Source organism: Bos grunniens, chromosome 5, assembly GCF_055505025.1.
Source record: "Bos grunniens cultivar Pamir isolate PY7600 chromosome 5, Bosgru_T2T1.0, whole genome shotgun sequence".
NCBI classification, from domain to species: domain Eukaryota; kingdom Metazoa; phylum Chordata; class Mammalia; order Artiodactyla; family Bovidae; genus Bos; species Bos grunniens.
In genome coordinates this window covers 78265578-78504431 of record NC_141169.1, presented here as the reverse complement: position 1 = coordinate 78504431, position 238854 = coordinate 78265578, and the positions used below count along the sequence as shown (strand labels likewise).

The following is a 238854-nucleotide window of genomic DNA, read 5'->3' as shown; positions in this document are numbered from 1 at the left end:
TTCACGCACCTTTTCACCTTTCTCTGTTTCTATGCTCCCGGCAAGATTTTTTGGTTGAGTGAGATAAGGCCAGACTTTGGGGCAGAGCCTCAGGTAAGTATTCTAGCTCTGCAGTACTAAGTGACCCAGTATAAGTTCCGCATCTTGGTTTCCTTATCTGAAATACTTACCTCACTGGGTAGCTCTACAACATAAGTAAGATCATTATCAAGGGCTCAGTAGCGTCTTGAGACACACGTGTGACCCTTGTCTTACGCGTCTGCGAGGATGGCAGGCGCTGTACCGAGTTCAGAGTAGCTGTTATGATCTCCTCTTTCCTCCGGAGCCCAGTGCGTGTGCCCCACCGGTGAGCACGGCTGACCTTCGGAACACTCCAGGTTTGCGTCGGCAGGTGAGCGCCCCCTTGGCTCCAGTCGGCCAGTGGCGGGGGAGGGGAGAAAGAAGCTGGAGGGGGCGGGGGAGAGGGGCGGAGCTGCCCGGGACGCTCCCGGCGGCACAGCGCGTCCTGGGCTACTGCCCGGGAGAGACGAGGAGGCGGCAGCGGCAGTGGCGCCCACAGGCCGAGCTGTCGGCGCTCTTGGGGGTCTGCCGGTGATTGATCCAGAGAGGAGTGGGTGGCGGTAGCCAGAACCCGCCGCTCTAGCGGCGGCGTCAGGTGAGAACGCTAGCCGCAGAGACTCGGGCGTGGCGGCTGCCGCACAGGGAGTCGGAGCCAAACTCGCGGCGCGGCCTTGCACGTCCTGGGAGGAAGGGACGCGGAGACACTTGCAGACGACTCGAAGCAGAAGTTACCCCTGTCCAGTCGCACGGAGCCTGTCATGCAAGCGACGCCCCCCTGGGTCAGGTCGCCCCTCAGGTGCCCGCCGAGCTCGCGCTCGCGGCTGGATGAGGGCGGGAGCGGGCGCCGAGCCGCAAATGAAAGCGGCCAGATGAGCGGCGAGGGCGACTACAACTTCAGGCGGGTGGCGATTCGGCGGAAGTCCAACCCCTCCTACCTGCCGCTCGGGACCCCGCGGCCCTGGAGTCGGCCGTCGTCGCACCTGGCTTGGGCCGAGTCGGCCACGTCCAGGGGCCAGGCCTTGGCAGACGCCCCAGGTAAGCGTGTCGGGAGGTAATGGTGGGCGGGGGCGTTGTCGCAGGTGAGGGACCGCCTTTGCCTGGCAGGTGCGTCGGGTCCGCAGCAGCCTTGGGCGCTGGCGCCGAGACCTTCCCGGGGGCCCGCGCCGGTCAGCCCAGCCACTTAGCTAATTGTCACCCTTCCCCCAAAAGTCCTACGCGGGAGCGCGCCTGGCGCCGATCTACCTGTCCTGGAGGTCACTTACTAGGGAATTCCGGAAGTAAAGGATAACTTAAAAATAAAAAGTTTGGTTAGGAATTAATAAGACCTGTTTTCTACATACTGAGGTTTAAGTTTTTTCTCTAAATTGCTTCGGGCAGACCTTGTGAAGGATTACTACAATGAATGCGGCAGGCTAGATCCACCCTGGTCTGGCGGACTCGTGTTTGAGTGACTTCGGACGAGCAATCCCGAATGCTCCAGTTTTCCCTTTTGAAAAAGACGCTGGAGTGTGGAAAACTGCTGATCTCTCAGAAGGAAACATATTCTTACTATCAAGAAATAGAATTTTATTGTGTTTTTGTGTTGTTAAATTAAGATGATCAGTAATGCGGTATTTTGAATTCTGAATTCTCATTGATTGTTAGTCTTGGAAGAAATCCTCAGACTGACCTATTCCAGCCCACAGTTTTTCTCCTTTTTTCTTTAAAGGCATTCTGTTCTCCCTAGGCAGGCTTGAAAGCTATGTAGGGCACACCAGGGATTTTTCTCTTGAATTGCGAAACTTTTTTTTAAAGTCCCTGCCCCCCGTTTTGCGCTCTTATTGTGCAAAAACCAGAGATGGCTTGTATATACACCAGTTATGAGGCAGAAACCTTATTTGAATGGCGGAAATAACAATTCTTTTATTCACTTACACTCATTTTATTCTTATTAAGCAAAGCTGTTATGATGGTTTAAATGTGAAGTACCGGAAATTAAAATTTTTTCTCTGTCCTTGTGCTGAAGCTGTAGTATTCACAGGGCAAAAAAACATGATGGATGATGACTTACAAATTTATAGCTACATTAGATAAGGGAAGAAATAATGATGTGAGAAAATATATAAGTGAAAGTTGCTCAGTCGTATCCGACTCTTTGCGACCCCATGGATTATACATATGCAGTCCATGGAATTCTCCAGGCTGCAATACTGCAGTGGGTAGCCTTTCCTTTCTCCAGGGGATCGGTAATTGAATCACAGTGCTTTAGCTCTTAATTTCCTTATCTTCAAAGTGAAGACTGGTGAAATAACCTCTAAAATCTCTTCCAGATTTAGATGTGAGTCACTCTAAAATGAATAGAAGAGGATTTTCTTCCATTTTAAGTGAAAGTTCATTACTTTGTTTTGGAGTTACTTATTTATCAATTTTTAAATTGTTTGAGCTACTTGATTTCTTAATCATCAGCAGTTTTCAATTTGAGGGTAAAGGGATCCAGTTTCTTTACATCATTATTACTTAAAATTACTGTTACTTAAAATCACATGCTTAGTTTCAAACTCTGAGTCCCTGAACAGAAGATGAATTTCTCTCCTAGAAATAGGAATGAGCCGTCTGTAAACCATTTCTACAAGGCAGCTGTGCCTTTAGAAGAGTCCTTTCTTCTTTTCTATTCTCTTTTTTCCTTAGGAGAAAATCCAGAACATTTTTTTTTTAATTGAGGGGGAGAACCTGCAATAACTTTTCTAGATCTGTTAGGCTGTCTCAGTATTGTTTAAAAGAACTCAAAAGTTTTTGTTGCCATTATTTTCAAGGTTGAAAATTAATCACTGTATGGAATAATTGTTTGTCTTTACCATAGTGTAATCTGTAGTATCTGTTGGAGAGTGATCTAATATTTTGCAAAGTAGTCTGAAACTATTCAGTTTGGTGAGATGAAAACATTTTAGAAATTGCTTCCTTTTTTGAGTCTTATCTGCCTCCCTATTAAGTTTTATCTGTTATCATTATATAAGTAAGATCCTCCCCTCATCAAAAAGTAAACCATGTTTAAATTTCCAAGAAATGCTAATTTACTCTGTAGTACCTAGAAAAATATTTATAAATGAAAACTACAACACTTAGACCCATTGCATATGTAGTAGATGTTACTCGTAATTGAAATGTTACTTTCTCTGTTGAAGAAGGAACAAAAACTGAAAGGTCAAGAATGTAGAGAATTCAGTTTAATGATGTTATGTTATATTCTATGAATGTGAAAGCCATTATTTTTAGAGTTCTCTGTTTTTTCTAAAAAAGAAAAAGAAGACAAGGTAATTAAATTAAGACATAGGCTTTGGGGTCATATAGCACCCAATTTCAAGTCCTTATACTGCCAGTTGTATGAATTGAATCAAGTTTTTTAATTTCTCAGTTTCTTCATCTGGACAGTGGAGATAACAGAACTTTATAAGATTGTGGGAAGGATAAAGTAAGCTTATATTGATGAATGTCTGACACAAAACAAGCAATACAGCACATAACAAGGAGTCATTATCCCATCTGTTTTCCAAAAAGTCTGGCGCTGGGACTGGCATGTAAGAGACACTGTAATTATTTCTTGAATGAATGAAAATCCTTCTCCTGTGATGTTCATACTATTTATTGAGTGCATTTTCTGTACTAAGAACTGTGGTTTGTGATACCACAGTTAAGTATGTGTAAGTATGTATGTGTGCGAATATATTTCACAACAATTTTAGTAGATAGGGAGTATTATGCTCATTTTCCAGCTGAAGAAATTAAAGCCCAGAAAGTTTTACTTAGCTTGCTTGGAACTTAAACTAGTACTTGTTTAGCTAGTTTCAAATTCAGGTATGCCTGGCATTAAAGGCAGTGCTCTTACCACACTTCACATAAAGCATGTAATTCCATTATGGTAAAAATATATATTTAACGGTATATTTTATATACACAGCAGAATGAAAATTTTCTTATTTTGTGTGTGTGCATGTGTTTTGGTTTTGGTCCAGCTTTTTTTCAGTTTTCCCTTTTTTCTTTTCCATAGTCTGAATATCCAAAGCCCTTGGGGTTGAGAGAGAGTTTATCTATTGAATATCATTGAAGGTAGCTTATCTCCTCAGTTATTCCTTAGTTTTATGAGAATCTTGAAGAATCTTTATTGAAGATGATTTTCTGTAGAAAATATATTTGCTTCTACTTCCAACCATGGCCACTTTGATTAGCCAAGCATTTCTCCGAAATTTAGCTCAAGTTTGCTGAGGGAAGATCAACATTGTTGTCATGAATTTTTCCACTTAGGTTTGGTGTAGGTTTACAGACTTCCCTTGGATGGAAGGCAGATATTTCCTGAAAGTGAAAGTGGCTCAGTCTTGTCTGACTCTTTGCGACCCCATGGACTATCGTGGCCAGAATAATGGAGTACGTAGCCTGTTCCCTTCTCCAGGGGATCTTCCCAACCCAGGGATTGAAGCCAGGCCTCCTGCATTGTGGGCAGATTCTTTATCAGCTGAGCCACCAGGGAAGCCCAAGAATACTGGAGTGGGTAGCCCATCCCTCCTCCAGGGGATCTTCCCGACTCCAGAATTGAACCAGGGTCTCCTGCATTGCAGGCGGATTCTTTACCAGCTGAGCTATCAGGGAAGTCCTAGGCCATTCTTTTTTCCAAGGTGTAACTCCTTCAATGTGGGTTCCAGGTTCAGTCTCTTTTGAGTTTCACAAGCTCAAGACCCATGTCCTGTCCTGCCAGAGCAGAAGTTCCTGGGCTCTAGGTTCTACCACCTAGGTTTAGGCTTATTGTTTTTTTTTTTTTTCTTTTTTACTCTTGTCCTTAGGAATTTCCTTTGTTTTCTTATGATTTCAGCAATGCATTTAAAAGTATATCTGTTGTAATTTATTCAGCATCTGGGTCCTTTGTGGTCAAGGGCTTTCCACACTATTTGATGTGCAGACTTCCTATAAGTAGATTTCCTTTTTCCAGTTCTCACCCTTGTTAGGATGGAAGGCAGATTTTTCCTGAAAGTGAAAGTGGTTCAGTTGTGTCTGACTCTTTGCAACCCCATGGACTATAGAGTCCATGGATTTCTCCAGGCCAGAATACTGGAGTGGGTAGCCTGTTTCCTTCTCCAGGGCATCTTCCCAACCCAGGGGTCTTTTTTCAACACATAATCCAATATCCTGTGCACTTTTTGAGGACTAATTTTACGTTTGTTGGAGAAGGGGGGATGAAGATTCAGGTTATAGCAGTAGGAGTAACTGTAGGTTTCTCAGGTGGCTCAGCAGTAAAGAATCTGCCTTCAGTGCAGGAGACACAGGTTCCATCCCTGGGTCAGACAGGTCCCCTGGCGAAGGAAATTGCAACCCACTCCAGTATTCTTGCCTTGGAAAATCCCATGGACAGAAGAGCCTGGCAGGAGTCCATGGCATCACAAAAGAGTTGGACATGACTTAGGGACTAAACAAAACAGTAAGAGTAATTGTTTTTATTGAATGCTGGTTGTGAACCAGGACTGTTTGTGTTTTACTTATTCTTATGACAGCACTGCAAGATAGATGGTATTATCATTTTAGAGGAAAGGAAAAACCAAGTTTCAGTGCTCTACAACCAGTCTAATCTTCTAAAGAGAATTTGAACCAGGTCTCTCTGATTCCAGGACTCACATGTTTATAATACTAGTTCTTAAGGTTTCTCAGGGCTTTGCAGGCAAAGTGCTGTGCAAGTACTGTGTTTCACATATGTTAGGGTTAGTGTTGTTTGTAGCAATAATGAATGCATATTATATTTGAAACAATGATCTAGGCAAACTATCTAAAGATTTATAATAAAGTGGTGATGGTGATCTTATCAGTTATTCTTAGAAGCTGCTTACGATTGACTTTGAAATAAGAAAAGTCCTTCAGAGGAACAGGAACCAGGAAGAGTTTTCTTATTTCTTGGAAGGTCAAGAGCAGTTTAAAGAGTAGTCAGTAGTCTTTCAGTGAGTAGCCACGTAAACTTGTGAACCTAGGAATGTTGAGAGAGTTTTAATTCATAGTTACATTTTTGCTTGCATTCCTTTCCTCTACTGAGAAAAACTTAGGGTCATGGATCCAACTGGTAACAGAGAAGACAACTTGAACCTATTGGGGTAGGAATTAGAGATTGGCTCAAGGCCATTACTTCTGTGCTTCTTGGGCATGTGGATTCGGTCTTAGTATAGTTAGGGTTTTATAGGCATGCTTTGCTTTATTGTATTTCAAAAATACTGTGTATTTTTTCTTTTTTTTTTTCCCACAAACTGAAGGTTTGTGGCAACCCCTGTGTCAAGCAAGTCTTTTGGCACTTTTTCCCCTACAGCATTGCTCACTTTGTGTCTCTGTGTCACATTTTGATAATTTTTGTGATATTTCAAACATTTTCATTATTATTATATTTGTTATGGTGATTTGTGAACAGTGATATATTTGATATTACTGTTGTAATTGTTGTGGGGCACCATGAACCTCATCCATAAAGACTATAAATGCATGTGTTCTAACTGCTTCACCAACTGGGCTTTCCCCTGTCTCTGTCCCTCTCCATGGGCCTCCCTATTTCCTGACACACAATACTGAAATTTGGCCATTTAATAACCCTAGTAGCCTCTAAGCATTCAAGTGAAAGGAAGAGTCACATGCCTCTCACTTTAAATCAAAAGCTAGATATAATTAGTGAGGAAAGCATGTTGAAAGCCAAGACAGGCTGAAAGACAGGCCCTTGTGCCAGTTTTGAACGCAAAAGGAAACTTCTTGAAATCAAGTGAGTCTTATTTCCGTGAATACCCATGGTAAGAAAGCAAAGCAATCTTACTGCTGATATGGAGAAAGTTGTAATGGTCTGAATAGAAGTTCAAGCCAGTCCCAACAATGCCTTAAGCCAAAGCCTAATCCAGAGCAAGGCCCTAACTCTCCTTAATTCTGTTAAGGCCAAGAGAGGTGAGGAAACTGTACAAGAAAAGTTGAAAGCAAGCAGAGGTTGGTTCATGATGTTTAAGAAAAGAAGTCATCTTCATAACATAAAAGTACAAGGTGAAATAGCAAGGATGACATAGAAACTGCAGCAACTTTTCCAGAAGATCTATCTCAGATAATTAATGAGGGTGGCTACACTAAACAACAGAGTGTCAATGTGGATGAAACAGCCTTCACTGGAGGAGGATGCTGTCTAAGACTCTCATAGCTAGAGAGAAGTCAGTGCCTGGCTTTGAATTTTCGAAGCACAGGCTGACCCTCTTGCTAGGGGCTAATCCAACTAGTTACTTGAAGTTGAAGCCATTGCTCATTTACCATTCTGAAAATCCTATGACTCTTTAGAATTATACTATATCCACTCAGTCTGGGCTTTAGGAATAGAACAACAAAGCCTGGATGACAGAACATCCATTTACAACAATGATTTACCGAATATTTTAAGCCCTACTTCTCAGAAAAAAAAATTCCTTTCAAAATATTACTGCTCATTGACAGTGCACCTGGTCACTCAAGAGCTCTGCTGGAGATGTTTATGTTGTTTTCATGCCTGCTAACACAGCATCCATTCTGCAGTCCATGGATCAAGGAGTCATTATTTCTTCTTCTTGTTCCTAAAATTAGTTAATTAATTTGGCTACACCTTGCAGCTTGTGGGATCTTAGTTTCCTGACCAGGGATTGAATCCATGCCCTCAGCAGTGAAAGTACCTAGTCCTCACCAGTGGACTACCAGGGAATTCCTATTTGCTTCTTTTTAAATCTCTTTTCTTGCTCTTGATTTTCGTACTTCACTGGATCTACAAGTTTATTCCTTTGACTAGCTCATTTTTGTCCTTTCTCTCTTCCAGCATTCCCATTTTCTCTTTCCCATTATTTCCTGCCTCCTCTATTCTTTGGTGGTGTCATCCACCCCCTGGGCTTCTTTTTCTTAATCTGTGTTGTTGCTGTTTAATCACTAAGTCTTGTCTGACTCTTTTGCGACCCCGTGGACTGTAGCCCACCAGGCTCCTCTGTCCATGGGATTCTCCAGGCAAGAATACTAGAGTGGGTTGCCATTTCCTTCTCCAGGGCATCTTCCTGACCCAGGGATGGAACCCACATCTCCTGCTTGGCAGGCTGATTCTTTACCACTGAACCACCCCGGCTGGATAAATGTAAATGTCCTGAGGCCACCAAACTTCAACTCCTTTTTCTGCTGCAGTCTAGCCCCCTCCTCCTGACTTTCTTAGAGGTATTATTAACCTGGCTTTACCAGGCTTCAAAGTTTATTTTAAATCTACTCTTTCCTCTTATCTACTTGCCACCCAGTCAGCCACCAGTTGTTATTGAGTCTCCATGTCATGATGATGGCCTTTGTCTTATTTCAGGCTGCTTCTCTCACCAACTATCCATTTTACATTAGTGCCCCCAGCCCCCAATTAATTTTTTTTAATCTGGGTGTTGGTTATATTCTTCACATAGTCAAAAACTTTCTATGGCTCCTAACTGTCTGTTATTGATGTTTATAATGGAATACTCTATATTCAAAACTGATCACTTTAGTGACTGGTTGGTTAAACCTTTACCAGTAACCTTTTAGTATAGAGATGGACCTTTTGAAATTCATGCAAGTGTTTAATCTTATTTGAACTATTAAACCTGGAATAGTCATGCATTAGGCACACACTTTAGGAGTTGTGAATCTGAGTGTTTTCAGGAATAAATTTGTCATTGTAGAGTACTATCTAGAATTAACCTGTCCTTGGAATGCAAGTTAATAGTGAGTGGAATTAGCACCAGCAAGTACTCTGAGAGCCCATGATCAATTTTATATCATTGCCTCACTTATGCAGGAATAGAGTGCATAGAAACCCAGTCGCTGTGCCAGTCTCACACACATACCCGTTCACTGAAATTAAGCTGTCAACTTCACCATCTGCAGCATCTGCAGACACCAGGGAGCTGCTTCCATTCTGGGGACTGCACTGAGTCCCAGTGAAGCCTCGTTGCAGAGAAGTATCCAGCCTGCTCTGCAAGGCTGGGTTGTTCTCTGGGGCCTCTGGCAGGATTTTGTGTTAGGCCAAGTGTTAATAGTAGCCTTTAAAAGTTCTATGACTGTACCATATATTATTTTATTTTTAAAACGTAATGTTAATGAGCACATTTAGGAGGCCAAAAAGTCAGGATGTAGAACCACATAAATTATATGATACCTCAACTGAAGAATACTGTGGGGTTATTACCTATAATTTCAAGTGCAGTGTTCTATGTGTGGGAGGTTCTCAAGTTATGGACAAATTTAATTAAAATTAATTACTAACAGCCATTTGTAGAAAATTACAGCTTTCAAACAGAGTCATCTTTACTTCCTCTGTAGAAAATTGACTAATGAAATATTTTTTTCCCCTAAAACATGCTATCTTAATGCTGTCATATTGATGATGTACCAGTATTGATAAGTGGTGTTGGGAATCCAGAGATTTGGGAATAAGACAAATGCCTTGACCTACACAAATTCCTAGACAAGTTTCCTAGACAAATTTCCATCCTAGAAGGGGGGAAATGATATATAATAAACAGCAGGGCATAAGGTCATGTGAGGGTAAGAGCAGAGATCAGAGTGGTCACATTACTGAGGAAGGCGCATGTCTGACTGTGTTGCGTCCACACTGTATGGAAGCCTACACATCTGACACGTGCCTTTGAAGTCACCTGTGAGCCCGTGTGCTGGCTCATGCTGATTGGAGCACCTTCCTGCTGACACAAGCTGGAAATCCATAGCAAGTTGGAAAAACAAATCCACCCACAGGTTTCCATTCAGACCCATAAGCCAATTAACGTATTAGTATTTCTGTGTTCTCTTTTCAGATCCATATATCCTTCATTAGAAATTTTGCCTCTTAAGATCCCACTAAAGCTGGATCTTTTGGCTCTTCAAGAAGTATTTCAATGTTTACTCTGGACAGCCAGTTGTGTTGGGGCCTAGAAATCAAGGTGAGAAGAAGACACTATAGTGGTTTAAAAGACTGTGGGCTCTGGAGTTAAATTGACTGGGTTTGGATTCTTCTCTAGTAATTAACTGGGTGATTTGGAATTCTTTTTGACTCAGTTTCCTAATCTATAAAATGGTAGTAACGTATATTACCTACATCATGGAGTCGTTAGAAGAATAAAATGGTTTTTAAAGGGCTTAGAACAGTGCTCGGGAAATGTTCAAATAATAACTTCTTTGGTATTTTTGTTGGGATTAACACAAATCTACCCTCAGTCTGGGTTTCTTTTTGCATTTTACGTGTATCTGATCTAGCACTGTCTCCCTGGATGTGATGGGTTGTTTACACTTGTACCTATAGAGTACAAGTTACTGCCCAAAATGTAAGTAAGCTCTTCTAGGCACATATCTTCCCACCCTCTTTATCCACTTCCTGCTTAGCCCTCTGCTCCGCTTTGTTCTTATTCAGTTGCTAAGTCCGGTCCACCTCTTTGCGACCCCATGAAGTGAAACACGCCAGGCTTCCCTTTCCTTCACCCTCTCCCGGAGTTTGCTCAAACTTGTGTCCATTAAGTCTATGATGCTATCCAACCATCTCATCCTCTGCCACCTCTTCTCTACTTACCCTCAATCTTTCCAACATTAAGGTCTTTTCCAGTGAGTCAGCTCTTTGCATCAGGTGGCCAAAGTATTGGAGCTTCAGCTTCAGCATCAGTCTTTCCAGTGAATGTTCAAGGTTGAATTCCTTTAAGATTGACTGGTTTGATCTCCTTGCTGTCCAAGTGATTCTCAGGAGTCTTCTCCAGCACCACAGTTTGAAAGCATCAATTCTTTGGCACTCAGCCTTCTTTATTGTCCATCTCTCACATCTGTACATGACTACTGGAAAAACCATAGCTTTGACTGTATGGACCTTTGTCGGTGAAGTGATGTCTCTGTTTTTTAATATGGTGTCTAGGTTTGTCATAGCTTTTCTTCCAGGGAGCAAGCATCTTAATTTCATAGCTGCAGTCACCATCTGCAGTGATTTTGGAGCCCCAAAAAATAAAGTCTCTGTTTCCATTTTTTCCCTTCTATTTGTCATGAAGTGACATGATGCTGGATGCCATGATCTTCGTTTTTTAAATGTTGGGTTTTAAATCAGCCTTCTCACTCTCCTTTTTCACTTTCATCAAGAGGTTCTTTAATTCCTCTTCGCTTTCTGCCATAAGGATGGTGTCATCTGCCTATCTGAGATTATTGATATTTCTCCTGGCAATCTTGATTCCAGCTTGTGCTTCATTCAGCCCGGCATTTTGCATAATGTACTCTGCATATAAGTTAAACAAGCAGGGTGACAGTATACAGCCTTGATGTACTCCTTTCGCTATTTGGAACCAGTCCATTGTTCCATGTCCAGTTCTAACTGTTGCTTATTGACTTGCATACAGATTTCTCAGTAGGCAGGTAAGGTGGTCTGGTATTCCCATCTCTTGAAGAATTTTCCACAGCTTGTTGTGATCCACACAGTCAAAGGCTTTAGCGTAGTCTATGAAGCAGAAGTAAATGTTTTTCTGTAGCTCTCTTGCTTTTTCTGTTATCCAATGGATATCGGCAATTTGATATCTGCCTTTTTAAAATCCTTTTTAAAAGCTTTTCTAAATCCAGTTTGAACATCTGGAGTTTCTCGGTTCACATACTGTTGAAGCCTATCTTGGAGAATTTTGAGCATTATTTTGCTAGCGTGTGAAGTGAGTGCAGTTGTATGGTAGTTTGAACATTCTTTGGCATTGCCTTTCTTTGGGATTGGAATGAAAACTGACTTTTTCCGGTCCTGTGGCCACTGCTGAGTTTTCCAAGTGGCAGAATAGAAGGACATGCTCTCGTCTTCTCCTGTGAGAACTCCAAAATTGCAACTAACCATTGAATAACCATTGACAGGGGAATGTTGGATCCCACCAAAAAAAGATACCCCACATCCAAGGGCAAAGGAGAAGTCCCAACAAGACAGTAGGAGAGCCGAAATCACGTTTAGAATCAAACCTCATGCCCGCCAGAGATGCTCTGAGGGCTCAAACAAAACCTTGTGCACACCAGGACCCAGGGGCCCCACAAGAGACTGAGCCAGACCTGCCTTTGAGTGTTTGAGTGTCTCCTGCTGAGGTGCAGGTCAGCACTGGCCTGTGACAGGGATGGTGCTCTCACTGCAACAGACCTGGGAGGCACGGCATGTGAATCCCACCATAGAGCCACTGAGCAGACAACCCACAGACTGGCAGTTATACCAGAGAAGTTCCTGCACTGTTGTGAAAGTTTTAGGGCCCACAAGAGATTTCCCAACCTGGTGATCTGGCAAAGGGACTGAGAACCTCCAGAGAATTTGACTTTGAAGCCAGTGGGATTTGATTACAGGACTAGGGAAACAGACTCTTGGAGATCAGAAACAAAACCTTGTGTGCATCAGGACCCAGAAGAAAGGAGCAGTAACCCCACAAGAGACTAAGACAGACTTGCCTGTGAGTGTCCAGGAGTCTCCAGTGTAGGCATGGGTCGACATTGGCCTGCCGTGGGTTCAAGGGCACTGAATACAACAGCCCTGACATAAGTCCTTTTGAAGGAGGTTGCCATTACCTCTGCCATACTGAGGCCAAACTACAGGGAGAGAACACAGTCCCACCATCAACAGAAGATTGGATTAAAGATTTATTGAGCATGGCCCCAGGGCTTCCCTAGTGGCTCAGACAGTAAAGAGTCTGCCTGCAATGAGGGAGACCTGGGTTGGATCCCTGGGTTGGGAAGATCTCCTGGAGAAGGAAGTGGAACCCACTCCAGTATTCTTGCCTGGAAAATCCCATGGATGGAGGAACCTGGCAGGGTACACACCATGGGGTCGCAAAGAGCCCATCGGAGTAAAACCCAGATTTCCCCTTTTCCTGAGTATTTTTCTTCTACTCTCCTAGAAAAAAAATCCTTCTGAATTCATTCCTGCCAGCCACCTCAACTTCTTGACTAAATTTCTCCTTGTATTCCCTGTGCCTGCCCCACCAGTCCCTAAATTGAGCCATTCATTGCCATTGCTCCTCAAAGTCCACTCAAGGGCTCAGTAAATATTGGGTCAACAGAAGAACCCAAAGCAGCACATCATATCTTGGTTCAGCATACGAATTTTCTGACAATGCTGACAGAATACGGAATTGATTTCATCTGATGGATGTGGATTCCCTATGAAAATATTCAAAGAGAGGCAAGACGCCTTGGTGCCTGTAGCGTAGACAGAATGTCAGATGTAACCTTTTCTGACCAGTAATCCCAGCTTGCATACTAAAATGTTCTGTCAGTGATCTTAGCTGTCCTTCTGCATCTACACCATTCATGTACTCTTTTATCAAGAATATGTACTGATTTTGTGCAGGAGTGTATCATTAGGAAAGGCATGGGAATAGTATACTTTGTTCTCTTTGAGGTTTCATGGACTAGATGTCCCTTTTAGTGTAACAGTTCTGATTATTCCTGGCATCCTTTCTGATACTGTGATACGTCTTGGCACAAGAGTTTGTGCTGGAGTTTGTAGGCCCTGGGTTGCTCCTCCACTAAAAGGCCTCAGGATGCTTTGTTACATTGTCAATAGTTTCATTACCTTACATTTGTCATTTCCAGTTCCTGGTGTCCTCTCCTTAAGCAGCCTTTTTTGTCTTTGCTTGTTATTTCTCACTATTAGGGAGCTAAGATTAAACTTCAGCTCTTAACCACTGTACTTTCCTACCTCAATAAATTTCTTATTGCCAGTTTTTTAATATCTCTAAATATAAGAATACTAATTATTGATCTTTAGTAATGGGAAAGACACTGTTTCTGATATTTTTATCCAGTTTATCCAGAGTCTTAAAAAGGGCAACTCTGGTCAACTATAGCAAATGAGGAAGGGGAAAAAAAGACATATCAAGGAAAAGGAGAAACAGTCTTAGAAACAATTCTGAAGATGGAAACAAAGCATGGCTTTCTGGTCTTTGCTGTGCAACCAGACCTCTTGGGAATACTTGCCTAATTCAGGCTACATCTCATTAGCAAGGTGATGGTTATATACTGAACTTTGAAATTATGTAAATAGTGTTAATTTTCAGGAATCCTGTTAAATTTGAGGTGTTCTGCAAAAAAGAGGCAAAACTGCATTTCTCCTCTTTTACCCCATTTAAAAAGGCTATAATGAGTGGCTGTATAATAGAAAGTATAGAATAATATAGAGTGTATATCTTAACATAATACATATCAATACAGTATACATATACAGGTGTATGTATGTAGTATTAATATATCAATACCATGATCCTGTTGGTATGTGTTGGCAAACCACTTTCGTTTTTTTAATTAAGAAAATTATGCATAGCTCTTTCACTCTTTAAACATCTTGGTATAATAAAAACTTGAATGTGAGTAGTTATACTGAGAGAGGCTGTCTCCCATAGAAGAACTAGGGAACTGACTAGGGTGCTAATTAGAGGCCCTTATTGTCCTTTTACAGAAAGCAGTAAACTCAGGCCACTGGTTATGAAAACTGTGAAAAGAAGGGAAGAGAAGGATTCAGGAGGAAGCAGGGAGGAAACTGCCAATGATGGCAGTCATTGTTCTAAAGTCAGCGTGGTGCCCAGTATAAGCTCATTTTCATGGAGAATTAATGCCCATTTCTGAGTTTTGGCACTGAATGACTGACTTGTATATTTTTGTTAACCTGGGAGATTTGCCTTAACCACATTGTGGGCATTGGGGAGGTAGAAAAAAGAAATAGAAAATTAAAAGATATTCACATAACCCCCACCTTCAGTGGCAGCAGTCATCAAACCATGTCTGAAGGCCTCTGATGAGCCAACTGGCAGGGATGGGGCCAGTGCTTCTCTTCCTCATGGTCTTGATGGTGGTTCATTTCTGTAAACGTCCATCTATAACTGATGCACTAAATGACATATTTCAGAACAGTCATTCCTGTATGACTTTTGTTAATTGTTCATTTCTGGCGTAAATTCCTGGGTCACTGCAATTTATATTTTTTCATCTGGAAAAGGGATTTTTACTCTCACTCCTTAGTTTGGATCTCAAAGCTAGTTCCTTACAGTTAGTTCCTTCAAATGCTATAGTGTTTCATTCAGAAAATAAACTTTTTATGGACATTGAGAAAAGTTTAGTAGTTTATGTCTGCTTATTTTCCTTTATTCAGAAACTGCCACTCTCAGAATAGGTTAAACAAGAATAATTTTCCTTTATTAATTTTTTCTTTTAATATTTTCATTTTGTTCTTGTGTTAAATACACAACTTTTTATTGTAGACTTAAAAGTCTCGACTAACAGGAAATTTTAGTCAGTTGAAATCTTACTTTCAGTGTTTAAAATGTATTGAATTCATCTACTTCACATTTTTACTTAAATATACCTTCGCATTGGGGCTATTCCCTGGTCACCATATTTAAAATTGGAAGGCCCACTCCTCTACTCCTTTCAGTTCAGTTGCTCAATTGTGTCTGACTCTTTGCGACCCCATAAATCTCAGCATGCCAGGCTTCCCTGTCTATCAGCAACTGCTGGAGCTTGTTCAAACTCATGCCCATTGAGTCGGTGATGCCATCCAACCATGTCATCCTCTGTCATCCCCTTCTCCTCCTGCCTTCAATCTTTCCCAGCATCAGGGTCTTTTCCAATGAGTCAATTCTTCTCATCAGGTGTCCAAAGTATTGGAATTTCAACTTCAGCACCAGTCCTTCTGATGAATATTCAGGACTGATTTCCTTTAGGATTGACTGGTTTGATCTCCTTGCAGTCCAAGGGACTCTTAAGAGTCTTCTCCAGTACCACAGTTCGAAAGCATCAGTTCTTCGGTGCTCAGCTTTTTTTATAGTCCACCCCTCACATCCAAACATGACTACTGGAAAAACCAAGCTTTGACTAGATGGATGTTTGTTGGCAAAGTAATGTCTCTGCTTTTGAATATGCTGTCTAGGTTGGTCATAGCCTTTCTTCCAAGGAGCAAGCATCTTTTAGTTTATGGCTGCAGTCAGGATCTGCAGTGATTTTGGAGCCCAAGAAAATAAAGTCTGTCACTGTTTGCATTGTTTCCCCATCTATTTGCCATGAAGTAATGGGACCAGAAGCCATGATCTTCATTTTTTGAATGTTGAGTTTTAAGCCAGCTTTTTCACTCTCCTCTATCGGAGCTGTTTAGTTCCTCTTCACGTTCTGCCATAAAGGTGGTGTCATCTGCATATCTGAGGTTATTGATATTTCTCCCGGCAATCTTGATTCCAACTTCTGTTCATCCAGTCTGGCATTTCGCATGATGTACTCTGAATATAAGTTAAATATTTAGTGTGACAATATACAGCCTTGATGTACTCTTTCCCAATTTGGAACCAGTCCATTGTTCCATGTCTGATTCTATTACTTCTTCACCTACATACAGATTTTCAGAAGGCAGATAAAGTAGTCTGGTATTCCAATTTCTTTAAGAATTTTTCAGTTTGTTGTGATCCACACAGTCAAAGGCTTTGGTGTAGGCAGTGAAGCAGAAGTAGATGTTCTTCTGGAATTCTCTTGTTTTTTCTATGATCCACTGGATATTGGCAATTTGATCTCTGGTTTCTCTGCCTTTTCTAAACCAGCTTGAACATCTGGAGGTTCTCAGTTCACATACTGTTGAAGCCTAGCTTGGAGAATTTTGAGCATTACTTTGCTAGTGTGTGAGATGAATGTAATTGTGTGGTAGTTTGAACATTCTTTAGCATTGCCTTTCTTTCTTCCCTGGTGGCTCAGACGGTAAAGCATCTGCCTGCAATGCAGGAGACCTGGGTTCGATTTCTGGGTCGGGAAGATCCCCTGGAGAAGGAAATGGCAATCCACTCCAGCACATTTGCCTGGAAAATCCCATGGACGGAGGAGCCTGATAGGCTACAGTCCATGGGGCCACAAAGAGTCAGACACGACTGAGCGAGTTCACTTCTTTGGAATTGGAATGAAAACTGGCCTTTTCCAGTCCTGTGGCCATTGCTGAGTTTTCCAAATTTGCTGGCATATTGAGTGCAGTGCTTTCACAGCATCATCTTTTAGGATTTGATATAGCTCAACTGGAATTCCATCACCTCCACTAACTTTGTTTGTAGTGATGCTTCCCAAGGCACACTTGACTTTGCATTTCAGGATGTCTGGCTCTAGGTGCATGATCACACCATCGTGATTATCTAGGTCATTTATCTTTTTTGTATAGTTGTTCTGTGTATTCTTGCCACCTCTTCTTAATATCTTCTGCTTCCTAGATCCATACCATTTCTGTCCTTTATTGTGCCCATTTTGCATGAAATGTTCCCTTGGTATCTCTGATTTTCTTGAAGAGATCTCTAGTCTTTTCCATTCTATTGTTTTTGTTTATTTCTTTGCATTGAGCTCTGAGGAAGGCTTTCTTATCTCTTCTTGCTATTCTTTGGAACTCTACCTTCAGATGGGTTAATCTTTCCTTTTCTCCTTGCCTTTCACTTTTCTTCTTTTCTTGGCTATTTGTAAGGCCTCCTCAGACAACCATTTTGCCTTTTTGCATTTCTTTTTCTTGAGGATGGTTTTGATCACTGCCTCCTGTACAATCTACGAACATCCATCCATAGTTCTTCAGGCACTCTGTCTATCATCAGATCTAATCCCTTGAATCTATTTCTCACTTCCACTGTATGATCGTAAGGGATTTGATTTAGGTCACACTTGAATGGTCTCCTGGTTTTCCCTACTTTCTTCAATTTAAGTCTGAATTTTTCAATAAGGAATTCATGATCTGAACCACAATCAGCTCCCGGTCTTATTTTTGCTCACTGAATAGAGCTTCTCCGTCTTTGGCTGCAAAAATATAATCAGTCTGATTTCCATATTGACCATCTGGTGATGTCCATGTGTTGAGTCATCTCTTGTGTTGTTGGAAGAGGATGTTTGCTATGACCAGTGTGTTTTCTTAGAAAAATTCTATTAGCCTTTGCTCTGCTTCATTTTGTACTCCAAGGTCAAACTTGCTTCTTACTCCAGGTATGTCTTGACTTCCTACTTTTACATTCCAGTCCCCTCTGATGAAAAGGACATCTTTTTTGGTGTTAGTTCTAGAAAGTCTTGTAGGTCATCATAGAACTGTTCAACTTTAGGTTCTTCGGCATTAGTGGTTGGGGCATACATAGACTTCGATTGCTGTGATGTTGAATGGTTTGCCTTGGAAACGAATAGAGATCATTCTGTTGTTTTTGCTACTGCAGTCAAGTACTGCATTTCATACTCTTTGGTTGACTATAAGAACTACTCCATTTCTTCTAAGGGATTCTTGTCCAAGTAGTAGATCATCTGAATTATATTTGCCCATTCTGGTCCATTTTAGTTCACTGATTGCTAAAATGTCGATATTCACTCTTGTCATCTCCTATTTGACCAGTTCCAATTTACCTTGATTCATGGCCCTAGCATTCCAGGTTCCTATGCAGTATTGTTCTTTACAGCATTGGACTTTACTTCCTTCACCAGTCACATCTACAACTGGGCATTGTTTTCACACTGATCACTTTCACTTGTGGAAGCCATGTGGCCTAGAATCAACAGGTTTCACATTCACAGATGCCTTTGTTGTTGTTGTTGTCGTCGTCGTTAAGTTGCTATGTTTTTTCTGACTCTTTTGTGTCCACATGGTCTGTAGTCTTCCAGGCTCCTCTGTCCATGGATTTCCCAGGTAAGTATGCTGGAGTGAGTTGTCATTTCCTTCTCCAGGGAATAAGCTGTTGATGGGATTAAGAAATACCAGGGATTGAACCCATATCTCCTGCATTGGCACGTGGGTTCTTTACCACTGAGCCACCAGGGAAGCCCAGCAGATGCCTTTATTTGCTTCTAACATCTTTCAAAGAGAAATTACATTAACATGTCATATGAATTCCCCATTACCCTTTTGGATATTTTCTATCTGACCAGTGCCTTTTCATTTTCAGCTAAAGTGAAATATCTTTTCTAGGTGCACTATCCTGCTATCACGCATTATTTCACTCTGTCATCCTAGATATCACATATATGTATATAGCAGGTATATACCTTTTGTTACTGTGAAAATTATTTTTCACAATTTTATTGCTCTCTGATATGGCAGGTAGGAATGTGTTCTTGAATTGTTTCTTCACATCTTAGAAAACATTAATTCTTACTTGCTTCATAGAAATGGTTTGGAAATAGAGTATCTTTTAAAACTGTGGTTTCATGGGTCATTCCTGACATAACAGTATTAACCTCTAGGACATCAGCCCAACTTGAAAAAGGAAAGAGTATCTGCTCTTAAAATAATGTGGAAAGCTCTGTACTTTATTTATGGTAGCCTTCACTCAGCAAATTCTTTAATGAACTTGATTTTAATTTTTTCACTGTTTATGCATGGCAAATAAAATGCCACAAAAGAGAAAAGGGATGACAGTTGATATGATGGGAAGTGGCTACAGGAGTGTGGTTTTAGACATGACAGTGGAAATTGTCTGACAGTCTGGTATCAAGAGTAGAAATAGCTTTCAATACCACCCATTATTTCAGTAATGGTAGTCATAAATATATCCTTTTCCTCAAAAATGTTGAACAATATTCAGCATTGTAGAAAATGAGTTAGTATTTAATTTCCTAGAAATTTCAACTGAAATATTTTTCAACTATAGTTTCATATACCAGTATAGTATACATATATACATATAGTGTAATTCATATACATATATAATGTAAAATAATTAGAAATAGTGTTCTGACCATTATATTAATATCACAGCCAGGCATCTCTTTTCTTTTTTGGTTTCCAATGCCCCAGTTCTTAGCTCTTTGTGAGATCTAAAGAAACTGTTTAATTAAAGGGTCTTAAAAATTTGTTTAACAAATGAATGTGGTTAACAGAATTTTCTTTATTCATAATGATTATGATGTTTAAGATGACCATCAATAAGGTATTTGGTTAGTGCTGGATTTCTCAAGTCAGCACTATTAACGTTCTGGGCTCGATAATTCTTCATTGTGGGGGGGCTGTCCTGTGTGTTATGGGATGTTTAGCAGCATCCTACCCTCTATTAACTAGATACCAGTAGCTCTAGACATAGCCAAATATCCCTTGAGAGCCAAAATTGCCCCAGTTTGAGAACCACTGGTTTAGTGTAAATGCATTTAAGTTAGATGGGAACTTTTAAGTATGAACCAAATGCATTGTTAGTTATTTTAGCAATGCAGAACAGTTTTCAAACTAGGTTTCAACAGTACGTGAACCATGAACTTCCATAAGTTCAAGCTGGATTTAGAAAATGCAGAGGAACCAGAGATCAAATTGCCAACATCCCTTGAATCATCGAAAAAGCAAGAGTTCCAGGAAAACGTCTATTTCTGCTTTATTGACTATACCAAAGCCTTTGACTGTGTGGATCACAACAAGCTGTGGAAAATTCTTAAAGAGATGGGAATACCAGACCACCTGACCTGCCTCTTGAGAAATCTGTATGCAGGTCAGGAAGCAGCAGTTAGAACTGGACATGGAACAACAGACTGGTTCCAAATAGGGAAGGGAGGATGTCAGGCTGTATATTGTTACCCTGCTTATTTAACTTATATGCAGAGTACATCATGAGAAACACTGGGCTAGATGAAGCACAAGCTGGAATCAAGATTGCCAGGAGAAATAGCAATAATCTCAGATATACATATGATACCACCCTTATGGCAGAAAGCAAAGACCTAAAGAGCCTCTTGATGAAAGTGAAAGAGGAGAGTGAAAAAGTTGGCTTAAAACTCAACAGTCAGAAAATTACAATCATGGCATCTGGTGCCATCACTTCATGGCAAATATATGGGGAAACAGTGGAAACAGTGGCTGACTTTATTTTGGAAAGGGGCTCCAAAATCACTGCAGATGGTGTCTGCAGCCATGAAATTAAAAGATGCTTACTCCTTGGAAGGAAAGTTATGACCAACCTAGATAGCATGTTAAAAAGCAGAGACGTTGCTTTGCCAACAAAGGTCCATCTAGTCAAGGCTATGGTTTTTCCTGTAGTCATGTAAGGATGTGAGAGTTGGACTATAAAGAATGCTGAGCACCAAAGAATTGATGCTTTTGAGCGGTGGTGTGGAGAAGACTCTTGAGTGTTCCTTGGACTGCAAGGAGATCCATCCAGTCAATTCATTGGAAGTCCTTCCAATGAATCAGTTCTTCCAAAGAATATTCAGGACAGATGCTGAAGCTGAACACCATTACTTTGGCCACCTGATGGGAAGAACTGATTCATTGGAAAAGACCCTGATGCTGGGAAAGATTGAAGGTGGAAGGAGAAGGGGACGACAGAAGATGAGATGGTTGAATCGCACCACCGACTCAATGGAAATGAGTTTTAGTAAACTCTGGGAGTTGGTGATGGACAGGGTGGCCTGGCATGCTGCAGTCCATGGGGTCAAAGAAGGTCAGACAGGACTGAGTGACTGAACTGAACTGAACTGATGCAGAGCATCCAGTTACCATCATTTCTGGTTGGTTATTGTGGATACCTTCTGGTCTCACTTTTTTGTTGTTGTTGAGTAGAGAAGAGAACTGCCTGTGTTTTCTGCTTTTTCACATTGTCCATATTGCCACTTTAAAGTGCTGAAAAAGATTTCTGTGACTTAAAAGGAAGTATACATGTTTTATTAATAGCTCCACATTATAGAAGCTTCTAGAGTTTTTTGCAGGCCATATGATTCTAGTAGAATGCCAAGTGCTGGTTGAAGGGAAGGGCATTTGCAACTTGCCTGATTTGTACCTGGTGCCTTAAATTAGCTGGTTCTCTTGAATTCAGTCTTGGGGGGCTGCTGAACACCGTGGGAGGGAACACCAGTTAATCTACGAGGGAGATGAATGTTGCCAGCCTTTATCACCCTGGCCAGAGCGGGTGCTGTTGGCCTTGCTTTTTCATTTGCTTCTCTTCTCATTCCAGCAAGAGTTTTAGCATTTCCTTATTGGTTTTGCAGTAGCACGAACCAGGGATAGGCAGAAGCACTAAGGAGGCTGAGGCTATGGGGATGCTGTGAGGGAGTTTTTTTTTTTTTTTTTTTTTGCCATTTGTGAGGGAGTTTTAAATAGACCCAGGAATAGTGGCAGAATGTGAGGAGTGCTTGGGCAGTCAGAGGGAATTTGAAGAGATATTTCTATAGAGTAGACATTTTATTCATATTCATATTTGAGTCTTCTACATGTCAGGTGCTAAGCAAAGAAACTGATATACACAGCTTCAGTTAATCTTATCACCAACTTGCTGAGGCATGTGCTGTTACACTTATTTCACAGATGAGGAGGCCCAGGCCTTAAAACAGTGACTGACTTGCCCAAAGGCTACTAAATGGTAGAACCAGGACACATCCAGGCTGGTCCAGTTTGAAGCCTGCAGTGGTAACCACAGCATTATTCAGTTAATATGCTGCTGCTGCTAAGTCGCTTCAGTCGTGTCCGACTCTGTGTGACCTCATAGACGGCAGCCCACCAGGCTCCCCTGTCCCTGGGATTCTCCAGGCAAGAACACTGGAGTGGGTTGCCATTCCCTTCTCCAAGGCATGAAAGTGAAAAGTGAAAGTGAAGTCGCTCAGTCGTGTCCGACTCTTCGCAACCCCATGGACTGCAGCCTACCAGGCTCCTCCGTCCATGGGATTTTCCAGGCAAGAGTGCTGGAGTGGGGTGCTATTGCCTTCTCTGTGATATGATGCTAGAAATTACATTTCTAGTTTAGAAGTTTTAGAGACACAGATAGTAGAAACTTCTCTTTTATTCTAATTAAATAAGAGAAACTAAAGTTCTTTGGACATGTCGACTTAAAAAGTATTCACAACCTAGAAATTAAGAGTTATGGTAAAAAAAAAAAAAAAGAGTTATGGTGTATTCAGTGGGAATTTTTAGGACGACAAGCCTAGGAGGCAGCATCTCAAGTAACCTTGAGCAACTGCTCTGAGCAGGCGAAGAAGGGAGGAGCTGTGATATATAGGAGTTTTGCAACAAAGGGAAGGTAGTAGGAAGAAGAGATTACTGTTAAAGAAAACTAGAAGGTGATGGCACCCCACTCCAGTACTCTTGCCTGGAACATCCCATGGACAGAGGAGCCTGGTAGGCTGCAGTCCGTGGGGTCACGAAGAGTCTGACACGACTGAGTGACTTCACTTTCACTTTTCACTTTCATGCACTGGAGAAGGAAACGGCAACCCACTCCAGTGTTCTTGCCTGGAGAATCCAACGGACAGGGGAGCCTGGTGGCCACTGTCTATGGGGTCGCACAGAGTCAGACACGACTGAAGTGACTTAGCAGCAGCAGCAGAAATTGAAAGTTTCCGGAATTTGGCACTTTTCTGTGAGTGGGAAGATGCCACAGTCTGGACTCAGTGAAATCATTCCTTTGATATGCATGTCAGTTATCTGGGGCTGGTATCCTGTGTTTTCCTTGTGGGGAGTGGCTGCAGTCTGATGTCTGCTAAATGGCAGATATTCTTCCCTTCCCTCAGGGCTCACCAGCTCACCATTGGCAGTAGCTGTTGTCTTTGATATCCTTTGCTTACTGATAGGTCAGACCACTGAGAAGAGGAGAAATATAGCACTGTCTGGCCCTGTGAGAGCCTGTGTCTTCTAGCAGAATAACACTCATTCCTTTTCTCCTCATGAGTGTGCATGTGCCTTCCTCGTTGGGTTGGTAGGTTGTTAATCTAGGTGGATATTTAGGTAGATTTCTTTTTTTTTCATTTTTTGGATAGATATTTTTTAATGCTGTAAAGCAGATTACATGCACAGTAAGTGTTAATTTATGGTAAGATAAATCTATAAATCATCTGGATATATCTCAGACAATGTTCTTGCCCACTACCGTCTGCTTAAGTTAAAACCTCTACATTGTTCTTAGAGAATTACTTCAGGTGATCCCAGTTTATGAAGCAGTAGGCTAGTAGCCCTCTGGTTTTATGGTATGTTTTATGATAATTAATTCCTCTGTGCCTCCTAGTTACTAAAAGTTCACTGAACTGTCAGCTCTGGCATTTGATCACAGTGACTCAGGCTCATTCCAATCTCAGGTGGCCTTGGTTTGTAGTGGCTTGAAGCAGGGTTTCAGTTTCCAGCCAGAGACTGCAGTCAGGCCATGGTAGTGAGAGTGCTGAATCCTAGCCACTAGACCAGTGGCCAGTGACAAGGCCCTGGCCCTTTGATTTTGCAGAAATGAATTTCCACAAAGGCACAGTAAGTAGTGAAACCAGCAAAGTGTTCATTTAGGAAAAAAAAAAAAGAGTACATGTGGATAGACACATGGGTGGGCTCAGAGAGTCATGCTCCCATGGTAGTTTGATTTACTTATATGGGGCATTTCTTCTGGGTTTCCTTTGGCCAGTCATCTTGCTTTGCCTGGTTCTGAGTCTGTATTTGGTATATGGCAGTACTCTCCCATGTGTGTGTGTGCTTCTCTTGGCCAATATGGATTCTAGCAAAGAAGCCTATGGGTAGGTTGACATTGCTTACTATGAGGTGACACCCCCTCCCTTTTGACTTCTGAGGAGCCTTTTTGCACATGTATAGTTGGAAATTCTCCTTAAGCTCAAGAATGAGAAATACGTGGTCTCTGTCATTTATCTGAGCAGGGCTCAGCTCTTCTTTTGCTCCTGCTGTTTTGGAGTATCTGTCCACAGGGGACAACTCCAGCTGCCCAGCCTGGGGCCCTTCTATCTCTTACCTCAATTCCTGTCCCCACTGGTCCTAAAAAAAGTTTTATCCTTAAAGTTCTTGTTGTATACTGTCATATTCCTTAAAAGTTTTTGTTTTTCTTTCTAAGAAAAGAGTTTGTGAGAAACACATATCAAGAAAATCTTTGATTCTAGAAGAGCATGGTACTGATACTGATCAAAAGGCCAGGTGAAAATGAATGATACAGCTTTCAATTTCATTTTTTTTTTGCATTTGATTGTGATGACAATTTTGAAGAAGGAATCGTATTTGAAAGGGCCTAAAACCAAACTAAAGTAATACATTGTGATTAAAAAAAAAGTTGACAGCTTTTAAAGAAAGTTTTTTGGAGGTAGAGTTCAGATGCCGTACAGTTTACCCATATTTAAAAGGGATAGACTGACTTCTGAGATGGAGAAACTTTGCCTTGCTTCAATACTGTCCCATAGAACTCTGAATTAGGCAGTGATTTTTGACGGGAATTTCTTCTCTTTTGCGATGTTTAATTGTGACAAGGTAAGAACTGAGGCAAAGATCAAACAAAGAATGGGTGGTATTTCTTCAGAAGTCAGAAAGGTTTGGCAACCTTTATGAAGATAGTCTGCTTCAGTTTGTAACCAAATTGTTTAACGTTGAAATGGTGATTGATAATATAAATAGATACAGTTGACTTACTCATGGTATCTTACACAGAAGCTTTTAGCAGAGTGGCATAGAAGAGCAAGGGTCATTGATGAATAAGTTCCCATGCAAATATGTACCTTCCTCTAACATTTACCAGTTGAAGACTTTCGGGTGTGTTCATAATTGACCATGAAAGATTGTGAGGTGAATGAAGTATAAAGATTCAAATTTCCTTTAAGAGATAGGAAAGCCTGTACTTGCTATAATAAGATTTGTTAGAAAAAGAAGGTGTTGCTAATGAAGTTTTTAGTGAAACAGTCTTGTCTAGTTGTTACAAGAAAAAAAATCCTTTAAAAAGATATACAATATTCATATGACTCTTTAAAGATAACTTTTTATATGCTTAGTATTTGTAAAAGCCTATGTTGGCATTTTCTTTTTATCTTGCTGTTTCTGTGATATAAAATAATTATTTAGGGCATTTGACTTTGACTTATGTAATTCTTACCCTTTGACCATTGCTTAGGAATGATTAGATTGCAGATTGGGGGTTGCCTATAGTACAATGGCTTTTTATATGGGTAAGAACTGAAGGAAACATCTCATACTGGGATACTGAATAAAATCTGTTGTTTCTGTTAGTGCTGAAAATGGCAGTCAGAAAGCATATTTATTGCATTCTGTCAGTAGGTCTTTATGCATTGGTTATTTTGGAACCAAACTTACACATTTTATATAAATAATCATTTTGAGAAGGAGGCATAATTTGAGACTGGGAGTTAGGTAAACTCTAAGTTGTGAATAAGATACATATTATTTCTAAGAGTCCAAAATTTATCTGTTAAACACAGATTCAAAACAGCCCATGTAAGGACTTCCTGCTTGTCGAACTTCCAGTTTTTGTAGAGAAGCCTAAAGGCTATGTAAAATTTCTCAGTGGTTGCAGCTAATTTTAAAAATGTTGCTTGGTCTTGTTCATGTGCACTCCCTGGCCTAGGCAGAGTGGGATGTGATTCTGCCCTCAGTGGAGAGAGCATCAATAGTACACAATCAGTACCTATGTGATCATTCCTAGAGCACATAGAGGTACCAAGAATCTACAGCAGGGGCCATAAGGAACAGTCCAGAGAGGAGGAGGGGGCACCAGTCCAGGCCCTGATTTAGTCTTGGGTCAATCAGGGATGTTTGCCTTGCCTAGATTGGGAAAGGGTGCATGCATGTGTGCTAAGTCCCTTCAGTTGTGTCTGACTTTGTGACCCTATGGACTGTAACCCTCCAGGCTCCTCTGTCCATGGGAATTCTCCAGGCAAGAATACTGGAGTGGGTTGCCATGCGCTTCTCCAGGGGATCTTCCCTACCCAGGGATTAAACCTGTGTCTCCTGCACTGACAGGTGGTTTCTTTACTACTGGCACCACCTGGGAATAGGAAAGCACAGGCTAGTTATTGTGAATGCAGTTAATTTAGCCACCAGCCGCAGGCTGAGATATTCCAAGTAAAGCCCTTCTCAAAATCTGTGTAAGCCACTTCCCACAAAAAAGTAAACAAAACCCACAACAAACTCCTCCAAACAAACAAAAAAATGAAAACAACAAACAGAAAACCTCCTCAAGTGAATCATGTACTTTTCTGTTGGGGAGCTGCTGGTTGGTCTTACTGTTCTTTAAGTAATAACCCATTTTTCATCTGACAAGTGACTGGACTGAAAATAAAACCTTCACACATCTGTAAGTAAAGAAGATTTTGGCTCAATACTGGGAGAATTTAAGTCTTTGGTCTCTTAAATTTTGCTTTTCCTTCACTATACTTTCATGTTTTAGATTTACCTTTATATTTCTCAAGGAGTAGTTTCTGGGGTTGGAGAAGGCAATGGCACCCCACTCTAGTACTCTTGCCTGGAAAATCCCATGGACGGAGGAGCCTGGTAGGCTGCAGTCTATGGGGTCGCTAAGAGTCAGACATGACTGAGTAACTTTACTTTCACTTTTCACTTTCATGCATTGGAGAAGGAAATGGCAACCCACTCCAGTGTTCCTGCCTGGAGAATCCCAAGGACCAGGGAGCCTGGTGGGCTGCCGTCTATGGGGTTGCACAGAGTCAGACACGACTGAAGTAACTTAGCAGTACTTAGCAGTTTCTGGGTTGTGATTGGATGACTCAAATAAAGGCTATTAAAGTTATTATTTCACCTTTCCAGACTTAAGTTTATTGTCCTTCCCTTTAAGCATTAGATTGCTGATTTAAAGTGACACCATTATATGAACACAGTTGTGCTGTATTAAATGAGACTGCCATTTGAAGTATGAGATGATTGGACACAGCTAAGAGTTAAGTGTACAGTGAAAGGTTAACATTCTAGTCTTGGGTCATCCATTAACTTACTCAGTTACAGGGTAAAACACTTACCTTGAGTGACTTGTGTTGTTTGTTTCACCTGTTAAATAAAGTGTAGTCTGGCTGAATACTTAATAGGGCAGGGTTTGTAATACACAAACAGAAATTCTGTCCCCTCCTGACACTCTAATATGTTCCCCATGGAATCTTCACACATAACTGGCATGGGGGAAGGGACAGCATTTATTATTATTATTATTATTTTTATTCTTCTCTAACACCACAGAGGGGGGGGATTTCCCTTCTACATTGGTTAAAATCAGCGTAGAAGAGGACCTCTCCACCCCCCTCCCCCCATGGTGTTAGAAGAGGGGAAGAACACAGGTATGAGACAAAATCTGTTTGGCAGAAATGAGAAGCAAATACCTGCCTGCCTGATCTGTCCTCAAATCTTCAGGTTCCTCAAGTTGATACCTTCTACTTTTCCCTCACTTGCTCATTCTCTTTGGTCGATTCATTCAGTCAGAATTCACTTATTGGGCTCCTACCAGGTTTAAGGAGATCAGTCCTGGGTGTTCTTTGGAAGGAATGATGCTAAAGCTGAAACTCCAGTACTTTGGCCACTTCATGCAAAGAGTTGACTCATTGGAAAAGACTCTGATGCTGGGAGGGATTGGGGGCAGGAGGAAAAGGGGATGACAGAGGATGAGATGGCTGGATGGCATCATGGACTCGATGGATGTGAGTCTGAGTGAACTCTGGGAGTTGGTGATGGACAGGGAGGCCTGGCGTGCTGCGATTCATGGGGTTGCAAAGAGTTGGACACGACTGTGTGACTGAACTGAACTGAACCAGGTTTAAGCATGATGAATTTGGGCTCATGCCATGATATTACTAGAGCAGTGAATAGAAGCAGATCACAGTGCTATATGGTATTAGAAGTATTGTGATGAATATATGTAGAAGGTTTAGTGGGAATACAAGTAAGAGAGGCATCATTTCTGTCTGAGCATATGGAGCAGAGTCACATGGGCTCATAGGGGAAAAGGGGTGTTTTGAGCTTGGTCTTGAAATATTAGTGTGTATTCAGAAAGAGGAAGGGAAAAATATTGAAAGGAAGAAAACAGTAGGTCATGGGGAACAGGAGCAGACTGATCACTTCCTGTAGGCTGAATTATAGGAGAGGATGTGCAAGAAGGATGCAGGGAAAAACTGGGGAAAACCTGAAACCATAAGACATCTCCTAAAACAGAATATTTTTAAAGCAGGATTATAAATTAATATATTTTAATGTTATATTTTTTCCTAAAAGTATACTAAATATTATATATTTATATAATTTAGTATTCATAATACTGTTGGCTATATCATTTGCAAATATCCTTTCCCATTCCGTAGACAGCTTTTTCATTTTGTTGATAGTTTTCTTCTCTGTGCAAAAACTTTTTAGTTTGATACAGTCACACTTTGCTTTTGTTTCCCTGAGGAGACATATCCAAAAAAATGCTGTTAAGACTGATGTTAAAGAGTGAACTGCCTCTGTTTTCTTCTAGAAATTTTATGGTTTCAGGTCTTATATGGAAGTATTTAATTCATTTTGAATTTATTTTTGTGCACTGTGTGAGAGAGTAGTCTGGTTTTATTGTTTTGCATGTCTGTGTCCGGTTTGAACACCATTTACTGAAGATACTAAAATTTCCCCATTGTACATTCTGGCCTCCTTTATCATAGATTAATCGACCGTGTAACTGTGGGTTTATTTCTGGGCTTTCTATTCTGTTCCATTGACCTCTGTGTCTGTTCTTGTGCCACTGCCATACTGTTTTGATGACTGTAGCTTTGTAGTATAGTTTGAAATCAGAGAGCATGATACCTCTAGCTTTGTTTCTCTTTCTTAAGATTGTTTTGGTTATTTGATGTCTTTTGTGTTTCCATACAAATTTTATAAGTATTTTTTCTTGTTGTTGTTTAGTCACTAAGTTGTGTCTGACTTTTTGCAACCCCATGGACTACAGCACACCAGACTTCCCTGTCCACTCTGTTCTTCTCATCTCCTGGAGTTTGCTCAGACTCATGTCCATTGATGATGCCAGTGTCCATGTTGACATTGATGGTGACATGTTCATGTCAGTGATGCCATCCAACCATCTCATCCTCCATCATCCCTTCTTCTGCCTTCAGTCTTTCCCAGCATCAGGGAAAGAGTTGGGCTCTTTTCCAATGAGTTGGCTCTTCACACCAGGTGGCCACAGAATTGGAGCTTCAGCTTCAGCATCATTCTTTACGATGAATATTGAAGGTTGATTTCCTTTAGGATTGACTGGCTTGATCTTGCTGTCCAAGGGTCTTGCAAGAAGTCTTCTCCAGTACCACAGTTTGAAAGCATGAATACTTGAGCATTCAGCCTTCTTTATGGTTCAATTCTCATATCCGTGCATGACTAGTGGAAAAACCATAGCTTGGACTATATGGACCTTTGTCAGCAAAGTGATGTCTCTGCTTTTTAATACACTATCTAGGTTTGTCATAGCTTTTCTTCCAAGGGGCAAGCATCTTTTAATTTTGTGGCTGCAGTCACCATCCACAGTGATTTTGGAGCCCAAGAAAGTAAAGTCAGTCACTGTTTCCATTTTTCCCCATCTGTTTGCCATGAAGTGATGGGACAAGATGCCATAATCTTTTTTTTTTTTTTTAATATTTATTTATTTATTGGGTGCTCTGGGTCTTCGTCACTGTGCAGGCTTTCTCTAGTTGAGCTGAGCAGAGGCTGCGGTGCATGGGCTTCCCGTTACAGAGTGCGTGCTCTAGGGCGTGTGGGCTCAGTAGTTGTGGTACATGGGCTCAGCTGCTCTGGGGCATATGGAATCTTCCCAGACCAGGGATTGAACTGGTGTCCCTTGCATTGGAAGGTGGACTCCCAACCACTGGACCACCAGGGAAGCCCCCAGATGCAGTAATCTTAAGCCAGCTTTTTCACTCTCCTCTTTCATCTTCATCAAGAGGCTCTTTAGTTCCTCTTTGCTTTCTGCCATTGTGGGTTCTGTGAATAATGCTATTGGTATTTTGACAGAGATTGCATAGATCTGTAGATTGCTTTGGGCACTATGGTCATTTCAACAATAATTTTCCCAATCTAAGAAAACAGTATATCTTTCCATCTCTTTGTGTTGTCTTCAGTTCCTTTCATCAGCGTACAGGTCTTTTACTTCCTTAGATTCATTTCTAGGTATTTTATTCTTTTTCATGTGATTGTAAGTGGATTGTTTTCTTAATTTCTCTTTCTGATAGTTTGTTGTTAGTGTATAGAAATTTGATGGATTTCTGTATATTAATTTTGTATCCTGTAACTTAACCAATTTTATTAATGTATCCTTAAGTTGCTTCAGTCGTGTCCGACTCTGTGCGACTCCATAGACGGCAGCCCACCAGGCTCCCCCGTCCCTGGGATTCTCCAGGCAAGAATACTGGAGTGGGTTGCCATTTCCTTCTCCAATGCATGAAAGTGAAAAGTGAAAGTGAAGTCGCTCAGTCGTGTCAGACTCTTAGTGACCCCATGGACTGCAGCCTACCAGGCTCCTCCATCCATGGGATTTTCCAGGCAAGAGTACTGGAGTGGGGTGCCATTGCCTTCTCCAGTATTTTTTTGATGATGTCTTTAGGATTTTCTAGGTATAACATCATGTAATCAACAAACAGTGACAGTTTCACTTTTTCCTTTCCAATTTGGATTCCTTTTATTTATTTTTTTTTCTTGTCAGTGTGGCTAGTACTTCTAATACTATGTTGAATGAACCCATGTTCATTGGGCATGAACCCATGACAGTGGGCATCCTTGTCTTGTTCCTGATCTTAGAGGCAATGCTTTCAGCTTTTCATGGTTGCGTGTGATGTTAGCTAAGTGCCTGTCATATATAGCCTTTATTATGTTGCAGTATATTCCCTTGATGTCCACTTTGTTGAGGGTTTTTACAATAAGTGGAAGTAAGCAGTTAGAGTTAAAAGATTTATTACATGTAGAGTAATAGACATAAGGATCTTGGTGGCAGATTTCTTCTCTGCAGTAATGTAAGCAAGAAAACAAAGGAGCAGCACCTTTAAAGTACTCAAAGAAAGAGTTTTTAAACTTATAATTCTGTACCCATTGAAAATATCTTTCAAAAATAAAAATGAAATAAGGACATTTTGAACATTTTCTGGGATTTCCCTGGTGGTCCAGTGGCTAAGACTCCATGCTTCCAATGCAGGGGGCCCTTAGGCATGGAGAGTTTGCATGCTACAACCAAAAGACCCCATGTGGCTGCAATTAAAAAATCCTGTGTGTCACAGCAAAGACTGAAGGTTTTATGTGCAGAGCTAAGTCCTGGTGCAGTCCAGTAATAAATGAATATTTTTTAAAAATTAAGAAAATAAACATATTCAGATATATAAAAGCCAGAAGAATTCATCATCAAATAGATGGACTTTCAGGTACCCTGCTTGATTGGGCAAAGATAATTTGACCATAAATAGGCAGATGTTAGCTTGGTCAGTCAGAATGTCTTTCTAGTATCAACTACAAGTACTTGGTGCTTGCCAAGGGCATTTGCTGTCTGCCTCTGTGGAGACTGAACCCTGGGCTGCTGCAGCTGTTGACCTTCAGCACGCCTGAAGGGAGTTCAGAGTGGAGAGTGAGGCACTCTGCTCCAGGGAAACTGGTAGAACAGGTCTTTAGATAGGTATTTTTCAGGAACTGATTTCATGATCCCAATCCTTGCATCACCTCATATCTAGAAAAGCACTAAATCCCTTCATGGTGACATCAGCTCCTTGTGACTAGCAAAAATCCTTTTGTAAAATGAGCACTTGATTGCATTGAACTCCCCCTTCATCAAAATCTTATATATTGCCCTTCCCTCACTACCTCTTTAGAGCAGTTTCTCAGCTGTCTGAGGTGCTGTCTCTTGGGCTGCAGTCCTTATTTTGCCCCAAATAAAACTTAACTCACAACTTTGATGTTGTGCATCTTTTTTAGTCAACACTAGGAATAGGGAACTTGGACTGAGAAAATCATATTAATATGTGAAACTTGGACCTCTGTGTGGTAAACCATGGGGACTGAATAACAAGGTTGTGAGCGGAGAAAGACTAGTCCATGAAATGAGATACAGAGGTGAGGCTAGAAACCTCCCCTGGCTTCTGGATGTCTTCCAGTTCTCTGTTTTAGTCTTTCTGAGACTGAGTTGCAGCCCTGCATTTGGTTTCTGTGAGAAGCTATTTCATCTTTAGAGTAAACTTAGCTCTTTTTTGGAGAAGGAAATGGCAATCCACTCCAGTACTCTTACCTAGAAAATCCCATGGATGGAGGAGTCTGGTGTCCATGGGGTCGCAAAGAGTTGGACACGACTGAGCGACTTTACTTTTTAAGCTAGCTCTACATTTTCTTGAAACTTGTCTCACACACACACACACAGGTTCCAAACTTTCTTTCTTGTGTATTTTAAACATGCTGATGTTGTCACATGTAGACACAAGAACAGAAATAATAGTCAATTGTGAGGATTTAGCCTTACCAGGTCCATCATTGTTGAGATATTCAACATGTTTTCTCAGAAAACCTTAAGGCCTTGTGTTTCTGTTAAGTCTTGGAGGAAAAAGATGTTTTTAAAGTTGGCTCCTCTTCTCACTATCTAGAGTGCCCAGGAAGCCAGAAATTGTTGAAGAAACGAGGGAAACAATGGCGGGTGCCTCAATGTTGGTGTGAGAGTACAGGAAAAATTAGAGTTTTATATATGCACAATTTGCTTTCCTACTTTTCTCTACAAAATACCCTTTTTGTTATTAAATAGTTAGTATCTTTGATTTTGTCCTTTCATTAATCATTAGTCTTTTGTAAGCCCTTTTAATCCTTTTTAAATCACTGATGTTTTAAAAGTAGTGCAGTGTGATAGAGTCCAGCCTCTGAATTCATACCAAATGATTGTTTTAAACAAGTTTTAATTGCTGTTTGTCTGTATCTCTAACCTAGCAGTTTTTTAAAAAAAATTATTTAATTCTACAAGATTATAAGCATGCTTTTGGCCAGATACTTTGCTGATAAATATCTTAAATTGACTAGACTCCAATTTAAAATCTCAAAAAATTATTTTAATGGTTGCCTTAAAAAAAATCCCTCCATGTTCTTGTTTTTAACAACGTATCTTTTGATTCTTTGTAATTTTCTTCCTTTCTTGGGGAAGTAATAGAGTATTAAAGTCTTTCATGAAGGTTCTGGTGATCTAAATACTCTTTGGGGGTGCTTTGACCTACTTAGAATGGTTCTTTGTGCTGGAGAGCGTATTTATCCTAGGGTTAATTCTGCTACAGAATTGCCCTGGATGAATGCCTTGAAACTTCCCACTTACAAAGTCTTTTATTACACAAACACAATGAAGCTGCATGCAGCCAAAAAGAAGTGAGGAAGTTTACATTGTGCTTGACTTCCTTGAATTAAATTTTATTTATAGTTCTACAGACTCTACTACAATAATATTTTGAACAAGAATTTCATTGCAACAGTTGCTTACATGTGTTCATCTCAATATGATTGCTGTGTTGAGAAACACCTTTATGCATTTGTCTAATTAGGGCATTATATATATAGAGAAAAATTTGCTGAGAACTCTTTTAGGCATATGGCTTTATGCCTAAAATTGCCATTTTTAAGAAAATAGCATTGTAGTCCCTTACATACTTAAAGATGAACTATGAAGATAATTGTATTTAACGTATAGCATATGATTAAAAATGCATATAGTATACATTTTTAATGTTTGTACTTATTATTATAGATTTAAAGAATATTTATTTGGTGATATTGGGTCTTAGTTGTGGTAGGTGAATCTTTTAGTTGCCACATCTATAATCTTTAGTTGCGGCATGTGGTATCTAATTCTTGGACTAGGGATAGAACCCAGGCCTCCTGCACTGGGAGTGCAGAGTCTTAGCCACTGAACTACTAGGGCAGTCCTAGTATGTGATTTTTTGATTGACAGAATATGTCATTTGCCTTCTTTAGGGTTGGATCACTTGCAGTAGATTTTTTCCCTAACTATTTCAGGTTTTTAAATGCAAGGTGATACAGAGATTAGAAAAAGAATCACTTTAAAAATAAAATAGGTAGATTATGTTCCATTTGGTCATTATCAAGATTTGAGTTTTAAAATATGTGATGTTTGTTACTGTATGATGAATGTAGAAGTGTTTTTATGTACCTTGACCTCTAGGAGGCATCATGATCTAGTGTAAAGTTTCTGGATTCTGAATAAGGAAACGGTCTATGTCATTTTTAAGAATTTTCCTGCATGAAATTTTTTGCTCTCTGAATCGTAAAGTTACACTGGGAATGAATAAGATAGCGGCTGATAGAGTCCTGGAGAAAGAGATTTGGTGATTTTGTCATTCTCTTTGTGATTACCTGAAAATGAGTTACTGTGACTGCCATAGCAGTAGCCTAGTGATTGAGAAAATAAAGGAATTAATAATTTTAATGGATAGGTGCTTTTCCATTTGCAGATCACAGTTCTCTTGTGTAAATTATCTATGAGTAATACTGTCATTAAAGTACTATGTTAAGTGTTGATTTTAATACAGTTTGAATAATTATATTTAAAATAGCAAATGTCATAGCTCTCCTACATTAGCAAATGTAGTACTCTTACAGCTGTTATTAAGAGCTGTCTAACATTGGTTGAAATTCAGGAGATACATTTTATCAGTTTCTTCACTGTAGTTAGATACTTTTGCATGTGATCAAAATGTACTCATGATGTGACTTGCCAGCTTCAGGAGAATAGAGACTGTGAATGTGTTGTATGGGGACAGTGTAAGAACAGTAATCCTTCCGTCTGTTTTCCTTGCTTTTCCTGTTTTCATGGCACCTGAATAAAGGCTATTTAGTGACTTGGCTGAGAGTATTGTAGTAAAAGGATAATATCCCTTCATTCTCCTGGAATTACCACTTACAGGAGAATTTGTTCTACTCAAAACTCAAAGGTATTCAGAAGGCAAAGGAACTCATGGGAGGATTTATTTATAACCGTATTTATGACATTGATATTGTTATTATCATTAACTTAAACTTGGATCTGTTTCAACCAAAACCTGTAAAGTTCAGCATGCTCTTTTATGTTTGAATGTGCTTAATCCAGAAAGAATTAACCAAAGTAATAAAAAGTTATACTGAAAGAATTGATAAATGTTAAGAAAAATCAAGTGCTATATGTTCTAAAGAAGTTCACTACTTTTTCCAAAGAGGGATGGGGTCGTTTAAAACGGAGGTTTCTGTGAACAAGTAATCTGACATTTTCTTGTTTGAATGATCTGAGATTTTTGCTTCCCTTTTGTGTTTAAGACACAAAGCTCTTTAGTCACCTAATGAGCTGGGCTGCTTTTGCCTTAAAATAAATAAATGTTACTTGTTTCTGTGTTGCCTGGGTAATATTTGGGAAAAAAATGGAAATGGGAGAACATTAACCAGTAGGTTATACTGATTCAGGTTATGAATTCTGTAATGAGCAGGCATGTACTTAATGAAGGAATTAAATTATTTGGAAACCTTTAGATTTAAAAAAGCAAAACAGGGCTTCTCTTCTCTACTTTCCATGTACTCTATGTTGTCTTTAGAAAGTTACTTTCAGGTAAACCATAATTTTTATCAAGAAAAACAGTGTCATTTTATGCTTTTTGAATTATTTTTATTTTGACTGCTGTGCTGTGCTTAGTCACTCAGTCATGTCTGACTCTTTGTGACCCCATGGATTGTAGCCCGCCAGACTCCTCTGTCCATGGGGATTATCCAGGCCTGGCCTTAATTGCAGCACTCAGGATCTTCCATCTAGTTCCCTGACCAGGGATCAAACTTGGGCCCCCTGCATTGGGAATGTGGAGACTTAGCCACTGGGCCACCAGGGAAATTCCAATAGTGTCATTTTAGTGTCAATAAGTATTCTATTCCAATATTGTTGATTTTTTTTTTTTTTAGATTTTTAAAAAAATCAAAGTGTAGTTGATTAATAATGTGTTAATTTCAAGGGTACAATACAGTGATTTAATTATTTTTTTCAGATTATGTTCCATTATAGGTTATTGCAAGATAGTGGAAATAACTCCTGTGCTATACAGTAAATCCTTGTTGCATATATAAAAAACATGAGACGACTCTACACGTGGACATTATCAGATGATCAATAGTGAAATCAGATTGATTGTATTCTTTTCAGCGAAGATGGAGAAACTATATAATCAGCAAAAACAAGACCAGGAGCTCACTGTGGCTCAAATCATGAACTCCTTATTGCCAAATTCACAACAAAAGACAGAAACTGTATGGATCTAACAGAAGCAGAAGATATTAAAAAGAGATGGCAAGAATACACAGAACAACTATACAAAAAATATCTTAATGACCCAGATAATCACTATGGTGTGATCACACACCTAGAGCCAGATCTCCTGGAGTATGAAGTCAAGTGGGCCTTAGGAAGCATCCCTATGAATAAAGCTAGTGGAGGTGATGGCACTCCAGCTGAGCTATTTCAAATCCTAAAAGATGATGCTGTGAAAGCAGTGCACTCAATAGGCCAGCATATTTGGAAAAGTCAGCAGTGGCGACATGACTGGGAAAGGTCAGTTTTCATTCCAATCCCGAAGAAAGTCGATGCCAAAGAATGTTCAAAGTACCACACAATTGCACTCATCTCACACACTAGCAAAGTTATGCTCAGAATTCTCCAAGCCAGGCTTCAACAATACGTGAACCAAGAACTTCTAGATGTTCAAGCAGGATTTAGAAAAGGCAGGTGTTGCAAGCTGGTGGAGCAGAGACCAGAACCTGCTCGACGACTCAAGGGTGCTGCAAACTGTGTCCTCGCGATTGTCCTAGTAAGCCTGTCGGACGGACGTTCTTGGGGCAGAATGTGCTCTTTGCTCCACCTCACTGCTTGCCCCTGTGTCCCCATGGAAACAAAACAAGATGTTCCTGATCAACAGCAGAGCCTTAACTTTACTCCCTGTTCATGGCGCGGTGATCAAACTCCTCAGAATAGCTATTCCGTGAAGATCTCATGTAACTTCTGCCTGAAAAAGTGCATACAGAAAGGAACCATTTTGTCTTCCTGCCATGGAGAACAGAAGGGCCCTCTGTCTCCCTGCCTGCCAAATTATATGTGCCTCTCTTTTCATTACTCACTTGCCCCCATTTCAGGTCTTTCTCACCCGCCGTGCTGGAAGCATCAGGCAGAGGAACCAGAGATCAAACTGCCAAATCCCTTGGATTATAGAAAAAGCAAGAGAATTCCAGAAGAACATCTGCTTCATTGACTACACTAAAGCATTTGACTGTGTGGATCACTGTAAGCTGTGGAAAATTCTTAAAGAGATGGGAATACCAGACTACCTTACTTACCTCCTGAGAAATCTGCATGCAGGTCAAGAAGCAACAGTTAGAACCAGACATGGAACAACAGACTGTTTCCAAATTGGGAAAGAAGTATGTCAAGGCTGTATATTGACGCCCTCCTTATTTAACCTATATGCAGAGTACTTTATGCAAAATGCCAGGCTTGATGAAGCACAAGCTGGAATCAAGATTGCCAGGAGAAATATCAATAACCGCATAAAGGCATATGATACCACCCTTATGGCAGAAAGCAAGGAGGAACCAAAGAGCCTCTTGAGGGAAAGTGAAAGAGGAGAGTGAAAAAACTGGCTTAAAACTCAGCATTCAAAAAACGAAGATCATGGCATCTGGTCTCATCACTTCAGGGCAAATAGATGGGGATACAATGAAAACAGTGACAGACTTTATTTTCTTGGGCTCCAAATTCACTGCAGATGGTGACTGCAACCATGAAATGAAAAGACGCTTGCCCCTTATAAGAAAGGCTATTACCAACTTAGCATGTTAAAAAGCAGAGACATTACTTTGCCAACAAAGGTCCATATAGTCAAGGCTGTGGTTTTTCCAGTAATCATGTATGGATGTGAGAGTTGGACCATAATAAAGAAGGCTGAACACCAAAGAATTGATACTTTTAAACTATGGTGTTGGAGAAGACTCTTGAGAGTCCCTTGGACTGCAAGGTGATCAAACCAGTCAATCCCTAAAGGAAATCAGTCCTGAATATTCATAGGAAGGACAGTACTTTGGACTTCCAATACAGTACAATAAAGGATTCTACAATACTTTGGCCGCCTGATGCAAAGTCTGACTCATTGGAAAAGATGCTGGGAAACCCTGATTCCGGGAAACCCTGATGCTGGGAAAGATTGAAGGCAGGAGGATAAAGGGACCATAGAGGATGAGATGGTTGGATGGCATCACTGACTCAGTGGACATGAGTTTGAGCAAGCTCCAAGAGTTGGTGACAGATAGGGAAGCCTGGCATGCTGCAGTCCATGGGGTCATAAAGAGTTGGACTGAGTGACTGAACTGAACTGAATTTGTATCTGTCAATATCATGCTTTTAATTTGTCCCTTTATCCTATCACTGCCCTTTGGTAACTGTAAGTTTTGTTTTAACTAGAAATCAGAGTTACATGAAGAATTATTATGAAATATTTATATTTTAGCTGAAGTGAATCTTGGGTTATTTTTGTCCATTAACTTAATTCACAACTATACAGCCAAAATAATAACACCTAAAGGTGTCATGATCCTTTTAAGATAGGGAACTGCAATAACTAGGTTACTTTTCTTACCACTTAAAACTGTCCTCATTTTGGAACTTGTCTATTCAGTGCCACAAGCATACATCACAATACACCATAAGTGTGTACAGATTGTTAAAGGAAATTTCTAACTTCTGATTGCTAGATTCTTTTGCAAAAAAAGATGGTTTTGTTTCATCTGTCAAATTAATATGGAATAATATGTACTGTTACAGTATTCAGTGAGCTTCAAGATGTCTTCTGTGGACCTAAAACTGAAGGGTTGTTTTGTGGGTATCTGTTTATGTATAAGTATGATGGGCTATTTCATTAAAAGTAGTCAACTTATTAGGCTCTATTAAAAATATTATATATATTTTTTGTGCCCAGAGCAGCTTGCAGCATTTACAGATAGAATACACATTTCAGTGGAAACAAGAATCCTAGGACTGAAAGGAATCTTGGAGAGTGTCTTATGCTTCCATACTCTAGCTCTGTTTCTAGGAGCTGGAGTGAGGAGTTCTGCTATTGAAATTAAATTACTAAGTGATTAACATTAAGTTTTATAATGACAAGATTGCTTTCCTTTCTATTAGGTAATTAATGGAATTTCTTCATTTAAATTTTTTTACTTAATTTTTTTTTTTTTAAATTATCATTTCCTGCTGTTTGCTTGGTAGCACTAACTAAATTCAAAGTGAAATTTGTACTAGTACAAATGAATGCAAATTAATAGAAAAATTCAAGCAGCTTGTTTTTCGTGGTGAATCAATATTTTATCCCACAGGAACAAGTTCTGCAAAGATCATCATGAATTTCAAGTATTCCCATCACCCTGTAGTTAATACAACTAGTGGTGTGGTCCAGTGTTCTTACTTATCAGTGAGGCCCAGGGAAATTTAATGACTCAATTAAGGTGACCCAAAAAATCAATAGTAGCGTTAGGGCTCTATTCAGTTCAGTTCAGTCGCTCAGTCCTGTCCGATTCTTTGCGGCACCATGGATTGCAGCACTCCAGGCTTCCCTGTCCCCAACTCCCGGAGCTTCCTCAAACTCATGTCCATTGAGTTGGTGATGCCATTCAATCATGTCATCCTCTGTGGTCCCTTTCTCCTTCTGCCTTCAATCTTTCCCAACATCAGAGTCTTTTCCATTGAGTCAGTTCTTCGAGTTAGGAGGCCAAAGTATTGGAGCTTCAGCTTCAGCATCAGTCTTTCCAATGAATAGTCAAACTGATTGCCTTTAGGATAGACTGGTTTGGTGTCCTTCCTGTCCAAGAGACTCTCAAGAGTCTTCTCCATCACCACTGTTCAAAAGCATCAATTCTTTAGTGCTCAGCTTTCTTAATTGTCCAACTCTCACATCATACATGACTACTGGAAAAACTATAGCTTTGACTAGACGGATCTTTGTTGGCAAAGCAATGGCTCTGCTTTTTAATATGCTCTCTAGGTTGGTCATAGCTTTTCTTCTAAGAAGCAAGCGTCTTTTAATTTCATAGCTGCAGTCACCATCTGCGGTGATTTTGGAGCCCCAAAAATAAAAGCCTGCCACTTTTTCCATTGTTTCCCCATCTATTTGCCATGAATGATGGAACTGGAAACCATGATCTTAGTTTTCTGAAAGCTGAGTTTTAAGCCAACTTTTTCACTCTCGTCTTCACTTTCATCAAGAGGCTTTTTAGTTCTTCTTTGCTTTCTGCCATAAGGGTGCTGTTATCCACATATCTGAGGTTATTAATATTTCTCGTGGCAATCTTGATTCCAGCTTGTGCTTCAGCTAGCCTGGCATTTTGCATGATATACTCTGCATATAAGTTAAATAAGCAGGGTGACAATATACAGCATTGATGTACTCCTTTCCCGATTTGGAACTAGTCTGTCCAGTTCTAACTGTTGCTTCTTGACCTGCATACAGATTTCTCAGTAGGCAGGTAAGGCATCCCATCACTTTAAGAATTTTTCAGGTTTGTTGTGATCCACACCATCAAAGGCTTGGCGAAGTTAATAAAGCAGAAGTAGATGTTTTTCTGGAACTCTCTTGCTTTTTTGATGATCCAGTGTATGCCTTGAATTTGATCTCTGTTTCCTCTGCCTTTTCTAAATCCAGCTTGAACATCTGTAAATTCATGGTTCATGTACTGTTGAAACCTGATTTGGAGAATTTTTGACCATTACTTTGCTAGTGTGGGAGATGAGTGCAATTGTGCATTAGTTTGAACATTCTTTGGCATTGTCTTTGGGATTGGAATGAAAACTGACCTTTTCCAGTCCTGTGGCCACTGCTGAATTTTCTAAATTTGCTGGCATATTAAGTGCAGCACTTTCACAGCATCATCTTTTAGGATTTGAACTAGCTCAACTGGAATTCCTTCACCTCCACTAGCTTTGTTTGTAGTGATGCTTCCCAAGGCCCACTTGACTTCACATTCCAGGATGACTGGCTCTAGATGTGTGATCACTCCATCCTGGTTATCTGGGTCATGAAGATCTTTTTTGTATGGTTGTTTTGTGTATTTTTGCCATCTCTTCTTAATATCTTCTGCTTCTGTTAGGTCCATACCATTTCTGTCCTTTATTGTGCCCATCTTTGCATGAAATGTTCCCTTGGTATCTCTAATTTTTTGAGATCTCTAGTTTTTCCCATTCTACTGTTTTCCTCTGTTTCTTCGCATTGATCACTGAGGAAGGCTTTCTTATCTCTCCTTGCTATTCTTTGGAACTCTGCATTCAGATGGATATATATTTCCTTTTCTCCTTTGCCTTTCACTTCTCTTCTTTTCTCAGCTATTTGTAAGGCCTTCTCAGACAGCCATTTTGCCTTGTTGCATTTCTTTGTCCTGGGAATGGTCTTGATCACTGCCTCCTGTACAATGTCAGGAACCTCCATGCATGGTTCTTCAGGCACTCTATCAGATCTAATCCCTTGAATCTATTTGTCACTTCCACTGTATAACTGGAAGGGATTTGATTTAGGTGTTACCTGAATAGTCTAGTGGTTTTCCCCACTTTCTTCAATTTAAGTCTGAATTTGGCAATAAGGAGTTCATGATCTGAGCCACAGTCAACTCCTGGTCTTGTTTTTGCTGACTGTATAGAGCTTCTCCATCTTTGGCTGTAAAGAATATAATCAATCTGATTTTGGTATTGACCATCTGATGATGTCCATGTGTAGAGTCTTTTCTTGTGTTGTTGGAAGAGGGTGTTTGCTATGACCAGTGCGTTCTCTTGGCAAAACTCTTTAGCCTTTGCCCTCCTTTATTCTGTACTCCAAGGCCAAATTTGCTTGTTACTCCAAGCAAATTTGAGTAACTTTGTATCTTGGTATCTGTTGACTTCCAAGAGTGCATTTCAGTCCCCTCTGATGAAAAGGACATCCCTTTTGGGTGTTAGTTTTAGAAGGTCTTGTAGGTCTTCATTGAACTCTTCAACTTCAGGTTCTTTGGCATTACTGGTCTAGGCCTAGACTTGGATTACTGTGATGTTGAGTGGTTTGCCTTGGAAATGAACAGATATCGTTTTGTTGTTTTTGAGGTTGCATCCGAGTACTGCATTTCAGATTACTCACATTCTTGGTTCTAGCCAGTTCTGTTTGTTGTTGTTGTTGTTGTTGTTGTTTGTAGCTTCCTTTTTAAAAAGAAATCTCTGGCTCCTTTGCCTTAAAGATTTAGGTTATCCTTCTGGCTTACTTCACTCTGTATAATAGGCTCCAGTTTCATCCACCTCATTAGAACTGATTCAAATGTATTCTTTTTAATGGCTGAGTAATACTCCATTGTGTATATGTACCACAGCTTTCTTATCCATTCATCTGCTGATGGACATCTAGGTTGCTTCCATGTCCTGGCTATTATAAACAGTGCTGCGATGAACATTGGGGTAACGCATATATATGGAATTTAGAAAAAAAAAAAAGATTTAGGTTAACTCCTGCTAAAGGTGGGGGTTGGCGGATTTTGAGCAAAGATCTGGTGCAGCTCTGGCAACATTAAGGGAAATGTTCCTGACCCCAGACTTTCACAATACGTACTTTGTATATCTCCATCAGAGTACTTTTCAGTTTATGCTGTAATTTTATTTACTTGATTGTCATGCTGGGAGACTGGTGCCTTCAAGGGCAGTGACTGGTCTTCTCATCCCCAGTGTTTCATATATGGTAGGTAGCCAATGATTGCTTGCTGAGTGAAGGGAGGTATGTAAGACCGTGTGTGGGAAACATCTGACCTTTTGGTGGGGCTCCAGAATAAACCATAGTATGAGCATTGGTAAGAGATGAAACTGGATGTACGTGAGTTTGGAGCTCGACTTTTTATGCTACAGGCTTTTTATGCTATGCTAAAGAGTTTGGATTTACTTTGTAAGGAGTCGTAGTGCCATTGAGGGATCCTGAGAGGGAGTGGGTAGCAGTATGATTTACAATTTAGAAAGGAGCAGTTGTGAGCAGTGTAGAAGATAGACTGAAGGAGGGGAGAGGCTGACACTGGTCATGAGGCTGATTTAAGATTTAAAGGTCAAGTGGGGTGTAAGCTGTGTATACCCCGGGGGTTTGCAAGGCAATCCAGGTATTGGGAGAAAATATTAGAACTTCTGCTTATTGTTTAAAAAATAAGCTTTACTAACTTCTATTATATATGTTGAAAAATCATTTTATGTGTTGATGGTGACTTCCTGATCTGGATGTCACACTGTCACATGCCATATCCCATGTGGTAGAGAAGGCTTCCTAAAAGGAGAATGAAATTCTATGACTCAGAGAGATGGTAGGCCATTTTGCCCTTTCCTTTTAGCTTTTTTCTAAACAGTGTAATCTTTAAGTATTTGGTTTAGTGAACTTATAGGATATGTTGTTTAGCTTTAACTAAACTCTCGAGCTTCTCTGGTGGCTCAGACGGTAAAGCATCTGCTAACAATGCGGGAGACTCAGGTTCAATCCCTGGGTCAGGAAGATCTCCTGGAGAAGGAAATGGCACCCCACTCCAGTATTCTTGCCTGGAAAATCCCATGGATGGAGGAGCCTGGTAGGCTGCAGTCCATGGGGTTGCAGAGTCGGACATGACTGAGCAATTTCACTTTCACTAAACTCTCATAAAATGGTACGTGATATCAAATTCAAATACTGTTTTAAAGAAACCACAATTTGAAGATAAGCCAAAGAATACAAGACACATGAATAATAAGTAAACTGTACAGTTTATACTTCTAGTAACTCTGAGTCATATTATGATGTTAAAAACAATCAGACTGTCTAACCATTTAGGACAAGAAGGTGAACAAAAAGCAAGCAAACAAGCAAAATTACCATGAACATTCTTTGAAGTCTGAATTTACATCTACTCTTGCTTTTTAAAAATTTAAAAATGTATTATTTATTTTTGGCTGAACTGGATCTTCATTGCTGTTCATGGGCTTTCTTTTGCTGCAGAGCAGGGGCTTAGTAGTTGAAGTGCTTGGGTTTAGTTGCCCTGCAGCATGTGGAATCTTCCTGAACCAGGGATTGAACCCATGTCCCCTGCATTGGCCGGTGGATCTTTACCTCTGCACCAATAGGGAAGTCCTACTCTTATTAAGTATGTTAAGTTTTATCATGCCTTGAGATAGTATTAACTAATACTATGAGGCCAGTATTTAAAACTGCTTTTCGTGTCATCTTTAGCATCTTATTAAAATTTCTATTTTTGTATATTTTGTAATATAGTATTATACAATAGTACATAGTATAGAATTTATAAATATACATTCCTCAGGTACAGAGTCAAAGTTTTAATCAGTTGTATGATGAAAAAAATTTCAGGTGGACTGGTTGAGAGAAAGATGCTAAAAAAACTTAAGGGAAAGAGGTCATGGAAGGATCTATTCAGATTCTACTACATATTATAGATTATGTGGTTTCTTTTGCATATATTATGTAATATAATGATAATGGTAATCCTCTGAAGTAGATACTGCCATTTTATAGATGGCAAACTGAGGCTCAAAGAAGTTCAATACCTTGCCTAAGGACACAATTACAGTATTCGGTATTTCAACCTAGGTCTCTTTAAGACCCACATTCTTTCTACCTATTGTTTCTTTTGAATAACTGGGCATTTGAAAATTCAGTTAGCTGAGATTAAAGAATATAAGTAACTCATTTTATCCAGTGGATTACTAGTGAATTTTTAATGAAGTTGTATGTATAGTAACCCTACTTATCCTATTACCCTAGCTATTAGGTGAGATCTAATCCATATATAATGGGTATTATTTATTTCTGTCTCTGGGGATCCATATCATATTTACCATGTTCAAAGTTAATATTGATTCTTCTAAGTTTATGTTTGATAATAGAATATTCATTTAGGAAAAAATATTTTACCCTTGAGAAATTATCATATTTTGAATCAGGATCATGTGGGAAAAACTGTTCAGGCAATTAAATACAATTAAATGGTATAAATACACATTTACTGATTTGGGTTTTTTTTTTTTGGGGGGGCTTTTCAGATAAAGATTTTCATGGTCACTTATGATTCATGTATTTTCAGGATTGTAGCAAAAGCTTTCAAAAAATTTCTTCAATCAAAATGAAGAAAAATGCCACAGTGTTTAAGAGGCTTTTTACTTAATGAGTTTAATCATAATTCCGGAGATTTCCCTGATGGCCCAGTGGTTAAGACTTGGACTTTCATTGCCGTGGACCTGAGTTTGATTCCTGGTGGGGAAACTAAGATCCCGCAATCCATGGTTCAGCCAAAAAAACCGAACCAACCAACCAACCAACCGACTAAACACAACAAACAAAAAAACAAAAACAAAACTAGAAAACCCTAGGAGATACAAAACAGTTCCATATACACAAAGACTTCCCTCACAATAGTAATATTTCCATCTATTTATCTGTTTCTCTGATTCTTTTGATTTTTAAAAAATATTTATTTATATTTGGCTGCACTGGGTCTTCATTGCTGTACACAGCCTTTCTCTAGTTGTGGTGATCAGGGTCTTCTCTGTAGTTGTGATTTCTAGAGCTTCTCATCACAGTGATTTCCCTTTCTTGCAGAGCACAGGCTCTATAGCATGGGGGCTTAGCTGCTCTGTGGTATGTGGGATCTTCTTGGATCAGGGATCAAACCTGTGTTCCCTGCTTTGGCAGGTATATTCTCAACCACTATACTACCAAGGAAGACCTCTTTTGATTTTTTTATCTTTAAATTTTTTTTTAATTGAAGGATAATTGGATTAAAGAATTTTGTTGTTTTCTGACATGAATCCGTCATAGGTATACATATATCCCCACCCTTTTGAACCTCGCTCCCATTTCCCTCCCCATCCCACCCCTCTAGGTTGATACAGAGCTCCTGTTTGAGTTTCCTGAGCAAATTCCTGTTGGCTGTCTATCTTACATGTGGTAATGTAGGTTTCGATGTTACTCTTTCCATACATCTCACCCTGTCCTCCCCTCCCCCCATGTCCATGAGTCTATTCTCTATGTCTGTTTCTCCATTTGCCCTGTAAATAAATTCTTCAGTACCATTTTTCTAGATTCCACATATGTGCGTTAGAATACGATGTTTATCTTTCTCTTTCTGACTCACTTCACTCTGTATAATAGATTCTAGATTCATCCACCTCATCAGAACTGACTCAAATGCATTCCTTTTTATGGCTGAGTAATATTCCATTGTGTATATGTACTACAACTGCTTTATCTATTCATCTGTTGATGGATATCTAGGTTGCTTCCATGTTCTAGCTGTTGTAAATAGTGCTGCAGTGAACAGTGGGATACACGTGTCTTTTTCAACCATGGTTTCCTCAGGGTATATGCCTAGGAGTGGGATGTCTGGGTCATATGGTGGTTTTATTCCTAGTTTTTTAAGGAATCTCCATACCGTCTTCCATAGTGACTGTATCAATTTACATTCCCACCAACAGTGCAAGAGTATTCCCTTTTCTCCACACCCTCTCTCACATTTATTGTTTGTAGACTTTTTGATGAGGGCCATTCTGACCAGTGTAAGGTGATATCTCACTGTAGATTTGATTTGCATTTCTCTAATAATGAGCAGTGTTGACCATTTTTTCATGTGTTTGTTAGCCATCTGTATGTCTTTTTTGGAGAAATGTCTGTTTAGGTCTTTTCCCCACTTTTTTGATTGGGTTGTTTGTTTTCCTGGTATTGAGTTGTATGAGGTGCTTGTATATTTTGGAAATTAATCCTTTGTCAGTTGTTTCATTTGCTATTATTTTCTCCCGTTCCAAGGGTTGTCTTTTCACCTTGCTTATAGTTTCCTTTGCTATGCAAAAGCTTTTAAGTTTAATCAGGTTCCACTTGCTTACTTTTGTTTTTATTTCCATTACTCTAGGAGGTGGGTCTTAGAGGTTCTTGATTTGATTTATGTCATCAAGTGTTCTGCCTATGTTTCCTCTAAGATTTTTATAATTTCTGATCTTACATTTAGGTCTTTAATCCATTTTGAGTTTATCTTTGTGTATGGTGTTAGGAAGTGTTCTAATTTCATTCTTTCACATGTAGCTCTCCAGTTTTCCCAGCACCATTTATCGAAGAGGTTGTCTTTGCCCCATTGTATATTCCTGCCTCCTTTGTCAATAATAAGGTACCTTTAGATGCATGGGTTTATTTCTGAGCTTTCTGTCTTGTTACATTGGTCTATATTTCTGTTTTTGTGCCAGTAACATACTGTCTTGATGGCTGTAGCTTTGTAGTATAATCTGAAATCAGGACAGTTGATTCCTCCAGCTCCATTCTTCTTTCTCAAAACTGCCCTGGCTATCCGGGGTCTTTTGTGTTTCCATATGAATCATGAAATGTTTTATTCTAGTTCTGTGAAAAATGCCATTGGTAATTTGATAGGGATTGCATTGAATCTGTAGATTGCATTTGGTAGTATGGTCATTTTCACAATATTGATTCTTCCTACCTAGAACATGGAATATCTCTTCATCTGTTTATGTCATCTTTGATTTCTTTCATTAGTGTCTTATAATTTTCTGTGTACAGTTCTTTTGTTTCCTTAGGAAAGTTATTCCTAGATATTTAATTCTTTTTGTTGCAATGGTGAATGGGATTGATTTCTCTTTCTGGTTTTTCATTGTTAGTATATAGAAATGCAAGTGATTTCTGTGTATTGATTTTGTATCCTGCAACTTTGTGAAATTTACTGATTAGCTCTAGTAATTTTCTTATACTATATTTAGGGTTTTCTATGTACAGTATCATGTCATCTGCAAACAGTGAGAGCTTTACTTCCTCTTTCCAATCTAGATTCCTTTTATTTCTTTTTCTTCCCTGATTGCTGTAGCTAGGAGTTCCAAAACTATGTTGAATGATAGTGGTGAAAGTGACACTCTTGTCTTCTTCCTGATCTTAGGGGGAATGCTTTCAGTGTTTTTACCAATGAGAATAATGTTTGCTGTAGGCTTATCATACATGGCCTTTACTATGTTGAGGTAGGTCCTTCTGAGATACCCCACATCTAAGGTAAGGGAAACCCAAGTAAGATGGTAGGCACTGAGAGAGGGCATCAGAGGGCAGACAGACTGAAACCACAATCACAGAAAACTTGCCAATCTGATCACATGGACCACAGCCTTGTCTAACTCAATGAAACTAAGCCATGCCATGTGGGGCCACCCAAGATGGGTGGGTCATGGTGGAGAGGTCTGACAGAATGTGGTCCACTGGAGAAGGGAATGGCAAACCACTTCAGTATTCTTGCCTTGAGAACCCCATGAACAGTGTGAAAAGGCAAAAAGATAGGACACTGAAAGATGAACTCCCCAGGTCGGTAGGTGCCCAGTATGCTACTGGAGATCAATGAAGAAATAACTCCAGAAAGAATGAAGGGATGGAGCCAAAGCAAAAACAACACCCAGTTGTGGATGGGACTGGTGATAGAAGCAAGATTTGATGCTGTAAAGAGCGGTATTGCATAGGAACCTGGATTGTTAGGTCCGTGAATCAAGGCAAATTAGAAGTGGTCAAACAGGAGATTACAAGAGTGAACATCGACATTCTAGGAATCAGTGAACTAAGATGGACTGGCATGAGTGAATTTAACTCAGATGATCATTATATCTATTACAGTGGGCAGGAATCCCTTAGAAGAAATGGAGTAGCCATCATAGTCAACAAAAGAGCCCGAAATGCAGTACTTGGATGCAAGGCAAACCATTCAGTATCATCGTAATCCAAGTCTATGCCCTGACCAGTAACGCTGAAGCAGCTGAAGTTGAACAGTTCTATGAAGACCTACAAGGCCTTCTAGAACTAACACCCAAAAAAGATGTCCTCTTCATTATAGGGGACTGGAATGCAAAAATAGGAAGTCAAGAAACACCTGGAGTAACAGGCAAATTTGGCCTTGGAGTACAGAATGAAGCAGGGCAAAGGCTAATAGAGTTCTGCCAAGAGAACACACTGATCAGAGCAAACACCCTTTTCCAACAACACAAGAGAAGACTCTACACTTGAATATCACCAGATGGTCGACACTGAAATCAGATTAATTGTATTCTTTGCAGCCAAAGATGGAGAAGCTCTATACAGTCAGTTTTTTGTGTGTGGGAGCTCTCAATGACCTTTTATATATTCCATAGACGCAGAGTCTGCCTAGTTGATTGTGTGGATTTAATCTGCAGCTTGTACAGCTAGTGTGATAGTTTTGGGTCTTCTTCCTTAGCCACACTTCCCCTGGGTTTCAATTGTGGTTTTATTTCCACTTCTGCATGTGTGTTGTCCACTGGGCTTTTCTCCTGAGGCTGCCTTGGAGGACTTGGGTTTGCCCCTGTGAAGGCCAGGTGTGGAGGTGGGGCAGGTGCTTGGGTTGCAGGGGTTCTGGCAGCTTCATACGACGTACTCAGGGGAGTTGGCAGCTAAGGCAGCAGGAACTGTAATGCTTTAGAAGGGTATAGCAACTTGTATTGGCTAATACGCTCCAGTATTTTTGCCTGGAGAATCCCGTCCCTGACAGAGAAGCCTGGCAGGCCACAGTCTACAGGGTTGCAAAGAGTCGGATATGCGCATAGACGTAAAACTTCTTTGCCTGTGGCAGCTCTGCCCCAGTGAGAATTGAGCATGAAGGTGGCACAGCTGCTTGACTTGCAGGGACCCTGGCAGTGCCAAGTATGCAGGGACATGGACTGTCTCCGCTGCAGGAGTTATGGCCCTATCAGAGTCTTTTTTTGAGCCTCTTGTAGCTTGCGATCAGAAGGCCTCTTTGGCCAGTCTTTCTCTGTAGTTCAGCCCTTCAGGCACTTAGAGGGCTCCTTTGCCTGGGGTCCTTCTCTGTTGTTTGACGTGTCAGGCACATAGAGGGGCTCCCCTGGGTGTGGTCCTGCTCTTTAGTTTGGCACATCAGTCACTTAAAGGAGCACCCTGGGCAGGGTTCTACTCTGGTTCAGTGTGTCAGATGTTTGATGGGCCAGCCTCTCTATTGTTCAGCTGCTGATGCTGGCATGTGGGGAGAGAGAGACTATGGTGATAGTTCCACCCACTATGCAAGGCTGCCGGACTTTCCACCACAGTCTCCTCCCTCACATTCCCTCCATCTGTCTCTGCAGTCAATAGCAGCCCTCACCCTGGGATTGCTCCACAATCCCTAAACTCCAGCTCCCAGCTACTGCACCTTCCAGGGAACCTACGTCCCTGTCTGGGGTATGTATGGCTGCAGCAAGGACTGTCTAATTATCATTCCATTTAGGCTGTCACAAATCAGCTGTTTCACTCTCCGCCTAAAATGTTTCTCCTCTGACACAGACAATTGCCCCACTGTGGGGATCAGACCCCGCTTCAGTTTCCCCACTGGCTGAGGGCAGGGCCAGCCCTACTAACACTCCTGTTTTTCCCCCTAGTTCCTTTGTCCTACCGAGTTTTGCCGTGGTTCTATATCTTCTTTTCCTTTGGTCAGGTACTCCTGGCTGCTCTCAACTGATGTTCTGCATGCCCTTCTGTGTCTGAAGGTGTGTTCCTGATGTATCTGTGGAGAGAGATGTACTCCTTGTCCATCTGCTCCTCTGCCATCTTGTTCTCTTTCGAATTTTTTTTTTTTTTGGTGAGGTGATTTATCTGCTGTAAATTTATACAACTAGCAGAGTGGAATTTGAATCCACCTATTTGCACAGGTCACTGAAAGATGCTCTAAAGGGAACAGAAAACTTCCTAGGGTAATTTCAGGAATGTTGGGTATTTTTTGAAATGGAAGTAACTGCTTCTTTTGTTTCTGGTTTTTGCCCTTTGCCCTGTGACTATTATCCTTCCCTTTGGGCTGTGACTTTGGTATTTTTGGACTTTTTTAGTTATAGATTTGACTTGGTTTCTGCATTATATCAGTGGTAGGTGGTTAATAAAAATAAACACTACATATGTCATAGGAAAATTGGTATAGAATTTGTTTCTCTGTTTCCAATGTGGCAGCCTTAAAAGCCTTCACACTTTGGTCCTTGGTTGGCCTTTTCTGGTGAGTGTCAAATACAGTGTGCATGCAAAACTTTTAAGTACTCAGTAATTAATTGCTGTTATTATATTGTTTTCTCCTGATTTAAGGTCATTAATTTTCACTATTTGCTTATATATTCTCTCCAGGGTTTGCTCACTTTTTAAAATGAATGCCATTGAACTTCTGAAAAAAGTTGAAGTTAGTTGCTCAGTCGTGTCTGACTCTTTGCAGTCTCATGGACTGTAGCCGGCCAGATTCCTCTGTCCATGGAATTTTCCAGGCAAGAATACTGGAGTGGGTTGCCATTTCCTTCTCCAGGGGATCTTTCCAACCCAGGGATTGAACCCAGGTCTCCTGTATGGCAGGCAAATTCTTTACCATTTGAGTCCCAGGGAAATACTATTGAACTCCTCCCATGCACTAAAATTTGCCTTCTTTTTGATGTTTGAGGAAGCCGCTCTTAAATGAAGCTTAATTCCAAATATTTCTAAAAATAAACAAAAAGCTGGAGGCAGTTTATAAGTGCTAAGATGCATGGGACTGTACAACCCCACCCTCTTCCCCATTGCTTTAAGAAAGCAGAAGCAGGGAATAGTAAGGGAGAGAATGCAGTCAGCACTTCACTGGCACAGTGCTTTGATGTTTAGTAAAAATAGAATGTAGTAATCCCCATTTTACACTGGTGGAAATAGGCTCCAGAGAATATAAATAACAAGCATTTCAAGGTCGTAAACCTCTAGTAACTGACACAGGGAACTGATCTCTGATTTTGGAACTGTTGCACTGCTTTTTCTTGAAAAGTATAACCTATATATAAAATAGTCTTAACTTGGTGTTTGTCACATATTCAATTCTTCTTTTCTAAATGTAGTTGGCTTATTTAGTTGAAATATAGTTGAGTAGATTCTTAATAAGAATAGATTCCCTTCTCTCTCTTTCTAAACCTTTGTAGCTATCAGTGAAGCAATTAATTAAAAAGAGGCAAAGGGGATAGTTGCTGTGCTTCCTTTCTTTGGGAGAAGGAGCAACTTGAGGAAATGAAATGTCCTACATGAAAAAGCTAACCATGAGGGGACTGCTCACAGATAGCTTTTCTATTTTGAATGTAAGTGGGAGCCAACTGAGACCTGTAGAAAGCTAGAGCTGATTCAAATGGTTCTGTTAAAAGTTTGAAGACTTTTTTTCCTCTTTTTTAAATAAGTAAGCATTTCTAGAGCTTAGCTTTGAATAAGGCAAGGAGGCCCTGGATACAAATAAAGCAGTAAGGGGAAGTTCTGACAAGTTTTGCACAGTAAATGCAGAGATGTATTTATTAAGTAGTAGCAAGTCTCATCAGGGCCCGTGAGCCTATGTAAATGGTTGTTGGGGTGCTATTCTTATATGCTAAGTTGTGAATGCCCCATCACACTCCAGAGCTGTGGCCTTGAGTGTAATAGATGGATAAATTCTAAGAGTTCATTTTCTATTTGTATGGGTCTTTTAGTCCCTTTAGGATCCCATCTATATATTTTACCATTAAAAAAAATGCTTGCAAATACTCGATGGTTTCTCAGGTTGAAGTTTTTCTTCATAAAACTTCACCTCATGAAGTTTCTCTTAATGAAGACAAGTTTTGGAAGATGGAGGCATCTGAAGGCCAGATTCCAGTGAGGAGAGCAGAGAGAGCTCCCAGGTTTGCGTCTCCTGCCTGGTGACTGAGGAAAAAATTTGTTGGCTCAGGAAATGGCCCTTACCTGTTTTTCTCTGGGCTTCCCTTGTGGCTCAGCTGGGAAAGAATCTGCCTGCAGTGCGAGAGACCTGGGTTCAATCCCTGGATTGGGAAGCTCCCCTGGAGAAGGGAAAGGCTACCCACTCCAGTATTTTGGCCTGGAGATTTCCATGGGCTGTATAGTCCACGGGGTTGCAAAGAGTCAGACACAACTGATCAACTTTCAGTTTCTTTCTCTTGAACACCAGGAGTCAGCATTTGCTATGGTCATGTGAATCCTGCTGCCACTAGGTGGCAAGACAGAAGCAAAAATTCTAGGCAGATGTGTAAGGTTAGGAGGCCTGCTCAGACATACTTCACTGGTGGGAGATATGGCGTGGTCGGTTGGGGTGCCACAGTTGGAAAGAACTTGAGACATGGAGTGTATTTCTCTACTACTGATTTTAATTCTGCCCCTGGTAATGAAGTTTCTGGTGATAGAAGTTGGTATTTAGAATGTATGGTCTTAAAAGCATGAACCATGAAATCTTAGCTTTTAGAAACTTTGCAGAGCTCTACCATCAAGTTGGTAAGGCATTGTTATCACTATTTTATAGATAGCAAATAGATGTCCATAGAAGTTGGTTTTTCCAGGATTTCACAGCAAGTCACTGGTTGGTCTTGCTCTTTGAATTACAGTTTTGTACCAATTAAGTTATTATTTTAAGTGAAGCCTATTTATGAGGAAAAATAGAGACTAGAAGATGTTTTGGATTCTGCTTTCTGGCTTTCCATAGTCCTGAGTATAGACCCCTTTGCAGCCCAAAGCAGTCTGGTCAACAGGTGGTAATGACTAACTTACCAGTCCTGTGACAGTAAGGAAACAACCTTCATTAGACGGTCACTTAAAATGCAGAGCTATAAAGTCATAGCAGTTACCACATTGTGATACTTAGAGAATTGTGAAAATTAAAAGAGGAAGCCTATATGTGTGCCTGGCATATAACCTGCAATTAATAAAATGTTTTTCCCTCTGAAGCTGCCCCTCATATTTGTTTCTTTGTTTTTAAAATATGTTAGTTATCTGGGCATATTAATTATTAGTTGGAACCAACATGCTGAAATGGGAAGGAAAACTTTCTTCTCAAGAAGAAATTGTCTTCCTTTTCTTTGTCACAGCAGTGAACTTTGATTTTTCAAAGTAGTGTTACTGTGGAAATTGAATACATAATACTTTCCCACTTATTTTCAGAAGGAGAACAGTCCATGACTATGCTTCTGAATAGCAGCTTTCAAACTTTTTAACCATAACCTAGTACTCTGTGTGTGCTTGTACATCTGTGTTTGTGTCTGAAATAAAAGTTAATCCTTTCTGTGTGTTTATATACTCTACTGTTTTCTGTCATATCCACTAATAAGATGTGACCACAGTTTGAAAAATCTTATGCTGTAGAGAAAGATAAGAAAACATTAATTTTAGGCTTCTTTTTTTTCTTCCATCTTAACTAAAGACCTTCCAGCCTGGCAAATCCAGGGTCAAATTCAAAATAAGATGAGAAGGTTATACCTCTTAGAACATGTAAGTGCTTCCAGTAGTACTTGAGGAGCACTGACATTTCTATCAGCTCACCTCACAGTTAACTGTGCCCTACCTATGACTAAAGGCAGTGAGAACAGAAAGAAAATGCAGTGTAGGTTCTGTGAGACACAGTTAACGTTTTTGCTAAAACTTTTACTCACCCTATATTTCTTTTGTGGGTCAATTTTAACCTCATTTCTTGCAGCTCTTGGATCAGTGGGCTTATGTTAACCCACATCATCTAACAGACCCACTTGAGGTAGCTTTGGAAATTCAGGTGTGAACTGTTTTTTTTTTTTTTTTTTTAATATAGTTGACTTACAGTATTGTGTTAATTTCTGCTGTATAGCAAAGTGACCCAGTTATACACATCTATACATTTTTAAAATATTCTTTGCCATTATGGTTTATCCCAGGATATTGAACATAGTTCATTATGCTATAAGGTGTGAATTGTTGAATGAAACAGATTGCTGCCTCAGCTGCTGATAGAATAGGCCAGTAGTGTTGACTGGTGTTTTTTTGTTCATAACTTGTGGTGTGTGATCTCATTTGTTCCCCCAACCCTGTGAGACAAGAGATGAAATTATCGTATTTATTCAAAACCATCATCACCACTGAAAAACAAGCAAACAAATAAAATCAAAGGATTCAAGAGCTTAGCTAGCTTGTTCAAATCACATAGGTATGGGAGAGAGTAGAGCTTCTCCTACTCTCAGGTAATAACCCAGGTCTGTCTTATTACCAAAAATCTTGATCCCAAAACCTTCATAATTTAAAATGTTGATACCAAGAGTACTTTTCTTATGGATTAAATACTACTTAAAATACTAAATCTTTGGGAGACAAGTTAATTCAAAGAATATAGCACAAGAGGGGCTTCCTTGGTGGTCCAGTGGTTAAGACCTTGACATCCAATGCAGTGGGTGTGGGTTCAGTCTTTGGTTGGAGAGCTAAGAAGGTCTTACATGCCTTGCAGCCCCAAAACCAAAACATAAAGCAGAAGCAATATTGTAACAAATACTAAGAAAACTTAAAAAATGATCCTTGTTGGTGGGGGGAGGAGAGTCTTAAAAAGAGTATAAAGCATAAGAAAGTATCATTCAGTTATCCTTGTTTAAAGGTAAATAACCATTCTTCTCAACTTTGTACTTCAGATATTTAAGATGCCTTTAATTTTGAGGAATGTTGATGTAGTCCCCACAAATATAATTTTTTCCCTCTTTGTGAACAAAGATGGAAGCCTGTGGTAAATACCTATGTTTTTTGGTTTGTCATCTTTCCTGTTTTATTTCTGAAAACTTCTGAAGTAGCGGGGCATGTGGTGGTGATATTGTTGGCAACACTAAAATTTGAAAAGCTTGTGTGAGAATTTAAATAAGAGCTTGGATCTTCTGACCACCGGCTGACTTCTTTGCAGATGCATTAATCTATTTGGACAGAGTAATTGTGTGTTTTGAGTAAAGGCCCAAGGTTAAAAATGGTAGAGGAAGAAGACCTCATAATTCACAATGTATTTTTTGCTTGGGTTTAGAGTGTAGCCTTGTCAAGACTGTTTTGTCATTTTCAACAGAATAATCACGTGAGGCAACGGAGTAATCCCATGAGGGAGGGAAAGGTTAAGTAAAGTTCTGCACTTACCAGCTATTTCACATAGCCAGTGACAGGTAGAAGTATTCTTTAATATGATTTTCTTTTCTGCCCCAAGTTTCTTTTAGAGCACTTAAATTTTGCATGTGACCCAGTGAAACATGATATGTCAATAAACAATGAATTAACCTTGGTTTTTATATGTTTGGTCTCATCCAGCTGAAATTCATGATTCTACAAAAGATTAAAGAGAAAGGACACTGTGATGGGGAGGGAGATAGGAGGTTCAACAGGGAGGGGATATATGTATACCTATGGCTGATTCATATTGAGGTTTGACAGAAAACAACAAAATTCTGTAAAGCAATTATCCTTCAATTCAAAAATAATAATAATAATAAAAACTTACAGAAAAAAAGAAGGACAAGGTGAGGAGGGCATTAATATTTTATATCCATTGGAAAGCTCATAAATAGTAATAAGGTGGATAAAGTGTATTGAGAGTATCCAGTGTGCTACACAGTGTTCAAAGTGTTTCATTAACCATTTTATCTCATGAAATTTTAAAACCCATGTGAAGGTAATACCATTGTTTCAGATTTTATACGTAAAGAAACCAAACCACTAATAGTTTAGCTTAATATTAATTGGTAAGTGGTTGAGCAGGTGGCTGAGATGGTAAAGAATCCGCCTGCAATGCAGGAGACCTAGGTTCATTCCCTTGGTTGGGAAGACCTCCTGGAGGAGCACATGGCAACCCACTCCAGTATTCTTGCCTGCAGAATCCTGATGGACAGAGGAGCCTGGTGGGCTACAATCCATGGGGTTGCGAAGTGTTGGACACGACTGAGCAACTAAGCACACAGCACACAGAGCAAGTATAATCTGACTTAAGAGCCTGTGCCTTTTATAACTCTCACTGTTATTGTTCAGTTGCTTAGTCCTGTCCGACTCTTTGCATCACTAAAGGACTGTAGCACGTCAGTCTTCCTAGTTCTTCATCATCTCCCAGAGCTTCTTCAAACTCACCTCCATTGACTTGGTGATTCAATCCAATCATCTCATCCTCTGTACTAACTTCTCCTGCTGCTTTCAATCTTTCCCAGCATCAGGGTCTTTTCTAATGAGTCAGCTCTTTCAAGCAGGTGGCCAAAGTATTGGAGTGTCAGCTTCAGCATCATTCCTGCCAATGAATATTGAGGACTGATTTCCTTTAGGATGGATTGGTTGGAACTACTTGCAGTCCAAGGGACTCTCAAGAGTCTTCTCCAGCACCACAGTTCAAAAGCATCAATTCTTCAGCGCTCAGCCTTCTTTATGGTCCAGTTCTCACATCCATACATGACTACTAGAAAAACCATAGCTTTGACTAGATGGACCTTTGTAGGCAAAGTAATATTTCTGCTTTTTAATATGCTATCTAGGTTGGTCATCACTTTTCTTCCAAGGAGCAAGTCTTTTTTAATTTCATGACTGCAGTCACTATCTGCAGAGATATTGGAGCCCAAGAAAATAAAGTCCGTCACTGTTTTCATTGTTTCCTCATCTATTTGCCATGAAGTTATGGGGCAGGATGCCCTGATCGTAATTTTTTGAATGTAGAGTTTTAAGCCAGCTTTTTCACTCTCTTTTCATCTTCATCAAGAGGCTCTTCAGTTCCTCTTTGCTTTCTGCCATAAGGGTGGTGTCATTTGCATATATGAGGTTATTGATATTTCTCCCTGCAGTCTTAATTCCAGCTTGTGCTTCATCCAGCCTGGCATTTTGCATGATGTATTCTGCATAAAAGTTAAATAAGCACGGTGACAGTGTACAGACTTGATGTACTCCTTTCCCAATTTTGAACCAGCCCATTGTTCCATGTCCAGTTCTAACTGTTGCTTCTTGATCTGCATACAGATTTCCTAGGAGGCAGGTAGGTGGTCTGGTATTCCCATTTCTTTAAGAAATTTCCACAGTAGTAGTGATCCACACAGTCAAATGCTTTAGCATAGTCAGTGAAGTAGAAGTATATGTTCTAGAATTCTCTTGCTTTTTCTGTAATCGAACAGATGTTGGCAATTTGATCTGTGGTTCCTCTGCCTTTTCTAAATCCTGCTTAAACATTTAGAAGTTCTGCTTCATGTACTGTTGAATCCTAGCTTGGAGATCTTGAGCATTACCTTGCTAATGTGTTAAATGAGTACAATTGTGCGGTAGTTTGAACATTCTTTGGCATTGGCTTCTTGGGGATTGGAATGAAAATTGACCTTTTCCAGTCCTGTGGCCAGTGCTGAGTTTTCCAAATTTACTGGCATATTGAGTGCAGTGCTTTCACAGCATCATCTTTTAGGATTTGAAATAGGTAAGTCAGAGTTCCATCACTCACCTCCACTAGCTCTGTTTGTAGTGATGCTTTCTAAGGCTGAATGGACTTCACAGTCCAGGGTATCTGACTCTAGGTGAATGATCACACCATCATGGTTATCTGGGTCATTAAGATCTTTTTTTGTGTGTAGTTCTTCTGTGTATTCTTGCCATCTCTTCTTAATATCTTCTGCTTCTTTTAGATCCATACCTTTTCTGTCCTTGATTGTGCCCATCATTGCATGAAATGTTCCCTTGGTATCTCTAATTTTCTTGAAGTGATCTCTAGTCTTTCACTTTCTAGTGTTTTCCTCTATTTCTTTGCACTGATCACTGAGGAAGCCTTTCTTATCTCTCCTAGCTATTCTTTGGAACTCTGCTTTCAAATGGGTATATCTTTCCTTTTCTCCTTTACCTTTCACATCTCTTCTTTTCTCAGCTACTCGTAAGGCCTCCTCAGACAACCATTTTGCCTTTTTGCATTTCTTTTTCTTGGGGATGGTCTTGATCACCACCTCCTATACAGTGTTACCAACCTACATCTTCAGGCACTCTCTCGGATCTAATCCCTTGAATCTATTTGTCACTTCCACTGTATAATTGTAAGGGATTTGATTTAGGTCATACCTGCATAGTCTAGTGGTTTTCCCTACTTTCTTCAATTTAAGTCGAATTTTGCCATAAAAAATTCATAATCTGAGCCACAGTCAGCTCCTGGTCTTGTTTATGCTGATGTATAGAGCTTTTCTATTGACCACAGACTTGTCTAACTCAATGAAACTATGAGCCATGCCATGTAGGGCCACCCAAGATGGACGGTTCTAACAAAATGGGGTCCACTGGAGAAGGGAATTGCAAACCACTTCAGTAGTCTTGCCCTGAGAACCCCATGAATAGTATGAAAAGACAACAAGAACACTGAAAGATGAACTTCTCAAGTTGATAGGTGCCCAATATGCTACTGGAGATCAGTGAAGAAATAACTCCAGAAAGAATAAAGAGAGGGACTGAAAGCAAAAACAACACCCAGTTGAGAATGTGACTGGTGAGGGAAATAAAGTCTGATGCTATAAAGAGCAATATTGCATAGAAACCTGGAATGTTAGCTCCATGAATCAAGGCAGATTGGAAGTGGTCAAACGAGATGGCAAGGGTGAACATTGACATCTTAGGAATCAGTGAACTTGTATGGACTGGAATGGGTGAATTTACCTCAGTATTATATCTACTACTGTGGACAAGAATCCCTTAGAAAATGGAGTAGTCATCACAGTCAACAAAAGAGTCCAAAATGCAGTACTTGGATGCAATCTCAAAAATGACAGAATGATCTCTGTTCATTTCCAAGGCAAACCATTCAATATCACAGTAATCCAAGTCTATGCCCCAACCAGTAATGCTGAAGAAGCTGAAGTTGAATGGTTCTATGAAGACCTACAAGACCTTCTAGAACTAACACCCAAAAAAGATGTCCTTTTCATTATAGGGGACTGGAATGCAAAAGTAGGAAGTCAAGAGATAACTGGAATAACAGGCAAATTTGGCCTTGGAATATGGAAGGAAGCAGAGTAAAGGCTAAAAGTTTTGCCAAGAGAATGCACCAATCATAGCAAACACCCTCTTCAACAACACAAGAGAAGACTCTACACATGGACATCAGCAGATGGTCGACACCAAAATCAGATTGATTATATTCTTTGCAGCCAAAGATGGAGAAGCTCTATATAGTCAGCAAACACAAGACTGGGAGCTGACTGTGGCTCAGATCATGAACTCCTTATTGCCAAATTCAGACTTAAATTGAAGAAAGCAGGGAAAACCACTAGACCATGCACATATGACCTTAATCAAATCCATTATGATTATACAGTGGAAGTGACAAATAGATTCAAGGGATTAGATCTGAGAGAGTGCCTGAAGATGTAGGTTGGTAACACTGTACAGGAGGTGGTGATCAAGACCATCCCCAAGAAAAAGAAATGCAAAAAGGCAAAATGGTTGTCTGAGGAGGCTTTACAAGTAGCTGAGAAAAGAAGAGACACGAAAGGTAAAGGAGAAAAGGAAAGATATACCCATTTGAATGCAGAGTTCCAAAGAATAACAAGAAGAGATAAGAAAGCCTTCCTCAGTGATCAGTGCAAAGAAATAGAGGAAAACACTAGAAAGTGAAAGACTAGAGTTCACTTCAAGAGAATTAGAGATACCACAGGAACATCTCATGCAAAGATGGGCTCAATGAAGGACAGAAAAGGTATGGACCTAACAGAAGCAGAAGATATTAAGAAGACAAGGCAAGAATACACAGAATAGCTATTCAAAAAAGATCTCCATGACCCAGATAACTGCAATGGTGTGATCACTCATGTAGAGCCAGACATCCTGGAATACAAAGTCAAGTGGGCCTTAGGGACCACTAGGAACAAAGCAAGTGGAGGTGATGGAATTCCAGTTGAGCTATTTCAGATCTAAAATATGATGCTGTTAAAGTGCTGCACTCAATATGCCAGCAAATTTGGAAGATTCAGCAGTGGCCACAGGGCTGGAAAAGGTCAGTTTTCATTCCAATTCCAAAGAAAGGCAATGCCAAAGAATGATCAAACTACCACACAATTGCACTGATCTCACACGCTAGCCAAGTAATGCTCAAAATTCTCCAAGCCTTTGAAGAAAAGCCATGGCCACCTAGACAGCATATTAAAAAGCATAGAGATTGCTTTGCTGACAAAGGACCATTTAGTGAAAGCTACAATTTTTCCAATAGTCATGTATGGATGTGAGAGTTGGACTATAAAGAAAGCTGAGCACCAAAGAATTGATGGTTTTGAATAGTGGTGTTGGAGAATTCTCTTGAGAGACCTTGGATAAGAGGGAGATCCAACCAATCATTCCTAAAGGAAATCAGTCCTAATTATTCATTGGAAGGACTGATGCTGAACCTGAAACTCCAATACTGTGGCCACCTGATGGGAAGAACTGACTCATTGGAAAAGACCCTGATACTGGGAAAGATTGAAGTCAGGAGGAGAAGGGTGTGATAGAGGATCAGATGGTTGGATGGCATCACTGATTCTATGGATATGAGTTTGAGTAAGCTTCAGCAGTTGGTGATGGCCAGGGAATCCTGGTGTGTACTGATGTTCATGGGGTCACAAAGAATTGGACAATGATGAGTGACTGAACTGAACTGAACCGAGAACTTCTTTCCATCTCTGACTACAAAGAATATAATCAGTCTGATTTAGGTATTGACCATCTGATAATGTCCATGTGTAAAGTCGTCTCTTGTGTTGTTGGAAGAGGGTGTGTGCTATGACCAGGGCATTCTCTTGGCAAACCTCTGTTAGCCTGTGCCCTGCTTCATTTTGTACTTCAAGGCCAAATTTGCCTGTTAGTCCAGATATCTCTTGACTTCCAGGAGGTGATGATTTATCTAATGAATATAGATATGCCATAATATTGGGACTGTTGCTATATAATAGTGTAGAGGGCCTGGAAAATACCAAGCTCAGTAAATTCTTAATCCGATTTTCTGCTGTTGGTTGGATATGTATGCCCTCCCTGTAGTTTGGCCTCAGTAATGGTGGTAATGGTGACATCCTTCAAAAGGACTTATGGCAGTATGCGTGCATCCCGGGACTGTTGTCTTCAGTGCCCCTTGCCCCATAGTAGGCCATTGCTGACCTGTGCTTCCGCAGAAGATACTCAAATACTCAAAGGCAGGTTTGGCTCAGTGTCTTGTGGGGCTCAGTGCTCCTTTTTGTAGGACCTGTTGTGCAGAAAGTTTCATTTGCACATCTCTAGTGAATATGAGGTTTGATTCTAAATTCGATTTTCCTCTCCTACCATCTTGTTGGGGCTTCTCTTTTGCTGTTGGACGTGGGGTATCTTTTTTTGGTGGGATCCACTGTTTTCCTGTTGATAGTTAATCAGCGGCTAGTTGGAATTTTGGTGTTTTTGCAAGAGAAGATGAGCGCATGTCCTTCTCTACCATCTTAGGAGCTATATGATAACTGTTATATTGCCATTCTATTTAATAGACATTCAAGTAACAGGTCATAGAAAATGGGCCCTGATTACCATTAATTTAGAATTTAAACTTGCACAAGTTATTTCATCTCTTTTTGCCCCTTTCCTCATCTCTAAATTGTGTGATAATATCTATTCTATCTACAACTCTATTTTGTGTATGCAATTAAAGCTGGAGAGATGTATTGGCCATGGTGAAGGATACATTGTATAGCGGAGGCAAAGACAAGGGGGTAAAGACAATAAAAAGTGGGAGAGAGTATATTTTGTAAAAGTTTATATGCAAAAATATTTCAAACCATTGGTTTGAAGGAAAAGTGAGTACAAATATTAAAATTGTCAGTGTAGGCTGTAGGCACTACCTTCATGGGAAGGTGAGGGAGGGGCCAGAGTGTTGCTCAAGAAGTACAAGTAGCTCTGTCATAGATGAGAGGATTGAGGTAAAGGGCTCCTCTGTGGTGCTGCTGCATGTGAGGTGGGGGGGATGTCCAGACTAGGCAGCCTCTGGAGGATGGGGAGTTTAGGATGAAGCATAACCACAAGGTGGTGCATTTGTCTAGTTAAGCAGATGACCCACGCTAAATGTTGATGAAGATTTTAAAAGAACTGGGTAGAGAATTTCCGTAACTAGAGAAGTATTTGAGATATTATGAGGCAGACATGAATAATTCAGTTATCTATAATAGAGAATAATGTGTGTGATGCCCTGAGTCAAAGGTCATTGTGCTTCCGATACTGTCACCTTTACTTTTTCTCTTTTACTCTCCTTTCCACAGTCACCTCAGCAGGCATTGCTGAGACTTACCTAGCTAATTTTGTGATTTTTATATTATATTTGTGATTTTAAACTTTGAGCAGAGTGTGAACCATTTTCGGGACTCATTTCTCTTCCTAGGTATCTAAAAAGTAAGAAATAATAAGGTGTGTATCTATTCCAGGCGTATTCATGCATCCTCAAACAGTACTGTTTGCTGGAGAGCACCATGGGAGGGAGAAAGGTCAGGCATCCCCTAGTTAGGAGAAGCCACTTGTCCCTCACTGAGTGATTCTTCCAGTGTAGTTATTAAACTGTGGGACCTCCTGCATTAGTTAGGCATCTCCAGAGAAACAGAACCAGTAGATTGCATGTATACACATATATGTTATAAGGAATTGGCTCACGTATTTATGGAGGCTGGCAAGTCCAAGTCCACAGCATGGGTTGGCAGACTTGAGACCCAGAAGAGCTGGTGGTGCAGCTCCAGTCCAAAGGCCAGCAGGCAGAGACCCAGGCAAGCCAGTGGTTCAGGTGAAATCTAGACAGGTTGCTGAAGAATTCTTTTTTGCTCAGGGAGGCCAGTCTTTTCACTCTATGCAGTCTGTCAACTGATTGGATGAGGCCCACCCACATTAAGCAGAAGGCAGTCTGCTTACATGGAGTTCACTGATTAAAATGTTTATCTTTTCCCAAACACCCTCCATGTTGATGCATATAATTAACTCCCTCACCCCTGCCATGGGATGTGCTAAAAGCAAGGCCTCCTTAGAGGATATTGGGAGCCCTGTTCCATCCTTAGAACTCCTTTCAAATTCAGTTGTAACTAAACACATTGGGTAGATATCTTATAACCTGTTTGAATCAAATTAATGGATAAGAGAGCACTTAAAAATTGTGAAGCAGTTTACAAATGTAAGGAATTTAGGGAAGTGGTGAGTGAAGAGTGTGTGGGTAGAGTTTAGCATAATTGGGTGGATTGCCACCTGTTGTGAGGGTTATAGGTTGGCAAGAGAACAATAAACCTTTGTTTTTGTGATTGGACTGCGCATAATCATCCCCAGTGCAGTGAGGCCTTCTTAGAACCTTCTCTTAGGTCTACAGGAAAATCCCATCTTCATTCTGTGGGAAAGCGTCTTGGGTGGGACCTGGGAATTCTGGCTCTGTTAACTAGCCATTGCATTCCAACCTACTCTCAACTGCTACTGACCCTCCAGAGGACTCCTTGTGATGCTGTTCGAGTATGGGATTGGATAGATTAAAAATATAATTTCTTTACATAGCAGCTATCTTTTGAGCCATTTAATCTCATAAACCTTGGAAGAAAATAAAAACCTTGCATTCCAAGGGACTCTCAAGAGTATTCTCCAATACCACAGTTCCGAAGCATCAGTTCTTCGGCGCTTAGCTCTCTTTATGGTCCAACTCTCACATCTGTACATGACTACTGGAAAAACCATAGCTTTGACTAGATGGACCTTTGTTGGCAAAGTAATGTTTCTGCTTTTTAATATGCTGTCTACTCCTTCAGGAATTTTTAAATGATCCAATTTATCTCAATATCACAGTGGAAATAAAGTGCTTAACATTAAATGCTATGTACCTTAATACTTTTAAACATGGAGTACTTTTTTAGGACTTAAATATTTCATTTTAGTTTGCAGAATAAGCTTTTCTTTAGTTTCACTTGCAGCAATGATAGTGTTTTTATCTTCCCATGAACTTTTACAACAAAATATTCATTAATTAAAAATAGCTGCCCGATACAGGAAACAGCTCATATAGCAAGCAGCTCCTGACACTGTTCTAAAAACAGATCTGAGCTGCTTGTGTGCAAAGAAAAATAAGCACTGAAAACTCGTGAACTAATTCAGGTAAAAACATGCTTTGTTTTAAGAAGAATCTGTGTGTCTTTATTTTAATGTTTTTCTGATTGTAAGAGTCATTTGTGCTTGCTGTTAAAATAAATTTAAAATACCCCAGATGTTATAGCAGTGTGTTAAGTAGAAAGTGAAATCCCTACCCAGATTGTGCTGTTTAGTCTGGTGGCTTTAAGAAATTCTTTTCTATGCATATATAATAACAATATATACTTATTTTTAAATGGAATTATATGTTTTTTTCAATTTGGTTTTTCACTTATATTAGAAATTTTCCACATCAAATCTTTTAAAATCCTCTTCATTTTTTATCATCTCATTTAAGGCAGCATAGTATTTATAGCTTTATAGCTGTACTAGTTTGTTTAAACCAGTTCCCTATTAATAGGCTTCTGAGTTGATATTTAAAAAAATTTTTTTTCCTTGAAAGTTATTGTTTTTAGGGCAGATGCACTTGTAATTGAACAAATTTACCAAATGTAATTTGTTGACAGTGTTGGATGTTGAGAGTTTACTATGTGATTAGAACTCTTCTAAGCCCTGTTCTATGAAACTTAAAATAATACTACTACCATCTTTTGAAGAATTTACCTTTATTGTTTCTATTCTCAAGATGCAGAAAGTCTCCAGCCTCCCTGTATGCCATGATAGTCATCCACAGGATGGACTGAAATCAGGGTGATGGCTTAGATGTTTGAGGGCCCTTTAAATCCAAAGTAGCTAAGCAGAGGGCAGCAGTGGCATCAGCACAGGAGAAGGCAGAGCTTATAGTTTCTCTTTGGAGATACTGATGGTAAAAATCTTGCTGTTTGCTATTACAATAGGCTTTGGAAGACCTGCCATCTTCACTCTTGCGACTGTGCCTTGAGAATTCCTTGGCTATTAGCACAGATTGGTGTCTGTGTATTTTCCTCTGCTGATTTCTGAATTCCTATTGGAATTTACCTGATAAGCAGGGCCTTTCCTCAGTTCTGTCTGTACCCCTGGTATGCCTTGCTAAGATCTCCTTCCCTGTCTAGTCCTCCCTAATGTATAGGTGCTTACTGTTTTCTACTGAAAATGGAAACTCTAAGGTTTTTGTCCTTATTAGCGACAGACTCTAAGATCTGTCTGTAAGATAGACTCTCAAAAAAAAATATTCCATAGACTTAGAAGGTATGTTTTATTTGTTTAAATAACTGTTAAATTGATCCTAGGTATAATATATACATTTTTTTAATTGAATTATAGTTTATTTAAAATGTTGTGTTACACATTATATGTATATTGGGTTGGCCAGAAGTTCTTTGAGGGTTTTCGTAACATCTTATTGGAAAAACCCAAATGAACTTTTTGGCCAACACAATAATATTCTTTTTCAGATTTGTTTCCCTCATAGGTTATTGCAAAATATTGAGTATAGTTTCCTGTGCTATATGGTAGGTCCTTGTTGGTTATCTATTTTATATATAGTAGTGGTATATGTTAATCCCAAGTTCCTAATTTATCCTCCCCATCTTTCCCCTTTGGTAACCATAAGTTTGTTTTCCATGTCTGTGCGTCTGTTTCTGTTTTGTATATAAGTTCATTTGTATCTTTTTGTTGTTGTTTTTGTTAGATTCTACATATGAGATATCATATGATATTTGTCTTTGTCTGTCTGGCTCGTTTCACTTAGTATGATGACCTCTATGTCTGTCCATGTTGCACATTAAATTTTTAGAACAAAAAGTTTTCATTGCATTTCTTCATAATTATCTAGCCTTTTATGATTAGAGAGAAGTGACATTTAATATACCACTGAAAGGCATCCGTGTTTTGGTTATTATTGAAGTGTAATAAACCACTCCAAAACTCAGTAGCTTAAAGCCGCAGTTTGTTACCTTGTGATTCAGTGGGTTGACCAGGCAATTTTGTTTTCATGTCCTGTCAGCTGGATGCTGGAATGGCTAAGGTCCTCTGAGGTTTGGGTAGGCGCTCAGCTGGGACCCATGGCTGCTTAGGTCACCCGTGGTGTCTGGGTTCCAAAATGGAAGAAGTAGATGTTGCCCAACCAAATAAGATCTGGGCCCACAGTTGGCACTGAATGATTTCTGCCCTATTCTAGTGGTCTAAAGCAGTAATAAGCTCAGTCCAGAGTCAATGTGGGGAGAGTCTCTACAAGGACATGAGTACCTAGAAGTGTGTACATGGAATATTAGAATCACTGGTTTAAAGGAAAAAGTCTATGAGGAAACGAAAATCTTTTTGAGGGGTCAACAAAGGATCATACAGCCACATCCTCAAGGCCACATTGTACTGGCAGTGCAGGATTTGATCTTTGCCCTGAACCATTTCTTACTTTGAGCTTACTTTTTGCTAAGATGCTGAAATGAGCAATGGTTTTGTTTTTGAACCCACCAAATGTGACACCTTTACATTTCCTCTAAATTCTGTTTGAAAAGGAACCAGTCAGTTCCTTTTTTTAGTTCTTCTCACTACAGAAGCAGTTAAAATGAGCCAGTTGATACTTTCAGCATTCTTCCTTGAATTTTACTTAGTCAGATCATGAGCTCCTTAGGTACCATTTCCACCTTCCACATCACTGCTTGCATTGATTTGCTGATTGTCTTCACAGTACATAACTTGGGTCCCTTTTCTTTAGGTACCGATAACATTTCTTCACTTTTTCAAATCTTTATTAGCAGTCTCCTCAAAACTCTTCCAGCTTCTGCCCATCACCTGGATCCAAAGCTGGTACACATTTTAGGTTTTTGTTGCAGTAGAACCCCACTTCTGGTACCAAATTTTCTTTCAGTTATCTATCTATTGTTATGTAACAGATCAACCTCCAAATTTAGTGGCTTAAGACAATAATGGAGAAGGCAATGGCACCCCACTCCGGTACTCTTGCCTGGAAAATCCCATGGACAGAGGAGCCTGGAAGGCTGCAGTCCATGGGGTCACTGAGGGTCAGACATGACTGAGCGACTTCACTTTCACTTTTCACTTTCATGCATTGGAGAAGGAAATGGCAACCCACTCCAGTGTTCTTGCCTAGAGAGTCCCAGGGACGGGGGAGCCTGGTGGGCTGCCATCTATGGGGTCACACAGAGTCGGACACGACTGAAGTGACTTAGCAATAGCAATAGCAAAGACAATAATGGCTTTTCTACGCACATGTTTGGGATTTGGCAGGGTTTTATAAGGACAGCTTACCTTATCTCAAGGTCGTATGCTGTCAGCGGAGGCAGCTTGATTAGAGCTTTTAGGAGTTACTTTCAGGATAGCTCACTTTCATGAGTGGCAAGTAGGTCCTGTTATCTGGGCCTGTCTTCTTCTCTGTGTGGGCCTTTCTCATTCCTGTTGCTGTTTGGACCTGCTTATAGCATGGCAGCTGGACTCTAAAAGTAAGGGAGGAGAAGTTTCCAGGCCTCTCAAAGATTTAGCCCAGAATTACTACAATGTCATTTCTGCCTTTTTCCTTTGGACAGTCATAGGCCCAACCCAGAAGCAAGGAGGTGGCAAAATAGACCCCACCTATTGGTGGGGTGTTGGTGGCAGTAGTGACAGAATTTTGGCTATCATGACTCTACTGTTAGGGTTTTTTTTGTTTTGTTTTGTTTTGATAGTAATGAAAAGGTACTCTTAGCTCAGGTTATGAGATGGTAAAAAGTAATTGTTTATTGTTTGAAGTAAGATTGTAAGCTCTGGAAGAAGGTTAAAAGAAAACTTGTATATATAAAAAGCATTTCAATATCTGTCAATTTTAAATGTTACAATTTGGTGGACAGAAGTCATCTTGGGGGTAAAATTAATTTTTAAATTTCTCATCAACAGAATAATATTCTCAAGCACTTCTGGTATGCAGATTTGTATGTGACAAGGATGTCTGAATGCACTTATGTATCTTATTTGGTTTTAACACTGATCTGTTTATTTTTAGTAAAGGTTGCCCTGTATGTTACCAGATGGAGAGAAATAGTCTCATTCTAAAGATTCCTCTTCTTAAAATAGGGAGTAGGTGCTGTTTAAGATTGTGTACAATGAAAGGTGGACTCTGGATGCTTTGTTAGATTGTGGTAAAGCAGAGGGTAAATCATGGAATGAAAGGATCCCAAGGTTCTTTGGTTTGGAACTTTTGTGTGCAGCTCTTTCCATATTGGCGAGAGAAGACAAAACAGATGATGGTAGCAGAAGCTGCCTTAGCTTTTGTTTATTCACCCAAATCATCCTTTAGGTTAGCTTATACAGACTAGTAAAATCACTTACTGAATTTGTTAAAGACTTACATTAGTAAATTTTCCCGTAGGTGGCACAGTGGTAAAGAATCTGCTTGCCAATACAGGAGATGCAAGAGATGCAGGTTCACTCCTTAGGTCAGAAAGAGTAGGAAATGGCAACCCTGGAATAGGAAATGGCAACCCACTCCAGTATTCTTGCCTGGAAAATTCCATGGACAGAGGAGCCTGGCAGGGTACAGTACATGGGGTCACAAAGAGTCAGACATAACTGAGTGACTGAGCACATGCATACAATCCAATTTTGGGCTCTAAAAAAATTTTAAATTAATGTTCTATTATAATAGTGATTTAAAAAAATTTGATTATATCTTATAGCTTTAAAATTCATACACTCTCGTTGTTGTTCAGTTGCTCAGTTGTTTTCGACCTTTGTAGCCCCATGGACTGAAGCATGCCAGGCTTCCCTGTCCTTCATTATCTCCTGGAGTTTGCTCAAATACATGTCGATAATACCATCCAACCATCTCATACTCTGTTGCCCCCTTCTCCTGCCCTCAATCTTTCCCCTCATCAGGGTCTTTTCCAGTGAGTCAGTTCTTCACATCAGGTGACTGAAGTATTGGAGCTTCAGCTTCAGCATCAGTCCTTCCAATGAATATTCAGACTGATTTCCTTTAGTATTAACTGGTTTGATCTCCTTGCAGTCCAAGGGACTCTCAAGAGTCTTCTCCAACACCACAGTTCAAAAGCATCAATTCTTCGGCGCTCAGCCTTCTTTATGGTCCATCTCTCACATCCACACATGACTAGTGGATATGTATAGCTTTGACTAGATGGATCTTGGTAGGCAAAGTAATGTTTCTCTTTTTTAATATGCTATCTAGGTTGGTCATACCTTTTCTTCCAAGGAGCAAGTGTCTTTTAATTTCATGGCTGCAGTCACCATCTGCAGTGATTTTGGAGCCCAAGAAAATAAAGTCTGTCACTGTCTTCATTGTTTCCTCATCTATTTGCCATGAAATGATGGGACTGGATGCAATGATCTTAGTTTTCTGAATGTTGAGTTTTAAGCCAGCTTTTTCCCTCACAGACTCCAACTGGTAAATTAAATCTTTGAGCTTTAATTCCTATTCTTAGCTTTGATTTCATACTTTTGAGTTTGGTTATATGTTATCTTAATAACACTGAGAAGTTTTTAAATATTGAAATCATTTGAGCATGTTTTCTTTAATTGTACATAAAAATGTTTGAGGCAGCACTGGTTTCCCTAACTTGCTTTTAGTTTTACTCTTCCCCAGTAGTCATCAAGTGTGACTAGCAATTTGCTTCCTTTTTTTCTCTCTCTCCTTGGTTCATCTATTGATATTTTTCTTCTTTAGTCTCCTCATACCCTGCAAAGTCTGGTAGAATGACATATTCAGGAGTGAATGTGTATTGTGGATGAGATGATTATTATACATGTATTTATGATGCTTTATAAAGAATCCTTCTAGCTTCTTCTTGATACTCTTCATGCAGTGTCAAACTTCTTTGGGATGATATCATTACCAACAGTTCAAAAAACCACGCCTACGCTCTTTGATTTTAGGAAGTATATCATCTTCTGTTTCTCTACAAATTAACTTTACATTTGTTTTGTGGTATCCTAGGTACTTATCAATCCACCAAGCAGTTAGTGTGTGTGTGAACCAATAAAACATTCTAGGGGACATATAGGTGAATAGGAAGTGCTCATGGTCATTTGCTCCTTAGTTTCAAGTCTTCAAATTCTTCCTTCTCAGTCAGCTTTGAAAGCTGGATATGGATTTCCGAAGGCTTGGATTAGACACTTGAAGAATGTTGATGGGAGGTAGGTGGGGAGGTCGCTGTATTATTCTGGTACTCTTCCACCTTCACAACTACACTTTATTCATCATTAAATAAGACCTTATTTATTTCAGGGTTTATACACCTATGGTTCAGTTCACTTCAGTTCAGTTCAGTCACTCAGTCGTGTCCGACTCTTTGCGACCCCATGAATTGCACCTATGGTAGTCACTATTTTTTAACTCATTTGTTAAGAATGTATTTTTGTATGTATTTAAAAATTGTTCTTTATTTCCTTTGGATAGGTACATAAGTTCCTGATTACCTTCCAGGTATTTTCACAGAATACTCATTTCTGGGCTAGATAATTTTAATAGCCTTCAGATTTCTTGTATCTCTTTCCCCCATAGCTTTAGTAAATTTTCCAAATGGTTACATATAGTTATATTCAATAGAATTATTTTTTCCACTTGACCTGCCCACCAAAGATACCTATGTAGCAAAATTCATAAAGCCTTTTCAACCACGGACTCTTCAAAAAATAAAATAATTTAATGTAGGACTTGGAAGAGACTTTTGGAATTATATAATTTAGAGCCTTGATTTTATACAGTTGTTGCATACATAATACACACGTATGATGATTCATAGAATAAATATAATAATCCAAAAAAGGGAATACAGTGCTACATGTAATTGGAGGATATTTTATATCTGTTTTATACCTCTAGTCTACCCTGTTTATTGTTTTAATTGCAAAATACCATGTTGTGCCCTTTCATTTCTTTGTAAATTATATAAAGCCAGTCTTTCAGCCAAATATACTTATTCCCCAGTGGATATATTTGTTGTGTTTGTGATATTGGTTTTTAACTCTGTTAGCCAAGATTGTTTTGACTCCTAAAACTATTTGGACTACCACTTTTTATTTTGGTAGCATTTACAAGCTGTTTCTAGTTCATCATTTGACTTGCTTTTAAAAGATATACCCAGGAAATCTATAAATTGCTGATGATGAAATCAAAGGTCTATATAAATGGAGAGACATATACTATGTTCATGGTCTGAAAGACTCTCAGTATTGTAAAGATGATGATCTCCCAAATTAATATACAGGTTTAACAATTCTTCCCAAGATTCTCTGAAAATCTGTGTAGGTATGAATAAGGTTATTCTGAAATTTATATGGGAAGACAAAGTGACTAGAATACCCAAAACAATTTAGATAAAGAAGAGTAAAGTTGAGAAAATTACTTGATCTAGTTTTAAAACATTATGTGGCTATAGTAATCAACTCTGTGGTTGCCAGAGGGACAAATAGATTAATGCAACAGAATAGAGAACTTAGAAATAGCCCCATACAGGTACAGCCAGCTGATTTTTGACAAAGGTTCAAAAGTAATACAGTTTGTCTTTTCAGCAAATGATGCTTGAGCAGTTGGATAGGTATAGACAAAAACAAACAAAAAAAACTAAACCTTACAATATGACTATAAATTAATTCAAAATAGATTATCAATTTCAATGTAAAACATAAAAAACTGTAAACATTTAAAAAGATAACATAGAAGGAAATCTTCAGGATCTGGGATTGGTAAAAAGTTATTAGCAATATATACCCAGAGAAAACCGTAATTCAAAAAGATAAATGCACCCCAATGTTTATTGCAGCACTGTTTACAATAGCCCGGACATGGACACAGCCTAAATGTTCATCAACAAAGAAATGTATAAAGAAGATTTGGTACATATATGCAATGGAATGTTACACAGCCATAAAAAAAACAAGATAATGCCATTTGCAGCAACGTGAATGGTACTAGAGATTGTCATACTGAGTGAAGTAAGACACAGAAAGACAAATATATATGATCTTGCTTATATGTGGAATCTTAAAAAAGGTATAAATGAGCTTATTTACAAAACAGAATTAGAGTCCCAGATGTAGAAAACAAGCTTACAGTTATCAAAGGATGGGCGGGGAGGGATAAATTGGGAAATTGGGATTGACATATATACACTACTGTGTATAAGATTGATAATTTGTAAGAACCTATTGTATAGCACAGGGAACTCTACTCAATACTCTGTAATGCCCTGTATGGGAAAACAGTCTAGAAAAGGGTGGAGACATAATATATATATATATCTGATTACTTTGCTGTACACCTGAAACTAACACATTATAAATCAACTGTACGTCAATAAATAATGTTATAAAAGTTATTAGTCATGTGACCAGAAGCGTGAATAGTAAAAGATTGATAAAATTTCATCAAAATTTAAAATTTTGTCTGTTAAAAGGGTGATAAGAGAAGCTATAGACTGGAAAAATATTTTGAAGCTCTATATTTGACAAAGGATCCTCTCTAAAATATGTAAAGAACTCTCAAAACTTAACAGTAAAACAACCCAAACAATCTAATTAGAAAATGGGGAGACAACATGAAAAAAAATCCACAGATGACAAGTGAAAATAAGCACATGTGGACACTCATCATATAATCTAGCATCTGCACTTTGGAACATTTGTTGCAGAGAAATGAGAACTTAGATCTACACTAAAACCTGTGCAAAATGTTCATAGTTTTATTTGTTGTAATAGTCCAGGCTGTGAACATCCTCATGTTCATTAACATGAATGGCTAAGTTAACTATGGAATATCCACAGTATGGAATTCAACAAAGAAGTAAAAAAGAACACTCTCTTGATGCATACAAGAAGTTGAATGGAGCTCAAGGGTATTATGCGAAGTGAAAAAACGGCAGTCTCAAAAAGTCACATACTGTGTGATTCCACTTAACAGTGCATTCTGTAAATGACAGCATGTTATATAGAATAGATTAGTGGCTACCAGGGGTTAGAGAAGGTGGGGAGAAGGGTGTTCTCCTTATGTTCACCCTATAAAGGGGTGGCATGAGGGAGCTCTTCATGATGATGGAAATTGTTCAGTATCTTCATTGTGGTAAGAGGTTACACAAGTCTATGCAAGTGATAAAATGGCATAGAACTAAACAAACACATTGTACAAATGTCAGTTTCCTGGTTTTGATATTGTACTATAGTTAAATAATATGACATAATGATTAGGGGAAACTGGGGCTTCCCGCATAGCTCAGTTGGTAAAAAATCTGCCTGCAGTGTGGGAGACCTGGGTTCAATTCCTGGGTCAGGAAGTTGCCCTGGAGAAGGAAATGGCAACCCACTCCAGTATTCTTGCCTGGAGAATCCTATGGACAGAGGAGCCTGGCAGGCTACAGTTCATGGGATCGCAAGAGTCGGACACGACTTAGTGCTATCTTTCTTTCTTAAGGGAAATTAGGCCTCTCTGTACTATTTTTGTAACTTCCTGTGAGTCAATAATTACTTCAAAATAAAAGTTATTAACTTTATATATTTTATTAAAAAAAATACACACACATACACCTAGGCTTTAGAGCTGTGTCCACTAGCCACAGGTTGCTCTTACAACTAAAATTAACTAAAATAAGATTTTAGTTCCTTGATCACACATTGCTTGATCATACAAGTCATGTTTCAAATGCTCATATAGCTACTTTATACTATAGCACAAATATAGAACATTTCCATCAATAACAGAAAGTTCAGTTGGTACCACTGCTTTAGACAAAACATTGATGCCTGTTGCCATACATGTGAACATTTACACATTTCTTAGTGAACTATCTTAAGTTTATAAGGCAAAAGATAATACTATGTACCAGTAAAATTTAAATAGAAAAAAGTAGATTTAATATGACACTTCTAAAAGCTATCATAATTTTTGAGGTTATATCCCATATTTTAATAAGAAAAGGAAATGAAACATTTGCTTCATGTTTGAAATAGGAATAGACTTTTTTCTTTATCTGCCGAGGCAATTGTGGTTTCTTTTCATACTACAATGTAGAATATATTGGCAATGGCCAAAATAGAAGGAGTGGACAGGTAGGGGAAATAAGTATCAACAGAAAAAGTATTTTAAGTATCCCGTAGTTTTTGTTATTTTCTGTCACTTGGTGACAAGTTTACCAATAGTGGCTCACTGTTGCAGAGGAAGCATGATTTAGTGACCAGACCTTAAACCAAAATTCTATTTCTGGCTCAGAGTGACCTTGAGGAAGTGACTCTTCTCTTTCTCATAACTAATGAGTAAAATTAAAACTGACTGTTGCTCTAGTGGACTATAGAATAAGTTATTCTAAATGATTCTAATGTTTTAGGCTAGGTATAAAATGGTTCACTTTATAAGTAGATTAGATAACAAAGTTTTGAGGAGTTTAGTAATGGGAAGAGTTACATGAAGTAAAAGGAGGAAATTTGCTTTACCAGACATGAACATTTTTAAGCTTTGAATTTGAGGGTTAAAACTAAGAAAACTCAGACATAGAGGTAGAAGTTTTTCTTATTCTTTCTGAAGTTAGAAATTTGGGGAAAACTTTGGGAGAATAGCAGGAAGTGTGCATTTTAGAGATCACTTTTGTTTTTTTTTCAACTTTTTATTTTGTATTCAGTTCAGTTCAGTCACTCAGTCGTGTCTGACTCTTTGCGACCCCATGAATCGCAGCACACCTGGCCTCCCTGTCCATCACCAACTCTCAGAGTTCACTCAAACTCATGTCCATCGAGTCGGTGATGCCATCTAGCCATCTCATCCTCTGTCGTCCCCTTCTCTTCCTGCCCCCAATCCCTCCCAGCATCAGGGTTTTTTCCAATGAGTCAACTCTTCACATGAGGTGGCCAAAGTATTAGAGTTTCAGCTTCAGCATCAGTCCTTCCAATGAACACCCAGGACTCATCTCCTTTAGGATGGACTGGTTGGATCTCCTTGCAGTCCAAGGGACTCTCAAGAGTCTTCTCCAACACCACAGTTCAAAAGCATCAATTCTTCTGTGCTCAGCTTTCTTCACAGTCCAATTCTCACATCCATACGTGACCATAGCCTTGACTAGATGGACCTTTGTTGGCAAAGTGCTCTCTCTCCTTTTTAACATACTATCTAGGTTGGTCATAACTTTCCTTCGAAGGAGTAAGTGTCTTTTAATTTCATGGCTGCAATCACCATCTGCAGTGATTTTGGAGCCGCCAAAAATAAAGTCTGACACTGTTTCCACTGTTTCCCCATCTATTTGCCATGAAGTGATGGGACCAGATGCCATGATCTTAGTTTTCTGAATGTTGAGCTTGCTGCTGCTGCTGCTGCTGCTAAGTCGCTTCACTCGTGTCCAACTCTGTGCGACCCCTATAGACGGCAGCCCACCAGGCTCTGCCGTCCCTGGGATTCTCCAGGCAAGAACACTGGAGTGGGTTGCCATTTCCTTCTCCAATGCATGAAAGTGAAAGAAAGTGAAGTCGCTCAGTCGTGTCCAACTCTTAGCAACCCCATGGACTGCGGCCCACCAGGCTCCTGCATCCATGGGATTTTCCAGGCAAGAGTACTGGAGTGGGGTGCCATTGCCTTCTCCGAATGTTGAGCTTAGAGTATAGCTAATTAACAATGTCGTGATAGTTTCAGGTGGACAGCAAAGGGACATAGCCTTACATATACATGTGCCATTCTCCCCTAAACTTCCCTCCCATCTGGGCTGCCACATAACATTAAGCAGGGTTCCCTACACTATACAGAAAGTCCTTGTTGGTTATTTATTTAAAATATAGCATATTTATTAAAATATATGCTATACAGATGATCCTTATTGGTTATTTGTTTAAAATACAGCATCGTCTCATGCTGATCCAAAACTCTAGTAACCCTTCTTCCCATCCTTCTCCGTAGGAACCACAAGTTCATTCTCTTAAGTTTGTGAGTCTGTTTCTGTTTTGTAGATAAGTTCATTTCTATCATCTCTTTTTAGATTGCACATATAAGGGATATCATATGATATTTTTGCTTCTCTGTCAGTTTATTTCACTCATGACAGTCTCTAGATCCACCAATGTTGCTGCAAGTGATATTATTTCATTCTTTTAAATGGATGCGTAATATTCCATTGTATATGTGTGCCACATCTTCGTTATCCATTCCTCTATTGATGGACATTTAGGTTGCTTCCATGTCTTAGCTATTGCAAAGAGTGCTGCAATGAACATGGGGGTGCATGCCATGCTGGGTGAATCATGAACTGACATCAAGATTACTGCGAGAAATATCAACAACCTCAGATATGCAGATGATACCACTCTAATGGCAGAAAGTGAAGAGGAACTAAAGAGCCTCTTGAATGCTAAGTCGCTTCAGTTGTGTCCAGCTCTGTGTGACCCCATGGACTGTAGCCTGCCAGGCTCCTCTGTCCATGGGATTCTCCAGGCAAGAATAAATAGAGTGGGTTGCCATTCCCTTCTCCAGGGGATCTTTCTGACCCAGGGATCAAGTTCAGGTTTTGAAGTTAAAAAGTCTAAGATTTGAATTGCAGCTCTGCCGTATAGTTTCATCACCTATACAGTAGGGCTAATTAATGCCTTTTTGTTAGGGTTGTTACGAGAAGGGTGCAAAGTAACACACAGGTGTAATTATTAATATAACATTAATTTTATCAAGACATGGAATGGAATGATTGTGCTGTTGCTGCTGCAGCTAAGTCACTTCAGTCGTGTCTGACTCTGTGCGACCCCATAGACGGCAGCCCATCAGGCTCCCCCGTCCCTGGGATTCTCCAGGCAAGAACACTGGAGTGGGTTGCCATTTCCTTCTCCAATGATTGTGGTGTTAAGAGCAGATAAATAGCTTTGCCCTTTTTTTTTTTAATTAAGATTTATTTTTAGCCACATAATAATGTTTTTTTCTTTTTTGAGAGGATTACTAATTTTAGCTTTATAACAGATTGGTTGATACTATGATTCTTAAAGCTGTTCTCAATTTATTGTATGAATGAATTAATTTAAATTACTTGATTTAAAGTTAAGAGGTATAAATCTGTTTTTATAAAAACTAGCAGACCAAAGTGTAAACAGAAAACTAAGGGGAAAGAAAGCACATATGTATGAAATTTTATTTCAGTACAATCCCTGAAACAGATTTCTAGAGCTATATTCACATAATATCTGAATAAACAGTGAAAAAGTTTAGCTAATTATAAAGATATTAAAAATCTACAATGTACAATGTCAAATAATCAGAAAATATTCCATATGAATTTTCTTTTTCTTTGCCTGCCAAACTGCTAAAACATTGAAAAAGAAGATGTCCAGAACCAGAGCCAACATGCGTATTTGGGTACTTCCAGCCCTGGTACACTGTAGCAGGGCAGAACAGGTCCAGTTTCAGCCAGTGGTTCACTGGCATGTGGTCAGTGTGAAGTTTCCTGCTGTACTCTTCTGAGCTAGAGAGAAGGAACCAAAAATGCTGACATCCTCATTTGGCTTCATCAATTATGCCCGAGCACATAGAGCAACACTTCCCGTGCAAAACCTACGCTGACTCTGCAGAGGACACTCTCAGCCTTCAGCTGATCTGGGCGGGGATGCTGGCATAGGTTGGTGAAATTTGGAAAGTGTTAGCCATTGGATACTTCTTCACATCACATGAACGTGGCATGTCTCATTATTATACCTTTCATTTCATAGAAATAAGCTTTCAAAGCTTGCAATGAAAGCTTGCAATAACAACATTGATTGACAGGAAGAGCTTGTTGTAGGCCAGTTATTAGCTCTCAAAACTACCACCCTGCGAAAGCATGTTTAAGAAAGTCCTAATTTAGAAATAAAATGCCATGGAAATTGAACTGAAGAAAGCCTATCAGAATGTCTGAAATGTATATATCTTGTCTCTTTAATATCAATATGTCTATATCTAGCCTTCCTTAACACTCTTGATCTCAGTTTTCTTATCCATACAAAGGGAGGATTTCTAAATTTCTAAGGGTTTGTAATTTTAGTGTGTGTTTCTCTGAGTAGTTTTCTCCATGTTTTGTTTTATTCTACCTATCAAAATTTCCTCAAGTACTTTAAGTTAGTACATGACTTTCAATTCTTTCAGAAACACAATAATTTGAAGAAGTGATGTTATAAAGTTATTCTGAGTCTAGATTATTATAGTTTGATTCTGACTATACCATCTAAACATCACATGAAAGGGAAATTAGTGTCACTACGTAAATGTTAAATCCGTGTGATGATAAACCTTAGATGTTTTGACAAGTCTGTGTTATATATTATCTAAAACATTAACCTTGATTAGTAATTTATCTTATTAGCATGACAAGGATGGGAAATTCGCTCATTGGTGCCTCTTTAAAATTCTAATTTTTGTTTTCAATGAAGTCATTTGGGATTGCTAGTAACCTGGGAAGAGATAAAAGACTTGTTTTGGGGGAGATGGACATGGTTTTGTTTTTCAGCATTTCTTATGATTTTTTTTTTTCTTATGACCATGAAAAAAATTTGAAATTCTTTAAGACCTAGTTTTCAAGGATAGTTTGTAAATTTAATGACTATAACTACAATTAAATCACATGTAGTTGGCCCCATCCTTCCCATTTTGCCACAGTGCTCTAGAGTTCTCTCACTACATTTTGAAATACCTTTGTAGAATTTTGAAATACCTTTGTAGAATTTTGAAATTCATTACTTGCGTAGTTCTTTGAGGCTGCATCAGTGGTGGAAGGAGTTATGAAACGTAGCTCTGCACTTCCCCTTAGTTAGTTCTTTACCCTGTCGAGCAGAAGATGTGTGCGTGACTGGTGTCTAAATGAAGAATACCTATAGATTTTACCCACAAACTGTAGATCCAGATAGTCCCTCCACAAGCAGGAATTAAGAATGATTAATCAGAAGAAAAAAAGGTGCTGCTGGATGTTGTTTGAAAGGAATTCTTTATGGGGGGCTGTGAGTATTGTTTTTGCAGTTTCTATTTTTAAAATATTTTAGTTTAAAAACATTTGAACTTTTTGAGTATGCAAAGTATATGAGTAGGTAAAGTAACTGGTATTTATCTCTTTGTTTACTACCAAATTATAAGTAATTTGTATCATGATTGAAAAATTATCCTGCCTCTTGTTTAGAATGGTTTCATGCTGTGATTTTAACACAGAGGTACAGTTTTTCTTATTTTTATGGCCCAAGTACAATTACTTGAGGTAATGACATTTCTTCCTGTGGATTCGTAGCATAGCAGTGTTCCCTGAGAGCAGTGAAAGTGAACTGTGCTGTGTGCAATCAGCGTTCACCTATCTTAGCTGAGTCTTTATTATAGCCTCATTCCTCCTATTTCTATTTTCTATTTCTGCTACTTCCATTTCTAATATGTAAAAACTACATTTCAACAAGTTTCTTAGAATGTATTTATACATTTAATATTCTCTCAGTCATCAATTATTTGAGGATAAAATTCTCTCTATTTCTAAAACATCAGCAAGGTGCATTGGCAATGCAACAAAGTTAAGGATTTCTTAAAATTACCAATGATTTATTGGTCTCCAAAGTCTAGTTGACTTGCCTAGATCCTCCTAGCATTGTGGCTTTAATGTTTTCAGGGTCTTTTCTGTTTAACTGAAAAACCACATTAAGTGAATGTTTTATTCAGAAAAAAACATTTTAAAACATATTTTTTATCTGTAATAAGGAGAAGGAAAATGAACATTTGGGTGTAACTACTGATAACATTTTGATGTGTTCTTACCCTTTGTATTTGTTGTTTGGTAAAGCTGAGGTCATAATTTACATGGATTTTTAAAAATCATTCTTTCCCCTTTCCAAATAACATTAAATATTTCACATTACAAAACTTCTTAGTAAAAATTCAATAGCTATATGATATTCTGTTAAAAAGTAATACTTTAGTTGGCATGCACTCTATTGTTGGATATTTAACATCTTTAAAGATTTTGAACTATAAATCAGAGAACATTACCATTTTTTAAAGATTATCTTTGCAAGATGACTTGGGGGGAAAATCCCATTGTATTTGTTTTTTCTTAACTTTATTTATTTATTCATCTCTGTGTTGGGTCTTCGTTGTGGTGTGCCGGCTTCTCTAGTAGTGGTTGGTGGGTTTAGTTTTTCCTGGGCATGTGGGATCTTAGTTTCCCCATAGGGATCAAAGCTGTGTGCCTTGCATTGGAAGGTGGATTCTTTATCATTGGACCACTGAGGAAGTCCCCTCCCATTGCATTTGTATTCCTGATTTAAGACATTCATAATAGCTATACCTTAGAATTGTTTTGTAATTAATTTGTTTGTTTTTTTAATGTATTACTTTTGACTGTGCTAGATCTTTGTGCTGTGAATGGGCTTTCTCTAGTTGTGGCGAGTGGAGTCTACTCCTTAGTTGCATTGACAGGCTTCTTGTTACGGTGTTTTCAATTGTTGCAGAGCACAGGCTCTAGGTACATGGGCTTCAGTAGTTACGGTGCTTGGGCCTAGTTGCCCTGCTGCATGTGGGATCTTCCTGGATGAGGGATCAAACCTGAGTGCTCTGCATTGGCAGGCAGATTCTTAACCACGGGACCACCAGTGGTCCTTAGACCACTTAGAACTTAAGGACAAGCGTTGAATTAGGATTTTAAACAAATGTGTTGGATTCCATGTTTGTTTAAACTTATGAATCACACATTTAAAAAACTTTTACTTCTGTGTGGCAGGCAGCCTGTGTGCTAGCTATTTTTCAAATGTGGATGACATTGCTTTCTTCATGGACTGGGATTTATAGAATATTTGCAAATAGGTGATCATTGAACACTGAAAGAGAACTTCCTTAACTAAAGCAGGTTCTTTTATGCCACAAGCTTCATGTGAATGGAAAACTAAATCTATGCATAGAAAGCTTGGGCTATGAAAATACTAGTGCCAGGAAAAACACAGATTCACAAGACTTCGGCCAAAGCCTTTGGTTTTTCCTTGTTTCACTAGCTTAGAAATGGCCTGGCCTGAGATTCTCCCAATAATTCAGCCACAAGAGAAAGAAAAAGCTTGTTGTTTTTCATTCCCATTGTGTAGAGGCCCCTATGTCACAGACTTGCACCAGCATGGAGTACTGACCTACCTTGTGGAATGAATGGAACTGAATTTAGAGTAACTTAAAGTAACAAAGTAACATAAATTCTTTAATGTGTCTTCTATTTAAAACTTTATAGGCATGATGATAAATTTTAATAGAATACAAATAGCAAGAAAAATATGAATATACAATCAAAATATGAAAGTTTGGAGTGTTTTTTTCCAAGTAATTGTTTTGGATTGGAATATTTAATTTCAAGATTATAGGGGATTCCTTTTTTCTTTATACTGCTTCTGCATCTACCTTGGTAGTTTAGATGGGAATGTAAGTTAATACAGGGCTTCCCAGGTGACACTAGTGATAAAGAACCTGCCTGGCAATTCAGGAGAGTAAGAGATGTGGGTTTGATCCCTGGATCAGGAAGATCCCCTGGAGGAGGGCATAGCAATCCACTCCAGTATTCTTACCTGGAGAATCCCATGGACAGAGGAGCCTGGTGGGCTACAGTCCATGGGGTCTCACAGAGTCGGGCATGACTGAAGTCAACATGTACAAAATATCTGACTTTCCTTCATAAATGAGTAAAATTTTAGAGAACATGTATTACACTTAGAAATAGTCATTTCTCCTAATTTTTATTATAATTTTAAAATTTAGGATTTTTTTGCTATTAAATACCAGATTATATATATAGATACATATATATATGCAGATGTTTTACCTTCTGAGCCACCAGGGAAGTATAGATACATATATTTTATATTAAAAAGAAGTCAAAATAGGATTTATTATTGGACTTGTAGTTTTTATTCTCTAATGTAAGTATGGATAGATTTATTTATAAGACCAAAGGAAACTCAGAACTAGGGTGAAAGCCGCAGTAGTTCAAGGGTTTTTTTTTTTTTTTGCCCGCATTCTTTTTTTAAGCCATCCCAACCTACATATGCTTCTCCAGAGTGTGCATACAGTGCTCACAGCATCCTCAGAATCAGCTTTGAAATGGAACCAACTGGACTCCTGTCCAGCTGTTTATACACTTCTTGGCGCTTCTCCTACCCATTTGTTTTCATCTTCCCAACTCATTTGATCCTGTGGCATTAGGGCCAACAGCTGCAATTGGTCCATAAAATAGCTGAATAATAAAATGCTATAATCTGATCCTTGTAGTTTTCGTGATGACTGAGTTGGTAACAGCAGTGCTATAGATTTGTTTGGCAGGTCAGGGGAAACATCATCTTTATTTTACCGGAAGAAAGTTTATGTATAAGAAGGATTGGTAATTGATCCTGAGTGGTATAATTGTATCTCCTGAATCCTAGTCTTGTTGTTTACTGAGTACCTATTAGACACAGTACTTTGTATTGTATGCACATTATTTCTAATCCTCAGAATAGGCTTGTAAGAACTGTGATATGACCTTAATTTTCCGGTGGTGAGAAAACAGACTCAATAAGGTTATAACCCTTATCAACATATTCAGTGTTACAGCAGCATTGTAGTGTTACCTGGAATTCAAATCCAAGATCATGCTTCCAAAGTTTGTGACCTATCTATAGCATATTGTAGCAGTAGGTTTTTTTTATTGTGAATAGTATTTTATTTCCATTTTGCTGTTAATGACATCAACTACTATGATGAAAGTTTTTATGCACATTATTGTACATCAGTTAGTGGAATTGTTGCAAGTGCGTATGTTCAGCTTTAGGAGATGTTGCCTGAAGGTTTTCCATAGTGGTTTTAGTGTGTGAATACTCTAATTCCCCTTCCTAGCCAGTACTTGATCTAAAACAATTTTAGCCATGTGGCAGGTATCTAGTGGTATCATTTTGTGATTTTAATTTACATGTCTCTGATTAATAATTTTTATATGCTTATTGGAGACCTTTTGTGAAGTTCCCAATTGAGACTTTTGTCCATTGAAAAATAGGTTAAGAGCCAAAAATAAAAAGAGTGAAAAAGAAACATTTAATATAATGTTGCACAGTGATAAGTGCTATTAAATACCAAAGACCAAAGTGCTAGGATTAATAGAAAGTGACCAAAATGGGATTGTGAAGAAAGAAAGGCCCACCTGAGAAAGTGGCATCAAAGTGCAGATTTGCATGAAATGTGTTATGGAAGCGAGAGGAAAATCTGGATAAAACATATGAAGCAGAGGGAACTGCAAGTGCAAGGGACTTGAAGAACTTGGTAAGGAAGTATTAAATTCCTATACAACTTTCAGCTTATGAGGGAAGGTAACAAGGCCTTTACTTTTACTCACCTTCAACTGTACACTCAGTAAGGTATTATTTGGCTTGTTTTCTTTTTATAAAGATCAAAAGCCTTCTGTTCAGTCACTGGGGTTCCATGTTTGAACTAGCAACTTCATGTTTTGCCTACTAATTGCTGTATAATATCTAAACATATTTACTGGTGATATGTTTTATGAATGTTTATTCAGTAAAATTGGACAGCCCTGATTGATTGGATGTGATGGAGGAGGGAGAACAGTTGCTGATTGAAGCAAAGAAGAAAGGAGTTTACTGGAAAGAGTCCTAAAGAAGCAGGAGTGTTAGCTGTGAAGGCGCCCGGGAGGAAAGAATGTAAAAAATGAAAATGCGGTTCACTGTCAGATGCTCCCAGAGAAGTACGGGGTAGGAGGGGTGGGCTGCTGATTGCAGTGGGCCACTGGCCTTGTGGAAGCAGGATCAGGTCTGTGTCAGTCAGACAGGTGGGCTAAAGGGGAGGTGAGGAAATGGAGGCAGTGACCTGGGGTTCCCAAGTTTTGAGAAGTGTAAACAAGAAAAAGGATGAGATTAGACAGCTTGAGAAGAATATAGATAGAACCAAGAGCTTTTTGTTTTATTTTGGGTTTTGAGGGTTTTTGTTTTTTGGAAGAGACTTCAGTGTTTGGGTTTTTTTTTTTTTTTTTTTCTCATAACAGGAAGTCATCCTTTGCTATTCTTGGCTCAGAGCAGACAGTTGTGTCTCCCTCCCTCCCTGCCCTTTTAAACTTGTTTAAAACTTCTTACAGCTATATAATTTTCTATGTATCCCAAGAGGGTTTACCTTTGTGATCTCATTGATCTTCTTGAGAGGGAAGTACCAAATATTATGCCTGTTTCTTAGATGAAAGCCTCAAAGCTCAGAGGTTGTAGCTGAGAAGTCTTTCCACTGATAACTTGTGGGGCAAGAATATTTGTAAGTATATCCTGCCTTGCTCAGAGTTTGGGAATCTGTGTTTACAGCATTAACTAACCTTGATTTGCCCCTTATTCAAGTGGTTATCCTCTGGTTACCCCAGAAAAAAAATCTAAGTTTTTAGATATAATTTATAGGTCAGATTAAGAAGCTTTCCCAAATACCCCTTTACTTCCCCCTTGCCCACACACCCCTCTCACCCATCTGTGCACGCTCCTGTATCATACACACACCACTCATCCCACATACATACCTCTGCCACCCACACAGCCCACAAATGTTCACTTTAGTCCTTGCCCACAAAACTAGGCTACTTTTCTCTTTCTGCAGTTTGGATTTGGGGTAAAAAAAGTAGCTAGGTTAGAAAGAATTGATTTTATGAGCTCAGATTAGAGACTGTAAATACAATCATACCTTGTTTTCTTGTGCTTTACTTTATTGCACTTTGCAGATACTTCCTTTTTATTTTTTTTTATAAACTGAAGGTTTGTGGTAACCCTGCATTGTCAGATGATGGTCAGCAGTTTTTAACAATAAAATATTTTAAAATTCAAGTATGTACATTGTTATTGCACACTTAATAGACTATACTATAGTGGAACCATAACTTTTATATGCCTCGGGATACCAAAAAATTTGTATGACTTGTTTTATTGCTATGGTCTGGAACCAAAACTGTAATATCTCAGAGGGAAGTCTGTAAATCCCTAGGCTTCAACAATAAGGGTTCAGTTGATCATTCAGTTTTTACTGAATTTGCTTTCATTCCTCAAAGGAAACCCTGTAGAATACTAAACAGTTTTTGCATAAATTTGATCTAGAGCAATAGTTGTATGATTTGGTCCTTCAGGATATTTTTTAAGTTTTGAGGATTAACTGTTCAGCCTTGGATTTTTATATGCACAGAACTGGGATTGATACAGTTTTCATTGTAGCTTGATCTCAGTCCCTAAAGTATGAAAAAGAACATTCATAACATTGATATTTTGATCGTTTTTACAGAATGATGTTTGTGTGATGTATTTTTTTCACTTAACCTAGTCCTAGTGTTAAAGTGCTACACTCAATATGCCAGCAAATTTGGAAAACTCAGCCATGGCCACAGGACTGAGAAGGTCAGTTTTCATTCCAATCCCAAAGAAGGGCAATGCCAAAGAATGCTCAAACTACTGCACAACTGTACTCATTTCATATGCTAGCAAAGTAATGCTCAAGGTTCTTCAAGCTAGGCTTTAACAGTACATGAACCGAGAACTCCCACATGGTCAAGCTGGATTTAGAAAAGGCAGAGGAACCACAGATCAAATTGTCAACATCTGTTGGATCATAGAAAAAGCAAGAGAATTCCAGAAAAACATCTGCTTTTGCTTCATTGACTATGCTAAAGCTTTGACCGTGTGGATCACAACAAGCTATAGAAAATTCTTAAAGAGATGGGACTACCAGACCACCTTACCTGCCTCCTGAAAAATCTGTATGCAGGTCAAGAAGCAATAGTTAGAACCAGACATGGAACAATGGACTGGTTCAAAATTTGGAAAGGAGTATGTCAAGGCTGTATATTGTCACCTTGCTTTTTAACTTGTATGCAGAGTACATCATGCATAATGCAAGGCTGGATGAAGCACAAGCTAGAATCAGGATTGCTGGGAGAAATATCAATAACCTCAGATATGCAGGTGATACCACCCTTATGGCAGAAAGCAGAGGGGAACTGAAGAGCCTGTTGATGAAGGTGAAAGAGGAGAGTGAAAAAGCTTACTTAAAACTCAACATTCAAAAAACAAAGATCATGACATCCAGTTCCATCACTTCATGGCAAACAGATGGGGAAACAATGGAACAGTGACAGTCAATGGAGGGACTGAACAACAAGTGCTAGACATCTATCCCAGTTGTAAGTGCCTTTCTATCCCTCATCTCCCGAAGGGGTGAAAGTCTTTGTTTTTTGAACATATTAAAAACTCATCAAGAGAAGGAAATCAGTGTCTCCTTTTTTTGTGTGTTCAGAGTTTAGGTTAGAACTTTTGGAAATTGTAGATGCTCAATAAGTCTTGTTTATAGAACATTCTTTGTTCTTAATCCTTTTCCCACTTGTCACAAATATTTGAAAAAATATAGTCATTAATATAACTAATATTAATATTTAGCATATATATTATGTTCCCAGAGAAGGAAATGGTAACCCATTCCGATATTCACGTCTGGAAAATCCCATGGACAGAGGAGCTTGGTGGGTTACAATCCATGGGGTTGCAAAAGGCTTGGACATGACTCAGTGACTAAACATATGTTATATATATGTACTCAGCATAGAAAGTCTTCCCTTGCATATATTTCAGAAAGTTTCTTAGACAAAGAAAGATAAAAGAACTAAAACATCTAGATTCCAATTTAGGTGCATCACTTACTGAAAGAATATGGGTAAGGAGGAATGTGGAAGGCAGCAGACTAGGACCCAGATATTTGTATACTTTCCTCCCACCTCTGTTTTAGAATCAATATTAAATGTATGAAAAGACAGGGAATTTTATCCTAATGAAGATAGCAATAATCTAATGATGTGAAAAATTGGATCCCATTATTCTCATTTGGCTGAGATATAATATCCTTTTAATTTTAATAAAAAATATCCCTGGGGCATTGGTAGAATTGGATTAGAGTCCTGATGGTTGGAGTTTGATGAAAAAAGGGCTAGCACTCTGGAACTTACCTCAACACTTTTTTCTTTGCAGTATGGTAGCTGGACAGGTCCTAGAAAGGAAAGTACTGCTGCTATGCTAACCATATCAGAGGAATGATGGGCAATTAAAAGAAAATGCTTTCATCAAATCACGCTAGATTATTTCTCCATCATTGTTTTTTTCTTTGTTGTTGTTTTTAAAGACAGACTCTTTTTAAAAAATTTGGTATTTGTTTGTTTTTGACTGTGCTGGGTCTTCATTGCTGCATGAAGACTTTCTCTTGTGGTGAGTGGGGACTGCTCTCTAGGTGCAGTGCATGGGCTTCTCTTTGCAGTGGCTTCTCTTATTGCAGAGCATAGGCTCTAGGGTGCACGGGCTCAGTTCCCTCGAGACACGTGGAATCTTCCTGGAGCGGGGATTGAACCCATGTCCCCAGCATTGGTCGGTGGATTCTTAGCTACTGGACCACCAGGGGAGTCCTGTTTTGTTTTGGTTTTGGCCATGCAGTACAGCTTATCGACATTAGTTCCCCATCAGGGAATGAACCTGGACTATAGCAGTGAAAGTGTTGAGTCCTAACCATTGAACCACCAGAGAATTCCTTACTCCATCATTGTTAAGACCTTACAAACTGGACAGAGAAGTTCCTTTTATTTCAGTGTTTTTTTTTTCTTTTCTTTTGCTTGTGAGGTACTTTGTACCTTACAAATGTGTATTTTTACTGTAAATCTTCTTTAAAGAACTTGTTGCAAAAGAAAAAACAGTCAAAAAAAAGTTATATAGAATGTTAAGCAAAAATACAAAATTCTGTATTTTTAGACAAAATAATTTGAGTTTGTAACACAAGGAAACTAAATTGTGAACACACTGAGAATAATTTAAGTCTGTTTCATATTCACAGACAAAACCCTAACAATATCCAGTCACCTCATAATATAAGCTACTTGTCAAAAAGTGGTTTCAGCAAGGAAAAGAGAATGTGGGAAGAGCAGAACTGGTGGCAGTGTTACTCAGTGTGCCTACCTGGGGCATCTTTGTGCAGGTACAGTTGCCATCTCACCTGGTACTTTAGTGATGCCTGCTGCTCAGAACTTTGAGTCTTACCACAGCCAAGGGTTGTACCCAGAAACTTTTACTATGCCATTTCATTCTGGAAAATAAACATTTATTCTTGCTCTTGTAATGCTTTTTTCTCCCTTTCCGCTGAAATTAGTAAGAATGAAGAGGAACCCTCCTTCCAACATTCATTCTCATTATTTTAGAATGGTAGAGATCTTTGAAGATGATCTAACTCAGCTCTCTCATTTCTGCAATTGAAATGCACAGGACCAGAGCTGGCAATGGCTTGCCATGTCATACCAGTGGCTAAGCAAGGACTAGAGTCCAGGTTTCTTAAATTCTAAACAGTGGTTCTGTCACTGAGCTTTGCAAAAGCTAAGGACTTGAAAACTTCCTTACAAAAATATGTGTCTGTGGGGAGATTCAGTAGTGAAGGGAGATAGAATAGTACTCCCAGGGTTATTTGATCACTGCTTAGCTGACACAGTAACTACTATAACAGCTTGTAGGCAACATTGCCAACTGCCCAGTATTTGAAGAAGATATCAGGCTTCTCTGTTCCCAACAACTTTATATCTTGAGAACCTTTATGGGGATTATTGACTCTTTGTCACGTGCCCTACCGCTTAAGTATGGGGACCCTATTATTACACTCTGAGCAGTGTGGCTTAAGGTGCTATTGTGGAGACAATGTCAGAACAGCCAGAGGTGAACATGGAGCTAAAAAGGACACTACTGCCTACTTCCTTTTCTTAGATCTGTCTTTTTTTTTTTTTTTTTCTTTCTGAGTGATTCCCACAGAATCAGTTTCCTAGAAGTGGTGACCCAGATTCATTTTTGCTTTTTTCTATTGTCTTGATAGTAGATCCACCCAAGAATATAGTGGGGTAAACTTTGAAAAATATGTGTAGGAAGAATAAATATTACTTTTAGAAAATTATCATTTGTGACATTAAGATTTTTGGAAAACAGAAAGGAAAATATCAGTAAAATCTCTTCTTCACAACTGCTCTTATAATTTTGAGATAGATAGGCTTAGGCTTTGGTTTCTAAGAATCTCATTTTTTATTGCAGTTGTTCATAGCAAATACTCAGTTATGTATTTTTTTCCCCTGTACTTCCAGGAGGTAGTGTGGCATAATGATCAGACCCAAGCTTTGGTCTCACTTGCGATTCTAGTCTCAGCAGTGAGATGTAGGGCAAAGAACTTAGTTTCTGAGTCTCAGTTTCCATAACTAAAAAATGATTATAGCAATTCCTACTTCATAATCCCTGTGAGATTTAAATAAAATATTTATAAATGCTTATTATAGTTCCTAGCACAGACTAGGGACCCAACAAATAGAATATCATTATTGGTATACCAGTTGACATTTCCCTTATGCCCCATAGTTCTTGTGACCATATTTTTAATAATTGCATGATATTCTATCAAGTTGAGTATATTCCAGTTTGTGTAACCATTAATCTATTATTAGATTCTTGTTTCCTCTAAATTTGCCGTAGAATAAAAGATTTTTCAGCAAGCTGTTATTTATTCAGCAGATTCAGGAAATACTGTGTATAAGGACCTTTGCTTGGCAGCAGCAGCACAGAGCTCAGAGTGGAAAAGTCCCTAGCTTTGAGGGGCTCTCGGTGTGTAAGTGGAGATACGTGAAGAGAACTCTGGCCTGTGGTAAACGTTGGCACTGTCCAAGTTACTGAAAAAGTGCTGAGGAGAGGACAGAATGTGAGATTCTGCTTAGAGAGACTCACGGAAAGCCAGAGAGGGTTGTGGGAGAGGAATCAAGTGATGGAGGTGAGGTGCAGGTTATTAAGGGCTTTTAAATCTTTATACAGAATGCAGCATTTATCCTCAGTGCAAGGGAAAGTCAGTTTTGAGAAGAGAATTTGCATTATCTGCTTAGGTTTTATAGCCTATACAAGGCGAAGTGGAAGTAGAGAGTTTATTTAGGAAATTATTAAGGAATCTAGGTGAGAGATGGTATGTCTTCGACCAGGTGGAAATGGTGGAGGTGGTAAGAAGTGGCCATATTGGAAGAAATAACTCACATCATGAGCTGTCAGGTTGGATGCGAAGATGTCAAAGAAATAGAAAAGTCAAAGATGGGCTCTCAGGCATTCAGCTTGAGTGACTGGAAGAGTGGAGTTGCTGTTTCCAAAAACAAGGAAGGATGCAGGAGGAGCTGATTTGGGGGAGAAATCAGGAGTTAAGTTTTGGGATGTTACGTTCGAGATTTTTATTAAACATTCATGCAATAGATGTTCAATAGATAGTTTTGGGATGTTACGTTCGAGATTTTTATTAAACATTCAGGCAGAGATGTTCAATAGATAGTTAGACGTAGAAGTGTGCAATTCTTGGAAAGAGAGGTTTATCCTGGAATTATAAATTTGGGAGATAGCTATATATTTATAGTATTTTAAAAACTTGGTACAGTTATTTTACCTATTACTACTCCTCTCATAGAATTTTCATTGGTATTTTCATTTTTTAAAAATCCAAATAAACTTTAGGATCACTTTGTTAAATTCATTTTGTAAAGTATGCTGGACATTTTACTAGAAAAATGTACATATGTATTACATATATATTTATATATAAATTTACTAAAAGACTGGTAATTTGAAAAGAGTTGGCATCTTTAAAATGGATCTTTGTATCCAGCAATGCATTATTTTTCTCCATTTAGTTTTCTTTTATTAATATTTCTTCTGATAGTTCATTCTTTGTCCCCCAAATAGTTCATACACAGTTCTTGATAGTATTATTCCAAAGTATTGTAAGATGTCACAGAAAAAACAGAATAAACTTTTTGGCCAACCCAATACACTATTTGTTGCTGTAGTTAGTAAATTTCATTTTATTGATGTTCTGATGTTTTTGCCTTATAAAGGAATTATTTTGATATATTTAGCCACATCATTAAATTTCAGGTGATATAAATAATCTCTTTGATTTTAATTTTTCCCCCTAGCAATACAATCATATCATCTGCAAATAATGATTTTGTCTTTTTTCCTTTCAACATTTGTGTCTTACTTCTGTTCATTCCAAGAAAAGAAGTCCTGAATTTAAGATAGTGGCTAACTATAAAGCAAGGAGGTAATTAAGACATAAAAGTCTAGTTACGGCTTACAGTTGTTGTTCTGTTTTTGCTTTAGGCCTATCCTAATTATTTCTTTTCCTTGCCTTTGAAAAATATATTTCTGTTGGATTTGAGTGCCCAAAGTTCGTCTGTTTTACATTTATACATTATCTCCAGTAGTTGGTCTTGATGGGGTATATATTTGGTTTTCAGTCATTTTGCTCTTTCAAGGACATATTCTTTGATTCCTTGAATACCATGAATTCAGGGGAAGCTCTTTTCCTGCTGAATCAGCATTGAACTTTCATGGATGCAGAACCAAATTAAAGCCCATAGAGAGTACGTAACCAAGAGATTTCAGTCATATAATTGGATAAGGTCCTAATGAAAATGTGAAGTTTAGAAGCCTCTCCCTCTCCCCCCGAAAACAAAAATAAAAATGAATTCATATAAGTTTAAAAAATTAATACGTGTATATTTATAGGACAGTTGCTTTTGAAAACTTATTTTCAAGCTAAGTTTTACAAATTTGAAAATTTTATTTTAAAAAGTCTAAATACAAAACCAGTTTCTCTTCTGATGTGGATTGTAAATCAACAGAAAGGACTTGCTGATACAGCTTAGATTTCTGGAATGCGTTATCTTGAATTTTCAAGTTTACTTTCAAGTTTTATTTTTCTGTTTGTCAAGTTAAGCCTCATGTGACCTTTTTCTGTGAATGAGCAGTGGACACTATCTGGCATGTTAGCGCTTTGTACCTCCAAGGGTAGATTTGCAGGACAGCTTTTAATTGGCCTGCATTGCCTTGTTTAAATAGCCAAACACCTGCTAGGCAAGCCCCTGCACATGTGAGTGGCTATATGTTCCTTCCGTTAGGATTTGCGAGGCTGGAGCACAAAGACAGCAATTGTTACCCAATAAGCAGTAGTCACACAATTCTACCAATCGCCTTAGGAGGGCTGGTTACCATGGAATCCACCATCTGTTCACTCCCCGTCGGAATGTGATTATCCTTGCTGGGGTGGGAACTGGGAGCGTGTGCAGTGTGGAATTATCTGCAATGGACTGGGTTAATGGGAGCTAGATTTGGCTCACTAGAAGAACAGATGAAGGGAGTTTTACTTCTTAACCATTTGTGACTACTAACCAAGAGGAATAATTTCAGCTTTTATAAGGTAAGTAATTCAAGTACTATGTATCCCGTTTGTACTACGTTTGGTGTGGGGCATTATCTCCATGTGGTTCCAGGAAAGGGAGCTGTAAGCTCTTCTGGAAGGAGCCTCCAACATTACACACTTCTGTTGTATTGATTTTAAGCAGCTCAGTTATACCTGTACAGTTACATGTTGATGTTGAAAAATCAAATAATTATTTTTTAATCTTTAAAAATTTAGTCAAAATTATAATATGACTTCTGAAAGTGGCAAAAAGACTGTAATTTTAATGGTTTCTCAGAGTGAATTGTACCAATACTCGAAATATACTCATGGCCACAACGTGTTCAATGTCTTCTTCAAATAAGAAAATGTCTCAGGTCAGGGACATTTGTAGGTTATGATTTTATTCATCATTATTCTGGCCCACGTGACTGGCTTCACATTACTAGCTCATGTTTTGTAATGTGAGGTTTATGCAGTTAATTTTGCAATGCTTTTGCACAAGTTTCGAGGGCTTGAGCATGTGGAGACAATGTGACAGTGCTTTAACAGCAGGCGTATAGGCATAGTGATAAAGGAAAGGGCAAAGCTCGGAGGATCTGCTTCTGTTTCAAGGGCTTCCTTTGTTTTTCTGTTTGAACAGCCCCTTAAAATGTGTGCTGCATATTGTAAGCAGCAGAAGGAGATTTTGGTGCTAACAAATGGATGACTGACATTTTTCTGTGTGGCTAAGAGGTTGGTAGCTCAAACAAGGGACTTCTATATCCTTTGTGAGGCAGCATTGTATATACCCTTCCCCAAAACTGTGCCCTAAAACATAAAAGTGAAAAACAAAAAGAGTGCTGTCTATACTCTGGATACTTCTTTTGTGTAAGTTTTCCTGTCATTTAAATCATAGTGCCAGGGATATGTGCATCTAGCTGGGTCTGCCATTTTTATTTGATATGGGAAGGAGTTGCAAAGAGAGGATTTGCTAATGCAGCGTTAGTTCCTCTAATTGTGCTGTTCTGCTGTCATCTTGGACGTTCATGTCAGTGGGTCAGTGGCTGCCGGGAGAGCTGGAACAGGTCGTTGTTAACAGGCCTTACTTTGATTTTCTTTTTCTGATTGTAGAATAAAATTAGATAACCTTGTACTGGTCAAGGACTCATGTTCTTACTTCAGGTTTTCAAGCCTGACTGCTAATTATGGGTTCTTGGTATTTATTGTTGTTGACTTATTGTAGTTAAAATTCTTACCTTCTTTTGTGTTTACTGGGCTATTCTCAAGTTTTTTTAATATGCAAAATCAGATCAGGTACATACTACCTCTAAAAAGCATCTTTTCCACTAACAATAGACATGTATCTGCCTGAAAATTTCCTTAGCAGCATCTGTAAAAAAATTTTAAGTGAATGTTGTATTATTTGGATGAAATTTTCACTCATGAAAACAATTGTTCATAAGCAATATAAGTTTTGAGAGGAAATGAGATAATTTAAAAGCATGTACATTTAGGCTGTTTGTGTTACCTTAATTACCTTGTATCTTAGAAACCTGAAAAGGCCTGTGAGTGAGTGGGTATGAAGTACTAGAGTATTCTGTGTGCCTGGGGTGTGATTGCTCAAGCAGTTGAAGTGAACTGGGCAAATCAGGACACCTCTCAAGTTCCCTAAGTATTCGTGGATTTCCTTACTGTTATGACTGTTACTGAGTTAACGTTGTAAGATTGTTTTTTTTTTTTTAAGTGGGTATTTATGCAGAATGTATCCCAGCATTTATAGGTATTGGCAGGCATTTATTTGTTTTCACTTGTAAACATGTTTATTAATATGTTTCTTGGCTGAATTTTTCTGAGTAGTAAACAGTAAAGCCACAGGGTATTCAAAAAGTGTTGAAAAACTTTGGTCCATCAGCCACTGACAAGAAGCCTAGGGTTTTACTTTCTAAAATTGGTGAAGAGGAGTGGGCAGCGGCATAGTCCCTGGAACACTTGTGATTCCTAGTAGGGTGCCTGGGGGACAGGAGTGCACAGTCCCACGATGTGTAGTTCCTTTGAGGGAATGTGGTCTTTGGACCTGGTGTTGCTTATGGGGAGATGTTCACTTCCATTCACAAACATTGTCAGTGGTGACACCTACCACCATAAGTTGAAAATGTCAGGTCAGCTGGGAAGCATTGCTTCCTGGTTCCCACTCTCCCTGTCTCTGAAGGTGGCGGGAGGTGCTAGATTCAGTGCTTTCTGACCCTTCTTCCAACTTCTCAATGGCATGAGGCTTTTCAGTCTCCTTCAATACAACTTAAGATTTTACTAAATGGAAAATTTAGCTTTATGTTTGTAAATATGTAAAGCAACCCTTATTCCGAGTTATTTCTTATAAAGGTATTATTCTATAGATAAAAAATTGGAAACTGAATAAAGTACCTGGAATGATTCAAATCCATAGCAATCTGAGTAGACGGCATCTCAATCCACCACTGATGCAGTATGAACAGTCAAGTCTTTCTGCTTCTTTGACACTTTATGCTGGAAGGCTGCCTGACAACTATTTCAAGTAGACCACAGAGCTCATAAACATCAGTTAAATTCTTACATTTTTCTTATTACCACATTCAGTCTCACTTATAAATTGACTCTGTCTTTGGCTTTTGAGATACTGATTTATAATCCGTTTTTGCTGTTAACTGTTTTTGGCCATGATGGTCCATTTGGCCCTTGGACAGACGATGGAGCGCTAGGGATTTGAAGGGAAGAAGAACCGGCTTATGCTGTCATCACTGATGCTGCTTTGTTCTCATGTTCCTGGTAATATTGAAGCCATTTGCATAAAAATGTGACTTTTTAAAATAGATGTACTGAAAATTGCCTTCTTTTGCCCTCTCCCACAATTCCATGTCGTCATGGTTTCAAGAAGTGCTTAGAATGAGTTGTTAACATTGTGCCTCAGTACACTTTAGCATTGCTGTGTTAGATATAGAGCTGCAAGGTGTGATGTCTATAAAATGTGCACATGAAAGATGTAAACTCACCCAAAAGCTGTGCTCAAAGGTGCTTCCATTTGGCAGGACTTTTCTTCCTGTGAATGTGCCATATAGTTGATTATCATCAGTTTCTTCTGAGCTATTTCTTCTGTTTTTATAACTGCTTCTATGCTTCTGTAAAGTAAAAAGGCAAACTTTCTGTACATTGGCAGTGCGTGGATCTATGTAGGCAGAAGCAGATCCTTGGAACAGTTTTGTGTAATATACTCATGCCTTTCTCATTCAGTTGTCGCCACTTAAAGCCCAGTGATGACTTGATGGAGTTGTATGAAAGTATCTAGGGATACCTTATCTGAAAAAACTTCCATAGTTTTACAGATAACCCTAATCTGTGGGGGCTACATTGTTCTTTTGTAATAAAAGTGTTGACTTACCAACTTCCCCTGTAAGTAGTTGTTTCCTTCTTCCCTGTTTGCTTAATTCCTGTGTTGTTTTTAAATTTTTGCCAATTTCCTGGCCCTGACCCCACATTCATGAATTATGAGGCAAGATGTATTTCCATAAGGCAAGCAGATGAAATCTGTTAGATTTTTTAGATCCCTATTATACATTGCTAGATGTTTATTTTCACATAATTTAAAGACTGTATCTGTCAGAAGAATTTGAGGCCCATAAGAATTAAGCAGCCTGTCCAGAGTCACAGAACTTGAGTTGCAAAAACAGCTAATGTTGACTATCGCGTGTTGAGTACAAAGATACGGGCAAAGCCAACTTACTTCCTACATTGTTAGCTTCATGAGGAGCAGAACATTGGGGTATCACCCTAAACTCTCACAGATACAGTTTTCAATGTGCCCAAAGAGGGGCAACTTTGAAAGATAATTCCCTCAATAATCAAGGTCATAAGAAATATATATTTTCATAAATGCCTAAACGTTAAAAAAAAAAAAAGTAATTGCCAGGTCAACTAGATGTTCTTGTTTCTTAGTTTGCAGATTCTTGCCCTTGTATCTGTGTTTATAGTCGTAAACTCATGATCAGGATGTTGCTTGGTGATTTTGGAGCCCAGAGTGGGTGGGGGTGGAGCACTGAGGAAGGACAGCCTGAGGGCAAATACCATTCCATCCCAGGGCCCAGTTGTCACCTGGTTAGCATATTTCTGTTCCGAGTTAATGCACTTTCTTCTGTGGACATTGGTGGAGACATAAAACCTGTTTGCTTATCTGGTCTCCTTCTGCTCTGTTGTGCTCACCCCACCCACCTGCTTCACCTTGCTCAGGATCCCCCTACTGTCCACTGAGACATTGCTTCTTTGGCTCTGTTACTGTTATCATTCACTTATCACATGTTTATTGAACATTTACTCTGTGCTGGGCAGTGTTGCAGGTGTGGAGGATAGGACGTGGAACACAATGGTCAGGTTCTTTCGTGGACTTACGTAATACAGAAGGAGACAGATAATACACAGTTAAAATAAATGAACAGTGTGATTTTGAATAATGACGAGTATGTGAAGACAAAATGTAATGTGTTAAGGGATTTTAGGGCAACAAATTTTATGTTGAGTGGAGGAGATCTCATATAAGCTGAGTCACAAATGATAAGCCACCAGGTTGATCCAGGAAAGCTAGGAATGTGTTGTTATCCCCACTTTATTCCCGTGGAAATTGAGGAAAGCCTGTCATCAGGACCATTCCTTGTTGACTTGGTGCTGCAAAACCATACCACTTGTCTTTTCTTTCAGGACTTAATGTTGACTATATGCTCTTTTCCAAAGTCAGAATTTAATGGGAGAGCATAGGAAGTAGTGTCTACTTCAGTACAATGGCTAAGAACACAAGCAGACCTAGATTAGTCCCATCTCACATACTGTCTACTCTGGAGGTCTCTAGGCAAGTTACTTAAACCTGTCTCCCCATTTGTTAAAACTTCTGGAGTTATTGTGGATATAAAAGAGATAATATTAAAAAACCATTCGGTTCTCTGAGGGGCTTCAGTAATAATCCCATGAATATTAAAATAATTTTCTATGGTTGGTAGTGAGAACCTAGGAGTACTATTAGCCTTCTCTCTATAGGATAATTTTTCTTTGATCTCTTCATTCCCCTCTCATCCCTTACATTCATTTATTTTAACAAAAGCTTTAAAAAAAAACAACCCTTTATTGAGGCATGATTGACATACAAAAAACTGTATGTACTTAATGTGTGTAACTTCAAGAGCTTTGAAGATAAGTATACACTTATAAGGGGCTTCCCAGGTGGCAGTAGAGGTAAAAAACCCACCTGAATGCAGGAGATGTAAGAGACATGGGTTCGACCCCTGGGTTGGGAAGATCTCCTGGAAGAGGGTATGACAACCCACTCCAGTACCCTTGCCTGGAAAGTCCCATGGACAGAGGAGCCTGGCAGGCTGCAGTCTATTGGGTTGCAAAGAGTCGAACACAACTGAAGTGACCTAGCACCCGTGCACGTGTACACGTGTGAAACCATCACTGCAATCTATGCCATGATGTATTCATCACTTCCAAAAGAAGACTTTTTGCACATCCACCTCTCCTTGCTAGATTCTGCATAAAGAACATGATTGGACATGTTCTCACAGGTCTGTGCTCACCTGGTACTCGACTAACAGTCTGTTAACCAGTCAGTTGCATTCAGTATGATTGGTGACACAGTGCAGGAGTGGTGTGGGAGACAGAGGAACAGGTGGTCGACTGTACAGGTAACGTGGGCTTGGAATTCTAGTCTGCAGCAGCAAATGCAGGGAGGCGTGCTGGTGGCTGAGTGTAGAATTAGAGCTAAGTACTGTAGGACAGGATTTGAGAATGGAAACCTTGGTTTGCATAGAAGTTTTTTACTGTATCCTATAAAGAATGAGGAACCTTTGAATAGTTTTAAACATCTGAGGAATAAATCTTCAATTTTGTCATCTAAAAAGATAACTGGTAGTTAAAGTGATGAAAACATTGGAGAGAACAATTTCCAAGGCAGCCTGAGTTCTTCTTTTTTTCATCTTCATCTTCATCCATACCAGGCAAGATTTTTCTTATGTTGTCATTACCACCACAATATAATTTGGACTCGCATAGAGTCCAAAAAGTCCCTGAGAATTCCTTTAGGAGGGTATAACTTTGGAGATCAACTCTCTCATTAAGTCCAATCCAGCATGTGTTCCCTCCCCCCAGCCCCACACAGGGTTGGAATAGATTGCTGCTGTTTTGCTTGGGCACCAGATGAAATAATTCCTTCTGTGTTCAGGGGTCATGCTGCATGCAGTAAGAGGAAGCAGCAGGCTCATGATCTCTCAGTCTGACTCCCACAACAGAGACCATGAGCATTGTTGCCTTTAACTGCCACACCTGTGTTTGTGTGCTTTCTGGTACAGGTGTTTTCTATTTGCAAAACATATAGTTCAGTTCAAGCCAGTTTAAATGCACTTACAGTACAACTGCTGTAACTGCAGTACCAACTTTTTGTGTTTTCTATATGTCAGACCGTGCAGAATACATTTATCATCTCATTTAACCTTTATTAAACATTTGAAATAACTGGAATTTATCTTTATTGAATAAATAAAACTGTTCCTATTAGCTACATACTATTTTCAAGTTCACTAATAATTAAATGATTAACTGGGATTAAAACCTTGATCGGTTCAACTTCAATCCTATAATCTTAGCTATTATGCTCAGTTTCAATTAGAAAGCCATTGCATTAACCTAGACAGAAAAATATAACAAATGTTATGATACCAGTGGTGTAGAAACAAGATTCCAAAGAGATAAAGGGAGAGAATAAATGACTACTGTGTTTAAGAAGTCTTTAAATCGTTATCTAGGAACATGAACAGATATTCAATAAAGGAAGAAATACAAATGCCTAATACATGAGGAAAAAAAGTTTTGTATAGGTACATCCCAGGTGACCCAGTGGGTAAAGAATCCACCTACAATGCAGGAGACACAGGAGATGCGGGTTTGATCACTGGTTTGGGAAGATTCCCTGGAGGAGGAAATGGCAACCCACTCCAGTGTTCTTGCCTAGAAAATTGCATGGACTGAGGAGCCTGGCAGGCAACACTTCATGGGGTCGCAAAGAATCGGACACAACTGTGCTACTAAGCTAACTAAATATCTAACATGAACAGATACTTCAAAAAGGAGGAAACACAAATGCCGGATATATGGGAAAAAAAGTTTTATATAACTGGCAGTCAAAAAAATATACAAAATAAATATTCTTTTATTACATTGGCAAAAAATTTACTGAATGGTTGTATTTTCCATTGGCACCCCCATATGCTTCAATAACAATGTAACTTCAGATTACAGTATGCATTGATTTAACTTTTGGGGAAACAATGTAGTAATATATTTTATCTTAACTAGAGAACCCTTTGTAGCAAGGCATAGAAGAAAATATAACTCAAGAGAAAAGAGGGGTGTATAGAAAAAATAAAAGGCGTCTCCAGGAGCCAAGGGGCAGTAAATTCATCTAGGCCTCAGAGGAGCCTGCAAACAGGACTGTTACAACTCCCTGTTCTTCAGAATAACCCCTTCCGCATTTCTGTGTGCATGGCAAAAACAAACAAACAAACAAAAAAAAAACCCAAAACAAAACATGGCTATTGCAAATCTTGATTATACCACTTCGTAGTACCAGTGCCTGGTAGAAACACAGAAGTTCCAATTACTGATACCTTGGACTTAGACTCTGATGGGCTAAGCTTTGGTCAGCACTTACCTTTGGTCCCATCAGATGTGATCATAGAATACAAGGTCACTTGGCTTAGCTACCTACTCAGAAAGTTCTGTGAAACAGAACTCTAAGCGGGGTAAAGTAAGCAAATAGAAGAACACACTTTTTGTTACTTGTATCAACAGAGCTAAGGATGTTCATGTTCTTTGACCTCACAGTCCCAATTTTAGAAATCTGCCAGTAGGAAGTTACTGAGTGATCTAGTGAATCATTTATCACATCACATCACATTCTCTGGTGGGAATGGGAAGAAATGGGAAACCACTAACATGTTCAAAAATAGGAAAATGGTTAATGACTCTTCATGAGATTGTAGGTTATGCAAATATTAAAGACATGTTTTCTAAACATGTAAGAAGATACAATGAAATGTAAATTATGTTGTGTATGCTGTACAAGGTTGCATTTTATATAATACATAGAAAAAAATACTAGAGGGAATTACACCAAACACTAGATTTTAGAATCACTTTTGTTGTATTTATAATTTTTCTTTAGATTTTAAATGATTAACAGTGGCCATATAATAATATTATACTTACAAAAAATGCTCAAAAAAGCAAATTATAATCTGGCAGGAAAGATAAACTTGTCCTAGGTTAAGTAATAGTAACTAAGCTAATATGTAGTAGTGTTACAAATTGTATAATAAAAACTTATGGATGGATTTAATAATAAATTTTTAAAAAGTAGAATGCACTGTTCAAAAGCTTTTTCCTATCACTGGTACTACTCAAATAGAAATTAGATAAACATTGATAAGAGATACTACGGAATAGGTTCATCTTTCAGGTATGAAGAATTAGATGACCTCTAAAGTCCTTTTCAACCCCTGTGTTAGAAAAAGTGATTTACTTTGGAATGATTAGTTTTAAAAATTCAATTAGATATTAGGGGAAGGTATGCAAAGCAAGTAGCTTTTGTGAAAGAGATATGAAATTGTAATAGAGGGGCTGCCAGAGTCTGTGGGATAAAGCATGAGGCAATGAATTTGAGTCACATCTTGAAAGAGGTGATAGGCTAGGATTGGATTATGTGAAAGTTCTTTTAAGGTCTACAGTGATTGATACTAAGGCAGATTTAAGATTCTACCAGGCATTTATGGATAAGGGAGAGTACCCAAGTTGGCTTGACAAATGGGAGAGCATTTTTCTTGTTCATCCTCTACTGACTGAGTGAAGTGGTACAGAACTGAAACTGAAAAAGAGAGCAATCAGAACACCCAGCATCTGGGTCTTTTCCAGTTAGTTGGCTCTTTGCATAAGGTGGCCAAAGTATTGGAGTTTTAGCTTTACCATCAGTCCTTCCAATGAATATTCAGGTTGATTTCCTTTAGGATTGCCTGGTTTGATCTCCTTGCAGTCCAAGGAGACAAGAGTCTTGTCTCAAGAGTCTTGTCTAGTACCACAATTCAAAAATGTAAGTTCTTCAGCACTATGACTACTGGAAAAACCATAGCTTTGACTATAAGGATCTTTATTGACAAAATAATATCTCTGCTTTTTAATGCACTGTCTAGATTTGTCGTAATTTTTCTTCCAAGGAGCAAGCGTCCATGGCTGCAGTCACCATCCACAGTGATTTTGGAGCCCAAGAAAATAAAATCTGTCACTGTTTCCATTCCCCCCCTACCCTATCTATTTGCCATGAAGTGATGTGACCGGATGCCATGATCTTAAATTTTTGAATGTTGAGTTTCAAGCCAGCTTTTTCACTGTCCTCTTTGACCTTTATCAAGAGCTCTTTAGTTCCTCTTCTCTTTCTGCCATTAGAATGGTATCTGCATATCCAAGGTTGTTGATATTTGTCCCAGCAATCTTGATTCCAGTTTGTGATTCATCCAACCTGGCATTTCACATTGGGTAGTGTGCATATAGGACTTCCTCAGTGGCTCAGTCATAAAGAATCTACCTGCAATGCAGAGATGCAGGTTTGATTCCTGGGCGGGAAAGATCTCTTTAATGAGGGCATGGCAATCCACTCCAGTATCCTTGTGTGGAGACTCCCATGGACAGAGGAGCTTGGAAGGCTACTATCCATAGGGTTCCAAAGAGTTGGACAGGACTAAAGCGACTGAGCACTCATGCAGTCTGCATAAGTTAAATAAACAGGGTAACAATATACAGCCTTGACATACTCCTTTCCCAGTTTGGAACCAGTCTGTTGTTCTATGTCTGGTTGTGACTGTGCTTCTTGACCTGCATGCAGGTTTCTCAGGAGGCAGGTAAGGTGGTTTGGTATTCCCATCCCTTTAAGAATTTTCCATAGTTCGTTGTGATCCACACAGTCAAAGGCTTTAGAGTAGTCAGTGAAGCAGTAGATGATTTTTCTGGAATTTTCTTGCTTTTTCTATGATCCAATGGACGTTGGCAATTTGATCTCTGGTTCCTCTGCCTTTTCTAAATCCAGCTTGTACATCTGGAAGTTCTCAGTTCACATACTGTTGAAGCCTAGCTTGAAGGATTTTTAGCGTTACCTTGCTAGTATGTGATGTGAGCACAATTGTACAGTAGTTTGAACATTCTTTGGCATTGCCTTTCTTTGGGATTATAATGAAAACTGACCTTTTTGCAGTCCTGTGGCCACTACTGAGTTTTCCAAATTTGCTGACATGTTCAGTGCAGCACTTTAATAACATCATCTTTTAGGATTGAAAATGGCTCAGCTAGAATTCCGTCACCTCTGTTAACTTTGTTCGTAGTAATGCTTGACTAAGGATTACTTGACTTCACACTCCAGAATGTCTGTCTCTAGAATCGGGGTTAATATCATTAGCATTTTCTGTTTGTACATAATATGCAAGATTTTTTAGATACCATCCTGGTTAATAAAGGTAATCTATTGTAAGCATATATGCTTGCTTACATTGATGTACATCATAACTACAAGTTATGTAAATTATAAAGTGATATTTTATTTATTTTTTAAGTTCTTATGTGAAATTTATTTTATTATTCTGAATATGAAAGTGAAAGTAGAATCGCTCAATCGTGTCTGACTCTTTGCGACCCCATGGACTGTAGCCTACAACACTCCTCCGTCCATGGGATTTTCCATGCAAGAGTACCGGAGTGGGTTGCCATTTCCTTCTCCATAAAGTCATATTTTAGTATGAACTCTTACATTTAAAATATAATAATGTTTATCTTAATAGAAAAAAAATCTCATTTCAAATTCCAGGAGAGTTATTAGACAATTCTAGTAGAAAGTTTTAGGTATACCAAAACTTTAATCCATTATTTAAATGAAAAAAAGAATAGGAAACTTATCATTTTAGTTTGAGATGATAATTTATCTAATGAATAGAGATCTGTGACATAATACTGGGACCTTTATTATATAATACTATAAGAGGCCTGGAAATTACCCTAATTTAAATTGGGCAAGTTCAAGTCAGTATTTTTTTGTGAGTAGCCCCAAAATTACTTAAATGTTTAGTAAGCTTATTAACTCATTCAAATAAGCAAATATTGTGTGGCCCCTAAATACTTTGAGCTGACCTTATCTTGGGGGAAGGACTATATTTATAAAAAATAACTTATTAAACTATTAGATTTCTTCTAATTTTCTCCTTTTCCAAATAACATTATATAGTCATTTTTATGTGTATACTTTGTTTAGGATAGCTCACCCAAGTGGCAAAGGTAGATAATGTAAAGTTTTCTGGTATTTGATATGCATTACTGTTTTGCCTTCTCAGTGCCTGTTTCATTTTCAGTTCAGTTCAGTAACTCAGTCATTTCCAACTCTTTGCGACCTCATGGACTGCAATATGCCAGGCCTCCCTGTCTATCACCAACTCCTGGAGTTTACCTAAACTCACGTCCATCGAGTCGGTGATGCCATCTAGCCATCTCATCCTCTGTCGTCCCCTTCTCCACCTGCCCCCAATCCCTCCCAGCATCAGGGTCTTTTCCAGTGAGTCAGCTCTTCGCATGAGGTGGCCAAAGTATTGGAGTTTCAGCCTCAGCATCAATCCTTCCAATGAACACCCAGGACTGGTCTCCTTTAGGATGGACTGGTTGGATCTCCTTGCAGTCCAAGAGACTCTCAAGAGTCTTCTCCAACACCACAGTTCAAAAGCATCAATTCGTCAGCGCTCAGCTTTCTTCACAGTCCAACTCTCACATCCATACATGACCACTGGAAAAACCATAGCCTTGACTAGACGGACCATTGTTGGCAAAGTAATCTCTCTGCTTTTTAATATACTGTCTAGGTTGGTCATAACTTCCCTTCCAAGGAGTAAGTGTCTTTTTTAATTTCATGGCTGCAGTCACCATCTGCAGTGATTTTGGAGCCCCCAAAAATAAAGTCAGCCATTGTTTCCACTGTTCCCCATCTATTTGCCATGAAGTGATGGGACTGGATGCCGTGATCTTTGTTTTCTGAATGTTGAGCTTTAAACTAACTTTTTCACTCTCCTCTTTCACTTTCCTCAAAAGGCTCTTTAGTTCTTCACTTTTTGCCATACTGGTGGTATCATCTGCGTATCTGAGGTTATTGATATTTCTCCCAGCAATCTTGATTCCAGCTTGTGCTTCATCCATCCCAACATTTCTCATGATGTACTCTGCATATAAGTTGCAATGTACTCCTTTTCCTATTTGGAACCAGTCTGTTGTTCCATGTCCAGTTCTAACTGTTGCTTCCTGACCTGCATACAGATTTCTCAAGAGGCAGGTCAGGTGGTCTGGTATTCCCATCTCTTTCAGAATTTTCCACAATATATTGTGATCCACATAGTGAAAAGCTTTGGCATAGTCAATAAAGCAGAAATAGATGTTTTTCTGAAACTCTCTTGCTTTTTCGATGATCCAGTGGATGTTGGCAATTTGATCTCTGGTTCCTCTGCCTTTTCTAAAACCTACTCGAACATCTGAAAGTTCATGGTTCACGTATTGCTGAAGCCTGGCTTGGAGAATTTTTAACGTTACTTGGCTAGCGTGTGAGATGAGTGCAATTGTGCAATAGTTGAGCGTTCTTTGGCATTGCCTTTCTTTGGGATTGGAATGAAAACTGACCTTTTCTAGTCCTGTGGCCACTGCTGAGTTTTCCAAATTTGCTGCCATATTGAGCGCAGCACTTTCACAGCATCATCTTTCAGGATTTGAAATAGCTCAACTGGAATTCCGTCACCTCCACTAGCTTTGTTCGTAGTGATGCTTTCTAAGGCCGACTTGACTCCACATTTCAGGATGTCTGGCTCTGGGTGAGTGATCACACCATTGTGATTATCTGGGTCGTGAAGATCTTTTTTGTACAGTTCTGTGTATTCTTGCCACCTCTTCTTAATCTCTTCTGCTTCTGTTAGCTCCATACCATTTCTGTCCTTTATTGAGCCCATCTTTGCATGAAATGTTCCCTTGGTATCTCTCATTTTCCAGAAGAGATCTGTAGTCTTTCCCGTTTTAGTATTTTCCTCTGTTTCTTTGCACGGATCATTGAGGAAGGCTTTCTTATCTCCCCTTGATATTCTTTCGAACTGTGCATTCAAATGCGTATATCTTTCCTTTTCTCCTTTGCCTTTTGCTTCTCTTCTTTTCACAGCTATTTATAACGCCTCCTCAGACAGCTATTTTGCTTTTTTGCATTTTTTGGGGGGGGGGGGCGTCTCTTGCTCGCTGTCTCCTGAACAATGTCACAAACCTCCATTCATAGTTCATCAGGTACTCTGTCTATCAGATCTAGTCCCTTATATCTATTTCTCAATTCCACTGTATAATCATAACAGATTTGAGTTAGGTCATACCTGAATGGTCTAGTGGTTTTCCCCACTTTCTTCAATTTAAGTCTGAATTTGGCAATAAGGAGTTCATGATGTAAGCCACAGTCAGTTCCCGGTCTTGTTTTTGTTGACTGTATAGATCTTCTCCATCTTTGGCTGAAAAGAATATAATCAATATGATTTCAGTGTTGGCCACCTGGTGATGTCCATGTGTAGAGTCTTCTCTTGTGTTGTTGGAAGAGGGTGTTTGCTATGACCAGTGCGTTCTCTTGGCAAAACTCTATTAGCCTTTGCTGTGCTTCATTCTGTATTCTGAAGCCAAATTTGCCTGTTACTCCAGGTGTTTCCTGGCATCCTACTTTTGCATTCCAGTCCCCTATAATGAAAATTACATCTTTTTCGGGAGTTAGTTCTGAAAGGTCTTGTAGGTCTTCATAGAACTGTTCAGCTTCAGCTTCTTCAGCATTACTAGCTTCTTCAGCATTACTATTCGGGGCATAGACTTGGATTACCATGATATTGAATGGTTTGACTTGGAAACGAACAGAGATCATTCTGTCATTTTTGAGGTTGCATCCAAGTACTGCATTTCGGACTCTTTGGTTGACTATGATGGTTACTCCATTTCTTCTAAGGGATTCTTGCCCACAGTAGTAGATATTATGGTCATCTGAGTTAAAGTTACCCATTCCAGTCCATTTTAGTTCCCTGATTCCTAAAATGTTGACTTTCACTCTTGCCATCTCCTGTTTGACCACTTCCAATTTACCTTGACTCATGGACCTAACATTCCAGGTTCCTGTGCAATATTGTTCTTTACAGCATCAGACCTTGCTTGTATCACCAGTCACATCCACAACTGGGTGTTGTTTTTGCTTTGGCTCCGTCCTTTCTTTCTTTCTGGAATTATTTCTCCACTGATCTCCAGTAGCATATTGGGCACCTACTGACCTGGGGAGTTCATCTTTCATGTCCTATTATTTTGCCTTTTCATAGTGTTCATTGGGTTCTTAATGCAAGAATACTTAAGTGGCTTGCCATTCCCTTCTCCAGTGGACCGTGTTTTGTCAGAACTCTCTACCATGACCCGGCCATCTTGGGTGGCCCTACACGGCATGGCTTAGTTTCGTTGAGTTAGACATGGCTGTGGTCCGTGTGATCAGATTGGCTAGTTTTCTGTGATCGTGGTTTCAGTCTGTCTGCCCTGTGATGCCCTCTTTCAACACCTACTATCTTACTGGGGTTTCCCTTACCTTGGATGTGGGGTATCTCTTCATGGCCTCTGCTCCTGACCTTGAACGTGGAGTATCTCCTTTTGGCCGCTTGCTGCTCCAGTATTTGAGATAACAGTTTCTTTAGGATGGATCTTATAATTTAAAAGCATTTAACCCAGGGATAAAAAATGGTATTATTTAAATTTTTATCTTTTATTATGATGACATTCTGTTTCAAATATTTATTTACCAATATTATCACCATGTTACTTTTAGATGAAAATGGAATCATGGAATTTTCTTAATTTTTCATCATTATAATTGTTATCCTTGTTGGATAGTGTTGGGTAGTCTTCATATCTAGATTGATATAGAGAATGTGATTAAAATTTTGGAAAAATTCAAGTTAAAATTGTTCTGGAGATTTTTATTTTCCAAATTAGTGTATTTCCTTTTTTTTTTTTTAAATACAGCTGTTTGACCTCTCAAAGCCCTTTTGCTCTTTCTTTTTTATTTATTTTTGGCTGCACTGAGTCTTTGTTGCTGTGTGTGGGTTCTGTAGTTGTAGCGAGCAGGGGCTACTCTTGTTTGTGGTGAGCGAGCATCTCATTGTGGTGGCTTCTCTTATTGCAGAGCTCTAGAGCATATGGGCTTCAGGAGTTGCAGCTCTCAGCTTATAGAATGCGAGCTCAGCAGTTGTGGTGCAGCTTAGTTGCTCCGTGGCATGTGGGATCTTCCTGGAGCAGGCATCGAACCTGTGTCCCCTGCGTTTGCAGGTAAATTCTTAACCACTGACCCCCTAGGGAAGTCCAGAGTATTTATTTTTAAATTTATTTTAATGCATTTATTGTTTATGCTGCCGACTTTTAGTCATAATTTTAACATTGATACAGTACATTTATGTCAACATGACTTAATTTCAGGAATAACCTGCAGATTGAAGAGTTATTAGATGAAATGTATATAAGATCCCTGTGAAAAACTACCTGTCTTCTAGAAGTTTCCTTCTCAAAAGGAATCATCTATGAAACCATTATGTGCCCTGAGGATACAAAAAATAAATCATTGTAGTGTAGGAAGCAGATCCTAGAACTTGGAACATTTTGCCTAAGGGGTAGGGGACAAAAGCACTGGTTGCTCACTAAGTTGTGTCTGACTCTTTGTGACCCCATGGACTGTATAGCACACCAGGCTCCTCTGTCCTTCACTGTCTCCTGGAGTTTGCTAAGATTCATGTCCATTGAGTCAGTGATGCTAGACTTATTTGTACACTTTCATTCAGTTTATGTGTTGAATACAGCTAGTATTTCAGGGACAGGTGAGGAATTCTGAGGGGAAAGTGGCAGGTAGGCAGTGGCAAGTTTACTTGCCTCCTTTCTGCCCTGATGTTTTAGGTACAAGCATCTTTTGTACCACCCAGAGATTTGTAAGTTATATGTTGCTGTTCAGTCGCTCGGTCGTGTCCGATTCTTTGTGACCCCATGGACTGCAGTATGCCAGGCTTCCCTGTCCTTTACCATTTCCTGCAGCTTGCTCAAACTCATGTTCATTGAGTTAGTGATGACATCCAACTCTCTTGTCCTCTGTCATCCCCTTCTCCTCCTGCCTTCAATCTTTCCCAGCATCAGGATCTTTTCCAGTGAGTCGGCTCTTCACATAAAGTGGCCAAAGTATTGGAGCTTCAGCTTTAGCATCAGTCCTTCCAATGAATATTCAGGGTTGATTTCCTTTAGGACTGACTGGTTGCATCTCCTTGCAGTCCCAGGGACTCTCAAAAGTCCTCTCCAGCACCCAAATTCAAAAGCATCAATTCTTTGACACTCAGCCTTTTTTATGGTCCAACTCTCATATCTGTACTGGAAAAACAATAGCTTTGACTATATGGACCTTTGTCGGCAAAATAATGTCTCGCTTTTTAACATGCTGTCTAGGTTGGTCATAACTTTTCTTCCAAGGGGCAAACATCTTTTAATTTCAGGCTGCAGTCACCATCTGCAGTGATTTTGGAGCCCAATAAAATAAAGTCTTTCACTGTTTCCATTGTTTCCCCATCTATTTGCCATGGAGTGATAGTATCAGATGCCATGATCTTAGTTTTTTGAATGTTAAGTTTTATACATGGCATAGTATTTAAATGAGTTGTCAAACTAAAGACTGTGTGTCTTTTTCTTTTAACAAAAAACACAACTGTTCCCTATTTACTAGCCCTTCATGTAAAGAGAGGTAGCCACGGGGACTTCCCTGGTGGCTTAGTGGTAAGGAATCCCCTTGCCAATGCAGGAGAAACGGGTTCGATCCCTGATCCAGGAAGATCCCACATGCAGGGGAGCAGCTAAGCCCATATGGCACAACTCTTGAGCCTGTGTTCTGGAGCTGTGAAGATGCTGCTACTGAGCCCATGTACCGCAACTGCTGAAGCCTGCATGCCTAGAGCCCGTGCTCTGCAACAAGAGAAGCCTTTATAATGAGAAGACTGCACAGCACAACTAGAGTAGCCCCCAATTGTCTCAACTAGAGAAAAGCCTGCACAGCAATAAAGACCCAGCTGGCCAGAAATAAAGTTATTTTTAAAAAAGAGAGAAGTAGACACCGTACATATTTTGCAGGTTCTTATCTAGTAGATATATTTGAAGAAATAAATACAGCGTGTCATTTTCAAGTAAAGGTGGTATTTGAATCAGTGAGAAAGTAACTGCAGTCAGCAGAGGAAAAGTGCTCTGTGGACAGAAAGTTTTTTGAATGATTGGAAATGTTTCCATTACTCTGTCATTTTACCACCAAAAATGACATATATCTTTTCCTTTTAAAAGTTAAAAAAATACAACACCCTCTTACACCCAAACTTAAGTACGGTTTTCAGTTTTTTTGGAGCATACTTGATTTACAATGTTGTGTTTTTTTTCAGGTATACAGCAAAGTGAATCAGTTACTCATATACATATATCTACTCTGTGTGTGTGTGTGTATCCTTTTCCCATATAGGCCATTCCAGAATATTGAGTAGAGTTCCTTATGCTTGCTATACAGTAGGTTCTTAATATCTATATCATATATAGTGAAGTGAAGTGAAGTCGCTCAGTCATGTCCGACTCTTTGCGACCCCACAGACTGTAGCCTACCAAGTTCCTCCATCCATGGGATTTTCCAGGAAAGAATACTGGAGAGGGTTGCCGTTTCCTTCTCCAATCATATATAGTAGTATGTATTAAATTCAAGTCTTTTTAAAAATCTTTAAATTTTTTGTAAGTAGTTTTAAAATATTAGACCAAATTAAAAAAAAAATGCAACAGCTTTCAAGACATCTAGGAAGATGGACGTTTACTAGAAGAATTTCAAGGAAATCCTTTGCATAATTGGTAGATAAGATTGAAAAATATATATATCATGATTTAGTAAGTGTAGCCAGTGATATACTTCTTCCCGGTAGAACAGCAAATCTCAGCTCTGGCAATCATTAAAACCATGTACAGAAGTAAATTGACTTAGTTCCACTCTTTCAAATGTCTGTACCATGAAATATTTAAGCAAGATATTTCTAAAAAACAAAGCAGATTGAATCACATTGTTTTTTCTAAAATGGTATTCTATCTTTATTGTTGTTTGGTTGCTAAGTCGTTTCTGACTCTTGTTCGACCTCATGGGTTGTAGCCCATCGTACTCCTCTGTCCATGGGATCTTTCTGGGCAAGAATAGTGGAGTGGGTTGCCGTTTCCTTCTCCACGGGATCTTCCTGGCCCAGGGATTGAACTCATATCTCCTGCATTGACAGGTGGATTCTTTACCACTGAGCCACCTGGGAAGCCATTTTATCTTCACCTCATCCTATTTTAAGTTGTTTTTGTTTTATAGTATTCATTTTTGCACTATCATGCTTGTATTTAATGTATATACATTCCTACATGTGTCTGTGCATACATTTATATTTGAGAGTGCAGTGCCCACATTTTATACTGAGAGGATGTGCCATCAAAAAGTTTGGAGACCACTGTTCTGGAAGGTCTCCCCTAACCCTCCTCTGTGCACCAGTAACAGTAACAGGGCCCTGGCCAAACTTGTCAGTCACCATTTTGCTTGTCTGCTTTCTCTTTGACTTCTTAGAAGAGACCATTTAGTGAAGTTTTATTATGTTTGACGCAACATCCACGGGACCCATAATAGTGAATGGGACACTTATGGTCCTTGCTTTCCAGAAGCTTTGGCAGTAGTAGGGGTGACAAATGCTGAGAAGTTATAAATGCTCAAAGGAAATCCAGAAGATAGTGAGATTAGTCATATGTAAAATTCTTAAGGCCACAGGAATTGAAAAGGGTAGTGTGGCTAAAGAAAAATGAGATTCCATAAAAGTGATGATCAGAACTTTCTAAAAAAGATTCCTAAGTTCTTAGCAATGAACTCTATTGAATCCCATGTAAGGACTCAGTATTTCTTTGTAATTATTAATAAGTGGGTTAAACCATTTTAAAAGGGACCTCAAATTGATGGCTCCAAATTTTCTTTGACTCACACAATGGTTTTTGAGTTTAAAATTTAAAAATAAAAAATTATTCTCTCATTTGCCATTTAACTAATTCATATTGTTTTAAACCTGTATGCTTACCCATTTGCATTATCTGCATGAATGCTAAATACATTTGTCCCTGTTACCTTATATAAAAGATAAAAATACTCCATATTCCATTAATAGTAAGTTGTTGACCATTATAAAGTAATTTATCTTGAGTTCTATTAGTCATTAATGTTCAAACTATTGTGTCTAAAAGACTATATTGATATTTTTAGTTCTTAGTATAATACTTAAAATCTGAGCATTATTTGTAAAGTTCACAATATATAGATTGCTAGAATAATAATTTAAAAATTTCGACAAGTACATTTGTAATTTATCAAGTACCAATTATCAGTTAAGGCCCATATGATGGAAATGGACCTTAAATTTTTTTTTTTAATTAAAATAATTCGTTGCCTTTTTATCCTTGGTCATCTTTTCTGCCACCAAGACAATAACTTAGAAAAGTTATTGAAAAGCTTACTGAAATTTAAATGTAAATTTTTCTTTTTTTCTTTGGAGTTTTCTTTATTCCTATAATACAGAAAGTCCCTTACATACAAACTTTCAACTTGCAAACTTTCAAAGATGCAAACATACGTTTGCCTGTGTGAATCCTCTGCAAGTGGTTGTGCTTTTGTGTACTTTACAGTACTGGATATAGAGTACAGTAGTGAAGTATCTTTATTGGAGGCCCAGGATGTCTGGAAGCAAGCATAAAAGCAATGGTGATGTAGCTGATACTATGGTACTTTTCAAGGTACTGTATGGTAAGATTAAAAATGTTTTCTTTATTTTTATGTATTTGTTTTTTTAATATATTATTTGTGTGAGAACTACTATAAACCTAGTACAGTACAGTAGTATGTAGCCAATTGTGTTAGTTGGGTACCTGAGCTAATTTTGTTGGACTTAATGAACAAAACTTGGACTTAACAATGTGCTCCTGGAATGGAACTCATTCGTATGTAGGGGACTTACTATACACTTCTGAGATTGCATCAGAAATTAAACTGCGTGTTTTAATTGTGCCATATTACCGTGGGATAAAAGGGAAGAAATAATAAGTAGAGTGGATAATTTGCAAAGATAAGGTGCTGGATATATTTAGGGTTATATTTATTTTTTCTTTACATTGAGTTTGTCCTTTAGGAATGTTTGGGCCAACACAAAAGGCCTAAGCAGCAGCTGTTACCCCAGTAAGTAGTACATTAGAGTCTTCAGGAAAGGAAGACAGTACTTAAATCTTGGTCAAAAAGAGAGTATGCTGTATGGCTCAGGAAACTCAAACAGGGGCTCTGTATCAACCTAGAGGGGTGGGATGGAAAGGGAGATGAGAGGGAGGTTCAAAAGGGAGGGGATAATACCTATGACTGATTCATGTTGAGGTTTGACAGAAAACAACAAAATTCTGTAAAGCAATTATCCTTCAATTAAAAAATAAATTAATTTTAAAAAAAGAGAGAGAGAGAGAAATGAAAGCGCTCTCTTTTTACTCCCAAGTTAGTAGCAAGTAACTGGCTGTATTTTATTTACCCTTTATCTGACCTGGCCAGGGCAAAGCTCAAGTTTTATTTTCTTAAAGCCTCAGAGGAGCCTTTTCTGGAAACAGCATGGCTATTTCAAAGTTGGGGGGGGGGAGTTTCCGTGGAAATTTATGAAAAGAAAGCATTTTTCTTAACTTCCTTCTCAAAACCCTTGATTGATGGAACGTGGTTTGGAAACATATTTTGAAAACAGTGGCAAGAGATGAGACTAGAAAGGTAAGCAAGGGACAGTGCCTTGAGGCCTTATAAGGAGTTTGGATTTCATTCTCAATGCAGTAAGTAGCCATTGAGGATATCAGCTGACAAGTGAGGAATAGTTCTGCAAGCCACAATGAAATTTGTGAATCCGCTACAGGTTTCCTCAATTTAGAATCTGAAATAAGATCCTTTCCCTCTCTTTGCTGCATAATGAAATCTTCATCCCTCAAGATAAAGTTTAAGCTTCCCTTCTCCAGTGAAGGAGGTTGTTTAAGAGAGGTTGGTACTGGAATTAGATATTTTAGTGGAGGAGTTGGACCCTTGAGTGAATAGTTTGTTCAAGGTAGACCCTGAAGAAAGGAAAGAATGCAGAGAAACAGTACAGGCAGTAGAGAACATGAACAAATAGATTGAGGAATAGCATATGTGTATATGTAAAATATACACAACATAAAATTGATCATTTTAGTCATTTTTAAGTGTACAGTTCTCTAGTATCAGTACATTCACATTGTTTTACCACCATCACCACTATCCATGTCTAGAATTTCTTTTGTTTTTCCTAACTGAAATTCTGTACCTGTTTAATATACCCATTTAATACTTGCAGAAATATTTTGTTCTCGATACATGACAACCACAGTGCTAGAACCCTATCAGTGGACATCATCATGGTTGTTGTGTAGTTGCTCAGTCGTGTCTGACTCTTTGCAACCCCATGGACTGCAGCACGCCAGGCTTCCCTGTCCTTCACCATCTTCTGGAGCTTGCTCAAACCCATGTCCATTGAGTCAGTGATGCCATCCAGCCATCTCGTACTCTTTCATCCCCTTCTCCTCCTGCCTTCAGGCTTTCTGGCAGATGAAAGAGATGCAGGTAAAGAACACTAAACTGCTAGAGTAAGGGCGTTTGTAAAGAGTGACTCCGTCGTGAGATGCGTAAGGCAGAAGGATACGGAGCGACTGAACAGAGAAGAGAATCGGGCACCTGTTATTTGCCCAGCATGATATTAAGTGCTTGGTATATGTTCTTTAATGAAGCATAGCTAAGAATGGATTCGTTCAGGAGTTTAGAGTAAGAAAGGTAGCTAGCTGGTGGCAATACTGGAATTGTAGAACTTGAAATCTCAGAATTAACTTCTTGATGAAGTGATGTGACAGGAAATATGTAGCTCATCCAGTCTAGAGTTGTTACTTGGTATTCAAGTGGAATCCAAAGAAGTTCTGTAAAAATAATGGCCATAATGAAAGAAGAAACACCATATTTATCAATTAACTTTGTTCCTGCTTTGAATTTAGATAATATCGATGATTTGGGATTAGTACAAAGCAAAATTAGATGAAAAGCATGCCTTTATCTTAAAGAGTGGAGCATGATAGGGGAAATGCTGAAATATTACCAACCTAAAATTGTGTTTACTGCTGAGCTGTGTATGTGAACAGATGAAATGACTGGTGTGATGCAGGAAATCTATAGGTGAGGTCAAACAAACTATAAATTGGGGCATGAGGATCAATTCCATAATTTAGGCTCATAAGGAATGGCTTTCTAATCCAAGATTAAATGTTTTTAACCAGAAGAGCATTGTTAAAGTCATATAACACTTCAGATACAAGGTTTCTTCTCCTAAATTTCATACCTAAAATATACAAACTATTCCTATCCACATGCCGTTAGAGAGAGGTATAACTTCTCATCATAGTCTTCCAAAGTAGAAGAATATTAATAGAATTGAGCTAAAACCCAGAATGAGCAACAGTTTAACCTACGATTGTATTGTCGTCCATCAGGAAACCCTGGTTTGGGGGACTGTCTAATGATACTGTGTGGTTGGGACTTTAAGTGACTAAATAATTAATATAAAAAATGAATTAAAAGGGGCTTCCCTTGTGGCTCAGCTGGTAAAGAATCCACCTGCAATGTGGGAGACCTGGGTTCAATCTCTGGGTTGGGAGGATCCCCTGGAGATGGGAAAGGCTACCCATTCCAGTATTCTGGCCTGGAGAATCCCATGGACTGTATAGTCCATGGGGTCGCAAAGAGTCGGACACGACTGAGCAACTTTCACAGACATACATACATATATTAAGAGGCTTCCCTGGTGGCTCAGTGGTAAGGAGTCCATGTGCCAATACAGAGTACATGGATTTGATCCCTGGTCTGGGAAAATCCCACATGCCACAGGACAGCTGAGCCCGTGCACCACAGCTGCTTAGCCAGAGCACTAGAGCCTGTGAGCCACAACTGTGGAGCCCAGGTGCTGCAGCTACTGAAGCTCTTGTGCCTAGAGCCCATGCTCCACAAGAGAGATCACTGCGGTGAGAGGCCGCAACTAGGGAGTGGCCCCTGCTTGCTGCAGCTGAAGGAGGCCTGCGCACAGCAACAAAGACCCAGCAGAGCCAAAGAGTAAATAAATAAATCTTTAAATATATATTAAAATTGTTTTAATTTAAAAGAATAGAGATTGAGGGATAATTGGTTTGTTTTGAAGATCTGTATAAAAATAGTTTGGGACAGAATATTCAAGAAACTAGATTTAGAGACTTCCCTGGTGGTCCAATGGTTAACAGTTAATGCTTCTAATGCAGGGGAGGGGGGAGGTTCAGTCCTTAGTTGAGGAAGACCCCACATACTGCATGGCATGGCCACAAAGAAACAAAACATCCCCCACGATTTCCTTAGCATGCATTCAAGAACTTGTAGGCTTCACTTCATTAAGATTCAGAGACATACAAAATGGAAATTACACATCATTTGATTGGGCTTTTTAATTATAGTTTTTTTTAAGTCAATGAGGAAATCATTTTAATAACAAATTGATTTTATTAGATGATTATTAGAGTACTAAAGTGTGCAAAATAGATTAAGATTCATATTTCATTCTATGAAAATGGAGATTGTCTCCCAGTTAAATATCATTGGAGAATCAATTTGAGGATTTTACTCCTTAGTTAATAACTGAAAGTAAGAAGTACTTTAATTATTTTTTTCCAACTTCTTGTTCTGTTTGAACAAAGTGAAATACTAACTTTCACTTGGTATAATTGTCCTGTTTTTATACTGCCAAAATATATTTATCAGTAAATAATTTTTTAAGCCAACTTTGCCATTAGTACATGGAAGTTTTCAATTATATGTTAGATGATATGCTGCTGCTGCTGCTGCATCGCTTCAGTCGTGTCCGACTCTGTGCTACCCCATAGACAGCAGCCCACCAGGCTTCCCGTCCCTGGGATTCTCCAGGCAAAAACACTGGCGTGGGTTGGCATTTCCTTCTCCAATGCATGAAATGAAAAGTCAAAGTGAAGTTGCTCAGTCGTTTCCGACTCTAGCGACCCCGTGGACTGCGGCCTACCAGGCTCCTCCGTCCATGGGATTTTCTAGGCAAAAGTACTGGAGTGGGGTGCCATTGCCTTCTCCGAGATGATATGCTAGGTAGCTATAAACCAGATTACTGGGAGAGGAGCTTCCCTGGTGGTCCAATGGTTAAGACTCTGCACTTCCACCGCAGAGGGCACGGGTTTAATCCCTGGTCAGAAAACTAAGATCCTGTGCTGCACAGCTTGGCCAGAAAAAAAAAAGCAAGGTCAGACAACTTCGTTCCCGCCCCTCTCCCCTCTTTTTTAGACATTATAAATTAGTAAATTTTAATTCAAGAAGCACAGGTTACATGGTAAAATTTTTGTTTTAGATCATTTACATTAGAAATGGTAAGCTATTGAAAATACTAGCAGCCTTTAATAAAAAGTAAACTAAGTTTAATATAGTGATAAAGCAAGCGGTTATGAAATAACCTTGTGACTGGGAGAACTTTCTGACTTCCTTACTCAACAGAATTTGTAAAGAAATAACGACTCTACGAGGAGGAGAAGCCTGATAGCAGGGTGACAGCCCACTAAGTCTTTGTGCGTGCATATTAAGTTGCTTCAAAGTCTTTAATACATATCTAAAGTGAATAACTGAGTTGGTTAGCCTGGAGTTTAGATATTTTTCAAGACTGATGTCAATGACAAATAATCTTATTAATTAACTAAATTAAACATTAATTTGAAAGAACCTTTTAAATATATTGTTATAAACGTCATTGTTCACAAATGGACATTGTGTGGGGAGCTAATTAGGTTACTTTTTATTTTTATTTTTATTTATTTTTTTTTTCCTTTCTTTTTTTTTTTTTTTTTAATTTTATTTTAAAAAAAAATATCACATGCTCCCCATCCTGAACCCTCCTCCCTCCCAACCTCCCCATACCATCCCCCTGGGCCTTCCCAGCGCACCAGCCCCAAGCATCCAGCATCGTGCACTGAACCTGGACTGGCATCTCGTTTCATACATGACATTTCACATGTTTCAATGACATTCTCCCAAATCTTCCCACCCTCTCCCACAGAGTCCATAAGACTGTTCTATACATCAGTGTCTCCTTTGCTGTCTCGTACACAGGGTTAACGTTACCATCTTTCTAAATTCCATATACATGCGTTAGTATACTGTATTTATGTTTTTCCTTCTGGCTTACTTCACTCTGTATAATAGTCTCCAGTTTCATCCACCTCATTAGAACTGATTCAAATGTATTCTTTTTAATGGCTGAGTAATACTCCATTGTGTATATGTACCACAGCTTTCCTATCCATTCATCTGCTGATGGACATCTAGGTTGCTTCCATGTCCTAGCTATTATAAACAGTGCTGCGATGAACATTGGGGTACACGTGTCTCTTTCCCTTCTGGTTTCCTCAGTGTGTATGCCCAGCAGTGGGATTGCTGGATCATAAGGCAGTTCTATTTCCATTTTTTTAAGGAATCTCCACACTGTTCTCCATAGTGGCTGTACTAATTTGCATTCCCACCAACAGTGCAAGAGGGTTCCCTTTTCTCCACACCCTCTCCAGCATTTATTATTTGTAGACTTTTGGATCGCAGCCATTCTGACTGGTGTGAAATGGTACCTCATAGTGGTTTTGATTTGCATTTCTCTGATAAAGAGTGATGTTGAACATCTTTTCAAGTGTTTGTTAGCCATCTGTATGTCTTCTTTGGAGAAATGTCTATTTAGATCTTTGGCCCATTTTTTGATTGGGTCATTTATTTTTCTGGAGTTGAGCTGTAGGAGTTGCTTGTATATTTTTGAGATTAGTTGTTTGTCGGTTGCTTCATTTGCTATTATTTTCTCCCATTCTGAAGGCTGTCTTTTCACCTTGCTAATAGTTTCCTTTGATGTGCAGAAGCTTTTAAGTTTAATTAGGTCCCATTTGTTTATTTTTGCTTTTATTTCCAATATTCTGGGAGGTGGGTCATAGAGGATCCTGCTGTGATGTATGTCAGAGAGTGTTTTGCCTATGTTCTCCTCTAGGAGTTTTATAGTTTCTGGTCTTATATTGAGATCTTTAATCCATTTTGAGTTTATTTTTGTATATGGTGTTAGAAAGTGTTCTAGTTTCATTCTTTTACAAGTGGTTGACCAGATTTCCCAGCACCACTTGTTAAAGAGATTGTCTTTAATCCACTGTATATTCTTGCCTCCTTTGTCAAAGATAAGGTGTCCATATGTGCGTGGATTTATCTCTGGGCTTTCTATTTTGTTCCATTGATCTATATTTCTGTCTTTGTGCCAGTACCATACTGTCTTGATAACTGTGGCTTTGTAGTAGAGCCTGAAGTCAGGTAGGTTGATTCCTCCAGTTCCATTTTTCTTTCTCAAGATCGCTTTGGCTATTCGAGGTTTTTTGTATTTCCATACAAATTGTGAAATTATTTGTTCTAGCTCTGTGAAGAATACTGTTGGTAGCTTGATAGGGATTGCATTGAATCTATAAATTGCTTTGGGTAGTATACTCATTTTCACTATATTGATTCTTCCAATCCATGAACATGGTATATTTCTCCATCTATTAGTGTCCTCTTTGATTTCTTTCACCAGTGTTTTATAGTTTTCTATATATAGGTCTTTAGTTTCTTTAGGTAAATATATTCCTAAGTATTTTATTCTCTTCGTTGCAATGGTGAATGGAATTGTTTCCTTAATTTCTCTTTCTGTTTTCTCATTATTAGTGTATAGGAATGCAAGGGATTTCTGTGTGTTGATTTTATATCCTGCAACTTTACTATAATCATTGATTAGTTCTAGTAATTTTCTGGTGGAGTCTTTAGGGTTTTCTATGTAGAGGATCATGTCATCTGCAAATAGTGAGAGTTTTACTTCTTCTTTTCCAATTTGGATTCCTTTTATTTCTTTTTCTGCTCTGATTGCTGTAGCCAAAACTTCCAAAACTATGTTGAATAGTAATGGTGAAAGTGGGCACCCTTGTTTTGTTCCTGACTTTAGAGGAAATGCTTTCAATTTTTCACCATTAAGGATAATGTTTGCTGTGGGTTTGTCATATATAGCTTTTATTATGTTGAGGTATGTTCCTTCTATTCCTGCTTTCTGGAGAGTTTTTATCATAAATGGGTGTTGAATTTTGTCAAAGGCTTTCTCTGCATCTATTGAGATAATCATATGGTTTTTGTTTTTCAATTTGTTAATGTGGTGTATTACGTTGATTGATTTGCGGATATTGAAGAATCCTTGCATCCCTGGGATAAAGCCCACTTGGTCATGGTGTATGATCTTTTTAATGTGTTGTTGGATTCTGATTGCTAGAATTTTGTTTAGGATTTTTGCATCTATGTTCATCAGTGATATTGGCCTATAGTTTTCTTTTTTTGTGGCATCTTTGTCAGGTTTTGGTATTAGGGTGATGGTGGCCTCATAGAATGAGTTTGGAAGTTTATCTTCCTCTGCAATTTTCTGGAAGAGTTTGAGCAGGATAGGTGTTAGCTCTTCTCTAAATTTTTGGTAGAATTCAGCTGTGAAGCCGTCTGGACCTGGGCTTTTGTTTGCTGGAAGATTTTTGATTACAGTTTCAATTTCCATGCTTGTGATGGGTCTGTTAAGGTTTTCTATTTCTTCCTGGTCGAGTTTTGGAAAGTTGTACTTTTCTAAGAATTTGTCCATTTCTTCCTCGTTGTCCATTTTATTGGCATATAATTGTTGATAATAGTCTCTTATGATCCTTTGTATTTCTATATTGTCTGTTGTGATCTCTCCACTGTCATTTCTAATTTTATTGATTTGATTTTTCTCCCTTTGTTTCTTGATGAGTCTGGCTAATGGTTTGTCAATTTTATTTATCCTTTCAAAGAACCAGCTTTTGGCTTTGTTGATTTTTGCTATGGTCTCTTTTGTTTCTTTTGCATTTATTTCTGCTCTAATTTTTAAGATTTCTTTCCTTCTACTAACCCTGGGGTTCTTCATTTCTTCCTTTTCTAGTTGTTTGAGGTGTAGAGTTAGGTTATTTATTTGACTTTTTTCTTGTTTCTTGAGGTGTGCCTGTATTGCTATGAACTTTCCCCTTAGGACTGCTTTTACTGTGTCCCACAGCTTTTGGGTTGTTGTGTTTTCATTTTCATTCGTTTCTATGCAAATTTTGATTTCTTTTTTGATTTCTTCTGTGATTTGTTGGTTATTCAGCAGGGTGTTGTTCAGCCTCCATATGTTGGAATTTTTAATAGTTTTTCTCCTGTAATTGAGATCTAATCTTACTGCATTGTGGTCAGAAAAGATGCTTGGAATGATTTCTATTTTTTTGAATTTACCAAGGCTAGCTTTATGGCCCAGGATGTGATCTATCCTGGAGAAGGTTCCATGTGCGCTTGAGAAAAAGGTGAAATTCATTGTTTTGGGATGAAATGTCCTATAGATATCAATTAGGTCTAACTGGTCTATTGTATCGTTTAAAGTTTGTGTTTCCTTGTTAATTTTCTGTTTAGTTGATCTATCCATAGGTGTGAGTGGGGTATTAAAGTCTCCCACTATTATTGTGTTATTGTTAATTTCTCCTTTCATACTTGTTAGCATTTGTCTTACGTACTGTGGTGCTCCCGTGTTGGGTGCATATATATTTATAATTGTTATATCTTCTTCTTGGATTGATCCTTTGATCATTATGTAGTGACCTTCTTTGTCTCTTTTCACAGCCTTTGTTTTAAAGTCTATTTTATCTGATATGAGTATTGCTACTCCTGCTTTCTTTTGGTCCCTATTTGCATGAAAAATCTTTTTCCAGCCCTTCACTTTCAGTCTGTATGTGTCCCCTGTTTTGAGGTGGGTCTCCTGTAGACAACATATGTAGGGGTCTTGTTTTTGTATCCATTCAGCCAGTCTTTGTCTTTTGGTTGGGGCATTCAACCCATTTACGTTTAAGGTAATTAATGATAAGTATGATCCCGTTGCCATTTACTTTATTGTTTGGGGTTCGAATTTATACACCATTTTTGTGTTTCCTGTCTAGAGAATATCCTTTAGTATTTGTTGTAGAGCTGGTTTGGTGGTGCAGAATTCTCTCAGCTTTTGCTTATCTGAGAAGCTTTTGATTTCTCCTTCATACTTGAATGAAATCCTTGCTGGGTACAATAATCTGGGCTGTAGGTTATTTTCTTTCATCATTTTAAGTATGTCTTGCCATTCCCTCCTGGCTTGAAGAGTTTCTATTGAAAGATCAGCTGTTATCCTTATGGGAATTCCCTTGTGTGTTATTTGTTGTTTTTCCCTTGCTGCTTTTAATATTTGTTCTTTGTGTTTGATCTTTGTTAATTTGAGTAATATGTGTCTTGGGGTGTTTCGCCTTGGGTTTATCCTGTTTGGGATTCTCTGGGTTTCTTGGACTTGGGTGATTATTTCCTTCCCCAGTTTAGGGAAGTTTTCAACTATTATCTCCTCAAGTATTTTCTCATGGTCTTTCTTTTTGTCTTCTTCTTCTGGTACCCCTATGATTCGAATGTTGTAGCGTTTAATATTATCCTGGAGGTCTCTGAGATTGTCCTCATTTCTTTTAATTCGTTTTTCTTTTATTCTCTCTGATTCATTTATTTCTACCATTCTATCTTCTAATTCACTAATCCTATCTTCTGCCTCTGTTATTCTACTATTTGTTGCCTCCAGAGTGTTTTTAATTTCATTTATTGCATTATTCATTGTATATTGACTCTTTTTTATTTCTTCTAGGTCCTTGTTAAACCTTTCTTGCATCTTCTCAATCCTTGTCTCCAAGCTATTTATCTGTGATTCCATTTTAATTTCTAGATTTTGGATCAATTTCACTATCATTATTCGGAATTCTTTATCAGGTAGATTCCCTATCTCTTCCTCTTTTGTTTGGTTTGGTGGGCATTTATCCTGTTCCTTTATCTGCTGGCTATTCCTCTGTCTCTTCATCTTGTTTAAATTGCTGAGTATGGGGTGTCCTTTCTGTATTCTGGCAGTTTGTGGAGTTCTCTTTATTGTGGCTATTCCTCACTGTGTGTGGGTTTGTACAGGTGGCTTGTCAAGGTTTCCTGGTTAGGGAAGCTTGTGTCAGTGTTCTGATGGGTGGAACTGTATTTCTTCTCTTTGTTCAGTCGCGCTGTGGGGAGGGAGGGAGGGATGCTGCAAGCAAATAACACTGGCGTGCGCTCGCACTGCCTCAGCCACACTGGGTCTGCCCCCGCTCACTGCGCGTGTAGCCTCCCTGCCCACACTGCTCGGGCTCTAGGTTGTTCTGCCGGGAACAATCCAAGGCTGGCCCTGGGTTGCATGTACCTCCCAGGTCCAAGCCGCTCAGGTTCAGGCACTCGGATAGTCCTCAGAGGCGCAGACTCAGTTGGGCCTGAGTATTGTGCTCTTCCCAGGTCCGAGCAGCTCAAGTGATGAGGTGTTTGGCGAGCGCCAATGCTGCGACTTATCGCCTCCCCGCCACTCGGTTATCTGGGCGCAAAACCGGCGCACCTTCTTAGGCAGATGTTAACCGTCCAGACCCCCAAGAAGTTTTAGTTAGCAAAGAAGCCTGCTTACAGTTTTATAGATAATGTCTCTCTGGGGCTGCGATTGCCCCCTTCCGGCTCTGGCTGCCTATCACCGGAGGGGGAAGGTCTGCAGCCGGCTATCTCTGTTCAATTCTTTGTTCCGTGCACGGGCCTGGCGGTCTTAGGTTGGGGCTGGCTTTTCGCGTAGTAGATATCCCACAGTCTGGTTTGTTAGCCCAAATTATTTCACTCAGATAGTGCTCAGGGTATTCAGGCCAGATTCTTACTCTAAGCGATGCAGCCCGCGCTGCGCCTCCCTGCCCAGCCCCCGCTTGTTAATGGCGCCTGCAGGCGTCTGCGCTGCTTCTCCACTGGGGGAGTTACCGTAGGACTCGCAATCTTCGAGTTTTAATTGTTTATTTATTTTTTCTTCCTGTTACGTTGCCCTCTGTGCTTCCAAAGCTCGGCACAGATTCGGCAGTGAGAAGGTTTCCTGGTGTTTGGAAACTTCTCTCTTTTTAAGACTCCCTTCCCGGGACGGAGCTCCGTCCCTCCCTCTTTTGTCTCTTTTTTTGTCTTTTATATTTTTTCCTACCTCCTTTCGAAGAGTTGGATTGCTTTTCTGGGTGCCTGATGTCCTCTGCCGGCATTCAGAAGTTGTTTTGTGGAATTTACTCGACGTTTAAATGCTCTTTTGATGAATTTGTGGGGGAGAAAGTGTTCTCCCTGTCCTACTCCTCCGCCATCTTTGAGAGTCAGAGAGGGAGGTCCTTTCCTAGGTTACTTTTTAATTTTTCAAGATTTTTAAAAAAATCACAGGAAACAAATACAATGAACCAGTAATTATCTCTACTATTGATGATGAGAAAGGCAATAGATAATATCAAAAATCTTTGGTTTTTTTTAATTATTGGATAATTTATATACAGTAAAATTCACCCTCTTTAGGGTACAGTTGTGAGTTTTGACAATGCATACAGTCATATAACCAGCACAACAATGCAGATATGAAACATTCCCATCACCTTTGGCAATTCTGTTGTACCCTTTTGTAATCAAATCAGTTCTTCCACCCTCCTGCAACCTTGGATCTAGTTTTTGTCCCTGTGTGCTTCAGTACTTTGGCCACCTGATGCGAATAACTGACTCATTTGAAAAGATCCTGATGCTGGGAAAGATGGAAGGCGGGTGGAGAAGGGGATGACAGAGGATGAGATGGTTGGATGGCATCACTGACTCAATGGACATGAGTTTGGGTAACATCTGGGAGTTGGTGATGGACAGGGAGGCCTCACGTGCTGCAGTCCATGGAGTCGCAAGGAGTCGGACACAACTGAGTAACTGAAATGAACTGTGCTTGCCTTTTCCAGAATGTCATATGGAATCTTAAATGTGTGGCATTTATTTATTATTTTTGGCTTCAGTGGGTCTTGCTTGCTGCGTGTGGGCTTTCTCTAATTGTGGGTGAGCAGGGCCTACTCTAAGTTCTGGTGTGTGGGCTTCTCATAGACTCAAGGCACCTGGGCTTCAATAGTTGCAGCACATGGGCTTGGTAGTTGTGGCTCTTGGGATCTAGAGCACGGGCTCAGTAGTTGTGACCCATGGGTTTAGTTGCTCTGTGGCTTGTGAAATCTTGTGGACCAGGATTGAACCCATATCTTCTGTATTGGCAAGGGATTCTTACTCACCGTGCCACCAGGGAAGTCCTCTAGTGTTTTAAGTTGGCTTCCTTACTAACACACATGCAAGTATCCTTAGCTCATTTCTTGAGGGTTGTAAAGACAGATTTACCACAGTTTGCTTATTTATTCACTGATTGAAGGTCAATTGTGTATTTTCCAGCTTTTGGTAGTTATGAATAAAGCCTCTGTAAATATTCATGTACACATGTGTTGCCGATTCACATTGATATATGGGAAAAACCACCCCAATATTGTAATTATCCTCCAATTAAAAGAAATAAAATTTTCATTTGTATGTTTCTGTTAATGTAAGTATTAGTTTCACTTGGGTAAGTACCTAGGCGTGTCATTGCTGGGTCATATGGAAGTGCTGGTTTAACTTTATAAGAAACGGCCATGGCTGCTCGGAGAAGGCAGTGGCACCCCACTCCAGTACTCTTGCCTAGAAAATTCCATGGACAGAAGGGCCTGGTGGGCTGCAGTCCATGGGGTCGCTAGGAGTCGGACACGACTGAGCGACTTCACTTTATTTTTTCAATTTCATACATTGGAGAGGGAAATGGCAACCCACTCCAGTGTTCTTGCCTGGAGAATCCTAGGGACGGTGGAGCCTGGTGGGCTGCCGTCTATGGGGTCGCACAGAGTCAGACACAACTGAAGCGACTTAGCAGCAGCAGCCATGGCTGCTAGTGAGTAGCTTAAATTTAGTCACTAGTTTGTGGTAGATGCCGAATATAATTTCAGATTATCTGTTGTGAACAATAAGAGTCAATGATATTTTGTTTAAAACTGTAATTATCACTTCTAGCTGCAAGTCAATGGCACCCCACCCCAGTACTCTTGCCTGGAAAATCCCATGGATGGAGCAGCCTGGTAGGCTGCCGACCATGGGGTCGCTAAGAGTCGGACACGACTGAGCGACTTCACTTTCACTTTTCGCTTTCATGCATTGGAGAAGGAAATGGCAACCCACTCCAGTGTTCTTGCCTGGAGAATCCCAGGGACGGGGGAGCCTGGTGGGCCGCCGTCTCTGGGGTCGCACAGAGTCGGACACGACTGAAGCGACTTAGCAGCAGCAGCAGCTACAAGTCTTATTGTGGTTTTTACTATATAGATTCAAACATGAATTTTATTATATCTTTATTGTGCAAAAGAGAATTGAATTTCTTAAAGGTTATTATTTTACTAGTGTTACTGGCCAAGATTTTTAATCTGTTAAACCTAGGTTTCTCTTCTGCAGAATGGTAATTATTACTCCATACCTTACCTATACTATTTATTCCTTTTGCAGAAGAGCATTCTCTTTTGTAAAATATTGATAAATTATTACTACCTCACAGTGAGGATTTAATGAAATGCTGCATGGAAGGTGCTTACCAGAGCACCAGGCACAAAGTAAAGGTTAGCTATAAAAAAAGAAAAGGTGTTTGTTTGAAAACCAAACCTAAGATTATAATTTAAATATGGCTGTCAAAATTCAGCAAGCACAAAATTGGAGCATTTTATGACAGGGAAACATTCTGCTTTTTGCATTACTGAAATTTGCCAAGGCTAAGTGATCTTTGGTATCAAATATAAAGAGTTTTCCTGACACAGTGAATTTTAAACAGACAGGTGAAGTTTGTGAAGGACATAAAAGGCAATTCTGGTGTCTTCTCTTTGACTCCTTTTCTCCATGTTGTAATTGTCTATTCATCCCTAATATGCAGGTTTCTTTTATTAAGAATTAAGTTGATAAGTCTACTTCCCGATGAGCCTTATCTGAGTGTGTAATACATAGTTCCCTCATACCACACCTTGAGTGTTTCCTACCTGCCCTGATATTAAGCAGTTCCTAAGCAGGTGCAATTGAGTCAGAGCTTTAGGCTGCCACTGAGTATCAAGTCTCTGCCCCAGCAGTTCTCCAAATGTGATTCCTGTAGTGTAGTCCCAGACCAACAGTGTCAGCATCACCTGGGAGCTTGTTAGAAGTGCAGATTCTGGGGTTGAATTCAACTGAGATAGGACCAGGCAGTGTGAGTTTTAAAATTCCATCCAGGTGATCTGGTGTGTGAGAACCACTGCATCTGGACACAGTAAAGGAGGGTTTTGGAAACACTTCTTTCAACTGTGAGAGTGATGTCTATAGCCTGTTACTTCATTGTAATTTTATACATATTTTAATTGACACTTTCTGATTTTTCAGGGCTATGAGAAATTTTGAAAGTACTGGTAAATGATATAAACTTATAAAGATGTATAAAAATAAGTAAACAGTGCTCTGAAATCACATAAAACTTGGTTTCCTTAGGAAATTTATGAGTAGTAGTTATTCACCCTGCACCAAGGTCAGTGAACTATGCTAAAATAGAAAGTCTTCAGTGGCAAAATAGCATTTGAGATCTTTCAAAATGACATTTTAACATCTTAAGCCTGTGAATCCTGAATCTGTAAACCTCTTTGGTCCAGTGCATGGACCCAGTTCAAGTGGAAACAAACTGTTTTCATGTTGGCTTTTTTAGAGCATTACTAATAGTTCAGGAATTAGCCAGTTTATAAACTGTCCTATTCCCAAGTGTATTTCTAGTGCATTTTATGCTCCTATGAGCTTTCATTGTTGTTTACTGTAATAAATAGACATCTCTCCATCCTCATATACTTGGTCTTTTGAAGAACACTGCAGCAACCCTCCTCTGGGGAGGAGTGGCATATTATGCATGAGGTTGTCCGTGAGCAGTGAGGTCTGAGAAGGTCCTGAAGTAAGCAGTGCATCATCAGAGCTCCCGGCTGACCTGTGGCTGCGAGAGGCTTCAGAGCCGGGAGTGAGATTTTATCACATGAACTTTAAAAGAGTAAAGCCAAATATTTTCTTATCAAACCAAAGTAGACTAATTTTCAGTATATATGAAATGATGTCCACTGATGACGGTAAGTAGTTTCATTTTCTAGTGTGTCTTTTCTCTTTTTTTCTTTTTTCTCCCCTCGGTTTATGTGGGTCATTTTACAACAGGATGCTTAAAGGGCATGAAAGTTGCAGAGTTTGGTTTAAGTTAAGAATAAGATTCACATTATTTTTCAACTTTAACATTAAAATATGTGCTCTATTTATGGTTTCTGCTTCTTCCAGGAGGCTGTTTCTGGGTTAGCAAAATACAAGTTTAATAGTTCTCTTTCTCTGACTCATTCTTACTAACATTAGAAATTTGAAAATTTAGTCACTGACGGGAGGATGCAGAGAAAGAAAATCAGAGTTTTCTCTTTTTTTCTTTCATTTCTGGTGTGAACAAAGCTAAGAAATATTTGCTACTAAACGTTTTCAAGTACTACTGCACAGAATACTGTTCTGTTCAAGCAAACAAATCATCCACCATCCCAGTCTTCTTGTTTTAGCAGAGTTCAGAAGAGTGAATATTACCTGCTTTTCAATATGAGATAGCAAATAGAGACAGGCATGGAAGTATTTTTGTTGTTGTTAGTGGTATTCAGCCATCGTTTTTCTCCTCCAATATTCTGGAGTGTATTAATGAAAAATTGATTCTTTCAAAGAGGAATGAAACTCTATGTGGTAGAAATGTAATCATGTGACAGGAAATTTCTGCTAAAAATATTTTTTAAAACTGAGATGGGTTTAATTCTGTGATGCTATTTTCCCACTGTCTGCATGGATCTATTAACCTTCCTGAGGAATGTCTACACTGCTGTCTACACTGTTAAATAAAATGAACTGAACCTTAAAACAGGTAGTCTTCATAGTTTATCAGGATTCTTTTCCTTGCGGTGTCACTTTTTCCTTCTTTAGGCCTTGGGGGGGTGGAGGGGCAGGGGGGAGGGAGTTGCACCGAGTATGGAAGTCCAAGGGTGGGGCTGGTCACAGTTCTGCAGCCGGGAAGCTGAAGCTCCCTCCTGCAGCTGCACAGTCTTGGCTGGCTCTTTTCCCAGGTTCTAGTAGTTGCTAGAGATTGAGTAACCCACTTCATGTCTGCCTTGGCTCCCTCCATTATCTAGGAAGAAGCCTCAGTTCCTTTGCAGAGGTTCTACTCTTCTTGCATAAAGTTTAAAGTTTTTGTGATCTCCACATGGTTTACCATCACACTCTAAACATGATTTTTTTTTTTTTTTTAAAGCAGCAAAAGGGAAGTATTTCCTTTCTTGGTTAGTGAATTCTTTCTTTCTCTGACACAACATCTGTTTCTTCTCATTACACCTTCAAATAGTTAAGGATCATTGGAGAGAAGTGCTACTCGAATTTTCTGCTCTAATGGACAACTCCCTATAGTGAGGGGCCACTATAAGTGTGAGTTTTAGAAGTTCCTTTTATGGTTTTTAAACTGAAAAGACAATAATGTAGTGCTTCCTGCCCACACCACTGGTTATTTTATTGCTATTAAGTTGTTCAAGAAAAAATTTGAGTATGTGCATTTAGTGTACATATTATTTGTAAAAGTTTTATCTTTTTTTAATGACTTGAAACTTTCCTTTTTAAAAACTTTTGCTTGTAGACAAACACATGAAAACTGAAGAGAAAAATGGAACATGAAGAATGATTCAATGGGAAGTATTTGTCAATCTTTGCAGGAATGATAATATGGTTTTCATTCAAATGATATGTAAATTAAATTATAATTCAAGATTAAGACTTAAACCTGTACCCCAGTGTTCATCACAACACTGTTTACAATAGCCAGGACATGGAAGCAACCTAGGTGTAAACTGACAGATGAATGGATAAAGAAGTTTGGAATATTAGTCAGCCATTAAAAGGAACTGATGAGGTGGATGAACTTAGAGTGTATTATACAGAGTGAAGTCAGAAAGTTCTAATGAGGCGGATGAACCTAAGAGCCTGTTATACAGAGTGAAGTCTATTAAAAGAAAGAGAAAGACAAATATCATATATTAGTGCATATGTATGGAATCTAGAAAGATGGTACTGAAGAACTCATCTGTAGGGGAGTAGTAGAGATGCAGACAGAGAGAAAGAGTTGTGGACAGGGTGGGACGAATTGAGAGAGTAGCATTGGAACATATACATTACCATATGTAAAATTAGATAGCCAGTGGAAGCTTCCTGTAATATACAGAGAGCTCAAATCTGGTGCTCTGTGACAACCCAGAAGGGTTGGATGGGGTAGAAGGTGGGAGGGAGGTTCAAGAGAGAGAGAATATACATATACCTATGGCTGTTATATTCATGTTAATATATGGCAGAAACAAACACAATCCTCCAATTAAAAATAAATAAGTTAAAAAAATAAAAAGGGAGATAGGAGTCAAAGTCTGAGGGTCTTGATAAGGGTCAGATTTGGGGTGTAGGTTGGGGGATATAGAACTGGGACTCCTGGCAGTGGCAGCGCTATGTGGGGACCAAAACACTTTGTGAAAAACCACTTAATGTTGTGACAGGCTTTTTTGTTTTGTAAGGGTAAAGCTACAATTCTGAGGTGGCGGTAGTAGGGAAATGGTTTGAGGGGAGTGGGAAGGGAGCTGGCTCAGAAACATAGCCAAGATCTAACATTAGGGAGAAAAAGCATTTACTAAATAACACAACGGAGAAGGCGATGGCACCCCACTCCAGTACTCTTGCCTGGAAAATCCCATGGATGGAGGAGCCTGATGGGCGCAGTCCATGGGGTCGTGAAGAGTCGGACACGACTGAGCGACTTCACTTTCACTTTTCACTTTCATGCATTGGAGAAGGAAATGGCAACCCACTCCAATGTTCTTGCCTGGAGAATCCCAGGGACGGGGGAGCCTGGTGGGCTGCCATCTATGGGGTCACACAGAATCGGACAGGACTGAAGCGACTTAGCAGTAGCAAATAACACAAATTGTTGTCTTCTCTCTATGTCTCACTAACTGATATTTCTACCATTTGATGGACTGTCTCTCACTTTCAAACTACTTCCTCTATGTTAACAAATTTTAATTAAGAAAAAGCAGCAAAAAAAAAAAGAAAAAGCAGCACTTTGGGGCAGTAAGTACTGAGAAAGCATGAGCTTTCCTTGTTCCTCCCTCTATTCCCCCAAATATGGTATTAAGGTGAAGTCTACAAAGCTTGATAGCCTGCCAGGGCTAAGCAGAAAGAGGGCTTAATCAGTAAGCTAGAAGAAGCCAGCTAATATTTTACCTTGTGTCCTCCTCATCCTTTTTTGTTTGCTTTTTAATTGTAATTTCTCTTTGTTATTTCCTAGTCTTCAGCAGAAACTGGGAGAATTAGAGGAGGTGGCTGTATCCATGTTTTTTAGAAAATTAATATGGGGACAGCAAAAGACCTTTCGAGAAGTAGTTTACAATGTTAAGAAGCAATTAACAAAGCATAATAGACATTCTTTGTGTGTAGGTGTTGCTTGTCATATGTCAAGCAGTATACTTCCCATTTCTTTAATCCCCATAGCAGCACTATATGAGACTGGCATTGTGATTATATCTATTTTATAAACAAGGAAAGTGGTGCTTAGGCAGGTTGAGAAATTTGTTCAAGATCACATGGCTAACGTGATGGAACCAGGAGGCAAATCAGAATTTCATGCTACAGCTCATCCTCTTAGCTCCTGTGCTACTGGGCCAGGAGTTTGAGGCAACAAGCAACAACCAGGGAGGGTTTGAGGAAGTTTCCCCAGGAGGACTCCAAAACGTAGGGAGAAAGGGAACTTTTTGCTTTTATGCAGAATGAGAACTTATGTGTTAAAGAGGAGTGTTGGGCTCTTCAAGAGCTAGGAACCTGGACACATTTGAGTTTAAGACAGACATCAGAAAAATACCTTTAATTTTCTTATGGAACCTATGAAAGTGAAAGTGTTGGTTGCTCAGTCATGTCTGACTCTTTGTGACCTCATAGATGTTGCCTTGCTAGGCTCTTCTGTTCATGGAATTCTCCAGGCAGCAATGCTGGAGTGGGCGGTCATGCCCTTCTCCAAGGGATCCTGCCAACCCAGGGATCAAACCTGGATCTCCTGCATTGCAGATGGATTCTTTATCATCTAAGCCACCAGGCAAGCCCCATGGAACCTATATTCACCTTTTATTCAACATAAACTTGTGAGGAGAGTTTCGGGGGAGAGGGAGAATGTTTTGAGTTTGATGCTTACTGCTAATAGAGCAAATGGACTTAACTAATGTAAAACATTTTTAGCAAATATACAATTTTCTGATGTATTTAGTTGTAGCAGATATTTCTCATATTCTGGGTATTATAATCCCAGAATATAAAATTATAATTATATTTCTATATGTAATTATGTTACTCTATATATAGACTATATATAATTATATGCAGAATATTAATATACAGAATATATAATTATATTATAATTCCAACATCTCCTGGAGTAATATTAATATAACCAGCTTGGAAAAGACTAGGATTAAAAATAAATTCTCTACCCCACTTAGAACTCCCTAAAATCCAGTCTACAGATAGGCTGGCGTAGATCTAGTGAGGTACAGTTGTCCCTAGGTATCTGCAGGGGACTTCCTGCAAATACCAAAATCCAGGGATACGCAAGTCCCTTATATCAAAAGGCATAGTACAATCAGCACCCAGGACGCACAGCTTCTGTGTTCTAGGATACAGACAGCTGGACTGTACTTTCACTCTGTTTCTCAGTTTATCTGAGTATCTGTCTCTTCTTGAGGGAGATTTTCATTTCTTCCACTTTCAGCTGCATAAAACTGAGTATTATCTCTACTTGAGGTGAGATTTCATTTGTTTTGCTTTTAGCTGTTTCAGAAAAGACTGTGTTAATTCAAGCACTGAAATAAAGGACTGTGTTAGTTATTCCAACTATCAAATTCAACCAGGTTCAAGTCACTGTGATCTGAAATTGGTGGTAATTTCAATTGGTGGGGTCGTTTTTAAGAAAGAGATTTAAAGTCTTTTTTTATGAAGAGTGTATAACAAGTGTGCAGAAAGTTCGGAAAGTTGAGAGACAAAATCATCTATTGTTTCACCATCCCCAAAGTTCAGTTCGGTTCAATCGCTCAGTCGTGTCTGATTCTTTGTGACCCCAGTCGCCTGCAGCATGACAGGCATCCCTGTCTATCACCATATCCTGGAGCTTGCTCAAACTCATGTCCATCGAGTCAGTGATGCCATCCAACCATCTCATCCTCTGTCATCCCCTTCTCCTCCTGCCTTCAATCTTTCCCAGCATCAGGGTCTTTTGTAGTGAGTCAGCTCTTTGCATCGGGTGGCCAAAGTATTGGAGCTTCAGCTTCACCATCAGTCCTTCCAATGAATATTCAGGACTGATTTCCTTTAGAATTGACTGGTTTGATCTCCTTGCAATCCAAAGGACTCTCAAGAGTCTTCTCCAATACCGCAGTTGAAAAACATCAATTCTTCCGCGCTTAACTTTCTTTATAGTCCAACTCTCACATCCACACATGACTACTGGAAAAACCATAGCTTTGACTATACGGACATTTGTTGGCAAAGTAATGTCTCTGCTTTTTAATATGCTGTCTAAGTTGGTCATAGTGTTTCTTCCAAGGAGCAAATGTCTTTTAATTTCATGGCTGCAGTCACCATCTGCAGTGATTCTGGAGCCCAAGAAAATAAAGTCTATCACCGTTTCCATTGTTTTCCCATCTATTTTCCATCAAGTGATGGGACCAGAGGCCATGATCTTCGTTTTTTTAATGTTGAGTTTGAAGCCAGCTTTTTCACTCTCCTGTTTCACTTTCATCACAAGGTTCTTTAGTTCCTCTTTGCTTTCTGCCATAAGGGTGGTGTCATCTGCATATCTGAGGTCATTGATGTTTCTCCTGGCAATCTTGATTCCAGCTTTAGTTTCATCCAGCCTGGCGTTTCACATGATGTACTCTGCATATAAGTTAAATGAGCAGTGTGACAATATACAGCCTTGCTGTACTCCTTTCCCAATTTGGAACCAGTCTGTTGTTCCATGTCCAGTTCTAACTGTTGCTTCTTAACCTGCATACAGATTTCTCAGGAGGCAGATAAGGTGGTCTGGTATTCCCATCTCTTTAAGAATTTTCCATAGTTTGTTGTGATCCACACAGTCAAAGGCTTTGGAGTAGTCAATATAAAAATCCCCAGAGTACTTTCATATTAATAGGTATTCAGTGTGCTAGGCCTATTGGTAAGCAGTGGGGGTACATAAGAAAGTACAACAAGTGATGATCTGTGCTCTCTTGGAGCAAATGGACCACCAAACATACAAACAAAAAAATACAAGATGGGAAAATAGGACTGTGTGCATAATGGGCTGTGGGAGCACACGATTTGGGGTGCTCTCAAATTGTAGAATTAAGAAGTCAACTTCATGGAATGGGGAAATATGAGGGAAGGCATATTTAAAGGATTCTAGGCAGAAGGAGGGCTTCCGTTTTGGCTCAGCTGGTAAAGAATCCGCCTGCAATGTGGGAGACCTGGGTTCGATCCCTGGGTTGGGAAGACCCCCTGGAGAAAGGAAAGGCGAAATGTGCAAAGTTTCCAGAAGAGAAACCACAAGGTCTCTCATGTTATGTGACACATAAGCAGTTTGGTATGGCCTCATTTTAGACTGTGGGGAGGAAAGCTGACTGAAGAAGGTACAGATGGTGAAGTTTCCAATTTCATGTCCTGTTTCTGCTTAATGTAAAGATCACTTAATATAAAGTGGGGACAAATGGAATGACAGTATTGCGTGTTTACATGGATTCAAATATGTATAATTGTAACATAATAAAGATAAAAATTTGTTTAAAATTAAGAAAAGAAAGATTTAAACCTGAACAATTTTCCTTAGACACTGGAATACCATTCATTCATAAAATAAAAAGGATTTTTCCTAGATGCCTTACTGCTCTATTAGTCTTCTTTACTCTGTACTATTTCATATATATAAAATCAAAGCTAATTAAAAAAATTATTTTTAAAATTTTACTTTGACTGTGCTGGGTCTTTGTTGCTCCACAGGCTTTTCTCTGGTTGTGGAGAGCAGGGGCTACGCTTTAGTCGCAGCGTGCAGGTTTCTCGTTGTGGTGGCTTCTCTTGCTGTGGAGCAAGGGCTCTACGGTGTGCAGGCCTCAGTAGTTGCAGCACCTGGGCTCTAAGAGCACAGGCTCAGTAGTTGTGGTGGGCTTAGTTGCTCTGCAGCATGTGGGGTCCTCCTGGATCAGGGGTGGAACCCGTGTCTTCTGCATTACCACTGAGCCAGCAGGGAAGTCCAGGAAGCTAATTAAAAAAAAAAAAAAAAAACATTTATTTTTAGTTTGCTGTACTGAGTCTTACTTGTGACATGTGGGATCTAGTTCCCTGATCAGGGATTGAACCTGGACCCCCTGCATGGGGAGCAGAGAGTCTTTGCTACTGGACCACTAGGGAAGCCCACAAATTTTTATTGGTCTGAAATATATTTTTGAAGGTCTTCACTCTGATTTAAATACATTTTCTAACTTATTCCTTCCCACAGTCCCTGTTAAGCCCTGTTCAGATCAGACCCTTCTAAGGATTTTTCCTCTGCTAATTGACCCAAGATCTGTAGTTTTTAAGTCATATCTTGAAGCAGGCCACAGGAAAGTGCCTCTGAGAAGAAAAATAATGTTAGTCATGGAAGCTGGTCATTCTGCATGGTGGTTTTTATAACTTAGCCTGGGGAAAAACTCTCTTTCTTCTCATAAAAAAACCCCTAAACCTTTGTAGCCCAGTTATCTCCATATCATTATGTAGTAACCATTACTTCTTATGCTCAAGCCTAAAACTAGTCTTCTTGAATCTTTTTTTCCCTCTCCCTAGTCTGTCAATCCAGTCTGTCAATCAGTCTTGCTTTGAAAGATATCAAACTTTCCCTTAGATTATTAACCTCTTGAACTCTGTTCTCCGCCCAGCAGCCTGAGTACTCCTTTAAAAACAGAAAGCACTCCATCACTCTTCTTGAAACTAAGACATTCAGAGAATAGTTTGCATGAAGAAAATTGTGGCAAGATGAAGAGAAACTATTTAAGGTATTTTGCTAAGTTCCAAGGGTGTACTCCCTTCCCTTTTTTGTTTTTCTTTTTTTCCCCTCCTCTGTTTAAGACATTTAGCTCTTTGAAATTCTCCCCTTAGGAAAATGATAGGAAAAGAAAGGAGATAGAATAAAATGTAGCAGTTTAGAAATGTTTCCTCTTCAACAGTTCTTGTAAAACTTGATTTGAAAGGGTAGAAAACCAGTAAAAGCAGTGATTGTGCATGACAGGTGTCATGGTATAGGTTAAAAAAAATGTGTGTGTGGAGAATAGAAAAGGAGGGGCAACTGACTGTTCTTTTGACTCAGGGAAATTTCCTCAAAAATGGTGACATTGAAACTAGATTAATGTGTTTAAAGATAGACTATTGAGCTAAGGGAACCGATATGCAAAATCATACAGACATGAAAAGAGGTATAGTGTGTTACAGGAATGGAGAAGATCAGAATGTGGATAGAACATTAGGGGTGCATGACTGTGAGTAGGCAGATATGAAGCCTTTACAGGCTTATGTCTGATGATTAAGGGTCCTGCTTGGAAACAATGGAGAGTTTTTCCTATAGATCTTTCAGTACTATTGTAGAATTTTAAACAAGAGCGTAATAAGATTGGTTTCATCACTGAGTGAATAAACTTTTTCTTTGTAGTTAGACATAACTAAATATGACTTATGTAATACAGTTTTAAAATTCAGAATTAGAGAAATGGTTATATTTGATAAATTGGATTATTTTTCTTCCTAACTTCCTTCCTCTATCAACCAAAAAATACATACAAGGAATAAAAGATAAGCTAGATCAGTATTTGCTTTTTAAGTTTTGCATGACTTGGAACAATCCCCCACAGTGTTAGAAGCTAAACACACAATGCTGTTGTGCTCCTGGTCTAGAATTGTAGCCTGGGGAAAAATATGAGGCCTGCTGGTCTGATTACACAGCCAGGAATAAGGAAAGCAAATATTGACATAAGCTGTTAAGCATTAAAATTTTAGTCAAATGATGTTTATGTTAATATTTGTCTTAAAAGAGTATCAAGATAAAAAGAGTTGGAATAGATCACAGATTGTCACCATGCCCTTTTTGGAAAACCACCTACCTTGTCAGATTTTTTAAAAAACTGTCAGTAATCGAAGTCTGCATCTACCTGTGATCTGTGCCTGAGCAATAAGCACTAGAGCAGTAAAAATTTCTGAACTTAGTTTTCAGAGACCATTAGGCTGGAATGTTTTGGGTGCTGGAAACCAGGTTTAGAGAAATCAAGTTCAGAAAAATAAACCAGAAAAGCAGATACAAAATGAATGAAAATCAAACTAGGTCAGGAAAGATTTGCTTATGAAAAGGATGTATCTTCCCCTTTGTGTAGAGAAATAGTACTCCAGTCTTGGTTGCTGTAATTGACATTGTGAAAAACAATTCTGTTTGGTTTTAGCAACATCCTTGTCAAACCTTATGAAACATTTTGGCCAGTTTGATTTTCGTCTTCTCTCTGGACCTGCAGATAAATTTATTGTGAATAAATGGAAAATAGTTTGGCAGTGGGTAAAAAGGAAGAGGAAAAGCCAAGATTCTGGTTAATTTATAAACCAGACATCTTGAATAAATGAGCTGGCTATAGCTCTTAGGAGAAAAACCATCTTTTGCCCTTCAGGTTCATTTCTTACATCTGTTTTTATTTCTTCAGAGTTTATGAAGTCAAAAAAATTTTTTAATTTTATTATTTTCAGAAGTCTCTTCTTCCATAGCAAAGTTTGCCATACTCTCCATCAGCCAGAAATAATCTCCTTCTGGATTTTCAAGTTAGCTTTTCATGTAAACCCAGCGGGTGTCTTTTTTTTTTTTTTTTCAGTACTGGGTTCTAAAATGAGATAATCTTTATCAACCAGATGTTGAAGAGGGCCTCATGCTCAACACATAAGTTTTGGCTATGACTTACACAGGAGTCAATTGATGCTGCAAGCCTAAACCAGTTTTATTAAAATTTTAGTCTTCATGGAATCCACGTTTTGTGATATAAATTTGGTGGAACTTCAGCTCAACAGCTTAAAATCATGAAATATATTTCATACAGCTTCCACTGAATATACTAATTTGATCCAAGCCTGTTACCAGGACACCAGGAATGGTGGTTCTCAACCTTGATGGCACATTGGAATCACCTTGGAAGCTTTAAAACACACTTATACCTGGGTTCCAACCCCTAGAGTTTGTGATTTCATTGGCTTGGGATTCAGCCAAGGTATTATAGTTTTCTTTTCTAAAGCTCCACAGGTGATTCATGGTTGAGCAGCACTGACCAAAAAGCATGACCTGTTGGCTTATTAATTCACATGCAGTAGATTCCTGGGGAAGATAGTTTTTGTGAAAAATAGGAAGGCAACTGCAACTGAATTACAAGGATGCTGGGCATGTGGGATTTAGACCAATAACAAACCAAAGATTATACCTTGTAACATTGTTAATTTACCAAATACATCCCAGGGTCATCTGTAACCCCAAATGTGCTAGATCAATTGTGCCACCAGTGAGTTTCCTGAAACCTAGAGGTTTTTCCTTGCCTGGGATCACATTGCTAGCTGGGGATGGAACCAAGATTAATTCTGGAAAATGATAGTACGAATGTATTATAACATAGTGCTATAATAATAGTGTCATAATATCATAACAATAGTGTTATAATATCAATAATAGTGTTATCATATAATATCATAACATTTATAGTACTAATTTGTGGTTTGTTGCCTTGATTATTTAGGTCAAGTTCTCCAAACCTTTTCTGTAAAGGGCCAGATAATAAATATTTTGGGCTGTGCAGGCCATATGGTTTCTGTTATAGATACTTAACTCTGTCAACCTAGCAAAAAGCATCATAGACAGTATACACAAGAAGGAGTGTGGCTGTATTCCAATAAAACTTTATTAACTCTTAACTTTTACTTCCAACCCACAGTTTTAATCAGTCTTCAGGTAGGGAAAAATGTTGGCCTGTATTCCATTTATGAAGAAGAAATACACTTTAGGCCTTTGAAGTCTGTAGCAAGTTGTGATTGCTGGATTTAGTAGAATTTTTGAATGGAATAGAGACCTGATTCCCTGAGGTCATTTATTATTATCTTAATTTCTTAGAGTAGATACCAAGACTTTATTTAAAAACTCAAAATATTTCTTAAACTTGGTCTTGTGACAAATAGGGGGTCATTAATGATTTAAAGGGTATGTTTAGTTTCTCAGATCAATATTTCACTTCATTTGGATTTAAGATCACTGTAGTGCTTGTATGTCGTTAATGGAATCTTTGGCTAAGCAGATTGAATACTAATGAGTCCTCATAGCCCCGAAAATACTGGAAATACAGCTCCAAATCATGAGCTTATTTCCAGTGCAAAATACAAACAAGCCTGACAGCAGGGCCATGAGTTGTAGAGGAAAGAACACTGACCTCGGAATCAAAAACCTTGTTGTGACTCTTGGATTTATCACTGTTTACTAACCTTACTTTCTTCAACCATAATATGCAGATATCTGTCCTACATACGTTTTATGGATGCTGAAGGTGAAGACTGCTGTTACTTTTCACATGATATGACATATGTGGAAGTGCCTTATTGCCTTACTTTCTTCAACCATAATATGCAGATATCTGTCCTACATACGTTTTATGGATGCTGAAGGTGAAGACTGCTGTTACTTTTCACATGGTATGACATATGTGGAAGTGCCTTATTGAAGAGGCCTGGGTCAGGTTTAGCAGAAGCGACAGCTGTGTAGCTGAAAGCTAAGCAAGACTAGACTAGCATGGAGTGAGCCTAAGGGACTCTACCTATTGGTTTCCAGAGGGAATATCTAAGAGTCTACTAAAGAGACTTATCCTAGAGCAAAGATAAGGGAAATCAAAAGACTGAAGAACAAGTAAGGAGGTGGTTCAAAGCTGGGAAAAGGGAAGTCTGGGAGTCTGTCTATGTTCAGTGACTCCAACTAAGATTCTCACTCTTGCATTTTTCTTAATCTAGTATTTTTTTTTTTTTTTTTTTAATGTCTTGGGTATTTGGAAGCTCCTGGCTGCACAGTATTCGTTGAAATAGAGGCACAGAGTCAGGGCTAATAGCTATACTATAACAGATGTAATCACTTTGTTACTTGCTGAGTGAAAACCAAAAGATAATCAGCTAGAGTCCCTGCCCAGAAGGTACTTACGAACTATATGTAGATATGACATCTATCACCAGCCTAGTCACTTAACACCACCTCAGTTGACTCATCTTTGTCATGGACACTAAAATGCCTTGTTGTTGTTTAGTTGCTAAGTTGTATCCAGCTCTTTTGCCAGTCCATGGACTGTAGCCCTCCAGGCTCCTCTGTCCATGGGATTTCCCAGGCAAAAATACTGGAATGGCTTGCCATTTCCTTCTTCAGGGGATCTTCCCCACCCAGGGATTGAACTAAGTGTTTACTAAATAGTGTGCATTTGTCTGCTGGGCTGTGGGATTTTGTAGGTGAGAGGAAGAGAGATGGAGAGAATGGAAAGGAAGTAGAAGTAGAATGGCAGAATTACACAATGTCATTTCATCTGATTTTTTTTTAAAGCTGAAGGCTACTCCAGTTTTAGATTCCATGTGCAGGACTCAAGCATCCTGGATCTGACCCTAATGCTGCTTTTGTGGTCAGCACATTGTGGGATTGTGCAGCATTGAAGCTGGGGACAGTAGGGTCATGTCTAAAAGCCAAGGCCAGGCTGGAGTTTCAGTTCATAATTTGAGAGTTATGGTCATGTGAGCAGCCAAAAGGATTATCAGGAAGTCAGGAGCAGTGGAGTTAGGAAAATATGGGAAGTAGCCTGAACAATAGTTGTTAGAACTGGAGGAGTCCCTGGGGTAATTTGTCCCAAAATGTGTTCTAAGCGCCACGAGATTTTCACTTGTAATAAATGATAAAAATGTTTCCTGGACATATACTGGGTTCACAGTTAAACAGGTTTTTGCTTTCGTTTTTTACTGTAGGGCTCTTGATGCCTCAATATGCCTATTGGTATCATGAGTCTGCAAGATAAAACTGTCAAATTTGGCAAGTCACAAATATTTCATATAGAATCATGATTAGTTGGTTGGTTGTGGTGGAGTGGTAGGGGGGGAATTGAGAGATCTTTTTCACAGGACACACTTTGGTGAAAGTTTTCCTAGGACATGTGACACCTCCTGTGAAGACTGCTGTCACTTTTCACCTGGGCTCTTCAATGGACTTCTGTGAGCCCTGTGGAGTCCTGAAGGAACCCACAAACACCCAGAAACTTGGCCTTGCTCTCCATAAGTGCATTTTCCCTCCCTCCAGCCTAATCCCTTGACTGATATTTGTTATTGATAAAATTAAGGAAATCAGCCCTTCCGAAGAAAGACAAGTGATTAACCCATAATTACTGGGACCAAAAAAAAAAAAAACCCAGATCAGAGTCTCTTTTAACTGACCTTGCATGGGGCAAATAGGCTTTTCCTTCCCCTTTACCTTAACAAGCATTGAAATGATATTTTAAAGAAAATTTCAGAGGGAATATATCTGGAAAGTTTAACAATGAGATTGGACAATGAGGCAGGTGGAGTGTTAAGATTGGCCAAACCTAATGAGTGAACAGGGCAGACTGTTCTTCCTGCACAGTCTCACAGACTCCTAAAATATTGCATGCAGAACTCTAATCTTCTTGCATTCTTAAAGTGAAAGGCACTGTTTCCCTGACAGTTAGTCAGGAGCCTAAGTAAGTGTTGTCCTTTCCTCCTCTCTGTCCCTCCCTTCTTAAGTCAGTCCCTTACTAATTCTCTCCTTTCCATCCTCTGCCATTGCTGATAGGGTAAATGGTCCAGTTGCCTCCTAATGGCAGTTAGCAAAGGGATGGGGGCAAGGGGACTGACACCTATGGAACTATGCATATCTCTTTCAAAATTAGCCAAGGGTAAGAATTATGTCTTATTTGTCCTCCTGTCCCCAGTAATTAGCGGAGTACCTGGCACTTTTAATTAGGGAGTTATCGCTTAGTACCTGTAAGGAGGAACCAAAGAAAAAAAGACTAAAGTAGAAGGTTTTGTTATTCATTTTGCAGTTGACCATTGGATATTCTCAGAGCTTATAAAAGCAGTTTGTACTTTGGAGGCATAAAGATGAGAGCTATTAAATACTGAATTTAAGGGGTTATGGGCAGTTACATGTGCTTTTTAGAAAATGATTGTTAAAAACTAGTGATTGTGAGTAATGTAAAATGGATGGAAAATGAAAAAAGTTATGGAATCCAGGATATGTGTTTATAATCATGGTAAAAGGTGAAGATTAATCATTAAATTGTTTGGGATTGAAATAATCTACAGTAAATTCTACTTTGCATCAAATGTCAGGCTCAAGGAATTCCCTGCAGTCCAGTGGTTAAGACTCTGTACTTTGACTGCTGAGGTTCAATTCCTGGTCAGGAAACTTAGATCTCACAAGCCTCATGGGGCAGCCAAAAAAAAAAAATCAGATATCACATTGTCATTACTAATACTGTTATGTTTAATGCACCAGGCCACTTATTTGTAAATAATTCATTATTGTATTAATTTGCAAAAGAGTCATTAACTGGTCAGAATTTATCCAAAATGGCCTATTGGGAATCCCTGAAAATAGCAGAGACACTGAAACAAATGGCAGCTGCTAGTAAGCAAGCATGAGCAAGTGCTGGTAAATCAAAATTCAGGCCTTGGTAAGGGTAAATATAAGAATGCCAGGCATAGGCGGAGGCAAAAGGGAAGGGCCTTAAGAGACTAGAGCGAGGAGAGAGTAAAGATCTGGTCCCCTGATCTACTACCCTGACAATTATACAGCTGTGAGTATTATATGGGTTATAAAAATAATAGCAAATAGTTATATAGCAATTATCATGTGCTAGCTACTGCTCTAGTACTTTCACTAGAATTAAATCATAATTTTCACAGCAACCTTATAAGAGGGGTACTATTGTAAATTCTATGAATTCTCATTTACAGATAAAGAAATTTATGTAAGTCAGTCACCCAACTATTAAATGGTAAAGCCAGGATTTGAACCTAGGCAAATGAGAGTTGTATGACAGAGGTACCCTGAAGAATATTTCAATTTCTGGAAAGGCGTGTTTGCATATGTGCTAAGTTGCTTCAGTTGTGTCCGACTCTTTGCAACCCAATGGACTCTAGTCTTCTAGACTCCTCTGTCCATGGGATTCTCCAGGCTTGAATACTGGAGTGGGTTATCATGCCCTCCTTCAGAGGATCTTCCTGATCCAGGGATTGAACACCCATCTCATGTCTCCTGCATTGGCAGGTAGGTTCTTTACCATTAGTGGCACCTGGAAAGCCCAAGGGCGTGTTTAGTAAACTAGCTGTAAAACTAGTACAACTGGACCAGAAACAGCCATATGTTATGCTTCTGGGGATCAAGGAAAGTTGCCTAGGTGCGCATGTGTGCAGCATCTGATCAGATAGATGATCCTATGGGGAAATCTAATACCAGTTAGCAGGCCCATCTGCACATTAATATACTTAGAGGTCTTTCATGGTATTTTCATCAGTTTCAAAACTTAAAACTGTTATAAACCTTAGACTCTGGTAAAAAGTGTGATGACTTCAAAACTCAGCACTTACTTGATTAGCTTGGACAGCTTCTCAGGGATATTTCTCATTGTCACTACAGCAGTAATGCAGGATGTTTTGATAAATCTAGGGCTCAGCTTCTTCCACTTGGTTATAAGGAAGAAGGAACCAAGAAATGGGTGTTATTATAAATTGGATAACATCATAGAATCAATGAACATGAATTTGAGCAAACTCTGAGAGATAGTGAAGGATAGGGAAGCCTGGCTTGCTGCAGTCCATGGGGTCCCAAAGAGTAAAACATAACCTAGCCACTGAACAACAAATAAATTAGCAGCACTTTATCCGATAAAGCACAGCAGGCTATGAACCTCCTCCAGCTCAAATGGTGTCGACTAGAACTGCCCTTTGCAAGTAGGCAAAAAGAACAACATGTAATTGATTGTGGTTTGTCTTTACTCTCACCTTCCGCTTTGGTCATGGCTGTAGACACAGAGTAGTTTTTTTGTGCTTTAAATAGCAAGAGTTTTTCTGTAATCTTGACCAACATTCTTTGTTAACTATCGCCAAAAGGGGAACCTCCATCAGTGTATGGTTGGGGGTGGAAAAACTGCCTCTAGCTCCCTTGCCCACGCAGGATGATGCAGAGGAAGTTTGGTCTCTACCCAAAATAACGTTATACCAAAGCACAACAGAACACACTGATCAAGCAGCCCCAGCACCAACCCAGAAGGCATGGTGGAATGTGATTTCAGCACTTTCTGTGTGGGGATTCATGGCACCTAACACATGGTCACTCTGAAAGTGGGGAGTGGGATTCAGACCCCTAGAACTCATGATTGAATTGTAGCGATATATGCAGTCTGCTGTATTGGGCTTTCCAGGTGGCTCAGGGGAAGGAATCCTCTTGCCAATGCAGGAGATGCAGGTTGGATCCCTGGGTCGGGAAGATCCCCTGAAAAAGGAAATGGCAAGCCACTCCAGTATTCTTGCCTGGGAAGTACCATGGCTAGAGAAGCCTGACAGGCTACAATCCATGGAATTGCAGAGTTGGATACGACTGAGCGACTGAACAGTAGCCGCAGCATATGTACATATATATAACAGGTACCATGATTGTGGGCCTCATCTATAAGCTCAAAACTTCCATCAAAACTGGAACTCAGTCTTAGTGAGTTGTTAACTTTGAAAGGATTAGTCACTATAGCAGTCTTTAGAAATTTTATTAACGTTTCCATTACTTTTGAGTAGCAAAAATTTTAATAAAATTATGAAACATGTTTCAGGAAAATAAACTGTTACTAGTTTGAAAACAAATCATTTTTGTGTTTTCAGAGGCTGCATTTATTTTATGTCATTACATATATTGCTGGATTTGCCTTAGATACAGTAGTAACAGTTACCTTTATACATATTTTATTTGTAGCATAAAGCAGTGTGTATTGCTGATCCTATTTGTTACACCAGATGTCTTGCTGTTCACACTGACCACACTGTTTGCTGAATCCAGGGTAGGCAAGGCTCGAGGTAAGAGGCTGGAAGGAGACTTGAGGAGCCGTAGGAAGTACAGACATGAATATTCTCTCCTGGCTGTCATGGCAGCCATAATACAGCCTCTCTTCTGGCCAATGCAGCATCTGTAGCAGCAGTCATAACATAACCATAAATAGCCATAACATAAACTCATATGACGTAACCATGATGTCACTCCAGTGTAGACTGATGCAGCAGCAGCCAGGGCTTCCAGGGTGAAGTTCTTACAGGTGTACCGCAAAAAGTAGCCCGTAACCAAGCTAGTACCTCATGACACGCATGCAGTTCTGTAAGTGATCTCAGCCATACATAACCGTGCAGAGTCATTGCTTATAGAACATGGGGTGAGAGGGGCTTGAGAGCATGGGTTGAGAGAGCTTGACTGGTGCCATCTTGTTAATTTCCCCACACAATGGAACCTTTAAAAATAAGGAATATCTACAGTTACCTACCTTCAAGGCTTATTTTAAGTTCATATTACTTTTGAATTTCAAAGATCTGAAGCAATCTACTTTTCCTAACAGTTCAACTGTATGCTATTCTATAATTTTAGGTAGTATCAGATGCTGAGTCTGAAACACTGGCAGCTGTAGTTCATTTTAGTTGGTCTAATAAATGTAAATAAAATTACAGAAAATATTTCAGTCCATTGCTGGGACTTTTTGCTGCTACATTTTTTTTTTTAATCAAGACAAACATCTAGATAGTTCCACAATTCCAGATGTTTAGAAATCTCCTGGATTCAGGAAGATGAATTGGGTAAAGTTTCCCCCTCCCCTAGATATTTAGAATTTGTATATAAATAACTTGGAATGTTTAAATTTTACCTCAGAATGGAAATGTTTGAAATTTTGTATAGATTGAGTTCTCAAGCAGCTCCATCTTTCCTTATTGTTGGAATTTAGAAAACACTTCTCATGAAATAGAAAATGAAAATGTAAGCAGTTGAAGAGAAACTTGCCTAAAGTGTCTAGAATTTATTCCTTCAACAGTTAGTTACTGAACATCTACTTAATTTGGCAGGGGATGTTCATGAGATGTTCCTAGGGCTTACATTCTAACCAGGGCAGAGAGACAATTAACAAAATAAATAAAGCAGTTTGTTAGAAGGTGATAAATACTATGGGAGGGGGTACAATGTGTAAAGCAGTTATAACAGTTAACTATATCTTACAGCAGTTAACTATATATATTATATATATATATATAGCAGCTCACTATATAATATATATATTATACCAGTTAACTATAACTATATATTGAATGGCAAACCATTCAATATCACAGTAATTCAAGTCTATGCCCCAGCCACTAATGCCGAAGAAGCTGAAGTTGAGCAGTTCTATGAAGACCTATAAGACGTTCTAGAACTAACACCAAAAAAAGATGTCCTTTTTATTATAGGGGACTGGAATGCAAAAGTAGGAAGTCAAGAGATACCTGGTGTAACAGCCAAATTTGGCCTTGGAGCACAAAATGAAGCAGAGCAAAGGCTAACAGAGTTTTGTCAAGAGAACGCATTGGTCATAGCAAACACCCTCTTCCAACAACACAAGAGAAGACTCTGCACATGGACATCACCAGATGGTCAATACTGAAATCAGATTGATTATATTCTTTGCAGCCAAAGATGGAGAAGCTCTATACCGTCAGCAAAAACAAGACCCGGAGATGACTGTGGCTCAGATCATGAACTCCTTATTGCCAAATTCAGATTTAAGTTGAAGAAAGAAGGGAAAACCACGAGACCATTCAGGTATCACCTAAATCAAATCCCTTACAATTATACAGTGGAAGTGACAAACAGATTCAAGGGATTAGACATGATAGACAGAGTGCCTGCAGAGCTATGGATGGAGGTTTGTGACATTGTACAGGAGGCAGTGAGCAAGACCATCCCCAAGAGAAAGAAATGCAACAAGGCAAAATGGTTGTCTGAGGAGGCCATAGAAATAGCTGAGAAAAGAAGAGGAGAAAAGGAAAGATGTACCTATTTGAACGCAGATTTCCAAAGAATAGCACGGAGAGATAAGAAAGCCTTCCTCAGTGATCATAGCAAAGAGATAGAGGAAAACAATGAGATGATGCTGTGAAAGCGCTGCACTCAATATGCCAGCAAATGTGGAAAACTCAGCAGTGGCCACAGGACTGGAAAAGGTCAGTTTTCATTCCAATCCCAAAGAAAGGCAATGCCAAAGAATGTTCAAACTACTATGCAATTTCACTTATCTTACACACTAGCAAAGTAATGCTCAAAATTCTCCAAACCAGGCTTCAGCAGTACACGAACGGAGAACTTCCAGATATTCAAGTTGGATTTAGAAAAGGCAGAGGAACCAGAGATCAAATTGTTAACATACTTTGGATCATAGAAAATGCAAGAGAGTTCCAGAAAAACATCTACTTCTGCTTTATTGACTACACCAAAGCCTTTGACTGTGTAGATCACAACAAACCCCAGAAAAATCTTTAAGAGAGGGGAATACCAGACCACCTTACCTGCCTCCTGAGAAATCTGTATGCAGGTCAAGAAGCAATGGTTAGAGCTGGACATGGAACAACAAACTGGTTCCAAATAGGTAAGGGAGTACGTCAAGGCTGTGTATTGTCACCCTGCTTATTAAACTTAAATGCAGAGAATATCATGCAAAATGCTGGCCTGGATGAAGCACAAACTGGAATCAAGATTGCCAGGAGAAGTATCAATAACCTCAGATATGCAGATGACACCATCCTTACGCAGAAAGCGAGGAAAAACTAAAGAGCCTCTTGGTGAAAGTGAAAGAGTAGAGTGAAAAAGTTGACTTAAAACTCAGCATTCAGAAAACTAAGATCATGGCATCTGGTCCCATTACTTCATGGCAAATAGATGGGGAAACAGTGGAAACAGTAACAGATTTTATTTTGGGGGCTCCAAAATCACTTCAGATGGTGACTGCAGCCATGAAATTAAAAGATGCTGGCTCCTTAGAAGAAAAGTTATGACCAACCTAGACAGCATATTAAAAAGCATAAACATTACTTTCCAACAAAGGCCCGTCCAATCAAAGCTATGATTTTTCCAGTAGTCATTTACAGATGTGAGAGTTGGAGTATAAAGAAAGCTGAACACCAAAGAATTGATGCTTTTGAACTATGGTGTTGGAGAAGACTCTTGAGAGTCCCTTGGCCTGCAAGGAGATCCAACCAGTCCATTTTAAAGGAATCAGTCCTGAATACTCATTGGAAGGACTGATGTTGAAGCTGAAACTCCAGTACTTTGGCCACCGTATGCGAAAAACTGACTCTTTGGGGAAAAACCTGATGCTGGGAAAGATTGAACACAGGAGGAGAAGGGGTCGACAGAGGATAAGATGGTTGGATGTATCACCGACTGAATGGATATGAGTTTGAGCAAGCTCCGGGAGTTGGTGATGGACAGGGAAGCCTATCATGCTGCAGTCCATGGGGTCGCAGAGAGTTGGACATGACTGAGCAACTGAACTGAACTGATAACTATATATTATAACAGTTAAGTATAACTGCTATAACTTTGAGTAGCAGTTATACTAGATAAGAGTGGTCAGGGTAGCCCATGTTGACAAGATGCAATTTGAGCCAAGATGTGAAAAGAAAGCAGTTAATCTGGGGGAAGAGCATTGCAGCAAAAAACAGCTAAACCAGTTCCTATAAAGCGTGCTTTTCCTGTTGGAGGAATAGCAGGGCACCAGTGTGACTAGATTGTAGTGAGCAAAGGGGTCATACTAGGCGATGAGGTCATTGCTAAAGGGACTGAAGACCAGATCATGTAAAGCCTGTCAGCTGCAATTAACAGTTCAGTTGTTAAACTATGGAGTGAAATGTGGAGCTGTTGAAGAATATTAAGCACAGGGATGACATGATCTGAGTTGGGTTTTAAAAGGGACTGTCTGGCATCTTTGAAAACACGTACTGAGTACAGTACTTGCCCCCATGGCTCAGCAATAAAGAATCTGCCTCCAATGCAAGAGCTGCAGGAGACACAGGTTTGATCCCTAGGTTGGGAAGATCCCTTGGAGGAGGAAATGGCAACCCACTCCAGTATTCTTGCCTGAAAAATGCAGTGGACACAGGAGCCAGGCAGGCTATAGTCCATGGAGTCACAAAGAGTCAGACACAACTGAGCGACTAAGGACACACATACTGAGAACAAGGGTGGGTGCAGAGAGACCAGATGGAGGGTCTTGTTGTAATCCAGTCAATGGTTGTGGTAATTTAGACCAGAATAGTAGCTGTGCAGGTGGGAATGGTAGATGATAGAGTCAACAGAATTTCCTGGTGGTTACATCCCTTTTTGGGCTTCCCTGATAGCTCAGTTGCTAAGGAATCCTCCTGCAATGCAGGAGACCCTGGTTTGATTCCTGGGTCGGGAAGATCTGCTGGAAAAGGGATAGGCTACCCACTCCACTATTCTTGGGCTTCCCTTGTGGCTCAGCTGGTAAAGAATCTGCCTGCAATGCAGGAGACCTGGGTTTGATCCGTGGCTTGGGAAGATCCCCTGGAGAAGGGAAAGACTACCCATTCTAGTATTCTGGCCTGGAGAATTCAATGGACTGTATAGTCTATGGGGTTGCAAAGAGTCAGACACAACTGAACGACTTTCAGTAGGATATAGAGTGGGAGAGAAAACAAGAGGAATTTAGAATACTTCCAAGCTTTTAGTCCTAAGCGCAGATGAGGTTGCTATTTACTGAGGTGGAGAAGATGGTAAAGGCAGTTTATTTTGAGTGAGAGTTGGGAAATGACAGAGTCAGATTTGGGTGTGTCAAGTGTTAATTAGTTCTTAGACATACTAGTGGAGATGCTAAGTAGGCAGTTGAATGCATTAATATTTATTTTTTCTTTATTAAGCAAGAAATATGTTTTTTTAGTTACTTTTTTGTTTAAATGGATAATAAAAACTTTAACATCTTACCTATTTTAAGTGTATAGTTCATTGGTATTGTAATTTTCTAAGTCATGTCCACTCTTTTGTGACCCCTGGGACTGTAGCCTGCCAGGATCCTCTGTCCATGGGATTTCCCAGGCAAGAATACTGAAGTGGGTTGCCATTCCTTCTCCAGGAGATCTTCCCCACCCAGGGACTGAACCCCAGGCTCCTGCACTGGCAGGTGGATTCTTTACCACAGAGTCCCCAGGGAAGCCCTCACTAGCACTAAGTATATCCCATACACAGAAGAAATGTACAAAAAAAGATCTTCACGACCCAGATAATCACGATGGTGTGATCACTGACCTAGAGCCAGACATCCTGGAATGTGAAGTCAAGTGGGCCTTAGAAAACATCACTATGAACAAAGCTAGTGGAGGTGATGGAATTCCAGCTGAGCTATTCCAAATGCTGAAAGATGATGCTGTGAAAGTGCTGCACTCAATATGGCAGCAAATTTGGAAACCTCAGCAGTGGCCACAGGACTGGAAAAGGTCAGTTTTCATTCCAATCCCAAAGAAAGGCAATGCCAAAGAATGCTCAAACTACCGCACAATTGCACTTATCTCACACGCTAGTAAAGTAATGCTCAAAATTCTCCAAGCCAGGCTTCAGCAATATGTGAACCGTGAACTTCCAGATGTTCAAGCTGGTTTTAGAAAGGGCAGAGGAACCAGAGATCAAATGGCCAACATCCGCTGGATCATGGAAAAAGCAAGAGAGTTCCAGAAAAGCATCTATTTCTGCTTTATTGACTATGCCAAAGCCTTTGACTGTGTGCATCACAATAAACTGTGGAAAATTCTGAAAGAGATGGGAATACCAGACCACCTGATCTGCCTCTTGAGAAATTTGTATGCAGGTCAGGAAGCAACAGTTAGAACTGGACATGGAACAACAGACTGGTTCCAAATAGGAAAAGGAGTATGTCAAGGCTGTATATTGTCACCCTGCTTATTTAACTTCTATGCAGAATACATCATGAGAAACGCTGGACTGGAAGAAACACAAGCTGGAATCAAGATTGCTGGGAGAAATATCAATAACCTCAGATATGCAGATGACACCACCCTTATGGCAGAAAATGAAGAGGAACTCAAAAGCCTCTTGATGAAAGTGAAAGTGGAGAGTGAAAAAGTTGGCTTTAAAGCTCAACATTCAGAAAACGATGATCATGGCATCCAGTCCCATCACTCCATGGGAAATAGATGGGGAAACTGTGGAAACAGTGTCACACTTTATTTTTCTGGGCTCCAAAATCACTGCAGATGGTGACTGCAGCCATGAAATTAAAAGACGCTTACTCCTTGGAAGGAAAGTTATGACCAACCTAGATAGCATATTCAAAAGCAGAGACATTACTTGCCAACAAAGGTTCGTCTAGTCAAGGCTATGGTTTTTCCTGTGGTCATGTATGGATGTGAGAGTTGGACTGTGAAGAAGGCTGAGCGCTGAAGAATTGATGCTTTTGAACTGTGGTGTTGGAGAAGACTCTTGAGGGTCCCTTGGACTGCAAGGAGATCCAACCAGTCCATTCTGAAGGAGATCAGCCCTGGGATTTCTTTGGAAGGAATGATGCTAAAGCTGAAACTCCAGTACTTTGGCCACCTCGTGCGAAGAGTTGACTCATTGGAAAAGACTCTGATGCTGGGAGGGATTGGGGGCAAGAGGAGAAGGGGACGACAGAGGATGAGATGGCTGGATGTCATCACTGACTCGATGGACGTGAGTTTGAGTGAACTCCGAGAGTTGGTGATGGACAGGGAGGCCTGGCGTGCTGCAATTCATGGGGTCGCAAAGAGTCGGACACGACTGAGCGACTGATCTGATCTGATCTGATTGTTGTAGTGCTATGACAACCATCCTTCCATAGAGCTCTTTGATTTTATAAAACTTAACTTTTGTGAAATAGTAACTTCGTTCTTCCATCCCTCTAGTCCCTGGCACCACTACTCTAATTTCTGTCCCCAGTTTTGACTACTCTATGTAACTCATATAAATGGAATCATAAGGTATTTGTGGTTTTTAGCTGACATATTTCACTTAGCATAATGGCTTCAAGGACACCCATTCTGTAGCATGTATCAGAATTTCCTTCATTTTCATGCTGAATAATATTCAATTATATATATATTCCACATTTTATTTATCCATTCATCTGTCAACAGATACTTGGTTTGCCTCCACAGCTTAGCTATTATGAATAATGCTGCTATGAACATAGGTGTGCACTTATGAGTGAAGTGAAGTGAAAATTGCTCATTCGTGTCTGACTCTTTGTGATCCCATGGACTATACAGTCCATGGAATTCTCCAGGCCAGAATACTAGAGTGGGTAGCCTTTCCCTTCTCCAGGGGATCTTCCCAACCCAGGGATTGAACCCAGGTCTCCCACATTGCAGGCGGATTCTTTACCAGCTGAGCCACAAGGAAAGCCCAAGAATACTGGAGCGGGTAGCCTATCCCTTCTCCAGTGGATCTTCCCGAACCAGGAATCGAACTGGAGTCTCCTGCATTGCAGGAGGATTCTTTTCCAACTGAGCTATGACATATAAAGGATATTCTTTTAAAAATAATTTGTAGTACATTTACTTGGCTACTTTCATAGATTTTCTTTTTTATAGAAGTATATTTTTGTTATAAGTGATTTTAATGATATTGCTCTACGGACAGCAAAACACAGAAGTTCTCATTTGTTCTCTCACCCTACCCTTGTCCCTTTGTCATGTTACCTTCCATTCCTTTCAGTACATTTATACATGTTTGTATATATCTTATTTTTTTAATTGGATTATATTATACATACTTTTCTAGTTTTTTTGGTCCTTTATTTAATAATACCTTGAAGATTTTCCCAGTCTTATTTTTGTTTTTCATAACTGTGTATGTTGCATATCCATGTACGTATGAGTTTATACACACAAGATTTTTTCTGTAGATTGGATTCCTAGGTTTCGATTTTCTAGATCCAAGGAAATTTCTTAAAATTGTGCATATATTTTCTCCTCCAAGAAGAAAATTCTTCTCTTTTGTGATTTGCTAATTATTTGGCAAGGTAGGGTGGGCGTGGGTATGGATTTTGTTATTGAGTTCTTCAAGTTTGGAAAACTAAAGTAGTTTTCTGAAATAAATGTACTTGCTATAGATGTGTTACCCTTGGCAAATGAGTTGTAAGCCATGAGTTTTATAACTTTAATGACTTTTTTTTTTTAAGTACAATTGATGTCTTAGTCTAGGCATTTTAAACAGCACATGGGAGATATGACCCATATCCAGAATCTGTGAGACAAATGGAGAGTCCTGAAGGGATGATAGGAGAAGACTGTTGAAAAATGTCTTATAACAGATAGAACATTTTCCTGTGGATAAACTTGGCAGATACTAATCTCAGCAAGGCAGCAGCGTTAGGTGGCATGAAGTCAAATCTTAATTTCCTGCCCAGGAATTGATCCTGGGTACCCTGGATGAAAACTTGGAATCCTAGCCACCAAGGCAGCAAGGGCTGGAAGCTAATTTTCCCTGGATCTTTGTCCCCAGTGAAAAATGTGTTTATCACAGAGGCAGAAACTATAAATACCAGATACAAAGTTTATTATTAAAGACATAGCAGAATAAGTGGGAGAGCACATAGAGAAACAGTTTGTTTAGTTGAGATAGAAGCAAGGCAGAGGTTCCCTACTGAAGCAAAAGGGTGTGGGCATCCCCCCTAGTGAGGAGGAACACTATAAAGAGTGGTGTTAAATCATTTATATAAAGGCAGTTCTTCTGGTCAGTCTTAAGACTAACTGACCTTAGTCTTCCTTCAGACCAAGGAAGACCTTCTGATTTCGTTTTCCACACCTGACCTACTTGGGACCCTGCCTTGGGGTGTGCACGCAGTCAAGATGGATCTTGAAGTGAAGGCCTCTGGGAGAAGCAAGACTCATTATGGCCTCGAATCATCCTTTGACTTTTGACTTTAAGGAGCCTTTCTGAACATGTATAGTGTCTCTCTTATCTTTTACTCAGAAGGATCTTTGCCTCTCTTTGTCCTTGCCATGATTATTGCCTTAACAATAATCATGTGTTAACAAGAGACAAGACTAGCTATTTACCCAGTGTCTGTTGTTACTTCCATTTCCAAGAGCAAATGGGAAGCTGGTTGTAAATTCCTCAACTGCAGCCCACCTATCTCTTATCTCAGGAAAGGCAAAGAGGAGGCTGACTGATTGTAAATGTCCAACCTGGAACCCATCTATCTCCTACCTTGGACTACCTTACTCAGTGACCAAATTTAGCACCACATGTGCTAATCATGTTAATATCATGCAGTGATGTAATGTAGTGAGATGGGTAAAGCACCTCTAGAATGTTCTTTCCCCAAACATGTAAACCCAGTCCAATCATGAGAAAAGAATTTGAGGGCCACTCTACAAAATACCTACCAGCACTCTTCAAAAGTGCCAAGGAAATGAAAGACAAGCAAAGACTGAGTAACTCTCCCAGATTGGAGAAATAAATGCAACATGGTATCTTGGTTTGGATGCTGTGACAGAAAAAGACTGTTAGTGGTAAAATGGTGAAATCTGAATGAAATCTGTGATTTAATATTGTACCAATATTAAATTCTTAATTTTTTAACATACCATAGTTATATAAGATGCTAACCTAAGAACCTGAGTGCAACTCTTCTGTAAATCTAAGGTTATTTCAAAATAAAGGGTTTTTTTTTTTTTCTGTTTTTTTTTTTTTTCCTTGTCTTGTCTTTTTTAACTATCTCTTTCCTTCTGGGCAATATAATCCTAGGAAGATTGTCTTCCTTAGAAAATTACTCTGTGCTTGTAAGTTAAGAGATCCTCTTGTCCTGAGAGGTGGTCAGCCCATGAAGATCTTCTAGGCTAGAGAATTGCCACAGTTGAAGAGATGTTTTGGTTGTGTGAGGCAGTATAGACAAGGCTATAATAAGGCCATAAAGAGTGATCTGAGGTCATGGATCCAATGACAAGAGATTATGCCTGAAGAATCAGGAAATGAGTGGACTTTGCTTTGAAGTAAATCCAGCCTTAATTTGTGGAAGATCCATTCAACAGTAAGTTGGCAAAATATAACAACCCAGCACAAAGTTTTGCAAATAGGAGACAAAGTCACCCTAACCAGTCAGAGAGATTATCTGCCACTCACAAGTATCATGCAGAAGACAATAAATGAAAATTAAGCCACAGTGGGAACCTTTCCAGTTAGAACAGGGAGGTTTATGCAGTCACAGATGAGGCTGGATTAACTGAGGATATCTGATGATACCTTGCAGTTACATGTCTAGACATTTCTTACAGGAAATATGACCCAGCAAGCATGAGACAGAGGAATGCAAAATGGTTAGGACCCCACTCCCCATGCTAACATAATGTTGTATCTGTGCCCAAGATACCTGTTTAATCACCCCTCCTGGTTCTTGGTTAATTGGAATCTGAAAGCCTCTATTGTTAATAATAAAAATTCTTGGATGGGTAGACCATCTGGTTACAATTTTGGTTTCAAGTCCTTGTTATGCAACTGGTACCCAAATAAGGAGTGTCTCCAAATGTAAGTAGGCTGAGTCAGTCATAAACAAGCAAAAAGAAATATTCCTCTGTGTTGCTAATATCCAAGATGTTAGAAGATGAAGTGTTTAATGAAATGGTGCTGCTTAATTTTAGTCAAACTTCCTTTACCATGATGTGTTTGACCTAGACCATGGTCAACAAACTTTTCCTGTAAAGGACCAGATAATAAATATAGTAAAGATTTTGAACTTTGCATGGTCTCTGCTGCATATTTGTCTTTGCTTTAAACACACACACACACACACACACACACACACACACCTTTTAAGTATGTGTTTTCTGCATCTTTCACTCTATTTTCATACCTTGTGATAATGGTTGAAAGATGGGCTTTAAATAATGATCTATAATGAAGTTTCTGGCTGTGGATTTACTATCACTGGCAAAAGATTTGTAATCATGACTTGAATGGATTTAAAAGAAAATAGATGTGTAGTTGATCTCTTACGGCAGGCATTTCATCATATTCATCTGAGATGAATAAATGTAAACCCATCAGATCATATAAGTTTGCTATTCAGAAATTAAGTGCCTAGTTTTCAGTTAAAAATTATTTATTCAAGACATGTTTTGTTTTTCTAAATAGGTTAGTTATTAAAGTAGCTTCATCTTTTAATATGTAGCAGTGGTGTCTATTTTTTCAAAATTCAGTTTAATTTGCTTTCTCATTTACCCCCTCCAGCTGGCCCCCTTTTATTGTTTTGTTGCCATAAATCATCTCTAAAGCTGTATTCTTGATTTCACAGTGTCTCATTTTACTGTTACGTTACAGTTTCTGCCTCTGATTTGTAGTTGGGTTGCAGATTTTCACTGTTTCTGCCTCAAGGCCATCCTTCACTAGACCCCAGCAGGTAGTCTTTCAGATGCTAAACCATTCTTGGGCTATTTGTGAAACAAAAATTCTAATGCCCCTAAAAGACTAAGTGGCTAGATGGTACACTGTGGGTTTTACCAGATATACTTTGACTACTAAATTGATTTTTCTAAGAAGGTAGATAAGGTCATACATTTGAAAACTTAGCTTTTATTTCTTTCTTTATAATTTTACCAATATGCTGTCACATAATGTTCCTTAAACCTTGCATTCATGGCCTTTGTTATGTTTGGCTAAACAATGCTTTTAGTTGGCAGTCCATTTTAGCAGAAGGGTGCCTGATGAAACTCATTTAATGTGTTTTACCATTTGGTCTCTAATAACTTATCAGACAGTACTTGTAAACTATTAAATCTTCTAAAACTTGTTTTACCTAGATACATTTTAAGGTGTACCCAGAAAATAAAGCAGTATTATAGTTTTTAGTCAGTATTACCCAATAATCAGTTGAAGGAAAAGGGAATTTTTTTACTCAGTAGAAAGTTGTTGGGTTTTATTAGTTTTTCTTGTTTTGAGTAATAATTAAGGCCTTTTATCTTTAATAGATCTCATTTTAGATATTTGGATTGTATGAAAATAAACTTTCTTACATTATAGTTTCTTAAATGGCATACATACTTTTATTTTCTCCTAAACAGGTTCAGTCTGTTGTTAACACCACTGTGCAGCTGGAAGGAGGGAAAACTTAATATCTGTATAAAAACACTGGCATATGATTTCTTTAAAAGTCTCTGAAATTCAGTATTTATCAGAAATTGAACTGAGAATTGATCTGTTCTCTGTGTCTCATGATATATTTCAGTATTTTAAAGCATTGCAGTGTTTTAAAGATTTTGAGTTGTAACTAAATATGAGTATTACCTACATAATCTCATCTTTTTTGAAAACATGAGCATTGATAACATTGATTTGGAGTCTGAGTAAGTTAGTAAAAAGAGGGACATGGTGTGTGTGTATGTATTTCTTCATTTGTAATCAAGCCATTCTTCTAGAGTCTTCAAGTCAACTGTCATGTTCGTGCTTTCCTCCTTTGTTCTTTTGAGCCACTTGATGACTGGCAACTGAATGGACCTTGAAAAGGAACTCTTTTAGCAGATTCCTGCTGGGCCCTTTGATCCTGTCCTTCGCCTGCATCATAGCAGCTACATATTGTCCTATCTGTGTCCCTGCAAGGAAAGGGATGGGAGAGAGAAAGAGTGAGTGTGAGAGTGTGTGTGTGTGTGTGTGTGTGTGTGTGTGTGTGTGTGTGTGTTGTAGTAGAAGTCAGCAATCTCTTGTCAGCATATATTGTAAGGTTTCTCAAGCACACGGAAAGAGATTTTTCTTAGGAAAACTCTTGTCAAGGCCTGCACACATGGGAAAAGTATTTCGGTGCTTAGTCTTGTAACTGTGACTGTGTTTGTTTTATGGGGCCAGAAGAAATTAAATCACAAGACATGGTTATGCTCCACATCATTATTTACCTGTCTTTTCTTTTTGAACTCTCCCAGGCAGCAGTATCTGTCCAAAGATCACTATAGTTCCACCTTGCTTGAAAAGCAGCACAACCGCACTGATTGATCAGAATGCATCTGATGAAGAGGCTCAGGGAATAAATGGGAAGACGCCAGCAAAACACTTAGCTGCAAGTCCAAAGCCACAAGGTATGCTGTTGGGGTTGTTTTGATCAAGTTGGGTGCTTTGTTTATTGAAGAAAGTGACACAAAGGAATGATGATCACTCAGAAAGAGTTTTAAGCTATAAATTGAGGAATTGGGTGCATCTGTTTTTTCAGGAGAAAAGTCAGGCAGGGTTTCTACTCTGAAAATACTTTCTATATTTCCCTATTATAGCTCTTTTCATAAATTGTTTATATGTCCCCTTAATGGAAATGTGATCTCTTCATGCACTATGCTTGACATACTACAGAGCCTAACTTACCATTTGCATAATAAATATGTAATAAATTAATATGTACTTAGAAGTACTGTCAAAGTTGTCATGACTTTATAAATGTGAGAGGGTCTGTGAAACATCATTCTAAAACAGTGCTTTAATATACTTAGCGTAGGCTGCTGTCCATGGGGTCGCTGAGTCAGACACGACTGAGCGACTTCACTTTCACTTTTCACTTTCATGCGTTGGAGAAGTAAATGGCAACCCACTTCAGTCTTCTTGCCTGGAGAATCCCAGGGACGGCGGAGCCTGGTGGGCTGCTGTCTATGGGGTCGCACAGAGTTGGACACGACTGAAGCAGCAGCAGCAGCAACAGAATGTGATTTTAAAATATTAAGGAAGTGGGGCTTTTCAAGCTTCTTGGTAAAGTCATCCACAAAAACTGAGTCCCTTCATCCAGAAATTGAGCATCCAACAAGGGGAAAATTTTTAGTGATGAAAATCTCTAAATGCTTTGCTCAGTAACCATTTCATTTTACAAGTAAATTTCTAGTAAGTGGTAATTAACTTTAAGAAGCACAAAATTATAATTTTGATTTGGTGATTGAGAACAAGGTCTTTTGAAGTATAACACAAAACTATGCTACACTGGCTTAACGTGTAGTTTGTTTAAATGTATTTTCATTTATATCAAATGCTGAACATTAAATCAGGAAACAACACTAGGCGTTTTTAGATCACTATATTTTGAAAAAATCAATTTCTGTTTGGATTATTTGTATTTTCTTTGGTCTCTTTTCTTGTTCTTATGTTTTAAATTTTTCTGAAAGAGACCTTTAAAGGGAGGTTAGAATGGAATCTTCCCAATCAGGCTATTTTTCTTATTGTTCTTACTACTAGTTATATTGGTGATGGTATGAAATATGGGCTATCAAACAAGGTCAGATAATTGGAAATTCAAGTGAGTAACTCATTGATGAGTTTATAACCTCAATCTTTGACCATATTCCTTTATAACATTGTGAATATGAAAATAGAAAATTTTCTGATTATGATTAAAGCCATTTTATTTGTACAATACAAAATTCCACCTTGCTCATTAGTTGTAAGCTGACCTCAAATAAAAAATATAAGAAATAAATGCAATTCAATTTTATGTAATTCCCCAGATAAAAAGCAAGAATTTAATTATTGATAAAGACTGTTTTGGAAAGATGTATTGCATCACTTCATTGTTTTTAGTTCATTGAGATAAATTATAGCTGTGTTTTTTCTGAGCTGCCGTGTGCGAAAATAACCCTGCTCCTTAGGGAGAAAACACCAACTTTGCTGTTTGTAGTTCTGTTGAAGTCTGTGTATTGCTAGTTAAACATACGTGATTACTTTCTATCTTGAGTATGGATTTTTTTATATATATATATATATTTTGCATAACAACAGAGTATTTCCAGATATAAAATAAACAACATAGAGTATACTTTTTTCCAAAATATTCTCATTGTTTGGCCCTTTCCTGACCCCCTCCCTGCCCGGGCTAAACTTTTAGCTCTACTGTCACCCCTTAAATCTCACATTTAATCATCTCTTCTTTGGTTTTTCTCATTGATTGCAGACTGGTCTGCTATTTAACTCGTCCGTGTTGGTTTTTCTCTGCTTTTTACACTACTGTATTCCCTGTATCTCGCACACAGCGTACCAGGCCTTCAGTAATACTCACTGAGTGAATCTTGCTCCATCAACATGTTTCTTTTACTTTGTTTCTGCTATTCTTTGTTTAAAACTTAGAATGTATGCCATGTAGACACTGTTGTGCTATGTCACTCAGTCATGTCCGAACCAACTCTTCACGACTTGATGGACTGCAACCCACCAGGCTTCTCTGTCCATGGGATTTTCCAGGCAAGAATACTGGAGTGGGTTACCATTTCCTCCTTCAGGGGGTCTTCCCTTCCCAGAGATTGACCCAGCATCTCCCGAGTCTCCTGCATTGATGGCAGAGTTTTTACCACTGGGCCACGTAGGAAGCCCCTACATAGAGACCAGTGTCCTGAAATGAGACTATATCTTGATATTGTCAGATCAGCTGCCATATAGATCACTACTTTTTAACTTGACTGATTGATAGTATTTCCCACCCTTTAGCAGAGAGAAGCCACTTTTAATTTCTCCAAATCCTTAAGAACATTTGGGTGACTGAGGTTGGTTGAGAAATGAAGGTGATACCAGTGGGGACTTTCTGCTCAGACTGAGGGATTATCACACTGACACCTTTATGCCCACCTCCTGGCACATCCTTTATAAATTATGCATGATGCTGCTGCTAAGGCTTCAAGAGCCATTATGTAATTTTACTTCAGTTGAAGACTCTTATTCTAGATTAGTAATTCTCAACTGGAGATAATTTTGCAGGCCTGTGGCACCCACCCCAGCGCTAACTGGTATTATCTGGAGACATTTTTTGTCTTGCCACACTTGGGATTTGCTACTGGCATCTAGTAGGCAGAGGATAGCGCTGCTGCTGAACATTCTACAATGCACAGGTCAGCCTTTTCCACCCCTACTAACAAAGAATGATCTGACCTGAAGTAGCATTAGTGTGAGAAACTTGATCTAGATCCTAAAAATAGCTCATAATTAAATCTTGGACTTCCCAGGTGGCTCAGTGGTAAAGAATCTGCCTGCCAATGCAGGAGATACAGGAGATATAGGTTCCATCCCTGGGTTGGAAAGATCCCCTGGAGGAGGAAATGGTAACCCACTCCAGTATTCTTGCCTGAAAAATCCCATGGACAGAGGAGCCTGGCAGGCTACAGTCTATAGGGTAGCAATGAGTTGGGCGCATCTGAGCGTGCACACATACACCAATTAAATCATATTTGTTTGTTTGTCATGTGAAGTGCTAATAATATCATGGCTGCAATTTATTATGGTGATTTTTAAAAGGAGAGAATATTTACAACTTTTATTAGTAGTGATTATGTAGTAATATAGTTAGAGGTTGTTTTGCCTCAGAAAATACCCTAAGGCCTTGAGAAACAACGGTTTATTCGCTTCATACCAGTCCTACTAGTAAATCAAATTACTGAGCAACCCCGATCACTAAGTCTTTCTTGTTCACCACTTCTAATATTGGCCTATTTTCTGCCATGCTAGACATAACTCAAAAGAATTTCCTTAGCAGTTAAAGATAGTCATACTTTTTCTCTTAGGAACTTTGATCCACAACATTCTCCATAGTTAATTATTTTGATAAAGCCCACATACTGTCCCTTCTCAATCATTAAACTTTAATGTTTAAAAATTTTTCATCTTTGAAAGTCACATTATTGTTTCAATAATTTAAGTAAATAATTTGATTTACTCAATTGAGTAATTCATTTCATCTGCTTCTAAAGTAAAGCATTCTATATATAATGCTGCATTCTATGTATAATGCTTCATTCTTAACGTATGTTATAAATTTGTAATGCATTAATAGATCGGATCAGATCAGATCAGTCGCTCAGTCGTGTCCGACTCTTTGCGACCCCATGAATCGCAGCACACCAGGCCTCCCTGTCCATCACCAACTCCCGGAGTTCACTGAGACTCATGTCCATCGAGTCAGTGATGCCATCCAGCCATATAGCCAGCTGTTTTTCATATTAAGTAAAATAAGAGTAATAGAAACCTACTGGTAATCTGCAAATTTAAACCAGTGTTAAAGGAAAAAAAAATGTCACCTGCCATTCCAGTTCTACAGGGATCAAGCTGCTGCTGCTGCTGCTGCTAAGTCGCTTCAGTCATGTCCAACTCTATGTGACCCCATAGATGGCAGCCCACCAGGCTTCCCTGTCCCTGGGATTCTCAAGGCAAGAACACTGGAGTGGGTTGCCATTTCCTTCTCCAATGCATAAGAGTGAAAAGTGAAAGTGAAGTCACTCAGTTGTGTCCGACTCTCAGCGACCCCATGGACTGTAGCCCACCAGGCTCCTCCATCCATGCTAATATCCCACTAAATGTGTTCCCGGAGGAAAATTCGTGATGGAGAAAAACAGGGAGCATTCTTTGCTTTGGATATGCCATCCCCAAGGTAGTAAGATACCTGTCTAAGGAAAAATTTCAGTGACCCCAGATCATTGAATCTTCCCTACAAAGAAAAGCATTAAAGTCATTACCTTAAGATATCTTTCTGTTCGTGATTCAGTTCAGTTCAGTCGCTCAGTTGTGTCTGACTCTTTGCGATCAGTAGTAATCTTTTTGTGCTTGACTACATGTTTTTCCCAGCAAAAAAAGCTTATATTTATCTTGGCCCCTTCCTTAACTCTTTGGAGCAGTTCTTCAGATCTAACTGAGAGGCTGTCTCCCTGCTGTAGTCCTCAGTAAGGTCCCTGAATAAAACTTAACTCACAAATTTTCTGTTGTATATTTTTCTTTCAGTTGAGAGTGGCAGATACTTTCTTTTTCATTCTCTAATTATTTTGCATATTTGGAAATTTTTAATAATTAAAATTTTTTTGTTCTATTTAGTATCTGTACAGTTAACTCTAGTGGAGCCCATTTTACTTATCATCAATGAGAGACCTCAAAGTTAGCATGTCATTGCCATGTCCTTGACTAGACTACTGATCTCGCCAAACATTGCTTAACCTATGCTGTCAGTTGTTAGTTATATAAAACTTGCATACGGTTGAGCTCATTTCACATGCTAGCAAAGTAATGCTTAAAATCCTTCAAGCTAGGCTTTAATAGTACATGAACCAACAACATCCACATGTACAAACTAGATGTAGAAAAGGCAGAGGAACCAGAGATCAAATTGCCAATGTCCCTTGGATCCTAGAAAAAGCAAGGGAATTCCAGAAAAACATCTACTGCTCTTTTATTGACTACTTAAAGCTTTTGACTGTGTAGATCACAGTGAACTGTGGAAAATTCTTAAAGAGGTAGGAATACCGGACTACCTTAGCTGTCTCCTGAGAAACCTGTATACAGGACAAGAAGGAATAGTTAGAACCAGACATGGAAAAATGGACTGGTTCAAAATTGGGAAATATACAGTAGGACAAGGCTATGTATTGTTACCCTGCTTATTTAACTTATATGCAGAGTACATCACCCAAAAAGCCAGACTGGAAGACTCACAAGCTGGGATCATGATTGCCCGGAGAAATATCAGTGACCTCAGATGTGCAGATGATACCACTCTAATGGCAGAAAGCAAAGATGAACTGAACAGCCTCTTGATGAAGGTGAAAGAGGAAAGTGAAGAAGCTGGCTTAAAACTAAACATTCAAAAAACGAAGATCATTGCATCCGGTTCCATCACTTCATGGCAAATAGATGGGAGGAAAATGGAAACAGTGACAGATTTTCTTTTCTTGGGCTCCAAAATCACTGCAGATGGTGACTGCAGCCACAAAATTAAAGATGCTTGCTCCTTGGAAGAAAAGCTATGACAAACGTAGACAGTGTGTTGAAAAGCAGAGACATTGCTCTATAGTCAAAGCTATGGTTTTTCCAGTAGTCACCTATGGATATGAGAATTGGACCGTGAAGAAGGCTGAGCACTGAAGAATTGATGCGTTTGAATTGTGGTGCTGGAGAAGACTCTTAAAGTCCCTTGGAGAGAAAGGAGATCAAACCAGTCAACCCTAAAGTAATTCGACCTTGAATATTCATTGAAAAGACTGATGCTGAAGCTGTAATATTTTGGTCACCTGATGTGAAGAGCTGACTCATTGGAAGACACCCTGATGCTGGGAAAGATTGAGGGCAAGAGAAGAAGTAGGTAGCAGAGGTTGAGATGATTGGATGTCATCACCGACTCAATGGACATGAATTTGAGCTTGCTCTGGAAGATAGTGAAAGACAGGGAAGCCTGGCATACTGCCGTTCATGGGATCACAAAGAGTTAGACACGAGTAAGCAACTGAACAACAAGTATCAAAGAAGATATGTTCACTGAGTAAACCATAGATGAAAGAGTTATTTTATAATTCTTTAGACACAGAATGATAAAGAACACATTCACTTTCTCCTTTGCATATTCTAGTTAGGAGTACTGAAATTATTACTAATGTTAAAACTATTTGGTGGGGAGGTGGAATATTGTCCTGGTTTACTATTTTGGTATATATTTGTTCTACACAGAAAAATTTTCCTTAAAATGAACCAATATCACACTTGTTTAAGCCCCTTCCTTCTCAGTGGTTACTATACTATTCTTTCTACCCCCAAATATTATTATATCTTAGAAAATGGTATCGTTTTCATTTAAAAAAATGTCATTTTTTTCATTGAAATTTTTTTCTTGTTTGTGTCGACAGAGAAAGAGGTAGATTGTTATACCTATAGCACATTGTGTTATATATATGTTTTCCCTCCTCTCTGTAAGAATTGATTACTAAAACAGAAATGATGAAATCTAGGCCAGTAAGCATCAGACAACTGTCAGCTTGCTGAGTTTATAAAAGAGATGAGATTACTGAAAACCAGGGTAACCAGCTCCAGGAAAGGGGGCATGTAGTTAGAAGAAGACATGATTCTCCACTCGTTTTCGGGAAGTTAGGAAAAAGATTTTTAAAAAATGGAGATGATTCTGCTTGATTTATTGAAACATGTATAGTTATATATTATTTTACCCAAAATGTTAATTGAAGAGAAAAATGATACTGTACTGGTTTTCAGAATTGAAGTAATTCTTGTACTGATTAAGCATTTATGGCATATTATGTTTTCTCAGATACAGAATTTCTCATCTATTAGAGAAAACCTGTAGATTTTTAGTATTTTGGAAATGATCTGTTCATATTCTGTTAATTGAGTGGAAGACTTATTAGTAAGCTCATTATATGTGGTGTATTAATGCTAGGCAACTCTTAATGTAGCAGTCTAAGTTCTGTAACCACCTTTTGCAGATTTATGATGAGAAGCAGTGCTAATAATGGAAGAAGCTAGAGTCTGGGTACCAGTTATAAAATCTGATCAGCCTTGTTACCCCAGGCCAATAATCACTTAAGCTCTCTAAGCTTTCATGGACATAGGAGGCAAATAACGATCTATCTCAGAGGTCTGTAAAGAAAAAAATTCATCTAAGATCAAATGAGATACAGTGCTTTTGTTAACTGAGAAGATGCTCTAAGTAATGCAACATTATATTAATGTCATTTGTTGGTTTTTTTGTTGGCTTTATGTCTAACCTAACACCTCTGGATTTTAATATATCTTTTATCACTCTAATTATTACAAAATCTCTTTTATAGCAAGCACTGTATCTTTGGAATTCGTTTCAAATTTAGTACTTTCTCTGTTTAGATAAAAAAGTCATCTCTATGTTGCTATGTCATCTCTATGATGCTATGTCATCTCTAGTAGAGTTTGGAATGCCTTAGTCATATGTAGATCCATAGATGTTTACTAAAGCCATATTTTAAAATCACTTAAAATTAAAAGAACCTCTTGAATCTTGGATATCGGACTTCTACAGGACACAGAACAAGTGTCCAAGATAGATAAAGGTCTCTTGGTTAAGGTTCAGCTCAAATTTGACAGATCTCTTAACAAAAATTTGGTAATGGTAAAGATTTTTGCACCAAGAACACTAGGATTTTTTGCTTAGGAACAAATATCAGTGAAATACTGAATTCTTTGAATTTTTTTCTACAGTGCCTCCAAAGCCACTACATCTGCAGAATTTACCTTCGACCAGTATACACCAAACTCCTAGGCATAAAGCTTTATCTAGTGCAAAACCAAGGATGGAGGAAGTTAAACCTGCCTCTGCTTGTGTCTCAAAGGAAAAACCCAGTAAGATATCAGATCTCATCAGTCGCTTTGAAGGAGGCAGGTAAGAGCTAACTTACAATGGGAGAAGGCTGAGGGAAGACTAAAGCTGATTTTTGAAAACTAGAGATGTAGATTTAAAAATAAAATATAGTTTTTAATTCCATTAGGTGTGATAGGCCTTTAGAAAGAGTGAATTTTTAAAATGCTAATCTTGCCCATTTTGTCTTTTCATACTGTCCATGGGGTTCTCCAGACAAGAATACTGAAGTGGGTTGCCATTTCCTTCTCCAGTGTAAATGGTCGGAATTCTTCCCTATGACCTGTCTGTCTTGGGTTGCCCTGTATGGCATGGCTCATAGCTTCATTGAGTTACACAAGCCCCTTCAACATAACAAAGCTGTGATCCATAAAGGGGACAGAGGAGCCTGGCGTGCTATAATCCATGTGTTTGCAAAGAGTCGAACGCAACTTAACGACTGAACAACAGTCTTCCCTATATGAATTGTCATTTATCATGTTTATTTGCATGCAGTGCTTTCTGCCCCAGCCTTCTCATGACATTGTGCACTGTGCACACCTTGCTTCCTCTGTCTGTGTATGTCATTCCATGTGTTGTTGCTTCCTGTGGTCAGTCATTCCACTGGTCACTGGATATCTGGGTTGGAAGGGCAGGAAGTTATATCTGTCTGTTTCTCATTTCGTATACTTGAATGAACTTCTATGGGCCTGTCCCATCTTTTCTTTCTATTCCATTTTATTTAGTATAGATCTGTATCCATTCAGTCTGTTTTCCCTCTCCCTATACCCCTATACTGTTCTAGGTTCGTGAAGAGATACTGGCAGTACCAAATTTGTGTTAAATCTCTGTATTTATTAGATATAATTTTTTATTCTTTAGCTCTGTTTAAAAAAAGTAGCTGAAATGTATATTTCTCAATTAAAGATAAAAACAAACTCACACAAGGTACTTTTCTGCTTATATGACCCTCAGTTGTTTTTTTCTTAGAATTCCCATCACTGACTTAAATAGAATTTTTTTTTAATTTATCAGAAGGATTTTATTATATGTCAAAAGTATATATATAATCAAAGAATATATTTAACTTCACTTTCATCCTTGAAGCCAAATATTTCCATTTATTCTAGTGTAATATTTGGGAATGATAATCCATTAGGTGATTTCATTTTTTATTTGCAGTGCAGGACACATTTTTATTTATGTAGTGAATCATAGCTTGGAAATACTTTGAACAGCTTCTAGAAATTGTGACCAAATGCAAAACTGCAATGTCCCTCATTTGTGAGACTATATTTAGTAACAAATTCTGGAGAAAAGTAGTTCAGAAGCCTGTCTTCATTTTTCACTCTTGATCAATTATGGAAACTTCTCATAATATTTAAATTTCAACATTTCACTCTCTGAAGTAGGATTTTTAATACCTTTGGTATCTTAAATTATAGTAATCTTTACTAGAAAAGATTGTTTTCTGTGGCAGGTTGATTCTGTAGCACAAAGTGATGTGCCTCATGTTTGCAGATTCCCAGGCCCATGTCCAGTGACTTCATAATAAAAGGGGGGGGGATGGGCCCCAACCCCTATTCATATTACATGCCACAGCCTGTATCCTCAGATTTGGGTATAACTTTGGGAAGCCCCAAATGGGTCAATACTCCTCACTATTTTGGTAACCCAGTGTTATTTCTCTCCATACACAAAAAGTGCCATTTTTCCATATCAGTTATTTTTTCAATATATTCTTCCAAATCAATTTTCTTTTACAGTTAACAGATTCAAAGCCTTTTTTTAATGAAAAGCTTGAAGTTTGGCTCTAAGGAAAGATATGCTATAAAGTATGACATTTTAAACAAAATTGTTCTAAGAGCAGGTAGGCTGTAATGTGAGCATTTGGGCCAATCTGGTGAAGGGATGTACTTGTGGCAGAAATCCACTGCCAGTACAAAACAAATTATACATTTTTAATGAAGAATTACCCATAGGAACAGGCCCTGAAATGTATCTGAATGGGTTTCTGTTGCATTGTGTCTATAGGACTTGAATGGGAGGTTTTTATTTCTTGTTGAGTGAGGTTCATGTACCTGTAGTGTGGCTTCCCTCCCCACCTTATCCTACCCGACTCTCCCATGCATATCCTCTGGATGTCACTTATTACAGGAGATTCTTGCTTCTTGTTCACAGCAGTCCTTTCTAAAAATCCTAAGTAAGTCCAGAGTTTGGTTCAGAAGATCTTCTGAGGATCTTTCTTTGTGATGCTGGACACTGATGTGTCCAGGTAAAGGACAGTTTGATTCATATCTTGAAGGGCTTTTGGAGAAATTTGTTATTCATCAGTTGTGTCTGTCTCTTTGTGACCCCATGGACTGCAACACGCCAGGCTTCCCTGTCCATCACCAGCTCCTGGAGCTTGCTCAAACTCATGTCCATTGAGTCAGTGATGCCATCCCACCATCTCGTCCTCTGTCGTCCCCTTCTCCTCCTGCCTTCAATCCTTCCCAGTGTCAGGGCCTTTTCTAATGAGTCGGCTCTTCGCATCAGGTGGCAAAAGTATTGCAGCTTTAGCATCAGTCCTTCCAACGAATATTCAGGACTAATTTCCTTTAGGGTTGACTGGTTTGATCTCCTTGCAGTCCAAGGGACTCTCAAGAGTCTTCTCCAACACTACAGTTCAAAAGCATCAGTCCTTTTACACTCAGCCTTTCTTATAGTCCTTGCACATCTGTATATGACTACTGGAAAAATCATAGCTTCGAATATACGGACCTTTGTTGACAAAGTAATGTCTGTGCTTTTTAACACGCTGTCTAGGTTTATCATAGCTTTTCTTCCAAGGAGCAAGCATCTTTTGATTTCATGGCTGCAGTCACCATTCGCAGTGATTTTGGAGCCCAAGAAAATAAAGTCCCTCCGTTTCCATTGTTTCCCCATCTATTTGCCATGAAGTGATGGGACCGGATCCCATGACCTCAGGTTTTTGAATGTTTAGTTTTAAACCAGCATTTTCAGCTAGGCCTAAGAAATATGCTCCTAGAAGGCAGACATCAGTGGTGGAAGATGTCACGTTTACTTATACTAGCAACCTCCAACTTTTTTTTTTTTAACACCAAAAATATTTCATATTGTGGTATAGCTGATGAGCAATGTTGTGATAGTTTCACATGAACAGTGGAGTACCTCAGCCATATAGATACATGTATCCACTCTCCCCCAAACCATACTCTCATCCAGGCTGGTACATAACATTGAGCAGAGTTTCATGGGCTGTACTATAGGTCTTTGTTGGTTATCCATTTTAAATATAGCAGTGTGTACATGACCTTCCCAAAGTCCCTAACTATCCCTTCCCCCCAGCAACCATAGATTTCTTTTCTAAGTCTGTGGACAACCTCTGACTTTTATAAGACATTTTCCCCTACCAAATTTTTCCTTCCCTTCTTGTGATAGTAAACTTCACTGTGTTTTTTGTCTTCTCTGACTGCTTTCTTACCATTTGTTAGCCACATTACATTGGCCGCATTATCTAGGTTTCTAAGCCTGTATTGTGGGGTCCCTACTTTGGAATTATTTATGATATGAAACAAGATAATCTGTGTAAAGTGCTTAATGTAGTTTCTGGCACTTAATAAATGATCAGATCAGATCAGTCGCTCAGTCGTGTCCGACTCTTTGCGACCCTATGAATAGCAGCACGCCAGGCCTCCCTGTCCATCACCAACTCCCGCAGTTCACTCAGACTCACGTCCATCGAGTCAGTGATGCCATCCAGCCATCTCATCCTCTGTCGTCCCCTTCTTCTCTTGCCCCCAATCCCTCCCAGCATCAGAGTCTTTTCCAATGAGTCAACTCTTCGCATGAGGTGGCCAAAGTACTGGAGTTTCAGCTTTAGCATCATTCCTTCCAAAGAAATCCCAGGGCTGATCTCCTTCAGAATGGACTGGTTGGATGGTATTATTGAATTACTCTTATGATCATCATCACAATTAGTTACTCTGTTGTTCCCCCACTTTTTATTGAGCACTGTCACATACCAAGCACTTTGGTAAGAGGTGGGAATAAAGCAAAGAACAAGATTGGGTACATTTGTATCATCACAGAGTATTAGTCTGTTTTAATTTTTTCTCCTCATTAGGTTATAAGAATCTTTTCAAGACTGAAGTCCAGAATTTTATATTTTTCCTTCCTGGAATCCTAGATTTAAGTACTATATTAGTGTTTCCACAGAAGCATTTCTATATACTGTCAGTTAAACTTAAGCCTCTTTGAGGTGACATCTGAGCAGAAACATGAATGATGGGAAGGAGCAAACCACACTACTGACTTGGGGAAGACTGTCCTGGGCAGAGAGAATTGCAGCTTAGATATGCACAGTTGCTTATTGCATATGGGAATAGCAAAGTAACTAATATGACAAGAGCACAGTGAGTGAGGCGAGAATAGAATTTAATGAGGCCAGAGCTAGTAGGGGCTAGAGTATATGGAATCTTGTAGGCCGGGATTAAGATGCCAGATTTACCTTCAAGTCTTCGGGGAAGCCCTCCCTCAGAGTTTGATCTCTGTGGCCTACCTGGGGCTGGAGGGGATCTCTGTGGAAGCAGAAAGACCAGTTAGGATGCTGTGGCAACATGTGCAGTAAGGTTTTTGAGAAATGTGTCTGCTTTCCAGAGACAAATAATCTTTGGTTTCTAACCTGTTCATAAATTGAGGGCTATGACTATACTTGTCTTTAAAATGTTAAGAAAGTAAAAATCTTGGGATAAGGTGGTCTTATTAAATATATTTCTCACATCTAAGCCTTTACTAATTAACTATGTTAAAAAACAACCCACAGAAATGTTTCCAAACCTATAGGGAAAGCTCAGGCTTATCATCTTTATTTAAATGTTTATTTGAGTGTAGATAACATCCTGAACAACTGAGAGCTACTCTACCACTTTTTATCTAAGTTTCTAAAACCAAGGGGGGTGGGTGGATATCTTCACTAAATATCCCTAAACAACTGGAATAAATTTGTTTTTATTCTAGAACTTGTCCGTGCCAGCATTTTCATACCTCCTTTGTGTTTTATCTTTTAGCACTTTATCAAATTACAGCGATTTGAAAAAAGATCCTGCTGTGAACCTAAATGCTCCTAGAACCCCAGGAAGGCATGGATTGACAGACACACCTCAGCAGAAACTCCTCTCCCAGCACTCACTACAGAAGCAGGGAAATGGTACAGATCAATCTCAGGGTGAACAGACTTGTGTGGCTAATGGTATGGTAGCAGCACAAAACCAGGCGGAATGTGAGGAGGACAAAGAGGCCACTCTTAGCCCAGATACTTCTATTCAAACTTCTGAACCCTTGCCTGATACAAACTTAGTGAATGGAGAAAAACAAGAAACAACCATAGGCCCTGCATCACCCACAACAAATAACTGTCATGAAGATGCTTCTGACAGTAGCTGCAGGACTTTACGTGCCAGCCCTGTGCTTCCCCTGGAAGAGGAAAGGACAGACACAGAAGCCAAGGTACAAGAGATGGAAGGTGAAGAAAGCCCCCTAGAACTGGAACAGCTGGACCAGCACCATGAGATGAAGGTAAAGCATGAGTAGGAGGAAGCACTGACTATTCCACTACGGTTTGAACTCTATTTTATAGCATTTATGTGATGAATAAGTCTGATCACCCTCACCACCAATTCAGCAGTTTTCAAGCTCTAGCTGCTGATGCATGTTTCCCCTACTCTCTGAGGAGACACTTCAGTTTTTCTTCTATATAATTTCTGTTGGTCTCTCTATTATGATTGCAAGATTCACAACAGTGTAAAGACTTTGATATAGGAAAACCACAAACATAGTGTTTATATTTACATCAGAAATTGCTCCCCATAAACATATGGGCATCCCTAATAATAAACATAGGGCTGCATCCCCAATATTTATGGTCTGAGTAACAGGAAATTATTTAATCCTGAAAATCATCTTAGTTCAGTAGTTCATTTATAGAAGAAAAAATAGTTCCGGGAAGCTTAAATGATGTTCCAGACTCACAGTAAAAGCCCAGACACCTTGTGCCTTGACTCTCAGGCTGATATTGTATCCTGATTCAAGAAGTCACAAGCGTAAAAGCCTAATTGCAGTAAATGTCAGTGAATGCAGCAGCCATGAGTGATAGGCTAAAGAGAGGTGAGGCTGTGGCAAACTAGAAATTCACTTCCTTTCTAAACAGAGCAGCAGTTTGATAAACCACCTGAATGGCATTTCTAAGCTAATAAAGGGCTGATTTGCTGATGAAATAATATTCATAACCTACCTGTACTGCAGCAGAAACTTTTACACAACTTCAGTAACAAGACCACTGCATTTGTATTCTTTATTCGTGCCGATTTAGTGCTTTGGGAAGATCAATAAATACAGCTTTTACATAGTGAAAATTTAGAATTTGAAATTCCAATTCCATTTGGAATTTCTTAGATCAGAGATGCAATATAAGCATTATTATAGAGGTCCCTGGAGTGGAGAGTTGTTTATAATTCTGAAGACAAGGAAAAAAGGTTTCCATTGTTTAGTCTCTCTAATTGATTATAAATAATAATTTGAGTAGGAGAGTTGAGAATTGAAAATTGGACAATTATAGGAAAATTTGTAAATGACAAATCTAAGTCCTAAATCTGTTTAGAATTTTTTTTTGTGATACTGTATCTTAAGTGGCACTACCATATGCAAAAATTCAAAAAGACTGATACTAAAATATTAGAGTAAAAATGACTGATTGATGTGTTCAGAACTTTAAAGTGAAATCTTATAGTTCAATTCACAATGACCCTGAAAAATATCACAAATAGGCAAAATGCCAGAGGTTTAATTTTAAATTCTGACTCTGAAGCAGAGAAAGTTTAAATAAGGAAGTGGGTGGGAGAAAGTGAGTCATCCTTGGTAACAATATCTGAAACATTAAAGAGACAGGACCATACAAAGTGAATCTCTTTACATCTTGGTATGGTAGTAGATTTTAGTGTCTCTGTGCTTAAATTACTTTGAATGGAAGAGAATTTTAGAACCAAAGAACTCAAGACTCGTATCTGTCATTTTACAGTTGGGATGATGCCACCAGCCAGTATCAGTAAAACAGCAAGAACTGTTTTTATTAGGGGAAATATTTTAATTGGTGATGTTGTCTTGGTTGCTGGGTACTACTTTTTTCCCCCTGTCGTGTATTATTATGTATACATTTTCATAGATATGTCTTACGTGGTTTGGGAGAGACTTAATAGGGCTTCCTATTACATTAGTGAAACATGTACATCTGGTCTTTCTCCTAATGGGCATTTTTATAGTTGGCACATGCTATATGTAGGAAGAAAAATTAAATTTTCTCTTCAGAGCTGTTGATCCAAACACTACATGAGTCCCCCATCTAAAAAGGACTATTAGGATTTAATTTCTACATGGTGACCATGTGTTTCCCTTTGTTGCTCTAGTGCTTGTTACGTTGCCTTTCCTTGTTCCAAAATGCAAAGATAAATGTTAGTAGTGTTAGGGGGACACTTTTTATGTTAAGTGTATTTTACCACAATCTTAAAAGTAAAATTAAAAAATTTTTTGGTTAGTAGTGTATTGTGGACCAAACATTGGAACCAGGAATTTTTTTTTTTTTAATTGAAGTATCATTGCTTTCCTGGAGAACAGCATGGCAAATCACTCCAGTATTCTTGCCTGGAGAATCCCCATGGACAGAGGAGACTGGCAGGCTACAGCCCATGGGGTCACAAAGAGTCAGACACGACTGAGCAACTAAGCATATAGTTGCTTTACAAGGCTGTGTTCGTTCCTGTTGCTAATGATAAGTTGTTTCAGTCATATCTGACTCTGCAACCCCATGGACTGTAGCCCGCCAGGCTCCTCTGTCCAAGTTATATTTCAACAGGTTGACTGGTAATTTTTTTCTGAGATTTATTTAAAGTACTTCCTTTCTTTATACTTGTCAGTTCAGTTCAGTCACTCAGTCGTATCCAACTCTTTGCAACCCCATGGACTGCAGCACAACAGGCTTCCCTGTCCATCACCAACTCCCGGAGCTTGCTCAAACTCATATCCATCAAGTCATCAATGCCATCCAACCATCTCATCCTCTGTCATCTCCTTCTCCTGCCTTCAACTTTTTCCAGCATCAGGGTCTTTCCCAATGAGTCAGTTCTTCACATCAGGTGGCCAAAGTATTGGAGTTTCAGCTTCAGCATCAGTCCTTCCAATGAGTATTCAGGACTGATTTCCTTTAGGATGGACTGGGTGGATCTCCTTGCAGTCCAAGGGACTCTCAAGAGTCTTCTCCAACACCACAGTTCAAAAGCATCCATTCTTCTGCTGTTTTCTTTATAGTCCAGCTCTCACATCCATACATGACAAAGCTATGGAAAAACCATAGCTTTGAGTAGGTGGACCTTTGTTGGTAAAGTAAAGTCTCTACTTTTTAAAATGCTGTCTAAGTTGGTCATAGTGTTTCTTCAAAGGAACAAGAATTTTTTAATTTCATGGCTGCAGTCACCATCTGCAGTGATTTTGGAGCCCAAGAAAATAAAGTCTGTTACTGTTTCCGTTGTTTCCCCATCTATTTGCCATGAAGTGATGGGACCAGATGCCATGATCGTCCTTTTTTGAATATTGAGTGTTAAGCCAGCTTTTTCACTCTCCTCTTTCACTTTCATCAAGAGCATCTTTAGTTCTTCTTTGCTTTCTGCCATAAGGGTGGTGTCATCTGCGCATCTGACATAAAGTTTCTCCCAGCATTCTTGATTCCAACTTGTGCTTCCTCCAGCCCAGCATTTTGCGTGATGTACTCTGTATATAGGTGAAATAAGCAAGGTGACAATATTCCATACAGGAAGCCAAATATAAGTGTAAAGATGTGCACTTTTTAAGACTAACATTCATATAAATAACAGATATAATATTAATCTTTTCTTCCACCAAAGATTAAAGAAATTATGTAATGAAGTGGATGAATAGATGAAGGTGGTATACAGAATGTGGAGATTTATATAGACACGAAAAGCTTACATATTTATTTCCTGCTTATTTCCTGTTTTTTAATTGCTGTTTTACTACTTTTTTTTTTATAAATCTTGAGGATTTATAACTTTTTAACATATTCAAAAATTAAGATAATCATCTCCTGGGGGGAAAAAATGATAGAGAATCACATTCAGAAGTAAATTGAAAACAGAAAACCAGTGGTGTAATCCAAGTTAATTCCCTTTTCCTATTTTTCCTTCAGTTTCTTCTAAGTTTAATTGTAACTCTTAACATTGTTGATTAATTTATAAATATGAGTTATCAGTTTTCTGAGAGTTAAAACATAATGCTTACATAGGTTATCCATTTCTTATGACTACAAGTTCTTTTATAATCAAGCTTTATTTTGATTTTAAATTAATTTTTATTAGAGTATAGTTGATTTACAATGTTATGTTGGTTTCTGCTATACCCCAAAGTGAATCAGTTATACGTATCCGTATATCTGCTCTTCTTTAGATTCTGTTCCCATATTTAGGTCATTACAAAGGATTGAGTAGAGTTCCCTATGCCATACTGTAGGTTTATATTAGTTGTCTACTTTATATATAGTAGTGTATATATGGAGAAGGCAATGGCACCCCACTCCAATACTCTTGCCTGGAAAATCCCATGGATGGAGGAGCCTGGTAGGCTGTAGTCCATGGGGTCGCTAAGAGTCGGACACGACTGAGCGACTTCCCTTTCACTTTTCACTTTCATGCATTTGAGAAGGAAATGGCAACCCACTCCAGTGTTCTTGCCTGGAGAATCCCAGGGACAGGGGAGCCTGGTGGGCTTCCATCTATGGGGTCTCACAGAGTCAGACACGACTGAAGCGACTTAGCAGCAGCAGCAGCAGTGTATATATGTCAACCCCAGTCTCGCAATTTATCCCCCATTCCCCAATAAAACTTTAAATTTCTTTTGGTTCACATCTTGAAATATAAAGAGACAGCTTTAGTGGTCTTGTTAGATTTGAAGACAAGTAGTAAATTACTCCTATATTTCTTCTCTTGACAAATCAGCTTTTAATTCCAAGAAAGTGAAAGGCAGCACAAACAAATTATCCAGCTTTACTAATCAATATTCATTGTTGCTAGTATTATAATGAAGATTCCAACTAAAGTTGTAGGCATTTAAAAATGGCGTGTAGGATAATGGAAAAGTTTTCCCACTAACCATGTGGATAGTTCATAAAAGTCTTGAGGATAGCTTTTCATTATTTATTTAGAACTGATGGGAATCTCAGAAACTTCTTTACGTTATGGTGACTGTTTAGTCTGTTGGAAAGTTCTAAGAAAGAAATGAGAAAAAGTGAGCTTCAGAGAGCCTATACCTGAAAAAACATATATCTACTATTGTTCACTTTAAAAATTCAGTATGCAGGACTTCCTTTCCTGGGTCCTGGAGACAGAAATGAATAAGGCAGGCCCTTTCCACAAAGTCTCAGTCTGCTGAGGGGAGAGAAACATGAGTAAATCACCACGATGTGGTACAATAAGGGCTTAGGAAACACTATGAGAAAATAGCTGTGCCTGGAGGATAGCTGGTGAGGGGAAGGCTGTAGCACAACTGGACTTGACGGAGCAGTGGGAGGTGCTGGTGGTCCAAAATAGAAGGGAGCAGGGAGGTAGGGAAGAGGAGAGCATCTAGGCTGGGCACAGGGCTGAGAGTAGAAACAGGAGGGTAGTTGCCATGTCTAGGGATTTTTCTGGCCTCATAATAGAGGCCAGAAGGGCTAGTGAAATGAGTGTTGGGGTAGAAGGATAGGCTTAATGAGAAAATATAAGCTAAGGATAAATTGCAGTGGGTTTGTGTGCCTAAGTTGTATTTTTTCCCCCTGAAAGCACCGGAGATTTTTTTTTTTAAGATTTTTAAAAGTCTGAATAAAAAGTAATAAACCTCATAGAAAATCAAGAAAATGCAGCAAAGCATTGAGAATACAAAATCACTCATAGTTCTACCACCTAGAGAAAAGTGCTTTGATATCTAACTTATTTGCACTTATCAAAGTGCTTTGATATCTAGCTTATTTTTCTCAGCTGATTTAAAAAATTTTTTCAATAGCTTAATATATGGTCATTCTGCATCCTGTTTTGTAGGATAGGTATTTTCCATGTTATTTCAAGCTTTCCATAAGCCTAATACTATCTGTCTAAGAGGCATTTAATTAAAGCATGGAAGTGACATGATTGTACATCTGTGGGTTTTAGAAAAATGACTCAGATGAAAGGAAAAACAGATGGAGCAGGGTACATGGTTAGTAAGCAACAGTTGTATTCCAGGTGTGAAAGGAAAAGGTCCTGGATGAAGCAGAGGGTTAGGGACAAGGAAGAGAGATTTCTGAGAACTGCATGACTGGATATAGGGAATGAGTCATGTTCATTCCCTGTAGCTTCATTCAGTGAAGTGGCAGATGGGATGGCGTACCATTTACTGAACTACAAAGGAATAGAAAGAACAACATATTTGGAGGCAAGAAAAATTAATTGGCTTTAGACATAATAAATTTAAAGGACTTTTGCAACGTCCTGGAGAAGGACATGGTAACCTACTCCAGTATTCTTGCCTGGTGAATCCTGTGGATAAAGGAACGTGCTGGGCTACAGTCCATGGGTCCCAAAGAGTTGGACACCACTGAGCAACTAACACAACACATTGCAAAGTCCAGGTGAAAATATCTAAAACAAAAACGGAATATTCTGGAGACATTATGGATTATTGGTTAAGGATGAAAGCTATAGAATTAAAGCTTTAGGATTCTAAAGCTTTAGAATTAAAAGAGATGAATTCAGATCCCAGCCCCATTACTTCCCAGCTGTGTAACCTCAGGGCACATTAGTACTGAATTCTACAGGTCCTGGTTTCCTAACCTGGTTGAGATGACAGACAAGAAGGAAAGTGATTGTGTTTGGAATGAGAGGAGGGAGTAGAATGGTTAATTAGACTTCTTTTGTACTACTCAGCTTGTGGCACCTACAAGACATCCATTGGAAGATATTATGCAGGCGAAATAAGGATCTGGAACTCAGGAAAGAGGGTAGGAATGTAAGAGGATGTATGTAAGCAAGTGATTAATATTGCCAAAATAGAATATGTAGGAACCGGAAGAAGGCCAGGCACTGAGCCCTGAAGAGCACAAGCATAATCAAAAGGGGAACATAGTGATTTTTCCAAGAGGAGAAAGAAGGATTCTATTATGAGAATCACTGGGCTTCAGAGGGCAGAGGATGGGGGCCTGGAATTGATGAACTTGCAAGGACTGTCATCATTTAAAATGTGGAATTAGGAGTTATCCTGGAGACCTAGGCCTTTCCTGGGACATTATAGCTAAGTAGCTCAGTAAATCTGGGTATTCAGATTAAATACAGTGAATCTGTATTGCACATATACCATGTGCAAGGCACTGCAGTAAATTCAAAGAGGAAGCTAGCAGTTGAGCTGATTAAGATAAATGACCATTATTTAAGGTATCATGAGATAAAGGGGAAAGGAGAGCTCAAAGATAGAGCCAAGGTTTGGAGCATGGCTGAGAGGATGAATTACCTGTTGTTAGCAGAAATGGAGAAGTCAGGCAGTCTGGAGCTCACCGAGTGAGTGAGTGAGGTTCTGAGATACAGCCTATAGAGGCTTGGTGCTGGGTGTGTCAGTTTGAACCGCAACCTTTTTGGTACCAGGGACCAATTTCATGGAAAACAATTTTTCCATGGGCGGGGGCAGGGTTAGGTGGTTTAGATTTCACCTGGCGCTCATCTCCTGCTGTGCAGCCTGGTTCCTAACAGGCCATGGACCAGCAGCAGTCTGTAGACCGGGGGTTGGGGGTCCCCTGCCATAAAGACCAGTGGAGTATCTTCAAAGAATGGGACTTTGAGTTTGAAGACGGTGGAGAGATTAACTTTCGTGGTGCCTTGTGACCAAGACTCTGAGGACTCAGGTCCAAGATGGTGTTACCAGTCAGCAGTCTCTCCAGCTTGCTGAGTGGCCTGGAACTCAAGAAGGAGAAAGCAAACTTGGAGTGGGATTGGCCGTGCAGCAGAGCGAAGAACAGCAGGACAACAGAATCAGGGATTGGGTTTAACAGAATGTTAATATGAACCAGGAGATTTGGGGAAGTCAGGTGGTTGGAGGCCACAGTGTGCACAGAGATTCAGTTTAGTGTGGGTGTGACAGAGATAGAAAGATCAGAACTTGAAAAAACAGTGGTGGTTGTATGTGGCTTAAAAAAAACGAAAGCAAAACAGAGCAATAGGAAGACAGGTTCAAGAAGCAGACTTTCTCAGTTTGAATTCCATCTCAGCTACTTACCAGCTATGTGACCTTGAGCAGGTCATCTCAAACATCTGTGTACCTCAGGTTGCCTCATCTATAAAATGGAGATACTATTACCTACTTCATAACATTTTTACAAGGTGTAGATCTTTTAATAGTTGTAAAGCATAGAGAACAGTGTCTTGAAACAATGTGAGCTGTATATTTGTTAAATAAAACAAAAAATAAAAATCCCGTTTCCTCATTTGTAAATCTAGATAAATAGACTCATGATCTGAGATGTCCCTTGATAGACATTCAGCATATTGTGCCTGCTGAAGATCCCAGCACCTTACTCTTAGTTCTTCTTTAAACTGATGTACTCCTTACAAGATACACAGATACGTTTGCATGCCTCTTGCCTATTAACTTCAATTTTTTATGTTTTGTTTGTTTATCCTGCCTGAACACCATAGATTATTACCATGTAAAACGCTAATGTGTACAAGGCTTTACTGTCATCAGAAATATTATGTGACCTAATTACTTTGATATTCTGCCTTGGCTTGGGATAGGTTAATTTAGTTATTGATTCTGAGTATATATTATATTTTCTTGATGTTTGATCTATAATTTCTGCTAAACCCAAAGGACACTTTAGTCTGCTGCTGCTGCTGCTAAGTCACTTCAGTCGTGTCCGACTCTGTGCGATCCCATAGACAGCAGCCCACCAGGCTCCTCCATCCCTGGGATTCTCCAGGCAAGAATACTGGAGTGGGTTGCCATTTCCTTCTCCAATGCATGAAAGTGAAGTCGCTCAGTTGTGTCCGACTCTTAGCGACCCCATGGACTGCAGCCTACTTTAGTCTAATGTATATTAAATTGTGTATAAGAAGAACAAAGTTTTCCTCTCTTTTTGTCATTTCCAGTCTGATTTTGTGCAGGTAACCAAGTTGTTCTCCTCGGTTCAGGCTCTGTTCCTCTCTCCTCTGCAACCTCTATCAAAAAGATGTAATTTAAACCTTCAGATTTAAAGCTCTTACTTTCGAATTTGATAAACAATGTGGAGGATGTAGACTGGGAAAATATTGGTACTGGTCACAATTAGGCTTGGATTTTGCTCCCTAAACTTCCTGAAGGATCATGTTAAAGTAACAGACTATTTATGCTTGTGAGGCTGTATTGTGAGGCAGGGGAAGGAACAATGCCTGCATTTTATAGTGGTTGTCCTCTTTTTCTTATAATGTGTACCTAGTGATACATTTCTTCCTGATTACAAATCTTCCCTGAGACCATGTGGCCTTACTTATGGCATTATTATATGATCTTATTAGAATACAAAGTTTGTGTTTTATTCCCATGCCTTCTCATTTTCTTCTTCCCTAGATCCAGGGAGAGTTCTCTTATTTATAAGGTGGCAGCAGAATAAGAACTTTGTTTTCACAAACCTGAATTGAATTTAACTCAGTCACTTACAGGGCTTCCCTTGTGGCTCAGCTGGTAAAGAATCTGCCTGCAGTGCAGGAGAACTGGGTTCACAAAGAGTTGGACACAATTGAGCGACTTTCACTTCACTTCAGTCAGTTACTAGCTCAGATCATGAACTCCTTATTGCTAAACTGAAGACTGTAATTAACTGATGACAGATTTGGATAGAAATTCCCCATGAGCAAGAATCATCCATTCTATAAAACCTGATAATTTATGTATATATATATATATGTATATAGTTAGTTTTACATATAGCATATTGAGTATGTTATAAATATATATATGAAGAAGGCTATAAGAAATTTTAGTAGTTTTGATTCAGTGTTTTTAGAAAAAAACCTGCTTAAAAAGTGACATGAGAACATTTATTGAAGAATTATAAAGCATAATGTCAGTATCTGATTCATTTTTAAATAAGTTAAGATTCTACCCTTAAGGAATCTTTCAGGAAACAGTTGCTCATTGGCATTTCCATAATTCTTTTCAAAATGTCTGCTCCCTTTCTTGGTAGTTTTGAAGCATGTGGCAGGGAGTATGGCACTAATATTCAGAAGAGTGAATTGCTGGCTCCACACAAGCATTTTCAGCCTATCCAGTGAATGAACTCTGTGAGCTGCTCTTTGTCCCAGTTCCTGCCATATGGCAGAGTCATGCCAAAAGGTCTGAAAAGAGCTACAGGAGTTGGTGACATCTGCAAAGGAGATAGAATTGACACTGCAGTGTGCCAGCGGGTACACTGACTAATAACTAGGCTGACCCTAACCCTAGTGAAAAGGAGCAGGTCTCTGTGAAAAGATTATTGGAGGTTTAAAGGTACACAATAATAGCCTAGGAATGTATTAAGCAGAGAGAAGTAGGGCAAAATAAATTGTATAGTCTTTTATTGTAAGGGGAGTGTATCTTACTTTTTTAGTTCTGATGGTTTAGTTATACTCTGGTGTGTTTTTGTTCAAGGAAATACTCTGAAAATCAGCTTTTAATACAGTATATATTCACAAGTAAAAAAAGAAGAAAAAAATAATCCCTTTATAGAGGTATATCAAAAGTAAGATACTTTTCAAATAGCATATTTATACTTATTTTGTAAAATCAGACCTGTGTATTCAGTTCCAAAAGAACCAAAATGAGATTACTCATCCAGTCACTATTGTGTAACCATTATTGTTTTCCCAAGAATTACAAAAACAAATGACTTCTTAGTAAAGGGCTATTTAAAAAAACACCAGGCTACAGCCCCAATGTACCAACAGTTCTAAAACTCCTTGGTTCATTATTTAAGTGTAAGTCTGATAGAGTAATAGAGTCCTGTGGATACAGAGAGATCATATACTTCTCCCTAAATGTACTGAAATATATATGTTTCTGAAATGTAAACAAGGTTCAGAAACTAAACTGATTTTTTAAAATTTGGAAGCCATCATATTATTACATCAAATGTGACTGAATTTTTTACCTGATAATTATTACTAAAATGCTTAAAAGCCTGCTTTAAGTAAAATTGATGTTGGAAAAATAACTAACATATAAATTAAAATGCTCATTCATTTTTAAATGGATAGTTGGTATTTTATTAGTCTGTTCACTTGTAGGCAAATAATAGTCTCAGTTTTTGTTGCAAAGAAGATTAGAGTGAAAGCCAACTATTTACTAATAGTTACTCAAAATCACATACTCTGCTATATAAGTAAAATCTGATTTAGTCCTAACTGTAATCTTGGGCGAGTTTCCTGGCCTCTTTGAGTCTTGTTTTTTTTTTTTTTAAGCTATGGAATTTTGTTGTATATGTATACTATATGTAAAATAGGAATAATATTGGCACCCATTTTATAGACTTGTTGTAAGGACCAGTCAGTGTGTGTAAAATGCTTGTAACAGTCTGGCCTATTTCCTATTCCAGGGGATCTTCCCAACCCAGGGATCAAACCTGGGTCTCCCACATTGCAGGCAGATTCTTTACCATCTACCAGGGAAACCCACACATAACAATCAGTGAATAATTGTTAACTATTCTTATCATGGTGATATTATCAACATTATTGTTGTGATTAACCTAAAAAAGTCTCCATAACTCTGTGATGTCCTCACTTTCACCATAAAATCCCTTGTATCTTTTCACATACCTTATATATGAGTGATTAAACCATTTGTTAGCAAGTTTACTTTTGCTTATCTTTGTGTTGGCTTTGCCAGGGTTAGGGACCTAATGTTAGAAGACCATCTGTGCAGAAGGAGTATAGTTTTTACAAATAATTGCTGGCATTCTCTTGGATTTTACAAAATATGACCAGGACACCCATAATTTGCCACAATCAGCTAAAGTATAATTTGCAGTCAGCAAAAGACTTTTTCTTATAAACTTCTTATTCCACTTCCTCTTCCACTTCCTCAGGGGTGACCTCATCGCATAGCAGTAGTAGACAGTATAATCTGTTATTTAGTGAGTTCTCTGACTCATAAGATGTATTATTTTATCATGGCACAAATTCTGCTGGGTTGTTTTCTTTAAAGATTTCTGTTAGAAATCTTAGCATTAGAAGATAGAAAAGAACATGGTGGGTCAAAAAGATGTCACCACTATAAGAATAAAATGAAGGGCTGGCCAAAAGTTAAAAAATAAAATTTAAAAAAAATTAAAAAAAAAAAAAGAAAAACTTAAAAAAAAAATGAAGGGCTGGAAAAGAATGAACTGCTAATACTAATAACAACTTGGATGTATCTCAAATGCTTTTTGATAAGCAAAAGAAGCAAGGCACAAAAGACACATACATACTATGTCATTCCATTTACATGTCTTTCTGGAACAAACCAGATCAGCATTACTAGGAGTTAGTGGTAGAAGAGGAATGTGATTGACTATAGATACCTAAGAAGAGTTTCAATAGAAACGTTACCTATCTTGATTGTGGTGGTAGTAACATGACTGTAAGCATTTGTCAAAACTCCTAGAACTATTCACCAAAAGGGTGAATTTTACTATTTGTAATTTTATCTCAGTAAATCTGGCTTAAAACCTGAAACAAATAGCTGTAGTGTTCATGCAGGTCAGTATTTCCTGTATGTGAAACAATACATAACTTATTCTGAAATGTCAGTAGATTTCTTATGTATTTACTTATTAAACTTACTTATAGCTTTGTAAGTCACATTTTTAGTTCATTAGGTATTTTATTTTCTTCTCTATAATTAGTGATCATCTAAAAGTTCCTTGAACGTTTATCAATTTCATGGAATATACTTCACATGTTTTTTAGTATTTGAAGTTTTTCATATTGATCAGGATGCTACCAGTAACTGCAATACTATTCATCAGTCAGTTGGTTCAGTCACTCAGTTGTGTCCAACTCTTTGTGACCTCATGGACTGCAGCACGCCAGGCTTCCCCATCCATCACCAACTCCCAGAGCTTGCTCAAACTCATGTCCATTGAGTCAGTGATGCCATCTAACCATCTCATCTGTCATCCTCTTCTCCTCTTGCCTTCAATCTTTCCCAGCATCAGGGTCTTTTCCAATGAATCAGTTCTTCCCATCAGGTGGCCAGAGTATTAGAGCTTCAACTTCAGCATCAATCCTTTCAATGAATATTCATGACTGATTTCCTTTAGGATGGACTGGGTGGATCTCCTTGCTGTCCAAGGGACTCTCAAGAGTCTTCTCCAACACCACAGTTCAAAAGCATCAATTCTTTGGCTTTCTTTATAGTGCAGCTGTCACATCCATACGTGTCTACTGGAAAAACCATAGCTTTGACTAGATGGACCTTTGTTGGCAAAGTAATGTCTGCTTTTTAACATGTTGTCATAGCTTTTCTTCCAAGGAGCAAGTGTCTTTTAATGTAATGGTTGCAGTCACCATCTTCAGTGATTTTGGAGTCCAAGAAAATAAAGTCTGTCACTGTTTCCATTGTTTCCCCATCTATTTGCCATGAATTGATGGGACCAGATGCCATGATCTTAGTTTTTTTAATGTTGAGTTCTACACTTGATCTTAAGCCATCTTTCTAACTCTCCTGTTTCACTTTCATCAAGAGACTCTTTAGTTCCTCTTTGCTTTCTGCCATAAGGGTGGTGTCATCTGCATATCTGAAGTTATTGATATTTCTCATGGCAATCGTGATTCGAGCTTGTGCTTCATCCAGCCTGGCATTTCTCATGATGTACTCTGCATATAATTTAAATAAGCAGAGTGACAACATATAGCCTTGACATACTCCTTTCCCAGTTTGAAACCAGTCCGTTGTTCCATGTTCAGTTCTAACTGTTGGTTTTCTTGACCTGCATACAGATTTCTCAGGAGGCAGATCAGGTGGTCTGATATTGATATTCCCATTTTTTTAAAGAATTTTCCACAGTTTGTTGTGATCCACACAGTCAAAGTTTTGGCATAGTCAATAAAGCAGAAGTAGATATTTTTCTCGACCTCCTTAAATAGTAAGGAAGTTTATTGTCTTCATTTCCGTGGTTATGAGATGACTGCTCTTTAGCACTTAAGCCTGCACGTGCCCTCATCTACATAGAGCAGCAAACAGATCTCTTTTTCTTTGTTTCTTCCTTAAGGATAGGGAGCCTTCTTTTCCAAAGCTGCCATCGCATATTGTCTTGTGTCACATTTGCTCCTAAACCAATTGTGGTATACCATTGATAGCAACACCATTCAGTTCAGTTCAGTTCAGTCGCTCAGTCATGTCCAACTCTTTGCGACCCCATGAATCGCAGCACACCAGGCCCCTCTGTCCATCACCAACTCACAGAGTTCACTCAAACTCATGTCCATCAAGTCGGTGATGCCATCCAGCCATCTCATCCTCTGTCGTCCCCTTCTCCTCCTGCCTCCAATCCTTCCCAGCATCAGTCTTTTCCAATGCGTCAGCTCTTCACATGAGGTGGCCAAAATATTGGAGTTTCAACTTTAGCATTATTCCTTCCAAAGAACACCCAGGACTGATCTCTTTTAGAATGGACTGGTTGGATCTCCCTGCAGTCCAAGGGGCTCTCAAGAGTGTTCTCCAATACTATAGTTCAAAAGCATCAATTCTTCGACGCTCAGCTTTCTTCACAGTCCAACTTTCACATCCATACATGACCACTGGAAAAACCATAGCCTTGACTAGATGGACCTTTGTTGGCAAAGTAATGTCTCTGCTTTTCAATATGCTATCTAGGTTGGTCATAACTTTCCTTCCAAGGAGTAAGTGTCTTTTAATTTCATGGCTGCAGTCACCATCTGCAGTGATTTTGGAGCCCCAAAATATGAAGTCTGACACTGTTTCCACTGTTTCCCCATTTATTTCCTATGAAGTGATGGGACTGGATGCCATGATCTTAGTTTTCTGAATGTTGAGCTTTAAGCCAATTTTTTCACTCTCCTCTTTCACTTTCATCAAGAGGCTTTTTAGTTCCTCTTCACTTTCTGCCATAAGGGTGGTGTCATCTGCATATCTGAAATTATTAATATTTCTCCTGGCAATCTTGATTCCAGCTTGTGCTTCTTTCAGCCCAGCATTTCTCATGATGTACTCTGCATATAAGTTAAATAAGCAGGGTGACAATATACAGCCTTGACGTACTCCTTTTCCTATTTGGTACCAAGTCTGTTGTTCCATGTCCAGTTCTAACTATTGCTTCCTGACCTGCATATAGGTTTCTCAAAAGGCAGGTTAGGTGGTCTGGTATTCCCATCTCTTTCAGAATTTTCCACAGTTTATTGTGATCCACACAGTCAAAGGCTTTGGCATAGTCAATAAAGCAGAAATAGATGTTTTTCTGGTACTCTCTTGCTTTTTTGATGATCCAGTGGTGACAGCATTCAGGGCTCCCTTTTCATCTGTGGATAAGGTCAGTTTCTGCAAAGGAAAGATTACATAGTACTGGGATTGACACAACAACCAAATCTGGATACCATTAAGAGATAAGGGGAAGGGAGGGATGCCAGGCAGGCAACCAACAATGCTGGTACTTTACTCTGAATTTATTAAGTTAAACCAAAATCTTGACTAATTGTGGAATTTGATTGCTATATAGTTCTTATTTCAGTGTTTCTGAGACCACAAATTATTTAAACAGCATTATGTTACTTAATCCTAAAGTCTCACATAAAAATATCTCAATTCAGTGGTAATGTAAGAAGCAGCATGGTAACTTTCCACATTAAAATATACATTGCATATAAAGCATAGAGTAGATGTCGTGTATGTTTAATACCATGAAATATTTACACAACTTCATAACATTTTATACAGAGTTCAAAATGTAGACTTTACACAAATTAGACACTGGCTTAAAGTATACTTTGGTCTGCTTTGGTACTAAAGTTTTTTCTAAACTCATTATATTCATACTCTCCTAGAATGAAAAGAGTATTTCAGAAAAGTAGCTAGGTAGAAACTACTCTGAATGGTACACAGAGCCTAGATTTTATCCTGTTAGTGAGAAGAGGACTATTGGAGACTTTTTTTCCCTTTCCTATTAGAATTAGAATTAGGTGAGGAGAGCAGAGTTTTAGAAAGATTCCTTATACAGTAGTATTCAAGGTGGGTTAGAGCCATCAAAATAATGGAATCAGATAATTGGACAACTGTTGATTGGCCTGGGCTTGAGATAAGGTATGAGCAAACAGGATATTAGTGATGAGAACTTAAAATGATGCTAAAGACAGAATATTATGGATAGGAGTTGGTGGCTGACTGAATTTTGTGATAGGGAACTAAGCTTAAAGTAATTTAAGTCAGCTAACTAGAAAGGGATAGAACCACTGCTGGGTTGGTAAGATCCAAGGATGGTGGTAGAATGGAGATATTACAGAAAAGGTAGTTTTGGTATTAGATTCACAACATATCAAAGCAATAATAAATGTCCAGCAATATTTAGGCATGTGCAACTGCTGTTCATCATTCATTCAGTGATATTTTATTGAATGCCAGTGTTTTATTGAAGCACTGTAGTAGACACAAGAGATGGATCAGTTAACAAGGGGAAAATATTGCTATCCTCATGACACTAGTAAGGGTATACAAAGATATTTTAGAGTTAATTAGATATCAACTGAGGAAATAATAAAGTCTGGATTTAATTAAAAATAATATAGGTAGAGGGGAGATGGGTGGGAGCATAGATGAAAGAAGACTAACAATGAGTTGATGTTGGATCTTGATGTTGGACACATGGGGATTTGCTTTACTATTTTCTCTAGTTTTGTATAAGATTGAAATTTTCTATAATTAAAATTTTTAAGCTAAAAAGTTCTGTGCATAGAGCTAATAGAGTGATACAAGCATGTGCAAAGAGTAGCCTGAGAGAGGTAGGGGAAAAATGAGGAAAGTATAGTACCTGGGAAATAAAAAAAATAAAAGATGTTTCAGGGAAAAGATGGATGATACTGTTAATTGATACAGAGATCAGAGAAGTTATAACCTAAAGAAGTTGTCATAGGGTAAATCTAGCAGATTGCTAATGTCTAGTTTTGTTCATTTCTGGTTGGATGTTCCTTAATGCCTTAAAGAAATTGGGTATGTGAGAAGCTTAAGAAAACTTTTGATGAAACCATTTGATAATGTTTATTACTTTAGAAATACCATCCAAGCTTTCTTTCCTAATATGTGAATATCTATTCTATTTTTAGGAGACTGATGAAGAAAAACTTCACAAAATAGCCAATGAACTTTTGCTTACAGAAAGAGCTTATGTCAGCCGACTTGCTCTCTTAGATCAGGTAAGATTTTCTCTTTCAGAATTATTTTTGTCATTATACATCACTTTAACTTAGTAATTAAAGTGCTTTAGAAACTGCAAGAACGGCTTGCCTGTTTCTGTCTACTTCCTCAAGGAAATCACTAACATTTTCAACTTTGTCAGTGAATTAATTAGGTACAAAGGTTTCATAATTCATAGAAAACAGATTGAAAGACTCTCGTATGGGTCACAAAATGTCTTTATCTGTATCTTTCAATCCTAAACACTACTGTTTCTTGTCCCTTTATTGTGATCCTGCAGACCGTGTTACTAAATAGGAGATTCTGATGCTGGCATGAATACGTCACTGATTCTTGTCTCACTTGCTGTTCAGCCATTGAGAGTGATTGGAATAGCCTAGAGTCATAGGGCCAGATGGAAATTTGAAATTTCACTTTTTCAGCCTTGCACGAAAAGTTAAAAACAGTGCCTGGTGTTAATAGTTGTTGAATATGTGAATAACATTTTGTACTTTTATCATGGTGGAGGCTTGTGAATCATCTCAAGTATACATTTGTGAAGAAAGTTATAAAATGCATCATTAAGAATAACTGTTCAACACAATGGCCTCTTAATCCTGTTACACTGATAAAAGATCAAGAGAATTGGTAGATTACTGATATAGACTCTTCTTATTAGAAGAGAAAGTGAGTATTATGTTTGAGTGTTACTTACAAGAAGGCTTGTTCCACTATGGCAATTGGAAAATGGAACTTTGTGGAAGCAGGTCATCCTGGGCATGCCTCCTCATCAGGAATCCTTGGACTAAGTAAGCTACGTTGTCTGTTAGCGTGAGCCTGAAGGGGCCTGATTAAGACTTGTGTTCTCCAAAGTAATGAGTTTGTGACTCAAATACTCACTTTTCAAAGAATTTCACCATAAGTCAATCAATTTATGTTGATTTGTACCTTTGAAATAATGTCCGTTCTCATGGAGATTACAGACCTGAAACTTTTAGATATTCTTGTAGTGGAAATGTGCTTTTTCCTCTTATCAGGTTGCACTTTTTTTTCTTTCTTTTTTCCAGCCATATTATCTTGTTAGTGACGTTGGCTGACCTTTTAGAATTTAGAGTCTTAATTACTAAAATATCCTATTGGAGTCTCTAAGGACATAATTTTGTATTCTTTTTGCCTCCCAAGAAAATGCAATAGAGGTGAATTTAGAAAATAAACAACCATCTGGACATTATGAAAGAACAGACTTCCTTCTGCCTACATTTAACAGAATGGCAATTAAGAGGTATAGTAGCCCTACTGGAGTAGAGCTAAGACTGCAAAACTATTTTTACTGTCTTTAAAATACCTGTTATTATATACAAGAGAAGATTTTTTTATCCTCATTCCTGAATTTTAAGTTACCATACATTATTACTTAGTAAAGCAGGAAAACATCTGAGAACCAAAATACTCTTTTGTTCATACTGCCTTTTTATTAAGTGCCTGTCGTGCTATGAGAACTAATTCACAGTGTTCTCTGTCCCCAAGGAGTGTACTGTTTAAATAGGGAAGATGAGATTTATGCCAATAAATTATAATAAAGGGCAACATGTAATACATAAAAGTCATTCAAAAAATAAAGAGGAGTGGAAAATACAATTATTGTGCATATATATCATTTTCCATATCTCTTAACTCTGCCTGTGGATAGGAAGGTTAAATCCTATTTTGAAACCATTTTTCTCAGATTTGAACTTCAACCCGTGTTCCAGGACTCGAGCCTGGCCAAAACCCTGCTTAGGACTCTAACCCACAAGGCTGGTACATGGCATTCAGCCAAAACCCACAGTAATGAAGTTCAGGTCCTTAATGCCTCATCACAGAAAGAATTCGGTGAGAGACAAAGTGATACATAAAAAGTGGATTTATTCAGAGAGAAACACACTCCACAGAGTGTGGGCCATCACAGAAGGCGAGTGCAGTGGCCCCAAAATGCGGCATAATCAGTTTTTATGGGCTGGGTAATTTCATATTTTGGGGAAGGGGTGGAAATTTCCAGGAATTGGGCCACCACCCACTTTTTGGTCTTTTGGTAGTGCCTTGGAACTGTCATGGCGCCTCTGAGCGTGTCATTTAGCTTGCTGATTGAGGATCAAAGTCTAGTTGAAGTTGGCTTGTCTGTCGTCTTGGACCCATTTGATTCTAATTGATTTATGCTTGTGTTCTTGGGTTATGTCATTCTTTCAGAAGTTGTTCCCGGCCCCTTTCCCTCCTGTTTCACCATTAGCCTCGATTGGAAATTTCTCTGGAATAGAAAAGATTAATATCCTGTAGATAGAGGCACAGCCTAGATTAGAATTAGTTTCGTAATTCTAATTCCTGGTTTTTCTCTTCAAAGCATATGCTCATTCCTCCATTTCAAAAGTGATTGATTTCTTGAATCATGAACTTTTACATTTATTCAACAAAAAGTTATTAAGAGCCCACTGTGTGCCTCAGCACAATGCTAGATGGTTAACCAATAAATTTGAAGTAAAATTTGCTTTATTCTCTTATTCAGGTATTTTATTGCAAACTATTGGAAGAAGCAAATCGAGGTTCATTTTCAGCAGAGCTGGTGAATAAAATCTTTTCTAATATTTCATCAATAAATGCCTTCCATAGTAGATTCCTATTGCCAGAGCTGGAGAAAAGAATGCAAGAATGGTAAGGGGAGTAGATAACAAGTAATATATCTAAGGCAGCATTTATGCAAAATTTTTTATGTTAAAGATCCCTGAAAGACCTTGTGGTACATTTTTTGGCTTTAGTTGAAAACATTTTATCTCTTCTTTCCAAGCTTTAGTTTGATTAGTGGAAACAAGATATTAGGGATTGTCTGGAACATCAGAATTCCATAGCATTTCTCTTTACAGTGTCATTATTAACTCTCTTTTAAAAAGTGCTTTTTTCATTCTGTCAGTTTCAGAGCAAAGTGGATCTGATAAAAGCACAGAATGTGTATAAAAAGTGATTACTTCATTTGGAGTCCTCTACATTCATTCATTCTATAAGAAATCTTAATAGCTTGCTTCTATGTTTTGTACAGGGAAACTACCCCTAGAATTGGTGACATTCTTCAGAAATTGGCACCATTCCTTAAGATGTACGGAGAATATGTGAAGGGATTCGATAACGCAATGGAATTGGTTAAAAACATGACGGAGCGTATTCCCCAGTTCAAATCAGTAGTTGAAGAAATTCAGGTAAATAGAACTCTTTTGTTCAAGGCTATAAATTAATTTTTCTGTACAAATCATAAGGTTTTCTAGATCTAAATTTTAGATTGAGACTCCTAGCCAAATTCTATTCTACTCTAAATTATGCAAAAATCATCTCTGCAAAGTTAAAATATTTATTGAGCACATGCTATATACTGAACAGTAAATTCTCCATTTATTTTTAAGGCAAGGAGAGTCTGGCTTTATCAGGGTCCACATAAATTTCCAAAAAAGTTTCCATCCAGCTCTGTGTGTCTCTTGCTTGCTTTCAGAGGTTGAAATGTTGGAATGAATATAAAGAATGCTATAAACCATGACATTTTGGAAACATAATTACAGTTGACCCTTGAACAACACAGGGGTTAGGATCGTTGATCCCCCACTGTTTGAAAATCCCAGTATAGTTTTAGGGCCAGCCCTTCATATCCATGGTTATGCATCCATGGATTCAACCAAACATGGATTATGTAGTACTGTAGTACATGTTTACTGGGGGGAAAAACAACAACAATATGTGTATAAGTGGACCTGCACAGTACAAACTCATATGCAAGGATCAACTATATTCTGTTTTGTTTCTTGGGGGTGGGGGATGTGGCTTAAAATTTCATCAAACCTGGATAATACATTTTAATAATGGAAAAAGCAAGAGAGTTCCAGAAAAACATCTATTTCTGCTTTATTGACTATGCCAAAGCCTTTGACTGTGTGGATCACAATAAACTGTGGAAAATTCTGAAAGAGATGAGAATACCAGACCACCTGACCGGCATCCTGAGAAACCTGTATGCAGGTCAGGAAACAACAGTTAAAACTGGACATGGAACAACAGACTGTTTCCAGATAGGACAAGGAGTACGTCAAGGCTGTATATTGTCACCCTGCTTATTTAACTTATATGCAGAGTACATCATGAGAAATGCTGGGCTGGAGGAAGCACAAGTTGATATTGCCGGGAGAAATATCAATAACCTCAGATATGCAGATGACAACACCCTTATGGCAGAAAGTGAAGAAGAACTAAAGAGCCTGTTGATGAAAGTGAAAGAGGAGAGTGAAAAAGTTGGCCTAAAGCTCAACATTCAGAAAACTAAGATCATGGCATCCAGTCCCATCACTTCATGCGAAGTAGATGGAGAAACAGTGGAAACAGTGGCTGACTTTATTTTGGGGGGCTCCAAAATCACTGCAGATGCTGATTGCAGCCATGAAATTAAAAGATGCTAACTCCTTGGAAGGAAAGTTATGACCAACCTAGACAGCGTATTAAAAAGCAGAGACATTACTTTGTCAACAAAGGTCCATCTAGTCAAGGCTCTGGTTTTTCCAGTAGTCATGTATGGATGTGAGAGTTGGATTATAAAGAAAGCTGAGCGCCAAAGAATTGATGCTTTTGAACTGTGGTGTTGACGAAGACTCTTGGGAGTCCCTTGGACTGCAAGGACATCCAACCAGTCCATCCTAAAGATCAGTCCTGGGTGTTCATTGGAAGGACTGATGTTGAAGTTGAAACTCCAATACTTTGGCCACCTGACGCGAAGAGCTGACTCATTTGAAAAGACCGTGATGTTGGGAAAGATTGAAGGCAGGAGGAGAAGGGGACGACAGAGGATGAGATGGTTGGATGGCATCACCGACTCAATGGACATCGGTTTGGGTGGACTCCAGGAGTTGGTAATGGACAGGGAGGCCTGCTGTGCTGTGGTTCATGGGGTTGCAAAGAGTTGGACGTGACGGAACTGAACTGAACTGAATAACATAATACTTTCTATTTGATTCTCTAGTCAAGACTGTTGATAATTTCTTTGCTTAAGTTTAAATATTGAAAAGTTTAAATGTTGATATTAATATCAATATTAAATACTGATTTCTTAGATCACCTAAGATTATTTGGGTGGTATTCTTGACTACCTTCTTTTGTTTTACATGGATGTTTTTTACCTGTGTTTAAAACCCATTAATACAGTGATATGATTACTGTTTTGTATAATTTTAAGTCTTAAAGAAGTTAGAATATTAAAAGTATATATAAATCAATGTGATATACAATACCAAGATAAGGAAAGATGGAAACCACATGATAATCTCAATAGATGCAGAAGAAGCATTTGATAAAATGCAACATCCATTCATGATACAAACTGTTACCAAAATGGATATTGAGGGAACATGAAGTGAAACTGAAAGTCGCTTGGGCGTGTCCGACTCTTTGCGACCCCATGAACTATATAGTCCATGGGATTCTCCAGGCCAGTATACTGGAGTGGGTAGCCTTTCCCTTCTCCAGGGGATCTTCTTAACCCAGGGATCGAACCCAGGTCTCTCTCATTGCAGGTGAATTCTTTACCAGCTGAGCCACAAGGGAAGCCCAGGAATACGGGAGTGGGTAGCCTGTCCCTTCTCCAGCAAACCTTCACAGCCCAGGAATCAAACCAGTGTCTCTTGTGTTCTAGGCAGATTCTTTACCAACTGAGCTATCAGGGAAGCCCTTTGAGGGAACATACCTCAACATAAAAGTTATTTATGACAAACCCCAGCCACCATAATACTTAACAGGGAAAAGCTTGAAAACTTTCCTGCTAAAATCTGGAACAAGACACTGATGCCCACTCTCAGCACTTCTCTTCAACATAATAATTGAAGTCTTAGCCACAGCAATCATAGAAGAAAAAGAAAAATTATCGAAATTGGAAGAGAAGAGGTAAAATTGTCATTGTAAGCATATATCATGATACTGTATATAGAAAACGCTAAAGACTCCACACAGAAACTACTAGGACTGATAAATTCAGCAACATAGCAGGATACAAGATTAACATGAAAAAATCTGTTCCCCTTCTTTACACTAACAAAGAAATATCAGAATCAGTTCAGTTCAGTTCAGTTGTTCAGTTGTGTCTGCCTCTTTGCAAATGCGTGGACTATAGCACGCCAGGCTTCCCTGTCCATCACCAACTCCCGGAACTTACTCAAACTCATGTCCATTGAGTCAGTGATGCCATCCAACCATCTCATCCTCTGTCATCCCCTTCTCCTCATTCCTTCAATCTTTCCCAGCATCACGGTCTTTTCCGGTGAGTCAGTTCTTCCCATCAGGTGGACAAAGTATTGGAGTTTCAGCTTCAGTATAAGTCCTACCAATGTAGAGTCAGGACTGATTTCCTTTAGGATGGACTGGTTGGATCTCCTTGCTGTCCAAGGGACTCAAGAGTCTTCTCCAACACCACTGTTCAAAATCATCAATTCTTCAGCGCTCAGCTTTCTTTATCGTCCAACTCTTACATCCATACATAACTACTGGAAAAACCATAGCTTTGACTAGACAGAATTTGTTGGCAAAGTAATGTCTCTGCTTTTTAATATGCTGTCTAGGTTGGTCATAACTTTTCTCCCAAGGAGTAAGCAGCTTTTAATTCCATGGCTGTAGTCATCATCTGCAGTGATTTTGGAGCCAAAAAAAATAAAGTCTGTCACTGTTTAACCATCTATTTGCCTTGAAGCGATGGGACCAGATGCCATGATCTTAGTTTTATGAATGTTGAGTTTTAAGCCAACTTTTCACTGTCCTGTTTCACTTTCATCAAGAGGCTCTTTAGTTCTTCACTTTGGGCCATAAGGGTGGTGTCATCTGCATATCTGAGGTAACTGATATTTCTCCTGGCATCTTGATTCTAGATTGTGCTTCTTCCAGCCCAGCATTTCTCATGATATTCGCTGCATATAAGATAAATAAGCTGGATGACAATACAGCCTTGATGTACTCCTTTCCGAACTTGGAACCAATCTGTTGTTCCATGTCCAGTTCTAACTTTTGCTTCCTGACCTGCATACAAATTTCTCAAGATGCATGTTGATGTATGGCAAAACCAATACAATATTGTAAAGTAAAAAAAAAAAAATTTTTTTTTTAAATAAATAAAAGAGGGAAAAAAAAAACCCCAAATTTCTCAAGAGGCAGGTCAGGTGGTCTGGTATTTCATCTCTGTCAGAATTTTCCACAGTTTATTGTAATCCACACAGTCAAAGGCTTTGACGTAGGCAATAAAGCAGAAATAGATGTTTTTTTGGAACTCACTTGATTTTTGGATGATCCATTGGTTGTTGGCAATTTGATCTGTGATTCCTCTGCCTTTTCTAAATCCAGCTTGAACATCTGGAAATTCATGGTTCACGTACTATTGAAGCCTGGCTTGGAGAATTTTGAGCATTGCTTTACTAGCGTGTGAGATGAGTGCAATTGTGTGGTAGATTGAACATTCTTTGGTATTTCCTTTCTTTGGGATTGGAATGAAAACTGACTTTTTCCAGTCCTGTGGCCACTGCTGAGTTTTCCAAATTTATGGCATATTGAGGGCAACACTTTCACAGCATCATCTTTTAGGATTTGAAATAGCTCAACTGGAATTCCATCACCTCCACTAGCTTTGTTCGTAGTGATGCTTCCTAAGGCCCACTTCACTTAGCATTCCAGGGTGCCTGGCTCTAGGTGAATGAAAATATCATCATGATTATCGGGGTCATGAAGATCTTTTTTGTACAGTTCTTCTGTGTGTTCTTGCCACCTGTTCTTAATATTTTCTGCTTGTCTTAGGTCCATAACATTTTTGTCCTTTATTGTGTCCATCTTTGTATGAAATTTTCCTTTGGTATCTCTATTTTTCTTGAAGAGATCGCTAATCTTTCCCATTCTATTGTTTTCCTCTTTTTCTTTGCACTGATCACTGAGGAAGCGTTTCTTATCTCTCCTTGCTATTCTTTGGAATTCTGCATTGAAATGGGCATATCTTTCCTTTTCTCCTTTGCCTTTTGCGTCTTTTCTTTTTTCAGCTATCTGTAAGGCCTCCTCAGACAACCATTTTGCTTTCTTGCGTTTCTTTTTCTTGGGGATGGTCTTGATTCCTGTCTCCTGTACAATGTCACGAAGCTCCTTCCATAGTTCTCCAGGCACTGTCTATCAGATCTAATCCCTTAAATCTATTTCTCACTTCTACTGTCTAATCGTAAGGGATTTGATTTAGGTTATACCTGAATGATCTAGTGGTTTTCTCTACTTTCTTCAATTTCAGTCTGAATTTGGCAATAAGGAGTTCATGATCTGAGCCCCAGTCAGCTCCCAGTCTTGTTTTTGCTGATTGTATAGAGCTTCTCCATCTTTGGCTGCAAGGAATATAATCAGTCTGATTTTGGTGTTGGCCATCTGGTGATGTCCATGTGTAGAATCGTCTCTTGTGTTGTTGGAAGAGGGTGTTTCCTATGACGAGTGCATTCTGTTGACAGAACTCTATGAGCCTTTGCCCTGATTCATTCTGTACTCCAAGGCCAAATTTTCCTGTTACTTCAGATATCTCCTGATTCCCCATTTTTGCATTCCAGTCCCCTTTAATGAAAAGGACATCTTTTTTTGGTGTTACTTCTAGAAGGTCTTGTAGGTCTTCATAGAACTGTTGAACTTCAGCTTCTTTGGCATTAGTGGTTGGGGCATAGACTTGGATTACTGTGATATTGAATGATTTGCCTTGGAAACGAACAGAGATCATTCTGTCATTTTTGAAATTGCGTCCAAGTACTACATTTCAGACTCTTTTGTTGATTATGAGGGCTACTCCAGTTCTTCTAAGGGATTCTTGCCCACAGTAGTAGATATAATGGTCATCTGAGTTAAATTCACCCATTCCAGTCCATTTTAGTTTGCTGATTCCTAAAATGTCGATGTTCACGCTTGCCATCTTGCTGATTCCTAAAATGTCAGCGTTCATTCTTGCCATCTCCTGTTTGACCACTTCCAATTTACCTTGATTCATGGACCTAACATTCCAGGTTCCTATGCAATATTGCTTTTTACAGCATTGCCCTTTGCTTCTTTCACCAGTCACATCCACAGCTGGTGTTGTTTTTGCTTTGGCTCCATCCCTTCATTCTTTCTGGAGTTATTTCTTCTACTGATCTCCAGTAGCATATTGGGCACCTACCAACCTGGGGATTTCATCTTTTAATGTCCTATCTTTTTGCCTTTTCATACTGTTCACTGACAGTATTGCTGGGTGTGTGCTTTGTTCATCACTCTAAATCAAATGAGCCCTCTTGAGTTTCAGCAGAGAAACTGCCAGTCCTCACAGCCTGTCATACCCTGGGAAAATCTTCCCATTGACTGAGCTGATGGAAGAATAGGTGCAGCCTCAGGCCAGAAGCCTCAGGTCAGAGCTTCCCTGGTGGCTCAGACAGAAGAGTCTGCCTGCAGTGTGGGAGACCCTGGTTTGATTCCTGGGTTGGTAAGATGTTCTGGAGAAAGAAATGGCAACCCAGTCCAGTATTCTTGCCTGAAAAAAATCCCATGGATGAAAGAGCCTGGAGGTCTACAGTCCATGAGGTTGCAAACAATTGGACACGACTGAGCGACTAACACACAGGCCAGAAGACTACAGATTCTTACTGTTCTTACCCAAAGTTCAGCAGTTTAAAAAACAAAAACAAAATTAAATTTTCAGGTTGTTACGTGCTTTTGTTCAATTTCCAAAGTACTGAAATGATTGTTGTTGTTGTTAAGTTTTATCCAGCTTTAAAGTTGCTTTTTAAAGGGGTGATTTTGCCAGCATCATTATTACTCAGTGGTAGCCAAAAGTCCTGCCCTTGCCCTTCACTCCTTTTCTTAAATGTCTCTTTTCTCATGATTAAGCAGTCATCTATCTCTCTGAACCCTGGTTCTTTCTTTGATTCTTTCATTAACTCATTTTACTAATATTGAAATGTGGGCAGAATATAAGGTTTTTTGCCCTGCATAATCTTTCTCTCCACTCTCTCAGTGATGTCGTAGCTTCTCAAGCCTTTAACCATAATGTCATACAGATGCTTATATGGTCAGTTCAGTTCAGTTACTCAGTCGTGTCTGACCCTTTGCAACCCCATGGACTGCAGCGTGCCAGGCTTCCCTCTCCATTACCAACTCCCAGAGCTTGCTCAAACTCATGTCCACCAAGTTGGTGATGACATCCAACCATCTCATCCTCTGTCATCCCTTTTTCTTCCTGCCTTCAATCTTCTCCAGCATCAGGGTCTTTTCCAGTGAGTCAGTTCTTCCCATCAGATGGCCAAAGTATTGGAGTTTCAGCTTCAGCATCAGTCCTTCCAATGAATATTCCGGGTTGATTTCCTTTAGGATTGACTGGTTGGATCTCCTTGCAGTCCAAGGGACTCTGAAGACTCTTCTACAACACCACGGGTCAAAAGCATCAATTCTTTGGTGCTCAGCTTTCCTTATGGTCCAACTCTCACATCCATACATGACTACTGGAAAAACCATAGCTTTGAGTAGATGGATGGACCTTTGTTGGCAAAGTAATGTCTCAGCTTTTTAATACGCTAGTTTGGTCATAGCTTTTCTTCTAAGGAGCAAACGTCTTAATTTCATGATTGCAGTCATGAAAATCTGCAGTCACCATCTGCAGAGATTTTGGAGCCCAAAGAAGATAAAGTGTGTCACTGTTTCCGCTGTTTCCCCATCTACTTGCCATGAAGTGATGGGACCAGATGCCATGATGAATTTTGAATTTTAAGCCATCCTTTTCACTGTCTTCTTTCACTTTAATCGAGAGTCTCTTTAGTTCCTCCTTGCTTTCTGCCATATGGGTGGTGTCATCTGCATATCTGAGGTGATTGATGTTTCTCCAGGAAATCTTGATTCCAATTTGTGCTTCAACCAGCCTGACATTTTGCATAATGTACTCTGCATATAAGTCACTATCTGCTTATAGGGTCATTATTTCTAATTTAGTCCTTTATGCCTATACTCTAGTTATGAAATTCTGAGTGCTGGCTTCACAATTCTGTATGAGCATCTTGTCATCAATACACACTCAACATGTTCAAGTCCTGTCTTTAGCTTTCAAACATTTTTTCCACATAACATTTATGCTTTGTGACATTTGTGATTACGTGATTGGATTTATTACACAGCACCAATATTCTTTTATTCACCAGAATTTGATCACATGGCTTTATCTTTGATTTATCATTTTTCCTCATTTCTCTGTATGTGTTCTTTAAACAGTATATTCAAGGGACTTAACATGGAGCTTGTTGCATATAAATGCTCAATATGGTGATGGTGATAATGATTATTATTATTGTTTCATCAAGTATTAAAACTCTGAATTAGCAATATCTGTCTTCTCCATTTTATAAGGAAAGGATGGAGTTGTGAAAGGAGTGGTAGTTTGAGAATCAGCTAAGCTAGTTAAGATTCTAGTCTGCTACTTATAGTCACTTGACCTTAGAAAGCTCCCCTAACTTTTCTGGACCAGTTTCTTCATGTAAAATTTGGGGATCAGTAATATTTTCCTGGAGATACATGTGTGTATGCGTATGTGTGTGTGTGTCCCCTAGGCTTGCTGGAGAAAGTCAAATGGGATAACTAAACTTATAATATTTGTATCTTACAGGTTATTAAGGAGAGCCATTCACCTTCAGCTTCCATGCTAATTTCAGGCTGTTTTTACTTTTTTCCTGGTCTACAGTAATTTTCAAACTAGTTTCCCTACATGTTCCCAAGGCCACATTGCAATAGATTAATCTTAATAGATGTCATATCTAATGATATCACTCCCCTGCCTGAAAACCTGCATTAGATAAAATAAATCTAAACCCAGCTTGACATTATTACACCAGATTACATTTTAGTTTCTTGTTTGCTTTGAATGCAAATATCATGTCTTATCTTAATATTGACACATTTTTTACCTTGAAGTGCTCTGGTCATGATCATCAGTAAATATATTAAGGGGTTTCCACTGTGTTTAATATGAAGAGGAACACATCTTATTTTCAAGTAATCTTTTTTCTCCCCTTCCACATTAATCGCTTACTGAAAGCATGTTCTATAGACTCAATTTTGCCAGAGCAAAGGAGATCTATTCAGAGTTTGGTTCCTAATGGAAGAGAATGCCATAACCTAATGAAAAATTAAAATTTTATTATCTTGTCACCCTTCTACATGTGGAGTCTTTTTGGTTCAAAGGAAATGACATTTATAGTAGTCTTATTATGGGATAGTTTCTGCTGAATCCATAGTCATTTAATATAGGGTTACTTAGTGAACCTCTTTAAATAGATGCTTCTTTTGAAAATCTCTGGAGTTATGATTTGATAGTGTGACCTGAAAAACCCTTATAATGACCAATGAAAGTAGATGCCATCAATCTGGAATTTTCCTGCTTAAAATTCTGCTTTATTTATTTATTTTCTGAGTAGATTGGACCACCAATCTGCTCAGACTTTAATGGAAAAAATTGGGAATGTTCTTAAATACATATCCAAGCTGTGTTCTCAAAATTGTGGTTTCATAGTTTGTAGTGGGGTTTAGGATTTCCATTTTTAGTAGCATCCCAAGAATGTATCTGATGCAGGTGATACACAGGCCACATTTTAGTGAAAGTTCTATATTACCTTGAGTTTTTAGACTGTCTAACCTAATTTTTAAATCTTTCTTTAAAAACCTTTCTCATTACAGAAACAGAAGGTCTGTGGGAGCTTGACTTTGCAGCATCACATGCTAGAACCTGTTCAGCGCATTCCCCGGTATGAGATGCTCCTTAAGGACTACCTAAGGAAATTGCCCCCGGATTCTCTGGACTGGAATGATGCTAAAAGTAAATCCCCCCTTCCATTATGGGATAATTTAGTGGCCAAGTAGCCTTGTGATTTCAAAGTGAAGTAGAAGCCACTTTAGTAAAATATTGGTGTCAGAAAATAACCTCACTGTAAATTGTTATCAACACCTCAATTAGGCAAGCACTTTTGAGCCCAAATCATAGGCTTAGAGCAATGCAAATCACATTTCTCATGCTGGTTTCACATTAGTGATTAACTCTGAAATATAAAACTGTAGTCTTAGAGACATCTGGAATAGCAATACACAATTACCTTCTCACAGAAAGAATTCAACCATTCAGAATTACTAGTGCTGCTGGTTAATTAAGGGGGTAGATATATACCAAGAAAACTAAGATGACATTTACTATTTAAAAATAGCCTAAGCAAAGTGATTTCTCTCTACCTTTTACTAAGATAGAAGAGAAAATAATGCTGTTTAGTGTCAGCATTTTCCCTGAGAAACCTTTATTCCTGTTCTACTCATTATCTTTTTTTTTGCCATTAGATCGTAATGAAAGACTTTTTAGGACCTAAGCATTTCAATAAGATATTTGTTTTCTTGTGTACTTTTGAAAAAATCAATTAACTGTGTAGAATGAAAATTTAACTTGGATTGGTAATCAACATATACTACAACTGCTACTAAAACCAGCAGAACTAGTGGTAAGATTGGAAGTTGGCTTACTGTTTCTACTTCTCAGACTAGTCTCTTGGGTAGTAGCCCCAGCCCATCTTAACTTGTCTCCCTCTACCTTGGATCCTATATGGAATATACTGAGTTGCCCAAATCAGGATAATTCTCTAAAATTTAAATAAAAATTCCTTTTCTTCTATTTTCAAAGACTTGGACTTCTGCTAAGGTACCTATGTCAAAAGTGAGAAAGTCGGAATTATCTGATGGTCCAGTAGTTAAGAATTCACCTGCCAGTGCAAGGGATACAGTTTTGATCTCTTGCCTGGGAAGATTCCCCATGCTGCAGAGCAACTAAGCCTATGTACCACAACTGTGGAACCTGTGAGCCACAACTACTTAAAGCCCATGCACCAGAGAGCTTATGTTCCACAAACAAGAGAAGCCACAGAAGTGAGAAACCCATACATCACAACAAAGAGTAGCCCCTGATTGCTGCAACTAGAGAAAGCCTGCACACAAAAACAAAGACCCAGGGCAGCCAAAAAATAATTAAATAAATAAAAATTTAAAAATAGAAAAAAAAAAAGATGGTGCAGTGAGAGGGGTAGGGGCTGGTGGTCCCCACACCGCTTCCCCCTTCTCCAAAATGAGAAAGTCAGCAACATAATAGGGTAATTTTTTGCTCTTTGATTTCCCATTACTACTTATACTAACATTCTAAGGAAACACAAAAATACTTTTAGAAACCTAAAAGCAGAAGGAAAAGCAGCAAAAGTGCATTTTGTTCAGCAGTAGAACAAAGAAGACAGAAAAGTCGGTTCAGAATGATGAGGTTGTTGTGATACCAGAATTAACCCAACCAGTATTCATAAGATAGAAAAGAAAGGAGAGCAGGACATGATGGAGGATTGAGAACATTCCCTCAGGTTAACCCAGCAGGAAGCCTCAGCTTCCACCTTCGACCTCTCTTCACCAGTAGTCCTGAAGCTCCTACCTTGCCCATATCAAAGCTCCTGCCTTCCCCATTCCCATCTCTCACTACCACCTGCCCTAGCAACAAAACCTTCCATCGACATTGGCATCAGAAAATTCTCTTTCACCTAGATTAGAACTGTGAGTGTGTTTTCCCAGAGAAAACTGATTATGTTTGTTGGTTAATTTACTTGTACTGCTACTGCTGCTAAGTAACTTCAGTTGTGTCCGACTCTGTGCAACCGCATAGACGGCAGCCCACCAGGCTCTGCCGTCCCTGGGATTCTCCAGGCAAGAACACTGGAGTGGGTTGCCATTTCCTTCTCCTACTGCTGAAATGTTGTAGAACTTTTGAGTCAGAAGACTTAGGTTCAAATGTAGCCCTTTAGTATCATAATCTATGACCCTACCCAAGGAACATCACTCTTTACTTCTTTCATCTGCCAAATGAAGCTAATGTATTTGCCATTCAGGGTTGCATAAAAATGAATTGACATAATATATATGAACACCCCTGACAAAGTGCCTTATAACAAGCTATTGTCATGATGTTTGCTATTTTGAAGATTCCTGAATTAAATGTACCTGTGAGCCTAGTCACTATATATGACTTTTTATGAGTAAATACTTCCCAAATTCCAAATTATCTGCTTACAAATGAACTTTGGAAGTATCCAACTTGTAAATGGAAATTGCCCCTGCTTTTATTGTGTGTCTTTGGTCTCAGATTCCTTATTATGCTATATATTATTCAGCTATCTAGTAATATAGAAAGGACAAAATATATTTACTTTTCTTTTCTCCTGTTTAGAATCACTTGAAATTATATCTACAGCAGCAAGCCATTCTAATAGTGCAATAAGAAAAATGGTAAGTAGTTTTCAGAGGAAATGGAAATCTTTTAGTTAGATAATTGTTAATAATATAGTCTAATATTATCTACAGTTTTGGCCCAAAATGAATTGACACAAGTGAACAAAAAATATTGTTTATAAAATGTTTAGAACTATCTGTGATTATACTCTTCCCTCTTCTCCCAGGTTTTAATTTGCTCTTAACTGATCTTTATACTTAAGTTTATGCTTAGTTCCCAATCCTTTGTGAATTGTGTGTATTTTAGCTATGGTCATTAATTAAAGGCATTAAGGTGAAACCTCCTTATATTTGAATTTGCTGTGTTTTGTTCTAATTTCCTAGGAAAACCTAAAGAAACTCTTAGAGATTTATGAAATGTTGGGAGAAGAAGAAGACATTGTAAATCCTTCAAATGAATTAATAAAAGATGGACAGATCCTCAAACTAGCTGCTCGGAACACATCAGCACAGGAACGCTACCTTTTCTTAGTGAGTTCTGTAGTATGAGGAAGTCACATAAGAATACCTCATAACACTGTTATATGTATCTTGGAAAAGTAGGGTGCTTGCTTGCTCACCCAAGCAATTATTTCTAATCTGATCTAGTCAATACTGTCTGGATTCCACATCAGGGAATGTCTGTAGTAACTGAAACTTGTTCTTTGAAGGACACAAATCTGTTTTTGAAGTATTCTTCTGTAATTTTTCTGTATACTTATCATGTGTAATTTATTTCAGTAACACATAGTGAAGATAAATTTAACCTTTCCTTGAAGATCATAGGCATCAGTGTGTACGTGGGGATCACTATTTTAATTATTTTGGTTTAAAGAAATATATAGACAAAGTTATAAAACTTGTGCTTCAAATGTCTGTGTAAAAGTACATGAATTTGCTACATAGTTCTTTTTCACTGTAGTCACTCCCTGTCCCTCTCTTAACTTCCTGGAAATGACAGTTAGTCTAGAACTTCCTGGAGAAGGAATGGCAAACCACTTCAGTAATCCTGCCTTGAGAACCCCATGAACAGTATGAAAAGGCAAAAAGATATGACACTGAAAGATGAACTCCTCAGGTCAGTAAGTGCCCAACATGCTACTGGAGAAGAGTGGATAAATAACTCCAGAAAGAATGAAGAGATGGAGCCAAAGCAAAAACAACACCCAGCTGTGGATGTGACTGGTGATGGAAGTAAAGTGTGATGTTGTAAAGCTCAATATTGCATAGGATCCTGGAATGTTAGGTCCATGAATCAAGGTAAATTGGAAGTGGTCAAGCAGGACACGGCAGGACATTTTAGGAATCAGAGAACTAAAATGTACCAGAATATGTGAATTTAGTTCAGAAGACCATTATATCTGTTACAGGGAGCACCAGTCCCTTAGAAGAAATGTAGAAATGTAGAAGAAAGTAGTCCTCATAGTCAGCCAAAGAGTCCGAAATGCAGTACTTGGATACAATCTCAAAAATGGCAGAATGATTTTTGTTCATTTCCAAGGCAAACCATTCAGTATCACAGTAATCCAAGTCTATGTCTCAACCACTAATGCCGAAGAATTTGAAGTTGAATGGTTCTATGAAGACCTACAAGACCTTCTAGAACTAGTACCAAAAAAGATGTCCTTTTCATCATAGGGGACTGGAATGCAAAAGCAGGTAGTTAAGAGATACCCGGAATAACAGGCAAGTTTGGCCTTGGAGTACAAAATGAAGTAGGGCAAAGGCTAACAGTTTTGTCAAGAGAACACACTGGTCATACAAAACACCCTCTTCCAACAACACAAGAGAAGACTCATGGACATCACTAGATGGCGAACACCGAAATCAGATTGATTATATTCTTTGTAGCCGAAGATGGAGAAGCTCTATACAGTCAGCAAATACGAGACCAGGAGTTGACTGTGGCTCAGATCATGAAATCCTTATTGCAGAATTCAGACTTAAACTGAAGAAAGTAGGGAAAGCCACTAGACCATTTAGGTACGAACTAAATCAAATCCCTTATGATTATACAGTGGAAGTGAGAAATAGATTCAAGGAATTAGATGTGATAGAGTGCCTGAAGAATGATGGACAGAGGTTCATAACACTGTATAGGAGGCAGTGATTAAAACCATCACCAAGAAGAAGAAATGCAAAAAAGCAGAATGTTTGTCTGAGAAGGCCTTACAAATAGCTGAGAAAAGAAAAGAAGCTAAAGGCAAAGGAGAAAATGAAAGATATACCCATTTGAATGCAGAATTTCAAGGACTAGCAAGGAGAGATTAAAAAAAGCCTTCCTAAGTGATCAATGCAAAGAAAGAAAGGAAAACAGTAGAATGGGAAAGACTAGAGGTCTCTTCAAGAATATTAGAAATAACGGGAACATTTCATGCAAAGTGAAAGTGAAAATCACTCTGTTGTGTCCGACTCTTTGCAGCCCCACGGACTATACAGTCTATGGAATTCTCCAGGCCAGAATACTGGAGTGGGTAGCCTATCCCTTCTCCAGCAGATCTTCCCCACCCAGGAATCGAACTGGAGTCACCTGCATTGCAGGTGGATTCTTTACCAATTGAGCTATTAGGAAAGCATCTTCATGCAGAGATGGGCACAATAAAAGACAAATGGTATGGACCTAACAGAAACAGAAGATATTTGGAAGAGGTGGTAACAATACACAGAAGAATTATAGAAAAAAGTTCTTAGTGACCCAGATAACCATGATTGTGTGATCACTCACCTAGAGCCAGACATCTTGGAGTGTGAAGTGTGGAGTGTGGAGAGTGTGAGGTCAAGTGGGCCTTAGAAAGCATCACTATGAACAAAGCTAGTGGAGGTGATAGTCTTGGGCTGGATGAAGCACAAGCTGGAATTCACATTGCTAGGAGAAATATCAGTCATCTCAGATATGCAGATGACACCACGCTTATGGCAGAAAGCAAAGAGGAATTAAAGAATCTCTTGATGAAAGTGAGAGAGTGAAAAAGCTGGCTTAAAACTCAACATTCAAAAAACGAAGATCATGGCATCCGGTCCCATCACTTCATGGCAAAAAAGTGAGGAAACAGTGGAAACAGTGACAGACTGTTTTCTTGGGCTCCAAAATCTCTGCAGATGGTGATTGCAGCTATGAAATTAAAAGATGCTTGCCCCTTGGAAGAAAAGCTGTGACCAACCTACACAGCATATTAAAAAACTGAGACGTTACTTTGCCAACAAAGGTCCATCTAGTCAAAGCTATGGTTTTTCCAGTGGTCATGTATGGATGTGAGAGTTGGACCATAAGAAAGCTGAGCGCCGAAGAATTGGTGCTTTTGAACTGTGGTGTTGGAGAAGACTCCTGAGAGTCCCTTGGACTGCAAGGAGATCAAACCAGTCACTTCTACAGGAAATTATTCCTAAATATCATTGGAAGGACTGTGCTAAAGCTGAAGCTCCAATACTTTGGCCACCTGATGGAAAGAACTGACTCATTGGAAATACCCTGATGCTGGGAAAGATTGAAGGCAAGAGGAGAAGGAGACAACAGAGGATGAGATAGTTGGATGGCATCACCGACTCGCTGGACATGGGTTTGGGTGGACTCTGGATGTTGGTGATGGACAGGGAGGCCTCTGATGCTGCAGTTCACGGGGTCGCAAAGAGTCGGACATGACTGAGCGAATGAACTGAACTGAGCTAGGACTTACTGAAAATAAGAGCTCTTCTTGGGGCATCCAGGCCTTTATATTTTAGTGTCTATTAATTCCAGTTCTTTTCTATATCTAATGATACAATAATAAGCATAACAGCTAACAATGTTTAATAATAAGCTAACCTTGAATCATTGAATAATAGCTCAGTAAATTTTAGCTATTTCTATGATTGTTATCATAGGCAAAGAAACAGAGTTACATTGATAAAGAGGCTTCCCTGTGACTGTCACATGACACATTCTCAGGATGTTAGTCACGTCTGACTTTTCTGCTGCGTGGCAGTCATATCACCAGCCTTAGGATGAGTTGTTGGGGACTAGAGGATTCTGTTGTCTGATTGCAGCTTCCCTTGAAAGACAAATTTATAGGAACTAACTGTCATCAGAGGGTGTTCATGATATCTCTCATTTTTTAAAAAGAACATTTGGTCACCAGGTGATAGAACATTTCTAGTTCAAGTTTATAAAACTCAAGAAAATTGAAAACGTGTCCACACAAAATTTGTACATGAATGTTCTTAGCAAAATTATTTATTATATCCCCAAAGTGGAAACAACCTAAATGTTTATCAATTGATGAATAGATAAACAATTTGGTATACCTATTCACTGGAATATTATATGGCAGTAAAATGGAATAAAATACTAATATATGCTACGTGGATAAACTTTGAAACATCGTTTAAGTGAAAGAAGCCACTCAAAAAGGCCACACTGTATGATATGATTTCATTTATATGAAATGTCTAGAATATTACTTACTACTTATAGAAAGTAAGTAGTGGTAGCCTTGGGCTGGTGGGGAGAGGAAATAGGCATAGGATTTCTGTTTAGAGTCATAAAGTGTTATGAAATTAGTAGTGATGGTTGCATAACTTACAACTATATAAAACCATGAATTATACTTTTTAAAAGGGTTTTTTGAATTATATCTCATAACATAATTTTTATAGTTTCCAAATTACCTATAAAAAACATCTTTGTTTGGGATCAAAAGAAGAACTTCACCTTTCAGAGGTTTTATAGAGACCTAAATGTAAATCAGGGACTTGTAATATTTTATTAGGGTTCAGAGAGCTATTTACTTAGAAATATAGTTTTTGTTACTCAGATATGGTGAAGTCAACACATCAGGAGATGATTGCCATTGAAAAGATAGTTATAGTCACAGATCCTAAAAGGCAGGGGGATGCCACACCAAGGGCTTCATGAAAAAGCACCAGGGTTGGTCAGAAGGCAGAGGGAGCAAGCAGAACATGTGGGCAAGAACTTTTAGTTTGGTTTCTGCAAGAAGGAGTAGGCAAGGCAGGGAAAACATGCTTAGAATTTACTGGTTTAAATCACTTCATTAGGCTGTGGGGCACAGGGACCATTGCCTGGTACCTAGCCTTAGGGTTCTTGGAGAAGGGGAATACTGGCCCAAAGTATAAGAACTCAGTAGAGAAGGTGGTTGGGTGTGGGCTCTGGGTCTGTTAATTTAAAGTTATGCTTGCACATGAGTCACTCACTGTCTCAGAGTTGAGTAGTCCTGAGAGGGGGCATCACTTCATGGCAAATAGATGGGGAAACAGTGGAAACAGTGGCTGACTTTATTTTTTTCGGGCTCCAAAATCACTGCAGATGGTGATTGCAGCCATGAAATTAAGACACTTACTCCTTGGAAGGAAAGTTATGACCAACCTAGACAGCATATTAAAAAGCAGAGACATTACTTTGTCAATAAAGGTCCATCTAGTCAAGGCTATGGTTTTTCCAGTAGTCATGTACGGATGTGAGAGTTGGATTATAAAGAAAGCTGAGCGCAAAAGAATTGATGCCTTTGAACTGTGGTGTTGGAGAAGACTCTTGAGAGTCCCTTGGACTGCAAGGAGATCCAACCAGTCCATCCTAAAGGCTATCAGTACTGGGTATTTACTGGAAGGAGTGATGTTGAAGCTGCAACTCCAATATTTTGGCCACCTGATGCGAAGAGCTGACTCATCTGAAAAGACCCTGATGCTGGGAAAGATTGAGGGCAGGAAGAGAAGGGGACGACAGAGGATGAGATGGTTGGATGGCGTCACCAACTCAATGGACATGGGTTTGGGTAGATTCTGGGAGTTGGTGATGGACAGGGAGGCCTGGTGTGCTGCGATTCATGGGGTCGCAAAGAGTCAGACACGACTGAACGACTGAACTGACTGAGAGCAGGCCCCTGTCAGCAGGGCCCTGAAATGTCAGAGCATCAGAAATCCACATTAAAAAGACACGCTTAATATCTTTTCTGGGCAAAATGCCTGGTAGTCAGTGTCTTCCGTTTGTCTTTACTCTACCTTTAGGTTCTTAGGTAAATTTCCTTCCCCCTCTTCAACATTAGTGTTACAGTTTCTGTAGTTAAACTTTACGCTCTGTGTCTACCAGTGGTCTTGGTTTAATTTTCACATTTGAGAATTATTGTGGAAATAGTTTTGTATTGAATACCTTAATACAGAGCCAGTATAAGAAGCTGTTTGGAGAACAGATGGCAAAGAGCCTTAAGGGATTGCAGTAGTGACTTTGAGGAAAGTACCTGAAAGTACCTATCTTGTTCCAGTTATTATAAGTTATCAAACATACCATTCTCCTTCCGGGAGAATGAAGTCCTACAGTAGAAATTCTAGGAAAGCCTTATCCATCTTTTTGAAGACCATCTTAGAAGCATTTCCTGTGATGGTCATTCTTTCAGTCCTCCCCCTCTAGTACTGCACTTGTCATAGAATCTCTCTTCTCTGCAGCTCACATTTATTCCCATGGAGTACCTTACTTTTATATGCAGAAACTTCAGAAGTACCTTTTTATTTTCCTTTCTCTCTAGAAGTAAAATGAGGGCTAGTTTTCTATTTCTTACTCTGAAGATATTACATTTGTAAATCTGAAAAGCCAAATTTATATTTAAAATTTGATTTCAGTTTTCAAATGATCATCATGTGTTTGCATTGTTTTCTTGCCTCCACATTATGCTTTTCATGTTAATGTAGGGCACTCTGTTGAGTAAGTAAATAATCACATCTGACATCTGAAAGTTTAGAAAAACCATTAAATTCTCCCATAGAATAAGAGATTTTATTCTTGGCTCTTTGGAGTTCTAGTCCTTATTTCCTTGTAGCTTTTAACCAAGTTATTATATATATATACACATACACACCCACACACACACACACACACATACATATACGTATATATGTACATATATATTTTTTTTCTCTTGACTAATTTAAAACTTTAATATAGACCAGGCACTGGAAATTTTCTCCAATATTATATTTTTACCTTCTAAAGCAAACTTTAATGAACTGTCATGAGTGGGACATAAAATTGAATTGTTTCAGTCAGATAATATACTTTAAGGGAATTGAAAGAATCAAGGAACACTGGAGATCAAGTAGGTGAAACCCCCCTACTCTTTTAATAAAGTTGAGATTTCTTCTAGGTTTTGGCACAGTCTAGCTCTTCTAGAGCTTGCCAGCCAGAGAATGCTTTATCAGTAACTACTTCCGAGCTATGGGCATGGAATAAAAAGAATCTCTTTTACTGAAAGGGAAAGTCAGTCTACTTGGTCCTACAGTTGTTATAACTTCCTCTTTTAGTCCTAGCAAAAATTCAGAGAAGGTGATGTTGGCTTTTGCCATAGGAGCAAGATTCACAGAGGAAACAGGACTATCTATTTAATTCCTCTATGTATATGACATGGACTTCTTTGTAAGCATTATCACCTGCACCTCTGAGTAGAAGAAGAAGGGTATTTATTAGGTATATTGTAACCTGAGTTTATATAACGTTAATATATAATATTGACAATTTAGAATGTGAAGTCCCACTTAGGAAGAATAGGGGAAATGTAATCCTGAAAGCATGAAAGGGAAAGAGAAGCACATCATTATAAGACAGTCTGTCATCTTTTGTGAGCATAACTACCAAAAGCAAATGCTTAGAACTTCCATATTCATGGGCTTGTGTTTCTATAAGATGATAAGACTTTGTCGAACTTTATCCATCACATTTGAGTATGTGTATCTGATAACTCAGAAATTTCATTCCTTAACATTACATTTGTCACTCAGTTTGCAGAAAAATTTGATTGCTGTTGCTGTCTTGAAAGTGTGAGTTCTCTCCATTTTGGTGGCTGCTTTGTAGCCCTGCCACACTGTTCAGATGTAGCAAAACCCCCTCCTGAGAAGGCCTTGATAGAAGAGAAAAAGAAATAGTAACATGAACAGTTAGCAAGCGAGATGTTGCCTTAATCAAGCTACAATGATGATAATAATCTTTAAGAGTAGTTTCAGATCTCCAGATTCTGTGTACTACAAGGAGGCTGTGATTGCCATACTTAGAATATAGTGGGCAATTAATGATAAAGATGGATTCTATTCCCTTCTAGAAATGTGAATTTGAAGTGTTGTAGTTAGGTATATCTGATAAAAATGTATTTGGTTACCTTTTATTTCTGCATTATCCAGTGTGGAAATGAAATTTATGACACTGGTCATAGGAAGTTAAAAATAATGTATGAGGAACAACTGGTTAAAAAATTTGCTTTCAGAATGAGTACACTGGACATTGTCACATAAACATGTTGAAATGTTTTAAATATCCATTAACATTTCTTTGATGTTTGGAGCTAAACAGAAGACCTGGCAGAACAGGACATTATTCCTCATTTAATCTTCTCAGCAACTTGTGACTTTTACAGATAATGATCCTGATGAATGAGAGGTTACATAAGAGGTTAAGTTCTCAGTAGCTTTTGTCTTATACAAATATATTTAATCTTAGAAACAGTGTTAGAAACAATAAATATGAAGTAGGAAGAAAATTATGGACCTTCTTTAGTAATCTGCCTGCAAGTTAATCTAGATACTTAGACTTTCATCCTTTTGCATAATTTAATATATTTAAAAGTTAATTAAATGCCCTCCCCAAATCATTACTTGGTAGTGATGAGCCGGGGCTGTTCATTGTTGACTAGAAATGAGGCAGTAATTTAATTCAGTTTCAAAATAAATTCTTCATTTTAAATAAAAACTTTTTACTAAAATAGATGACTTTTCTGTTAATTCATACATGATGAATTCTTATTGGAGATGGGTGACAATATAAAACAGTGACTGTTTTTTCCAGATTATTTACTGTTCTAACCCATGCTCTAATAAATTTAAATGAATAATGTACCTACTTTAAAAAAATTTTATTTATTTTTTAATTGAGGGATAATTGCTTCACAGACTTTCATTGTTTTCTGCCAAACCTCAACATGAATCAGCCATAGGTATACATATATCCCCTCCCTTTTGAACCTCCTTCCCATCTCCCTCCCCACCCCACCCATCTAGTTTGATTTAGAGCCCCGTTTGAGTTTTCTGAGCCATATAGCAAATTCGTGTTGGCGGTCTGTTTTACATATGGCAATGTAAGTTTCCATGTTACTCTTTCTGTACATCTCACCCTCTCCCCTCTCACGTCCATAAGTCTATTCTCTATGTCTGTTTCTCCATTGCTGCCCTGTAAATAAATTCTTCAGTATCATTTTTCTAGATTCCGTATATATGCGTTAGAATAATGATATTTATCTTTCTCTTTCTGACTTACTTCACTCTGTATGATAAACTTAACATTAAGCACATTGGTAAAAATAATTGCTAAATATTGCTCTTTTCCTTTAACAGATATTATATAGACTTGTTGCCTGAGATACAACAATTAGAAATTTTATTATCTAAGGGCTTCAACTTATATGGTTGAGAACTTCAGTTTCTGGTTTATAGGAGATCCTTAATAAATTGTTACTGAACCTAATTTCTTTAACTGATTTTCTTACTAGTATAAAATGATTTATTTACTTAAATATTAGCAAAATATTTATGAACCAACAAAAGAAAATACATGCTACATATTTTATAATATAATCATTTTGATATAGACTTAAAAGCTCTATAGTAGGGAAATAATTTTTTCACAAAGAAAGCATGATATTCCCTGGAATTTTTGTCTTTGGCTACTTTCATGTTGATCACTTTCCTCTGCCTTGTTTTCCTGTTTTTTTAATGTGTATTCCTCTTTCTTGCAGTTCAACAACATGTTGTTGTACTGTGTGCCAAAATTCAGCTTGGTGGGCTCTAAGTTCACTGTTCGAACCAGGGTAGGCATCGATGGAATGAAAATTATAGAGACTCACAATGAGGAATATCCACACACTTTCCAGATATCTGGGAAAGAGAGAACACTGGAACTGCAAGCCAGGTAAGAGAACCATTCCTCTCTCACAACTTTCAAAAAGCATCAGGTTAAACAATAATCCTGAGGCCTTTTCCCAAGCTTGGTTGAACATAAATGGAAAGATGTAAGCTCTTGAAAGTCAGAAATTGTCTTCCTTTTTGATTCCTGGTATCTAGGATAGTGATTTTTCAGACAGTAAACATTCAATAAATTAATATGGCTGTTGAAATTTACAAGGTGCAAAGAATGAAGTTGTTGCATTCAAGCCAAAGTTTCAAGTCTTGGAGGAAAAATTTCTGTCCTAACCATTTTCCCCTCCATCTTTCCTTTTGGTTCACAAATGTTTATTGATGTTTATTATTTCATGATAAACGTCGAAGCTTTAGCAATCTGTCCTTCAGAGACTCTGCATCCTTAGGACTTAATGGCACTTTGGTCTAGAGAATGACTGGAGGAGGCATTTTGGAAAAGATAATTCTCCTAAAAAAAAAAAAAAAAGATAATTCTCCTGCCACAATTGAGGATACATAAAGGGGGCCATTTAGGGTGCTAGTAGCCTCTTGCAACCAGGAATTCTGGAAGGGGTGGCTCTTCTCATATGCTTTATTGAGTAGGAGAAAAGAGCTAGAGGTCTAGCATCCATCCCTCTAGCATAACCATGTTTAGAAAGAAAAAAAAAACACCTGATAACCACCTGTAGTAGATCACAGCCACCTCACGTGTGAACCTCTAGAAAACAGAATGCTGTCAGATTTTAAAATATCTGCTTTAAGAAGCTATCATCCTTTTATCCTATAAAGACCAAGCATGGTGAAAATTGAGATTGGCCAGAAGTTCTGTACAGATCAAAAGGTTAACTACTAATCCCAGCTCTAATAGTTCTGATACCTTAGAGCCTGTGGAGAATCAGAGAGCCCTTGTGTTCCTTTCTGTGTGGTTCTGGCTGCTCACGTGAACTCATCCAGGATATTTGTACTTATTAGTAAGGTGCCTGCCAGGCTACAGTCCATAGGGTCGCAAAGAGTCAGATACAGCTGAGGCGACTTAGCATACACAACTCTGTACGAGCTTAAACTTCATATTTTCAAAAGAGAATAAATTATTTTAGTATGAATTTGTGCCCAGGGAGCAAGGGAATGGTGAATACAGATATGGAACATGTGGCAGACTAGGAAAGTTTAAAGAAATACCTCACCAGTTCTTTGATTTTCCACAGAAAATATTTAATGAACCTGCTTTGCTTAGGGAGCTTCCAGGAAGGTTCTCTGAGGATTAGGAGGTGGAATTTCAAGCATGAGTAAAAGTGGTGAAGGACTTGGCCTTAAATGTTACAGTTTTCCTACTTTATCATGGTGAGATTTGGACCCCAGCTGTCAAACCTAAGAGAACAATGTATGTTGCTGTGGGTGGAAGCTCCTGACCGAAGTCCTTATTCAGTGGTTGACTTACGAAGTGGCCCTGGTGACAAGGAAGACTCATCAATATTTCAGATCATCATGAAAGTCTTCATTACTGATGAATGAAGGTGTTGCTGGCTCTGAATGTGAGCATAGTTCCAAATCTGCAAACCTAAGAGATGTGTCTGAACAGCAGATAAGAGATTGTCAAGGTTTCTTGACTTTTCTGAGTAGGGAGGAACTCCAGCCCCTCCATTACCAGGTTGGGCTATTTTTCCCTTCAGGATGGGGCTGATCCATGAAATTTTTTTAAGTACAGGCAGTTTATCATTTTGCAGAGTTGCAACATGTATTATAGGATACATTACAATTAGTATTGAAAACACATTCATTTTTCTTTAAATTTCTTATTCCCCTAATCTCATTTGGAGAAGGCAATGTCAACCCACTTGCCTGGAAAATCCCATGGACGGAGGACTGTTAGGCTGCAGTCCATGGGGTTGCGAAGAGTCGGACATGACTGAGCAACTTTGCTTTCACTTTTCACTTTCCTGCATTGGAGAAGGAAATGGCAACCCACTCCAGTGTTCTTGCCTGGAGAATCCAAGGGACGGTGGAGCCTGGTGGGCTGCCGTCTATGGGGTCGCACAGAGTCGGACACGACTGAAGCGACTTAGCAGCAGCAGCCTAATCTCATTGCATTAGTTGTATTTATCATTATTTGGTGACTTGAAGATCTGAATGAAATGTGATTATTTATCTTCTGGTCCATAATGACTCTCTCAAGGGTACAGAGGCACATTGAAATTCTCAGAAAGTCAGAGGGATTAAATGGAACCTCAATTTGGGTATATATTTGATGGTATTTAAAGAGAATTCACTTCTGAAGCAAATACAGGGAAAAATGTACTGCTTTTCTTATTAAATAAGTCAGCCTCAAGACTGACCTCTTATACTCTGCTTCCCCTTCCACATTCAAAAGAATATAAGCTTTTGAATCAAAATTATTTTATATAGTTTTAATCAATGGTTTTCTATTGCCAAATGGTTATAAAAATAGAGTAATGAATCAACAAAGGAGTAAAAAAAATCTGTCATGATTGAGAAAGTAAAACAAAAAACATTGAAGACTTGTCAAGTTACTTTTCGTTTAAAAGGCTAAAAGCAGCTAGCAGATGACTATGCTTCCAGAGGAACAGAGTTGATTTTGTGGGAGTGGGCATAGCATTCAGAGAAATCTTTTTTGAGGGGTAAGATTGAAGCCCCTGCCCCCACCAAGGTTCTTGGTTCAAGGATGCCTATGTGAAAAATAAGCAGACTCTTCAGCATTTGGCAGGCACAGATTCCAGCAGCATTCCTGGCATATCATGATACTCAGTAATAAATTTGTGAGAAAGATGGATGAGCAAGCCTCCTGCAGACTCACATATGTGATACCTGCGGGACTGAGGCCTGTGACATTCAGTCTGAGACTAGGCCTCAAACTTAGCCCTAGCCTACAAAATACACACAAACAAATAGAGCCCATTCTTTACAATCCCTCAATTTGGAGATAAAGTCTACTAAGTGGGAAATTATTTTCCCACCAGAAAATTATTAAATACTGAGGTTCATTAATCTGTAAAATCTCCTTCCCATAGGTATTTAAATCTTTGTTGTGTTTTATCTGTAATGAATTAGGCGTGGTGTTGCCTGAAGCCTCCTAGCAAAATAAAATTAAATTGCCTATTAAAGGAAATGTTAAATAGCTCCCCAGGCTTTACAAAGACAATTTATGTTCTCAAGGATAATTAGACTCTTTCCTAAGATGGGTTGTGACTAGTAGCCTTTCAAACCCTCATGTGTTTTCATAAAAGTGAATTGGAAGACTAAGCCTGTATATATCTAGTATAATGCTAGATCTACAGATACCTAATATATACAACTAGTGGATGGTTGTTAAACCAATAGAAGCCCAACTTAACTCTCTCTGCCAAAAATTGTATGTACCAAAATAAATGGATAGTCTAAAACTGTGTTTATAAATTCATATGTTCAGTTGCCTGAGATTCTGTTTTAGTTTTATTATAACTCCTTGGACATCCCCAAATTTTTCATAAAATTGGAATAACATAAAAACATAGTTTTATGCACCAGATATAACTCATTAATGTTCTCTTTTTTTCACTTTAATTTTTTGTTGTTATATGTTTTAGTTCTGAGCAAGACAAAGAAGAATGGATCAAGGTAAACCTGATTTCTGTTTTCATTTTTGTTTTGTGGTAACCTCTGTATGTCTGCTCCAGTATTCTTGCCTGAGAATCCCATAGACAGAGGAGCCTGGCAGGCTATAGTCCATCGGGTCATAGGAAGAATCAGACACGATTTAGCAACTAAACAACAACAACTGTATGCGTGCCTAGATGTGCATATATTGTTGTATTATGCACATATTGTAGTCATCAGAATAAGTTAGTCATCACCTTTAATTTTTAAAGTGATTTATATCTTAGGTATTTGTTTAATAAAGTATTTATTTGGTTAATTAATTTGCGTGTGATACTTTAATATGTGTTTGAATTTTGTATATATTTTAGGCACTTCAAGAGACTATTGATGCTTTCCATCAGAGGCATGAAACTTTCAGAAATGCAATTGCTAAGGATAATGAGATTCACTCAGAGGTTTCTGTAAGTTGAATTAAATTCTTTAAGTTCTTTTCTTTCTGCAGTTGCACAATATCTATCTAGTCATTTTGTTATCCATTTTTTTTCCCTTTACGACACCAAAACTGGCTGTTTGGACAGAATCTCATTTCTTAGATGAATACAATAGAGTGCCTTTTCATGCTGCTTAAACTTCTTTGAACCTTTGTTTTCTTTTGCATTCTGAGTTTCAGGACATGGTAAGAACAATGTTGTTAAAATAAATGAATGGATGGATGGAAATGACAGTTTTTGCCATTAAAATTGAATCTCTTTCCTTTTTAGACTGCTGAGCTAGGGAAAAGAGCTCCAAAATGGATCCGAGATAATGAAGTTACAATGTGTATGAAATGCAAGGAGTCTTTTAATGCCCTGACAAGAAGAAGGCATCATTGTCGAGCATGTGGACATGTACGTGAGATTTCTTGGTTATTAAGGTTGCTAATTGGTATATAAGTGTTATAAAATCATTATCTTGGAAAATAAAAAGAAATCATGCAATAAATCACTTAGTTGATAAACTTATTTTGGTGATAACTTTATGCAAAAGATTGTGTTGGGTCCAGGGGGAAGACTGGTAAGCAAAATGATAGCCAGTTTCACAGAGCTCACATTTTAATGGGGAAAATAGATCCATCAAGTAAACAGACAAGAATTTCAATTGACTATAAATGCAATAAGAAATCAAGAAGCTAAAATGGAGAATAATGGTAATGAAACAAGATTTGGAAGCAATTTTACTTAGAAAAATGAAGACCTATCTGAGGGGTTGATATTTAAGCTGATGCCTAAAATATGAGCTAACCATAAAAAAGAAAGGCAGGAAGTACATTAAGGCAGTAAGAGTTGTATATCAAAAGCCCTCTGGTAGGAAAGAACTTGATCTAGTCTTGAGACTATCAAAAGGTCATGCAGCTGGAGCATAATGAGTGATTTAAGAAATAGATAAATAAGAACCAAAGGAGTAAAGAGCTTTGAGAAAATAAGAGATGAAACCTATAGCTTAAGTAGAAGTTCAGGCTTTTTGATAGGGAGAAGGCAGCTTCTCTCCATTATAACAGAAGATGAAGGGAAAGGTGAGTGCTAATGTAGATGTGGTTTTGTTTTTTGGGTTTTTTTTAAATGCACTTTGATTTATTATTTATTGTTTGTGGGTGTGTTTTTGGTTTTCTGGTGAGAAATGAGGGAATTTAGGTCTGATACTACTACATTTTAATTGAAATATGAGAAAGAGTCATCATTCAAAAGTAAAAGGGAAAGGAAGAAGGGGGCAGGAGATTTGAAAAAGAGAGTTGTCTTTGGGCAAGGAAAATAGCCTACCAAAGATACTGTGATGGCCTGCTGGCTACCTTTTAGAGGTTTATGGTTATAAATTTAAAAGGACACACTAGCCCATTTAATACAGTGATGTTTCTCTAACACAATTCAGCAACGCAAATCAGAAAAGGCAGCTGACAGGTTTGCAGCAATTGAATTGTTGCATATGGGAAGAGTGAGAAGAAACAAAGCATGAACTGAAGCTGGAGAGAAGTAGTAGCAGGTTTTGGAGGGCCTTGTAAACCAAGTGGAAGATTAATACTTTCTTCTAAAAAGCAACACAAAGACAGAAGGATAGGCATGGTAGAGTCATGATTGCATGTATTATTAGTATGCTTTTGTGCAACAGTTTTTATTGATAGTACTCATAGCTTATTCTCAATTACTCTGCGGATTTATTCTTCCTTTTTTTCCAAGTTTTGACTCAATGAGACAGATTTATAATCAAAACCAAATTGTTAGTGAATATCTACCCCCAACCACCCCACGAGGGTAAGACTTTTTACTTTATCACTGAGTTTACTTGAAATGATATCAGATATTGACAAACTGTTTTTAATAAAAAAAACATGTGTGAATATTCTATGGCATAATTTGAAAATAAATATTAATTGATATGAATTTGCAGATACAGACATGTCTAATTTTAAATCCTAGAGTAATTTCATTGTAATCATAAGAAAACAATGGATAATTTTTATCATGAATTTTACATGCTGTGAATCTAACCCAAAAGTTTTGCTAATATTTATATTTCTCAAATATAGTTTTTCTACTATAAATGGAAAATTGCTTCTAGAAGCAAGGAGATAATTTTTTTAAACCACAAGGTTTTTTTTTTTTTTTAACAATTACCTTATAATAATTTGAAAGAAATACCATTCACTAAGAAGTAACATGCATTTGCATTGTAGTCATTCATTCTATAAATATCCTTGGTATTCTATAAATGTCATTGGCATTCCATAAATATTTATTATATAAATAGGGATCAAAATATACAAGGATGATTCCTCATAGAGCTTAGAGCCTAGTGAGGTTGACAGACATTAATCAAATAATCACACAAGTATATGATTAGAAATTGTGATCAGTACATGAAAAAAGTACATGAAACTTTAGTAACACAGTGGTGAGATGGTCTATATTCTGGAAGTTGGAGGAGTCTTCCTTGAGGAAGTGAAATTTGAGTAAAATATCTGAAGAATGAGCAAGAATTAACTCACTGAAGCATAGATGAGAGAGAGAAAGAAGCATAGCACTTTAGAAACTATAAGAAGTCAGTGTCACTGAAGACAGAATAAAAGGGATAGATCATGCAAGACTTTATAGGCCATGGTTAAAAATTTGCTCGTTATCCAAGAGCAAAGGGAAGATTTTAAAGGAATTTAAATAGAAGAGAAACATAGCAGATTAGCATTTTAAAGGAAGTGAGTATCTCATTCCATTTGGAAAATAGCTTGAAGGGGCTCTTAGAGCAGCACCTGGACTCTAGTAAGTATGCTACAAGGACCAGTCATGAGGTCCAGGGACACTGATAGCTTGGACTCAGGTGATTGCAAGGAAGATATGACAGACTGAAAAAGTGTCTGGGAGGGAAATCTATGGGGTGAGGTAAAGAGAGGGGTCAGGATGACTCCTAGGTTTCTGACTTGCCATGACTGGTTAGAAGGCTGTGTTATTTAGAACAATAGAGAGTACTGTTGGGAGGGCTAAGTGTAATAAGGAGAAAGCTGAGGGCAAGGAAGACTATGAATTCCTTTGGGAAGGATATTGATTAAATAACCAGAACTATGCTTCCCAGGTACTTCGGTAGTAAAGAATCCACCTGCCAACGTAGGAGACGCAGGAGAGGCAGGTTTGATCCTTGGGTCAGGAAGATCCTCTGGAGGAGGAAATGGCAACCCACTCCGGTATTCTTGCCTGGAAAATCCCATGGCCACAGGAGCCTGGCAGGCTGTAGTCCATAGGGTGCAGAGAGTCAGACCTGACTGAGTATACATGCATGCACATGAAGTATGAAAATCTGTACCAAGCCTTGGAAGATTTCCTACCTTTAGAGGCCAGAAAGAGAAGGATGAGCAAGCAGAGCCCATCACAAATAACATTCTAATACCATGACAAATATTCCAAATGTTCATGGGAATATTACTAGTCTAGTAAAAAATTTGCCTTTTGCATTTAGCTTTTTCTCATTTATTATTACCCATAACTGATTACTGTTTAAATCTTATTTTATAAATATGGTTATTCACTATGTTATTTTTTCTTAATTTAAGGTGGTTTGTTGGAAGTGTTCTGATTATAAAGCTCAACTTGAGTATGATGGTGGTAAATTAAGCAAAGTCTGTAAAGACTGTTATCAAATAATAAGTGGATTCACAGACAGTGAAGAAAAGAAAAGGAAAGGAATTTTAGAGGTATGAAATATTAAATACTGGATATCTTTCAGATTTTTTTCTTTTATTTTTTATTTTTTATACTATAAATAGAATTTCCTTTTAACTCTGAAAAATACAAGTAATATATTTTGTTATTTCTCTTAGTATAACAATTTGGACCATGACAAGCAAGATTTATACTTTTGTTCTGTTGCTAACTCTTGGGATCATGCTTAGTTATATAGAAAGAAGAGGGGCAGTGCTTGATTAGCCAACAAGCATTTGAGAGTAAATCTAGTCCTTCCTTGGTTTCTGGGGGATTGGTTCCAGGCCCCTCCACAGATACTAAAATCCATGGATGCTCAAATCTCTTATATCCATTCAGTGGTGTGGTACAGCCAGCCCTTCGTATCCTTAGGGTCTGTATCCACAGATATAGAGGGCTGATTGTGTATTGATTTTGTGAAGGTGTAATCAAATATTAGAGTATTAATTGTACCTCTTTTAATGCTCAACTTATTACAATATATCTGTATATTTTTAAGAAGAAAGTGTCTCTCAGTTTCATCATATTGGCTTTGAAAACTACTGTATGATATAAAAATTTAGATTAAAATCTTATTGCCTGAAAAACTCTTCCAGCTTATTGCATTAAAAGCATCGTTTAATGGCCAGTGACAGAAATCTGAGAACTATATTGAAATATGAAATGTCTTACAACTGAGTTTGATTTAATGTTTTACATAAATTCAGACCTCCCAAACTTAGGATCTATAATGCAACTAATATCTGAAATGAATTTTATACCCAAATATATTAACAACATAAGTAATAAGTTATATAATAAGGCTCTTGGTGACAGAAAGTTCAAGATAGCCTGGAAATCTGTGAAGAATAGGCTCGTGATCAAAATTCTTATGTATCTAAAGTTATAGAACATTTACAATTCATTGATTCTAAGAATCACTTAGTATTTATTAAACATCTGTTCTGTATAAACATACAAAAGTCATTTCTGTTAACTGAAGAAGGATCATAAACATTAAAGTCCACTTGAGGTTAAAGTGTGAAGACAGCTGAGCGCCGAAGAATTGATGCTTTTGAACTGTGGGGTTGGAGAAGACTCTTGAGAGTCCCTTGGACTGCAAGGAGATCCAACCAGTCCATTCTACAGGAGATCAGCCCTGAGTGTTCTTTGGAAGGAATGATGCTAAAGCTGAAACTCCAGTACTTTAGCCACCTCATCCGAAGAGTTGACTCATTGGAAGAGTCTCTGATGCTGGGAGGAATTGGGGGCAGGAGGAAAAGGGGACCACAGAGGATAAGATGGCTGGATGACATCACCGACTCAATGTACGTGAATTTGAGTGAACTCCGGGAGTTGGTGATGGACAGGGAGGCCTGGCGTGCTGCGATTCATGGGGTCGCAAAGAGTTGGACATGACTGAGCGACTGAACTGAACTGAACTGAACTGAGGTTAAAGTACGGTCCCACAAGCTATAACTCTGTGTTCTTCTAGGATATAGGTGTTGCTTGTATGGCAAACCAGAGTGGACTTTCTCTGACAGGGCATGGTGGAAAGATGTACTTCAGTAGATCCTAGAAACAGAAGTCATAATTTAGTATAAAATTTTTGCAATATGGTAATACAAAGTATGGAATGCCTTGGGGTCAGGGAAAATAGGTAACATTTCATTTGAGTCCAGAGTTAGTGTTCCTTGTTTTCAGATTGATTTTAAATGTTCATCTGCTTAGCTATATTTTTGTAAAATACACAATTATGTACTCAGGTATCGTCACAAGTCAGATTGATGTAAAAGTTTCTAAATGCTTATTCTTGCTTTTTGTGCTTATCTCTAACTGGTAGCAAAACAGTTGGCACACCAGCACTGCTCAGTGGATGACACTGGATTTGAGAGATACAAAATAGATGCAGGGATTTTCCTAGCAGTCTAGTAGTTAAGACACTGCATTTCCACTGCAGCGAACACAGGTTCAATACCTGGTCAGTGAACTAAGATCCTGCATGCCTCAAATAGAAAGAAAAGAAAAAGGCAGAGAACAGATGCAAACCATTGACCATTTTTTTTAGTATGGCCAAAAAATAGAAAAGAAAAAACAGAAAATGGATGCAAACTAATTGCTTTCCATAATATATGTAATAAAACCATCATTAGTCAAAGGATTTTGTTCCCTTTTTAACCAGTTATTTATGTGTTAGGAGCCAAAGCAGAAAACTGTACATGGCTCTACCAAGAGTTAATGTAATTTTAATAACTTTGAAATTATCTCAGGTAAAGGGCAGAGATTGCTGGTAATCATTTGCCTTTTTGCTATTGTATTCTTAAATAGTGACGCTGATAGAGCATTGTGGCTAAGAGTTCAAGCTCTGGATCCAGACTCAAATCCTAGTACACCATTTCCTAAATCTTAGGAAAGGTAGTTCATCTCTAAACCTCATGATAATGAAAGCAATACCTTTTCGGTGTTGGTGTTAATGTTACATGAATTGATACAAGTAGTAAGCTAAGAAAAGTGCCTTCATAGTAAGTAGTCAATAAATGTTTCAGTTCAGTTCAGTTGCTCAGTCGTGTCTGACTCTTTGCGACCCCATGAATCGCAGCACGCCAGGCCTCCCTGTCCATCACCAACTCCTGGAGTTCACTCAGACTCACGTCCATCAAGTCAGTGATGCCATCCAGCCATCTCATCCTCTGTCTTCCCCTTCTCCTCCTGCGCCCAATCCCTCCCAGCATCAGAGTCTTTTCCAAAGAGTCAACTCTTCGCATGAGGTGGCCAAAGTACTGGAGTTTCAGCTTTAGCATCGTTCCTTCCAAAGAAATCCCAGGGCTGATCTCCTTCAGAATTGGACTGGTTGGATCTCCTTGCAGTCCAAGGGACTCTCAAGAGTCTTCAACACCACAGTTCAAAAGCATCAATTCCTTGGCACTCAGCCTTCTTCACAGTCCAACTCTCACATCCATACATGACCACTGGAAAAACCATAGCCTTGACTAGACGGACCTTTGTTGGCAAAGCAATGTCTCTACTTTTGAATATGCTATCTAGGTTGGTCATAACTTTCCTTCCAAGGAGTAGGCGTCTTTTGATTTCATCGCTGCAGTCACCATCTGCAGTGATTTTGGAGCCCCCCAAAATAAAGTCTGACACTGTTTCCACTGTTTGCCCATCTGTTTCCCATGAAGTGATGGGACTAGATGGCATGATCTTCATTTTCTGAATGTTGAGCTTTAAGCCAACTTTTTCACTCTCCACTTTCACTTTCATGAAGAGGCTTTTGAGTTCCTCTTCATTTTCTGCCACAAGGGTGGTGTCATCTGCATATCTGAGGTTATTGATATTTCTCCTGGCAATCTTGATTCCAGCTTGTGTTTCTTCCAGTCCAACGTTTCTCATGATGTACTCTGCATATAAGTTAAATAAGCAGGGTGACAATATGCAGCCTTGACATACTCCTTTCCCAATTTGGAACCAGTCTGTTGTTCCATGTCCAGTTCTAACTGTTGCTTCCTGACCTGCATACAGATTTCTCAAGAGGCGGGTCAGGTGGTCTGGTAATTCAAGGTCTGCTAATACAATTAAAATTGACTTAATTCATCATAGATCTAGATGCATATTTAAATAACTATTGCAGATGAACCTTCTTTGGGGCAATCCCAGGAGGCATTTTATGTAAATATATTATAATGTATCAATATTCCCTTCAGTTGAATTACCTCGCTATCTGGGTTTATTTTGTGTTCATTTCTCTGTCTCACTATTTCTTTGCATTATATTTTCTAGATTGAATCAGCGGAAGTATCTGGAAACAGTGTGGTATGCAGCTTTCTTCAGTATACGGAAAAGTCAAAACCTTGGCAGAAAGCTTGGTGTGTGATCCCCAAACAAGACCCTCTCGTGCTGTACATGTATGGTGCCCCCCAGGTATCTAAACTATATCTTTCTGAAGGGACAGAGGGAGGCAGGTGGACATTGAACTTAAAATTTTTCCATTACTTCTCTATAAAATAAAAGAATTCATACAGTTTCACTATTTTTCATTATAATTGAAAAATATAAGTAATTGTAATTCAGATTTATTTAGACTGATTCCTTCTATATCTGCTTAGCTGCTCAGTCATATCCAACTCTTTGTGACCCCATGGACTGTAGCCCACCAGGCTCTTCTGTTCATGGGATTCTCCATGCAAAAAACATTGGAATGGGTAGCCATTTCCTTTTCCAAGGGAGAGGGGATCTTCCAGACCCAGGGATCGAACACAGGTCTCCTGCACTGCAGGCAGATTCTTTACTGTCTAAGCCACCAGGGAAGCCTGATTTCCTTCTATAGCCAAAAATGTTTTCTCCCTATGGATCATTTGCCCCCTTCTGTCAATCCTATTCAGTGGGTTTGAGAAAGTATGGGTTGAATTAGTGAAGAGCATGGGAAGAAGAGGTTGAATCAGAGGGAAAGGCAAGCAGCCTTTTTAATAATAGGAAATATCAGTAAGCCTTTTTTTCAATCCCTGAAAGGATAGATACCTGAAAAAGAAAGCAGTGTGAGAAGAAGGTGACTTTAAATCAACCTTGGATTACCATTATCCAGTAATAATTTGGGGGGACCTTGTGTGAATGTCTCTAAAATAAGAATTTGGGAACAACAGGCATACAGCAGGCATTAATGGATTGTATTGTGCTTAAAAACCAACAACACATAAATCAATTGTGCACTCACTTAGAAACATGAAAATTTTAAAGTACCTGTTGTATTTTAGCCTATATCTACTTTAAGGGCTAGTGAAACTTTATTTTCAAAATAGACTAAAAATGCCAAGATGTGTACATGTATTTTTTACAGCATCGAATAAATTTCAGATGTATAGCACAGCTATTCAGAAATCGCTGTGTGTGTGTGAAAGTGAAAGTCCCTAAGTCGTGTCCAACTCTTTGAAACCCCATGTAGCCTGCCTGGCTCCTCTGTCCTTGGACTTCTCCAGACAAGAATACTGGTAGCTGTACCCTTCTCCAGGGGATCTTCCCAACCCGGGGATTGAACCCAGGTCTCCTGCATTGCAGGCAGATTCTTTACTGTCTGAGCCACCAGGGAAGCCCATACACATATTTTTTAGATTCTTTTCCCTTATAGGTTATTACATAATATTCAGTATAGTTCCCTGTGTTATAAATAGGTCCTTGTTGGTTATCTATTTTATACATATTAGTGTGTATGTGTGTGTGTGTGTGTGTGTGTTAATCCTAGCCTCCTAATTTATCCCTCCTTCCACCCCTCTGTCCCCTTTGGTAACCAAAAAGCCATTTTTTTTTTTCTGTGTCTGTGTCTCTTTCTGTTTTAGAAATAAGTTCATTTGTGTCTTTTTTTCCTTTTAGAGCCCACACATAAGTGATATCATATAATATTTGCCTTTCCTTTTCTGGTTTACTTCACTTAGTATAATAATTTCTGTGTCCATCCAAGTTGGTGCAGATGGCATTGTTTCATTCTTTTTATGGCTGAGCGATATTCCATTGTGTATGTGTGTGTATAAATATACCACGTCTTGTTTATCCATTCATTTGTGGATGGATATTTAGGTTGCTTCCATGTTTTGACTATTGTAAATAGTGCTGCACTGAACATTGAGGTGCATATGTCTTACTGAGTTATGGTTTTCTCTGGATGTATGCTCAGGAGTGGGATTGCAGAATTATATAGTTGCTTTTTGTTGTTTTCGTTCAGTTTCTAAGTCATGTCTGACTCTTTGCAACCTGCACGAACTGCAACACATCATTTTCTTTGTTTTTAGTTTTTTAAGGAACCTCAACAGTGTTTTCCATAGTGGCTGAACCAAGTTACATTCCCACCAATAGTATAGGAGGTCTCCCTTTTCTCTACATCCTCTCCAGCATTTATTATTTATAGACTTTTTGATGGTGGCCATTTTGACCAGTGTAAGATGATACCTCACTGTAGTTTTGATTTGCATTTCTCTAATTAGCGATGGTGAGCATCTTTTCATGTACCTTTTGGCTATTTATATGTCTTTGAAGAAATGTCTATTTAGGTCTTCTGCCCATTTTTTAATTGGGCTATTTGCTTTTTTATTCTATTTCATTGTTTTTCCTGTCCATAAGTAAATTGATGAATGAATGAATTAAACACCAAATAGAACTGTGTTTGGTAATGAAATCATCATTAACATTTGCTGATTTTGTACAATAAAATTACTGTTCTTTTCTTCTCTTTTACACTGAATAAAGAGCTGAATGGGCTCCCTCACAGGGAAAGGTGTGGAGTCAATGAATTCTGGCTGATTTAGGCATTAGTGCTTATTCATTAATTCACTCAGGTGACATTACCAGTGGCCTCATGAAGAGGCACAGTGCTAAGCAATGATCTCTCCCATCTCCATGGAGAGCTCACATACAAGTCTGTGGAGAGATGGTGGGAAAGGAGCGTTGGTGGGAGCTGGATCACATCTCACCATGTTTTTCCCTTAGGATGTCAGAGCCCAGGCCACCATTCCACTCCTGGGCTATGTTGTGGACGACATGCCAAGGAGTGCAGACCTGCCACACAGTTTCAAACTGACCCAGTCTAAGTCTGTGCACAGCTTTGCTGCAGACAGTGAGGAACTGAAACAGAAGTGGCTGAAAATCATCCTTTTAGCTGTCACAGGTGAGACGCCAGAATGTCCTAGCCAGCATCCAGACACTTTGGACGATCATCTTGAACCTAAGAGAAAATCAGAATGCCAAGTTCCAAGACCTACCACGGTGTAGGGTGTGTCTCAAGATTTATAGCTCACGATATTCTCAGCTCTCCTTGTTCATCTCTTAGCACTTTATGTTGAAAAATTTTACAGGCTCATAAATGCATCTTTTGGGGGACTGTTTTTATGTACTCTTAGTGAAATTAATGTGCACAGCCATTCTACCCATAAAGTTTGAAATAATGTGAAAAGTGGAGCATTTTTCTAATGAGCTATTCCTTGAATATGTACTTTTGTCTTGGAAAAAAGTGGTATAAATTAATTCTATCACTTTAGGCTAGAGAAGTCTTCTTTCATTTAAGAAATCCTTTAATGTCTTCACTTACACATGTAGGCTTTATAACAGTTTGAAAGATATACCTCCATGTTGCCAAAATAGATCCACAGTAAAAATAAAAAAAGAAAAACAACAATACAGGGACAATTTAGGCTATTGTATTAACTTATTTAAGTTAGTTTATAAAACAAGCTGCATAAATGATGTACATTCTTTTAAAGCAAAAGAAAAAAGACACATTGTTGGTACTCAAGATAATACTTGTGTTTGTAGAAATACTTCTAAGAATAAAATGTCTTAAGTATATAGCAATTATGTACATACAGTATTAAATACAAATATATATATACACACTATACACACTTTTCAGGTTAGGTTCATATTTGTCTCTAATTTATTTTTAAATATACAGCATGTTTTATCTTGGAACTGAGCAGTGTTCTAAACTTATGAGATGTTTTTGCTGATTTACATTTAACTGATTAACATCTAAGGGTATTGATATTTTTATAATAAAAAGCTGTAATTTATGTGGCATGGGATATATTAGTGAGTTCCAACAGTATTTTTAAAGTACTATTTTTCTTTGTTCTGTGCCTATTTAAAACAGTGCCTCTCTTTGAAGGTGCTAATAATACCTAGTTAAATATAAGATGAGGGTTTGATTAATGCTTCAGTCTTGATTACTCTGAGATAAAATGCATTTTGGTCACTGGGATGATCAAGTCATACAGATTATTTTACCTTTTACCGTTCTCTAATTGTTGTGGCAGTTAACATCAACATGTATAAGATTCCTGACCTTACATAGAACTGGGACATACGGCAACTACACTTATTGTTATGTTTTCCTTTCCCTTAAGACTGTTAGTTTTGGTTAAATGAGGACTATATATAGTTAACACTTAAGATAACTGTGTGGGCTTATTCCTTTTTCAGATACGAAAAAAAAATTCACATGTGATAATCTATGATTAAGGGTAAAGGATAGGTAATTAAGACAGTTTATGCTTAATTTTTTAAACCACCTCACTAAAGAACAGTGGGGGAAAATACAATATAGAAAAAATAGTATTTTAATGGCAGGTTTTGGGGGGTACAATATGATTGATGAAAATTTGAGCATTCCCCCCCCTTTTATCCTCTGGGGAATTTTAATAAACAATTTTAATATTAATAGATTCCTTGTCACAAAGGCCGTTCTTTATTATATTGTAGTTGTGATTAAAATCTCACATTGTTGGATATTTAAGTTAATCCTTTTCTCAAACTTAGATCTCTCTCTTGTTTTACACTTACTCTATCATGTTCCAAACATTGTCATTTTTTAAATTCATCGGTCTGCTAGAAATCCACAAGAGTGATCCTACTAGCCTTTGGGGATTACACTTTTAAAGGTAGATCAGATTCACTCAGAATTGGAGATTGCCACACATTTTATTCAGGCCCTGTTTTTTAAAGAAATATATGAAGTATCAGTATCTCTTTTTTTCCCCCACATCCCTAAGGAGAAGCTAAACTAATTATAGTGGGCATGATTAGATTGCCTTCTTCTGAAAAAGGAATACCAGCCATTACCATCAACATTAAGCCAAATACTTGGAGCCAAAAAAATATAAAGGTAGCTTCTTAGGCCTATTAAATTAAGGACAAATTTAAAATATTTACATTGTTTCTCTTTTCTAGTTGCCAGGCATGGGTGTATTTGTGTATGTGGTGTTTAGGGGTGATTATTGAGAAGGTTATAATATGGCTGTACGTGATGCTTTCTTTGATTTTCTTAATCTCAAGAAAAGAGAAGCAGTAAAAATGTAGAATGATTATCAGGAGAAGGTGACTTGTAATGAGGACAGAAAAATGGAAATGTAAGGGCCAGTTAGAAGATTTACAAGTCAAATTATTTTTAAAAACTATTTTGAAGAACAAGATTACATTTTTCCTACAAATAAGTCCTCCTGGAATGGAAGTAACATGAACAGATTCAAATTTTGGCTTAGTAATAATCAAATGTTATTTAATGTAGATTATTGAAAGAAGACTCATGTAAAGAGAATATTTATTATCATACTCTTAACATTATCTTTAATTTTTTTTCCAAAAAAATAGAAATGTTAGCATCAGAAGAGAATTTCTGCTTATCCAATCCCATCTTCACATTCCACATGTTCTTTTGTCAGGCACAAAGAGAAGCAATGAAGCAGCTTTGTTTTCACTGATGCTTTTACTTGGAGAAAGGCAAAGGAATACTTTTAGCCATTTAGAAACACTCAACCAAAAGACCTCAAAATGCACCTAATTGATTATAAGAGTAATGTCTTCTGCTTTCTGAGACACCTGAGCTGTCATAATAAATTGAGCCTAGAAAAGCAATTGATTGTTTTACTATTAAAACAACATTCCATAAGGGCCTTATTCTTTATTTTCCTCTAAGTCATCTTTTCTTTAACATGCCCTTCCTTCAGTCTTAAAAAAAATACTTCTTTGATAAAAACTACTATTTATTATAAAACATTCCAGTTTTTTAAATATAAGTTTTGCTTTATTGAAAGTCTACCATTTGGTATATTGAATATGAAATGTAGTGCAGACTTATCTTCAGGTTTTAAGTGGGACCCAAAAATGAAAAATGCCACCACCCACTTTTGTGACAGTGGCATCTATAATGCCATCATGTATGCAAGCAATAAAATTTTACAGGGTAGGATTTTATACTGAAACTTTAATGTGAACATTCCTAGTCACAATGATATAGAGAATTAACTTCTAGGAGTGATACTGTAATTCGAATTGCTCATTTTAAGGAAAAGAAAGTATATGTGGCAGGGTTTGGAGAAGGGATAACATTATTCTTGAGATTCAAGTAACCATCAAAAGCCTTTTTATTTTTGCAAAGGGTCTGGATGGTTAAAAAAAAACAAACAAACAGTTAAAGCACATCTGCACAACTTTATCAGGTTACATTTCATTTTCCATGAAGCTTAATGTAGATTGGTATATTTACTGGCTAATGTACGCAAATTAAAAAGAAAAAAAAATCCCAATTTTTAAAACTTATCAAAACTTTTATTGTCTTCTTTGTGGAAACAGGATTTGTCCCCCTCTAAATTCTCATTTTTGATTATACCCAAAGCCTTAAGTTCTTATTCTGAACTCATTGTCTGTGATAACTGTAATACTGATCTTTCTGAGCTGAGTATATCCTGAGGAAAAGCTAACAATGGGAACAAATAAACTTCTAGGGAACAAAAGGTTTTTGTTGTTGTTTTGTTTTTTGTTTTTGCAGGTATTCTTGCTGTATTGCAGAATAGAAAATTTTGTCTACATTACATAATGTTCCTGTTAGAGCCTCTAAGATTAAAAGCACATGGCATATATAAGCTAAAATTAACTCAAAAAGCAAAAATATCTTAATGTCTTCATTCTTAAATTTTATATTCTTTAAGAATATATTAATATGAAATCTGTGACTAATGTGTTCTTATTCTTAGGGCTATATTGAACATCTGTGGTGGATCATGTTACTTTTTCATCCTCATCCAATTTTAGTAGAACCAAATTGCTTTTTATTTTAATACTATTATTTACTATAGAGTCTCCAGATTTAGAAAATGGAGTATGATATAGAAAGACTACTAGATATACTTTTGAAACCCTTTCTGTGAGTTTATGCATACAGGTATATATGTAAAAGCACTGTTGATTTCAAATTCTGTTTTTCCATAGGAATAAAATTTTTATAGAAAATATTCTTTTTAACTTAAATATTTTAACATAAATTATATATATGGATTTTGAGTAAAATCTATTCTTATGTATGCCCTGTAATCATGTTGTCATGAGAAGATAACTTTGCTTTCTTTACTGATACGGCAGAGAAGAATATGATTAGGAATTGAAACAAGCAAGTACAGACAGAAAGGTGGACAGAAAGAGACCCATGGTCTCCAAATCAGAGCAATATATCTAAGATAAATGAAAATTATTTAAACTGCAGGGGGGTATAAACTATAAGATGCAAGTCTATGTAATTGCACACTCATAGATCTATTGCACCTGGGCCTTTCACCTTGACCTCTAAATTTATACCACTAGTATCTTGTCATTGGGCTTCCCAGGTGGCTCAGTGGTTAAGAATCCACCTGCTAAGCAGGAGATGTGGATTCAATCCCTGGGTCAGGAAGATCCCCTGGAGAAGGAAATGGCAACCCACTCTAGTATTCTTGCCTGGGAAATCCCATGGACAGAGGAGCCTGATGGACTGTAGCCTGTGGTGTTGCAAAGAACCAGACACGACTTAGCAACTAAACAGCAACAATCATATTATTACTTTTTCTTTTAGACTTAAAAAAGAATACTGTTGGACCATTTTCTGCACTGTTTAATGACATAAAAAAAAAATCCCTCTAAAGTCAGTCATGGTCTGTCTTCTACTTTTTGGACTGAACATTTGGCAGGAAACAGTGTCTTTTCTGTCTTTTGAAATAAAATAGCACATGGCTTCTACAAGATAGTTAACTCATTGTGAGTCACTGAGAGTTACATGATGTTTACCCCTTCCTAAAATTCATTATAGATTGAATTAGTGAGATTAGGTAGACTAGTGAGAAATTAAATCAAGAAATATTGTAGCATATTTGAATAAGTGAATACCAAATACATAGAGTGAGATATATATACATTAATATATAAGTTTGGGAAAAGACATAATAGTCTATGGGACCATTATGATAACAGAATTGCATTATATATTACATATTATATGGATGTTGGAATGTATCACTTGGGGAAGGTCTCCATCAGCAATCATATCTGTATATAAAATTTGGGGGATTTTGTTTGTTTTACAAACTAGCATTTCATTTTGTGAGTGACAATTGACTGTTATTTTTGAATAAGTGCTATCTGGGTTTTTGAATTGTTGAATGATCAATTTGAAAAGGTATGTTAGCAAAATTTTAGAGTTAACTCAAATGTGAAAAAGTGTACACAAAAAGTAAGTTTTCTTTTCTAGCTGTATGAATGTAAAATACTTGCAGATAGTGTATATATTGTGTAAATATGTATATTTGGTCAGAGAGCTGGAAACATTGTAAAATTAAGCACTTTAATTCTTATTAAATAAATACTTGTATCTTGTAAATAAATACATCCTTGAATGAATTCTAAAGGCTTAGATGTTATTTGAGCTAGGATTATGCATGTTCAGTACACAATGATTTGGTTGTTAGAAATTTTGGTTGATTCAGAAAAAAGTTACAGCATTAAGGTACTGATGTTCCTTCCGACCTCCAATCCCACCAAACCCTGTGTAAATGTTTCAAGAATAAAGTTTGTGACAGAAGCCAGGATTGCCTGGTTATAGAGATATAGGGGCTTCTCCTATAAGAACTACAAGGCCAGACCTCCAGGAACTGGTAGAGCAGCGCTGCTTTGTTCTCTTTGAAATGACGCTGTACCCCACAGTGCTCCGTCTTGTGAAGCAGAAATAGAAAGGAACCGTGTTTGAGTCTTAGTCCTGCAATTACCTGTTATGTGATCTTAGACAGTTTGCCTGAATCCCAGTAACCAACTCACGTTCATTTCAAGGAATAAGAAAGAGACATTCAGTAACTATGAAGCACTATACAAAATAGCATTTCATGGAGCACTTCATTGGGATCATACCTTATTGGCCTTTAATTGAACAAATAAAAGATATCCCTCAAAGGAATCCTAAGTGACTCTCAGTGTTATAAGTAAAATATTTCTAGAAATAATCCTTTTTAGGCATTTATTACCTTTAAGAATTTCTTAAACTAAATGTTGCCCTTGGCCCGTTGATATGAATTGTTTGGGTCCATCTTACCCCAGAATAGAAATTATGGTGGAGAGAGCTAGTGTGGCCTGTTTGAGGGCTTTTCGAACTTCAATATATATAGGAATCGCCTAAAGATCTTATTCAAATACAGATTCTGATTTAACAGGTCAGTGACAAGGCAGTTCTTGTTAACAAGGTCTCAGGTGATGCTGTTGCTCCATAAACCAGTCTTGGAGTAACAAGCTTTGTATCATAGACAACTGGCCAGACGTCCCTGGCTCTGTCACTTACTGGTTGTCACTTTAGGCACAAACTCTTCTTTGAAAAGTTGTGGAACGTAAATGAGAGAATACGGTAGTATGTTGCCTGGCTCACAGGAGACATTTATTAAATAATTGTTAGTATCATGAATAGAGATCATTAAGGTAACATGGAAGTTTGCTGCCCTGACTATACAGTAGAATCACCTGGAAAGTAGTTAGACCGAGTCATCATCGGCCTTACCCTCAGAAATTCTATTTGGGGGTTGGGCTGTGGACATTAGTAGTGTCAAAAATTCCCCAGGTGATCCTGATGAGAAACCTTGAGAAAGTGATTGCACACATTATTTCACACATTATTCCACATAAGCCTCACACAGCACTCTTAACATTTTCATATTAAATAAGCAGGAATAGAGCTAAGATTAAGTAATTTGTCACTCCGCTTTAAAAAAAAAAATTGTCTTTGGCTGTGCTAGCTCTTCATTGCTGTGAAGGCTTTTCTCTAGTTTCAGTGAGTGGGGGGTACTCTTCAGTTGCAGTGTCTGGGCTTCTCATTGAAGTAGCTTCTCTCGTTGCAGAGCATGGGCTCTAGGGAGTATGGGCTTCAGTAGTTGTAGTTCCTGAGCTCTAGAGCACAGGCTCAATAGCTGTGGTGCACCAGCTTAACTGTTTCACGACTTGTGGGATCTTCCAGGACCAGGGATCAAACCCGTGCCCTCTGCATTGGCAGGTGGATTCTTTACCACTGAGCCACCAGGGAGGGCCCTGTCACTCAGCTCTTGAAGTCCTCTCTTCTTTATCTGGTTTAAACATTTAATCACTATAATCACTCCTTTGCATTCAATTCACTCAACCTCCTCTCTAGCTTTGTCTTACTTGCTTGACAAAATCAAAACCTGGTTGACTCTATTCTGTCTTCTCCATGCCTACAGCCAAGTAGCCAAACAAAATGAACAACTATATTGATTGGTCTCATTTTAAATTCTTTGGATTACCATTTTGTATCCCCTTTCTCATACCTCCGACACCACCTCCCTCATCCTGCACCCAGTTGATGACCTTCTTACTTTACTCAGAAAATTAATTGACAGAGGACTCCTGCAGTTTCCCACAACTGCATCCAGCTGTCTACCAACACAGGTTCTACATACTCTTCTCTTCCTAACCATCCATGTTCCTACTTAAATCTGATTTCTAGTTTACACTGTATCCTGTCCCCACTCACCTTCTCAAGAATGCTGTTCCAACCATTATCTTTTTCTCATACAATATCAACTTTCCTTATTAACTGAATCTACCAGCAAACATACAGGTTACAGTATTTCCCAACCTAAATAAACCTCTTCACTACACTTACCCTGCGACCTACCACCCATTTTTCCTTCCTTTTTGGAGCAATAGTTGAGTTGTCTATACTTGTTTCCAATTCCTCTCTTCCCATTCTTCCCTGAATATACTCCAATCAGGCTGAAAAATGTGTCTCCCTTGATAAAACCTACTTTATCCATAATTTTCTCCATCTTCATTAATTGCAACTCTGGTTTTCAACTTTCTTAAGCCAAAAACTTTCATCTTTGACTCCTCTCTTTCTCAGAATACACATCCAATAATCAGGAATTTATATTAGCTTACCTTTAAAATATTCCAAGAATTTTTCAGATTCTTTTTTACCAATTCCCACTGCTACCATTCTGGCCTAAACCATCATTGTCTTGCTACATTATTTCAGTAGCTTTCTAATTAGTCTCAAGTCTTCCAGCTCTCCCTCCACCCCTCCACTATTAAAAAGGCAGCCAGAGGAGTCTGTTAAAACACAAATCAAATTACGTGGCTTCTGTACCCCAATCCCTCCAGGAACTCCCATCTCCCTTAGAATAAAAGCCAAAGTCCTTTGGCCTCATAAATTTTTATGTTTCCCCACGGCTGCTGCTGCTGCTGCTAAGTCGATTCAGTCATGTCCGACTCTGTGCGACCCCATAGACGGCAGCCCACCAGGCTCCCCCATCCCTGGGATTCTCCAGGCAAGAACACTGGAGTGGGTTGCCATTTCCTTCTCCAATGCATGAAAGTGAAAAGTGAAAGTGAAGACCGTCAGTTGTGTCCGACTCTTAGCGACCTCATGGACTGCAGTCTATGAGGCTGCTCCTTCCATGGGATTTTCCAGGCAAGAGTACTAGAGTGGGGTGCCATTGCCTTCTTCACTACACCACCCCATACATTTTACTTTTCTTTAAGCAAACCAAGTACACTTCAGCCTTAGAACATCGACATTGTTCCTTCTTCCCTGCAGTGCTCCTTTCCCAGATGTCTGCATGAGCACCTTTTCCAGTTTAGAGTCTGCTCAGATCTCATCACTGCAACCTCAGTTTACTGCCTCCACTACCAACATAACACTCTCATTCCTCAACCTGACCTATTTTTTCCTTATAGCACTTGGCATCTTGTAACAAACTAGATAATTAGCTGTTTGGTTTTTTTGTTTTCTATGTTCTTTATCTACTAGAACATAAGCGCCTTGAAAGTAAGGATTTTTATCTGTTATAATCACTGATGCCCTCAATCCCCAGTACTAGGAGTTACTTGGCACTTTGTAGACTTTCAATAAAAACTGGATACAAAAGCTAGGCTATAAAAATTAAAAATGAACAGAAATGTACTTCCAAAGTATCAAATTGTTGTGAACACAAAACTTTGGAACAGGGAATGGGAGGAAAAGAAAGCAACATTTTATATAGTTAAATTGTTTTAGTAACAAAGCCAAATTCCTGATTGTTTAAAACATAGTCAAGGACTTCAAAATATAATAATGAAAATCTTAGTCAGCCTTTGCAGATGGAGTCTTGCTATAAAAAAAGTCAGTCTCAGCTTGCTCTCATCACCATCACCGCAACATCTAGTCTATGAGGAAATTAGAGGCAGCTGGTCACTGTTCCAGAAGGAGCCAGAAGTGGTGAA

The 238854-nt window shown here is 38.6% G+C and overlaps 1 protein-coding gene across 8 annotated transcripts; it reads left to right on the top strand.

The window, feature by feature from the left end:
* The first annotated feature begins 512 nt into the window (after positions 1–512).
* Positions 513–234999, top strand: FGD4 (FYVE, RhoGEF and PH domain containing 4). 8 transcript variants are annotated; one of them, XM_086401413.1, is made up of 17 exons: positions 513–1095; positions 159132–159284; positions 167164–167344; positions 172372–172879; positions 189691–189780; positions 192300–192445; positions 192828–192984; positions 202502–202640; positions 205062–205120; positions 205448–205594; positions 214864–215036; positions 218605–218635; positions 218986–219078; positions 219379–219504; positions 222690–222830; positions 226597–226737; positions 229291–234999. In XM_086401413.1, the coding sequence occupies exons 1-17, from the start codon at positions 819–821 to the stop codon at positions 229570–229572; spliced, it is 2844 nt and encodes a 947-aa protein (XP_086257539.1). In that variant the 5' UTR covers positions 513–818; the 3' UTR covers positions 229573–234999. The 8 variants fall into 8 exon arrangements, with proteins under 8 accessions (XP_086257539.1, XP_086257546.1, XP_086257544.1 ...); XM_086401420.1 differs by lacking the exon at positions 513–1095 and adding an exon at positions 65559–65613; XM_086401418.1 differs by lacking the exon at positions 513–1095 and adding an exon at positions 80202–80451.
* Positions 235000–238854: the final 3855 nt, after the last annotated feature.

Bases quoted from the DNA above. Each gene is read 5' to 3' on its own strand.
- FGD4 (XM_086401413.1), top strand. From the start codon at position 819: ATGCAAGCGACGCCCCCCTGGGTCAGGTCGCCCCTCAGGTGCCCGCCG. The intron at 205,595-214,863 runs GTGAGTTCTGTA...TCTTTCTTGCAG, and splicing joins AGGAACGCTACCTTTTCTTA to TTCAACAACATGTTGTTGTA. The intron at 219,079-219,378 runs GTAAGTTGAATT...TTTCCTTTTTAG, and splicing joins AGATTCACTCAGAGGTTTCT to ACTGCTGAGCTAGGGAAAAG.